Source organism: Curcuma longa, chromosome 11 (genome assembly GCF_044706935.1).
Source record: "Curcuma longa cultivar G26 ecotype Majalengka, Jawa Barat chromosome 11, ITB_CL_G26_1.1, whole genome shotgun sequence".
NCBI classification, from domain to species: Eukaryota; Viridiplantae; Streptophyta; class Magnoliopsida; order Zingiberales; family Zingiberaceae; genus Curcuma; species Curcuma longa.
In genome coordinates, this window is record NC_133871.1 from 26,018,129 (window position 1) to 26,295,052 (window position 276,924).

At 40.1% G+C, this 276,924-nt stretch overlaps 36 protein-coding genes, 1 long non-coding RNA gene and 12 pseudogenes across 44 annotated transcripts; 27 read left to right on the forward strand and 22 right to left on the reverse strand.

The window, feature by feature from the left end:
- The first annotated feature begins 14,183 nt into the window (after positions 1-14,183).
- LOC141841756 (transcription termination factor MTEF18, mitochondrial-like) lies at positions 14,184-15,986 on the forward strand (annotated as a pseudogene).
- A 4,474-nt stretch (positions 15,987-20,460) lies between these two features.
- Positions 20,461-22,971, forward strand: LOC141838168 (ubiquitin-conjugating enzyme E2 28-like; annotated as a pseudogene).
- A 636-nt stretch (positions 22,972-23,607) lies between these two features.
- LOC141842300 (uncharacterized) lies at positions 23,608-26,804 on the forward strand (annotated as a pseudogene).
- A 742-nt stretch (positions 26,805-27,546) lies between these two features.
- On the forward strand, positions 27,547-33,512 carry LOC141841366 (putative 4-hydroxy-4-methyl-2-oxoglutarate aldolase 3; annotated as a pseudogene).
- On the reverse strand, positions 28,198-31,065 carry LOC141842253 (uncharacterized). Of its 2 annotated transcripts, XR_012602873.1 has the most exons (7): positions 30,880-31,065; positions 30,722-30,811; positions 30,574-30,648; positions 30,352-30,473; positions 30,217-30,264; positions 29,549-29,621; positions 28,198-28,377 (listed from the first exon to the last, which is right to left on the reverse strand). It is a non-coding gene; the product is annotated as an uncharacterized LOC141842253 (long non-coding RNA). The 2 variants fall into 2 exon arrangements; XR_012602874.1 differs by lacking the exon at positions 29,549-29,621.
- Positions 33,513-34,828: 1,316 nt separating the features above from the next.
- On the forward strand, positions 34,829-39,783 carry LOC141837450 (uncharacterized; annotated as a pseudogene).
- An 827-nt stretch (positions 39,784-40,610) lies between these two features.
- LOC141837451 (uncharacterized) lies at positions 40,611-42,510 on the forward strand. The gene is given in 5 exon segments (XM_074724851.1): positions 40,611-40,725; positions 41,551-41,828; positions 41,947-42,147; positions 42,225-42,323; positions 42,325-42,510. Coding segments are annotated over 5 exon segments (864 nt in total). The 5' UTR covers positions 40,611-40,625.
- Positions 42,511-42,813: 303 nt separating this feature from the next.
- Positions 42,814-46,925, forward strand: LOC141840473 (putative disease resistance protein At1g61300). The gene is made up of 3 exons (XM_074728465.1): positions 42,814-45,595; positions 46,421-46,499; positions 46,755-46,925. Exons 1-3 carry the CDS (start codon positions 42,890-42,892, stop codon positions 46,886-46,888), a joined length of 2,919 nt encoding a protein of 972 aa, XP_074584566.1. The 5' UTR covers positions 42,814-42,889; the 3' UTR covers positions 46,889-46,925.
- A 22,647-nt stretch (positions 46,926-69,572) lies between these two features.
- Positions 69,573-75,923, forward strand: LOC141837452 (UPF0496 protein 4-like; annotated as a pseudogene).
- A 485-nt stretch (positions 75,924-76,408) lies between these two features.
- On the forward strand, positions 76,409-80,163 carry LOC141840729 (uracil-DNA glycosylase, mitochondrial-like). Of its 2 annotated transcripts, none has more exons than XM_074728793.1 (5): positions 76,409-76,904; positions 77,757-77,915; positions 78,406-78,436; positions 78,524-78,656; positions 79,116-80,163. In XM_074728793.1, exons 1-5 carry the CDS (start codon positions 76,431-76,433, stop codon positions 79,180-79,182), a joined length of 864 nt encoding a protein of 287 aa, XP_074584894.1. In that variant the 5' UTR covers positions 76,409-76,430; the 3' UTR covers positions 79,183-80,163. The 2 variants fall into 2 exon arrangements, with proteins under 2 accessions (XP_074584894.1, XP_074584895.1); XM_074728794.1 differs by having other exon boundaries at positions 78,524-78,615.
- A 1,704-nt stretch (positions 80,164-81,867) lies between these two features.
- LOC141838703 (polyamine oxidase 5-like) lies at positions 81,868-88,591 on the forward strand. The gene is given in 10 exon segments (XM_074726256.1): positions 81,868-82,196; positions 84,458-84,573; positions 84,675-84,763; positions 84,869-84,982; positions 85,710-85,797; positions 85,894-85,979; positions 86,058-86,148; positions 86,907-87,004; positions 87,616-88,045; positions 88,131-88,591. Coding segments are annotated over 10 exon segments (1,470 nt in total). The 5' UTR covers positions 81,868-82,150; the 3' UTR covers positions 88,443-88,591.
- Positions 88,592-89,246: 655 nt separating this feature from the next.
- On the forward strand, positions 89,247-92,228 carry LOC141837453 (putative disease resistance RPP13-like protein 1; annotated as a pseudogene).
- A 3,936-nt stretch (positions 92,229-96,164) lies between these two features.
- LOC141837454 (putative disease resistance RPP13-like protein 1) lies at positions 96,165-99,147 on the forward strand. The gene is given in 2 exon segments (XM_074724852.1): positions 96,165-98,995; positions 98,997-99,147. Coding segments are annotated over 2 exon segments (2,982 nt in total).
- A 6,749-nt stretch (positions 99,148-105,896) lies between these two features.
- On the forward strand, positions 105,897-108,593 carry LOC141839801 (putative transcription factor GLK1). The gene is made up of 5 exons (XM_074727630.1): positions 105,897-106,596; positions 106,908-107,048; positions 107,341-107,784; positions 107,884-108,009; positions 108,127-108,593. The coding sequence occupies exons 1-5, from the start codon at positions 106,129-106,131 to the stop codon at positions 108,274-108,276; spliced, it is 1,329 nt and encodes a 442-aa protein (XP_074583731.1). The 5' UTR covers positions 105,897-106,128; the 3' UTR covers positions 108,277-108,593.
- A 7,591-nt stretch (positions 108,594-116,184) lies between these two features.
- On the forward strand, positions 116,185-117,604 carry LOC141837978 (uncharacterized). The gene has a single exon (XM_074725353.1). It carries the CDS (start codon positions 116,367-116,369, stop codon positions 117,441-117,443), a length of 1,077 nt encoding a protein of 358 aa, XP_074581454.1. The 5' UTR covers positions 116,185-116,366; the 3' UTR covers positions 117,444-117,604.
- Positions 117,605-118,763: 1,159 nt separating this feature from the next.
- Positions 118,764-120,345, reverse strand: LOC141837979 (HMG1/2-like protein; annotated as a pseudogene).
- Positions 120,346-120,783: 438 nt separating this feature from the next.
- LOC141837976 (glycosyltransferase family 92 protein At1g27200-like) lies at positions 120,784-122,590 on the reverse strand. The gene has a single exon (XM_074725350.1). The coding sequence runs from the start codon at positions 122,529-122,531 to the stop codon at positions 120,912-120,914; it is 1,620 nt and encodes a 539-aa protein (XP_074581451.1). The 5' UTR covers positions 122,532-122,590; the 3' UTR covers positions 120,784-120,911.
- Positions 122,591-123,730: 1,140 nt separating this feature from the next.
- Positions 123,731-125,480, forward strand: LOC141837977 (APO protein 3, mitochondrial-like). The gene is made up of 3 exons (XM_074725352.1): positions 123,731-124,408; positions 124,506-124,948; positions 125,066-125,480. The coding sequence occupies exons 1-3, from the start codon at positions 124,032-124,034 to the stop codon at positions 125,473-125,475; spliced, it is 1,230 nt and encodes a 409-aa protein (XP_074581453.1). The 5' UTR covers positions 123,731-124,031; the 3' UTR covers positions 125,476-125,480.
- Positions 125,481-127,798: 2,318 nt separating this feature from the next.
- On the reverse strand, positions 127,799-128,779 carry LOC141837370 (uncharacterized). Its single transcript, XM_074724785.1, has one exon. It carries the CDS (start codon positions 128,624-128,626, stop codon positions 127,799-127,801), a length of 828 nt encoding a protein of 275 aa, XP_074580886.1. The 5' UTR covers positions 128,627-128,779.
- Positions 128,780-129,428: 649 nt separating this feature from the next.
- Positions 129,429-131,933, reverse strand: LOC141837563 (basic endochitinase-like). Of its 2 annotated transcripts, XR_012602539.1 has the most exons (4): positions 131,648-131,933; positions 131,394-131,547; positions 129,954-130,639; positions 129,429-129,919 (listed from the first exon to the last, which is right to left on the reverse strand). XR_012602539.1 is itself a non-coding variant. In XM_074724942.1 (3 exons), exons 1-3 carry the CDS (start codon positions 131,814-131,816, stop codon positions 130,129-130,131), a joined length of 834 nt encoding a protein of 277 aa, XP_074581043.1. In that variant the 5' UTR covers positions 131,817-131,933; the 3' UTR covers positions 129,429-130,128. The 2 variants fall into 2 exon arrangements, 1 of the variants encoding a protein (XP_074581043.1); XM_074724942.1 differs by having other exon boundaries at positions 129,429-130,639.
- A 1,098-nt stretch (positions 131,934-133,031) lies between these two features.
- Positions 133,032-136,255, reverse strand: LOC141837564 (NADH dehydrogenase [ubiquinone] 1 beta subcomplex subunit 2-like). The gene is made up of 4 exons (XM_074724943.1): positions 136,087-136,255; positions 134,379-134,424; positions 134,231-134,293; positions 133,032-133,249 (listed from the first exon to the last, which is right to left on the reverse strand). Exons 1-4 carry the CDS (start codon positions 136,194-136,196, stop codon positions 133,238-133,240), a joined length of 231 nt encoding a protein of 76 aa, XP_074581044.1. The 5' UTR covers positions 136,197-136,255; the 3' UTR covers positions 133,032-133,237.
- An 829-nt stretch (positions 136,256-137,084) lies between these two features.
- Positions 137,085-139,462, reverse strand: LOC141837565 (uncharacterized). The gene is made up of 2 exons (XM_074724944.1): positions 139,136-139,462; positions 137,085-137,342 (listed from the first exon to the last, which is right to left on the reverse strand). Exons 1-2 carry the CDS (start codon positions 139,246-139,248, stop codon positions 137,138-137,140), a joined length of 318 nt encoding a protein of 105 aa, XP_074581045.1. The 5' UTR covers positions 139,249-139,462; the 3' UTR covers positions 137,085-137,137.
- Positions 139,463-140,174: 712 nt separating this feature from the next.
- On the reverse strand, positions 140,175-145,632 carry LOC141837566 (uncharacterized). Its single transcript, XM_074724945.1, has 6 exons — positions 145,410-145,632; positions 143,930-144,002; positions 142,362-142,455; positions 141,012-141,128; positions 140,840-140,906; positions 140,175-140,756 (listed from the first exon to the last, which is right to left on the reverse strand). Exons 1-6 carry the CDS (start codon positions 145,440-145,442, stop codon positions 140,358-140,360), a joined length of 783 nt encoding a protein of 260 aa, XP_074581046.1. The 5' UTR covers positions 145,443-145,632; the 3' UTR covers positions 140,175-140,357.
- A 567-nt stretch (positions 145,633-146,199) lies between these two features.
- LOC141837455 (SKP1-like protein 11) lies at positions 146,200-146,847 on the reverse strand. The gene is made up of 2 exons (XM_074724853.1): positions 146,497-146,847; positions 146,200-146,370 (listed from the first exon to the last, which is right to left on the reverse strand). Exons 1-2 carry the CDS (start codon positions 146,845-146,847, stop codon positions 146,200-146,202), a joined length of 522 nt encoding a protein of 173 aa, XP_074580954.1.
- A 655-nt stretch (positions 146,848-147,502) lies between these two features.
- On the forward strand, positions 147,503-148,129 carry LOC141837456 (SKP1-like protein 1; annotated as a pseudogene).
- A 2,987-nt stretch (positions 148,130-151,116) lies between these two features.
- On the forward strand, positions 151,117-154,447 carry LOC141837567 (rac-like GTP-binding protein 5). Of its 2 annotated transcripts, XM_074724947.1 has the most exons (7): positions 151,117-151,495; positions 152,282-152,369; positions 152,463-152,572; positions 152,669-152,732; positions 153,896-153,960; positions 154,041-154,106; positions 154,203-154,447. In XM_074724947.1, exons 1-7 carry the CDS (start codon positions 151,397-151,399, stop codon positions 154,302-154,304), a joined length of 594 nt encoding a protein of 197 aa, XP_074581048.1. In that variant the 5' UTR covers positions 151,117-151,396; the 3' UTR covers positions 154,305-154,447. The 2 variants fall into 2 exon arrangements, with proteins under 2 accessions (XP_074581048.1, XP_074581047.1); XM_074724946.1 differs by having other exon boundaries at positions 152,463-152,732.
- Positions 154,448-155,060: 613 nt separating this feature from the next.
- Positions 155,061-156,127, reverse strand: LOC141837457 (thaumatin-like protein 1b; the record flags this gene model as incomplete). The annotated part of the gene is made up of 2 exons (XM_074724854.1): positions 155,061-155,235; positions 155,412-156,127. Coding segments are annotated over 2 exons (891 nt in total), but the record flags the coding sequence as incomplete, so codon positions are not given.
- A 4,384-nt stretch (positions 156,128-160,511) lies between these two features.
- On the reverse strand, positions 160,512-161,626 carry LOC141841354 (uncharacterized). The gene has a single exon (XM_074729512.1). The coding sequence runs from the start codon at positions 161,624-161,626 to the stop codon at positions 160,670-160,672; it is 957 nt and encodes a 318-aa protein (XP_074585613.1). The 3' UTR covers positions 160,512-160,669.
- Positions 161,627-165,496: 3,870 nt separating this feature from the next.
- Positions 165,497-166,062, forward strand: LOC141837459 (uncharacterized; annotated as a pseudogene).
- A 1,534-nt stretch (positions 166,063-167,596) lies between these two features.
- Positions 167,597-168,927, forward strand: LOC141842010 (uncharacterized). Of its 2 annotated transcripts, XM_074730221.1 has the most exons (3): positions 167,597-168,046; positions 168,204-168,275; positions 168,409-168,927. In XM_074730221.1, exons 1-3 carry the CDS (start codon positions 167,642-167,644, stop codon positions 168,772-168,774), a joined length of 843 nt encoding a protein of 280 aa, XP_074586322.1. In that variant the 5' UTR covers positions 167,597-167,641; the 3' UTR covers positions 168,775-168,927. The 2 variants fall into 2 exon arrangements, with proteins under 2 accessions (XP_074586322.1, XP_074586323.1); XM_074730222.1 differs by lacking the exon at positions 168,204-168,275.
- Positions 168,928-169,680: 753 nt separating this feature from the next.
- Positions 169,681-173,443, reverse strand: LOC141838887 (uncharacterized). Its single transcript, XM_074726499.1, has 6 exons — positions 173,181-173,443; positions 172,635-172,834; positions 171,507-171,647; positions 171,350-171,430; positions 169,972-170,096; positions 169,681-169,866 (listed from the first exon to the last, which is right to left on the reverse strand). The coding sequence occupies exons 1-6, from the start codon at positions 173,401-173,403 to the stop codon at positions 169,818-169,820; spliced, it is 819 nt and encodes a 272-aa protein (XP_074582600.1). The 5' UTR covers positions 173,404-173,443; the 3' UTR covers positions 169,681-169,817.
- A 1,718-nt stretch (positions 173,444-175,161) lies between these two features.
- LOC141840216 (uncharacterized) lies at positions 175,162-178,789 on the reverse strand. Its single transcript, XM_074728135.1, has 6 exons — positions 178,626-178,789; positions 178,088-178,287; positions 176,967-177,107; positions 176,806-176,886; positions 175,446-175,570; positions 175,162-175,327 (listed from the first exon to the last, which is right to left on the reverse strand). Exons 1-6 carry the CDS (start codon positions 178,780-178,782, stop codon positions 175,279-175,281), a joined length of 753 nt encoding a protein of 250 aa, XP_074584236.1. The 5' UTR covers positions 178,783-178,789; the 3' UTR covers positions 175,162-175,278.
- Positions 178,790-180,571: 1,782 nt separating this feature from the next.
- Positions 180,572-183,883, reverse strand: LOC141840905 (uncharacterized). 3 transcript variants are annotated; one of them, XM_074728999.1, is made up of 5 exons: positions 183,609-183,883; positions 183,143-183,263; positions 182,071-182,939; positions 181,140-181,360; positions 180,572-180,786 (listed from the first exon to the last, which is right to left on the reverse strand). In XM_074728999.1, exons 2-4 carry the CDS (start codon positions 183,155-183,157, stop codon positions 181,186-181,188), a joined length of 1,059 nt encoding a protein of 352 aa, XP_074585100.1. In that variant the 5' UTR covers positions 183,158-183,263; positions 183,609-183,883; the 3' UTR covers positions 180,572-180,786; positions 181,140-181,185. The 3 variants fall into 3 exon arrangements, with proteins under 3 accessions (XP_074585100.1, XP_074585101.1, XP_074585102.1); XM_074729000.1 differs by having other exon boundaries at positions 183,143-183,220; positions 183,609-183,626; XM_074729001.1 differs by lacking the exon at positions 183,143-183,263.
- Positions 183,884-184,343: 460 nt separating this feature from the next.
- LOC141841819 (HVA22-like protein h) lies at positions 184,344-186,226 on the forward strand (annotated as a pseudogene).
- A 7,138-nt stretch (positions 186,227-193,364) lies between these two features.
- On the forward strand, positions 193,365-196,344 carry LOC141837460 (flavonoid 3'-monooxygenase CYP75B137-like). Its single transcript, XM_074724855.1, has 3 exons — positions 193,365-193,401; positions 194,593-195,530; positions 195,694-196,344. Exons 1-3 carry the CDS (start codon positions 193,365-193,367, stop codon positions 196,342-196,344), a joined length of 1,626 nt encoding a protein of 541 aa, XP_074580956.1.
- Positions 196,345-202,695: 6,351 nt separating this feature from the next.
- LOC141837461 (flavonoid 3'-monooxygenase CYP75B137-like) lies at positions 202,696-204,464 on the forward strand. The gene is made up of 2 exons (XM_074724856.1): positions 202,696-203,651; positions 203,814-204,464. The coding sequence occupies exons 1-2, from the start codon at positions 202,752-202,754 to the stop codon at positions 204,462-204,464; spliced, it is 1,551 nt and encodes a 516-aa protein (XP_074580957.1). The 5' UTR covers positions 202,696-202,751.
- Positions 204,465-205,440: 976 nt separating this feature from the next.
- LOC141841876 (uncharacterized) lies at positions 205,441-206,432 on the reverse strand. Its single transcript, XM_074730071.1, has one exon. It carries the CDS (start codon positions 206,390-206,392, stop codon positions 205,523-205,525), a length of 870 nt encoding a protein of 289 aa, XP_074586172.1. The 5' UTR covers positions 206,393-206,432; the 3' UTR covers positions 205,441-205,522.
- A 474-nt stretch (positions 206,433-206,906) lies between these two features.
- On the forward strand, positions 206,907-208,487 carry LOC141837463 (lysophospholipid acyltransferase LPEAT2-like). Its single transcript, XM_074724858.1, has 4 exons — positions 206,907-207,122; positions 207,255-207,314; positions 208,111-208,274; positions 208,346-208,487. Exons 1-4 carry the CDS (start codon positions 206,907-206,909, stop codon positions 208,485-208,487), a joined length of 582 nt encoding a protein of 193 aa, XP_074580959.1.
- Positions 208,488-209,351: 864 nt separating this feature from the next.
- On the reverse strand, positions 209,352-210,657 carry LOC141840199 (B-box zinc finger protein 20-like). Its single transcript, XM_074728117.1, has 3 exons — positions 210,403-210,657; positions 209,847-210,293; positions 209,352-209,757 (listed from the first exon to the last, which is right to left on the reverse strand). The coding sequence occupies exons 1-3, from the start codon at positions 210,586-210,588 to the stop codon at positions 209,449-209,451; spliced, it is 942 nt and encodes a 313-aa protein (XP_074584218.1). The 5' UTR covers positions 210,589-210,657; the 3' UTR covers positions 209,352-209,448.
- Positions 210,658-215,812: 5,155 nt separating this feature from the next.
- Positions 215,813-217,633, reverse strand: LOC141839381 (putative 6-phosphogluconolactonase 4, chloroplastic). The gene is made up of 3 exons (XM_074727114.1): positions 217,213-217,633; positions 216,995-217,130; positions 215,813-216,465 (listed from the first exon to the last, which is right to left on the reverse strand). The coding sequence occupies exons 1-3, from the start codon at positions 217,590-217,592 to the stop codon at positions 215,983-215,985; spliced, it is 999 nt and encodes a 332-aa protein (XP_074583215.1). The 5' UTR covers positions 217,593-217,633; the 3' UTR covers positions 215,813-215,982.
- Positions 217,634-217,973: 340 nt separating this feature from the next.
- On the forward strand, positions 217,974-222,056 carry LOC141841117 (uncharacterized; annotated as a pseudogene).
- A 45-nt stretch (positions 222,057-222,101) lies between these two features.
- On the reverse strand, positions 222,102-222,877 carry LOC141837464 (uncharacterized). The gene has a single exon (XM_074724859.1). The coding sequence runs from the start codon at positions 222,875-222,877 to the stop codon at positions 222,185-222,187; it is 693 nt and encodes a 230-aa protein (XP_074580960.1). The 3' UTR covers positions 222,102-222,184.
- A 1,338-nt stretch (positions 222,878-224,215) lies between these two features.
- Positions 224,216-225,819, reverse strand: LOC141839152 (protein CANDIDATE G-PROTEIN COUPLED RECEPTOR 7-like). The gene has a single exon (XM_074726831.1). It carries the CDS (start codon positions 225,753-225,755, stop codon positions 224,400-224,402), a length of 1,356 nt encoding a protein of 451 aa, XP_074582932.1. The 5' UTR covers positions 225,756-225,819; the 3' UTR covers positions 224,216-224,399.
- Positions 225,820-227,691: 1,872 nt separating this feature from the next.
- Positions 227,692-230,152, forward strand: LOC141841175 (protein LEAD-SENSITIVE 1-like). Its single transcript, XM_074729306.1, has 2 exons — positions 227,692-227,819; positions 229,239-230,152. The coding sequence occupies exons 1-2, from the start codon at positions 227,726-227,728 to the stop codon at positions 229,967-229,969; spliced, it is 825 nt and encodes a 274-aa protein (XP_074585407.1). The 5' UTR covers positions 227,692-227,725; the 3' UTR covers positions 229,970-230,152.
- Positions 230,153-230,608: 456 nt separating this feature from the next.
- LOC141839493 (large ribosomal subunit protein eL24) lies at positions 230,609-233,226 on the forward strand. The gene is made up of 5 exons (XM_074727240.1): positions 230,609-230,687; positions 231,475-231,550; positions 231,829-231,930; positions 232,013-232,161; positions 232,854-233,226. Exons 1-5 carry the CDS (start codon positions 230,677-230,679, stop codon positions 233,005-233,007), a joined length of 492 nt encoding a protein of 163 aa, XP_074583341.1. The 5' UTR covers positions 230,609-230,676; the 3' UTR covers positions 233,008-233,226.
- A 198-nt stretch (positions 233,227-233,424) lies between these two features.
- Positions 233,425-234,886, reverse strand: LOC141838991 (RHOMBOID-like protein 3). Its single transcript, XM_074726630.1, has 5 exons — positions 234,606-234,886; positions 234,332-234,495; positions 234,093-234,256; positions 233,771-234,021; positions 233,425-233,674 (listed from the first exon to the last, which is right to left on the reverse strand). Exons 1-5 carry the CDS (start codon positions 234,884-234,886, stop codon positions 233,563-233,565), a joined length of 972 nt encoding a protein of 323 aa, XP_074582731.1. The 3' UTR covers positions 233,425-233,562.
- Positions 234,887-235,583: 697 nt separating this feature from the next.
- LOC141841995 (calcium-dependent protein kinase 34-like) lies at positions 235,584-238,812 on the reverse strand. The gene is given in 6 exon segments (XM_074730208.1): positions 235,584-236,108; positions 236,192-236,413; positions 236,416-236,595; positions 236,924-237,220; positions 237,310-238,024; positions 238,684-238,812. Coding segments are annotated over 5 exon segments (1,542 nt in total). The 5' UTR covers positions 237,887-238,024; positions 238,684-238,812; the 3' UTR covers positions 235,584-235,842.
- A 4,854-nt stretch (positions 238,813-243,666) lies between these two features.
- LOC141841581 (uncharacterized) lies at positions 243,667-246,114 on the forward strand. The gene has a single exon (XM_074729755.1). It carries the CDS (start codon positions 243,884-243,886, stop codon positions 245,957-245,959), a length of 2,076 nt encoding a protein of 691 aa, XP_074585856.1. The 5' UTR covers positions 243,667-243,883; the 3' UTR covers positions 245,960-246,114.
- A 5,366-nt stretch (positions 246,115-251,480) lies between these two features.
- On the reverse strand, positions 251,481-257,245 carry LOC141838453 (hydroxymethylglutaryl-CoA synthase-like). The gene is made up of 12 exons (XM_074725937.1): positions 257,009-257,245; positions 256,251-256,357; positions 255,588-255,720; positions 255,125-255,268; positions 254,872-255,030; positions 254,620-254,693; positions 254,463-254,538; positions 254,315-254,370; positions 253,027-253,114; positions 252,804-252,944; positions 252,571-252,720; positions 251,481-251,921 (listed from the first exon to the last, which is right to left on the reverse strand). The coding sequence occupies exons 1-12, from the start codon at positions 257,081-257,083 to the stop codon at positions 251,712-251,714; spliced, it is 1,413 nt and encodes a 470-aa protein (XP_074582038.1). The 5' UTR covers positions 257,084-257,245; the 3' UTR covers positions 251,481-251,711.
- Between the last annotated feature and the right edge of the window lie 19,679 nt (positions 257,246-276,924).

Here is a 276,924-nt window from a genome sequence, read left to right on the forward strand (position 1 = left end):
TCTAAACATGACAATTACCTTAACGACTGACTACTGAAATATATATGTGGATATTAATTTTCCTTTATCCTTTTATCTTTGTCCTCATGCTGAAAAATTATATTTCAGTATGGTTGATGTCAAATTATTAATTAATTATATAGTTAATTTTTCATTTTTTGTAGTTTTGTTTAAAGCACTAATTTACGTTTTTATATTCTATAATCATCGCAGGTTTTCAATCACTAACTTTTGGGAATGATCTTTTCACCATGATATGTGATGAGCAGCTCGATGTGCTGAAAGTTGTTGCCATATTGCGAAAAAAATTTGGTATGACAGAGCTCCTCCGCGTCGACCCTTACTGACGTACTGTTATATTCTGTTCATGTATAAAAATTTTAAAATATATCATTTTTGTAGCTTGTAACTTATAATTTGATAATTTTTAAGATATCAATTCAATAATATTTATCATGTATTTTTAAATTTAGTAGCAGATAGTAGCTCTTATGATATAATTTACAATCATATACAATATAATTTTATAATATAATTTACTAACACATATGATACGGCGAGTCTCTTAGGGCCTGACGTGGCAAGAAGGGAGTCAATAATCGATCCGATCTAGCAAGTCAATGGTCCCTGATCAATTGTCGATGGTCAACGGTCAAACCTCGCGAGATTGGTCCTGTCCTTGTTGCTCGACCATCTAGGCCCCATGTGGCCGGCCAGCTCGACCTCCCTATTGTTTGACCATCTCAGTCTCCATGGTACTTGGCCACCTCGACCTCTCGGCTGCCCGACCATCTTGGCCTCCATGTTACTTGGCCAGCTCGACCTCCCTATTGTTTGACCATCTCAGTCTCCATGGTACTTGGCCACCTCGACCTCTCGGCTGCCCGACCATCTTGGCCTCCATGTTACTTGGCCAGCTCGGCCTCCCTACTGCTCGGCTATCTCGGTCTCCATGGCACTTGACCACCTCGGCCTCTCGGCTGCTCAGCTACCTCGGTACATGGTTATCCCGGCCTCTCAGAGATGGGCCCAACTTTTCTCTGCACTAGCTCATCTTGTTCAACCCTGCCCTGATGGATCCGAGCTCTCTGCGCCACTCCGACCTTGTCATTATCCTTTTCCTCCCTAAAGGCAGCTTCACGATGCTCAGCTACCAGACACCACACACGTGTGAGCCATACCATAAAAAGGGAGACAGTTACTGGTTGGTCAGGCTTCTATTTCCATGCTCAGCTAAAGGACAAGAATGATTCGCATGCTCAAGCCCCAGGACGGTTGTTAGGCCCCGCAGGCTTTGTCTCCCAGATGCTAGCATGTCTGCACACTTGTCAGAGGTGCACAGAATCTGTCTGCTCGGATACCTCACTTTACCGTCATCTATCTCAATGAGTATAAAAGCTTGGGCATAGGTATCAGAGCTCTCTCTAGACTCTTTCTGGGTTTTTAAGCATTATTGTTTCTTCTTCTCCGTTCCTGGACTGACTTGAGCGTTGGAGTTGCCCCGTCGGGAATCTTCGGCGGCCAGCTAAGCCTTTGGTTTAGTGTGTCTCTTTTCCATGTTCCTTCGATCGGCAAGGTTCGTCGCAGTCTGAGTGGCATTACCCTTGACTGGTGGCTTGACTGTCTTCGATGTCCAGTCAGAATAAAATTGGCGCTGTCTGTGGGAATCACTGAGCTAAGAGACAGATGGTTAACACCAGATGCACTGCTGACAACCGCGAGTCCGCTGAAGAACAGAACCCAGAGGAGCTCATCACGTTATCACGTGAGGGCCTTCAGCAGCTCATTCGGGAGATCATAGAACCGACTCCATGGAATGCCCAGCCTCCGCCTCCTCCAGCACTTGCAACAAATGCCCCTCTAGGGGCTCAGAGGCTGTCACCGGTGGAGGAAGTTTTGCTTCCGATGGGCTCTACTAACCACGGTGGGGGGCATGCGGAGGCAGACTCCCGAAGGTCTCACATGGAGGAGGGGATGCGCGAGGAGCGCAAGGGGAAGTCTCCAGCACATTACCCAAACGTTATGCCAGAGACTCTGTTCACCCGGGAGATTCTGGAGCAGGAATTGTCTCGGCACTTCCGACCACCACAATTGGGAGAGTATTATGGGACGACAGATCCAGAAGACCACCTGTGTCATTTTGAGAATGCTTTCCTACGCGAAAGGGACCAGGCTCTGATACCACTTGTTGGGATCGAGGCGTTCGCTAGAGGGGGTGAATAGCATCTTTCGATTTTTCTCTGCGAGTTTGTTAGCGGAAGCAAAGAGATAATGATAAAGCACAAAGAAACAAACGCTAACCCGGTTCGATTTACTTGGTATCCACCTTAACGAGGTGATTAATCCAAGGATCTACACATGCAGCCGATGATTCCACTATGAAAACAATCTCCTTCTCGAAGCACACTTCGAAGGCGAAGAAGCCTTCACAACAGGGTTTCTTCCTCGTACAAAATTTGTAGTAAAGTTTAGGAGGAAGAGAAGTAGTTTCAACAATGTAAAAGAGCAGTAAAGAAAATGAAAGAATCTGATTATTATGCTTTGCGACGTTGATCGCTCTTTTTATAAAATTCAGTGCACCAGTCGACTGATGGGCTTCAACGGCAATTAAATATGCATATAATTTGTCAGTTGTCACCCAACAGCAGTCTATCAGTCGACTGATCCAACGCCAGTCGAATAGTCCCAATCGACTGTCCACTCGACTGATCTTTCTGTTCTTGACTGTGTGTTCTTCGGATCAACCTCAGTCGACTGCTGGCAGGGCCAGTCGACTGCCTAAGCAGAAAACTCCCTTTTTCAGCTTCTTCTTCATCCTTTAGCCTTGACACAAGTCTTCAAACGCCTTCCACAAGCCTCGTGCACTTCCTTGCACTTGCTTGAGACGTTTCCCTCGACTTTGTCGTGCTAAGACTTCTCTTGCCAATAGACCTCGCCTCCGGGACTTCACCTTTGCCAAGAGGTCGCACCTCTGGGACTTCACCAAATGCCAAGACTCCATTCCTGGACTTTCCTGTGAACTTAAGCCACACATGTTAGATCAACAAACATTATCTAACTTAAACTGATTTATCCAAACATTAAAATTCAAATCACTTGGGGAAAATTGCCCCAACAATAAAAGTGTGTCCTGGGCGTGAAACAAAGGATAATACCCTGCGTTCAGGGCTTTCCAACGCATAGAAAGTATCAAAGAGCGGTGCAGTCAGGAGGATTTAATACAGACGGAATACGATGACCGTCCCATAAATGATCTAAAAGGAGGGGGAGCGAGTTGGGAAAGGTTCAGTTGATAGAAAGCGGCTAGTTCTTAAAAGAAGTCAGGAATAGGAAATCTCCCGCCACTAGACATTTGGTTAAGGAAACAAGTAATGTGCCGAGATGGTGGCAAATAGGAGCGTTGTTGCCGTGTCGGAACAAAGATCCGGAATGCCAGATTGCATGCGGAGGAGGTCGACGGTTGCTCTATCACATGCGGAAACTTGGTGTTCATACCAGAGTAGATCGGACGCCATTAGGGAGTAGGGCGAGACTGGATCCTAAGCGAAAGGGGGACCGACGTGAAGAGAGATGACGTGATCACAGAACGGCGAAGGCACTATGGCAGAGTGGGTACGAGGAATGAGCGCGATAGAAGAATGGAAATTTCTCTTCAGGTCCTATTAACAATGAGGGTAGAGTCGAATTGATGTCACGGATAGCCATCCGATTGTGGCAGTTATTATTCAACGGCTAGATTAGCCTCGCATGATTTCACTAGATGATTGGCCCAGTTAGCCTTCCGATGCTTCACTCCACAACCCTTGTATACTGGGAACTCTGATGCTGACACTGGCATGTGGCAGCCTGACGTTAGAATTGCCCGTACATATCCCACGCCGACAAAGCATGCCGGCAACATCAAATGCCAGGAGACTCGGTTTCCAAGGGAGATTGCGTGGTCGCATGCCTGCTAATTAACGCGATGAGACTGCATTGGGGCTCGGAGCGAACACTTGGCTTAGACAGAGTTCAGGCGCCAGTGATCTAGCCGAGCCTGGTGAGCTAGAGCATTACCTGTGGATGGCCTGAGGATCTTCCTGTTTTCCTCCGCCAATAAGTTGATTTTTTCCTAACGGCCTCATGCATCGATGACTTGGCTGCAAGTTTTAAGCTCTCTCGACCTCTCTCGACGAAAATACAGACAAGGCAAGGTCACGGCACAATTATGAAACCAACATACACAAGGAACTAGAGTATATTTACCATGTTGTTTACACAAAAGAGAGTATAACAAAAAGAACAAGATAAAGAAGGGTGGTTAATATGGTTGTCTAGATCAGGTCGCGGGGTCTGAGCAGGGACAAGGCCCAACTGGTCCAGTTCTCGCTCTAACACCCGCATATGTTCCGCGGCTTCGCCGAGCTCCTGTTTGAGTCGCCGCGCTTCTCCGATGACCTCGGCCATGTATTGATCGAACTTCTGGGCAATGTCGAGGGCCTCGATGACATCTTCCTCGAGCCGTCGGACCTTACCAACGGCTTCAGCCAGCTCTAGCTCCAACCTCTTGCTCCGCGCTTTCACCTCCTCCCGTTCCAGCTCATACCTCACTGCTTGGCCACAATAGATAGCAGCTAACAGTGTGTAAAGCCCGGCGGCATGTTCCGCCTCTTCCTTTTCCTCATTGAGTCACCTCAGGTGTCTTTCCATAGCATTGTTGAACATGATTCTTCATTGGGATCGTCTAAACTAGAACCCGATAGAGCACAAGAAAACTTCGAAAAATGGCCAGATACTCGAAAAACTCTTAGGGGTGTTTGGTTGAGGGTTATCTTTGATAACCTTGGTTATCTGTCCAAGGTTATCAATGATAACCTTGTTTGGTTCAGGGTATCAAGGATTCCTAAGTAATACAGCATTACTGCCACGTCATGCCACATCAGCAGAATGGGTTATAAACCCAGAATCTGATAACCTTAGCAGGGTAAGGTTTTTCTCAATTCCGGGGTTAATAATAAATTTATCCCTAAAATATCCTTTATACATGCATCAAATTACTGCCCTAAAACTCCCGAACCAGGCTCATTTCCGCCATCCTTCTTCGTATCTATTCTCCGCGAGGCCTCGTCTTCCCAAAGCGAAAACCTCCGCGAGCCCTCGTCTCCGCGAGCCATCGTCTCCCCCGAGCAAAAACCTAGCGGCGGCGATTCCGTCTCCCTCGAGCAAAAACCTCCGTGAGGCCTCGTCTTCCCCGAGCGAAAAACTTCGCGAGCCCTCGTCTCCGCGAGCCCTCGTCTCCCTCGAGCAAAAACCTCCGCTAAGCGAGCGAAATCCGCGCACTTCCCCTTCCGGCGAAACCCTAGCGGCGATTCCTGACCTCGGCCTCGTCCTCCTCCTCACGGTGAGTCTTCTTCCCGCTCCTTTGTGTGAAAAATGAAGGTTTTTGTTTTTACCACTCCTCCTCACGGTGAGTCTTCTTCCCACTCCTCACGGTGAGTCTTCTTCCCGTTCCTCAAGGTGAGCCTTCCTGTTCTTCCCGATTTTGTTCTTCCCGATTTTTACCATTCCTCACGGTCAAGCAGATTCTTTTGCAAAAGCAAAGGTTTGTAGTTCTGATACAATAGTGAGGGGATTTTCTCTGTTCAGCTAGGAGTATCTTGTTTGTGATATATTCTCCACGGATTTTCAGGTGATTTCCTCTTGGATTGCAGGTTACAGCAAGAAATGCAGAAGTATCTGTCTCTTAGACAGACATATCAGGTTTGCCAAGATGGATGATCATACTGGTGATTGGTTGTTTTGTGTTGTTATTACAAATGGATCTTAAAATGAAGGAAGATGCATCTGAACTCCACAGAAGAATTTTTGTTTGCTTCAAGAGCATGTCTCGGTTGTTCAATGACCCTATGAAGGCTGAGGCGAATTTTCAGTTTCTCAATCAGTTGAAAGATGCATATTTGGAAAATCTTGACAACACTTCTTGACCCTACAGATTGGATGAGCGATCCAACATCAGTAGAACATATTTCTATTTTGAATGTTACCGTTGTTTTGTTTGGAGATGTTCATACTATTGGCTTGTTATATTCATGAAAAATATTTATTTTGTTATCTTTGAATTATTATTATTATAGAGTTAATATTATCTACTTAAAGTGTGCATATGGAAATTGAGTTGATTTCATCCTTTTTATGTTGTTGTGGAGTGTTGATGATTAACATAATTGATGGTTAAATTGACATCATTAGTAAGGAAATTTAAGGTTTTAGTTGTACATTTATGCCTTGGATGACACATATTTGTAATTGGATGTATTTTAATTATATTGAAATTTTTCTACATTTTTAAACTCATGTTTCATCCAATTTGATTTGTAGGACAGCTTGATCATCAAGGCTTAAATGACACATCAAAGGCTAAGTGGAACATCATGATCAAGACAATCTCAACCCTTCATTTGGAGCTAGACTACTAAAGACAAGGATGATGCCTACAACCAATCTGAACCATACATCTAAAAAATGGAAGGTTGAGAAAAACAAGATAAAAGGAGAAGAAAGAACACACACAAACCCTAAGCCCTAGCCTCCCTCACCCATCACGCCACCACCCTCATCCCAACTCACGCTCCCTCTCCACACTCCTCTACCCACTTCACCACCGCCCACTCCACCTTCCCCCCACACACACCACTCACGCAAGAACGCCTCCATCTCACGTTTCTCCACAACTCCACTCACAAATCCACCAGCACCTCACGCAGCCCAAAACTCCACTCACACAACTCCACTCACAACCTCACCTCACGCCTCCAACTCCACCATGCACAGCCACCAAACTCCATCCGCCACCTCACCCTCAATTCCTCACTCTCATCTTCACTTCACGCCCTCCACGGACAGCAGCCACCGTCTCCCTAACACATCCCTCACGTTCACACCACCATCGTCCTTCTCAGCCACAACGCCATCAGCAGCCTTCCATCTCATGCCACCACACACCAGCATTGCACGCCTCACGCCAGCCCTCCATAGCAGCAGCCCTTCATTCAGCAGCAGCCACAACGCCTCTTCTTCAAGCCATCAGCACCTCAGCCACAACAAGTCACAACGCCACAGCCCTCTGCGGAAGCTCTAGCCGGTCGGATAGAGCCAAGCAGTCCCCTATTTCCTCCTACGCGAGTGGACAGCACACAAATTTCAGCAACTTCTAACTTTGTTTTGTTTGATTATGCTTTCTTTTGATGTTAATTTAACTTCCTTTCAATTGCTACTTTGTTACTGGTTAATTTGTTACTCCCTTACAGTTTACTTTAATTTGTTACAGTGGTTGAATTTCTATTTTGAATGCAAGTAGTTCGTTAAATTGCCTAGTAGAGAATTCTGTCATGTCTTGTTTCAAATCTGTTCTATTTTATTCATGCTGTCCATTTTTGTTTAATTCTGTTTGTTTTTGTTTCTTGGTCATGTTTCGAGTGCAATTAATTGAATTTTTGATTCCTGATAGTTAGAATTGTTAGGAGGAAGTAGGTGCTCGAGTTTTTATTGTTTCTAGCATTTAAACCCCCCAAAACATGCATTAGTTTAGTTCTTTTTATTTTTCTCACAACTTATAAAATTCTATTAGATGCAAACATTGTATTGGGTCCTTGAGAGACGATTCAGGTTAACTCTATACTACATTATTGGTTAAAACTTGGTAATTAATTGAAACCGTAGCGCGACGAAAAACGGTTATATCAAGTGTCTAGAGTGGATTATCGTAGTCATCGCCGATCCAATTCAGAATTGCAATGATATGCCATCGAAATTGTGGTCGATATCCAAACTGAACGGATTTTTGGTTTTCAACTTGATCGCAAGAGGGGCATCTAATTCATCAGCTTGGTTTCCAACTCGATCGCATGACGAGCATATAATTTAAATTTTTAAAATTTATAATATATATTATATTATTAATATTATAATGAATAATTTAATTTTAAAAATAATTAAAAATCAAATTAATTGAATTGTAAAAATGATTATAATTGAATTAAGGGTAATATAGTAAATGTAAAAGTAAGTAATGTATTAAAACCTTCAAACAAACAAGGTTTTGTCTCATTACCTAGGATTAAACCAAACAGCATTAGGTTATGTTTTATTCCCTATAACCTTGGTTATGTGATTACCAAGTAATCACATAACCAAGGTAATCACGTGACCCCCAATCAAACGCACCTTTAGTATATATATATAGCCTGCAGATGGCTTAACCACCGTCGGGTCATGCACCACATGGTCATCCACCGTATGGGGATCTGCGCCGCCAATGACTAATGGACACGAAAGCCGAAGGTCTACTGCCATTTTACGCCATGTCCCAAGGCATAGCGTCATCAATGTTTCTTGAGTACATAAGGTAATGCCCATAGTGATTGCCTTATGCCGCTTGTCACATCCAGTATCAAAAATCTTCGTTGAGTCTCCTGGCCGTCAGGTGAGATATAATACTTATCTCCTAGAAAAGACGCATTTAGTTATGATTGCTATCTAAGTTAGGGTCAGGGTTGCCACGATGTGGCCCTGCCTAGTCAGTCGACTCGCACCTTCTTCGACTAGACTTGGGAGGAGGCATGTGATACGACGAGTCTCTTAGGGCCTAATGTGGCAAGAAAGGAGTCAATAATCAATCCGATCTGGCAAATCAATGGTCCCTAGTCAATAGTCAAGGGTCAACGATCAAACCTTACGAGATTGGTCCTGTCCCTGTTGCTCGGCCATCTAGGGCCCATGTTACTTGGCTAGCTCGGCCTCCCTTCTGTTCGGCCATCTCGGTCTCCATGGTACTTGGCCACCTCGGGCTCTCGGTTGCTCGGCCATCTCGGCCTCCATGTTACTTGGCCAGCTCGACCTCCCTACTTCTCGGTCATCTCGGTCACCATGGCACTTGGCCACCTCGGCCTCTTGGCTGCTCAACTACCTCGGTACATGGTAATCCCGACCTCCCGGAGACAAGCCCAGCTTCTCTCTGTACTAGCTCATCTTGTTCAGCCCTGCCCTGATGGATCTAAGCTCTCTGTGTCACTCCGACCTTGTCCTTATCCTTTCCCTCCCTAAAGGCACCTTTATGATGCTCAACTACCAGACACTCACACGTGTGAGCCATACCATTAAAGGGAGACAATTACTGGTTGGTCAGACTTCTATTCTCATTCTCAGCTAAAGGACAAGAATTGTTCGCATGCTCAAGCCCAGGACAGTTGCTAGGCCCGCAGGCTTTGTCTCCCAGATGCTAGCATGTCTACACACTTGTCAGAGGTGCACAGAATCTGTCTCCTCGGATACCTCACTTATCTATCTCAATAAGTATAAAAGCTTGGGCATAGGTATAAGAGCTCTCTCTGGACTCTTCTGGGTTTTTAAGCATTATTGTTTCTTCTTCTCCGTTCTCGGACTGACTTGAGCGTCGGAGTGGCCCCGCCGGAAATCCTCGGCGGCCAGCTAATCCTTTGATTTAGTGTCTCTCTTCTCCCGGTTCCTTCGATCGACAAGGTTCATCGCGGTCTAAGTGATATTACCCTTGACTAGTGCTTGACTGTCTTTGGTGTCCAACCTGAACAACATACAATATAATTTTACTTATATTTTTAAAAACTAATAAATATTTAGAATATAATTTTATAATAATCTATACTATTATTTGATAATACTTAGTATTTTTTTTCTATGCAATTAAATTGATGAGACATTATTGAAGACATGCCAGGTGGATTCTTTCCAAAATTATTTTAATAAGTTATTTTATTAAAATAAAATTAATAATTTATTTGTATTAATTTAATAAATTATTTTATTAAAATAATTATTTTTATTAAAATATATTTAAATTTATTTTAAATTTTAAAAAATAAAATTAATGAATTATTTTAAAATATATAAATTTATTTTTAATTCAAAAAATTATAAATAAATTATATTTATTTTTATATATTAATAATTTATTTTAATTTATTCTAAAAATAAATTGAATCAAAAGTAATATAGTAAATGTTAAACTTATTAGATTTTCTTTAAATAAATAAGTTGAATTAAATAATATTAGATTATGTTTTATATCCTGATTATCTTATAATTAAGGTTATGTATGATAACTTTAATCAAATACGAGTTCATGAAAATAGAAAACAAAGTCTTCGAGATATGGTTGAGTGGGTTACTATAGGACAGATTTGCTGAAATGGGAAGGATCGAATCTTGGTGAAACTGAGGTAATGTTCTCCCCGTAGTAGTCAACTGTAATTTTTCGATTTACCTTTTCATATATGATCGTAAGATCGATCGTATGAAACTTTAGGTAAATTCCACCTTTTTACTGAAACAAAAATAGAGGAAAAAAAATAAGCTCACAAGCAAGAGGTAGAGGAGCAGCAGTAATGGTTTATAAAAAAAACAACAACAAAGAAGAATGTAAGAACGAGCTTCTGTATTCCATTAATGCGGATGCATGCTTGCTAAGGAAGTTTGCTGAAAGTTTGAAGAGGACAAGACTTTAATTTTTACGATGACATGGAATTTGAATTTGAAGATTACAAGAAAAATCAACTAGGATCGCATTGGCCTCCCTCCCTCGCAGCGTCCACTTACCGTAGTTACTTCCTGTTGTTTCCGGTAGCTCCGGGAGTACGCAAACTGATACGGATCGTCAAGGCTAGTATTCAACACTATCTCCGTAAACGATATTGTTCCGCTACGGTGCTAACGGATAGCAGCAATTCGTTCCCAAGATACAACGATGAACGTCTAGGAATAGTAGCACTCCAAATTCCGAGACCAGCGAATTTTCTCGTAGGCTTTTTGGACTCTTGAATGCACAAGATGAGATGAATGCTCAAGAGAGAGTAGAATCGATGAATTTGATGATTTTTTTCATCATCTGGAGGGTTCTATTTATACTAAATCAAGAGGTTGAATGCCTTTTGGGTGAGAGAATGTATTCTTTGGGTTGGATCGATCTGGCCCAATCCGTTCGCCCAATCAACAGTCCAGTCATCTCTTCTTGCTCACGTGGATGCCACACAGGTATTGCCACGTTAGATACGAGCCTGACACGTCACCCGAGTGCCACGCAGGCACCGCAATGTCACCTGGAGCATAAATTTAAGATCCTCAATGCTCCTCGCGACGACGCGAAGTGTAAAGTGCGTCTACAAAGCGTCCATTGCGCACGTGCCGGGCTCACAGGTGCGAGCAGATCCTCAATGCTTCTCGCGACGACGCGAAGTGCAAAGTGCGCCTACAAAGCGCACGTGGCAGGTGGCGGGCTGCTCGCTCCTGAGAAGAGAGCACCTGGTCTTTTTGTATTAACTCCATTAACACAACATCATTAATAAGGAAAGAAAACACATCGTAAATTTTCGATGTGGGACTATTCTCCCATGTATTTCCTTATATATATATATATATGACATTAATGAATAATTAATGTTATTTATTGAGTCAATCTTAAACAATTAATTTCTCATTCACCCTTAATCGGTTTTGAGTAAATTAATAGTCTAAATCTATCTACACGAAACGTAGATTTCATTTTGAAATCAATTGTGACTTTTATCAATTGATGACATTCCAATTTTTTCACAAAACCATATTGGTTCATTAAGACCCCAATATCCAATACTTCCTCTCCTCTCCTCTCCGATGATGCCTCGCTCCTCCTCGCGGCTGTCTCGAATAAATTAAGAAATTTGCCAGCGAAGATGAAGCCATGAATCTGCACAAGCAGTTCGTGTTCCTAGGCAAGATCTTGAATGAGAATCAATCCTTAATTTGTTCTCGCTGCATGCCTCTCATTACACAGCACTAGACAGTGGGTGGGTTTCTGCAAGGTTTGGAAAGCAGTATCTTGACAGTCAACGAGAATTCAAGCAAAGTATTGGATTGGATTTGGGGAGGGAGAATGAATACGGTCACAGTTAGTTAAATCCATGTCAATGATCAATATTAGCACAGAGGACCGATTGCATCGATTGCCTTCTCCAGCTGGGTATTCAGTACTCCATGCCATGCATGCTTTGCCTGATGATAAATGCAAAACCAATTATATATATTGAATCAGTGCAAAGAAATGCTCCATAATTCCCTTTCCAATGACTTGCATTTTGCTATGAAATTTATGATGAAAAAAAATTTATTATAAAATTATTTGATGACGAAAATATTTTTATGGGTAATAGTTCGTTGTCAAATTTTATGATGAAAAAATATTTATTTCTTCTCAATTTAACAATGAGTTCGATTTTTGTCATCAAATTCATCACAATTTGACAACGAAATTATTTTCGTCGTAAAATTGAATATATTTGTATAGCAAATTTTATAATAAAAATATATTTTCGTCGTCAAATAAAGATGAAAATTTATTCATGGAAAATAAATGAGATTTGATGATAAAAATATATTTCATCGTTCAATTATGATGATTTTTGCGACGACTTGAATCAGTGCAAAGAAATGCTCCATGAGAAGGTGAATTTCCTTTCCAACGACTTGGGTTTTTCATTAGGGTATCTCCCTGCTTTTCTTTGTTTTGATCTGCAGGACGCAACCAAGCCACGATATAAATTAAATGCTGAAGCTACTGTTCTTACAAATTCTGAGAGGAGATTCATGTTTAATCTCTCTAGTAGTATTTGATAAGGTAAGAAAAGTGAATCATACATAACACATAACAGAGTAAGTGAATAGTCAAGTTTAAGTGGAAAGTCAAAAGTCAACATTTAGTAAAAATTAAAGAGTAAATTTCAATCTGGTTAGTTTGGTTCGAGAACTTAAGCTTCTCTATTCGTCTATGCGACCACCCCGACTTCAAAAGACATAATCTCCTCGACTCTCTGTGTATATTCTTATTTATTTTGATAAGATAAGTTAGTTAATTTTGATGTAACTTCATATCTGTCACTCAACTTTACTTATAAAAAAAAGATAGATCTATCATCTCAACGACTCTTTTAGAGTCGATTTTATAGATATGAAGAGAGATAAATTCAAATACACAAACAAAAAACATGGGATAGTTGAGCTGAAGACTAATGTTTTATTTAGATGGGGTGAGAGAAAGTTCATTAACGAAAGGGGAAGGGAAATAAAAGGAAGGAGAAGTAAAATATTTATGTTTCCTTTGTTTGGAATGGATAGAAGGTTCATTAACATAACATGTGTTACCTTATTTGGGAGAAAAGGAAGGGAAATAAAAATTAAATATAAAGTTATAAAAATACTTTCACTTCTTAAAAAAAGATAATATATGTAAAGGACCAATGAGAAATTATAAATTTATGTCAATATTGCATGTAAAATTTGATATAAAATGTCTTAAAATAGATAATGCATGCTCTTTGAATAAGTCTTTGTCATTGGAGGAGAAGAAGAAGATTAAGATTATCTATCTTTATCCTCTTGAATCTTGTCCTTGAAAAAATTTACGGTGAGAGTCGACGCCGACATCGACGTCGTGGATGCGAACGGTTGGACAATGGACGATAACGACGTGGTTGTGTGAGGAGCGATGGTGCAAAGATGAAATATCTAAATAGATGAGTTAATTTAAGAATTAATATTTTAAAATAAAGATAACATTGGAATAAAATATTTTTGAGTTTCCCTTCCTTTTCCTTACACTCTAAATCGGAGTATAAAAAATTTTAATGATTCATGAACATACAAGGATAAAGATTCATGAAAGGTAAAGTTTATCCTTCTCTTCTCTTCCTTTTCTTAACTCACTCTATCTCAAATAAGGATTAAAAATTTTCTTTTCTTGTTTATTCTCCTCTTTCCTTCCCTCACTTCCTTCCTTCAGTAAAAAGTAGAATCCACCACCCAGTAGTCTCACACGGTTGACCCCACGACTATTTGTGAGGAAGTAAATCGAGAAATTACAATTGACCACGACGATGAAAAATATTACTTTAGCTTTATCAAGATTCTATCCTTATTCACTTTAATAATTCTATTTTATAATAACCAATTCAATTATGTTCTAAGGCAAAAAAAAAAAAAAAATATCCGTACTCCTTCCCAAACAAAGCGTAAGGCATAATAAAGTCATAAACGAGGCTAGTTTGGGCAAATGGGCCGTGGGCTTAATACGACATTTGAACCTCGCCCATAAACCCTACCTCTCTCGATCTCTCTCTCTTTCCCCTTCGCTGTCGCGATCCCCGCCAGCCTTGCTCGATGCGCGTCCCCTCGCTGGTGCTCAAGGAGGCGAAGTGCTGGTTCACCGACTACCTCAACTCCACCCGCGCCATCCCCTTCTCCCACGCCGACTCCATCGTCTCTCACTCTCCCTTGTCCCTCTCCGCCTTCGTCGCCCAGATCCCCTCCCCTTCGAGCACCGCTCGAGCGGACTTGAAGCGCATCTTCCGCCGCTTCCTCACGTACCACCCCGTCAACGAGTACGACTTTTTTTTCGAGAGCATCGGCCTCCCTCCATCTTCCTCCTCCATCGCCGCCTCTACCTATCCCAGTTACTTCCTTTCCGACGACGCTTTGCTCCTTGCGGCAGTCTCGGCGCTCGTACACTACGGTTTCCCTTGGACGAAGCTCGGCCTTCTCTACCGTGAGGAGCCACGCATCTTTTCATCAGATTCCGACCGACTTATTTCCAGGCTCCGTGCCCTCGAGTCCCGTGGCTTTAGCCGCTCATGCATCATCGGCATTTGCCTTGCTTTCCCCTCCGCGCTGAGTGGAGAATGAGATGCTGGTCCTGGTGGGGAAATCGATGAACAAGGTATTCCTCAACTTCGATCTATTAGACTCCGTCCCGGAAAACAATGTGGACATCTTCCTCCAGGTGTGTAGGAATATTCGTGTGTTCTATGATTTGGATTGTGAACGATGGGCGAGCTGATGTGCAAGGACCTTCGGAAGATATTTCTTGAGCTGGATGATGCCTTAATAGCCCAAAAATTGAAGTTTTTCATCAAATTAGGAATGAATGCAAATGAAGCTGGACATTTCATTCTTAAACATGCTGATATTTTCAATATCAATTTGGAAAACACTAGCATTTTGATGCCGGAGTATCTCAAGTCTATTGGTTTGGATAAGGATAATGTCGCTATGCTGTCCCGGAGGTTTCCTTATGTGATGGGCAAGAATAAATTAGGTAATTTGCTGGCGAACATGAGAGCCATGAATCTGCACGAGTGGTTCCTAGGCAAGATCTCGAATGGTGGGAATCTCCATTATCTCTCGTCTGAATGTGTGCTTGTTGGCTCTCATGACACAGCATCAGACAGTGGGCTTCGTCAAGGTTTGGAAAGGCTAAAATCTGCGAGGATGGAGCAGTTAGTGGACAAGAAAGTGAAATTCATGCTGAATAGCGGATTTGGGGAGAATAAGCTGACTCTCAGATCCATATCAGTAATCAAAGGCCCAAACGACCAATTGCAGGAGCGATTCGATTGCCTTCTCGAGCTGGGTATTGAGTACTCCACGCTTTGTAGGATGGTAAATGCAAAACCCCTTATATTGAATCAGTGCATGGATACTGGATACCTTCCATGAGAAGGTGAATTTCCTTTGCAATGACTGGGGCTACTCTTTGCAATGACTGGGGCTACTCGTTGGAGTACCTAGAAAATTTCCCTGCTTTTCTTTGTTATGGTCTGGAGAACAGAAATAAGCCAAGATTTAAAATGCAAGATTGGCTTAAAAAACTTGGCTTGCTGAAGAAGCATCTTGCACCATCCACCATCCTTTCATATTCTGAGAGGGAATTCATGACTTTCCTCTATAGTGTCCATCCGGCTGCTCCTAAACAGTGGCTGGAGTGCTACTTATCCAGAGGTGACAAAGTTGGAAATCAATGAACCTTATTTATGCCTTACCGCGTGCATAAAAATCACGCTTAAAGAATTGAGAAATACTTTTTTTCAGTGTTGATCACTGAGGCTCTTCTGTGTACATGTAAACTTTATTGGAACTTATGATTTCTTTCATGCCATAATTCAGTCAACCATTACCTTTGGAATCTGCAGAATTAGCATTTATGGGTGTATTGTTGTTTTTCTTATTCATATTGTCCTAGTTCTGACTCAACCCCTAAGATATTCCAAATGAATTAAGAGACCTGACCACAGTCCTTGGAATCTTGTGATAAATGACACTTATCAAGTATAAAACTAGGCACTACTTGGATTTTTGTTAAATTCTTTTAGCAAACAATTTAAAGCTTTTAGGAAAATAATTTAAAGCTTGCAGAATACTAGTATCTCCAGTTTTATGTTTAAGAGCTGACACAGGTTATTGATTATTTACAGGGTTAGTAAATCGTTATTAGTTCAAACAGGTCAGTTAACTTGGATCTGCTTTCATATTTTACTCAGCCTTAGTCTTGTGGAGCAACTGAACATGGTCTAATTTTTTTCAACTGTTTATGTCTTATGTTGGCTACTCCATGTGTATCGTATTAGCAGTAACTGATCATCATCTGTTGTGTGACAGACTATTTGCTGGATTTTCATACATGTAAACCGCCTCCTTGCGATGCAGCTCCGACCTTTGTCTTTTGGAAGGCAAGCTTCCTGGGAAATAAATTTATTTTATCTAAGCAGCTTGATGTTGCAAAGGTACAGCCTAGTTGATTGTAGCTTTTGGCCAGTCTTACTATATTGATCCTTGTTCTTTATTTATTTTCACTGGGTGAAATTTGATCTTCTACAAAGAAAAGAGTTGCTAACATATCCATGTTCCTCTTGCTTCTGATTGGTGAAATGAAGATTCTGTATCCACCTTGCTGCTGTTTCTGTTCATCTCTTCCGCTGAAAAAAATATAAGGTTTGTTTACAACTATCATAAACCTTTATCTTTTGGTTACGTTAATTTTCTGTTGTTGTTAATTTTAGCTTGCATGATATGATTGGTCTCTTTCTGGATCCAAGTTTCCTTGTTCTTAGTTTCAACATCCTTGCTCTAGTTACTCCCATAGAAGTCAGACTATCATGGTTTGAGCATCAACTTCCCAATCAAGGTGGGCTGTCACTTGATGTGAAGCCTTGTAAAAATCTAATTAACCTCAAAATCCTTTATAAAGAAACTCTTAGGAGGTGCTTATGCTTCTATCGAAGCATATATGTAAAAGAATGTCTACATGTCTTCAAGGGCAGAGCAAAAGCAATGTTACAGGGTTGGCATGAATTCCAGCAAACATGAGCAAGGATATGAGGGGCATTAGAGTTACAGTAGATGAAATTCCATATCAAACAATTAAACCATCCTCACTAGAACATTGATATGTTGAGGAAAATACAATGGCAAAAAATAGCAGTAAAGACTTGCGACAATGAAAAAAACATTGCATTCCATACAGTCAACGGTTCACAAAAACAGAGAGAAAAATAAGCTAATAAGCAAGAGGTAGGCCTGTAGGATTAAAAGATAGCAGTAGTAATGGTTTAAAAACAAAAACAGCAACGAAGAAGAAAGTAAGAGCTTGTGTATTACAATGCTGTTACATTAATAACATCAATTTTGCCAAATACCTCATGCTGTTATCCGATGCAGGATGAATGGTTGCTAAGCATGTTTGCTGAAAGTTTGCAGGTTTGAAGAGGACAAGATTTTTATGATCACATGGAATTTGAAGATTACAAGAAACTGTGGAGGTAGGCCTGTAGGGTTAAAACAAAGGTAAATCTGCTACATCAACGGTCCTTCTAGAGTTGGCTCCACGGATATAGAGGGAGGTTAATTCAGGTACACAGGCATTAAATGCATGGTGAGTCGAAAATGTAGGTCATCATCTCTTGGGATCGACTCCTGATCAGGCCTGTAGGATTAAAAGATAGCAGTAGTGATGGTTTAAAAACAAAAACAGCAACAAAAAAGATTGTGGCCTACAAAGGATGCAAATTGCAAAAGCTTCAGATGAACTTGACTAAGAAGGTAGGACTGAATCTTGAAGATGATGAGAATGAAGGTAATTGTACTACAAAACTCTTCAACTTCCTCGAGGGAAATAATTGTTTATTGTTGCTTGATGGCATTTGGAATTCCTATGATCATGTCATGTTGAGGATGGAGCAAGTACTTGCCGAGCATGGCATGGAGCAGAACAAGGTGGTAGACACAGAGAGCAAGTATGCACTAGAATGAGGTCCAACGTGAAGAAAAAGTGGAAGGTTGGACATCTGATCAAGCATTGGAACTCTTTCTGAAGTATGCAGGTGAAGATGTAATCAACTCAGAGACAGAAAATAATCGACTAACAAAAGAAATTGTTAAAGGGTGTGTCCCTTGCTTTCATCACCGTCTATAGAACCTTGTCCATAAAGAGGTCATTAGAAGTTTGGAGTGATGTCCTCACACACGCTGAGGCAATCACAGATGTCAGAAGTCATGGTTATGGAAGAACTAGATATTATGTTTGCAGCCTTTAGCGTGGAAGATGATAAACTAATACAGTGTTGGATAAGACTTGGCTTGATGAGTTTGACTCGATTAATAGTGTTCCACCGAGAACATTCCGATATCGAGACTTACATTTACATGCTTGTTAGAGCTTGTTGATAAGAGCACACTACACAGAACAAGATGCATGATGTGATTCAAGCATGCAAATGCAAGAATCTCCGCATGGAAGTGTCCTCGGTCGAATGCTTTGTTGATCTAGTCAAACTCATCAATTAGGCCAAGTCCTATCCAATACTATATTAGTTTGCTTTGTCAATTTTGAAATCTTCAGGCCACAAAGTGTAGCACAATAGGTCGGCTCTCATGTTAGCCATCTTCGAGGCTATCATAGCTAAGTTTAAAGGCAACAAACATAGGGTTTAATTTTTTTATACCCCGTGATTTTTGTCATTTGTGATTGCCTTAGTTGGATAAGGATATCATTCTAAATTTCCAATGACCTCTTTGTGAATATGGCTCTGGCGACGGTGATGAAAGCAAAGGGCACATATTCTTTAGCAATTTTTTTTTTGCTAGTCGATTAATTCTTAATTCTGAGTAGATTACATCTTCTCTTGCATACTTCTGAAAGAATTCTCATAATCAAATGCTAAGGAGATTATGCTCTATACAAGTTAGGTTTGTCGTGACATTAATTTCGTTTATTGTGTGTGAACTGTAATAATATCAAAATAAAATATAGATAAAAGTTAAATAAATTGACTACATGTATAACTATTACTATGTTTATATCTTAGCAATTAATTTGGAGATTAAAAACTCTAAAAGTGAGTAAAAAATATAAAGTGAATATAAGAAAGAAATGTATAGTGTAAAATGGTACATCTCAACCAATTTTAAGAAGAACAAGGATGAGTGTAATAATAAGATCAATTATAATATCAAAATAAAATATAGATAAAAGTTAAATAAATTGACTACATGTATAACTATTACTATGTGTATATCTTAGCAATTAATTTGGAGATTAAAAACTCTAAAAGTGAGTAAAAAATATAAAGTGAATATAAGAAAGACATGTATAGTGTAAAATGGTATATCTCAACCAATTTTAAGAAGAACAAGGATGAGTGTAATAATAAGATCAATTAAGGACAAACAATGTAAAAATCACATATTGACCAACAAGAGAAGAAATAAGAATTCTATTTTCAAATATTTTAATATCAAGCACAAGGTAATTAAAATGAAAAGAATTCTTTTTTCAAATACTTTAGTATTAAACACAAGGTAATTAAGGTGAAGCAGGTAGGAAAATCCATCTCGAAGTAGAAATCAATATTTGTAATCGACTCCCATATCTCAGGTTACACTAGCAACTATCTATGTAATAGGTGAATGAGACTCTTTATTAATTATAAGTTTGTATCAGGACACTTACCTCCCTCCTACTCACCTTAAAACAGATAATTTATGCTCTCAAGGTATGATTGAGTTAGTTAGTATGAAACAGATTTACTAAAGTGAGAAAGAGTCGAATCTTGACGAAGCCGAGCCAATGTCTTTCTTTGTAGTGGTTAGTTGTAGCTTCTCGATTTATCTCCTCACAGATAATCATGGATTGATCGTGTGAAATCATTGGACTGACGGATTTCACCTTTTCGATAATTTACTCAATTATCCAGTTTTAGGAGATGCACAATCAAATCTCAAGCCACTTAATTATCACGTGCATAAAATTGCATCATGTTCTCAATCAGCATCACCATTAGAAGTTCTATAACTCGAACATTTTCCTTTTCGAACTGTAGCACATCAGAATTTATCCATTTATTCAAACAATGTCAACCATCGTTTATTCAAACAATGTATAAGATTTTTTTTAAAAAAAATATTATATTTATTTAAAATAATTAACAAACAAGAATTAAATTTTTATAATTTATTTTGAAACAAGTTATTTTTATAAATAGATCAATTCATATTCATATTAAATCAGCTATATACATTGACTGAACCGGGTTTGGCTGATTAGACCATAGCAGAGCAAACCCGGTTGAACTGCTTCGCTGATGGAGAAATTTTCCACTCTTCAATCGAAGAAGAGGACTCGAGAGATCTCGACTTCGTCCACGTCCTGAGCTCCCACGCTCCGATTGGATTCTCCTGCTGCGTGAGTTCAATTTTCTTCCTTTCATATTCCATTTTCTATATGGTTTCTCTTTCAGGATCATTCTTCTCCTCCTAGTTTCTTCTTACTGTTTTTATTTTTTGAGGGATTTTAGTCGTCTGGCAAGATTGAATCATTCGAGCCGAAATCGAGTTGCTGTTTTTGAAATTTGCTTTTGGGATTCATGAGAATCTTGTTAGACTGAAGGATCTGGTGGTCCATTAACTTTTTATGCTTTTTTTTGCTTGGTTTAGATGGAACTCGTTGACTGTAATTTGTTTTGCTCGTGTTAGCTTTTATGTTTGCATAACGCTCTTTGATTATACTTGAACAGTGTCGATTAAGTTTCCAGGGCAGTTGAATATGAGAGATTTTAATTGATTTATTGTTTTACACGCTTACATGGCCTTTGGATTTTTGTCACTGAGCAATTCAATTTTTATCCCTCCTTTGAAATCTAAATATTGAAAGGAGGCAGTGTCAAGATCATCTCAAAATAATTTTTTCCCAAAATATTGATGCAAAGTAAATAATTCACAGTGATTTTAATTTCTAGAATGTGTTTTTGTTGAAGCCTTGATGGGAACTTTTTTGAAATGAGGATCTTGTTTGAGCATTTTGGAAGAAAAACGTTGGTGTTTGGTGGTCTGGTAACTGTTGCTGAATGCATTATAAGTACCAATTATGATGCAAGTACACCTTTGAAATTCTAATGCTATTGACTGCATCTGATCTTGATGTAACCAGTCTGTGGGCATTAATTTCGTTATCCACCTGCATCCAAGCAAGTCACTGTTCATTCCATATTTTTTCGTCAAACTGTTCATTCCATACTGAAACGATAGCAAAATCTATTAGACTCTACTGCAAACAATGACAAGAGACACACAAGATTATCCAGAAAAGAGATGACCAGAAAAAGGGTTATCTATTTGATCTCTTTAATTTAGTTATGTGAACATTTTTCTCATCCCTTATTGTTCTTGTGTACAACAAAGTATTCAACTGGGTGGTTGCTTCACAAGGTAGGAGCACCCACAATTTTGCAGGGTCTGGTTTGTTGTTTCTCTTATTATTTCTTTGAGAATGCTCTTATACAATTTAGTTGCTACATTTTTTTGTATGAATTTGACTTTTTCAATGAATGTCATACATCTACGAATAATTGAGATGTTTATGATTTGCAGAGCTTGCCTTAAAATCCAAATAGATAATGGCAAGCAAAAGAATTCCAAAAGAGCTCTTGGACTTGCAGAAGGATCCTCCTACATCATGCAGTGCCGGGCCGGTTGGAGAAGACTTGTTCCATTGGCAGGCAACAATCATGGGTCCTGTTGATAGCACTTATTCAGGAGGGGTGTTTTTCGTTAAGATTCATTTCCCACCAGACTATCCATTTAAGCCTCCTAAAGTCAACTTCCAAACGAAGGTACTTTGCATGATGCTTGCACCCTCCTGTTTGTAGCACCTCTGTAGTTGGTGAAATTGTTACAATGAACAATGGCTAATACCATTGTTTTTATTTCTAACACAAGTTAAAAGAAAAAATGTAATATATGGAAGTTGCTTAGCATGTTTCATTCAATTTAAGCAAATAACTCTGTCACACAGAATAGTAGACAATTCGATGTGTTGCTACAATTCTGATGTGAAAATATCAGACAACACAATTAGATTTTTTGGATATTTGTTCATTATAATTTTCATGTGTTTTCAAGTTCAAGTTTTGCTGCATCATAAATGTGCTTGAGGATCTAGAATAATCCACTTCTAGCTTATTAGTTAACTTTGGTGGAAAATGATAATGAAATTATACTATTATCAAGATTATGATAAGGGTATTGTAGATACATAATACTGACCTGACATGATTAACTTGATTTAAGGTTAAACAAATGGTATTTATGAAAGATTTGTAATGGCAAAAATAGTATTTCATAATATTATAACAATAAATATGTATTTGCCTTTTGCAGTGGGATTCAATTATGATCATCATGAGGTTACTCTATCATGCAGGTTTACCACCCTAACATCAAACTCAAACGGAAGCATCTGCCTTGACATCCTCAAGGAGCAGTGGAGCCCTGCATTGACAATCTCCAAGGTTCTCCTCTCAATTTGCTCTCTTCTGACCGACCCAAACCCAGACGACCCTCTCGTTCCCGAGATCGCCCACATCTACAAGACCCAGAGGTCACAGTACAAGGAGACTGCCCGGGCCTGGACCCAAAAGTATGCCATGGGTTGAAATTCATGACCACCCCAAGTTGTTGCAAGTGTTGTAGTGCTCATGTGAGAGCTTAGACTAACTCTTCTTTCAAGTCTGTGTTTGGTGTGTGTTGCACAAGTCTGTGACATCAAGTTGAGTCCTTAGCACATTGTATTGTGTTATGCAAATGACAATTTCAGTTTCTGGATTTACCTCCTCACATATGATCATGGAGCTGACTGACTGTATGAGATGGATGGAATGACGGATTCTACTTTTTACTAAAATATATTAGGCAAACGGCACCTTTTTATTTGAACCTTTAGATTGCTTTTGAATTCATTTGTCAATCTTTTTTATTTGCCATTCTCTCAAAAAAAAATTGCATTTATCTAAACTATTTCTATTTTTAAATTACACTTTGTGTGAGAATATTCTTTATTGCTCCATCAAATTCAAAATAAAATAAACTAAAGAACAATACATGTTATAGAAAAAATCTATGGTTTGACGTCAATGGAAGACATTAATATGCTTCCAAAAAAGAGCGTCATTAAATGGTTGATAATAACATCATTAAATTATTAACCATAAACACTTTCCCATTATTAATAAAAACGTCCCTTAATAATTAATTCCTTAATCATAATCAATTCGTTCGTTCTAACCGTTACTGGCTCTCACACCGGTTCGCATTAATCTCTGATTCGAACCGGGCGGCCGGACGCCGGGTTAATTAATCAGTGGCATTTATGTGATTCCGTGAACCATTAATGCGTCAAAAATAAAATAATTATAAAATAAAGAAATCGAGGAAAGTAGCGGCGCGTCCTTCCGATCGACCATGGAGCACTCCTCGATCGGGAAGGAAGGCGCCGGCAAGTACAGCCGCGGTGGGACCCTCCAGCGATCGAGGAGTCTCAGTCGATACTACGGCCGCTTCCACCAGCCGTCGCAGGATGCCGACGACTTCTCGACCCCACGCGGCAGGTTCGTCAACAAGGTCCGCGGGGCCGGCATCCCGGAGATCAGCGTCGATGACCTTGCCGAGGAGTTTTTTAGGGCGAGGGCTGAGTCGGATGAGGAAAGCGAGCCTTCCTATGCCAAGAATCGGCGTTGGAGCTCTGTCGCTAGCTATTTGAGAGAGACTGAGTAGTCCCGCCAGCGTGGGAGGTCCGCATCGAGGCCTCCTGATCGCCGGGAAGCGCCGCCGAAGGGCGTGTCCGAGAGCGTCTCCAGGCGGAGGCGATCCCTCTCTATTGCTCGGTATCGGTACAGCGACTCGGAGGCACTTGTCTTCACACTTGATGAAGTCAATGCTGACTAAATTTTCTCGATAATCGTGGCATCGGTTGGAGAAGTCATTATCGATTGCTACAATGAAGATTTCATAAGACACGTGACTGCACATCTTTGATCATGAAAAATCATCTTTGGTTCAAGTGGTTCAAGGGGCTGCCAGATGTAGGATTAACCTAAAAAAATGATATTTCTTCATTTATCAGTAGAATGATAGCAGACTGCTCATTGTTCCTGGCACGATCAGATTGATTCTGCTTAGTCTGTTTCAATATCGTGTTTCTTGGTGTTCAGCATCAGCATCTTTCTTTGTATTATATTCATCTCACAACCTTGTTCGAGTTTGTAACTACTGCAGAATGATGTTGAATCTCAAAGTTCTAGCATTAAAAGTGAAGCAAATACTTCTGGCAGCAGTATATTGCAGCAGCCGTCATCACATAGAGTAGCAAAGAAGGGTGTTATTGGCAGGTCCACGAGTCAAAAAGATTTTTACCGCTTGCGAGATAGCTACTCGGTAATTTCATACTTTATATGAACGCAAATCTGTATTTCTACCTTTCATTTAAGATTTTAAATTAATCCAATACATTAGAAAGAATGGAAAATGGTCATATGCTGATACTAGTAGAGAGAAGATATTTTCCATTACCAAACTACCCTTAATAGATGGGTTTTTTTGGGTTCTTTTGTTTGTCGCAGAGCCATTCTTCTTCATTAACTGATGAAGAAGCCCGAGATGTCCATTCAAGAATGTGCGGGGATGAAAAGACAATCCAAACAATTTATGTTCAGGAAAAGGTTTGTCACATTGATAAGATCATCATTTTAGCCTAATCTGCACCTCAGTTTCTTGTCATTCCAAGGACTATTCATCTCCAAGAAACTGTAAATTTTGTTGCTCTTGGTAATTTTGGAGCAGTAGTTTACCTTAATAACCTGATATAAGAATTCTGATCTGACATTGAATCTTAATATGGTATCTTTCTTTTGATTTTAATGGTTTATTCATTTTTTTTTTTATCCTTCCCATTCTTTATGCAGCTCATGGCCACAAAAGAACCCTTGGGCTATGCTAATGGGAAAAGCATTCAGCCAAAAAGCTCAGAAGCTCTGGAAACTATTGTTGAAATCAGAAGAAACTACACAACCAAGCTTGAAGAGGCATGTTTAGATTATATCTTGAGATACTATCAGTTTTGTGTATTTTCTGTCGTACTTGTTCCCGTTTTTCTTATCTCTATGAACTATGTAGTCTCTATAAATGGCAGCATAAGTCATCCAACCTGATTTTTGTTTTTTTAAAAGCTTTAAGATACAAAGCATGTTCTTAAACTTGAACTCCTGTGCTAATTACATGTCTTTAGTCAAGATAATTTCATTCTTAAGAACTCATATTTCGCTCTTGTTCTCTCTCATACATGCATTTTCTCACACACAACGGAAAGGGGCCCATGTCTTCATTCAGTATGGAAATACGATGGATTTACATTTCTGCTTTGCACTTTACCTAGAAATTTGTTGTAGTTTCTTGCAGTCCTAGAATCTAGTTTTAACTACTTCAGTGAAACATGTAGCCCATGGGATATAACCTTTTTACGATACTTTAGTATGCCTGATCATCTTTGTAACTTTCTTGTTGAAATGAATATACATGCTTTCAGTCAGAGAAGCGTAAGCAGGAATTGTTAGCTCAATTAGAGCGCGAAGAGGAACGTGGTCAGGAGCTCTGCAAAATTGTGAAAGATTTGCTGCCTTCAATAAGGCCTGTTGTTCCAGAAAGGCAATGGAGGTCGAGAAGAGTAAGAATCCTGTCATGTTAAATGACAAATGTACCTTACTAGTATTTACTAATTCATTAAATAAATTTCTTAGAGGAGGAGCAACGACAGAAAAAGAATGTCTAAGCGACTGACTGAAGAAGCAGAGAAGTACTTTGCAGATTTTCTTAATAATGTTGAAGATACAGATATATCTTCTTTTGAAGGATAAAGAAGTGACACAAGTTCAAGCATAAGAGATCCCGGATTAAGTTACTTCAAAATAGAAACTTATGACAGTTGCTTGAGAACTAGGCCTCTACCTGCTGATGCAGACGGCGTTATGCTTCCTTGGTTGCAATGGGAAACTAGCACTGGTCCATTTTCGCCAAGCAAAAATAAGCCTGGAGTTCCAATTTCCACAGGAAACAATTCATATGCTGCTGCTGCTGCAATGATGTCGATACAGGTTCTTGTGCGTCCTACCATTGCCTAACAATTTCTTGTATTAACTGTCTCACCACAGTTCATAAATCTTATGAATTAAGATCATCTTCTAGCTTCCTGAGAAGTTAACAATGGCCATCTCTTGATTAATCTCAGGAGGCAGGTGCTGAGATCAGTAATGACAGTAAGATATCAAGCAGTTTGGGTAGCGCTACTATCAACAGAAGACACAACAAGTTCAGACTTCTAAAACATTATTCTGATGGCAGAGCAAGCACATCTTCGTTCAGCATGGATGAGTACCTGAACTTGAATCAAGCCGAAGATCTTCTTTTCGAGAAGCTGAGGCAGAGGCAAAGAATAGAGTATGGCGGAATTATACTCTGCGGAGGACAAAGTTATTTCCTTCCTTAATCTTTCCTCAAATTTTGTTGTTCATCAGAGAACTTGTGCATAATTCAGTAGGCTAAAGTTAGCATTCCTTTTACTTTCTAATGCTGCTTATAAGTTAAAACAAATAGCTGACCCACTTCATATACAATCGCAACAAACTGGTGTAATTGGTGAGCATGAATTCCTTCTTCTTGATCAACTAGAGATGTAATTTATCGTATCTTTGTTGAAATTTTTTTTGAGAAGCCAGTTTCAGCATAATTCCATGGTTGAATGATTGGAGAAAATTAGGCATTATAGTTGACAGGCAAACCATTTTTTGGCTCTGAATTCAACAGTGCCCTTGAAATTTTGGTGTTCACTTTGAACTTTGCCTACCTTTTGCATTTTATATTTATTTTAACACATCATATAAAGTCATTTTTACCAGTCAATATAGTTGATTATTTGAATAAAATTTATTTTAATAATATACATTTTATTTAATTATTGATCCATTTCAGTTGAACATTAGGATACAATAAAATTAAAAAAATAAAATAATTAGAATAATTTATCATAAATTGTTGCATGTGCATGTACTCTGGTTATAATATTACAAACTACAATAATAATTTATAAATGATTTCATAAAATAGATTTATTTTCATCAAAGAAATATGCTGCTTGAATTAACCACTTAAAATTTGAAAATTAAAAAGTATTAATGCAATAACAGATATAGATAATATTATAAAATATTATTATTTAAATCCAAAAGCCGAGGTGATGGCTTCCAGTCAAAGCAGATGCCTGAAAGCCGTTTCCCGAGCTATTTGTTTGTATCAGCGTCCTCCTCGTCGACAAATTGGATAAGGCAAGGGTGGGTCAAGATTTTGCCGGGCGTTGCATCTCCGACGCATCGGAGGCGATATCAATCCACTAGCACCTTGGCTTGGCTTTCTCTTGCGCCTTCGCGTACTCTTGCTAGGTATGCGATCCATCGCATCTGGAATCCATCGATTCCATCAATCTTGTGAGAAACGATGTGTTTTGATGATGTTTTTGGTCTTTTGGTTTTGACGGATTGAAACCTCGGTGACTGGGACGATTCTTTCCATGTCGATCCGAATGGCGAATCATTGGCGAGGGGGTCTGAATTGTTCGAAAAGTCGGTTTTTGATTCCAGTTTGGATTATCATTTAACACGTCTTCACTAGGATATCTCAAAATCGTATACTCACATTCTCTGTCACGCCCCGAGAGACGACCGTCCGAAAAATTTCGACAGCGTCTCCCCAGTAACTATGACAATTCCCTGGATACATACATATATAAAAGGCCCACACGGCCTATCCATAACAGACTATGGATTTATACAAAGAAATAAAAATAAATGTGACCCACACGGTCACTCAACACATCCTACTATATATGAAATGCATCCGTACAATCGCTAACGAATAAAACTCGTTAAAAACGATTCGTACAGCGAAAACATATCTATTCTAAAGATAAATCCAAAGTAAGGATAAACGAATACTCATCGACACATAGAAATCACAAAATCCGAAATACTGATACGAAAGTACGAACTCGAACTACAAGTAATAAAATCACCCCACATGCACATAAATAGATATAATACCCACAAATACAAATAAACCATAAGCTGCTGTGAGATAGCATGACTGGCAGAATCTCCTCGGCATCAGCTGTAATCTCCTACCTGATACCTGGGAAGACAGAAAAATCCCAGAGTCCAAAATGGTGAGCACAAATATACTCAGTGGATAATCAGAAAGAAATGCATGCTCAATAAGGTAAATCATAGTAGAGCAGATATGGAAGGGAACATAATGGTAAATAACAGGAGAACAATATAAGGTATCGTAACTCCTACAGGTATCATATCAGAAATGTCATATCTCAGGTATACATAATAATCCATATGCATGATCATATATGCAATGTGTCAACCAAGTATCAATACACGTACACAATCACTTCATAATGTAATGCACACCCATACGGTCCAATGCATGTATATAAATCTCATCATGCAAATGTGTGCATATGATGCAACTGCCCCACTCACTACAGCACTCGTGCAAGCATCTGAGGCTGGGATGGCCGGCATCTGGGGATCAGTACTCCGCGCCCTACAACAAAGTAGTCCGGTGATCCAAATCGGGGATCAGTGCTCCGCGTCCGGTGATCCCGTAGCTATGATAAGCTACATATCCTATGGTCAGTGCTGTCCTCAATACTCATCCAGAGAATCACTCTCGGCTGCGTACAGGCCATACAGCCGGGCTACGTACAGGCCATATAGCCAGACTGAGTACCACCCCATCGCGGTGTCGAGATCAAGCCACTGACTCGGCTGCGTACACTGTCATACAGCCATCGACTGCGTACACTGCCATACAGTCACCATCACCATGATGGAAGGGTAACAACCACCTATATCACTATAGGCCAACTACCGGCAAGATACACCCACATCTTTGGGATTTACAATCAAGCTCATGCGTCATGATGACATGAATAAGTCAAAATAATCATCCTCTACCATGTTAATTAACACCGTGTCAATTAACATGTGTAGGTACTAATGAAAAGTCCTACTGATCACAGGTATCAACATGATGATAACATCACTGAAATAAAGACAGTAATCATAAACATGGATAAACAATGATCTCAAGTATCAAAGAGTATAAACAGAGCTGATAATAAGGTCAATGAAATAAGATCAAGCATGTGATAAACATGAGTGTCATAAGCATCTAATCTACCAACAAGTATAGAAGCATGACAAGCGTACTAATCAATAGATATGAAAGGAAGCATGCACTAGAAATAAGAAGAGACTGTATTGACTAAATACAGTAGACTATCCACCTGTAACCGCACGTCGAATAGAACCTCCATGATACTCTCGTATCATATCGAAGTTCTATAATCGCTCAGGGTCCTGCAAAAGAGTAACAACAACTCTAAATGAAATGATACATCAAAGATATCCTAATCCAACCAAGGAAACTCTAAGGGTTACTTTAACCCTCTTTAACTAACCTTAACTCGGTTTAGACTAATCAAATCTTTAGGTCGATATTAACAAAAGTTTAACTAATCAATCAATTAGTTGTACTAATCGAATCGATCAATACAACTAACCTCCAGTTTAATCAAACCTAAACTAATCAATCAACCTTAGATTAGACTAATCCAATCTTTAGATTGATACTAACAGGGATTAACTAATTAATTAATTAATGTAATTAATCAATTAATATAATCAATTCCCTATTCGATCAACCCTAGGCTAACCCATATTAGATTAATAGGCATTAACCTAACCAACCAATCGTGGTTAATTAAATCCATGATAATTCAAGAGGCATTGGCTTAATCAAAACCTAACCTCTTCTTTCAACCAATCCAACAGTAGCTACAGTTAACACTAATCAACAGAAATTCACAACTGAACACAAATAACTCACGGATCCATTCTAATCTATCCAACAAATTATAATCCATAACTTAATCAATTCCAATAAAGAGCTTACCCCTGTTTTCACTTCCTTACTCTTCTGCTTCTCTTGCAACCAAATCACCTAAATAAATCAAACAATAACCACTCTAAATAACCTCATAGTATCTTGCCAAAACAAAGCATCATCAGGTTTAAAGCAAGAACTCACCTCTCGGATCAGCTAATTATACTCTAACAGCTAGCACAACCTCCGTTAACACCTCCTTCTTTCCTCACCTTGCTGCCGTCCCCCAACCAAAAGCTTTAATCAAATCAACTCATCTCACTGAACTGTGGAAAGAAGGCAATCCAGATCCACGAAGGTTCTAAGACATTCAACCAATTCTAACACAAGAAGTCGAAGCAAGAAAATCTAGGTTAACTCCCTTACCTAACCAGCTTCTTCTTCCTCCGGTTCGCAGCTAAAATCCAATGACATTCAATCAGATCAGCACTTCTCAATGGCCTGCGGAAATGGAAAGAAATCAAGATCCAAGGAATTCTAAGTTCTCCAAAGAAACCCAGCTCAAAACACTTACCTACTCGGCTTCCTCTTCTCCGATTCTTCTTTCTGCTTGCGGCCGAAACCAACAACAATCCTTCGATCAAAAAAAATCCAAACCCGAAACCTGATAAACCGTAGATCTAAGCTTAAAAACCAAGCACAAATCAAAAAAACCTAGCTCAACATCCTTACCGATCTCTCCTTCTCCGATTCACCTCTGCCGACCGTCACCGCCACAAGCAAGATCGCGCCTCCTCTAACAAGAAGGCAACCCAAGGCTGACGATCCTTGACTCCGGCAGCTTCCCTCGTTGCCGGCTCCGACTGCTGGCTCCGGCGGTCGCGCGATCAGAATGAAGGAGAAGAAAAACAGAGGAAACCGCGGTGGAACAGAGGAAATTATCGCGATGAGGAGCAGCGATCGCGGCTTTAAGTCTCCTTATCGGATTCTCTTAACGGTTCAACTCCATTATCCTTTAACCCTATAACCCTAAAGGGTTAATTAGATTAAATCAAGTTAATTGGGCTTTCTTAATTGGCTTTAGGGTTAGTTTGATTAATCCTCTTAATTAGCCTTTTTAACCCATTAATCAATTAATTATACCTCTTTGACTCTTCCAATAACCCCCAATCTATTACCAATTAAATTAGGTTTTAATTAAATTTAATTGGCTTATTTAAGCTTTCAAAACTTAGGTTTTAATTAATTTTAATTAACTCCAAAAATTAGGTTTATTTACAAATAAACCCCTATTACTAGGGATATTTACGATTAAATCTCTAAAAGTTCGGTATTTTACATTTTCTCAGGAGGTCTTACAAACCCCCCACGATTTCTGGGTAACTAGAATGGTTCGCTGTACACAATTCATTGACGAAACTTCCATTTCCTCGTAAAAGGGCACCGTGATTGAGATGTTAGCATAAAATATCTTGCTTTATTTTGTCTGCCTTCGTTTTAAGTTGAGGCTAATATTTGGTTAGGTTGATACCCATCTCAACAATTTGTTAATAAACTAGTGCTGCAAATGGAGGCATTCTTAATACATACGATGCCTTTTCTTCTACTCTCAGCTCTTTCTAATGTAGGAAGGGAGTATAAGCAAACACATTGTGATTCTATATTGCACTGACAAGTGACAATAGAACTATTTGAGCGAAAAGTTAGTATGATACATGACATATATCAAAAAGACCAAAGAGCTACTGCAATATGATTAACTATATATCTAGAGAAACAGTTGATTGATAAGACAAAAGCAAAGGTCCCATTAGTTAGCATCTTGCGTTTCTTTTATTAAGTGATTAAATGCCCATGACTAGTACTCTTTGACAGCCTCTAATAGAATGACAAGAAAATGTAAAGTAGTTTAATTCCTTCTCCCTGGGGAGAGAATTAACTGAAAAATCATCTGAGATTCCATATAGAATCAAAACATTTAATGCATTCATGCACTTGTTTCTTTCTTTTGATAAGATTTTCTAGTAGGTTTCTGATCATCCTTGAACCATCAAGGAGGTTAAATGTTGGTTAAAAAGCCTATGCTGGAGATTTTTTTAGGATATTCGTCCATTTTTTGCTTTTTTCACTTTATGTTCTCATATTACATTGGAGGTCCTTCCATCACAAACGATTTTTTATGTTGATTGAAGTTTCTTTAGATTTTCTCTATCACTTATCCTTTACACTCTAATCAATTCTAACTCTTCTAATTATAGAATCCATTGATTACTTATAGATTCATACTCTCATTCTATTCTCTCTCATTTCATCATCTATTAGAACTGCACATAATTTCTCTAATGAGCAAGTCACAAAAGGTTATTATAGCACACTTTTCAATTATAATAACATAGGTGAACCTATCCTCTGAAAGCAACCATGAAAGTTGAAATGATGCCTGGGATCTTATGATTTCACCTGAAGCAGCAAATTCTGTTAAACATAATTTAGTCATAATGTACTGCTGAGTGTTTCTTGTATACCAATAACCGATCATCTGTTTTACTTTCGATGATTGTGGGTGGAAATGTATACTTGTATGATCTTCAAAATATCTAGTGCTATCCACATTTCATAACTCCGTGGATTTTAAACTGTTGGATTTATTTTATACAGTCATGTGATCTAGTTTTTCATTTTTTATGTATTATTATTCCTTTGATGCTGAAAATATAATTTTCTCACAATGTACCTACCTCCGAGTTGGCTTCCTGATCTAACAATGTGTTCACCATGTAGATGTGTTCGACCGCTGAACTTTGTGATGCAAATCCATCCCTCCTTGCAAAGGGGGATATCCGAGTTCTTCAACCAATATTCTAGATGTACGGTCAATGCCGCGCATTCTCTAGTCCTATAGTCACACTCAAGGTGTTCGAGGACAATGTGCTGGTGAGGGAGTTTCTCGAGTCATCAGGGGGACGGCCGAGTTCTGGTGGTGGATGGTGGGGGGAGCATGAGATGTGCCTTAGTCGGAGGGAACTTGGGACAATTAGCACAGAACATGGGTTGGGTAGACATTCTTGTGAATGGCTGCATAAGGGACATCTATGAAATCAATGGTTGCGACATCGGAGTCAGAGCTTTAGGGCCTCATCCTCTGAAATCAAACAAGAGAGGCCTGGGCGAAAAGCATGTCACTGTTAACATCGCCGGCACCATAATCCACGACGAAGAATGGCTATATGCCGACAGTGATAAAATTCTAATTTCAAATACAGAGTTGTCTCTTTGATCTTCTCAAGAAGGTTAAGGTTCAGCAATTCGACGATACGTTTCTGAAAATAAATCAAATAATCTCCAAGTCAGAATTTGCAAGATTGCTTCTGAAAAAAAGCATCTTCTTCCAATAACCTGTCCGTTCTTCCAAATATTTGAAGAGTTTTCAATGTATATTTCATTTGATCTTATCGGATACTGTCGTCCTTCTTGTTTGTTATAATAAAATCTTCTCTCTTTTTGTTGAGTTTTAGTAAACCAATTTTCTTTCAATTAATCATTTTTTATTTTCCTTTTTATAAAAAAAATGAAAATTGAAAACAATTTGTTATAACTATTGAGTATAATGCTGGAGACACCTGTTGCTTGAGGTAAGCATGGAAGTGTCTTATCCCAAGTGGTAAGCATGGAGACACCTGTTGCTTGAGGTTTCGAGTTCGAATCCTCTTAGCAACATATATTTGTTGACTGAGGTGCTGTGCGATTCATGTGTTAGCTCGGCTAAAGTGCTGTTTCGGCAGTACGCTCTTATCAACCTAGTGGTTCCGTGCCTCCAAAAAATCCCTTAGGGGGTTTTTTGATATGGGGCCGTTTCGGTGGTGGGGTCAGTCACTATAAAAAGTTTACCCACTACAGTTTTTAGTTGAAGTGTCTTATCCCAAGTGGTAAGCATGGAGACACCTGTTGCTTGAGGTTTCGAGTTCGAATCCTCTTAGCAACATATATTTGTTGACTGAGGTGCTGTGCGATTCATGTGTTAGCTCGGCTAAAGTGCTGTTTCGGCAGTATGCTCTTATCAACCTAGTGGTACCGTGCCTCCAAAAAATCCCTTAGGGGGTTTTCTGATATGGGGCCGTTTCGGCGGTGGGGTCGGTCACTATAAAAAGTTTACCCACTACAATTTTTAGTTGAAGTGTCTTATCCCAAGTGGTAAGCATGGAGACACCTGTTGCTTGAGATTTCGAGTTCGAATCCTCTTAGCAACATTTTGTTGACTGAGGTGCTGTGCGATTCATGTGTTAGCTCGGCTAAAGTGCTGTTTCGGCAGTATGCTCTTATCAACCTAGTGGTACCGTGTTTCAAAAAAATCCCTTAGGGAGTTTTCTGATATGGGGTCGTTTCGGCAGTGGGGTTGGTCACTATAAAAAGTTTACCCATTACAGTTTTTCTTCTTGACAACGGGTTATTTTGCTCCAAAGTCAGAGAAAAGGCCTCAGAACTTGTCAAAACATTGCTCTAAAATAAAGACAAGACTCCAACTGCATCTGTGATGGCAGATCTGCTATTCCATGAATAATATTGCTCAAGCTTAAGGATGTCAAAATGGAAGAGGTCCTTGAAGTCCTTAGAAAAAGATTCTATCTGTCGGGCACTGAGGAAAAGAGCAGCCGAAAGAGGTCTACCAACCAAAGCTGAATCAATGGCTAAGCCAGCAACAAAAGGATTTGGGATGCTACAGAGTCAGGATACCTGTCCAAAAAGCATCAAGAAGTCCAAAGTGATTGAACTTTCCATCATCTCCTATGTGGCTTAGCTTTAGCTTCATCTAGGGCACATGACCCATCACTTTTTTCTTGAGGTGGCCACTCAGAACTGCTTTTGTCCTCGACCACTCCTCGGAGTTGGCACTGCACATGAAGGTGCAAACTTCATCAATGTTGATTTTCAGGACTCTTCTCTTTTGTTCCCCCTGATGGTTTCTCTGATGGTCTCCAAGTGTTGTTTCTCCATTTGCATTCCCTGATTCCTTGATGAGACTCGTTGATGCAGTTTTTGCAACCATTTGAAAACAAGTGGACAAGATCATCCTCATCTGGAGCTACAAATCTAACTACTACACAAGCTCAAACTCAGTCCCGAGCATCAGATCACAAGTGTGTTTCCATGGCAATATATGATTAATTTGGTCTTTTGCTTCTGCTGGCACAGGAAAAATTTTAGAGGTTTTCTTTTCTTTTATTATCAATAGGTGCACAGATCCTGGATCTTGCAAAAAACAAAAAATGCATTTAAAATTTTTGATCATGTCGTTTGTGTATGAAATTATTAAATTTTAGAAAGACATTTTTTATGTTGAGATATAACAAGAGACGTATGTGGGCGGCCCAAATTGTGATGGGCCGTGGGCCTTAGTACTCTTTTCAGAGGCGAAGAGAGGCAGAGGGAGGAGGGATGTAGATCATTGGGAGGGAGGTCGCCGAGAGCTGCGTCGGCGGGTTGATCATCGAGATGGTGTCGGCGTACGGTCGGCGGTTCTATCGCGACTAAACCGGACCTCGCCGCCCGCCGGATCGAGGCGATCGGCTTCCAGGTCGGGCACCAGCTCATCGAGAGGTTTCCCTCGACCCTTTCTATTGTTTGAAGCCATCGTCTTAGATATCGCTTAGGTTTTGGCTTCCTTAGCTGCCCTGTTATGGTTTCTTAGTTTTTATTTGGGCTGATCGTGTGATTTCGTTGGGAACTCTAGGTTTAGTGAGCAGCAGCCGTCGTTTCTGGACGATAACTGCGAATGTCGAAGGAATAGAAATTCCATCGAGAAGATAATGGGAGAAACATGGTCACTGATATTGCTATTGAACTGTGACTTCTTCTCTTATTTGTAGAATTATACGGTTATGCTCTTTCGAGAGCTGTCGAAGGAATAGAAGATCTATACTTTTACTTAGGTCAACCTTATCGCTCTTATCGTTATTAACAAAGTTAATGAAAATGTAGACAATTTGATAACTGCCAGTGTGAATCAGTAAATGGAGAACCTCTCCCATAAACTTTGTTTACATAGTTAACCATGGTAGTTGGGTTCTTATGTTTGGGTCTGATGATGTTACCAAATTACTTGCATCTATTTTGGTTAATTGCTGCTTGAAGTGAACCATTTACCAAATGGATATACTCCAAACATACATGGCTAGTGCCTCATATGCAAATTGTTATTAGCAACACGATTTGAAATCTTGTACCATGTTGAATAACACAGTCGAAACATATTATTTTGATAAATTATTGAAACTCGATACTACTTAGCTTAAATAATTTATCTTGTGTTATTGTGTCAATCACATCGATGATTTTTGTGACATATTAACATTCAACACCTTTGACATGTTACAAATGCATCAAAATGAATTGAAACAACATTTATTATTATTTTTAGTTTTAGCTTGTGTCTCTACAATACAATGTCAAAATTATACATTCCAAACGGGGCACGGAGTTTGAACTGACACATATAGTTGTGATATCTTCTTTTTCATCTCCTTTCTACTTCCCCTCCTATACGTCAAAACATCAGTGTGGTACCAAAATAGTATTGTTCTGATCAAAATTCAAAACTTTGGTATTGCTTGAGAGTTCGAGCCTTGATTAGCAAAAACTAATTTTGCGAGTGTGATCTTTGGTTGCCTCATGGTGGCAACAAAGATTGCTAGGTTGGTTGTCAAAAAGAAAAATCAAGAAGTAGATCTTTGTTTAATGGAGAGTAAAGTTATCATCCTACTTAGAGTTATAACATATTAATATTCCATCACTTGGCACCAAACCAAATAGTCATGAGATAACCAGTTTAAAACCTCAAGAGGATCTCACACTTCTGGACTGGAGGATAATTCTTGTATTGTGCTTCTACCATATTGCCTAGATCCGGCCAAGTCTTAGGATTTAGGTAATTATATATTTATTTATTATTATTTTGTATCTTCGAGGTGGATCCGGGCAAATGTTATGGTAAATCATATTCCAATTTGCATTTGGTATGTCTAGAAGCCACCTCAGTTGCCATCATGTGATAGTGAAGTTACATTGGAAGAGCAATCTGTATAGAGTAGTTGGAAGTCATCTTTCTGTACACTGTAAACCCACATCAAGTGATGCACTCCTTTATCACTCACAAATTTCCAAGCAAATAACTAAGATGATCCATTTCTACCAGGACCAGGATGTTGTCTGCGCTGTTAGTCTATGACAGCATTTCTTTTGTAGGAAATTTACTTAGGCAGCTGCTCCTTGGAGTGAAATTTTATCTGCATGCTAAAATTCTTAGCTGTATAATTCTTATGAAAATAGACTGCTAACCAGATATGAGCTTCTATTGGTGAATATTGCAAATAACTCATTTTATATTCTATTTAGCCAGATAAAGGAAATAAGTGAAAATTTTCTTTAAATAAAACTCACTCTCACCAATCGGGACCACAAGTATTGCAATTTTCTTGATTCTCAATCCCTCAAATTCCCAAGAAAAATAACAATTTAAAAACTGTAGGTTCTTATCCTCATTTTTTTATGCATGGTTTAGTACCATTACTTGGGTCAAAATTTTGCTTCAGAGAGCATTTCTCATTTGCTAGCTAAGATATACCAAACATCAAAGGTCGCAGAAAAGAATTGATGGTGGAACGTATATATCCAAATTCTTTTGCTAAAAGATTCCATAATTTTATGCCCATCAAACATAAGTATGCCATGGTTTTTGGGATCGTAAAAGTTATATTATTTTACAATTGCTGGATTAATTTTACTTCTCACTTGTATCTGAGCAGATATACTATTGAGCGTCCTTGATTTAATGATCATCTAGAAGCTATCAAGTTTAGATTTCTGGTCAGAGCTGTACAAGAAGCAGATTGATAACTTGAAGACCAATCACAGGGTGATATGCTTAAGAAGAATTACAATAACATTGGAGAAGTTTTTTTTTAATATATAAAAGAGTAGAAACTACTTTCACTATGTTTCAGGGCACCTTTGTTCTGCAAGACAACAAGTTCTGTTGGTTTACTCGTGTATCTATTGATCCTTCATCAGAAGACGATGAAGCATCTTGGGGCCCTTCATCTGAAGCTACAAACATGCTTCTACAACGTCCCATGTGGAATTATAAGGGGAGCGTTGTCAAATGTGGGAATTTCCTGTGCTGTTTCTGTTGATGCATCAAATCTCCCCTCATGTATGTCATGCATAATTGTTAATGCACTGAAGTTTTCCATCTAAATTGCATTCTCACATGAAATTGGAAATGTTACTCATGCAAATAAACATAAAGTGATTCATTTAGGCATAAAGTTAATCCAACCAGTTCAGGTTTAAATTTCAATCTCATTTATTTCTACCAGGTTTATAGTGTTATTTTGTTTATTTCTAGCACATCTGGCCTATTTCCATGTTATTCGAGCTTATAAAAGCTTTCCATCTGATTGTTATATTAAATCATTCAATCAATAGTACAGAAGTTTCTACTAGATATTTCTCTTCTATGCTGTAACATTGCCATATTGGCCCACAGATATATTCTAATATTTTGTTGAGCGTGTTGTTTAAAAGTTTTGGCACTCTTTACTAGCACAATGTAGTTTCCATGATTCTGGCTTGGTACACCACATACATCACCCATAATATTTATATCCGAACATGATCTATATATGGACATTCATTTGAGTTATGAACTGATTAATTATGCATCAAAATGATTAGAGGAAAACTGGCAGGTCAAAAACTAAATTGTTAGAATGCTGATAAAGTGATGTTTTTCTCAGTAATGAAACAAATTTTATGAAATCTAATAGGCTGAACAATTTTTGGTTTTTGACTGAAAACACGTTCATTCATGGTACGCATAAAAGTCTAGAGAACTCAAAGGACATTGGATGTTAACGACACCGTTTTGATTCTCAACGAGTTGCTTGTTGCATTTTTTTATTGCATTTTTTTTATGAAAGAAATTCAAGTTCAGAAAAGCTCCCTTATTATCTATTTCTTGCAACTACATTGCTACTGTCTGAGAACATATTTGCTTATTTTCTTAATAGATTTTATCTGAAACAGCTGAGGTGATCACATTTAGTCGCGGAAACTGACTTCAATGTATCTGGACAAGGCTATTTAAATTCATGGACAAATGTGGTTGCATATTCACGATATGCAAGGGCCTTTTGATTCTGTAGAAACTAGAAACCAAGTTAAGTGCTGTGATCATATCTATGGAAGGAAGCAGGTTCATTGGAGGTTATCTTGAAGGCTTTTGATCATTACATCCATTTTCTTTCAGAATAATAGGTGAAGCTTGCGAATTTTTAGATGGGCAAGCATCACGAGATTGAAAGAAAGGGTAAGCTACCCTGTCAATTTCAGACAAGGATAAGCCAGATAAGCATTTTATGCCATGGAAACAAAGGTTTGTTTGGTTTTTATAACAAGATACTGACTTCCTTTAGGCACAGAGTAATATGCATCTACATTTATGTCTTAGAAGTTAGAACGCATTCGATCAATTCTGCACATGCAAATTCTTTCGGAGATAGTTACTAGTGATGCAATAATTGAGGCATTATGATTGCAATTGATGCCGTCAATCCTATTTGATACTACACTGGTCGAAAAGAACCCTACTTTCATCTCTTGCATTCTCATGTCAGCCATCAAAGGCTCTAGAAGAAATCAGTGTTTTTGAAACATGCACATGTTTTTACCCAAAAAAAAAAACTATAGAGATAGATGGAAGGACCACCTGACAGGGAGACAGTGTCCATCAATGAATGGATGAATAAACAATATGAAAGAGATCATCTGATTGATCATGAAGGGTTTGGTTTATCACAAACTTTGGTTCACTTTCAAGGAGTCATCATTGTATGCATGCTCCACCCACAAACCAACTGCAGTGGCACCAAGTGAACCAAATCTAAGAGCTAAAGAATAAGTGTGGGCAGGAAATTCTTTTCCAGCCAATCTATCACATGGTGAAATTGCCCCTCGCATCGTTTGCCCTTTAATTTTCAGACCCTAGCAAAAGATGTTCGGTGTAAAGCATTTATTCACTGCCCCAATTGTATGCACGATCTCTTTGGATCGATAAATTTGATTGATTCGATAATGTACTATTTAAAAATGCAAAGGTGTGAAAAATGTGATCAAATATTAGATTTTTTCCCTTTTAATGTTTAAAGTGATAAAGCATTTGGAGTAACAATAAAAAGGTTAGTAACAAAATCATTAATAGAGTGAGATTTGGTAATTTCGAATTATCAAGGGTGTGCATTGAAAAAGCGCTTTATTATTTTGTATTGAATGTTTTTTTTAAAATAAATAAAATGGATTTTGTTAGAAGTCGTCCCGCATAAAAGAGACGGCAGTGGCAGCATCGACCAATGCCAAGTCTCCTCTCCGCATTTCTAAGCCTGCGATCGCAAAGGGAGGTTGGTAACGTTCTTCCACATTCTTCAATGGCGGCGCAGGGATTGGGCGTAGAAGGATTCTCAAGTGCTCTTCGTCCTCCCGTTTCCCCTCTTTCGACTGTTTCACCGGTCGCAGACATGGAAATAGGTATCAGCTTTGTACTCATCTCTAGTTGTTCTGAAAACGAATTATGCTAGCTACCAGTTTAGGTCATGAAGTGTTCTTCTCTGCCCATTTTCTACTCCTAGACGCAGGATGTACCTAGTTTTGTGCCTTTTGAGGATTTACTGGATCGGCTAGTGAAGTCCATTTGGCTAACTAAGCTCTCGATTTGAGACATTTGCTTCATGTTCTGTCATGTCAAGTGTCTTGGAAGCCACTCTCATTTGGATCACTTTCTCCCTTCTATATATGATTTGATTTTGTTCTTTGTCGTTTGTGTCGACTAAGTCTAGATTTTGAACTAAGAGATCAAATATACATGATGTCTCGCTTGTACCCTAAAAAAGGTCCCAACTTTTATCAACTTATCAGTCTTCTGACTGAGTAGGATTACTAATAGATGGGTACAACTGAGAATGATCATTTCAATTTGGAAGAGACTGCTTGTCGCTTGAACCGCCAGATTTCTGGTGTTCCTGCAGGTTGGTCGTTTAGAGGACTAACAGTTAGTTAGAGAATCCAACTATTACATTGTTATCGGGCCAAAAATTCTATTGAATTTATTTCCACGCCCACGCCCACGCCCTTCAGTTCCAGTGATTGATTCCTTCTTTCCCATGTCTAACATTGAGAATTACTCCTCAAGAACCACAAATTATCTCGACTCTACAACTATAGTAGCTCCAATTATAGTTTGTCTGGTGTCTTCCAGAGAGTTTCTGTTCACAATTGTCTCAAAGTTGTTGCTCCATGTCTCTCCGTTCCCCGTTGATTCAGACATCTGATGAAGTGTTATTTTTTCTTTGGCAGGTGGAAGCATTTTTTATGCCTCTGGACCATGCCATCCTGTGGCTCTTCAAAGCAACATATCGAAGGATTTTACAAGAACTAGGTTTCAGAAACTCACAATGAATATGTATAAATCCAAAGATATTGCGTCGTATCTCCAACAAGAACTGACAAGGGGTGATCATTCTGAAACCATCTTCTATGAATGTAACCAAGAACCAAGCACCAATTTAACTGATGCTTCAAGGGACTCATGCCCAAGTGATCTTAGTGCAAAGAAGTGGAAAAGGACTCATCAGGTAAGTTTGAATATTTTGCTTGAGGTTTTTCCCCCCTTCTTTCATGAAGTCCTTGTGCAGTTCTATTCTGCAGTGCATGAGTCTCTGACTTTGAAGTATTTTTTCCATTTAAAATAAGGAAATGGGTAGCCAAGTAAAACAAAGACCGCAATCTTCATCAATAAACACAAGTGACAATATTGAACCTAAACAAAATGTTGAGCCAAGCAACTTGGTGACGGATGGTATGCTTGTAAAAGATTGCTCAAAGATCCCAAAGGAGGATCACTTTTCTGTTCGGCGTGGACAAATAACTAATAGCCATAGCATAGCAGAAAGAGTAAGTTTTCCGTAACTCATGCATTCAGTGTTATAGTGGAAATTTGATACTAAATTAGTTGGGTTTTGTCTTTTCAGTTAAGAAGAGATAGAATTAGTGAAAGAATGAAATTTCTCCAAGACCTTGTACCTGGCTGCAGTAATGTATGTCTAAAAAAATACAGTTTGGTGCTGTTAACACTGACGTGCCTTGCATATTAAATAAATTCCTCAAACTGTAATGAAACTTGCAGCTGTCTGCACTCAAAACAACTATACTACGGAAGGGCTTCCATCTAGCGATGTAATGCACATTTCTCCTAAGTACTTACTCAAAAATCAATTAACAAAGATTTTGGTATTTCTCCTAAATAAATCAAATTGAATTGATTTATTTATTTACATGACTACACGAGTGACTTTAGTATTTTAGGTAAAAAAATAAGAAATATGGTTGGGTGATTTCTGATTTTTTTTTTAAAATGTTCTTTTAATAATTCTGTTAATTAGGAAAACTTTTAAAATTTTTAAAAAATATATTAAATATTAGGGTTTTAAAATTTATTTTAAACAAATCAAATACTGACAAATAACACATGACAACACACTACAGCTCAGCATGTCGGCTCCAATAATTGCTAGGGCATCTGTTGACCACTAGTCCACTGGCTCATCCCCAAATCCCCAATCCTAATTCGCTTCTCCATTACTGAAGCTTCAGAAATCTCCCCCTTGTAAGCATTCGTTGTTTCGCCTCGATCGCCATGAGTGTCAACATAGACATCGTTCAAATCCTCAACAGGATATGGGATGCAGCTTCGATCTACCTCGCCAAGCCTCGATCTGGCGTCGAAGACTTGGGCAGAGCCGCGGAGCAATTGGGGGCCAAACTGGAAGACTTCGACGGGGCCATCGATGAGGCTATGCGCAACGGGCAAACCGCCACCGCAGAAGCTCAACAGTGGAAGCGCGAGGCTGAGGAGTTTGTACTTCCGAAGGTCGCCGCCATCCAACAGGACTACGAGGCGAGGCGGTGCTGGGGAGGCTGGTCGTGGAATTGCGTCTCCATCAACCGGAGGGTCACCAAGGAGCTGAAGGAGGTGCAGGCGTTGATTAGCCGAAGGGATGTTATTACGGTTTCCGCGCCCCAGCGGCCGCTGCCTTCGGAGCTTCCCATTTCAAATGATCTGGTCGGGATGCAATCGTATCTGACCGAGATTGTGAACCAGATTATGGATGAAAATGCCAGGGTTATAGGCATCTACGGCATGGGGGGTATAGGAAAGACGACGCTTTTGAAGCGCATCAACAACCTCTACAACCATGGAGGGATCCACAAGCTCAAGTTTGAGCATGTCGTCTGGATTGTGGCCTCCAAAGGATGCAAATTGCAAAAGCTTCAGATGGATCTGGCTCAGAATGTAGGATTGAATCTTAAAGACGATGAGAGTGAAGATGCTTGTGCTACTAAACTCTTCAACTTCCTCAAGAGAAAGAATTGCTTATTGTTGCTTGATGACATTTGGGAATCCTATGATCTTGTCAAGTTGGGGATGGAACAAACACCTGTTGAGCATGGCATGGAGCAAAAGCGCAAGGTGGTAGTTTTGACGACGCGCATTGAGCAAGCATGCACTGAAATGAGAGCGAACATGATAAAAGTGGAAGGCTTGCCATCTGATCAAGCATGGGAACTCTTTCTTAAAAATACAGGTGAAAATGTAATTAACTCAAAGCCAGGAATCAATCAACTGGCAAGACAAATTGCTAAAGAATGTGCCGGTGTGCCCCTTGCTCTCATCACCGTCGGCAGAGCCATGTCCACAAAGAGGTCAATGGAAGCTTGGAAGGATGCCCTCACGCAGCTGGAGACATCACAGTTGCCAGAACTCACGGGTAAGAAAGAAGGAGATCTTATGTTTGCTGCCTTTAAACTTAGCTATGATAGCCTGGAAGATGACAACATGAGAGCTCGCCTGTTGTGCTGTTCTTTGTGGCCTGAAGATTTTGAAATTGACAAAGCCGAACTAATACAGTGTTGGATTGGTCTTGGCCTGATTGATGAGTTTAACTTGATCACTAAAGCATTCGACCGAGGGCATTCCCATATCGATGCTCTTACGTCTGCATGCTTGTTAGAGCTTGTTGATAAGGAATGCACAACAAGGATCAAGATGCATGATGTGATCCGAGACATGGCTCTTTGGATGACCTCGTATTGTGGATCCAATCAAAACAGGTGGATTGTTAAAGCACGCGCTGGATTGAGACAGTTGGAACTAGAAAATGAGGAATGTCAAGTGGTAGAGCGAGCATCATTCATGCATAATCATTTAAGTTTTTTGCCAAGGCAGACTACTCCCACTTTTCCCAAACTTTCCATGCTCATGCTCCAACAGAACCCTAACCTAGTTGTAATTCCTGCGTCAGTTTTCCAGTCTTTGCCTGTGTTGACATTCTTGGATCTATCGAGTACAAAAATCAAAGAGCTTCCCAAGGAAATCAACATGTTATCTGAGCTCCAACATCTAAATTTGAACTTCACCCGGATCGAAGCGCTGCCAGCAGAGTTGAGTAGCCTTGCCAAACTCAAGTACTTGCTTCTGGTAGGAACTGAGTGTCTTGTTAAAGTACCCCAGGGAACAATATCCAACTTATCTTTGCTCAAATTGTTGGATTTATACGAGAGCAGGTATGCTAACTTGGATGAGCTAGAGGGATTTAAAGGATGCCGGAAATGCATTGGAATTACCTTGGACTCAATGGCAACCCTTGGTCGGTTGGGCTCTCTACCACGATTATCTATATGGAAACTCCAACTACAAGAGATGAGAGACTTAGCTTATCCAAGCCAACTATTTGAGAGCATGATGAATAGTAACGACATAAAGCAGGGCCTCGAACGACTAGAGATTGTAGATGTCGTTACAGGTGGTCAATTAACAGTTGCTCGGAGCAATGAGGATCGTGAAGAGGGCCTTAAATGTTTGAAGTATATGACGCTCATAGCTGTCAAAGATTTGCAGGAAATCACTTGGAAAGAAGTCAAGCCTCAAGCAATATTTCCTAATCTTAATGAACTGATCATTGTTAGATGCAAAATGTTGAGAAACATCACCTGGGCTCTTATGCTACCAAGCCTCAGTGTCTTGAGAGTATCAGATTGTGATATGATGGAAGAATTGATAAGTTGTGTTGGGAGTTCCATCAACTCTACCGTGGGCCTAAATTTACTGTCTTTGACTCGATTGCCTAAATTGAATTGCATCTCACAACAGCCACTAGCCTTCCCCTTCTTGGAGCGGATGTATGTAAGTTCATGCCCGGAATTCAAAAAGCTGCCATTTGGGGCTGAAATGTGTCAAAATAGATTGAAAGGTATATATGGTCAAATACATTGGTGGGAAAATATCCAGTGGGAGGATGTCAATGACAAGAATTCTCTCCTCCCTTATTTCAAGCCTACTTTGGTAAGTAATTTTTATGAACAAAAGCATGCAAATCTTTCTTTTTTCCATATATACACTTGAGTAAGAAACAACACTTTTTGAAAGTTACCATCTCTATGTATGAAATGCCTGATCAGTCAAGGTACTTAAGCTTTGTTATAGCATGACTAATTTGTATTACAAAAGAGCATGAATATTATTAATTTGTGAACAAAAAGCTATGTAAGGAAAAATTTTAAATAAAAAAGGAGACAGAATCTATACCTATTCAAATCCATGCAAACATAGTTGATTTTATTTAACATTATGATGAAGAAAGTGGTTTAAGTAATCTTAAAGAAGAGTTGATTTTCCTCTCTAAGTTCTGTTTGTTTATATATTAGCAACCGGAGCATTTGTTCCAAAATATTAAATTGTTAGGGAACCTTTTGGCTGCCATGTCCTCTATTGATTTTACTATTCTCAGGTATCTCATAAGTAGTTTTCTTTGAATCAGACGTCCGATTCAATGGAACCAATTAAGTCAAATCACTGGTGAGTATGTAGGTAAAATACCCACCAAGTGAAACAGACCATGGAATGGAAGACATGCATGCAGAGAAGCGTGCATAGAGTGTTTGGATGCTCGACACCTCTATAATATTTCACACCTTTATTAGTATATTACTCATGTTGCTAACAGAAACCCATCAAGTACTATCTATTATCCTCATTTCGAACATTCACAATGGCTTTCTTAATTTGTGAAGATATACAAATAGATTGATAAAGATAGACCGCATAGTTCTCAGTTTTTTGAAATTAATTAGATAATGATTTTAATTTGCTGCTATTTCCGTTTTTCAGAGAGAAGTTGTGTTCCAAGTGAGCACAGAGGTTGCTAATACTGAAGGTAGAGTTCTCAAGACTCTTGCAGCAATTCCTGGTAATCATACAGTTCATTCCTGATCTATATCCATTTTTCCATTCTAAACATGACAATTACCTTAACGACTGACTACTGAAATATATATGTGGATATTAATTTTCCTTTATCCTTTTATCTTTGTCCTCATGCTGAAAAATTATATTTCAGTATGGTTGATGTCAAATTATTAATTAATTATATAGTTAATTTTTCATTTTTTGTAGTTTTGTTTAAAGCACTAATTTACGTTTTTATATTCTATAATCATCGCAGGTTTTCAATCACTAACTTTTGGGAATGATCTTTTCACCATGATATGTGATGAGCAGCTCGATGTGCTGAAAGTTGTTGCCATATTGCGAAAAAAATTTGGTATGACAGAGCTCCTCCGCGTCGACCCTTACTGACGTACTGTTATATTCTGTTCATGTATAAAAATTTTAAAATATATCATTTTTGTAGCTTGTAACTTATAATTTGATAATTTTTAAGATATCAATTCAATAATATTTATCATGTATTTTTAAATTTAGTAGCAGATAGTAGCTCTTATGATATAATTTACAATCATATACAATATAATTTTATAATATAATTTACTAACACATGATACGGCGAGTCTCTTAGGGCCTGATGTGGCAAGAAGGGAGTCAATAATCAATCCGATCTAGCAAGTCAATGGTCCCTGATCAATTGTCGATGATCAACGGTCAAACCTCGCTAGATTGGTCCTGTCCTTGTTGCTCGACCATCTAGGCCCCATGTTACTTGGCCAGCTCGGCCTTCCTATTGCTCGGTCATCTCAGTCTCCATGGTACTTGGCCACCTCGACCTCTCGGCTGCCCGACCATCTCAGCCTCCATGTTACTTGGCCAGCTCGGCCTTCCTACTGCTCGGCCATCTCGGTCTCCATGGCACTTGACCACCTCGGCCTCTTGGCTGCTCAGCTACCTCGGTACATGGTTATCCCGACCTCTCAGAGATGGGCCCAGCTTTTCTCTGCACTAGCTCATCTTGTTCAACCCTGCACTGATGGATCCGAGCTCTCTGCGCCACTCCGACCTTGTCATTATCCTTTTCCTCCCTAAAGGCAGCTTCACGATGCTCAGCTACCAGACACTCACACGTGTGAGCCATACCATAAAAGGGAGACAGTTACTGGTTGGTCAGGCTTCTATTCCCATTCTCAGCTAAAGGACAGGAATGGTGCGCATGCTCAAGCCCCAGGACGGTTGCTAGGCCCGCAGGCTTTGTCTCACAGATGCTAGCATGTCTGCACACTTGTCAGAGGTGCACAGAATCTGTCTCCTCGGATACCTCACTTTACCGTCATCTATCTCAATGAGTATAAAAGCTTGGGCATAGGTATGAGAGCTCTCTCTAGACTCTTCTGGGCTTTTAAGCATTATTGTTTCTTCTTCTCCGTTCATGGACTGACTTGAGCGTCGGAGTTGTCCCGTCGGGAATCCTCGGCGGCCAGCTAAGCCTTTGGTTTAGTGTCTCTCTTCTCCAGGTTCCTTTGATCGGCAAGGTTCGTCGCAGTCTGAGTGGCATTATCCTTGACTGGTGGCTTGACTGTCTTCGGTGTCCAATCGAAATAAAATTGGCGCCGTCTGTGGGAATCACTGAGCTAAGAGACGAGATGGTTAACATCAGATGCACTACTGACAACTGCGAGTCCGTTCTTTAGCGGACTCATCACGTTATCACGTGAGGGCCGTCAGCAGCTCTTTTTTAGCTTATTTTTTACCGGACCTCACGTTGACCACGATGGGGCCAAACAGTGTGTCCAACGGGAAGAGCCTATAAACCTGTTCCGTGACCAGGCATAGCGCACGGATGAGAATCCGATAGTTGTGGCAGATGCCGTACGCACATCCACATGTTTTTTTTATTAGATTTAAAAATAAATTTATTTATTAACCTTAATTATAATTTAGATTATTAATTGTTTATTTATATTAATTTATAATATTGTAAATGCATCATTTACTAACTAACACTGCAATGGCATGTGTTGCCGCAAGGAGCGTTTTCTTTTTGGTTTTGAAAAAGAAAAATAACTATTTCATTGTCTTTGAAATTTAAAGTTAGATGAATCATTTATAAGGTAGTTATACTTCCATTAATTAGAGTATAAATCCATAGCAACGTACTGTTGAAATTTTTGAATGAAAATAAGGGAAGTGGAAAGGAAGTATAATTTATTGTGAATGAGACTTGAATCCTATATTGAAAGTTTTATGGTATTATAGTTGATTTATAATCTATCATAAGTATTGAAATTATGAATATATGTACAGGGAGAAGCTCTCTCTCACGTGTGGATCCATATGGAGGTGTAAATCTAGGATAAATTATATTGAACTAAGTTGATTTGTATTCGAGAATGATTTACACGCGCCATCAGGGCAAAAATTGCTCAAGTGAATCAATATGTGTGTTTACCACATTAATCCTTTTTGCTAATTGCTCAATAAAGAATACTTTTCTGTGTAACCGGCGAGTGAAATTGTCGAGCAACTGACATTTCAGTGGATAAAGCAGGTAGTAATGACCTTTGTTCAACCATTTATTGTTATTTACTGCTATGAAAGGTTGGAGTTTCTATACAAGGGCATAGCCACCTTATGAGCTACCCGAGCTATAGCCCGGGGGCCAACAACTTAAAAGAAGGAAAAAAATTTGGATGTGCGAGCGAAAGATAGAAAAATTTGAAAGAATGAAGAAAATAGCCCGGGGTATTACGTCGGTGTGACCCAAAGTCCGAAATTAGCCCGGGTAAATCACGCAAGTTGTCTCCGCCATTGCTTCTATAAGATTAAGACCTTGGGAAAAAATACAGAGAAACACACTATGAAAAATAAAATTCTTCCACCGTTATTATCTCATTTTCTTCTCTCTGTCGTGCACTCACTCGGTAGTATCCATGTGATAGCGTTCGAGTATTGCTTAATTTGTCACAAACAACCAATGATTAGTTGTCTATGTAGTCTTCCCGTTGTATCATAGGAAACAGACATCTAATGTAATCTCGAAGCACATCCAAAGGGGGTGAATATGTTTTAAGAAAACTATGTCAAACGCAAGCTTTAGTATCTCACTTCCTGACTCAAAATTGCTTTACCGACTCGATACTCAATGACTGACTCAAGCTTGGGTGACTTGGCAGTCAAGTGTTTTCAACAATAGGTGGGTGATTTAATCTTTGGACTCAACGCTCAACAACATTCATCAAGAGCACTCAACGTTCACTTGGGAATGCATAGCTTCTTGATTCGACATATTGCTCGGAAGCACTCAACGTCCCGACTCCGCTCTCAATTTCCCACTCAAATTCGGGAAGCACTCAGGCTGCTCAGATTTCGCAGCACTGAGGAGGACTCCACTTAATCTAGCGATGCCTCACTCGTACTCGAACAATTATAGTTTAGCCTAATGTTCTAGATTGGTGGCTTGAGATTATTAACTCAAACTATCTCGATAAATAAAACTGAATTTAACTTCTGTATAAATTAAATTCAATAAATTGCCCTCGCAATTCCGACAATACTCTTCGACAAATTGTGGAATATTTTTCAACACATACATTTCAAGAAAGCTATTTAACTAATACAATTATTAGAAATTCCTATGTATCTATTACAATTACAAAACCTTTTATCTCGATAATGATAATAAATACTCATTTTCTCAAGTGTTCCAAACACACCCTAAAATTACTTCAATTTCCTTACAATATTAGGGTCGACCAAGATAAGGGCCTTCTTCTTAATCTAAAACAACAAATTACACATGTTCAAAAAAACCTACTGAATTAAAATAAAACTCTAGGCAAATGTTCTACTACTAAGCCATGAACCCAACTATGAATTACTATGATTCTATAATTTGCTTGTATCATATTGTAATTGCCTCGACACAAAAATAAAAGTTGACCCTTAATAAACCACTGCAATATTATTTCACAGTATAATTAGGATTAGCATAATTATCAATTACGACGTACGTATAATTAAGCAACATTTAAAGTCTCGATAATTCTTGCAATGTGATAATTCATAAAATTCAAATATAATAAGTATATAGAATAATATCTACGATTATTCATAAATTCAACTCTAATATAAATAATATATAAATTATGACTGTAAAGAGAGTAGATTAGAAAGTCCAGTATTATTTTTATACATAATTTTTTTAATAATAATTAATTTTTTTTAAAAAAAAAACTTACCAGATGAGGCAGTGAGGCAGCCATAGTGGAAGTTTGGTAAGGTACTATAACAGAGGAGCCATGAGGCAGTGAGGCACTCGCCCGTGTCTTCCTCGTTTTGATCATCCCATCCCATCTTTGATGCTTCTGTCCCTGTCCATAATCCATAATCCAACAATCAACACTTAGTTCCTGCCGACCTTCAAATCTGAAGCTTATCCCAGCAAAAGAGTAGAAGATAATGATCCTTTGGGAGGTGAGAAAGCTACCAGTCCATTCATTAGCTGTACTCCACCATAAGCACCTCCACACAACAATGGCAGATCAAGCACTAGTGATCCAAGTAGAACATTCGTGTCTGTGTCTGTGTGTGCGCGCGCTACATTCAACTGCACGTGTATTCTCCACTTTCTTCTATAAATCGCACTCCTCCATCACTGATACTCCCAATCCAGAGCACTTCTCTGTTGATGGCGCCTCGCCTTCTTCTTCTTCTTCTGCTCCTGTTTGTTCTTCGTCTTTCAGGGTCTGAAATGGTATCGCGCAAGTTAATCTCCGCAGCAATTTACAGAAAGTTACTAGTTTCGATCTAGATCGACTGATGGAGCTCTTTGAAGTTTTGCCCTCTAATGTGGTAAGTCTTGCCCAGGTTCGACGTGGCAGGATAGGTCAACAGGCAGTTCAACCTGGCTTTTCCCGGGGTCCACGGTCAACGTTGTCCTAGGAACCCAGACCTAGTTATCCCGGGTACGGTCCATCCAGCCTGTCTACCTGGCCCGTTTGGTCTCTCAATCCGTTTATCCGATTAAGCCCAGCTATGGCTGGTCCCGGGTAAACGCCTCACTCCGATATCCACACGCAGGTCCTTTCGTGCCCAATCCACTTAGCTTACCCATACTAATCGATTTACCCGGCCTGCACGGGCATTTACTCCACCTACCCAGGTAAGCCCAACTAGCATCGGGTCCAAGTACCTGCATCGCTCCAACGTCATCGCCCGGGTCATCCATCGCTTAGCCTGTCCTGGTTTACCCGATTTGCTCAGCTCACTCAGGCCATTCGGCCTGCCCGGCCTGCTCATAATAACACTTCGTTTACCCGGTTGATCCCCACTATGGTCGGTCCCGGGTAACTTGTCTCGTCCCGCGGTCAGCAATCAGATCACTCAGGCTACTCAGTCTACCTGGTCTGCTCGACCACTCAGTCCGCTTAGCTTATTCGGGTAATCCCGGCCATCGTCGGTCCCGGGCATTGATAACTGCCAATTTGACCGGTTAAATTAGGATCATATCGGGTTAAATTTGATTATATTTCATATCATGAATTGAGCTTTTGTCTTGTTTTTCTATCTTGAATTAATTGTAGTCTTCATTCTATTTTCTTATTATTTTGAGGTATTTAACGATATTAATTTGTGGTAATTGAATTGGCAGGAAATTAGGATGAAGATAATGAATTTTGAAGGATTAAATTGCAAGAAATCAAGCTTGAGTTCAAATATGGTTCGAATTGGAATTCAAATTGACTCAATCAGATCAAATGGATTCAACCAGGGAAATCAATACAGCCCAAATCCAAATCAAAGCCAGCTATTGTTCAAGCCCGGTCCAAATTCATAGGCCTAGCCTGGCCCCTACTGTTAATCCGGCCCAAACTCATGTCGGCCCAAATTAATCTGCAGCCCAAATTCCCCGGTTCATTACAAATAAAACCGGTTCGAAACCTGGCCGGTTCTGTTCAATTGCAGCTCCGGTTCACCGAAGGGATAAAAGGTCTTCGCCGGTTCGATTGCAAACGGAGCTCGCCAGTTAGGTTTTCCCCGATATCTTCTTCTCCTCTCTCGCGGCGTTCATCCACCGAGCTCCCGCCGTCGTGAGCTTCCATCCATCTCGCCACCGCCTCTATTCTCCGATCAACTCCGGCAGCAGCTGGAGGATGAACGCCGCCCGCCTCTCCTCACGGATGTGCCGAAGGGAGCTTCGTCTGTGATTTCAGCGGAGCAATTCTCTGAACCCTTGTCTGTGACTTCAGCAAGGCGTCGCCGGCCGCCGTTCACCCCATTGTCACCGGAAAAGCAAGGTAAAGGTTTCCTGTTCTTATTCTAACTCTTTGTTGTGACTTCAGCAGGGACGAAGGATGGAGAAGGATGTTTTCGCCTGCGCTGCTCCGTTTGTGTCTCGCCGTGAGTAACTTCTCCGGCGAGATCCATCTTCACCGGCGCGATTCCCCCTTCTGGTGTGTTGGTTCTGTTCGGTCTTGAATAGGGTGGTTCCTCGCGATTTCCCCTTCCTCCTTCCGATCGGTGCTAAGCAACGGCAGCAACTCCGAGTGAAAAGATCCGGCAGCCACTTCTCCCTTCCCTGTCGTCGATGGTGCCCGGTGACAGCACCCCTTCGCCTCCTCAGAAGCGCCGGACGTTTGCCGGTCCTTGTCTGTGATTTCAGCGGGGAATCCACCGGACTCTGTCTGCGATTTGCAGCAGAGGTTCACCGGTTGTCTTCGAAGCCACTGTCCCCGGAGATGGCAAGGTAAGGATCAATGGTCTCCATGTTTCTGATGGTTTGTCTGTGATTTCAGCAGGTCATTAGGACAGCGGGTGAAGGATTTACGCCTTCGTCTATCCGGCTAAGTCTTGCTGGCGGCGATTTGTAGCAGCAAGATTCCATGGTCCCGTGGGTTGATTCAATCGGAGATTGTTGAGGATACTTTGTTCTGTGCCGATTGGGAGAGGGAGGTTTCCCTTATCATCTCCATTTTCTTTTCTGTTCTTGTACTTTCCTATTTGTTGCTGTTTAATTCAACCGAAAACTCCCATGTTCATTGTATATAAATTGTGAATGCTGTAAATATGTTTTAATTCTAATTTCTGATTCACTGTTTTAACCTAACTCTGTTTTAACCTTAACTCTAATTCATTCTAATCCTAATTTGTAACTTAATCCTAATTGCTAACACTAATTCTAACTTGTTGTATGTTGTATGTTGTATGTTAGCATTGATATATAATGTAGATGTAGATTTATATATTGTATGTTTATGTAGTATAATGAATAATGTTGTTTAATAAATAAAATAAGTGGTTGAATAATTGTATGTTTGATGATTGATTGAGTGATGACCATGAATAGAATAATGAACATGTTCTAACGTTTATATTGTTGTTGTGTTGTATGTGAAATAGGATTTGATTCTTGAATAAACAGAGTTGTAGATAGGAATGAATAAGTCAATAAATAGGAACCCCACATCAACGGTCTAGGAATAAACATCCAGTCATTGAGTCCGAGAGAGACGACCCGGACCTCCCTATACCAATTAAGGCGATAATAAGAGGTTTGGTTAAATAAATTATTAATTTTGATGGGTGTAAGTGACACATTTAATAAAGGGAAAAAGTATATAAATAATAATAAATTCCCATACAAATACACCGCATCAGACATCCCCTTCCACTCCGACATCAACCCAGACTCAAGTCTTCTAGCTAACAGACAAATATAATGCAGACAATCAAGCATGTGGACTGTTGTACAGGGGAAAGGCTATGGTTATGTCTCCACGCCTCACCTCGTCATCGCTGCCAACTTTCCACTCACAGCTAAACGACAAAAGGTGACGTATAGTATCAAGCCGCAGAGCAGTTATAGGCATATCGTCCTTGTTTCCTAGATGCTGCCCTACCGACGTAGATGTCAGCAAAGCAGGTTCTGTCCCCCTGGATACCATCATAACCTACTCCCCTGACAGATGGAATGTTCGTCTCGTAGATATATCAATTCCCATGCAGGTACAAGTTTTCTCTCTTGACTCTCGCATTTTGACAACTACTACTACTGCTGCTCTTTCTTCCTCCACCTTCGTCAGAAATTGACTTGAGCGTCAGAGTTGCCTACTGGGACTTCCCGGCACCAGCTAATCCGTTCATTTGTGGTGATCTCGCAGGTCTCCTTCCTACCGTGGCCCGCTAGTGTTGAGGTGGCATTTCCTTAACTGATGGATTGACTGTCGGTGGTATTTGGCTGGAACAAATTGGCGTCGTTTGTGGGAACTCTGAGCTAGACATCACGATGGTTACCACCAGACGCATCACGGACAACCGCGAGCCTGAGGAAGAGCTGAACCCAAGAGATCTTATTACGGTATCACGTGAAGGTCTCCGACAAATCATCTAGGACATGATAGATGCAATGCCAAGGCACACCCAGCCGCCGCCGCCTCCTGCGCCCGCAACAAATGCCCCTCTGGGGGCCCAAAGGCCTTCTCCAGTAGAGGAGGTCTTACTGCCGATGGGTTCCACCAACCGAGGTGGAGCCTCGACAGAAGTAGACTCGCAGGGATCCCATGCTGGAGGAGAGCGATGCGATGGCCGCAAGGGCAAAGCCCCCATGGCTCCCTTGGCTCCCTCATTTGAGGTTCCCAAAACTCCCTTTGCCAGGGAGATCTTGGAACAAGAATTGCCTCGGCATTTTCGGACAACATCGGTGGGAGAATACGACGGATCTACAGACCCTGAGGACCACCTCTGTCGGTTCGAGAATGCCTCCTTGCTCCATCAGTACACCGACGGAGTTAAGTGTCAAGTTTTCTCAACACCGTTTTCGGATCAGCACAACGGTGGTTCAACCGACTGCCACCTGCCTCTATTCACTCCTTCGAGGGATTCAAGGAAGTCTTTTTGCATTAATTCTCCAGCTCTAAAACATATCAAAAAACTCCTCTCACTCTTTTCACGATGAAGCAAAAATCCAAGGAAACCCTGTGGGAATACCTTCATCATTTCAACAAGGTTGTGTGGGAGGTACTATCAACCTCCTCTGACATCCTCACCAGCGCCTTGACCCAAGGCCTGCAAGACGGGGACTTCTTCTGCTCCTTGGTAAAGAAGTCACCCCCCAGTTATCCCAAGCTTCTGGAGCGTGCTAACAAGTATATACATTTGGAGGAGACCCAGCTTGCCCGACGAAGTGATACCGGCTCCGCTCCATCTATTGATAGGAAGTCGGCTCCAACACCTCCTCGACGGGAAGCCCTACCTAGACCTCTCCAACATCCCCCGCCGCGACGCGAGGAGCGCGTCGTGCAAGCTGTGGACACTCTCCCCATCCTGAGGGAGTACAGAAATCCGGCCGGGAGCGATCAGCCGATCCGTTTTTATGCCTACCACCAATCCTCCGCTCACAGCACCCAGGACTGCCGGATGTTGACCCAGGAGATCAATCGGGTCATCATGAAAAGGCAATAGGCCAAGGCAACACCGTCGCCAGGCGAGAGACGTCTACCGGGGAACTATGGCTGGAGAGGCGACCAAGGCCGACGAGCAATCCCAAGACGTCCTGGTCCGGCTCCTCGGTCGGAACCAAGGGTAGAACGACGATCGCCTCCTGGAGGTGATCGGTTTCGGGCGCACGACGACCAGCGACGAGAACGCACGCCGCTCGCTGAACCATCTCCCAAAGATCATCGAGACCATCGGGAAAACCAACATAACATGCCCCATCAGGGGGCAATCAATATGATCACCGGAGGCTCCACCGATGGCGATTCCAACCGAGCTCGTAAAGCTCATAGTCGCCGGCTGAAGGCGTATAGCATAGGCTCCAGCTCGGCGCAAGCACACGGCCTTGCCATTCAGTTCGGGCCCCAAGACCTAGAGGGAGTATCTCTCCCTCACGATGACGCCCTAGTCATCCGAGCCACTATCGCTAACTACGATGTAACTCATATTTTTGTTGATATCGGCAGTTCGGTCAACGTCCTGTATAAGGATGCCTTTGACTGAATGCAAATAGATAGGGAGTAGTTGCAGCCCATGGCAACCTCCCTATTCGGATTCTCTGGGCACGAAGTTCGGCCCCTTGGACAAATCCAACTTTCCCTATCTCTCGGGGAGAAACCCTTACGGAGAACCCGCATCACCCTCTTCACTGTGGTGGACGCCCCATCCGCCTACAATGTTATCCTGGGCCGGCCAACCCTCAGCTCCTTCGAGGCGGTCGTGTCCACTTTTCATCAGAAGATTAAGTTCCCCGTCCAGGACCAAGTCGGTTCTGTGAGCGGGGACCAAGGCGCGGCCCGGAGGTGCTACATCGATATGGTCCAAACGGACCTCTAGGCAATGAAGAGGAAACCAACTGCTGAGGTGCACGTGGTCCAAGAGGCAGACCCTACTCGACCACTCCCGAAGAAGGTCAGTATATAGATTGTCCCTAAACATCCTGACATGGTCACTCAGATAGCTACTGACTTGCCGCCCGAGCTGAAAGAGAAGCTAGTCGACTACTTGGTCCAGAACAACGACATCTTTGTCTGGTCGACTTCAGAAATCACGAGTGTGGCCCCAACCATTATGGAGCACCGGCTTAACACCCTTCCTGACGCGCGACCGATCCAGCAGAAGAGGCGGCACTTCTCAGCAGAGCAGGACAAGATTATCCGAGAGGAGATCAATAAGTTACGGCAGGCGGCCAAATCAAGGAGGTACAATTCCCTACTTGGCTGACTAATGTGGTTATAGTGCCCAAACCCGGGGGCAAATGGCGTGTTTACGTTGACTTCCGGGACCTCAACAAGGCGTGTCCCAAGGATTGTTACCCTTTTCCCCGGATCGATCAGCTGGTGGACTCGACTGTCGAGTATGAACTCGTGTGCATGATGGACGCATACCAGGACTGTCACCAAATTCCTTTGGCCCGAGAAGACCAGGAGAAGGTCAGTTTTATTACCTCTGATGGCACCTTCTTCTATACTATTATGCCCTTTGAGTTGAAGAACGCATGGGCTATATACCAGCGGCTTATGGACCGAGTCTTCCAACGTCAGCTTGGCCGCAACGTAGAGGTTTATGTTGACGACATCTTGATCAAATCTGAGAAAGTCGAGCGACTCACGGACGACATTGATGAAACCTTCAACACGCTGCGATAGTACGACCTCAAGTTGAACCCGAACAAATGCTTGTTCGGCGTAAAGGGTGGTTGTTTCCTGGGCTATATCGTCACCGAACGGGGAATCGAAGCCAACCCTGAAAAGGTCCGAGCGCTCAAAAACATGGCTTCCCCTCGCAGCACTAAGGAGGTACAGAGACTGATGGGAAGAATTACTGCCCTGTCCCAGTTCATCTCATACTCGACGGAGAGGAGTCTACCCTTCTTCAAGGTCCTGCACCGAGCCGCCCGGTTCTCCTGGGATGAGAAGTGCAAGCAGGCTTTCATGGAACTGAAGCAATACTTGATTGACTTACCTGTATTGGCCAAGCCTGTCTCGCATGAACCTTTGTGGGTGTATCTGTCCGCCTCTGAGGAGGCCCTGGGGTTAGTACTGGTCAAGCAAAAAGACCAAGTACAACGTCCTGTATACTTTGCCAGTCATATATTAAAGGATGCTGAGCTTCGCTATTCCCCCTTGAAAAAACTAGCTTTGGCCCTCACCGTGATGACCCGCAAATTACGATCGTACTTCTTGTCTCACTCGATCACGGTGCTCACTAATAGCAACCTTGGTCGGGTCCTATTGAATCCTGATTCTTCTGGCCGCCTCATCAAATGGATGATGGAGTTGAGTGAGTATGACATCCATTACTAACCTAGAACCGTCATCAAAGCCCAAGCCCTGACAGACTTATTGACTGAAATAACAGGTCAGGACTCAGCCGGGGTGTGGAAAGTCTTCGTGGACGGTTCAGCCACCAAGAATGGCAGTGGCGTCAGAATTTTACTGTGCTCCCCTCGCGGTGAGACACTACAACTTGCTATCAAACTTTATTTCCGAGCCATCAATAATGAAGCCGAGTACGAAGCTGTCTTAGCAGTGTTACAAGCGGCCCGACACTTGGGTGCCCTACGAATCATCATTCATTCTGATTCCCAGTTGGTGGATCAGCAGATAAAGACACCTTCGAGGTCCGCAATGACCGCCTGAAGCGCTACGCAGAAGCCATGGAGAAGTTAAAGTCCGAATTTCAGGAAGTCATGATGCAGAAGATTCCTCGGGCTGATAACCAGAGGGCTTATGATTTGGCTAAGTTGGCTAGCTCCTTATTCCTCGGGTTGATAACTAGATTAGATGCCCTGGGTTGCTGAGCCAGCAGATTGGAGGACGCCAATCCTCGTCTTCCTCAAGCAATAAATTCTGCCCGAGGACCTGGAACAAGCACGGATCATCAAGAGGAGAGCTGCTCGATTCATCTTAATCGGGGACATTCTATACAAGAGCGCATTTTCTCGGCCCCTGCTGAAGTGCCTTGGATCAGACGAGGCCGACTATATCCTGAAAGAAATACATCAGGGATGTTGTGAAAACCATACAAGAGGACGGACTCTAGTTCGCAAGACCTTACTTGCTGGATATTTTTGGTCAACCATGCAGAGTGACGCAGCTCAGCTAGTCCGCAATTGCCTCAGTTGCCAGAAGCACCAGATATTGTCTCATCAAACAGTTGAAACTCTGAAGACTTCCACTGTCTCCTGCCCCTTCGATCAATGGGGAATGGATATCGTCGACCCTTTCCCTGTTAGTCCCGGATAGAAGAAGTTCTTGTTAGTAACGGTTGATTACTTCTCTAAATGGGTGGAAACAGAGCCCTTGGCTAACATCACTGAGAAAAACGTCCTCAAGTTCCTTTGGCAAAACATTGTATGTCGCTTTGGCATACCCCGCAGGATCGTCTCTGATAATGGCCGGCAATTCCAGGGAAGGAAGCTCCAGGAGTGGTGCAAGGGCTTGGGCATCCAGCAGGTATTCACTTCCGTCTATTACCCCCAAAGCAACGGGCAAATGGAGGTGGTGAATAGGGAGCTTGTCCGGGGACTACACCGCGGGACAGTATGGGATTAACACCATTTCATCTTGTCTATGGAGGCGAAGCGGTTGTCCCAGTTGAGATCGGATGTAGCTCCACACGGATTGAAACTTACAGGGACACCGACGACAACACTCAACATCAAGCGGCCGAGCTGGACCTCGTCACGGAGACCCGGGAGCGAGCTAACACCCGCTTGTTCGCATATCGGCAACGCATGAGCCAAGCTTACAACAAACGAGTCAACCCTCGTTCATTCCATGTAGGTGACTTTGTCTGGAAGAAGAGAAAGCCATTGGAAGGAATTGGCAAACTGGAGCCGCGATGAGAAGGCCCATACCGGGTCACATGTCGGCTCAGTGGTGGTTCATATTACTTGGCCGACTTACAAGGCAGCGAACTTCCCCGGCCATGGCACGCCACGCATCTCCGTCCTTATTGTGCCTAAACTGTATCCTTTAATCTTTATCCTTCACTGTCTTGTACATTATTTACTAGATATAAAAGATGCAAGGACAATAGTCGTTCTCCCTCTCCAAACTTCATGGCTCTCTCATCCCTGTCACTAATCTCTTAGCCTTACGACAGGCATGGATGCTTCATTGCTCAGGGTCTCACTACACCCCTCAACCCTGACATTTATAGTATGGCCTTATGACGGGCTCGTATTCATCATTATTTGGATCTTCTCGGTCTGCCCAGCATAGATTTCTCTCTCAAGCCTCAGATCTCCACAGCCCTCTCAGCCACGTCGTTGATGGTCGCAACCCACTGAAGGGCAGGGTTTATCTATCAGTGCTTAGACCTCCACGGCTCTCTCAGCTCTGTCGCTGATGGTTGCAGCTCACTGACGTGTAAGGTTTATCTATCAGTGCTCAGACCTCCACAACCCTCTCAGCCCCGTCGCTAACAATCGTAGCCCACTGTCGAGCAGGGTTTATCTCTCAGTGCTCAAACCTCCACGGCCCTCTTAGCCCCGTTGCTGACAGTCGCAGCCCGTTGACGGGCAGGGTTTATCTATCAGTGCTCAGACCTCCACGGCTCTCTCAGTCCCGTCGCTGATAGTCGCAGCCCACTGACGGGCAGGGTTTATCTCTCAGTGCTCAGAACTCCACGGTCCTCTCAGCCCCGTCGCTGACAACCGCAGCCCACTGGCGGGCAGGGTTTATCTATCAGTGCTCAGACCTCCATGGCCCTCTCAGTCCCGTCGCTGATGGCCGTAGCCCACTGACGGACAGGGTTTATCTCTCAATGCTCAGAACTCCACGACCCTCTCAGCCCCGTCGCTGACGGCCACAGCCCACTGACGGGTAGGGTTTATCTATCAGTGCTCAGATCTCCACGGCCCTCTCAGCCCCGTCGCTGACGGTCGCAACCCACTGACGGACAGGGTTTATCTCTCAGTGCTCAGACATCCACGACCCTCTCAGCCTCGTTGCTGACGGCCATAGCCTCATGACAGGCAGGGTTTTCTCAAGGCTCATATTCTCTTGGCCTTCTCAGCCTTATCGTTGCTGTCCCCACCTTATGACAGGCGTGGAAGAGTTCTTTATACTCAGACCTTCATATCTTGCTTAGCCTTGTCGCCGATGGCATGGACCTGGGAAGGGCTCAGATTCTTTATTATTTGGACTTCCCGGCATACAGCCTACAACTTATAATGGGTTTTTCATCACCCCGGCTATCCCGGTGTTCTCGGCCCTGTCGCTAAAGGATCTGCTCTGTTACAGGTTCTATCCCTCCTTGTTGCTTATACATGCGCTTCATCTACTTTCTACAGTTGTGATTATACATACTGTTGTTTATTCGCGTGCAATCTTTGCTTTGTCTGATATTTCCTTAAACATTATTACAAAATAACATCCTGGCACACACGAACACAGGATAGACATGGAAGGGTAAATTTCTATTTCTTTAGCAACAACCACACATGACCAAAAGAACGACAAACGGGAGAAACAAGGGAAAGAAGAAGTCCTAATCACTATCGTTGTCATTCAGTTCCGTCCAGTACAGGGTCCTAGAACGGGTTGTGGTGCCAGTGTACGGACACCACTCATCAAATCTAGAGTGCCCGTCGTTGCATCCGAAACAGTGTTCGTCTATCATCAGTTGCTTGGTCTCCCTTATGAATTGGATTTAAACGAGGCGACGTCGCTCATCCCCCGTTGTATAGTTCCTCAACTTCGTCCTGACTTCTTCAGTCTGAGCACGGGACTCTGCCAGTTCTTTCTCCGCTGTCTCCATGCGAGCCAGGGCTGCCAAGGAGTCGGCCACGGCCTCCCTCTTCTCCTCGCCCAGCCAAGCGGTCGTTTGTTCCACTTTTGCGAGTTTCAGTACTAGTGCTCGTTCTTGTGCTTAACTTGGGCAAGCTCCAGTTCAAGGCGATCCACGTCCTCACAATATCGGGCTACTCTATTCGGCCATTCAGCGGAGGAACTGGCGGCAGCCTAAAGCTCCTCCTTGAGCTGCCTCACCTCTCTTTCCAAGGAAGCGGCATACATCCTCAACATCTTCATGAATGGACGTAGTTGTCAACAAGAGGCAAAGGAGAATAAGGAGGAATAAGGCAGGTTGTAATGGTGGGGATACGACAGCCCAAGCACACATATATATAGCCCACGGGAGAGAAGACGAAGTGTTTCAAGAGCGGTTCTCTCCCTCCTGGCAATTTGAATAAATGCGGTCGCTGACAACCACGTACGGAAGATGAGGAATTCAGCCAATGATAGAAAGCCCCTCTGGCCGTACACTGAACAAAGCCTTGAATAAAGACAAACACGGAAACTGAAGTGTGTCATGGGTAGCCTTACCTCAGCCACACCGGTGAAAAGTAGAAGGGACAGGTGAGGTCCCGTAGGTAGCACGATCCTATGGTAATGGAGTAAGCCTATAGTAGACGCTAGTCTAGGAGCTACGGAAGTTAATTTAATCAGTTAGACAATGCAATTGAAACAATCTCCCGGGTCGCTCACAGCAGCCTGCTTAGTCGGGAAACACTCTCCCGAGTAACGACAACAATGCTTGCTCCCGTAAGGCGATCAATTATCCTTAACCCGCTTAGTCGGGAAACACTCTCTCAGGTAACAACAACAATGCTTGCTCCCGCGAGACGGTTGATTATCCCAACACTTGGGACCGATCACGCAAGTCTGCTATTAATCCTTAACCTAGTTAGTTGGGTGACACCCTATCCCGGGTAACACAACTCGAGCTCCCTCGTTCATCACCGCCTTGCCTTGTGCTCGACCAAGCCGGCCGAGGCAGGTCAACCAACATCAGTACAGGAACAAAGTTAGGAATACAAGGGTAGAGCTTGGAATACGGAGACAGTTAACACGTCGAAAATTCATGTCTTCAGGACAAAAATATTACACGATAAAGGAAACATAAACAAGTCTATATCTCGTTTGGTCTTTAATTCTGGCTTGTCGCAAGGGTTTCACTGGTATCCTTGAAAGCCCGCGGAGCTGCGGCGGACCCAGCACCTTGAGAAGCTTCGGTCTTCTTGCCCCTTTTCAACTCTGCCCAAGCTCTGGCTGGATCAAAGATACTTAACTTTTGGTCACGAGAAATGAGCTTAGACCGGGCAAGTTGACGAAGAGCCCCTGTAAATTCCTGCTCAAATGCTTGGCAGGATTTCCGGTCCAGCAACTCGGCAAACTCCGGAGAGGCGAGACACTCCCCTCTTTGCTTCCTCCAAGCGCTCTGCCTCCTTGGCTTGGTACGCGACAATCTCGGCCTTCAAGCCCTCTAGCTCAGATTGAGCCTTAGTGCAGGTGGCCCATGCATCTGCCAGATCAGCGGCAAGAGTAGCCTCATGTCCTCGAGCGGTGTCCAGTAATTGACGGAGTTGCTCTTGCTTTTGGACGGCTTTCAGTCGCTCCCGATCTTTGTCAAAGAGTAATTGCTCAGTGCAAACCCGGGATTCAAGAGCCTCTCGTTCTCTTTATCCAGACACCTCGACCAAGCCCTTCTGATAGGCGAGTTCTTTCTCAAGTTCAGTAGCCCGGGCAAAAGATTCCATAGAGTGTTTGCGACATTTCTCAGCTTCTACTACTGCTTTAGCCTGAGTCACCTCCATTATGACTTGGTTTTCTCGAGCCAGCTTGGTTTCCTCATGAGCAGCAGCCAGCTCCCCTTCCAATCTGTTGTGGAGGGCATGGTGCTCCAAAGTGAGCTGGAAACACAAGCGCATAAGGGAAGACATTGTTACAACATCCAAGAAAAGATAGGAAAGAACCAAAGGGTTACCTTTTGACGGGAAATGAACATTCGTTTACTCAATAATTCCCGGACTGTGAGTTGTGGAAGGACCTAGGTTCTGTAAGCTTCTAAGTCACCCGTTCCCACGGTAAACACCAACGACATTCTATCAACATCGGGGGAATGCACAGAAATGGGCGCTTCTAAGGTCGGACCCAAATATTGACTTCCGGCGTCCGTTCCAACCTCTCTCGGAGTGAGTTTACCCGGCACGTCAGCCTCTGACTCGATAGGTGCCTCTTTGGAAAGGACCACCTTCTTCCGGGAAAGTCGACGCTTCTTCGTTGGAGGGCTATCTCCCGGTGAAATGGTTATTACCTGGCTATGCTGTGGCGATGGAGTTTTCTCAAGGTGATATCCACCACCCGAGGACACAGCCTGCTGCCTCTCCGTGTCCGGGTCCACCTCCTTAGCCATCGGAGTCCCGACCTTATGCTCCTCGGCAACAGGGGCAATCAACCCGCTCGACTCAGCAGCCGGACTAGGAAATCGGGGTGGTTCATCGATGGACTCCGGTGGAAGATCCGTATTTTCCTTCCATATCTCCTCCATGGTAGCCGGGTCGTATTTGCTTGACTCCTCGACTAAAGCCTCCTCTCCTTCAGGCACCCCTGCGGTAGCTCCCGTCTGCTCGACGATCTCTTGCAGAGGGGATGGCAGGGGTAGTTGATTAGGATCCGTCGCGGCCAAGGAAGCGTCGTCCTCTTCATCATCCCCCAATAAATCTCCCATAGTGGCTGCACCCCAGTCCAGCAGGGGGGTGTATGAAGTGTCCATGAAGAGTTTTCCTGCAAGAAGATCAAGGAAGTTAGTTAGTATAAGAGGAACCACCACCAAAGACGGAGAGCTTACGTAATGGAGCTCCTAGAGGCGTTTGAATTTGGCTCAATCTTGCTTGGAACAGTAATCCTTCGTTCTCCGCAAAATGGTCCACTCAGAATTTTAGAGAATGTAAGGCTTCCGCGGCCTGCTTAAAGGCAGCCAATTGAGTGTACTCAGATAAAGGGGGCAGGTAAGGATCGCTTGCACTCCACGTCGATAGCCACGGGTAAGGTGAGGGCAGTCGTACATAGAAGAAGCATTTCTTCCAGCCCTTGTGAGAGCTTGGTAAACCATCTAAAAAGCTATACTTGGGCCTTCCCTTGAAATAATACACCTCGTTATCACCCTGACAAAAACTATACAACGCCTGTAGGAATTGTACACTCAACGGGATCCCATACACCTTACAAACTATCACTGTTGCGCAAATTAAGTGATAGGAATTGGGAGCTAGTTGGGAGAGGCTGACTTGAAAATAGCTCGCTATTTCATGAAAGAAAGCAGATATGGGAAACCTAAGACCACCTTTAATCTGACCCTGGAAAAAGGTAAGGAACTCTGGTGGTGGTTTATGCGTCCGATCCCCAAGCGATGGGAGGATAACTTCATGGTCTACGGGGATTTTCCCCTTTGATTGGAGTTGAGAGATGGTATCAAGGGAGCAGGTCGATTGAAGGGTCTCATACCAAACCTCAGAGTTTGACATGGTGAAGGAGATCAAGGAAAAAGAGACTGACTGCGGAAGGACTTATGGAGAACACCGGCTCTAGTTGCGCAAGCGCACAAACACGAAGAAACGCTGCCGATAGAAAACCTAGGAGAGAAGCCAAAAAGTGTAGACCGCAGTTTTTATCCGTGTTCAATGCGTCTCTGCTAACTCGATGACTGACTGTTCGATCATGACGGTTAGGTTTCCACGGCTCGCGTCCCATCGTACTTATAGTCTCTCTCCCACGACCTCTGTCAACGACCTGCCATTACATGACACATGGCAATCGTCATGAAATGACAAACTTCACACGCCGCCTCTCGTGTCATTCGCCATTAAGGAATATGGTCTGTCACGGCAAAAAGGTATATTCTCCTTTCGAGACTGATTTCCTATCGGAGCATTAAATGCCGCTGTAATCATCGAGCCTTACCAACGCTGGCCTCCCTACTCGGGAAGGTCCACCGACATTTGCCCTACGCGGGATCGGAAGGCGCGTAGTCGGGAGTCTGGGAAGCCTTTTACTCGGAACACACAGTACTCTTGGATGTGATGGTCCATTTTGCTCGGGGTCGCAATATTTTGCTCGGGACTAGTGATGCTCGCCGCCATGAGCATTTTGTCTTACCCGGGACTGTAAGGGACTGGAGTCGAGAATCAGGGAAACACTTTACCCGGGAGTAGCATCATCTGAGACCATAAGTATCTGCTTTACCTGAGGCACGCGTTATCCCCGGATGCGACGGTCGGCCCTGCTCGGGGTCACGAAGATACATGGAAGGGAAGTCGGGAAGCCTACTTCCTGAGATCGGCGAAACTGTTAGGCTAAATAGGCACGAGTGCGCTAAGTTGCTTGAGCCTCCTGGTCAAACATTGAGGGAGGCAACCGAGGTTCTACCATTTAAATATACCCAATACACGGGGAATAGTAGACGAACCTTTACACAATGGAATGTGCGGTAACTTGTTTACAAATAAAAAATGGTATCATAATACACAAAGATAAGCAAGAGACTTTATTTACACAAGAAATGGTATACATCAGGATCCGGGCAAAGCCTAGTCTTCACTCGCCCGGGATAGTTCAAATGTCCTCATCATATGCCGGCTTAGCAGGAATGTAAGGCTCAAACTAGATCATCGGTCCAACCGTTTCACTTGGAATGACGGGAAGATTTGTTTCCCTCGAGCTGGTCAAGACCGGACCTTCGATAGCAAGGGTGTCAGCCGGAGCAATAGTTGCTGTTCTTGTCTCCCTTGCCTGGCTCCCTGCCACCTGAGGAACAGAGGATGAGGGATCTGTTGGGTTGCAAGGGTGCAAACATAGTCCCACATCTAAAGTACATGGAAAAGATCATGAGGTTAAAAGGATGAAAAAGTATCTCCATTGGTATAAGACCTTTTGGGGAGAGCCCAAGAACAAAGCCATGAGAATTTAGGCCCAAAGTGGACAATATCATACCATTGTGGAGATATTTTGATTCCATCTGTTTAATAAGTGGTATCAGAGCGAGACCGCTCTTCACTGGACTAACCGCCAGATGAGCCATGATCCAGATCTAACCATGTGATTTGATTCTTAAACAAAGGAAGTGGGTGCTCCCGTGTCTGAATCAAGAGGACTAGACACCAGGTGAGAAGTCCTAGTAGGTCGGGTGGACCGAGGGGCAAAAAATCTTAGTTGCGACTAGGTGGAAAGTCCTAGTAGGTCGGGTGGACCAAGGGGCAAAAAGTTTTAGCAGCGACTAGGTGGGAAGTCCTAGTAGGTCGGGTGGACCGAGGGGCAAAAATTCCTGGTGGATCGAGGACTCAGACATCAAAAATGATGTTGAGGGAGACCTGTGGTCCTTTGTTTGAGGGGGGATTGTTGGGTTGCAAGGGTGCAAACATAGTCCCACATCTAAAGTACATGGAAAAGATCATGGGGTTAAAAGAATGGAAAATATCTCCATTGGTATGAGGTCTTTTGGGGAGAGCCCAAGAACAAAGCTATGAGGATTTAGGCCCAAAGTGGACAATATCATACCATTGTGGAGATATTTTGATTCCATCGGTTTAATAGGACCCTCTTCGGTAACCCAGTTAGCAGAGAAAGAAGCCCTCACTGAAGTACGGAGTTCTGCCCACACCCGCCGGATATCCAAAAATTGAGTGTTCGTGTCCTGCGTAACTATCCCAGCCTTGGAAAACTATTGGATAGCTCCTTGAAACCCCAATTTAAATAAGAGATTGTCGTGTCTCTTCTGGCTTGCTTTAAACTTTTCTAGCTCAGATCGCAGGCTGGCCTCTCGGGCTTGAGATTCAGCTAATTGCTGTCTCAATGCATTGACCTCCCTTTGTAAGCTAGATCGTTCATGCGCAAATTGAGCCTCCGCAACCTTCCCCTCTTCTTCTCGACGAGCAAGCAAGCATTTTGCATGAAGATGATCTTCCTTGGCTTGTCGCTCGGCTTGATGCGCGGTCGCGATAGAGACTTTATCGTCTAAGGATTGGCTTTTCAATTCTTGTACATATTCGTAAAGACCCTTGGTCCAAGCCCTGTACTCTTCAAATTGCTCCTCAATCTCATCCCAAGCCTGGACAGCTTGCTCAGTCTCCTCTTGCAGCTCTGTCACAGCCCTATAGGAAACGACCGATACTTCATGCTGCTTCGGCTGACCCCGGAGGAACGCTATATCATCCTCCTGAAGGGCGTAGTCCTTTTCCAACCTTAGTAGGCGCTGGCGGAGAATTTCCTGCGCCTTCCCCGCCTGACAGTTCAGAGCATAGGATGAGATTCATATATAATGAGAAGGAATTAACGTTGCGCATAAGACACTCCTAACCTTGACATGGGCCTCGATCAGGCTTTCGTTGATCTCGATCAAGCCTAGACGAGGAAGAACTTCGCGTTCATAATGTTGGAGCCGGTCCTTTATTGTTTCCGGAGCGTCTACCAGGCTGGAATCCCCTCGGAACATTGTTGGATACAAGGAGGAGGATGAGGCACCCGGGGATGACAATGTCAAGAAAAACCTGGGAGCAGACTTCGCCCAAACTGGAGGGGAAGAATCTCGTTGCGCCCTTCCCTGGTCTCCTGTGGATCTTTGACTTTGTGGCTCCTCCTCAACTGGTCTTTTTCCTTTAGCCCGGGACTTAGGGGAGCAACCTGGCGAAGCCAGCGGAGTGATATCGTCTATACAGCGTTTCCTTCCGCCCGGCTAAGTTTCCTCCGGAGACCTGATCACTATACCCGTTTCTCGCGGCCTAGCCTCCGGAGATTTAACCGTCGTGGCCACTGATTCTGGACGAGTCTCTAACGGCCTGGTTTCTCATGGTCGGGTCCTCAAGGACCTGATCTTTGAAGCCTCCTTTGAGGGTTGGTCCTCCGACGGCCTGACTATTATTGCCGTCTCCTGGGGCTTAGCCAATGCGGTCGCCTCTTGTTGCGGTGGCACTGTAGAGATTGGTTTAGCTTGTATGGGTTGTTTGACACTCTTCGACCTAGTCACTGGCGGCGCCTTCCTCGGTTTCGATTTTTTGGCGCCTTTCTTCGTGGTTTTCGTGGGCAATGGAGCTTTAAACCAGGCGTCTCCAGCAGGGTCCCCCTCTACCGTGAGGTTGTTGGGACGTGCTAATTCCCATTTCAGGGTTTGATTGGTGGAAGTGTTTAGCATAACTCGGTTTGTAGAATGATACGAAAGTGATTAAAAAGGAAAGCATGGAAGAGTAAACTTACCCGCGCTACACTTACATAGATTATCCTCCAGTGGGATGGCAACGAGATTTAATCCTGTCCGATACAGTAAGGCCTCGTTGCGAATCAGCTTATCCAAATCAAATTGGAGGCCATCGAATATTTGCCGAGCCTCCCCCACGGCCATGCCAGAAGTAGATTCACCGGCCAAAGGCGGTTGGGGAGGATTGGGAGTCTAGCGACTTGCCCAGGGGTATGCTTGAGGAGGTTGGATATAAAAGAAGTGTTGCTCCCATCCTTCATCCGGTGCAGGTGGGTCGCTCAGGAGATCGAATCTCGGCCGGGCGGCGAAAAAGAAAATGCTGCACCGAGAACTCCCAGCGAGTAGAAAGAACTGAATAAGTGGGCATCTAAAGGAATGTTGTATAAGCAGCAAATGACGACAATCCCACATATTATCTGAAAGGACTCGGGGAGAGTTGAGAGATGTTTGTGCGATAAAAGGAGGCAAGTTCGTGAAAGAAAGTCGGAAGCGGGAATCGCAGACCGCTAGGGATCTGGCTAAGAAAGAAGGTGGTGTAACCTGGAGGGGGTTTGTGGGGACGATGATTGAGAGTAGGCAGGCCGAAGGTATGATCCCTAGGGATGTCGTATTGCGAGCGAAGAAGGAGGAGCGTGCTCTTGTCGCACTTGGAGATTTGGCGTTCGTACCACGGGACATCGGACGCCATTGATAGAATAGAAGAACAAAGGGAAGAACTGTGAGAGGAGAAGGATCGCGATGGTGGCGAGGAAGACAATGACGAAATGCTGGCGCATCAAAAAGTTACTCTCGTGGTCTATCTATAATCTCGCTAAGACTGAAAGCCGTCCGATGAAAACGGTTATTCTCCCAAGGCAAGATCAATGCCGCATGTTCGAAACGACACGTTGGTCTGATTTCCCTCCGACGTTTCACGCCTATTCATCACAACCCTTGTTTCTCTTCACCCATCTAATCTCCACCGTTGAGAGTCTGGCATAGGCACGTGACCATTACCGTACGGATATCGCATCAATGGGACACGTCGTTAATGTTCGAAGTTCTTTTGCACGCACTACGGAGCAAATTTTATGGCCTGTTCGATTTAACAACGTGTCTAGTCAGTCTGCACACACCTCCTTCGACTAGACTTGATGGGGAGACTTTGTGATATGGTAAGTCTTGTCCGGATTCGACGTGATAGGGTAGGTTAACAGGCAGTCCAACTTGGCCTTTCCCGGGGTCCACAGTCAACGTTGTCCTAGGAACCCAGGCCTAGTTATCCCGGGCATGGTCCATCCAGCCTGTCTAAGTAAACCTGTCTACACGGCCCGTTTGGTCTCTTAATTCGTTTATCCGGTTAAGCCCAGCTATGGCTGGTTCCGGGTAAACACCTCACTTCGATATCTACACGCAAGTCCTTTCGTGCCCAATCCACTAAGCTTACCCATACTAATCGATTTACCTAGCCTGCACGAGCATTTACTCCACCTACTTGGGTAAGCCCAACTAGCATCGGATCCGGGTACCTGCATCGCTCCAATGTCATCGCCCGAGTCATCCATCGCTTAGCCTGTCCTAGTTTACCCGGTTTGCTCAGCTCACTCAGGCCATTCGGCCTGCCCGGTCTGCTCAAAATAACACTTCGTTTACCTGACTAATTCCCACTATGGCCGGTCCCGGGTAACTTGCCTCATTCCGTCGTCAGCAATCAGATCACTCAGGCTACTCAGTCTACCTGGTCTGCTCGACCACTCAGTCCGCTCAGCTTACCCGGGTAATCCCGACCATCGCCGATCCCGGGCATCTCCTCCCACTCCGACATCAACCCAGGCTCAAGTCTTCTAGCTAACAGACAAATATAATACAGATAATCAAGTGTGTGGACTGTTGTACAGGGGAAAGGCTATGGTTATGTCTCCACGCCTCACCTCGTCATCGCTGCCAACTTTCTACTCACAGCTAAACGACAAAGGTGACGTACAATATCAAGCCGCAAAGCAGTTATAGGCATATCATCCCTGTTTCCTAGATGTCGTCCTACCGGCGTAGATGTCAGCAAAGCTCAGGTTTTGTCCCCCCGGATACCACCATAGGTTGCTCCCCTGACAGATGGAATGTTTGCCTCGTAAATATATCAATTCCCATGCAGGTACAAGTTTTCTCTCTCGACTCTCGCATTTTGATAACTACTATTACTGCTACTCTTTCTTCCTCCACCTTCGCCGGAAACAGACTTGAGCGTCGGAGTGGCCTGCTGAGACTCCTCGACATCAGCTAATCCGTTCGTTTGTGGTGATCTTGTAGGTCTCCTTCCTACAAGGGCCCGCTAGTGTTAAGGTGACATTTCCTTGACTGGTGGGTTGACTGTCGGCAGCATTTGGCCGGAACACCCTCCACGCCATCGCCTCCTCTGACGGCACCCGCGACGCCGAGAGGCTGCGGAAGGCGCAAGATTCGCTGGCTGAGTGGACCGCCTGCGCCGATCGCGCGATCAAGCCGTCGGCCTTCGGCCTAGTGCGATCCCTGGCCCCGGCGAATCCCCCAAGAGGAAAGATCTCAACCGCCCGGAGGGCGATCTACGCGGTCGAGGTGGTTTCTTCCCTGATCACCGGCATCCTGGTCGCCGTCCTCGGCGTCAGCGAGCAGCTCACCCCCGCCAGTGTCCCTTCCGACCTGCCCTGGGCGAAAGAGTACAACGACCTTTCCGCCGCGATCTCATGTGAGCTCGTAGGCAATGGGTTCGCGCGCCAAGCCAGATGTGGTGGAGGCCACCATTAAGAGTTTGACAGACGTGATCACAACAAACAGTTGTGTAGACGATGTTATGGGAATCCGCTGAAAGCACTAGACCCGACCACGGGCCAGGTCCAGCCTGGACCCGGCCCAGACCCGGCTCGGGTCAACGGGCCGGTTGGCCCGTTGACTCGGTTAGCCGGGCCGAATCGGAACCGGCCCGGCAGGATGCCGGGCCGGTTACAGTTCAAACCCTTTGGAACCGGCGGACCGCCGATTAATCGGCGGGTTGAACTGGCGGTTCAATCATTTTTTGTGTTTCCCGTTGGAACCGGCGGTTCCAACGGCTCTGAACCGCCGGTTCCAACGGCTCCGAACCGCCGATTAACCGACGGTTCAGAGCCGTTTGAGTTTTTTTTACTTTTTATTTTTTTCCCAACGGTTAAAATCATTTGACCGTTTTTTGATCAATGACTATGATTTAGTGTCCGTTATGATCCAAATTCTATAAGTAGGGAGTTCATTTCATCATTTCCACACACTTTCTTTACTCTCTAACTCTCATTCTCAACTTCGTAAGTTCGCGTTCTCTAATCTCTACGTTTCTGAGTTCCGACTCCATCTTTCGACTACAATGGAAAGAGGTCGCGGTGGAAGTTCTTCACATCGATCTCAAAGGGGAAAAGAAATAACGCACGAGGATCCCAACATTCAATCCACCGATGATGAGATCGAGGCCCAACACCTTTCGACACCCGAAACACAAGGAAGTACTGAAGCAATTACTTCTAAGGTTCAGGATAATCCTCCTCTAAAATCTTCTATTTTCACTAAACATTTTGAAAAAGTCACTCTTCCATCGGGAGAAATGCATGCAAAATACAAGTATTGCAATGCTTCCTACAAATTCCAAGCCGACGCCGGCTATGGATCGTTAAAACGACATGTAGAAACGAAGCACCCGATAGAATATGGACTCGACTTTTCTCAAACACAATTATCTAGATTTTCTAGCAGTAGTAGTACTGATTCCAATTTATTTTTATATTCTAATAATAAATTAAGAGAATCATTAGCTAAATTTGTTTTCGTAGAACATCTTTCTTTTAGTTTTGGATCTAAATGCACATTTGAAGATTTTTGTAAAGAATCTCTTAATCCATCTACTAAACGTGTTCCTACGACTATACTTACTCGTACAATTAAAAATTAGTAAAACAAGGAAAAAAGAATTTAATTGATGAATTTAGTAAATTAAATAATAAAGTTTCTTTATGTGCCGATATTTGGAGTGATCATTGGCAAACTCATTCTTACATGGGTGTGACTTGTCATTGGATTGATAGCTCTTGGATCCTCCAAAAAAGGTTAATAGCTTATAGAGTTTTGATGAATCACATACTGCCCATAACATTGCACAATTATTATGTTTAATTTTATAAGAATATGGATTAATTCATAAAATATTTTCAATATCATTAGATAATGCTAGTTCTAATACCGCTTCTATAGATGAACTAAAATTTGTTTGCCAACCTGTTATTGGTGGTTTATTTTTTCATATTCGTTGTGTATATCATGTTTTAAATTTATGTGTTCAAGATGGATTAAGACTTTTAGAAAATTATATTAAATCAATTAGAATCGTAATTTTATATTTATGATCTCATCCATCTATGATAAAATAATGGGTTAGATTTTGTAAAGCTAATGGAATGAGACCTAAAAAATTTTCACGTGATATACCAACACGTTGGAATTCCACAAATCAACTATTACAAGATTCATTTCAATATAAAGATTAATTATATTTATTTTTTACAGAAAATAGTAATACTAATATATATTTATTTTCACAACAATGAAATATTTGTAGTAATATTTGTGAAATTTTAAAAGTATTTAATAATGCAACCAAACAACTTTTCGGTGTTTATTATTTCACTGCTCATTTAATTTTAATGAATTTTTGTAGTATAGTATTAATTTTAAATGAACATATCAATAATGAAGCTTTAACTTCTTGTATATTAGCTATGAAAACTAAATGAGAAAAATATTTTTATTTAATTCCTGAAATTTATTTAGTTGCATTTGCTTTAGATCCTAGATTTAAATTAGAAGTTTTACAAGAAATGCTAACTTTATACTATGACGCTTTAATTCATGTTAAAGATCCTTCTTCTCCTCCTGATCCAGCTAGTATTATATATATTATTAGAAATTATTTATGTGATATTTATAATCAATATTATGTGAAATATGGAATACAAACTAATATTTCTGAAACACAATAACAAACTATTAGTACTAATTTAAAATTTTCAAAAGCATAACTTTTATTAAAAGAACGGACAAAACGTCCACGAGGATCCTCAAGTTCCACATAGGAACTTGAGAATTATTTTACCACTTTTTTTATTTTAATGAAGCAGATAGTGACGATTTTGATATTTTAAAGTGGTAGTTACAGAAGGCTCAAAGCTTTCCCATTCTCTCCATAATTGCCAAAGAAATTTTAGCATGTCCAGTGTCAACTGTTGCTGTGGAGCAGACATTCAGTGCCGGCGGTAACATACTAGATGAACGACGATCAACTATGTCTCCCAACTCATTGAAAGCCTAAGCATTACTTGACGATTGGACCAGAGCCGAGAAAAGAATCCAAGGAATGCAACTTTCAGAAGATGAAGCCGAAGAATTTGATACGGAAGGAACGAATACAACGGAAGGAACGGGAGGAAATGGAAGTGAGTGATGTAAAAGGGTGAAATGTAAAAGAATTACATGGGCTTTGATTCTCCTATATCCTGCTGCAATTTCCCTAGCGGCCCCACACGATCGGCCCCCCGACCATCTGTGAGGAGGTAAATCACGGTGAATGCGAGACTGGCCAGGGCATAGTGGTTGAAGGATTTGGAAACATGACACATTTTGATGTTATCGCATGTGCGCCATGAGCCTTCGAACCGCCTACCTCATGCTGCAAGCTCCCATGCCCTGACCAGCTGCTCCCGCCCGTGGGGGCATGATTCTCCTATATCCTAACGCTATGTTTGGGAGGAGGTGAGGGAAAGGGAAGGAAAGGTAAGGAAGGGGAAAAAAAAAATTTTACCTCTGTTTGGGATGGGGTGAGGTAAGGAGGAGAAGGGGAAAGAAGGGGAAGTGTTCCCCTTCCATGCCCATGAATAGCCACAATTTCTTACACCCCAAATCGGGGTGTAAGGAAGGGGAATCATGCTTATTCCAATTTTACCCCAAAGGCGCCACTTTTCCTCGACGAAGCTGTCTGACCGCCGCTCCTCGCCATGCTCGCCGCCAACCTCTTCCGCCCGCTCCCCGCGCCGGCGCACCCCTGTTTGCCGCCGGACCTCCTCGACGAGGACGGCGACGGCTGCGCGATGGCTCTCGACTCAACTGGAGCCTCAGAGATAGGTCCGCCAGAAACTGATCGGAGCCGCCCCAAGACCTCGTTTCTTTTGGAGAGGATAGGCGATGACGAGAGTAGCCTAGTGCGAACCAGGCCGAAGGGGCGGCGATCAACAAGAAGGGAAGTAGCATTCCGCCGTGGCCTTCCTAGGGCTTCGGGAAGGATCTGCGAACAGACGAAGGGAGGAGAAAAATGCGCCGCGGCCATCGTCGACGGGACGAAGCTCGGTGGATATTTTTGACATTTTATATCTTTAACTTCCATTTCCTTTCTTTTAAACCTTCATTTCCTCCCAAACAAGGTTACTTTTTTTCTCCTCCCTTCCCTTCCCTTCCCCTCCCTTCCCCTCGCTTCCCCTTCCATTAATGAACCGCCCCTCACCCAATCCAAACAGAGCGTAAGGGGATATGTAGGCAACTTAATAAGTGCAAACCATTTTTTTTTAATAAATTTTAAATTTTAAAATTTAAAATTTTTAATATAATAATCTCGAACCGTGGCGAACTGTGAACCGGTGGTTCCCAACCGTGAACCGTAACCGTCTTGTGCGGTTAAGGTTAAGGATCGACCTATCATGAACCGTCGAACTGGCGGTTCTGAACCGTCGATTTTAAACCATGATCGGCTCTAGAAAGCACGGAGAAAGCGACGGACGCGTTAACGGAAGCGTTAGATGAATTATCTAACGCCGCTAACGGCCTGTTCCGCTCGGCGCTGGGTTTGAGGAACGTGGCGTCGCAAGCATTCCGCGTCCATTACTGCAAATAATCGATTGGTAGAGATATATCTGTGCACAATTTTACATGTCTGAAGCGCTAAAACAAAATAATATGCAATATAAATTGTAATAAATTTATCGGTCTTTCATGTAATATAATGAATTATGTTTATTGACTCTATAAACTATTTAAATGGCACAAGACTACGCCATCTAGTCCCAAACGGTCAGTCTTCTAAAAAAGAAAAAAAGATGGATCTGCCTCCCTAGCGTCCCACACGGCCAAACGGTCAGTCACACCAATAGAACAAGTTGCTAGGAAAGAGTTGATTTGGTGTGTTCTCTTAAAAAGAATTTAAAATTGAAAAGTAAAATAAAAAAGTTAATGATAAATATTTACCTTTATGTATTTGGCAAATATGGGCTCGCAAAAAATTATCCAAATAAAACGGCCCATTTGGTTTGTGTATTAAATAATAAATATACCCAATTCTTTACCCGGCCTTCCATGTTCCATTCCCGAAGCCATGGCTTCCCCCTCCAAAGCTCCCGAAGCCATGGCTTCCCCCTCCAAAGCCCTAGGCGAGCTCCTCCGCTCGCAGAAGCGTCTCCGCCCGCTCTCCCGCTCCCCGGAATCCATGACCCGCAAATCTCCCCTAGCCGCCTTCTGCACCCGTCCTCTCGCCTCCGGTGAACAGCCCTCCGCACTCACGTCGAAGCAGACGAAGAGGGCCGACGCCGACCGATCCCTCGCCCGATGGAAGCGGAACCTCAGTGTCTGCTCCGAAAGGATCGCGACGACGAAAGGTACTCATTCCGATCCCTATGTGAAGCTGGGAGAGCTCTTGGTCGAGGAGACATGGTTGGAGGCTCTCCCCGGCGAGCTCCAGAAACCCTACGCGCAGAGCCTGTGCAGGTTTGTGGAGATGGAGATGCGCGGCAGCGTCCCTATCTACCCTCCGCCGCACCTTATATTTAATGCTCTTCATTTGACTTCCTTTGATGAAGTGAAGGCAGTCGTTATTGGACAGGTAGACTCCTTGACGTGAATCATTTTGTTTTGCCTCATCGAATGGCTTGTTCTTTGAGTTTCTCTTTTCTTATGCATGCTACAACTTTGGCATTTTGTGCCTCCTGATTCCTATTTATTGAAGAAACTTTGGCATTTTGGATAATAACTAAAGTAGCTATTAATTATTCTAAACTCTGTTATCATTTATTAACTAGATGAGTATCAAGTTTATTCATACTTTCATAGTGTGTATTGATCTAGTAGTAGTGGCCTGTAGAATGATGTTGGTCATTTTATCTAGGGCCTCCAATATCTGGTTCCATGTAAAAAATAACAAGAACATGATTTATTTTGATTTTATTTGGTTTCTATATCTTGCTTTGGTGGTGACTTTGATTATATTTCGTTGTTGTTTTTTTTTGAAAAAAGGTTTGAAGCAAAAAGCCAAAATATAATTTGTAATATATTTTCAAGTAAATGATAAATTTTACTCCTTTATCTTCACCATTACCATTTAGGATGGGTAACTTCAATTATATATCGATTGTTTTTCATTACCAATGTTGAATGTTTCTGAAAGTTTTATGTTTAAAGCTTTAATAATAAACATGATTTATTAGTGTCAACATTATATAATTTTTTGTAAAAAAAAATACTATGCTAATTTTGCTTTAAATTAAGTTTAAAATTTTGATTTATCCAGTTTGGTTCGTTTTTGAACTGAATGAACACTCCTAATTTTACCAACCTACCTCATAACGAATAATGCCAGAAGATTACTTGTTTTTTATGAGTGAAATTGCAAGGCATGATTAATCAAGATATTACTTAGAGACCGTATTATTAATATTATTATTTATTTTTCACACAGGATCCTTACCATGGACCTGGTCAAGCCATGGGTCTTGCATTCTCAGTACCTGAGGGCATCAAGATTCCTTCAAGTTTATGTAACATGTTTAAGGAACTTCAACAAGATGTTGGGTGTTCCATGCCATCACATGGAAATTTAGAGAGATGGGCTTTACAGGTAAGGAAGGATTCATCGCCATCGAATTAATGTTTCTACACACATTGATAATCCTTTTTGTGGTTTTATTATTTCTATTGCATTTTTTTCTTAAAAAAATAGTCTTATTGTGCAATATTGACATTGCAGTCTAATAGGACTAGAATTCTAATCTGAGGATGAGCCTTCAGTGCATGAACATGTTGCAGCATAGTTCAGTGGAATTGCAAATAATCTCTGTCTTCTCACCTTAAGATCAAATTCTTTATGCTATATAAGCATACATCCTAGTCTTCTTTCACTCATTTTTGCCATTGATTTCCCAAGTTTAACGCTAATAGCTGGTCTAAACTTGAATCTGGGTGTGTTACTCTATCTTGTTACTCGTAGAATTGAAATAGGGATATCTCTTATCAAGTATTTTCAGTGGTAATCTTAAAATATTACATTCAAATATACAACTAAGTCTGCATGATTTTTTGTGATTGAACTGACATGACATTTTGTACAGGGAATCCTGCTGCTGAATACTGTCCTTACTGGTATGCTTTTTTGTTCATTAGGGTCTTGTTCGGTACTTTATTGATGAAAACTTTGGTCACATTATTTCATTTCTTGTATCTTTTCAGTTAGGGAACATCAAGCTAACTCACATGCTAAGAAGAGCTGGGAGCTGTTTACCGATGCTATTATTAAAACAATTTCCCAGAGGAAAACAGGAGTTATCTTCCTTCTATGGGGCTGTTTTTCTTTTAAAAAATTGTAACTAGAAATATTCTGTCTTTTAAAATCCTCATAAAATATGTATTTTCAAATTTCACCCTGTTTTGTCCAAAATATTATGGCTCCGAGATCATATACATAATGTCTTGCTTTCAGAAGGTGCAGGGATTATGTTCCTTCTTTTCAGAAACACCTAAACATGGTGCTCTTCTTCTTTTAAAAAATTGTAACTAGAAATATTCTGTCTTTTAAAATCCTCATAAAATATGCATTTTCAAATTTCACCCTGTTTTGTCCAACATATTATGGCTCCGAGATATGTCTCGATTTCAGAAGGTGCAGGGATTTTATTATATTGATCGAGGTTTATCAGATTTTTCTAAATTAGGAATCTTGATTGAATATTTGTAAACAAAAAGGACTTTATTTCTAGTTTTCCCATTAGTTAATAGATTACTGATAGTCTGATGGTTATTATTATTTTTTTTTTTGTCTCAGGCACTTCTCACAGACCAATAAGATATTGGAGAGACTTGGCCTTTCTCCCATCGATTGGCAACTTTAACTACTGGGCGTTGCCTTTCTCAGCTGCTGCCATTCATCTGGGCTTGATGAATCAAGCCATTGTGCTTGACCAAATTTTGTCCCAAGTTTAATATCATTGACATCTTATGTATGGGGCGACTTGCTAAGTTCGAGCTTAGGTCATGTGGAGTCAGAAATTTACCTGGAGTGTTTCTGTACTGGAAAACAGCCTTCCTTTGCCTTTAGGATTGCATCAGTGAGCATTGGAGTTATGATGTATTACGCATGTCATGACTGAAGCCAAAAGGCATTTGAGTTTGTTCTATGTACAACACTATGTTGAATTAGCGCATAGCTGACATTTGAGGTGCCTAGTTCCATCTATACATGAGTAGTTCTCCAGGCTTCCTTGGCAATACAACATATCAGGATGAGCCAAGAACTTAAATGGTTTTACTAAATCAAGAGAGATTCATGTTGCCTGGGTGGTGGTTGATGATTATGATCCGGAGACGCGAAAAGTTTGTCAAAAGGTTATCAAGTTTAGGCTCAAGGATGGAGTGGAGAATCAGAGCCAACTCATCAACAATGATCACTTCAACTCATCTCAAGTTGCTGGAATCACAAGTTGCTAGAAAATGAGAAACCAGAGCAAGTTACCAACTGTATTTCAGAATGTTTGTAGTGTTTGCGTATCAAAGCAATCCACTGCACTATTCCATGGATCAACATCCACAAGTCGAATGCCCAACAGTTTGCATCGATCATCACCTGCAATTAGCTCTGCTGGTAAATCTATCCATTCGAAGAGGTTGGTGCAACTACCTCATTTTTTACACTTGTCTTTATCCACTTTGATACTTGTTCTTCCTTTAAAGTCACATTACCTTGTTGGTTTAGTTGCATCTCCAAGTCGATATCAACTAAGAACCAAATCATGAACTTTTGGGGTTAACTTGCAGGAGAAACTCGAATCGAGTTCAAAGTTGTGTAGTGTATTCTTCGCATATTCACTCCATTGGCGAAGCAATTTTCTCTTTTTTTTTTCCTTCTTAACCATGAAACTTTAAGGAAATATCTCCACAAGTTGATAACTTCCTTGTCATATTATCTTAAAGCTAGTCATAGATGCACTTCACTTGCGTAGTTTGAACAACTTTGCTAAACAATTCAGTGCCTAATTAATGAGCTTTATCACTTTAACATACGTCACATGGAGACATCTCTGTCACTTGTTTTTGTAAGCAAAACATTTGGTTGAAGATTTGACTTGGAAAACAGTACTTGTTATGACTTTGAGAAGAAAGAGCCAAATGGCTTAGATCATCAGGACTATTATTGACCTAGTTTAGATTTTCAGGGAGATCCATCCTTTTAAATCCCTACTCATTCTTCACTTTTTTGAAGATTTGTGGCGACTAAAATAATTGCCCATAATTGATGGGGTATGATTGCACCAACCATGTCAATATTCTAATCGAACGAATCGGTTGCGGGAGTAATAGTCGAACATATGCGACATAATTTTGTGTTAAACTCGAACCCAATCATCGGCACCTAACATGTTTCTGGTATCATATTCTATTAGCACAGAATCTAGAACACATAGTGCTAAATCTTTGGGGTTTTTAAAGGACCCTGCACATTGAGTTTAGTTGTGAAAATCGTCACTCTATGAGAAAATTATAAGATAAAAATGTAAAATTGTATACATAATTTATGTATTACTAGCATTGAGTTAGTCTACACTTGCGATATGAGGCAAACTAGAACCTAACTTAAATTGATTTGAAACTACCTAAATATTTAGTTTTAATTAATTTTAATGTGAGATAGCCATATGGACGGTGACATATTAGGTCGCACTCACATGCCATTATTCCCTCCATCTACATTACGAGAATAACTTCTCTAATTAAAAAAAAGGAGCATATTGTAGGATAATCTCTTTTTTTTTTAATTTTAAAAATCCTAAACAAACAAATAAACCACATGACCAACTTGGCAAAGAAATATACGAAGGCACATCATAATTGATTTTTTTTTATAAAGTCCTATTTTAATTGAATTTTAATCACACATTGAATTCAAAATTATGAGTTTCAAACCAAAAACAAAAGAAATATAATTATTGGATACGTTTAATGGAAGCTGAGCTGGACAAAGCGGGATCTAGTTGAGCTGGACAAAATGCACCCGAATTTAGGACTTCCATATGACCATGTTGCCCCTCATGCAAAAAATATCCATGCGAATCTAGCGATTAGTTTTTTTAATCAAAATAAAAAAATGATAAAGAAAATTATTTATTAAAAAACCCTTAAATACTAGACGCCAAAGTTTCTTTTAAAAAAATAAAATAAAATAAAATTATCACCTTATATATTAATCAAAATTTTAAAAAATATTTTATTTGTCATGCAATTACTTGTTAGTCCCTCAAATAATTTCATTGAAAAAAAGCAAAAATTTTATTTGGCCTTTAAAATCCCTCAACAATGACAGGGACGTTCAACAATGACGACGCACCAGTAATTATTGTTAAGATTAGGGCGTTTCTGTCATTTGGCTTTGAATTGACTATATTACCCCTAGTCAGGTGGGATCCGTTCCGAAATGGTATAGGGCATAGTCGTCCTTTCGGGTTCTCGAGATCCTTGCCTATACGGCTCCGCCGCTATATAACGGCTCGTCTCCCCCGGGGGACGAAGAAGCAAAAGGGCGATTGGTAACCGTCTCTGCTCCGCGTCCATTGCGCAGCCATCCCTGTTTTTAGGGTTTCGATCCGTCTCACCGCCCATCTCGCCGGTTTGGAGATCTCCCGAAGGCCTCACGCATGAGCTGGTTTGATAAGCTCCGCGGCCTCTCCGACCAGGGCCAGGACGGGCTCATGATCTTTCTCCTCCACCATTCGATTCCTATACATTCCAGTAATCTTTTCTTGAATCTCATACGCTATTAAGTGGAGGAGGGAGATCGGCGACCGGTGGGTGCTTGTGCGCGGGGGAATGGCGTCCAAGGGCTTCTCGAATCGGAAAAAATTGGGTCTTGGAGGTATTGATTCTTATTTGTTCCGTTTCTTTAGCTCGTTCATGATGTAATTCACTTTTTTCTTTTTCTTCTGATTGATGTTGTGTTATTTTGTTTGGGGAGATATTATTACCTCCTTAATGGATCCTCCTACATATTATTCTGCTTCGAACATTCTATGTTAGATCCGGGTTTTCAAGGAGGACCCTGACTTTATAAGATTCCAAGTCAGACAATGATCTACCAAAAGATTTCTCAAAGGAAAAAGATCCAATTATTTTAATGTGAGAACAAGTCATATAGATTCAGTTGCGCATGATTTAAAGAACAATTCCACAGACAGGGATTTTAAAACATGGTTTTTTTTTTTGCATGATTGAAAAATGGGTGCACATGATATCTAAAGAACGGGCTAGTCTTGGATCTTTGTAAGGGGCTTTATGAAAGCTTCCTCTATATAATTTGCATCTACGAACAGTTAGCTCTATAGTATTTGACAAGTGAAGTATAAGTCTCTATTGTTTTCCAATTTTTATTGGGTACTTTTTAGTTTGCACGATACAGATTCCCGTTTGGAAAATAGTCCAAGTTCATTAAAAATGATGTCTTATAAATCATAATTCCAATTCTTATATTTACATTAAAATGATTTGAATTTTATTTCACTTGTCAAAAATTATATGATTTGAATTTATTTGTTGAATTTCAACTTTTTATCAGGAAGTAGATGATCTGTATGTTCATAATATTGTTTATTCTTTGATGTGATGATTGGAATCAGGTAATTCTCCACCACAAATCTGACCAATTTTGATTGGATTTATGTCCCCAAATGAGGAGATAATGAAATTTATGTTTTCTCCCTTTTGTTTTCTCAAATAGGAGTTAGTAAACTGTTGGAATTAGTAATAACCTTCTGTAGAATCTTATGGTTCTGAAGGAGTTGTTTGCTTCTTCAACAATTAACTATATGTTTCTATTACTTGATACTTAACTGTGCTCTTTGTTCGATAGGAATGTTTGTCATCTAAGTTTTCTAGCAACTTTCTATTTGCTTTGTCGTTAATTAATTATGTATTTTATTTTATCTGATACCTGTCTGTGGTCATTTGTCATTTAGGATTTTTAACAACTTGCTAGATATGTTAATATGTCCTCTTGAATTTTCCAGTTAGGATTGGTGGTTTTTTACTACTTGTCACAAGCTTCAGTAACAAATTATTCAATGTTATATAGAAAAGTAGCATTCTTCTAAGTTTCAGTGAGAAGTATCAAGATTATGCAGTTTAAGAAGGGGAATACTTGGTGTACTTTATTTAGAAAGTTGTATAAGAACTGAAACAAGAAGCAAGTGATGTATAAAGAAATGAATTTCTTCACTATTTTCTGCATAAAAAATGCCTTCTCATCATTGTGGCATTTTTTATTGTGTTAGTATTATAATCTCTTCAATTTTGTAATGGGATTGAAACTTTTGTAATAGATGTGTCTTATTATGTTTTTTATTTCCTCCCCAGTGAGTTACAGATAAATAAGTGAATTATGAACAATAACTTACATGGGTGTAGAATCCAGCTGCAGGAACCTGCTTAAACATCTCAACAAATACTTTGAAGTTTTATTTGTACTCCTATTTATATATACCTTTGGCATTATTGCTAAATTGTGAAGTCACTGTGAGTTGTGTTGTTGTGTGCGAAATACTAAATGAGATATAATGTATTGTTTTTCAGATCCAAGGTCCTAATGGAAGTAAAAGAAAATCATGTTGCTTAGTTTTCCAAATTGTTCATAAAAAATAGCATAACTGTAACACAATGCAATTAAAATTTTAAACTGTACATTATAAATCACTTGCAAATCATTGTATTTTAAGACGTACATATCACTATTTTTCTAGTGGCATAGTTGGGACACTTCCTCACTTGGTCTTAACATGCAATAACCCTTTCAAAATAAATTATGTTGTTTCACAATTTATCATATGGTTTCCTTAGTGTTCTAAATTGTTCAAAAAAAAAAAAACACAACAACTTGACATGTTTCATTTAAGACTTTCTTTATCTAGTAAAAATTAAAAAAGAGGAATTGCATGCTTCAATTCTGTTTTGTGTGAGAGGACGTTTTCTGACTTTTCAACTGTTTAACATAGGTAGTACCAGGTAGTAGTGAGTTAGTTAATGAACATTCATCTTATATGTGGTTGTTTCCTCTTTCCGATTATCCATTGTGATTTTATGTTGATGGACAACTCATTTATTCTACTATTTTCCAATGTTCTTCAGGTCTTCTAATTTCTCATATTGAGAGACAACAATCTTCTTCACCGTCAGTTATTGTGATTGGTGGAGGAATTTCAGGGATTGCAGCTGCTCGTGCATTGTACAATGCTTCATTTAATGTAATGTTCTCTTTCCATCTATGATTTTCTTACATGTGAATCAAACTCTTCTCTTATTAATAAATTGATATTTGAACTTGCGGCTAATTTTTCCTTTTCAGGTTGTTCTGTTAGAATCTCGTGATCGTCTTGGTGGGCGGGTCCATACTGATTTTTCTTTTGGTTGCCCTGTTGACATGGGAGCATCATGGTCTCAATTATACATTGAAGTTTTATTTTAATTGATTTGTGTTTGACAACAATAACACATTGCAGTTTATCTTACTGACACGGTTAATTTTTTCTTCTTACTTAGGTTACATGGTGTTTGTAATGAAAATTCTCTTGCTCCATTAATTCGTTCTCTAGGCCTAAGGCTATACCGTACAAGTGGTGACAACTCTGTCTTGTATGACCATGATTTGGAGAGGTAATTAGTTTCCATACATCTAAATCACATATTTCTTGATTCTTGATGTTTGGAGGTTCCGTAGAGAGGGTTACCTATGTTTGCAAGATATTCTCAGGAAAATAAAATATAATATTCTTAGAATTAATGTCTATGACTCCAAAGGAAAATGACCAGGGGGTTAATTATGAGTTTCCGTATTAATTTGATACATTATTTAGTTATACATAATTATTGGGTGAAGTAAATTATACAATTTTATTTCTAACATGAATTTTTGATTGTGCCTTACTTCACATAGGATCTATACTCCTATCAATTCCCATTGACCATGTTAATTTATCATGAATTTTTCTATTCCCAGAAAACCCTATCTTATTGAAAATAAAACTCCCTCACCAAATGAGGCTGTGTTGCATTATTGATAACTCAAATGTGTTAAGAGGACTATTGAGGTGCATATGTCCATTTCAATAGATTCTAATGTTGTCTATTTATGAGACAAGGCACAAGGTGGGTTTCTCCAATGCCATGATTTTTTAAGTTCTGAAGTCTGTATTATATATGACATCATGTAAACAATTTTATTATTTTATCTCAAGATTTTATTGAGTATGTTGCATCTGGGCATTTTGTTTTGGAGATTAGCTATAGGAACACTTGGTAGTTAATATGAACGTATAATTTTTTATTTGAATGTGGTATAATTTTATAAATTATTGATTGATCTTGTCCATGGTATTTGCAGTTATGCACTTTTTGACAAAGATGGGAACCAGGTTCCACAGCAGGTGGTGATAAAGGTGGGAGAAACATTTGAGAGAATTCTCAAAGAGGTAATTGTCAATGGTTCAAATAAAATCATTCAAGTGATTGTATCTAGTTGTCTTATTTGCTATGAATAATGGAAATGTTATTTTTGAATGCCACAGACAGAGAAAGTAAGAGATGAAAATGATTCTGATATGTCTCTCTTGCAAGCTATTTCCATTGTTTTGGACAGAAATCCAAATCTAAGGTTTGTCAGATATCTAGTTATTGGTATACTATGCTTGTCCAAGAGTGGTCAACTAATGTGCTTTCTCTACCTATATAGGCAAGAGGGGTTAGAATATGAAGTACTTCAGTGAATGGAAGCATGGTTTGCAGCAGATGTGGACACCATTTCATTGAAAAATTGGGACCAGGTAATCATATTTCATAATGGATATCATCTGCCAAAAGTTGTTCCCTCCTTTGCCTAGGAAAAGTAGAAGTTATTTGACTTTCTTCTCTAGGATGCATAGCCTTTTTAACATTGAAATAAAGTGCAATTTTCCTAAGATACCACAAAATATATTCCTTGTTGGAGAATTTTTCTTCTCTTGTTTTTTCTCATTTCTTTTTTCATAATGTCAGCTGCAGCTGAGACTTTTAGTTGGTATCATATCTAGATGAGTCTATTTATTCTATTGCTTGAATTTATATTATTTGTATGAGAAGCAGAGATTCCAAAGATAAGTGTGCTCCATTATTTTGCTGCACAGTAACAGAACTATTCTTAAGCTTTGACAATAACAAAACAATTCATTGCAGTTAGGGTTTTGATAAAGAATTATATAAGTCAGGCATGCCTTTGGATATCTCAAATTCATTTTATAATGAAAACTTGTTGCATCTACTATGGTACTTGGTTGTAAGGTATGGAAAGGAAACATTAATTTCGCAGGTAAGCTGCCAGCATAGAATCCTTTTATGGATGAGAACTTGATCCTATGTTGCTTCTCCAATATAATATGTTTCCATATTGAGTGTACTGTCACTCTTTCAGAGCTATAGTCTTGTTTCATTTTAAGTTTTTATGGCACTCTCCTTATTTTATGCAATGTTCAGATGGTCTATTTTTATCTTGAAATTGTAAAATTTTGAGAACATGTTTGTTAAGCTAATCTTCTTCTGGATGCAGGAGCATGTCCTTACTGGTGGTCATGGACTTATGGTGCAAGGTTACCTTCCTGTTATTCAGGCTCTTGCAAAGAATATTGATATTCGTTTGGATCATAGGTTTGTTTTAGATATTAATCTTTAAGGTGGAACTTTGACTATTCTAGAATGTGCATATCTTCCTTTTTATGTTTGTCATCTCAATATGCATCTTATAATTATATAATTTTCCCTGATGCTCATATGAACATTAGTTTTTGTGTATGCATAATTGCGTTTGATGGTGCTTAAACTTCCAAGTTTATGTCTTCTTTTACTAAATTAAAAATAATTTAATCTTTTCCAACTCAGCATCATTGATTTTTAAAGAAATAGTTCTCATTTATTATTTCTTTTTGGCATATTTTTTGTGATTTTGATTCTAATTAAATCTGTCTATTTTCTCTTAATATGAGTGGATCCATGTTAGATTTTCACAATGTATTATGATTGATTTTCTGACAGAAAAAGTACTTCATTCATGTCACTCTTATACGTTATACTTCTTGTTTCCTAATTCAATTTCATGTTCTTCTATTCTTCCTTAAGGTGGAATTTGACACTTTATTTGAATGTAAATGGTTCAGAAATTTTCAGTTGCCATGTTCAGTAACTATCTCGACTTGTTAATTTGTTAACTTATGTGTCGACTCTTTTTGTGGGTTGACAATTATTAAATTCTTGTGGATCAGGGTGAAGAGGATTGTACAACGTAACAATAGAGTAATAGTTACAGTGCAAAATGGAAACACATTTGTAGCTGATGCTGCTATTATCACTGTTCCTCTTGGAGTTCTCAAAGCAAATCTGATAGACTTTGAGCCTAAGCTTCCTGATTGGAAACTCTCTGCAATTTCTGATATCGGCGTTGGCATTGAAAATAAGATTGCTCTTCGCTTTAATAATGTATTTTGGCCCAACGTGGAAGTGTTAGGTCTCGTGGCACAGACATCTTATGCTTGTGGTTACTTTCTAAATCTTCACAAAGCTACAGGACATCCTGTTCTTGTGTACATGACTGCTGGAAGATTTGCTTATGATATAGAAAAACTTTCCGATAAAGAAGCAGTTGACTTTGTGATGTTGCAGTTGAGGAAGATGGTACCAGATGCAACAGATCCGGTTTGTTTCTTTGCTTCATCTTATGTGTCTCTTGATAGTTCAATTCTCAAAACATCAAAATTGAACTTTGGTACATGTCTTGCAGATTCAACATTTGGTTTCGCGTTGGGGTACTGATCCAGATTCTCTTGGGGCCTATTCTTGCGATTTAGTTGGGAGACCTGCTGATCTGTATGAGAGACTCTGTGATCCCGTTGATAATTTATACTTTGCTGGTGAAGCCGCAAGCGCTGATCACTCTGGGTCTGTCCATGGAGCCTATACCTCTGGAATAATGGCTGCTGAAGTTTGTCGAAGGCGTCTATCGATGCAGCATGGCGCATCAGATCTCTTACAGCTCGTAATGAGGGAGGATTTTACCGAAACTATGGTTCCTCTTCAAATTTCTAGGATGTAACAACAAATTTCTCAAAAACTCTTGGCCCTTTTTGAAATATTTTAACGTGCAATAAAATGCACTTGAAGCTTATGACTATTACTATGTTATAATTGTTGTGATATGAACAATATGCCATCTATATTATTTTATCACAACTGGTATGCTAATTACTCTCTCTTTGTTCTTTTTTTTTTTTTATTTGCTTTATTTTTTTCCCATCTACCGAGGTGCATATTTTACACTTACAGTTCGTGTTGTGTAAGGAAAAAAAAAAAATGAAACACGAAGCTCAACTTTTCGAATGCCTCACCGTAAGAAAAGTATCTCAAATTCATCACAGCAACATCTCTATTTTGATTATTTTCTCCGTTCTACTATTTCGAATTTAATTTGAATATCGAAAAGGGTCACATCAGGATGTGACTTGACCCATTTTAATCTTCGTAATCTACTTCATCATGGAAGCAAGGTGGTCGACTGACACAACTGAAGGAAACGGATTTATAAAATCCAACCGACACTCTAGAGCCGTCGGTCCGAGTATTAGATTGATGGGCTACATTTTAATTACTCTTACGCATGCAAACACATTTTTTATTTTTTTGCCGTGCGCAGCACGATGCCGGCAAGTCAACTAGGAGGATGACAGACAGAGAAGCCACGAATTCTCCATGTGAAGGCTCTGAATCTGAAGAGCATCCATCAATTATTTATTTGCCTCCTTCCAGTCTCCACAAATGACCATGCTCCCAGACTTCCTTTCTCACTACTAGATACCTCACAAAATTCCATCAATTGTTTGCCTCCTTTCAGCCTCCACAAATGGCGATGATCCCCGACTTCCTTGTCACTAGATACCTCACAAAACTAGCAGATTTCGTTGAGGGAGAGATCTGCAAAGTGCTCGGTGTGAAGGAGGAGATCAAAAGGTTCCAAAGGAGATTGGAAAGGCTCAGCCCCTTCCTTCAGGATGCCGAGCAGAAGAGGCATCAAGATGCTCGCGTGAATGCTTGGCTGAGGGACCTGAAAGAAATAGTCTACGACGCCGAAGACATCATCGATCTCTGCACGCTTCCAGGTGGCGACAAGTTACTGAGCATTCAACCGTCTCATCTTCTTCTTCGTCTGCAGTAAGCTCTCCCTTCGCTCTTCTTGCTTCTTGCTTTGCGTGCACCAAGTCCCGTCATGAGATTGCTGTGAGTTTTGAAAGACTTAATGATAGACTGAAAGAGATTAACGATGATGGCAAAATAACAGCAAGATTAGGGCTCTTAACAAGCCGTCAATGGCCGCAAGATCATCAAATAAGATCTCGCCCGACCACTTCTTTGGAGGTTAAGGCTGACATCGTAGGGGCAGAGATCGAAGATGCTGCACAGACTCTCATTAGCATGATACTCAAGCATGATCATAAACAGAATGGTGTGTTTGGGATCGTTGGCATGGGTGGGATGGGCAAGACCACTCTGGCTCATAAAATTTTTCATGACGAACGAATCAAGAATGATTTTCCAACATGTATATGGATACATGTGTCCAAGAATTACACGGAGATAGAGCTACTCAAGAAAATGCTGAAGCAAGCAAAAGGGAGTGATGATGGAGGTCAAAGCATAGAAGAACTTGAATCCAAACTTGTTGGTGCTCTGGTTAACAGATTCTTCATCGTGCTTGATGATGTTTGGAGTGTAAATGTGTGGACAGATGTGCTGAGGAATCCCATTCTAAATGCAAAGTCCAATGGCATAATCTTAGTCACTGGTAGACATGAAAAGGTGATGAAGGACATGAGAGCCGGTCACATCCACCATGTTCAGAGGATGAACGAAGATGATGGATTGGAATTGTTTCACAAGGTCGTATTCGAGGACGAGGAGAACGAGAACCCTGAACTGGATGAAATGGCAGCTAAAATCGTTAGAAAATGCGATGGGCTTCCTTTGGCAATCAAGGCGATCGCAGGAATGCTGATTTCGAAGAAAAGGACCAGGAGAGAGTGGGAAAGAGTCCTGGAAAGTGATCTATGGAGAATGAGAGACAATGAGGATGAACTGCCAAGAGCTTTGTACTTGAGCTATGAGGATTTGTCATCCGTTCTCAAGCAGTGTTTCCTCTGTTGTGCTTCTTACATTGACATATCATTTAGAGCTGACCTCGTCCGGCTTTGGATTGCTGAAGGCTTGATCCACGTGCCAAATGGTGAACTGATGGAAGAGGTGGCCGAGGATTATTACAAAGAACTAGTTATGAGAAATCTTCTTCAGCTCGATCCAAGATATGTAGACGAGACTATCTACTCCATGCACGACCTTTTGCGAGCTCTCGGTACTAATTTGATCGGAGATGAAGCACTTGTAATCAGTGATGGCCGAGTTGCAGACACGAACCCAAACCCATTAACAAAGATTCGTCGACTGTGGATGTCAAGCAAAGGAGACGCACTAAGACTTCCTGGTGCAGTTCTGGAGCAGAAGAGTTTGAGAGTCTTGCGACTTTCTGGTAGCTGTGGAACAAAGACAATCGAGGACGAGGCAGCTGCACTCCCAGCATTAAAGAATCTTCGAGTGCTGGATGTGTGCGATACGCAGATTGAACGTCTTCCAGATTTCATTTTCATGAATCTGTTGCTTCTGAGATACTTGGACCTTGATCGGACGATGATACATGAGATACCTGAATCCATAGGGCGCCTTGCGAACCTGCAGACTTTGAACATCGCTGGGTGCAACTCGCTGCGCAGCCTTCCTAAGGCCGTCACGAGCTTGGGTATGCTCAGGTGTCTGCGAGTTGAAGAAACACCGTTGACTCATTTGCCCAGAGGAATGGGAAGGTTGACCAACCTTAATCACATCGAAGGATTCGTCGTCGGCCATGGTGATTCGCCGAGCAACGCGGACGACGGATGTGACTTGGAAGAGCTGCAGTCTCTATCCAAGCTCAGATTTCTGAGCGTTGATAAGCTGGAAAGGGCAACAATGGCCGGAGCCTCGGTGCTGGCGAACAAACCACTGCTCAGGCATCTGTCTTTGTCATGGACAAATCGAGAACAGGGAGATGACGGCGAAAAAGAAGCGGCTGAGAAGACATGCAGCGGACTGCTTCCTCCGTCGAGCCTGGAGGATCTTTGTCTCTCCAGAACTTCCCGGGCCGGCGATTTCCCAACTGGATGATGTCGACGTCGGCGGGGGCTTCCTTTCCTCACCTCGAATTCTTAAGGCTCTTCGATTTCCCCTGCTGCACGGAGCTCCCGCCGCTGGGGCAGCTGCCTCGGCTGAAATTCCTGATGATCAAAGGAGCGTCGGCGGTAAGAAAGGTCGGGACTGAGTTTCTCGGCGCCGGTTCCCCTCAAGCCGTGGCATTCCCGAGGCTCGAGTTGCTGCAATTCTTAGATATGCCAAATTGGGAAGAGTGGACGTTGAACGCTGCGTCCGAGGAGGTCGGACAAAAGCAAGAAAGAAGCCTGAAGCTGTTTCCAAGATTGAAGCAGCTGCGCATTTATAGGCTGCCCAAAGCTCAGAGGTCTTCCGGAGAGCATCTACTGCGCCGCCAGACTGAAGGGCGTCATTCATTTCTGCCAGCGATCAGTTGAGTGAGGTTGAATTCAGAAAGCGAGAGACTATGGAAATGGACGATTGCCCTGATTTGATCTTGGAACGGGACTCGACTGAGCTCCCACACTGGCTTTTGGATCGTATCAACAGGGAAAGGGACAAGAAGAACAGTGAGCTGCCTTCCCGTACGGTCATCGTAGTGAAGGCAGATGAAATCATCATTCAGCAAAATCGACAAGTAGACACCGTTTGAGCTCGAGTGTTCAAGCTCTTTGGTTACTTTTTGCGCAATTAACATTTAAATTAAATGTTATTGTACTTGTAATTTAAATTAAATTTTTATTTGATACATGAAATAACATACCAAACGTATATTATTCTGTTTTACTTGTAGCATATTATAAATAATTTATATATTTTTTATGTACTTAATAAAAAAATGAATTTATAATTAAATTTTATAATAAGTTAATTTATTTATAAATTGTTTATGAATGTTAAAAAAATCAAATTTGCTTTTGTTCTTTCTACTATTGAACGAAAATTAATATGTTATACCGAATACCTAAGTTATTCACGAACCCTTGATCAATTTTGTGATAACTTTTCTATAAAACACCCTTTAATTTTAGCTTTTCCTTATAGGACCTTTTCTTTATATATATATATATATATATATATATATATATTTCTCATTTAACTTAACCAAAAACTACTTGTAGTATATTATAAATAATTTAAAATTATAAGAATTTACAAATTATTATATATTTTTATCTACTTAATTAAAAAAATTTTAAAAAATAAATTTATAATTAAAGTTTATATAAGTTAATTGATAAATTTATTCATAATTACGTTAAGAACTAAATTTATTAATATTTAAATTTATTTATTTTATATATTTATTAAATATAGATGAATTGGGTACTGCAGGAGAAAGATCAAAGAGTAGAAGATGATATCATTTTAATAGCAGAATAATAACATATAAGCAACAGAAAATGATTTCTTTTTATTTCATTTATATATTTGTATTTGCTTATATTTAATGTAAGAATAGCTTATAAGAGGTTTCTTCATCTCCGCGGGAAGATATTAAAAAAGGAGAAATTTATAGTTGAGAGAGATCCCTAGGAGTAGAGTCTTGGATTAGTCATCTCAAAAAGGTGGATACCAAGTAAAACCTAAGAGTTGTGCACGTGACGTCAAGTTTAATTCAAAAATTCTACTGTGTATTTAAACGACGAGCACGAGATCAGAATAAGAAGCAATCAGACCTATTCACCTCCCTTTAGCTCGCATGAGTCTTAACAGAGGACATCGAACTTGGTGATTTTGAAAAGAAGAAAAGTCACGATTTCAATTCTTGTGGCTAGAATTTATTAGAGCAGAGGAAAGAAAGAAAAATATGTTGTTAGAAGATAGCTAAAAACAAATAACAGTCAGGGAGGAAAGACCGTTGCAAAACAATTGTTGTTGAAAGGGGGGGGGGGGGGGGGGGGGGGGGGGGGGGGAAGGAGTGGAGGGGAGGAGGAGAAAACATTAGCTGAAAGAATAGGAAGAGGGATAATAAGAAGATAGTGAGAGGAGGATAAAGAGAGGGAAAGAGGTGTTGCTTTTGCTACGGAACAACAAGAAGAGGCTTCACATAAAAGCCCTTATCATTATCCTTACGATCAAATCTCCTCCGTCTCTTTTATTTTTTTTGAGAGGCTTCACATAAATTATGATTCTAATATCAATTATTACAATGGATGGATTTGTCTATTTTAAAACTAAACTTTCATGGTTATGTTTTATAACTATACTTGAAAGATTTTGTACCAATGAAGATATTTCTATCTTATAAATTTATGATATTTTTCATATATTTCTAATATGAAATTTGATAGTAATTTCAACATACATGATTGCTAGAAGATTTGCTTATGATATAAAGAAACTTTCTGATAAACAAGTTGTTGATTATGTGATGTTACGATTAAGGAAGATGGTATCAGATGCAACATATCTGTTTTGTTACTTCTTCTGCAAGAAAGGTGGATCCGCCACCTTAGCGGTCCCACACGATCATGCTGCGTCGTAACCAACTCATCTATGCCCCGGGGGCATCTGTTTTGTTACTTCACTTTCATCTTATGTGTCTCTCGATAATTTAATTCACCAAATATCATAACTGAACTTTGGTCCATTACTGATAGATACAACATTTGGTTTCGTGTTGGGTGCTGATCTAGATTCTCTTGGGATCTATTCTTGCGATTTAGTTAGGAGACCTAGCGATTTGTACGAGAGACTCTGTAATCCCGTTGATAATTCGTACTATGCCGGTGAAGCCGCAAACGCTGATCACTCTAAGTCTGTGCATGGAGCCTGCATCTATGGAATAATGGTTGTTGAAGTTTGTTGAAGGTGTCTATCAGTGTAGCATGGCGTATCAGACCTCTTACAACTCGTAATGAGGGAGGATTTGACAGAAGCCATGGTTCCTTTTCAAATTCCTAGGATGTAACAATAAACTCCCGTAAACTCTTGGCCCCTTTTCAGATATCTTAGCGTGCCGTATAATGCACTTGAAGCTTATGACTATTACTACGTTACAATTACTGTGATATGATGATGAACACTATGCCATCTATGTCATTTTATCACAACTCGTGTGATATTTAATCTCTCTTTGTCCATTTCTTTTATTTGCCTTACTTCCTCTCGCATCTACTGAGGTCCATATTTTACACCTCCAGTTCTTGCCATGTAATTTTAATCAAGGAGAAAAAAAATGCAACACTAAGCTCAACTTTTTGGGCATCTCACATTCGGTCTTTTTAATTTTTTATTAAAAGGGTGTCTCATTTCTAAAATTATGCTATCGCCATCAAATACAATTTTGGTCGTCGATTTTGATTTTTTACCTGTTAATTTTCAATTTAAATTCTGAATCAATCAAGTGACTTGATCTGTTCAATAATATTTATATTATAATTGTTATGATTTCATAAGTGTTACTTAGTCAACAGAGACTTAAGTTAGTTAAAATCCTACAGTTATATTTAAGGTAGGTCAAACTCAACAGGAGTTCGTGGATATTCAGTGAGAGCTTGGCAATTTTCATCAAGAGCTCGATAGTAAGAACTCAACAACATTCATGAAGAGCTCGGTAGTATTTCAAGCTCTTCAATCGAGTTCAATAAAAGTAAAGTTAAGTCTGAATCACTATAATACGCCCATTAAATATCTAATGGAGTTCAACCGAGTTATTATGCGTCAAAAAAGAGGAGTCGGTTGCTAACAGAAGTAAAGCAAAGGCTCTAGTTATAATAATTATGAGAGAACGGAGTTGTACAACAATCGCTGATATTGTCGTGCCAAGGGCAGAAATCGGGACAGGTATTAGAACGTGAAACCGTTAAGATAGACATATTCTATATTTTTTTTTTTTTTTTTTTTTTTTTTTTTGCAGAAGAAGGGACAGGTATTAGAAGGGCGAGTATTAGTAATTAGATTGATGGGCTACATTTTAATTACTCTAATGCATGCAAACACATTTTTTATTTTTTTGGGTGCCCCGTGCGCAGCACGCTGCCATCAAGTCATTATCATGCCAACTACGATGCCGTCAAGTCTTCTGTAAAAATGTGGACATATTCGGTTCCACGACCATCTGTGAGGAGGTAAATTTGCAGTTGATCATGATGCAGGAGGGTATTACCTGGTCGTCAAGATTCGAACCTTTGCCCTCTTCTGCAGTCTGCTACGTCGTAACCAACTCAACTATGTCTCAGAGACAATGCCGTCAAGTCATATCATGCCAACTAAGATGACAGACAGACAACCCATTAATTGTCCATGTGAAGGCTCTGAATCTGAAGACCATCCATCAATTATTTACCTCTTCTCCTCAAATGAGGATGCTACCAGACTTCCTTTTTCACTAGATAGATACGATACGGCCAGGCGGAGCCGGTATTAATCTAACTGGGCTCTAGCCCGGGGTAAAAAAAATTAAAATGAAATTATAATTTAAATTTACTATAGAAAAAATAAAAATTATATATAAAAGAGGAAAATAGCTGGGGGACTTTCGATCCGTTGGGATTAGTCCGGAGGTTACAAAATTCCTGATTCCGCCACTAAGATACCTCACAAAACTCCCATCAATATTTTTGCTTCTTTTCAGCCTCCACAAATGGCGATGATCCCCGACTTCCTTGTCACCAGATACCTCAAAAAACTAGCAGATTTCGTTGAGGGAGAGATCTGCAAAGTGCTCGGTGTGAAGGAGGAGATCAAAAGGTTCCAGAGGAGATTGCAAAGGCTCAGTCCCTTCCTTCAGGATGCCGAGCAGAAGAGGCATCAAGACGCTGGCGTGAATGCTTGGCTGACGGACCTGAAAGAAATAGTGTACGACGCCGAAGACATCATTGATCTCTGCACGCTTCCAGCCGGCGACAAGTTACTGAGCATTCGACCGTCCTCATCTTCTTCTTCGTCTGCAGTAAGCTCTCCCTTCGCTCTTCTTGCTTCTTGCTTTGCGTGCACCAAGTCCCGTCATGAAATTGCTGTGAGTTTTGAAAGACTTAATGATAGACTGAAAGAGATTAAAGATGATCACAAAATAATAGCAAGCTTAGGGTCCTTAGCCAGCCGTCAATGTCCACAAGAGCATCAAATAAGATCTCGCCCGACCACTTCTTTGGAGGTTAAGGCTGACATCGTAGGGGCAGGGATAGAAGATGCTGCACAGACTCTTATTAGCATGATACTCAAGCATGATCATAAACAGAACCATGTGTTTGGGATCGTTGGCATGGGTGGGATGGGCAAGACCACTCTGGCTCATAAAATTTTTCATGATGAACGAATCAAGAATGATTTTCTAACATGCATATGGATCAAGGTGTCCAAGAATTACACGGAAATAGAGCTACTCAAGAAAATGCTGAAGCAAGCAAAAGGGAGTGATGATGGAGGTCAAAGCATAGAAGAACTTGAATCCAATGTTGCCGGTGCTCTGGTCAACAGATTCTTCATCGTACTTGATGATGTTTGGAGTGTAAATGTGTGGAAAGATGTGCTGAGGAATCCCATTCTAAATGCAAAGTCCAGTGGCATAATCTTAGTCACCGGTAGGCATGAAAAGGTGATGAAAGACATTAGAGCCGGTCACATCCACCATGTTCAGAAGATGAACGAAGATGATGGATTGGAATTGTTTCACAAGGTCGTATTCGAGGACGAGGAGAACGAGAACCCTGAACTGGATGAAATTGCAGCTAAAATCGTTAGCAAATGCGATGGGCTTCCTTTGGCAATCAAGGCGATCGCAGGAATGCTGATTTCCAAGAAAAGGACAAGGAGAGAATGGGAAAGAGTCCTGGAAAGTGATCTATGGAGAATGAGAATGAGAGACAATGAGGATGAACTGCCAAGAGCTTTATACTTAAGCTATGAGGATTTGCCATCCGTTCTCAAGCAGTGTTTCCTTTGTTGCGCTTCCTACGTTGGCCTATGGACCAGTCCTGACCTCGGCCGGCTTTGGATTGCTGAAGGCTTGATCCACGTGCCAAATGGTGAACTGATGGAAGAGGTGGCAGAGGATTATTACAAAGAACTAGTTATGAGAAATCTTCTTCAGCTCGATCCAGATTATGCAGACGAGATTCACTACTCCATGCATGACCTTTTGCGAGCTCTCGGTACTAATTTGATCGGAGATGAAGCACTTGTAATCAGTGATGACCGAGTTGCAGACACAAATCCAAACCCATTAACAAAGATTCGTCGATTGTGGATGTCAAGCAATGGAGACGAAGACAGACTTCCTGGTGCAGTTCTGGAGCAGAAGAGTTTGAGAGTTTTGCGACTTTCCGGTAGCTGTGGAACAAAGACAATCGAGGACGTGGCAGCTGCACCTCCTGCACCTCCAGCATTAAAGAATCTTCGAGTGCTGATTGTGTGCGATACGCAGATTGAACGTCTTCCAGATTTCATTTTCATGAATCTGTTGCTTCTGAGATTCTTGGACCTTGACCGAACGATGATAAATGAGTTACCTGAATCCATAGGGCGCCTTGCGAACCTACTGACTTTGAGCATCAACGAGTGCATGTCGCTACGCAGCCTTCCAAAGGCCGTCACGAGCTTGGGTATGCTCAGGTGTCTGGGAGTTGGAGGAACACCGTTGACTCATTTGCCCAGAGGAATGGGAAGGTTGACCAACCTTAATCACATCGAAGGATTCGTCGTCGGCCATGGTGATTCGCCGAGCAACGCTGACGACGGATGTGACTTGGAAGAGCTGCAGTCTCTATCCAACCTCAGATTTCTGAGCCTTGATAAGCTGGAAAGGGCAACAATGGCCGGAGCCTCGGTGCTGGCGAACAAACCACTGCTCAGGCATCTGTATTTGTCATGGACGAATGGAGATGACGGCGAAAAAGAAGCAGCTGAGAAGACATGCAGCGGACTGCTTCCTCCGTCGAGCCTGGAGGATCTTCGTCTCTACAACTTCCCGGGCCGGCGATTTCCCAACTGGATGATGTCGACGTCAGCGGGGGCTTCCTTTCCTCACCTCGAATTCCTGACGCTCCACGATTTCCCCTGCTGCACTGAGCTCCCGCCGCTGGGGCAGCTGCCTCGGCTGAAATTCCTGGAGATCAAAGGAGCATCGGCTGTAAGGAAGGTCGGGCCTGAGTTTCTCGGCGCCGGTTCCCCTCAAGCCGTGGCATTTCCGAGACTCGAGGTCCTGCACTTCTTAGACATGCCAAATTGGGAAGAGTGGACGTTGAACGCTGCGTCCGAGAAGGTCGGAGAAAATCAAGAAAGAAGCCCGAAGCTGTTTCCCAGATTGAAGCAGTGCACATTTGCGGACTGCCCAAAGCTCAGAGGTCTTCCGGAGAGCATCTACAGCGCCGCCAGACTGAAGAAAATCTTCGTTTCTATCAGCGATCAGTTGAGTGAGGTCGAATTCAAAAGGCGAGAGACTATGGAAATGGATGATTGCCCTGATTTGATCTTGACGGGACTCGACTGAGCTCCCACATTGGCTCTTGGATCGTATCAACAGGGAAAGGGACGAGAAGAACAGTGTGCTGCCTTCCCGTACGGTCATCATAGTGAAGGCAGATGAAATCATCATTCAGCAAAATCGACAAGTAGACACCGTTTGAGCTCCAGTTCAAGTTCTTAGGTTAGTTTTTGCGCAATTAACATTTAAATTAAATGTTATTGTACTTGTAATTTAAATTAAAATTTTATTTGATACATGAAATAACTTAGGAAACCTATATTATTCTGTTTTATTTGTCAATATAGATTTTATATAAAAGGTCAAAATGAACTTTAAAAAAAAAAATAAAACTAAAGAAGAGGGCAAAGATGGAAACATGAAGACTTGGGATTGGTTGGTTTTGTTGACCTGAAAAAGCATGGAATTCGGCATTGTGCCACCGAGATTGACTTGGACTAGTTTTTCAAAAAAAAATGATAATCCCAGTAGGCACATCTCTGAGGTGGTCGGTCCGGTCCCACGGAAGTTTTCCACCGACCATCAGGGTAAATTGGGAAGCGCATACGACGACCAATCCAGATGTCCAGCATCCTTTGATTGCGTTCCTCATTTGGAGGAAAATTCTTATAAATACGTCGTAGCTAGGGATCGAACTGCGGGTCCCTGAGTTATAATCCGGATGTCCTACCGTTGCACCATTGCCCCAGGGACTGGACTAGTTTTTCAAGAGTTGATGGGAGGGAGAAGTCACAATTGGGTTGATAACACCGCCCAAGGTATCAACGTATTTTATTCCACATAAGAAATATAATGGAATGGCAATGGCCAATGTATGGGCTAAACCCCCTTTAAGGCTCATCATTTTCATTAATATCTCATATCATTAGGAGAGGACTTAGCATAATTGCAGGCCAACCTCTTGGTGGTATTGTTACCAACTTAATTAGAACTTAGCATATCCTCAATGCTGTAGTTCCGGCTCTTCCGTGCTGTTAATATGGAAAGTCTGAAAGGTGAATGCTTATCTTGGGAGAATGTATAAATTCATCTTCTTTGCCAGAAGAAGAAAGTGTTTACTCAACAAGTGCTTGGTGATTCAAAACGGCGGCCTTAGAAAACAGACCCAGGAGCTCATGAACTCACAACTGCAGTAATAGCGTAGAATGGTGATACTCTGTGGCTCTGCTCCCCCTTTGACTCATCATGCTCCTGTTAGACCATGCTAGTATTATGAGATTTTCAGAATAATTTAAATATTATTGATCACAATAATAATAATTAGTTTATATATGTTCATCAAATTTAGATAAATAAAAAATAAATTTTCTAATTTAGATGATTATTTACGTGGAATAAAATCAACTAAAGATGACAACTAAATCAAATCAAATATTCACAAATATATTCATATCTAATCAATATGTCCCCTCAAGATGAAGGTTATGAAGAAATGTAGATCTTCAATAACAAACTACGAAGGCGAGCACTGGATAATGACTTGTGAGAGCATCAGCAAGTTGATCTCCCGACGAGACATGAGAAACACGCAACTTGGCACCTTGGACAAGTTTGCGAACAAAATGGTAGTCCAAGGCAATATGCTTCATACGAGAGTGAAAAACTGGATTAGCACAAAGATAAGTGACTCCAATATTATCACTATAGATGACAGGTATAGATAAAATGGGAACACACAGTTCTCGAAGGAGAGAACAAATTCCAAATTTCAACAACACTCGATGCAATGACTCGATATTCAACTTTTGTAAAGGACTGAACAATAGATTTTTGTTTCTTAAAGCTCCAAGAGATTGGATTGGAGTCAAGGAAGATAACATATGCTTCGGTGGAACAACGATCATCAGGATTGTCACCCCAATCAGCATGAGTAAAGTCATGAAGAGATAGTGACGTCTCAGAGCGAATATGAAGACCATAAGCAAGAGTACCATAGAGATAGTGAAACAGACGCTTGATTGCACCCCAATGGTGTTTAGAAGGGGCATGCATGAATTGGGAGAGGCGATTAATAGCAAAGGTCAAGTTTGGGCGAGTGACAAGCAGGTATTGAAGACTGCCCATAGTTTGCTTGTAGCGAGTGACATCTGTGTGAGCAGCGCCATCATGAAGAGATAACTTAATAGTGGTGGTAAGGGGCGTTTGGATAAGCTTTGAATTGTGCATGTTGAACCGAGTAAGAAGATCAAGTGCATAACGCCGTTGAAATAGAATTAGCCCACGAGAACAAGGAAGAACCTCAACACCAAGAAAATATGATAGATGTCCAAAGTCTTTAATAGAAAATTGTGATGCAAGTTGCTTAACAATATCATCAATGAGAGGCGCATGACTACCTGTAAGAATCAAATCATCAACATATACCAAAAATATACGGTGTGCTCCTGACGATATAGAATAAATAGGGAAGCATCAGACTGAGAGTTTGAAAAACCAAGGTGAAGGAGAAATCTGCGCAGCTTCTGAAATCAAGCACGGGGTGCTTGCTTAAGACTATAAATGACCTTATTTAACTTGCAAACATAGGTGGGATAGTTGTGATCAAGAAATCTCGAGGGTTGAGCCATAAAAACCTCTTCATCCAAGGAGCCATGAAGAAAAATATTATTTATGTCAAGTTGTCGCAAGGGCCAACCACACTGCACAGCAAGGCTCAAGATAGTGTGAATGGTGACCGACTTAACCACAGGATTGAAGGTGTCATGAAAATCAATCTCAAACGTTGATGAAAATCTTTTGCAACAAGACGAGTTTTATAGCATTCAACAAACCCATCAGAATGACGTTTGATGTGAAACACCCACTTACAACCAATGAGATTCTGAGTAGACTGAGGAGGAATAAGATTTCAGTGTCATTGGGAAGAAGAGCATCAAATTCAGCTAACATAGTGGATCGCCAATGTGGGTCTTGAAGGGCAATGGTGGCACATGTAGGTTCATGATCAACATGGGTAGTAGTGGTGATGAGGGAGTATTTGGGATTAGGCTTGATGATATGATTTTTGGATCGGGTGGTCATGGGGTGAGGAACAGAAGATAAGGACAATAGTGGATCATCTGGTGCATGGGGAGGTATAGGAGGTGGTGGATCATCTGGTACATTAGGAGGTGTAGGAGGTGGCGGGTCATCTGGTGCATGTAGAGGTGCAGGAGACAGTGGTTCAAGAGCACATGCGGAGGTGAGGGCGGAGCATGTGCGTTTAGTCACTGGGATCCGTGTACAAGAGTGTAACCACTGGTGGGGATGGAATAGGATAGATTATACTAGAGGAGGTAAAATCGGATAAGTATTCAAGTGAGATAGGAGAGGGAGAACTGACATAGGGAAAAATAGTCTAAACAAAATGAACATGACGAGAGATAAGGATTTTGGAAGAGAAAATATCAAGGCAAAGGTACACACTTTGAGCAAGAGAGTACCTAAGAAAAACACAAGCAGAATAACGAGAGTCCAATTTGTGCTTGGTGTAGGGACGTAACCAAGGATAACATAAGCAGCCAAATATCCGAAGCTTGTGAAGGTTAAGAGAACAATGAAAGAGTTTTTCAAAAGATAAGAGCATGGAGAGATTGACTTTGGACATATGGTTTATTAAATAGGTTACAGTAGTAAAGGCGTAAGGCAAAAAGTGAGTGGAATAGATGCTTGGTGTAAACGAGTGAGGTCTATTTCGACAATATGTCGATGTCATCATTCAACAAAACCATTGTGTCGATCGGGCGTATGAGGTGGAGTAGTAAGGTGGGAGATTCCAGATTGTAGTAGGAGTGTTTTTAAGATAAGAAATTCACTCCCATTATTAGTGTAAAGGAAGATAATTTTCTGATTGAAATATTTTTCAATAAAATTTTTGTAGTTGGTGAAAATAAAGAGGACATTAAATTTATGTTTAAGTGGATAAAATCAGATATATTTAAAAAAATGATCAATAAAAATTAAATAATATTTGTAACCATCCAACGAAAGAACTGGAGAAGTCCATACATCAGAGAAAATTAATTCAAAAGACGACGAGGAAATAAGAGTGGAATCAAAAAATGGAAGCTTGTGACGCTTATTAAAATTGCAAGATTTGCAATAAAAATTCAAAAAAGTACTAGACGAAATTGAAACAACATTATTAGAGATTAAGTGATGAACAATGTTAGAAGAAGGATGACTAGAGCGAGAATATCAAAGGAGCAACGACGCAATGGGAGAGACGAGGGCAGTGGGTGTAGACAAGAGGGGCTTGAAGAGTGGTTAAACATATATCTCATTATTACACGGACTTGTGAGCAGAAGAGCTCCCATTCGTAGATCCTTCACCTGAAAATAAGAGGATAAAAAAGGCAACAGATACATCGTTACTGTAACACAGTAGGACAATAGAAATTAAATTTTTTTCATAGAAGGAACACGTAGCATATTGATAAAAGATAAAGGCAAAAAAGATATAAGTAAAGTGAGAGATCGAGCCAGTGTGTGAGATAGACAAACCAGTGTCAGTGCCCATAACAATGGACTTTAGGTTCAATTAATTTAGTCCAAAGGGGGACGATCTTCCCCCTGTTTTAGTGGAAATTATCAGTGAGGTGACAAATTTAATTACTCTCTTAGATATTTTTAAATAAATAAATTTAATTTTGTCCCTCATAATTAACATATAAAAACAAATATTCAAAACATTATAAAAAACAATGGGTTTCCAAAAAAACATAAACCTACAATTACAAATTTATGGCTATATTGGTTTTGGCTCTAATGGGATCATTTAATCAGACTCTCAGAGTTATCAAACAGATCAATCTATGGTGGGACAGATCAATCTATTAAAAATCTATCATATAACGAGGCGATATGAACTAATCCACAAACTTGATGGGTTAGAAAATCTCTAACCCAATCCAAACCAAGATGGAGTCTATTAAAAAATAAAAAAAATATTAAAATATTAAAAATTTTAAGTTTGGATTACCGTTTAAATTGATCAAGTTAAAATTTTTTAAGTTATAATTTTTAAGTTTGAATTGTAATTTAGACGGATCAAACCCATTAATTCATTAAATTTTTTTACTTTAATTTTAAATTTTAAAATAAATAAATAAACTTTCTCAATCCGTAAATGAACCTATGTGGATTGCGGGCCCTAGGCGAGTCAACTTATATAAACCTATCTTAAAATATATTGATAAAATTTCAATTCAATCCAGCTAAATTACTTAATGGAATGGATCAATCCGACGAGTTCAATCTAAATTGACGATTATACTCTCAAACACATCATTTTCTGTATCCCTCTTTTTCTTTTCATTTGAGTAATTGATATAAATAAATTTTTATATTTTCATATTTCAGAATTTTACTATGATAGGATGCATGGATAATGTCAAAACTCTATTTTTTTCAATTGATGCAGGAGTCAGGAGAGATTGCAACATCATCCACCTCCTCAATAGATTGGGACAAACAACAACGATGGCGACTAGCTGACTTTATCTATGGTACAATTGATCATGACACTTTAATTAATTATTATAGTACCCTAGAAAATGATTTATAACCCAAGTCCTGATTTTTTTTATTTTACATTTTTAAATTTTATTTTTCTTACTCTAATTCCAGTAATTTTATTCTTGTACATATTATTTTCTCATAGTAGAAAAATAAATATTTTAAAACATAAAAAATACTAAAATCAAAATTTACATAATTTAATTAAATTACAATTTGAAACCAACTTCATCCACAATATTTAGTTATATAATTTACTTTTTAGTGTTAATTATCCACAAAAATATTTTTCATAAAAAAAAATACTCTCATTATTATTATTATTATTATTTGTGCTCACGGTTATAAGTATGTATGGTCATTATCGAAAATGACCTTATAAAAATTGAATATATATAATTGGAGGTCAATAGGCTTTGCGGTGGTCCTCCTCCAAGTAACAATTTTTCATATTTTTAATATGGTGGGGAAAATCATAAATTGACAGGAAACGGAATATAAAAAATTTAAAAAAATTTCTATACCAGAAAGAACGTGGTCCCTGTTGCATTGCAAGGTTGTAAAGAAAACAGGGCACGATTTGGATACTTTGCTAGATTTTGGAGGTGACCTTCTAATTATACCTTATCAATTATTTATCCGATCGGCCTATTAAAAGGAAATTTTTAAATGCCCCTGTAATTTTAAAATTATCAAAGCAACACTCAAGATTTTTAAACTAGTATTCTTCTACTTAATTCTGTTTTCTAAGTTCATGGTAGTTCGAAGTTCCATTCAGAAATAGTGTGTTTCTTATTATTTATAGAAATAATTTAAGAACAGTTTGAAGTACTGAAGATGTCCTTTGAATTTTGGCCAACCATAAATATATATCACCCACCAAACGAGGTACTGTTCTGATAACATCCATGTCTTTATCATAAAGACTGTCACTGTGTATTACTTTTCAGTAACTAGTTGGGTAATTGACCAACTTGAAGGGATAAGTCTCAGTTTTCCCAATTTATTAAATTACATAGATAAATTCTTATTTTCTCAAATTTATGTCATATATATATATACAAAAATGGGCCACCGTACAAAAAATTATAGACAGAGGAAAGAGAGAGTAATCAATATAAACAATATCCAGTTCTGCGCCAGCCCTCGTTTTTTCTTGAACCAGTAGAGACCGGACGGTGACTGTGCGAGATGCATGCAGCCAACGCCTTCTTTGACCCCTCCCCTTTGGCTCAGCTCTCCTCGCTTGGAACTTTCAATTTCTAAAACATTCAATTTTGCTCGTCCACTAGAGTTGCAAATTGAATCGAGAGAGTGACGTGTCCAAGCCAAAGGAAGGCTCACCGAGAGAAATAATCTGTGTTAACTTGTGGTGGCCATGCAACCCTCTTCGCTATAATCCAAACTGGCTGAGTGAGAGAATGACCTACTTAAATTTTAATCCCTTGTTTCGTTCACAATTTCTTCTTGTTCTCTCTCCCTCTGCAACGCAGGAGATTGTTCATGCGCACCGAATTGAGTTTGTTTTTAGATTTCTGCTGAGAATTAGTGCGGAAACTAGTGAGGTTTGATTTTCTGCTGGGAAAAAGCGCAAACACCTGGCGTGCGTACCTGTTTGAGGGTGGATATGCTTGCGGTGGAACCGCTGCGAGGGTCCAATGGCGAGGAAGGAGCTCTGGGGAGCTTCTCCATCGGCGGGGACGATACGTTCGGGGACGAGGCGTTCCTTGACGACGTCAGCTTTGGGGACCTCTTCATGGGGATCGACGTCGACGGGGACGTGCTGCCGGACCTCGAGCTGGATCCGGCTGATATTTTCGCGGAGTTCTCGGTGGGGAGCGCGGAGGGCGAGGATTCGGCGACGAGCGCGGCGGCCTGGGCAGCCGACGCGGCGGCAGAAGGCCTAGTGGTGGAGGTGGAGGCGGAGGCCGGGGAGGGGGATAAGGAAGAAGCGACGCGGGGCGAGGAGGTGGTGAGCGCTGTGGGAAAGGAGGAAGCGGCGGCCGCGCTGGCGCTGACAGAAGAGAGCAACAAGAGCCGTAAGCAATCGCCGGTGGCCAAGAGTTCGCAGTCGCAGGGGAAGCGCAAAGCGAAGGTAATCCCTTGTCTCATCCACCCTAAAGCTCCCTCTCTCTCTCTCTCTTCACGGGTGCATCTTCTGAACCAAGAGAGACGATTTAGATTTTGCTTAAACAAATATTTCCTTTCAAACTACAAAAGAACAAAATAGATCATAAATTTTCCACCTTTTAAATGCATCCACTCAGAAAGCGAAGAACCCTAAATTAAAAAAGAGACGATCTTTTAGAAAACAGATCGATCTGATTGTACTTAAACAAAACGAAGGAATCCCATCTCGGTCAGTATATTGGACTCTGATTCTTACCATATCTACTTTTATGGCAGGTGGACTGGACGCCGGAGCTTCACCGGAGGTTCGTTCAGGCGGTGGAGCAGCTGGGGATCGACAAGGCCGTGCCCTCGAGAATTTTAGAACTCATGGGGATCGACTGCCTCACTCGCCACAACATCGCGAGCCACCTTCAAGTATCTTAATTAGTTTCTCCCTCGATTTTTTTTCCTTTTACTGTTTCCTCTTTTCTTCCCCAATCTGGATTCGCCCAAATGATATGTCCCTTTTCTTTTCTGCTAATTGCAAAGAATTGAACGGCGCAAACCTAAGAAAGTACTGTAGATTTCGCACTTCCATTTATTGTTTTGTCGCCATCCCTATTTTTGTCAGATCGAACTACGAACATCAATCAATTTCGAAATGGAAATTAGATGATTTCATTAATGCATGCAAACCTCATCGGCATTTATTAATTGATGGGTGCAGAAATACCGATCGCACCGGAAGCATTTGCTGGCGCGAGAGGCGGAGGCAGCGAGCTGGAGCCAGCGGCGGCAGATCTACGCCTGCGGAGGCGGCGGCGCCAGCGCCGCCGCCGTGGCGAAGAGGCCAGACATCAACCCGTGGCTGGCTCCGACGATCGGATTCCCTCCTCGGCATCCGCCCCCGCCGCCGACGCAAGTCCAGCCCTTTCGCCCGCTCCATGTCTGGGGCCACCCCACGGTCGGCGAAGGCCCGCCGATTCCCGCTCCCCACGTGTGGCTCCGGCACCTCGCCCCGCGGTCTCCGGCGCCGACGCAACCCTGGGCGGCTGCTCAGCCGCCTGTGGATCCCTCCTATTGGCACCACCACTACCCAAGAGTACAGGGAATAGTTCCACAGGCCATGACCCAGGGAACGCCTTGCTTTCCTCAACCATCGCCGGCGGCGGTAATTCAGATTCATCTACTTCACAGAATTAATTAATTACTATTTCATACATAAATTGCATGCGACGATCTATTCTATTCTAAACTCACCTCCACGCAGAGATTCGCTGGGGCCGCGGTGCCAGGAATTGTTCCTCACCATCCAATCTACAGCGCCATTCCTCCCCCACCTCTTCCTGTTCTGAGCAAGCTTTCCAACTCAGAACTACAGCTTGATGTCCATCCTGTGAGTCTTCTTTCTCTTTCTTTCAGTTTAATTTGTTGTGTATGCACAATCATTGATCGATATTAATTAATGTTCTTCTTGTGTCTGTGTGTGCGTACGTGTGATTGTTTAATTCAGTCGGTCGAAAGCATAGATGCAGCTATTGGAGATGTGTTAGCAAAGCCATGGCTGCCGTTGCCGCTTGGGTTGAAGGCCCCTGCAGTGGACAGTGTGCTAGTAGAGCTGCAGAAGCACGGAGTCTCAAAAGTTCCACCTTCTCGTGCCTGATTCGTCGGATGTATGATCATCTATATGTGCATATGTACATGTATATATATAGTTTATATATATATATACGTGCATGCATGACGATGACGGGCTAGGTGGTGATTCATTTTCTTCGTCGTCAGTGCTCGTGCGTGAGGGAGAGAACAGTTTCAAAACTCGTCGACATGAACTTTTCATAGCTACTAGCTATAGCTAGCTACTCTTTTTCTCTGATGGTATACCTATTAAATAATCCTTCTGTCGAGTGATGGAGTAATGCTTTTGTAACGTTTGAGGACGGCTAGCTTAACCATGTATATACGCGTACCATTCCATCATTTTGGGAAATGTTGTCATATTTTACCTTTAGTGTTTTTTTTTATAATTTTAATATCCAACACTTGAAATTGATTAACTAATTCGGTAAAAAAATTTACATACGAATTTTAACAAACAATCTAACATCATGAATAATTTGAACACCATAGACATATAAAATATCTTGTATGAAAATAGAACTCATTCTATCATCTTGGTATTATTAAAACATCACTATTTTAGTATTGATTTCGTCAAAATATTATCATCTTGGTGTTGATTTTGCTGAATTCTTCAAAGCATTATCACCTATATAAATTTTTAAAAATAGACCGTGCACGACTAAGAAGGCCTTGAATATGAGATTTTAGGACACAATAACATTGAGGAGCTCTATAGAAACCTACAAGACTTAGAATGAGTCTCATCAGAGTTGTCTAAGGTCATCAATGAATTTTATCCAAAACTCATTGATGGACCTAGAGGATTTAGAATTCTGAATTTAAAACGTGGATTGGAAGAGGAGAGTGTAAAAAAAGTAGATATGATGTGCAATCTTAATTTTGAGTCTCCTATATAAAGTTGTGAGTCTGTGTCAATTAACACATGGACTGAATTTTAAACTAGATTGTGCATGGCTAAGAAGGCCTTGAATTTGAGACTTTAGAGTACAACGAGACTGAGAAGCATTATAGAAACTACAAGACTTGGATTATATCCCATCAAAGCTAGCTAAGATCATTAAGAGGATTTGGAATTCTAAAACTTGACATGGAGTGGAAGAGGAGAGTCTAGAGAACATAGATATGATGTGCAACCTTAGTTTTTGAGTCTCTTATATAAAGCTATGGTCCATGTTAATTAGCACGACAACTGAATTTTTGAAAATAGACGGTGCACAGTAAGGAAGGCCTTAAATATGAAACTTTTAGGGCATTGTGAGATTAAGGAGTAGTGCAGAAACTTACAGGACTTGGATTGGATCCCATCAAAGCTGACTAAGGCCATCAATAAGTTTTGATCTAAATTCATTGATAGACTTAGAGGATTTAGAATTCTGAAACCTTAATATGAAGTGAAAGATAGGAGTGTAGAGAAGATATAGATGACATATGACCCTGGTTCTAAGCCTTGTACATGAAGTTATGGTTGCTAGTTTTGAATGATCGAGACCATAATGGTGTTGTTTTATAAAGATCAACATTATTGTGTCGAAGAAATTATAACATAGTGGTGTTGATTTTGAAGGATCATGACCATTGTGGCGTTGTTTTATAAATATCAGCACTATCGTATTGGAGAAATTACAATATTGTGGTGCTAATTTCGAAAGATCAGAACCATTGTGGTGCTATTTTATAAATATCAACACCATCATGTTAGAGAAATCACAACACTGTGGTATTGATTTTCAAAAATCAACACTAATGAATTGGACAAATCACAACGTAGTGATGTTGATTTTGAAAGATCAGTACAATTATGTTGGATAAATCACAACACAGTTGTGCTGATTTTGAAAGATCAACACCTTCGTGTTGAAGAAATCACAATACAATGATATTGATCTTTCAAAATCAACACCACCATGTTGTGATTTGTCCAATACATTGGTATTGATTTTTAAAAATCAACACCACAATGATCTTAATCCTTCAAAATCAGCACCATTGTGTTATGATTTCTTCAATATGGTAGTGTTGATATTTATAAAACAACACCATAATGATCCTAATCCTTCAAAATCAACACTGATGGGATATAATTTCTCCAATATAATGGTGTTGATCTTTATAAAACAACACCACTATGACCTCAATCCTTTGAAACCAGTAGCCATAACTTCATGTAGGAGGCTCAGAACTAGAATTACACACCATCTATGCTCCTCCCCTCTTCTACTCCATGTTTATGTTTCAGAATTTCAAATCTTCTAGATCCATCAATGAGTTCCAACTAAAACTTATTAATGACCTTAACCAGCTATGATAGGACCCAATTCAAGTCATAGTAGTGCTTCTTAGTCTCACCGTATCCTAAAGTCTTAGATTCAAGGTCTTCGTTATTATGCATAATTTGTTTTCAAAAATTCAATCGACATGTCAATTGACACAGACTCATAACTTCATATAGAAGTCCCAGAACTAGAGTTGCACATCATATCTACCTTCTCTACACTCTCCTCTTTCACTCCATGTTAGGTTTTAAAATTCTAAATCTTTTATGACCATCATTGAGTTTTGAACAAAATTCATTGATGGTCTTAGCCAATCGATGGGACTTAATCTAAGTGTAGTAGATTTTTGCAATGCTCCTTGACCTCATCGTTCCTTAAAGGCTTAGATTCAAGGTCTTCTTTGTCGTGTACAATCTATTTTCAAAAAAAAAGTTGGGGTGTCAATTGACACAAACCATGACTTCATGTAGGAGATTCAAAACTATGATTGCATATCATATCTACATTCTCCACACTCTTCTCTTCCACTCCATATCTAAGTTTTAGAATTTCAAATCCTTTAGGTCTATCAATGAGTTTCGAGCAAATCCATTGATAGCCTTAGACAGCTCTGATAGGACTCAATTTAAGTCTTATAATTTTCTACAAAGCTCCTCAATCTCATTGTGCCCTAAAATCTTAGATTCATAGTCTTCCTAGTCGTGTACCGTTTATTTTCAAAAATTCATATAAATGGTGATGTTTTCATGAAATTAACACTAAGGTGATGATGTCTTTATGATGATGTCTTTATGAAATTAGTACTAAGGTGGTAATGCATTTAAGAAATTAGCATTAAGGTGGTAATGTTTTGATGAAATTAACATCAAAATGATGATTTTTTTAATGAAATCAACACCCAAAGTGGTGATACTTTAACCAAAACTTTACTGAAGTAATTTTTTATTTTTAATTTTTAATTATTTTTAATTATTTTAATTATTTTCTCTTTTAATTAGCTATTAAAAAGATAAAAAGATAATAAACATATTTTTTTTTACTTTTTATAAAGTTCCTTTAATTTTATTTATTTATATTAATCTTCTTTTATATTTTTAATTTTATTATTAAAATTTTAAAAATATGAATAAATTTAGAACATCATGAATTTAATGATGTATTTTTTTTAAAAAAAATTGATGATCATCAATTATCTTTTACTAAATTTTTTTGATAAAATAATTACATTTTTATTTTTTTATTTGATTCGGTTTAGTTCAATTTAATTTAATTTAAATAAATAAAATTAATAATTTATGATGTAAAGGTGGGAAGAATATTTCTGTGCTCTTTGGGAGTTCCACAATTTTAAGTACGTCCTTTGATAAATTATCATAAAATAAATAAATTCTTTACCCCCAACAACACTGTTATATTAAAATATATACTTTATAAGGTAAAGTATTTTTTTAAATATGATATACGCTAGAGAATATCCGTCCGGAAAAATGACCAGCTAGCTAGGGAAGTTCCATCCGAGAACTTGGCTCAGTTGGATTAGATACCTAGAGATGGTACATGATCAGGAATATATCCGTAACAAGTTACTCATTGTTGGTTCCGATAGATGTCAGAGAGGATGCAAACTGATATGGATCGTCGAGATTAGTGCTTAATACTATCTTCGTAAACGATATTGCTCCGCTACAGGTGCTTACGGATAGCAACAATTCGTTCTCAAGATACAATGACGACGTGTCAGAATTGTAACACTTCAAATTTTGAGACCAGGGAATCTTCTCGTAGGTTTTTTTGGACTCCGAATGCACAAGATGAGATGAATGCGCAAAGGATGAGTAGAATCGATGAATTCGATGTTCTTTTCAGCATCTGGAATGATCTATTTATATAAAGGGAAAAGGTTGAATACCCTTTGATGAGTGGTTGTGACCTTTGGATAAGATTGATCTGGAGGTTTGTAACCCTTCACATAGTCCTCTTAATCTCATCCATCAGATCTGGAGGGTTGTGACCCTCGGATCTCCCTTTTGTCATCAACCGTCAGATTTAAATCCAAAGATCCATTTGATTTGACATTTCAGATCAAGTATCATCACCAGCGGTCAGATCGTGACTCTTCGCGATCCAATGCTCTAGATCATATCACATGCGATCCATCACACCTTTTTGATAAACGGTTGTCATCCGTTCGCCCAGTCAGCAGTCCAATCATCTCTCCTTGCCCACAGGGATACCACGTAGGCATTGCCACGTCACATGCGAGCCTGACACGTCACCCAAGTGCCACGTAGCCACGTCCTCTGAAGCATAAATTTAAGCTCCTCAATACTCCTCGCGACGACGCGAAGTGCACCAACAAAGTGCCCATTGCGCGCGTGCGCCTGTGGCAGACTTACAAATGTGAGCACCTGCTCACCCGTGAGAAGAGAGCACATAGACTTTTTATGTTAACTCTATTAATACAACAATATTAATAAGGAAGGGAAGACCATCGAAATTCTCTGATATAAGACTATTCCCCATGTATAACATTAATTAACAATCAATGTTATTCTAGGCCGATTTTAAATAATTAATTTTTCATTCACCGTTAATCAATTTTGAATAAATTAATAGTCTAAATCTATCTACGCGAAACGTAGATTTTGATTTTAAAGTCAATTTCGACTTTCATCGATTGATGACATTTCGATTTTTTACAAAATTGTATTGATTGTTAGAATATTATATATATTAAATATTCTATTAAATATTCTGTTTAGAATAAATCGTATTAAATATTCTGTTTAGAATAAATCGTCTAGAATAAGTCCCTATACTCATGTATAAATAGGGACCTATGGCTTGTAATATTTCAATCAATTCAGAATAGAAATATTTCCGACATGGTATCAGAGCCTAGGGTTTTTTAGCGCCGCTGCCTATTTTCCTTTCCGCGTCGACTTCCTGTTCGCTGCCGCCGGCCCTTGGATCTCTCCTCCCCTAGAGCGGGCGGCACCAAGGAATCTCTCCTTCTTTTGTTGCCGCCAACACCACTCCTCCTCTTCGTGCCTAGGGCCGGCGGCGGTGATTGCATGAGGCTTTTGTTGCATGGAATTCAATTACACGCAATTGGAAATTGCTTCCGTTTTCCAAACGGAATTAATCAAACAATGGGAGAAAAAGCATGCAACGTCTTCTTGCTTTTAGCAAGCCATGCATGCAACGTTTTGTTGTCCATTGGTTCTTCTAGCAAACCATGCCAGTGGACGTGAAGGCAGACGACCGCCGTTCTGTCCCACGTCGCTCTGTTCCACGCCAGTGGCCTTGCCCCCCTTTTCATCCTTGCCAAAGTCGCCAGGATTCCGTGGGATCTTGTTCGCCGGCTGCCGGAGACGGCCGCAAGTGACCCTTTCTGCCCCGCCGCGCGATTCAGCGATTCCGTGGGATCTTGTTCGCCGGCTGCCGGAGACGACCGCAAGTGACCCTTTTTGCCCCGCCGCGCGATTCACGCGCTTTCTGCCGCGATTCACGCACTTTCTGCCCCGCCGCGCGATTCCGTGGGATCTTGTTCGCCGGCTGCCGGAGACGGCCGCAAGTGACCCTTTCTGCCCCGCCGCGCGATTCACGCGCTTTCTGCCCTACCAGAGGCCGCCGCCGCGCGATTCACGCGCTTTCTGCCCCGCCGCGCGATTCCGTGGGATCTTGTTCGCCGGCTGCCGGAGACGGCCGCAAGTGACCCTTTTTGCCCCGCCGCGCGATTCACGCGCTTTCTGCCCTACCAGAGGCCGCCGCCGCGCGATTCACGCGCTTTCTGCCCCGCCGCGCGATTCCGTGGGATCTTGTTCGCCGGCTGCCGGAGACGGCCGCAAGTGACCCTTTCTGCCCCGCCGCGCGATTCACGCGCTTTCTGCCCTACCAGAGGTCGCCGCCGCGCGATTCACGCGCTTTCTGCCCCGCCGCGCGATTCCGTGGGATCTTGTTCGCCGGCTGCCGGAGACGGCCGCAAGTGACCCTTTCTGCCCCGCCGCGCGATTCACGCGCTTTCTGCCCTACCAGAGGCCGCCGCCGCGCGATTCACGCGCTTTCTGCCCCGCCGCGCGATTCCGTGGGATCTTGTTCGCCGGCTGCCGGAGACGGCCGCAAGTGACCCTTTTTGCCCCGCCGCGCGATTCACGCGCTTTCCCCGCCAGGCCGCCGCCGCGCGATTCACGCGCTTTCTGCCCCGCCGCGCGATTCCGTGGGATCTTGTTCGCCGGCTGCCGGAGACGGCCGCCGCCGCCGCCGCGCGATTCACGCGCTTTCTGCCCTACCAGAGGCCGCCGCCGCGCGATTCACGCGCTTTCTGCCCCGCTGCGCGATTCCGTGGGATCTTGTTCGCCGGCTGCCGGAGACGGCCGCAAGTGACCCTTTCTGCCCCGCCCGCGATTCACGCGCTTTCTGCCCTACCAGAGGCCGCCGCCGCGCGGAGAAACCAGAGGTGAAGCAACCTCTGCCATACTGCTCCTTTCTGCTCGCGAAGTGATCCATGAGCAAACTCAAGCTGATCTCTACTCTACCACCTTGAGTTTGAGGGGGGGGGGGTGTTAGAATATTATATATATTAAATATTCTATTAAATATTCTGTTTAGAATAAATCGTATTAAATATTCTGTTTAGAATAAATCGTCTAGAATAAGTCCCTATACTCATGTATAAATAGGGACCTATGGCTTGTAATATTTCAATCAATTCAGAATAGAAATATTTCCGACACTATCTTGAAACTTGGACCTCTACATTTGAGATAAGTTCTCCTATGCGCTACAACAACAAAACACATCATTTAAACACATGTCGCCTAATGTGACACATTCAATCACTTACATATTTTCAATACTGAACTCTTCAAGACATCAACACCCAACAAGTAACGTATTCAATAAAATCATAAAAATCGGAACACGTGTATTTGAATCTTCCGAAACATCATCTCCTCGGTTGGTGCCTTCCCCTCATAGCGAGACTTGTTACGAGCCTCCCAAAGCACATAAGTCATGCTTGAGATGCCAAGATATAGATCCTTCATCTTGTGGTTGATATTTTTATAATGTTGTCTAAAAATTTGAAATAGCTTATTTAACGTTGAAAAATCATGTTGAATTTCTAACCATTGCTTTACTTCGTCACAAAGAGCCCTAGTGATGGGGCACTCAAAGAATAAGTGATCATTGGACTCCTCTTGTTGGTGACATAGTACACATTCCTTATTCTCCTCATATGCATTTTTAACCCCTTTCTTTCCTCCAGCGAACCATTCTATCAAGCTATGTCTTTTATATTGTTCATTTCAATAATAATAACAGATGTAAATTTATATTTCATATTTTAAATAATTATAAAGGGGTCATCATTACTTTTATTGCTCCCCTAAACATTATATATTTTTTCGTATTATCTTAATCTATATTTTCTATATTGATTTTGTATACACTTTCTGTTGTTAATTGTCATTTTAATTCATTTAATATGAATATCAACGGAAAAAAATCCGAAATTTCGGACCGTCGCTTCCATTTAAACGCTCATCGGATCCGTTCGTCTTCTGCCGTATGAATCGAGACCGTTCATCTGATGTACTGATCCCGTAAAGTTCCATCGTCTTCATCGTGATGTTCTATTGTCGTCTCCCCCTTTTCTCACGATTTCGATCTCGAAATCTAGGGTTAGGGTTGCGATCACGAACTGCGTAAAATTTGGGCGTTTTCCCGATCGTTAATCTTTGGACTGTTCTAGGTGTTCGATTTAGTGGCCGATCGCAACGTCGTACTTGCGGCGATCGATTTTAAGGTTCTTGGATTCGTCGCCGGGGAATCGATGAACGACCCGTCGCAGGCGTTGAACCGAAGCTTCGGGATTTGGCCTCCCCCGCCACCGCCGGTGGAGGATCCGATGGGGTTCTCGAATCCCGGCAGACTTCCTCCACCCTTCGCCGCACCCGGAGGAGCCATGCCTAGCCGGATGAACTGGATGTCTAAGAAAGACGCCGACAAACGCAAGATGGCGACGGGCGGCAGCGGTGGAGGCGGAGCGGTCCCCATGGGTGGTGGACTGCCATCGCTTGGCGGTGGACCCGCCGGTGGACGCGTCTCCAGCTACAAACCTCCGACCCTCAACGAGCTCCAGTTCCAGAACCGCGTCAAGGCTCGCAGGTTCTACCAAAAGAAGAAATTTTCGCGCTCCGCCCCCTTCGCTCCCCGCAACACAACCTCCTTCATCATCCGCGCCAAGAAGTCCGGCGGAATCGCGTCGCAGGCCTCCCCGTACCCCGTCACGCCCGCGGTCCTCCCGACCCCCAAGCTCTCCCCCACTCGCGAGGTCCTGACTGACATGGTCAAGGAGGAGTGGGGCGTCGACGGCTACGGCTCCATGAAAGGGCGGATCCGTCTCCGATCGCCGAGCGGCGGCTACGAGATCCGTCCGGACGGCGGCGGAGAAGATGACCTGGTGGACGAGGAGGGGTCGAGCGAGAGCGACGTGGAGGAGCACCTGGAAGTGGAACGGCGGCTGGACCACGACGTGAGCCGGTTCGAGATGGTCTACCCACGGGAACAGCACGGCCTGGAGTCGGCGGCGGCGGACCTGTTGGAGAGCAGGGTGGACGACCAGGACGCCCGCATCGCGAGGCTGGAGGAGGAGAACCTGACGTTAAAGGAGAGGCTTTTCCTGGTGGAGAGGGAGATGGGCGAGTTGAGGCGGCGGCTGCAGTTGCTCGAGCCTAGTCACGGCGGCCTCCTAGAGAGAGAGCTGAGCGGTAACAACAACGACGATGCTCACAACAACAAGAACAACAACAGCGACAGCGGCAACCCAATAGAGGCGCCTCCGCCGGAAGTTGACGACGGCGGCGAGGAGTGCTCGGCCGGGAGCAGCGGCAATCCCACACTGGAATGAGTGAGAGGAGCAAGAAGGTACGGTTCCTGCCACCGCTGTGTATAGTCCTCGTCGCCAAATGCTATAGTAGGATCATAATCTTGTAGAACTGCTTCATATCAACCTGTGCAACTGCAATCAAGAATCGATCAGATGATTGAAAGACTCTGTGTTCTTTTTTTTGTTGTGTGGATTCCAGATTTACTACTCAAATTTCTTCGATATTGAATGTGATAATTGGTATATCAGTTTCCTGGTCGTTGAATGTGATGCTTGGCATTTCAGTTTACTCATCGAGATTTTCAGTCGTCAAAATGCTGCAATCTCTATTTATCCTTCTTAATTATCATTTATATGGTTCCTTTATTAATAAAGAGGACATTTTAATGATAACATACAACTTTTACATGGATTTTAACGTTAATTAAATGTTAGAGCATTTTTAAAAACTGGTAAAAACATTAGGGGGAAATTTCATGAAAACTTTTTGGTATATTTAAATCACTCTTTAATTATCTAAATATTTATAAGCAGGATGGCCTTGTACTCGGTTTGTAAATTTTATTTTTAATTTTTTTCATTTAAATATATAAATATATAATAATGTGTAGATTTTTGAAATAATTTCAGAGATTGAACGAATCACATATAAAATATTATTATTAACAAATTTTTTAAAAATAAATTATAAGACGTACTCTGATAATTGACTCAATGGGTTATATGGGCTCGAAGTCTCTTTCTCGGCCCAATATTTTTTATTATTAAAAAAATAATAACTTCTAATCGTAAAAATCAAAAGGTTCAACATTCATCCAAAAATATTTTTTTCACTAGAATTTTTAATCAAAACAGCTTTAAAATTCTAAGCATATGTTTTAAAAGCCAATAGACAAATTCCAAGTTATATGGCTGGAAGAGTTAGAAATTAATAAAAAAAATATTAAAGCATATCTTTAAAAAAATCTAACTGATATTGCAAGTGAATAAATCTATGTGAAGCTGAAGGGATCTTATAAACGACCCTAATAGTCAAAACAAACACAACCTGCTAATGATATATCATGTATAACGCACTTGCTGAATGACATTTTCTTCAGTGACATCCACATGATTCGAGCATAAGTTCATGACAATTTCTGTAACAAAGTTGCAATATTTACATTTGCGCACAAACTATAAGCTAAATTGACAACATTTGAAAAGGCAAAAACAAAAACAAAAAGCCAAATGAATTATAAACATTTGTGATTCACTTCTTCTGTTGCTTTACCTTTTTCTGTAATCTGATCTAAAACACAAGTTAGACAATCAAATGCAACGAATGAATCACCAAGGATAAATTTACAAAAAGAAATTTGATTACTGCATCAAATAAGATTCCATCGGCTCTAACATTCATATAAGAGCATTACTTTGCAAAAACGGAAGATAACAGCGAATAGCACACGAAGGAAGCCCAAAACGGTTTCGAAGGAAAAAAAATGGTTAAGTACAAGTTAGAAATGCCGGTCTAAGTTTCCAATTCGCAGCTTTCATGTGCTATGCTTGTTCCAGAGACGAATAAAGCTGCTCCAGAATTTCCCTATTCATCATCCTCGTCCTGGTTTAATACAAAACAATAACTAAAGATTCAATACAGATTTATTCGAATTTTCAATTGGGAACAATTACAGAACAAGTTTTGAATGATCACAAACCTCCTCGCTTCCCTCACCATCCTCATCGTCATGCGCATCAGATTTGGATTTGTCAGACTGATCTTCATCAGCGATATCAGCCTGGCGACCCCGAAGACTACCGCCTTCAGCCTATTTGATCATTATGGATTAGTTGATTGAATATTGGATTAATACATAAGTTAAATAGAAAGGCATACTTGGTTCTTGTTGTATGTTGTTATCTTCTTAGTGTACTCTGTCTTCAATTTCGCAGCCTTGTCAACAAAGGGAGCCTTATCCTGTAATGCAAGCAGAATTTTGCAATTTAGATCGAAGTTAATTGAAACATTAAATCGTATCAAATGGGGGAACACGAATTGCTAAGAACTACTTACGTCTTCAGACATTGACTTCCACTTATCACCACCAGCTTTGCCGACCTATTAACATCAAATTTAATTGATTCTGGATCACTTTTTTGAAAAGCAAAAAATTAGAAATAGTAGCGTATGGATCTTAGACAGCACAGAGACGAATCTTACCACAGAGACAGATTTATTGTTAGGGTGCTGTTCTTTGAAGGTTTTCCTGAACCCTTCCCTGGCAATCCAAACATGAATCAGCACGGCGATCAAGCCATAAAAAGGAATACAAGGCTCTAAAAATCAATAAAACAGGAGAACTCACATGAAGACAAAGAAGGCGCTAGGGGGCCTCTTAGGCTTGTTAGGATCCTTCTTGGCCTTGGTCATCTTCGGCATCTTACTTGCACGCTCCGATCCCTTCCTAACAGCGAGCCTTCAGATGTTTTTAAAAAAACACAAAAATATCAGATCACACATCCCGGAAGCTACGGATCACTGCTAATCGTAAACACAAAAAAGCCAAAGATCGACAGATCGACCAAAAAAAACAAAGCGACAAAAAATCAGGAGGAAGCATGCTCACTTGCTGTCGGCTTTCTTCGCGCCATCAGCCTTCGTTTTCCCCTGTTTCATGGCGAGACCTAGAACAAACCCGATCAGATAAACCATCTATTCACAAAACACGATCGAGAAGAGAAGAATCATACCTCCAAACGGATTCGCAGTGACGGCCGATCAGGAAGAAGCAGGATGACGCTGTGCAAGGAAGACTTGCGGAAGAAGAAGCGCTAATAAAGGTCTAGCGGCGGAGCGAATTGTGCTAAAACTGGGAAACGCGATCTGACGGCTGAGATGGCAGGATGCCGGTTTTGGAGGGTGATTTCTCACCGTACACATCAGCGATCCAAGTGATCGCCGCCGATTGGCGTGTAAGATAATTTGATAGCGGTGGTAGCCGTTGGACCGTTTTGCAAGGAAATTCATCTTGCAGCGTGGTTAAAATTAAACAGTCAAATATTAAATTTACGAATTATAAATTTTGAAATTTCAAAAACTATATCCAAACTCACGTGAAACACGTGCGAGCCGCCGACAGGTCAACGTCGTCAACCGCTGCACACGTTTTGGAGCTCCAGACCAGCAAATCTTCTTCGCTCTGTACTTCACGGCAAGTATCTCCACGTCAATAAAAGAATTGGAATGACGCGGAAACACAGCTTTTGGGCATTAAATAATTAGTTTATTCTCTAAAATAAATCAATAATATTAATTTCCGTTCGAGGAAACTACCAAGCAGTAGCAGACAATGCATGGAAAATACAGTTGTCAAGATATTCACAATCAAACAAGTATAAATATATTAATTCTTTCCATAACTCAACAATAGTTACACCAAAATAAATGAAAGAATTGTCCTTTCGTTTAAAACTATGTAATTTTGAAGGAAAAAGCAAAAAGAATTTTTAGTTCTGCCATGGCATTCTGTATTGCCCCAGACGATTCACTGTTCCGAACCATTTCTGAGTTGTGTCTCGAAGCAAAGTATCGTTAGCCTCGCAAAACATATTGGCCCAGTTAGATGGTTCGATCGCCTCAAAACCTAGGCCGGGCACTCGGTCCCGCGAGCCTAGGCTTGTCGATTGCTTCCAATCGGCCACGTAGGTTGACACGCGCCTTCGAAACTTGATCTTGAACTCGTTCCAAGCTTGGTACTTGTAGTGGTTGACTCTGGCTTCGGTGAGTGTCAAAAATTTCGTCTCGCGATCATCTTTTAGCCCGAAATGGTGGATTGAGTTGATCAGCGAGTGGTTGATGGTGTCGAGTCGCACAAACGACTTGTGTCGTTCCTCGATTTGGCGACGACAAGTGTACCCTTGGGTCACGCCGCCTGCAGGGTGCCTACGGTGGCCCGATGGTCCGAACTCGAGACATCGAATGGAGACTTGACCGACTTCTGATGGGGCGACGAGGAGCGAGTCGATCAAGGACCGGTTGGGTTTGTCAAAATCGACCCAAGCCGGGGCGAAGACAAATTCATCCACGTCGATGAAGGCCATCCAGTCGCACTCGTCCTGATTCGAGACGGCACAATGGGAGAAACCCGCCTCCTGGGTCTTGGGCCAGGGCCAGGTCCGGACCACCACGTCGAACCCCACGGATCCGAGGCGGCTCACAACCGGCTCGAGCTCGTCCTCGCTCGCATTGTCGTAGAGGAAAAAACGCTCGACGCCGACGCCGGCGTGGTATGCCACCCACTCGGGGAGGAACTTGGCGGCGTTGAACACCATCGTGCAGGCGCAGACGGCCACGCGGCCGCGGGATGGCGGCCGGTTCCGGAGCGACGGGCTTCGGTACTCCGCCACCGTGGCGATCGGCGCCGCCTCTGGCGCGACGGCTAGGGAAACGCGAAGCGGTTGGAGAAGAGGCACGGAGGGGTGGGGACAGCGGAAGACCTCTTGGGAGGACGACGTGGCGGGCGTCGCAGCGAGAGCGGGGCCTCCGGATGCAGGAATGAAGACGCACTTTATGTCAGCGGCGGAGCGGATGGAGTCTTTACGGCGGTTGATGCCCTTAGCGAAGACGATGACGTCGTCGTCGGTGGAGAAGGATTCATAAGCCACTGACATCGACCACCGGATCATCTCCCGAGGAGCGAAATCGAAGTCGTGGCCGGCAGCGGCATAGTCGGCGGAAAGGCGAGGAGCATAGAAGGGTCGGAGACGACGGAGGCGGCGAGGCAGGGCGCATCGGAAGGCGGAGGCACCGGCGGGACGGGCGGGGGAAGCGGCGCCGGTGTGGAAGAGGCAGAAAAGGCTTCCCTCGGCGGTGGAGATGGAGGAGGAGGAGGAATCGGGAGGAAGGAGGAGAAGGACTTCCCAATCAGGAAGGAGGATGGCGTCGAGGGGCGGCGGCGGGGAACCTAGGAGCTCACGGGCGGCGAGCGATGTATGAGGGCGGCGGAGGGCGGCGGAGTTGAGGGCGGCGGAGGGGAGGAATTCCCGGGAGACGTGGAAGAAGACGGAGGCAGTGAAGAAGAGAAAGACGCCGATAAAGAGCAGCGAGATCGCCGGCCTCCGCCGCATGGTTCGATTTGAGAGCCGTGGAGGAGAAGGCAAGGATTAAGAACAAAGGGATGGGGGAGGAGTCGTGGTCTGTGGGAGACGCGGTCGAGGAGAGACGAAGATTTATATATTTTTTCCCCCTGTCTTCGACCCAGAGAACTTGGGAATGGGTCCCACCCTCTCGGTGGTGATGCATCCGAGTACACTTTCGAGGAAGCACTAAGCCGGTGCCAAACGCTGGCTCTCGCAAAATAAAAGGTCGATGGTTTTAGTTTTTTTTCTCTCCAAAGTCTTATCCGTCTAGTAATTGGTCTCCAAACGTGGGTCCCACATTTAGCCCGCCTTATGAAACGAGAGTATGAATTTGGGTAAGCAAATTGACAGTAGTTTAGGGCAACGAAAAGATAATATTCCTCAATTAAGGAACATTTATTGGTTATGAATAATAAATTATTATTAATTGTATAGTATGTTGGCAATGAGATAAAATAATATTATTTTTATTAACTATTTTACTAAATTAGAATGAGAAAATATAATGAAGAAACTAATTATTCATATCAAAAAAAAAAAAATCCTATTTTCCATACTTTTTTTAAATGTTTATTTTAAATATAGTTCCAATTCAGTGCACCAAACGTTTCACATCGCGGTTGTATCTCTCTTGTATTTTTCAATAAAACATTTTCTAGATTTTATTTTTTTTCCCGCTCAAGATTTTTTAGATCTTTTCGTGAAATATTCTTTTTTAATTTTCAATCAAGAAAATAAAAAATATTTGTTTCATTTTTATTTTTGTCAATTTTGAATTTTCAATCTAAATATGGCATGTAGGCCGTATAATTTTGCCATGATAAATGTAAAGAAGGCAAATTGGTATGAACCAAATTAGTAAATTTAAAGAAGGCAACCCCAACAAACATCCATTTCAATTTCATAGTATTATTCCAAATTATACATATATAATTTATGCTAAATTGATCGATTTAATGCCAAATTGGCAATTATTGAGCTTATATTTAAATAAGACGTTTGAAATTATGTTTGAGCGTCGATTATTTGTATTAAATATTATGTATAGTTTGGATTCTTTATAGCAAACAAGCGATTATAACATGTTTTTTGTCAAATACTTGCATTTTAAAAAAAATTAAACAGCACTATAATAATAATATACATTAATAAAAATATTATTTATTAACTTAATCAAATGATTATTGTAGCATGTACTCTCTTCCTGTTTTCCTTTGAACGCCTCCCTTTTCGTCCGTTTAACGCTCGCTAGTCGCTTCTCCTCTTTCGTCCACTGCTTTCTCTTCCATCCTCTTCTCTTTGCGAGTGACCACAAAGAGCGGTCATATACCTAAACCTTAAACCCTAAAATTTCATTTTGAGCTTCGGCTTCCGGAAGAGAGTAGAGATTGGAAAGTTCACCTTTTTATACCTCAATTGCAATTTGAGACGCGATAAAGGTTTCTAGATCTTGGGGTAAGCCACTGAGTCTACATCTTTCTATTCCATATGTTCCTCTGCAGACTCGGTGGCTTGGCAAAGCACTACCACTGCCGCCACCAAGGTGTTCGACGATATTCGTCAATGAATTCAGTGCCGCTCTTTTACACGGGTTCCACGCGGTCGGACGAGCACGTCGAGCTCCCTAGGAGGCTACAGAGATCAGAGAGGAAGCCGCTCGTGACGGGCATAACCGAGCTCAAAAGGACAAAGAGGGCCGAGAGGAAAACGAAGCAAGAGGTGCGCGAGATCACGCTGCGGCCGCCCGACAATGGCCTTCTGGTCAGGAGTTTGGTTCCCGTGGCGCACGAGGTTTATCGCTTGTGGCAGGTGCTCTTCAAATGCGCTTCCAGGGTTTTGGAGCAAGTCGATGTTCATGTGTGCAGGTATTCTGTAAATAAAGATGAGGGTTTTGGTGCTATCAAGTTTTAGATTTGCTTTCGAGGTTGTTGACTTGCTTGCAAATCAATCGCAATGCTGCAGAGTGTGCGGAGAAGTTCATGTAGGAGGAGCTCCTCATCTGATACGCACTTGCGATGTTGCCGGAAGCATGCCCAGCAAAGAACACAGTTGGGTAAGAGGAGGGACCGAGCATGTTCTTCCTACGGTCGAGTCGTTCCATCTGTATGACAGATTGGGGAGGGCGGTCTCGCACGAGGAGCGTCTAATGGTTGACAGAATTCCCGCTGTGGTAGAGCTATGCATCCAAGCAGGCGTGGATGTTCCAGAGTATCCAACAAAGAGAAGGATCTACCCTGTTTACAATGTTGCAGGAAAGCTGTTTGATTTCGAAAGGAAGTTTCCTCGTGATTATTCTAGCGGAAAAGACATACAACCACATGGTTTTTGGGAGAAAAAGAAGAAGAACAACAACAACCAAAAGGAACGCGAAGCAGAGTCATTTGCATTTGCAGATGATGCACAAGGTTCGTTCTACTTATGTGTTTGTCAAAATGCCTTCCAGAGTTTGGCTCGTCGCATTGGCCATTTGCATATCAGATTCAGCATTCTGCTGTCTCATTGATTTTCTTGTGGTGTTTCAGAGATCGCCACACAAGGCATGGAAGCATGGGAGAGGCTGCATTCCGGCGTTTCGGAGCTGATGACGAAGTACCCGGCTCAAACATGCGGGTTCTGCTCGGAAGTCCAAGTGGGAACCAAGGGCCACCGGGCGCGGATCTGCCAAGCTTACAAGCACCAGATGCGAGACGGACAACACGCGTGGCAGGAGGCGACGGTGGACGATCTTGTGCCGCCGGTTTACGTCTGGCATGTTCCCGATCCCCGCAGCGGCACGCCGCTCGTGAATGAGCTGAAGAGGTACCTCGGAAAGTTGCCAGCTGCGGTGGAGCTGTTTGCTCAGGCTGGTGCCGGCGTCGGCGAGGCTTATAGAGGGATGATGAGAGAGGACGTGTGTGTGCCGGAATTGGACGAAGAGAGATTAGTGGTCTGAAACTTCAATGCTAAATCCGCGTATTTTCGAATTTTTGTATTATTATTATTTTGTCATTTTATGCCAAATCAGTATCGAATTCAAATCGGACCGTTCGATTGGATTTAAAGGTTTATCGAATTCGATTTGAAGTTCATTTCCGCTTATCGTCGGTTGGATCCCTACCCCGCTCCGCTCTCCAGTTCTCTTCTCGCGTTGCCGTCGCCGTCGCCGTCGCCCCTCCGATCTCGCCTCCATCTCCTGGTTCTGCACCCTAGCCAGCGCGTTCGTACCTCCAGATCGAGCTTCCCTCGGCTTCGCCGTACCCAGGTACCCGTTTCCATTCGCCGATTGAAACATCCTTCGCAATGCTTCTAGTCTATTCAATCTCGGTGCTCGCTGTCTTTGGGGTCTACTATTATTTGTTTTTGCAATTGATTCGAACAGATCTTGTGTTCCTCTCTGGGTAGATGTGATGCTCCGTCGATGTCGTGTAAGGACACGGATAGCTCCTGCCTATGTCCTACGGAATTTGGGTGCCAGATTTGTTAATGTAGGTATATCTACATTTTCTATTAAACTTGGTTGAAGATACTGATTACTGATTCTGGAGAGGTTGTGGTTTTATTAAAGCAGTGTCTGTAATATTGTAGCCATCGATGTAATTAGGCTACGCTTTCAGTTATTAGGAAATGACCCAAGTTATTGGTTTGAGCAGCCTCTAATGATCAAGTTTATTAAAATGGAGTGGCAGACTTCAATTTAAGGCATTCGAGGCCAAAGCTTCATGGATTTTGGGAGAAGACACCTATGTTGGGAAATTAAACATTATTAACTGGAGTAGTTTGCACAATGGGGGAAAACTAGAATTCAATCTAATGACCTGGGAGATCTGATGTTTAGTTCTGTTAGTAAACCATTTATTCCCTTAGCTTAAAATTTTAGGAAAAGGCTCAATGTACATAGAAGTACTTTAGACATGCCTCTGTCAAAATAGTTTCAATAGTCATAACAAACATGACATGATGCCAACCACTCACGACATCAATCTTGACTTAGCAGTCAAAGATGCACGATATATAGAAATTATATCAGTCAATATAGTATTCCCTGTGAGTTTATACTTTGTTTGACGACATGGAGAGAATCATTGTCATAAATGATATATAGGATCATTCAGTGTACTAGGGAAAAAATGGGAATGGAAAAACTGGATTGGCACTTACTAAGTGTTGATGTTGCTTGCACTACATGTTGATGCAAATTTTCTTCCTTTTAACCTTTGTCTAACTGATTTTATTATGTTATCATTAAGTCAACAACTTTCATAAATTTAAGATCCACCACAATGGCTGCCTAAGGACTCTATCACATGCTTTCTCTTAGTCAACTAAAATCATACACAAATTATCCTTCTATTCACTATGTTTCTCCATTAATTGTCTTTTTATTTAAATATTATTTTTTGTTGATTCCCCTAAAATATAACCAAATTTATTTCCGGAAATGTTTGTTTGATATCTTATTCTTCTTTCAAAAACTTTTTCCTCTAATCTTGCGCAAGCAAGATGAAATTTCTTATAGGTATTTGCATTCATTTTTTTTATAGGCATTTGCATTCTTTTCTTCTCTTTTCTTATAGGCATCTGCATTCTTAATATTTGAGAGGATGGTTCGCTTATATTCATGCTCCTCAGTTAAGTTTCTATAACAATATATTCCTTCCATTGGAGGCACAATTACAGTGATGATTATTTTTCTATTTCCTGAAAGAGGACACAAATAATTGTCAACGAGGAAAGTGAGTGTCTGAACTAACTCTTTATTTCAGTTTTTCTTTTGTGTATAAAAAAATTAAATGCTAAAAGCTGTTACTTTTTTGCAAAGTAAAAGAATACAACACGAAATGAGGAGAGGGAAAACCGAATAAACCAAATATCAAGTCAGTGTATAGATTACAGAGTAGAGTTCGATGTAGTGATGATCTATTTTGCAACATGATTGAAAAAATAGGCATCGGCATTCAGCATTTCATTTGGGAAATACAAGCGTTGGCAATAGTGGATTATCATATTCTATTTATAAGATCGAGTATGTTCTCCCTGGAAATCCATGTGTTGGCTATTTACAATATGTATGCAGGTTTAGAAGTTTGAAGGTTTGCACGCTGAGAGAAACATGAAAATATCAAGAAAGAAATTTTTTCCTGAACCAAAAATATAGGTGTCCATTACTGTATTATTTACTTTAATTGTCATCTTTTTACAAGATACATGCATAAGCAATTCTTTTAAAACTGGGTGCTAATGATGGCCTCTCAGTGTAAAGGCTGATGGTTGGATCATTACAAGCTTAGGATGTTGAGAAGAGTGACTCTATTTTGGATTAGTCTTCTAAACAAGCATTCTAATCCAGCTTCAATGTCCTCGATGTTCTGCAATGTCTGGCTTTCTAGCTTCTTCAACGTCCTGTGATTGGCTTCGGTATGCTCATGCTTCAAATCATCACAAGCTACTTTTCTCTTGTGCAATGCCTTTGAGATCAGTGACCATCTTCCGGTTTTTGGTCTGGGGCTTCGCACGGTCAAGAAGTTGAAGATGGATTGGAGTAGAGAAAGAGTGATCTCTCTTGCTTCCTTCCATGTCGTTGTCACATGGTATAGATCATTGTGCACACAACATAAGACAAGTCTGTCATCCATCTGCTTCAGTAACTTGATGCAATTCTTGATACCTTGTTTGGCCTTCCTGTCTGAACAAATGGGAGAATGCAATTTACTCTGGCAAACTGTTTCTCCTCCCCTTCTATGGGCCATTTCAAGGTCTCTAATATACTCTTTTGCCAATATCATGCAATCCCTTATGGTGCCAAGCAAGTCCAACAGTCTGATGGAGATATCCAACTCTATTTCCACCCACCTGTTATGTTGGGTGTTGGAAAAGAGCTGGCTGCTGCTAGACAACTGAAGGAGCTCATCAATGCACTCATGCAAGCATGCAAGGGCTTGCAGTCCCTCACAAATCATTTGGGGTGTTAAATAGTATTCACCTGCAAAAGACTTGAGTTTCTGCAGTTGCTCTTGCACTTCGAGTATGATGGGGTGATCTCTTGATGGCATGCTGATGCACCGGACATGGGAAGGGTGAGTTGGGATCACAGGAGAATCAACCATATTTGCGATGTGAATTTGTGAAGCTTGCAGTACAATGAGCTTAGGAGTAGAGAGAAGCAGGATGCCAAGATGAGAATGATTGTGGAGCTCTCCCTATTTATAGATCCATTGGAACAGATTGGAGGCAAATGGAATCTTTCCAGCTAAGACATACATGATGTGTGAAGCATGGTGATTGGATCTTGTGTCCTTTTTGCTGAACAGGTCAATTTCTTTCCTCATTTTAAATCATTTTGCACCTATATATCTAAGTATGTCTTTGCCTTGTGATCGTACAACTTATGACTGTATTCTATATATTACTGTCAATGAGATTAAAGACAAATCATTTAAGCAGGTCAGATTTGGAATCTCCAAGATGTTTTTGTATTTATAATTCTAAATTATGAGCTAATCTCTGATGTGCAGGTGCCCTGTGTCTGATTGTTAGGCCACATTTTGAAGACAGGATCAACCAATCAACTACATATCATTGCAAACTTATTACCTATATGGTGGCAAATAGGTTCAGTAACTAACCAAACATGAAAAGGAAAATAAATGCTTATTAGGTAGTCAAGCCGTTGAGTTTGGGGAGTTCCATTTTCCTCGAGGATATTCCTTCTGTCTTTGCAAGTTTTGAAATCATATTTGCAATAATACGCGAAGTTGTAAAGAAGCAAATGAAATGCCTCAGTTTCATATGAGATGAGCAACTAAGGTTCTTTATTTATAATGAGGACAATATATTTCCAGTTACTTAGATTTGTTTCTTTAATCTTCCAAAACGGTATGTCTATAGTAGTCATAAAGATGCTGATAGATCTAATTTCTGTGGAAAAGCATACAATTTAGAGGATATACATGCTGAAACTTGAACATGGTCAATGTATCTCTTTCAAGATTCATAACTAGACAATTTAGCCACTCCAAGGCATACAAACAATGACACAGACAAGCACATATTCGCATACTCCTACTCTAAGAAGAAATGACTGTTTGGAATCTTCTTACAGACCCAGTTACTTGAGCAGATTGATAGAATCTTTCAGCAATGAAGCACGGAATTTGGTCCCTGTACCATTTTTTACTAAACAGGTCAGATTTCTTTCCTTCTCAAACCCTTTCACAGTTCTATATATTAATGTGCTTGCCTCTATGGTAGAACGCATGATCATTATTTTATGTATTCCTGTCATCCTGTCGATTGTCTAAATGATGGACTAATCTCCGATGCACGGGTGTTATGTCTGCTAGTTAGGCCACACCTTGGAGATGATACCAAGAATCATTCAACTATGGATCACTTATTACCTGGATATGTTAGGGTACAGGTTCAGTACACTACACCTAATATGAAAAGAAAATGTGTGTACCTGATTGGTAGTATTAAAGAAGCTGAGAATGTTAAGAAGCAGAGACTCCAGTTTGGATTATTCTTTTAAACAACAACTCTAATCCTTCTTCATGCATCGATCAGAAATAGTGTACTTTATTTAAGGGCAGCTATCTTTATTTTCTAATTATCTGCCAAAAAAAGTCTGGTTTCTGCAGTCTAGATTATCTCCATAGCTCACTCCCAAAATGTCACAATATCTCTTGTAGAATCCTATCCGGTCCCTTGACGCAGCAGATTCAACAGTTCGATTGCCACACTCCACCCCTCCATCGATGATGTCGGTGATGGCACCATATCCGGCAATCTCTCCGGCCAACATGTCTCTATCCGCCGACTGCCATCTTCCGATGATTACATCATCGGGCGACGATGACGGTCTGGAGGACAGTGGAGTCATCCGGAGCCAACTGGCCTTCTTCAAGGAGATGGTTACATCCAGAGCCAAATGCCTGTCTCTATTCTCCGGCTGCCATCTTCCGACCATCACATCATGGGGCGATGGCTTCGGGGACTGCGGAGTCATCCAGAACCAAATGGCCGTCTTGAAGGAGATCACCGGATCAGTCGCGACTAAGTCCGGGTTGGTGAGCAGGTCCACCCCGATGGCTCGCCCAGCTGCTCCATAATTGTAGTTGCTGCATAACGTCGGCGAATAAGTATATGATCAGCCACAGCATAATAATTAATACGAAAATGCTATGCTGCGTGCCCCGTGCTGTTCGACCCGTGCGCGACATCTGCGACCCACTGTTGCCCTCGCCGGGCCGTCCGGCCACCGCTGGCCTCTCCTTCAGGCGCGATCAACACTCAGCTCGCTGGCGCTTCGTCCAGTGTTGGATTCTGGCCGGATAGTGGTCCGGCTGGAATCTGACGTAATTTGACCGGAAACAACCGCCTCTCACTGTGCGGACGCCGGTCCTTCGGCCGGTCTCCAATCGCGATTCGGTCGGAATCCGACTCGATCGCTGTCGACAGTGGCCTACGCCATGGCAGTGGCGCGATTGGGCCGGATTTCGACCGAATCGCAATCGGAGACCGGACGAGGAAGGACCAACGTACGATGCCGGCCCTTCCTCGGCCAGTCTCCGATTGCGATTCAGTCGGAATCCGGTCCGATTGCCGTCGACAATGGCTGCGCAGTGGAGGGTAGCTGTTTCCGACCAAATTATGTCGGATTCCGGCCACTATTCGGCCGGAATCCGACGTCGGATGAAGCGCCTGCGAGCTGCGCGTCAATCGCACTCGAGGGAGAGGCCAGTGGTGGTCGGACGGCATAGCGAGGGCGGCGGCACTAGCGGTGGATCGGCGATGTCACGCACGGGCGTGCAGGAATTTATCACGCAGGATATCAGTTCTCATAATTAATAAATTGAGTGAGTGCATACGTACTAGGAGATCTGCATGGGTCCCCGTCCGTAGTACTTCTCGCCGGCGGCGCATGGCCACTCTGCGCTGGGCACGCAGTAGTCCGGCGGACTCCCTTGTTCCCTATGGAAGCAGTAACCCCATGCGTACGGACCATCCGGGGCGCTAGCCCATCCTCCTGTTGAATTATTTTCATTTTCCCCTAATTAATTAATTAATTAATCGCTAATATTGTTTGATCGATCGATGATCCATGGCCGTCTCGGGGATGAACTGACCGGTCGTTTCGTGCGATGTCTGCCCGAAGAAGGCCGCGAGCTCCCTCTTCCGGGCGGTGACGTCGCCGGTAGTCCCGAACCCAGGGAAGGACTCTGCGGCGGCGATGAACGCACGGTACGTGTAGAAGCCTCTGGCCGGGCAGCTGCGGTCGTCGCGGTGCAGCAGCATCCGGTTGTAGTCGGAGAGAGTTAACAGCCCGTCTAATTCCTGCGCGTGGCTGTGCGGCGGCGTCGGGAAGAAGATGAGCAAGACGAAAGAAGAAGAAGGGCTCCATGTGTGACAGGGTTGTCGAGGAACCCTAGAACTACAAAATGTGCGTCATATTTCTCATGAGGAATTTTATCTGTTTTAAATCGAGTGTTTTGGATTAAGTTTTTTCTTTAACATAAAAAAAAAAACTTAATTCTATGTAGTTGAAAATAATTATGTAAAAAAAATTGTGGAAAAAATTATGATGCATAATTTTGAAAATAAAATGGAATAAAACAATTCTAAATTCTAATGCGCTAGCAGTCAGTCAGTCAAAGCCAGCGGTGGAAAAAACTTGGAATTTTTTTTCAGTCTTTTCTTTATTGAAAGAAGATCTTTAATTCGAAGAATGCGTAGGTCATGTGCCAATTAACTTAATTGATAAGAGCCTTTGAAAATTATTAAATTTAAAATTCGTCATAATCTAATTATTATTAAGATGTGAGTGCTTAAAGATTTCCAAAATTATATGTTTTTAGAAAAACAATCAACGTTCAAATTGTGTTTTTTTAAAAAAGGAGTCAAACTTTTCACATTGGAAGTAAAACATCGAATCGACACAAAGTCTAGGAACACGTCAAGTATATGAAAACAAGAAAGAAGTCTAAGTCAAGAAGAAGAAAATGTACATAGAAATTAAACATGTAACAGACGCAAAGTCAAAATTGTAGGTTTACTTGGGTTTGTGAGTGCAACTTGCTCAATGCCTTAATAATGGAAAAAGTTATGAAAGACCAGCATTTTTCACTTTTTCCATTTTTAAAATTAGATAAACATATGTGTAATTATTTAATTTTAAAGAATTTTGCTTTTTTAATGGATGAGAATGGCATATCTTTCAATCAATAAATATCAGGTAATTTTTCTTCTCAAAACCTTTTTAAGTGTCATTCACCTCCCGTTCCTTTTTTCCCTTCTTTATCATGCCGATTGAACAATAGACTTAGCTAGTAATCTATCTTTATAGACATTTTAATCCGATTTAAACTAAATTAAAATACTTTAATTTGCTTCCAATCTTTCTCAATAAACTGATAAATAGAATGGTACTCACCCTTTAGAGACGGAGCTACATACACGAGAAACCATCCGCAAATAAGAACAGATAAATCATTTTTCACATGACCGCCTTCGTTAATAACACAACCTGAATTAATTTCAGAAAAGATCGTCAGATCGAAAAACTAAGGGCACAAACACTTGTTCCAGCAATCAAACATTGCATCAGTTGAATACACAAAAGAACGTAGCAGTATTTTTCGAGTCTTACACGTCCATTTATTTGCTAAAGATTGCAGCGAAATAAAGAAGCTGGATCCACCGCATCCGCAATCTGGATCCTAATGCGATTCCTGCATCAAATGCAATTTCTGAGAAATTAATATAAATGCGTTATTAATCTAATGAAAACGCAGCATGATACACTACATTACGTCTTAAAACCATACTGTGTTTTCATGTAGTGTACATTTCTCTTATCTTGACGTCTTAAAACCATGGAACACTTGAGAAATCAAGAGATTAGCATACCATAAGCCAAGCCTTCAGGTAAGCTTATGCACTAGTATCACTAGACGATAATGAACACAAACGTTTATTATAGTAGATATAATTTCTGAGTTGGGGAATGGAGAAGCATTTTCTCCATGATATAGTGTAATTTACTATGAATATTGTGGTTTGTGGAAGTAGTTTAGGCCATCTCGATTCACAGATAAGGTAAAAAAAACTTTCAACAAACTCAACTTTTTCTAACAGAATTACGTTTTCTCCAGCTCCGACAACAAGAATATGCATCTGATGATTCTTCCTAAGGAGCAGTCTCTACATCTACCCTTCCATCTCAGCTAGTTTATTGTAACTCTAATGGACTTACTTCGCCATCACTGGGTGGGAGCCAGAAAACAAAACAGCTTAGAACAAATTATAAAATGTTAATGGACAAATGGTGACATTTTTCTCAATAGCAGCAGTAATTTGCATAGTGTGGAACCAAAAATTATATGTATGTCATGGGCGTGTAGATTACTAACCAAAATGGATAGGTCATCTAAAACAAAACTAAAGATGGTTGCATTATGCCAAAGAAAACCAATAGCATTATTGAAAAAGAATATTTCTTCTGTAGGGAGACCAAAAACCTGAAACAACCATAGATAAATAAACACAATAATAGTGACATTTGCATTTCTCACTAACTGCAATATATACCAAGATGCTCCAGGGGTATGAGCACTGGTGACCATGTCATAGAAAGTACAAAAAGGAACATGATATATACACAAACAAAAGGCAAATTGTAGATGAATTAAGACATGCTTGTACAATAATACCTTGTCTTCATGCACATGATCATGCGAGTGATCACCATGCCCTTCCCAAGGATGACGCAAACCCTGAATAGGTGTTTGTACAACAGTTATATTGAGATGAAAAGAAGGGATCAAGGTATAGGATGATATTCATAGTAAGGTAATTTACCAAGACTACTGGTCCATCTTGCTTGGCCCTGTAAAGAATCCAAAACCTGCAAAGGGATGTATATTCACATGGATATTCATGGTTATGCTTGAAAAAAAATGAAAGAAGTATTATTATTTTTAAAAAAAAGAAAATTAAAAAACATTTTTCAGATCTCAAAGGCATTTACAACTCGTATAGCCAAGTACACTTGCAATGTGATGCAGTAGGGATGTCATAGGGACTCAAATATCTAGTAAAACAATTCAATAGCTGGCACATTGTAGTTAGCTCCCTTGCTTAGTGTGATGCTTTCCATAAGCAATGGATAGTTTAGCCTAACATCTACATAGGGTAGCTGGTGTAAAAGAATTTAATGTAATGCTCTGTCCATGAATCCATCTTCTCCCTCATTTCCCTCTCTTCTCCTTTTTCCCTTCCCTTTATCCCACTGCCCTGTTCCTCATTCTGTAAGAACTGTGTTTTCTTTTTATGTTAATGTAATAATATTCTTCCTCTTTCAACGTCTGTTCCCTCTCATATCCTCTTCTCTTCCCTTTCTCCTTCTATCTTATTCTCTAACTTCTGTCCTATATCACTATGCCTTTGTAAAGATGGGAATCAATGATATAAATGAAATACTTTTACAGGCGTCAAAAATGAAATATTTTCCTTCTATTCGTGGCTCATGAAAATATCTATTGCATAATAAAACGTAAGTCAGCAGATAATTTTCAACAGTAAATTTCCGCAGTGAACCATTTGTATAAACATATAAAAGTATCTAGTCAATAAATTAGCATGCTCAATTGAGATGTAATGTTTAGTAAAACTCAACATCACACTTCGAAAAGCAAAGGAAGAAATGACACTCTTAAGTCTTAATATAAATAATTGGTCATGCTTAAAATGAAAATGGAGAAAACAACTTATTAGGTACTAGAAAAGGTGGCATGTCTAAGGATTGCACATAAAAAAAATGGCTCATAAATCATGTGTGGTGAATAATAAAAATGAAACGCTGCTTCTCCTTAATAGTGTATTTAGTATTTACAAACTCAGTGAGACGACTAACCTGCTGCTGTAAATAAAAATTAATCACTGATATTACTAAGATATTAGACAAGCATACCAACTTTTGGGGTTATCAAAAATTTAATTTCAACTCCAAAATGTGCATTATTTATTTATTTTTCTTTATGTTTGCAAGAGAAGTAAGCAGAAATGGTGAAAATGTGTAAAGCTTGACTTCACATAGCTTCAACGATAGATCTCTCGGAAAAAATGGCCAAATAAATGGTGTATCACTCTGAAACAACTCTCGCACGACGTTAATGGTACGTTCTGACAAATTTCAACGCAAAAACTCATCGATCCAAGTCACGATAGATAAAATGCCACAAACATAATCCGAATCAATCGAGTGCTTTGGGGGAATAATTTAGCTATCTACATGTAAAATAAATAAATTCGCGAATTTCTTTGTTTGAGAGGCAAACAATCAAGACTCCGATCCCCGTGACTTTGACAACTTGTAAATCAAAATCTCTAGTTTCTTCAATCGGGAATCGTGATCAAGGACTCCATCGACCTTAACTTGAAAACCGAAAACGAAATCCATCAATTTAGCAAGGAAAGAGCGCCACTACAGATCTCAACCAAATTCGAATGGGCAACCGACACAGAAGACGAGAGAACGATATGGGAGTTAGGTTAGGGCTTAGATTACCACATAACTGCGCAGAGGCCCTTCCCGGTCACGACGTGCCATCGTTTAGGGTGGTGGATGGTGAAACCCTTGTAGGTGGTGCTCCCGCCGTGCCCTCCGCCGCCGCCCATCACTTCCCCGTCTCCCAATCCGATCTACTTCTGCAAGTTCTAATGCTTCAAGGGGTCGAGTCGTCGACTTCGGATCAAATTAAAGATGTTAATTACAAAAATACTTTAATGGGAAAGTATTTTTAAAAATTTATAATTTGTTTTCAAATAATTTAAGGCTTTATTAATGTTAAAATACTTTTAATATTTTTTATTTTATCATCAAAATACCTTGACATAAATAATTAAAAAAATACATTTTAAAGATTTTAATAATCTATAATGTCAAACTCTTGACGTTTCATTACATAATCGTATAATTAGTAATTAATTATTTTCCATTATTTTAATTGAAATTATATTTTTCATCAAATAAGTCATTAACTTGAATTTCTATATGTATGATTCGAACCATTAATCAGATTCTGTCAAAACATCATTAGAGTTATCTAAATGAGGTGGAAATTACAAGTTTAACATTAATACGATAAAAAAAAAGTGTTTTTGGTTACACAATGATCTTAAATGAAAATTTAAAACCAAATAAGTAAGCCCACAAAACCTTTGTGTTTGTTTATGTAAGGGCTTGATATTCGAAGGATAGATTCACAATAATAGAGCAAAGTTCGAATCTCTACGAATATATGCTCTTAAGGAATTAATTTCTCTTAAGAGACCGTTCAACACCATGATTTATCCTTCTTTTATAAGATCTTAAGGTGTGTTTTGTTCTATATCTTTACAATTGTATGATATTATCCACTTTAGACCTAAACCTTCATATTAATGAAGATATCTTTCATTTTATAAATCGATATTCTTTTCTATATATTTTCAATGTGAAATTTTAATTTTAATTTTATCCTAACAAACTAAACTATTGATGGAAGCAAGCTCCAGAACTATTTGCAAAATCATTTGAACAAGAATCAGCGGGGCATGGAAATTGCAGAGTTACAATTTTACATTGATAATGGTAGGAGCATTTTTCTCCTCATCTTCCTGTTTTTTCTTGCTTGCTTTGTTACTTTGATGCACAGAAGCATAAGAAAAGTGAGAGAGATTAAGACCAAAGCAACCTTGATGTACCGGAAAAACAAAGCAACCCCTGAGAAAATTAGGGAAGCGAACATAGACAGCTCCCATACCACGAGGATCACGTCCACCCTGTAAAAATGTAACACAAAGGTAAGAATCTAAAGTGACAAAATTGCTTCTGCCGAATAAATAGCATCATTGAATCATCACTAAGTACACAGGGTTATAGTGTCAAGAAGTAGCAGAGGAAATGACTTTTGGATTTGATTCAGATACGATACAATTATTCTAAAACTAGTAAAAATACAGGGGCAATAGACTTTGGTTCAACCTAAGCTTGCATACATCAATAAATACAAATCTATTAGATATGAGAAGGAAAGTAGAAAATTCCAAGTTAAACTATGCTACAATGTGTACAACAAAGCTATCAATTCTCCTATATGTTTTTTTTTCTTACAGTTAAAGAAATGCAAACAAAAACTCACCTCACTAGCTAGTTCTCTAGATATAGCATCAGCTCTCCTGGGCACAGAACTCTCTATCTACAAACTTTTTGGCCTCTTAACAGTTGTAGCATGTCTCTAAAGGAATCATCACGACTTCAGCAAGAAAACTGAGCTGAAAACCATCAAAAAATGGTTGAAATCCCTTAGCATAACAATAGAGGTTCCTTACAAGTGGGTAGCAGTTTGAAACTGCTTCAGCCGAACAGCACTAACCGGAAGCAGAGGTCCTGCCATATTTTGGTGGAAGCCAATCCTATTGGAGTGTGCTGTTGGATGACCATCAATTTGATAAGGGGGAGGTGACATGTCTGTCATGATGATCTCTAATGTACATATGGTAATTATTTCTTTGTTTGTAGACATTTGCATGCTGTTCCCTAGTGAATGATGATATCCTTTGGATGAAAAAGGATTAACTAGCCACTCACACATCCATTCGAGAAGGCCTTGGCTCGTGAGATCATTCGAGTTGTTTCGCTAATGGCAGGGACGTCAATAAGAACAAAATGTTCAATTACGATAATAAAGCAGCAAACATTTTTGGACACACAATGAGTCTTTCTTTTCAGTTTGCACTTGCCATCTTGCTTCACACCTAAATTTCAGAGTCATGGCTCATTAAAATTTACAAATAGTATCAACCTAGTGAACCTGAAAACTGTAAGGAATCGTCATCCTTTGGGATGGGCATGAAGCTACAGACCAGATTACCAGTCAAATCATAAATTATAAAAGTCAAATTGAGTCACTTCTTTATGCATAATCAGACTCAACCAAAGAAGCTTGACTCAGTTAGGATCGTTGAAAAATTGAAGAAAGTTGAAGGTCAATGATTTGAACTTGAAATTTTCACCCTCTTGTCTCAGCCATTTCAAGAGATTTTTGATATCCTACTTTCTGAAGCCTGAACAACAACTATAAGTAATGTAGCTATGTAAAATTCCTTTCTCATACAAACTAGACCTTTCTTATAATCTGGTACAACATTACTACCACATGATTGGTCTTTTCAATTTGGTTTGACATTTTACATTCTTGTTGCAAAACTAGATCTCACTATTGAAATTTGCATACTTAATGGATCTTGAGAATTCCATTCATTTTCCATATACACTTTGAGAAGGGTAATGTTTCCGAAGCATGTTACCAAAATGATTTAAATAAAGTATGGCACACAAAAGAAACAAGTACATTAGTAATTCGCTGAATAGAATTGGCTAGATCATCTAATTCCCACTCTGATCCTAAAATTTAAACATAAATCGAAAGAACTATTTAGAGCAGATCCAGCAACTCGATTCGCAATGCTAACAGAACATATCGGATCGATCTTTTATTTTCCACAAGCGTACAAAACCGAGATAACAGAACAAAACAACCGTGAACAAAAATGGGGCATGATCAAATTATTACCAGGAGGAAGTGTTGGTGGCGGTGGAGGAGAAGAACGATAAGGTCGCCCACTCGTGCTTGGATCTCACCTGGTACTCCCTGAGCTGCTCCGCCAGATTCGATCGCGTTATCATCTTCCCGGATCCAACCAAAGCGAACCTAAGAGGCCTACCGCGCCGATTCCCACCAATCAAGCATCCGCGAATTCGAGCAAAACCGGCGACCAAATCCGTCTCCTTCAGCGGAAGACCTCCGGCGCGGATCAGAGCGACGCGAAGATCTCCGGCGCGGATCAGATCGACGCTGATCCTTTGGGCTTGTTGACGCCCGAGTAGCTACGGATGCCCACCAAACTCGACGGATGGAATTAAAATAATGTATTTTTGTTACTAAAAAAACACTTTCATCTTTGTATAATAAAAAACATTTTTTATTCCTAAAATATTCTAATATTATTATAACAGTGGGACAATTTTAATCAAAGCAACTTTAATATTAATCAATTTTTTTACCCCTGATATATGCTCCAAGGACTAGTTATGATGAAAAAAAAATTGATAAATCTCCGTTAGCCCCATTGACTATCTCTGGGGGTGAGCAAGGGCCCAATCCCTACGTAGCCAGGCAGTTTTTCACCGGCCACTAGTGTAAATCGAGAAGTGTACACAGCGGTCAGCCCAGACGTCCAGCATTCTTTGATTGCGCTCCTCATTTGGAAAAAAATTATACAAATACGCCGTAGCTGGGGATCAAATCGTAGGTGCCTGGGTGATAACTTGAATGTCCTACTGCTGCACCATTGCCCCAGGGAGTTAGTTATGATGAAACAAAATGCATAAGAAGATGGTTCAAATATTGATGAAATCAAAACAATACCCTCTTTCATCTTGACCAACTATCCTCCTCCATCATTAATCAACTATAATTTCTCAATTTATTTTATAATAGTCATAACATCAATCGTGTGGAACCATGGAATGACGAATTTTACCTTTTCGTAGAAGAGCTAAAGCTCATAAAACAGTTTAAATCAAAAGCTATGTAAACCACTGTCACGAATTTTAATATTGTGCTAACCTTGAAATTTAGCAAGAAAATTATAAAACATGTAGCAGTTGATCTTGATAACAAGAAAATTAACAGCGGCTAACCATTTCTACGACCACCAAATTACACCAGAACTATTTACAGGCGACATAGCTTAGTTAGTAACTAGAAAGGTTAAAAACAAAAATCAAATTCACTAATCTTCGGTGTCATAATCCTCATCCTCATCTATCTGCATGGTTAATTGTACAAGTCTGGGTGGTTCTATGCCGATGTTGGCCACTCCATCAGGAGGATGCCAAGCAGTTTGCTGATCTTGCTTAATCTCGATTGCGGTTGAAGTTGCAGGTTCGGCCATGACTGAAGTCGAAGAAGGAGAAGCAATCTGTGGGTTATTCTCCTTGTCCACTCTCTCAGACTGTCCAGGCTGCCCGACCGGGGCCTCATCCCGATCCCCTAACATTATGTCGTCATCGTCATCTTCACATTTCACATACCGTTCCTCTCTATGCTTTGTCGGTGGCCGGCCTCTTCCTCTACCTCTTCCTCTACCTCTGCCACGACCTCTAGGACTAACACTAGCATCCATCATAGACTGTCATAAAATAGGGTTGTGCATCAGGAAAATGAACAAGGCTGTTAACTTGGAACAGAAAACAAACTACTAGTGAGGAATACCATTTTAGGGGACCTCAATTGAAGATCCTCATTGCTGTCGATGTCATCCCCATGCGGCACTGTCTTCCTGAGAATTTTGATAAAACAATCAGGACCTTTGTTGATGACTGCTAATTGTAACATTTTTGTTTGGATTTGTATTCATATCTACAATATATAGACTAAGCATTACCTTCTGTGACCGATTCCCTTGTCATCTTCAGAAGTTTCCACGCCACCAAGGTTGGGTACCTTGTTGACAACACCAGTTAAAAAATCATAAGCACTGTAAGTCTTCACACATTGTTTTCTGTAACAAACACAATAAGACAATGAACTTAAGTTAGTCTTCCTATTGTAGAAAGTCACAAAAAACTTGAACCACTTTTCGAACATTATATAGAAAGTAAACTTTACCAAAGTTCTACTCTAGGTTTGAGAACAGCTATTTGATTTGTATTAAGCAGTCCGACCCAAAAACAGTATTCCTCTTGGACGGTTGAACTCCCCAAGTGTTGCAGTTTTTCCTTAATACTCTTGATTTTTCTATCAACCTCTTAATTCTTCTCAAAATGAAACAGGCAGGCCTATTCATCCTCAATTCAAGCTTTCGATAAAATAAATATTCATTTGAAACCTAACCTTAATCTCAGTTCAAGTAGTCATAAATAGATTTAAGGGTATACTCACAATTTTTAAACACGTTCAGCTATAATGATTTCGCAAGTAGGAATGGGTTACAAACAAATTATAGATCTGGCTGGATCCACAGTATGGTTCAATATATCTTCATACAACATACTTTCATATCTTTGGTTCAATATATTGAACTTTACCCTTTTGTGATAATATAGCATTTCCATGATCTTTTTGAAAGTACTAAATCTTGAATATGCTATTTGGTGAAAGGTTTTTTGTATTTATAACTTCTACTCGGCAATATGAACAGAATGTCCCCTTCAACCATGCCCCTTTCAGTCTTGCCTTTGTTTTCAGAGAGGAAAGGCCTTAATGGGATAGGGATGGAATTAGTCTAAATTGAAGAGAGCATATTCATACAAGTCCAGTTCAGTCCAGAGATTATAGTGGGCTGATACTTCAAATTTGAAGAAATGGTATAAAACAATAATGCGCACAACACAACCAACAAAAGCAAGAAGAATACATTCATTTGATATTGCCCATAGGGCATGTAACATTAGAAGTCATGGATGACAAATATTACTGTAATCAGTAACATTATAGACAAGCTGAAACAATAACATTCGAAATTAATCATTGAACGATAAATACGCATATATGTGTATATTTAAGATCATTGTATTTAAAATAAGCACGTATGAGAATGCATTCTTGTCTGCCAAGACAGTGCATTATCCTCTTGTTGTACTTTTGTAAAAATAATCACCTGCTTCAGAAACTAAGCATACAACTAGCAAAGAAATATTTACTGATAGGTTAATGGAAATGATCACAATTTACTAAATTTCAAATCAGGCTGCTGCTAATTCATTAAATAAAGAGTAAAAGTAAGTTATCTTACAGGTGTGAAGAATTCAATGTCTTGGCTCCCCTTTGGAGAGTAATTTCATATGTCCTGTCACAAAGATCTTGCAAGAACAACTCCAAAGCCTTTGCTGTAAAACAGCCAACAAACCATACATTAACCACTGCTGCCTTATCTCTAAAATTTTTGCATATAAAACTATCATTATTTTTTACTCAAAACTGTCTTAAAAAAGAAAAAAAAAATCAGAATTTAATGTGAACAATCTCACTAAGTTCTATGGTTCTGTCATGGTTAGCAAGGAATAGATACATATGTCAGCTTTTTTCCTTTAAGAAAAATAACATCTATAACTTGAAAAGGTTCCATTAGTATATTTTATTCAAACATATAAAGGTCAAGTTACTTCAACAATAAATAAATAAATCTTTAGGATTGAAAAGGCATTGTCCTTTCCTCCCTCCAAAAAAATGCATGGTTTGCACTCTAATGTATCCTCGTCGAGTAGAGCATATTTCCAAAGATTTCATTGACTTGTAAGGCCTTTAATTTTTGAAGTGGAAGTGTAAATGCATTGCAAGGGATAGATACATGTATCAGCTTTTTATCTTTTTTTCCTTTAGAAAAATAACATCAATGACCAGAGAATTTATATGAATTCACCCCATGTAAAAGTCTCCTATGACGTTGCTTCTCACAAAGGCCATATCGATTAATTTGAAAAGGTTCCATTGATATACTTTATTCAAACATACAAAGGTCAAGTTACTTATACCAAAAAAAAAAAAAAATCTTTAGGATTAAGAGGACGTTGTCCTTTCGTCCCTCCTAAAATTGCATGGTTTGGACTCCAATGTTTATCATCACCTTGTCAGGTAGAGCTTATTTCCAAAGATTTCATTGACTTGGAAGGCCTTTCATTTTTGAAGACCTATTATCAATGCATTTGGTGATAAAAAAAAGTCAGGTATCCACTATGGCAAACATGATTAAGAAATAATTTTCAATAGATTTGATCATGCAGTTCATTTTGGAGCTTGTAACTGTCAGTTATAGGCAAAATCAAAGATCAGGAGTTAAAAGAGGGAAGTCAAAGATAAGGCACTGACAAAAAATTCATTGAACTTCAAAAATCCATGCAAGTTTTTAACCAATGTGGATGGTGCCTTCCTGCCAAGTTTGTGTTATAAACCAACTGTGAACAATTGCATGATTTACTTCTCACATAGTGTTAATCAATTGATGAGATTCTAATTCTTCAGTGAATGGCAAATGATAGGCAAAGGGATTTTGAAGGAGAATATACTAATGCCAAACAAATGCATTAGGTTATAAACTACACCAATTGGTTTTCTCAAAATCATCATCAGTCAGTTTGCCTTAAATAAACAAGATAGTTGATGGAAGAAATGATGCCACTTACAAGAATTTGAAAATTAAAATAGTACATCACATAAGCGAGAGTCGTTCAAAAGAGCAGTTAGTAGACAAACAATTAGGTCAAGTTAACACCTATTAGGAAGTATGAAAGCATGCAACAAGATAAAATGCTAACAATAATAAAGAAATGACACAATGAAATTCAGAAATGCACAGATACATACATACAAGAAGAGGCACAGCCATCGCCATCTTGCCAACATCTTCATCCGCTTGCATTATCTTTTTTATTCTCGACTGTAAAAACAAAAATATGTGATAATCATGAGTTTCAACTCATTGTACAAATATAACCTCGTAACTACTGCCTTTAGTGTTAAACATATGCAAACATCTAAGAAGTGGTGGTAGAATAAATACAAACTGATACAACAACAACAACAACAACGAAGAAGTGGGGTCGGAATAAATACAAACTGATAACAAAGAGAATACCTTCCAAGATAGTTTCATTTGATTTGTTTAGGAAAATAAAATCAAAATCTATAAGTTCTTTTTCCCAAAGAATTAGTGAGGAACAAAAATAAATATACGTTATGATCGTGTGACACCACAAGAAATGATACTATACTATAAGTGATTGGCATGGTTATCCAGTGAGGGATCTTTGCTTTGTTTGTATTTTGACATTTATATAAGGCAAACAAAGAAAGAAAACCATGTATAAATAGCAAGGTTAAGAAACCAAGAGTATCTCAAATACAGGGGAACTGGTTTATCAAAGACATGTCAGTGGCCATTGGAAAAATAATGGTATGAACCGGTATAGACTCACAACACAACATAACTATTTCATGAATGAAGAACGGGCTCATTAAAGTCAAATGAAAGTAGTACTGACTTTTAACTGTGTAATTGTCCTGCTATGAAAGTCATGCATGTAAAGTTAAAAATATAAATAATAGAAATGCTTGCCCTACCATAGATTTCCTCTATCAGAGTAGACATGTCGATGAGGTAGACATGTCTTTTTTTTACTATTATAATTTGTATAAATTGATTGCAATTTGCAAGACCTCCTGAGGTAGGATTTCACTCCCTCTGCGTCAATGAAATCTAGTCTGCTAGCCAGTTGACATCACCCTTAGCGCATGCCCTGGTTCCTGCTTGAGTGCAGGTGATTTCAAAGGCTCTGGATGAAGGGTAAAGGCGGGATTTCACTCCGGTTCTGCAGAGAGGGCAATTCGTCTAGCTGATTTTGGGCTGATGGGTTTGGGGCTAAAAGTTCTCTGCGAAGCGCGACCTCCATCGGTTCTGGGATAAGGCTGTCCATGGAGGACCACGTCAACACCTCTGAGTTCGTTCTCAACCAGGCTGATGAGGGAGAGATCCTTGAAAGTGGATCTCTCCTCACCAGTCCTGTTCGTAGCGTTAATTCACGAGCGTCTGAACCAATCCAATGTTATAGTTCCGCTCTCCCAGCCTCTCCACTGAAAAACTAGATCCCTTATTGCAATAGAGCTCAGATTTAAAACTGCAAACTTTTGTTAGGGCTTTCCTAATCCGACCACCACGAGGCATCCCTAGATCTCGCAGACGAACGGGCTCCTCAATAACATCGGATCACAGATCCGCGTTGGGATACTAAATACAAAAAGGAAATCATTCGAGATTTTATATATTCTAAAAAAAGGAAGAAATTACCGCCGGGAATCGGGTGCCTAGCTTCTTCCTCATCTCCTAGCTCTGCTTCTCATCCACCAACTACAACTCCTTCAGAAAATGACCAAATCGATCCAGATTCACCAGGCAGGACGGATAGCATAACATGGATTAGGATTTGAAACTATGAGATCGAGAGGAAAGGCGGGGAGAAAGAGCGATCCGGTTGCAGCCGCCTCCGACGGCGAACGATCCGGCTGATCGCCCCTCGTTTTCTTCCTGCTTCTTTCCAGTTTTCCACTGTTTTCCCCCCGTCGACCAAATCCAACGCGGGTCTCGGATTGGAACTGGAGGGGGCGGGATCCTCTCGATCCGTTTCCCATCGTCGTTTCACGCTTTTAGTTAAGAATTTTTTTTTATTATTCACCTTAAACTTAGTTTTGCTTTGTTAAATGCCCTACATAATTTCAAAATATCGTTAAATGCCGAGCATAATAATAATATAATATTTTAAAATTGGTGTTGTGCAAGTAAACATAATATTTATCCAATAAAAACTAGAAAAACGATAAGGAAAAGCATCATTAATAGAATATTTTTTCTACACAACTGCGTTCCAATTCACATAAATTATTTAAAAAAATTAAATTAAGAAAATTCGCATTTTGGGGATAACACTTAGTCGAACTCCATCGGCACTAATCACCGTACATCTTCAGTATCCTACGGCAGATAAATCTTTATTTATTTACAAAGGGACAAAAAAAACAGAACATAATAACATATTTATTTACAAAGGGACAAAAAAAAAAACAGAACAAATAGAAAGTTCTCAGAAAGCCCAGGAGTGCTTGCTCCGGATGGCTGCCTCTTCTTCAGGAGTGAAATCATTCTCGATGTCTAACAACTGGCGGATCTGTTCCGGTTCCTTCCCTCTGATCATGTCGGCGAGGGTTTCAGCGATCAAATTGAGCAATCCTTTGATGTCCAGGTAGTTTGCAGCCTGTTCGATCGATCCGTGATACAAAACCAAAACATAAAAAAGGCGTCTTTAATTAATTAGATGTCTTCAAATAACAGAATTATCATGAAAAGGTGAAAAGAAAATTAAATCTTCTTCAGTACGTACCATGAAGAGATCGTAGAGGGAGGATGGGTCGAGCTTGACGAACTCTTTATCCCAGGCGCTGAGCGCGGGGTCCGAGATGGGCTTCGATGAGATGCAATAGGAGGAGACAGAGTCGGAGGAGGCGGCGGCGGCGGCGGAGGAGGAGGGCGTCAAGGGAGAAGAATTGGCGGTGGCGTGCTTCCGGCAGTACTCGAGGATCTGTCTCAGCACCTTGGAATGGACGAGGGGGAGGGGAATGACGCCGTCAGAGTCGCTGAGCATGTCCTCGATGACCTTCGATTGGAGGGCCACCTCCTCCTCCACCTCGATCTCTTGCCCATCGCCGGAAACGAGCTTGATCATCTTCGTCATTGCCGAGGGAAGGATACGAAAATTAGGGATTTGACGCAGTTCGAAGGAAAAGCGATGCGATGTTGATACGGTGGAGTGGCAGGCTATTTATAGGCGAGGATAGATGAGAAATCGGACTAGGTCAAAAAAAAATTAATTGCGCGGATTTGGACGGGTTTAAGTTTTAATTAGGTTTAACGAGTTCAATTATTAATATAATACAATTTCAGTTAATTATTTAGCTATTTTTCTTTAACTTTAAGTTTATTATATTAATAAAAACACAGAAAAGATCGAAAAGCTTATCTGTATGTTATTTTAAAGGAAGAGTTAATGAATGGCAAAAGTCTTCATATTAATTGAATTAATCATCATATTTAATAACTTTCAAACTCCTTAACGATATTTTTTTATATAGAGAAAAAAGGATAAAATAAGGAGAGTATTTTTTACATGTTCCCTAAATATAATCACCAAAATAATTTAATTCGTTAAACCTGATTAAAATTTAAACCCCAAATCCGCCCAACTAATTTTTTAAAACCCGGTCCGAATTCTCATCGATTCTCGCCTATAAATACTGCCTGCGACCCTAGCCATCGTCCCCTGCAACCTTTTTCGCCTTCGATCTCTGCCGCTGCGTCGAATCCCTAATTTCTACATCTTTCCTTCGGCAATGGCGAAGATGATCAAGCTCGTTTCCAGCGACGGTCCAGAGTTCGAGGTGGAGGAGGAGGTTGCCTTCCAATCGAAGGTCATCAAGGATTTAGCCGCCGACGACGTCGTCCCCCTCCCCAATGTCAGCTCCAAGGTGCTGATCCAGGTCATCGAGTACTGCCGGAAGCACGCCGCCGTCAATTCTTTCCCATTGTCGCCCTCCTGCCGCCGCCTCCTCCTCCTCCTCCTCCATCTCATTGAAGCCCGTCTCGGACCTGGCGCTCAGGGACTGGGACAAAGAGTTCGTAAAACGCAACAATTCCTCCCTCTTCGATATCGTCATTGTACGTACTGAATAAGAAAGCATTTTCTTTTTCCCCTTTTCATGATTATTCTGTTATTTGAAGATATCTAATTAAAGACGCTTTTTTTTTTTTGGTTTTCTGTCACGGATCGATCGAAACAGGCTGCAAACTACCTGGACATTGAAGGATTAGTGAATTTGATCCTCGAAACCGTCGCCGACAGGATCAAAGGGAAGCAAGCGGAAGAGATTCGCCAGATGCTTAACATCAAGAATGATTTCACTCCTGAGGAAGAGGAAGCCCTCCGGAGTGAGAACTCCTGGGCATTCCCAAAAAAGTGATTCTAAAGGAACCATGGGTGGCCGTGGCTATGCCACAACTGTGGATTTAATTTTTTAAAATAGATTTAATTGTAATTTATATACGTGGATACGAATCGAACCTATTTAAGTAATTTAGCTTAAATTTATCAGATTTTGAATTATTAGATGTGGATTAAATATGTAAAATTCATTAGTCCGTTCTAGTATTACTAGATATTGATTAAATTTGTTGAATCTGTTAATCCATTTCGGTATTATCGGATAAAGATTTAATATATAGAATAAGTCAATTATTCTATTATTATCTATGGACTGATAACAGATTAGATAACTATATATAGGATTTGGTCCCTAAGGTTTAGGAGAATTGACATCTCGCCTTTGTTTCCCATTGACGAAGGAGTTACAGCACCGTTATCCTAATTCTCTTGGAAGATCATCCTTTTGCTTCCGCTTCATCTTCTTCCACAGGGATCGAGCAGTTGACGTTGCAAGACAAAGACAATGACTCTTCAATCAGGTTCTTTGTCATTATTTTTTATATTTAATTGTTAAACCATGATTCATTGAAACTAGATCCTTGGATAATTGTATTTCCTATTATTGAAGTTCTTATCCGGCTTATAGAACTTATATGGTTTAGGATTTACAAGTTTTCTTTCAATTGGTATCAGAGCTATAAGGTTATGTTTCTTCGTATTTCGTGGTTTACAAGATCGCACTTACTGTGTGATTGATGACAAGTTCGTTCCAAAATTAATTATGAACATGTTGAATTGGGTGTATGCTCAATTTATTATACAGTTCATAAAGTTCGTTCCAAAATTAATTATGAATAGGTTGAATTGAGTGTATGCTCAATTTATTATACGATTCGTAATTTGAAAATACGAAGAAACATAACCTTGGCTTTAATACTAATTGAAAGAACTTGTAAATCTTAAACTGTATAAGTTCTACAAGCCGGATAAGAACTTCAATAATAGGAAATATAATTATCCAAGGATCTAGTTTCAACAAATCATGGTTTAATAATTAAATACAAAAAATAATGACAAAGAACCTGATTGAAGAGCCATTGTCTTTGTTCTGCAACGTCAACTGCTTGATCTCTGTGGAAGAAAATGAAACAGAAGCAAAAGGGTAATCTTCTGAGGGAATTAGGATGACGGCGCCGTAACTCCTTCATCAATGGAAAATGAAAGCGAGATGTCAATTCTCCTAAACCCTCAAAGATCAAATCCTATATATGGTTATCCAAAGTGAAAAGTAGGGATAGAGATTTAGGGTAGAAATTAAGACCCTTAATAAGGTTGAAATTGAGGGGTTTTAACTTGAAATTGTGGGGATTCGTGGATTTATTTGGATTGAATAACAGGTGTACTAATTGAAAATCCACAATTTCAAGTTAAAAGACCTCAATTTCTATCTTAATTTCTATCCAAAATATCTATCTCTACTTTCTCTTTGTATCCCTTTGCATTGGGATTTTAATGATTTGTTATTATATTTTTATTTTTTTTAATAGAATAAAAAATTTAAGACGTTAATTATCAGATGAACAGTTGCTCGCGCTTTGCTTGTGCTCCCGAATTTACTTAGGGAAAGTCACTCACTTTCAATATTAATGGAGTCTAAGACCCAAATACCTAGATTACTAAAATAAATAATTATAATATAATTTAACAGCATCTATACTTTAATTTTTATAATATTAATTTTACATCTTACTAGGTTGGGTCTAATTTTATAATAATTATAATATAATTTAATATACATTCACCTGCTAATTTTTTATTTGATATTTAAAATAGTAATTAAATAAAACATGATTAAATAAGGAAGTGCAAATGAAATGAGAATAAGGAAATCTAAAATTAAAGAGAAAAAGGAAAAAAACTAAAAGTAAATAATTGTCAAAATTATAACAAGAACATTTTGAATAACTAAATTTAATAATTTTTATGAGATTATATGAGGTTTGATATCCCGCGCGACTCATCCCTACGCGATTCTTGCGCGACCGCCGACCCCCGCCCACTTCCGCCGCCGTCGCGCCGCCGTCCGATCACCGCCGGCCACCGGACCCGGACCGTTGGATGCGCAACTCGCCGACGCACATTCCGGCATCGGATTCCGGTCGGAATCCGGCCGGAAACAGGACAGTGCCCAACGGCCACTGTCGGCCGGAAATCAGCCGGATTCCGGCCGAATCGCGGCCGGAGACTGGCCGCGGTCGACGCGCCGGCGCCGGGCGCGTCGACCGCGGCCGGTCTACGGTCGGAATCCGACCGATTTCGGCCGGATTCCGGCCACCAGTCCGCCGCCGGTGAGTTGCGCATCCACGCCGTCGGTCCGGTGGCCGGCGGTGGCCGGACGGGGGAGCGGCAGCGGCGAGAACGCCGACGACGCAGAGAAGCTACAGTGTTTTTTCGCGATGAACGGCCTGGATTTTTCGCGATGAACGGCCGGGATCGCGTGCGCACGGGTCGCGTTTTTTCGTTCGCGCAGGATATCAAACTCGTATATATATATATATATATATATATATATATATATATATATATATATAATATAAAAGAATATAAACAACAACAACAATAATTATAATAAAAAATATATAATTATTGGATATTGACAAATTAAAGAAAGACCTCATCTTAGCTGTCCTTCAAATATGCCAAACCATTACATATATATTTTGGCCCTTTTCCAATCCCATTCTATAATTTTTGTATTTTAACATTCCACTCCCTATTTCTCTATATTTTTTTGCTTTAATAAGTTTAAATTTTTTTCATCTTTTCTCATGCTTAATCATATTTTCAAAACAAATATTAAAAAAGAACATTTATTTTTATTTCCTCTCTATTTTACTTTTTTAATAAAATAGATGAAAAAGTGCATTATTGTGAATTTAAAGGACTGACTTATAAATATAATATTTTCCAGGAGGTTAATATAAGTTTGTGGCCTCCGACAGGCTGACCGCTAGGAGACTCACGATTACGAGGAGACCGCGAAGAAAAGGGGTTCCTTCGTGCAGATCCCTACCCGTGCCTTTAGGGTTGGGATTCGCGGCTTCTCGTTGTCAATGGCGGAAGGCTGCGGGGTGAATGCAGCGGTTGCGTAGCTGGAGCAACAGCTGACAGCGGCCGAGTCCGAGGCCGAGGTGGGGAGGGGGTAAAAAAGTGCTCCTTTTTCCCTTTCCCTCCGTTTTTTTTTTGTCTTGTTCTTTGTTGTGGTCGGCGATTAAGAGCAGCGAGGAGGCGATCGGCCGAAGAGATGAGCGCGTCGAGGTTCATAAAGTGCGTCACGGTTGGCGACGGCGCCGTAGGAAAGACCTGCATGCTTATTTCCTACACCAGCAACACTTTTCCAACGGTGAGTGCTGAAAATTCTGATTTTTCTTTTGGTTGTTTGGTGTTTAGATTGTGCTTGTCGGGCATACGATGAAGCGTGTAGGCGACAGACCACGTAACAGAAATGTGCGGCTGAATAGCTTGTGTGCGAGATTAAACATGGAAAAATCCATCCTTCTTGACACTCTCCTCACGTTATCCTTTCTTAGATCCGCTCGTTGAAAATTCCTAATTGCTAGGTTCCCCATTCACAGTGACGATCTTGAAATTGTGGATTTGATCTTTTTAAAATTCTCTGTTGTTCACCATTAGGAAGCAATTTTGGTTAAACTTAGGTTGTATTTTGATAAACTAGGATGCTTGTAAGATTATGATGTGGATTCCTCACTCGATCATGTTTAGTACGAAGGAATGTCGGTAGATTTCTTGTTTAAATGGATCAAGGTGCGTGTAAACGCCTGAAAGAGGATCTTGTCGGTAGAGGAATGTCGGTTGTATTCTTGTACTATGTTGGGAGGAATGCCTGCTAGATAATCAAGGACATTGTTTCCTCTCAACATGCAGTTGCTTGGGAAATGTTGATGTTATGCATTTGCCATGGTTGAAATTTGAGCATTAACATATTCTGATTAAGCATTTCACCTAATCTTTGTTACTTGGAAGCGAGAAAGCTAATACTTTGATTAATAATTTCATTAAATATATATTCCATTAACTGTAGCATTGGTTGTATCTCATTAATGAAACTATGAACAGGATGTATCAAAATTAACTTTATAGATACTTGTGTTTTTCATCTTATGAACAGGACTATGTTCCAACAGTGTTTGACAATTTCAGCGCTAATGTAGTTGTGGATGGAAGCACAGTTAACTTAGGGTTGTGGGATACTGCAGGTACATTGGAACTTCCTTTGTCTCTTCTGCTTGATGTTGCTTTCTAGTTCTTAATTTCAAAGGTTGGTATAATAAGACTTTTCCATTGAACAGGCCAGGAGGATTACAACAGATTGAGACCTTTGAGCTACCGAGGCGCAGATGTCTTTTTGCTTGCATTTTCTCTCATCAGTAAAGCCAGCTATGAGAACGTTGCTAAAAAAGTTAGTAATGGATTTATTCATTTTATAATTTTTCGACCTTTTAACTCAACAAAATTTTCTGATTTGCATTTTCTTCCTTCTGATTTGGATTTTCAGTGGATACCTGAACTGAGGCACTATGCACCTGGTGTGCCCATAATTCTTGTTGGAACAAAACTGGGTAATCCATAACATGTTACTCTTTCTTTGCACTTCGATCAGTTCTACTTGAGAGTGGCGTTGTTTGCATGTCATGTTTGTGGCTTAGCAACTCGAAAATCTTCTACCGGTTAGCTACATCTGTTTGTGTTTCATGAATTATTAGTTGCTTTGTGGCACTCTCCTAAATTTATGACCTTGATGACTCTTCCTTTTCTCTCCTTGAACAACGTTACTTATACTAGTTGTAACCTAAATTATGCAAATCAAGTTGAAGTAACGAAGTGCTATAAAATGTAACTTTTGCTTTTAATGAAATGTTTTTTCATTAGATTTTGATTTCTGAGATACGTTTTTCCTCACGTCTTAATAGATTATAGATAAATGATTATTTGATCTTTTCTTATCTTATCTAGCTCCTAATCACTATTTTTTTTAATGCCAGTTTGCTGACCCGATGAGCAACCCATCATCATATTTGCTATCTGTTAGCTCTTCATACTCCCAAAGCACCCTCTCATTATGCTTCACTAAACTTTTACATGACCAAGGCCTTTTGTAAAGGGCGCATATTTTATCACTCTGCATCATCTGAATTAATTTCTGCATTAAAATTTGATGACAGAGATTTGTTTTTGTCAACACAATATGATTTATTCTTTGTAAGTAGTTATTTGATTTTCTAGTGTTATCTACCTCCCAATCATTTGATCAGCATAACCTTTTTTGTCGGTTAGCACTTATGCACCTATTTAGATGCTTCACTTGGATGGTGTGGTGGTTGATTGGTTTATTGTTTAGACCATACATTCAACTAATTAGGATGAACAAGGCGAATGTGATGACATGGTGTTTCTTTTTTTAATTGGTCGGTACAGATAAATAAATATATTGATTCATTTCTATTTGCCGTACAATTTATGAACTTGAGATCCTTCGCTTAACTACTTTTCATCACTATAGATTTTTGCTCAAGTAATATGGACTTTCTGGTGGTTCCTAAGAGTGATACAAGTCCATCTTTTTGCTTATGTTCTGTATCGATACAATTTATGTTTGGCATTTCTGAAACTGTTTGACATTTGTACATTTTAAAGCCTATCGATCTTCTTGAGTTTATCTTCATTAGTTTCTAATGTTTGAAAATGCTCCTACAATCTTTTTACTGCACGGGATTGTTTGTAGATCTTCGAGATGATAAACAGTTCTTCATTGATCATGCTGGTGCCTTTCCTATTAGTACTGCTCAGGTGAAATCTGGTGGTTTATGGTATGGTTGTATTTCATATTGCGATATGCATCTTGCTTACTATAAATAGCAATGTTTTAGGGGGAGGAGCTGCTGAAGCAAATAGGAGCCGCTGCGTACATCGAATGTAGTTCAAAGACCCAACAAGTATGCTTTTTTCTCAAACTTCTTCCCCCTTTAAACTCCGATCTACCGCTGTTTCGCTGATTGAATTCTGCTATGGTGCAAAATTCTCCGGTTTAGAACGTCAAGGCGGTATTCGATCAAGCCATCAAGGTTGTACTTCAACCGCCGAAGAAAAACAAGAAGAAGAGAAAACCGCAAAGAAATTGCTCCATTTTGTGATAACCGAGTGTGCAGAAAACATCGAAGAGTTGTTCCACCGAAACTCCTCGTATTTCCATAACTCTATCATTGATGTTGTAATCTGGTTGCTATCTTGGAACAACAGGTTATTTGGTTTTCACTCCGATTTCAAATGATCTTAACGACCCGCCAAGCTATTTATGACTTCAGATGACCAATTCATGTCGATGTTTGGGGAACTTATATTCCTTGGATTGTTGTATATAAGTTTGCTTGCTCAGGTAAATCTATCGCAAATGGAGTGATTGCCTTTGTTGGATGATGCAATGCCTACAAGGGATGCCGAAGATGTTATCGGTATAGAACACCGTTTCACCGAGCAATTGTGTTGATAACCGATATCGAAACTACAAGTGATCAAGGTGCTCAAGAAGACCCAACCTATCTATTTTTAATGGCTTTGGCTATTTATGATTAATCATATTAATTATTTATGATTAATCTATTAGTTCATACTAATTGCAATCTTAAACACATTCACATGTAGAGCACCAATCTCCATAGCTTCGTGATTATTTAATCTCATGTAATGTCTGATCGTGAGGGAATAATCCCTTGAGAATTCATATTATAATGCATCAACTATTATGAGCTTAAATATTTTATCATCATCTCTGATTAAAAATAATTCATTTACTATCGATATCCATTTTTTTATTTTTTAAATTAGAAAAGGGCTACAAAATTGAGGAATAAATAAATGAGAAAAATAAAAATAATAATATTTTATACGAGTCAGCGATAGAATAAATAAATAACCAATGCAAATGTTCCCCAAAATTGAAGGAGGAGGTATGGAACGTCGCCGGCGGCCAAATTCGCTGAGGCTGAGCCGAAGAACACCATTGTGCCGTTCGCCGACGTCAACCCCGCCGCGTCAGGATTCCGTTCGCCGCCGTTGGGCTCTAAACTGCATCGCAGAAATGTGATTTAAAAAAAGGATGATTATTATGAACTGGTTTCGTGACTTTTGATGCTCCATCATGTGCTCTTCTTCCTTGATCGAGCATCAAAGCATCGTTGAGAATTTCGATAAGTTTTGTAGGCGATAGCAAATTGATCGGGGCAGCCCGGCCGGCGGCGTACCTGGTGGTTTCGGGGCAGAATGTGACAGCGTAGCCGGCGGCGGCGGCGGCGTCTGTGGGGCAAGTGAACGTGGACGACGCGTCGTCGTACGCGTAGCTGTACGCTCGCGGGCATGCGCTCTTGAAGAGTTCTGAGTACGGTGTCGGCCCGCACGCCGCCGGGCTGCCGAACTCCCCGCTGCAGCAGTACCTCGCCGTCCCGAACGCCCCGCATGCGCTCTTGCACGCCACCGCCGTGTTCCCGGCCGCCGCCACCCTCAGCTCCGGCGGGCACACCGCGTTCACATCCGCCGCGCACCATGTGGCGGCGCACCCCGCGACGGTGCCGCCCAGCGGCGCGACGAGCACCGGCAGGTTGAAGCCGTCGACGAGGCTGACGTCGTAGAAGTCGGTGGCGCCCGCGCCTCCGAGGGTGAACTCGGCGAGGGTGGCAGGCGGCACCGCTCCGGCGCCGCCGCAGGCGACAGCGCCAGTGCCGCAGTCGCCAGTGCCGCAGACGAACCGGCCGGAGGCGGAGTCAGCAGAACACAGGGTGCGGGCCCAGAGGCGGCCGGACCAGGGGACAGGGGCGGCGAGGGCAAGGGACTCACCGGGCGCCAGCGCGAAGCCGGTGGAGTCGAGGGCGGCGGAGCCGGCGTTGGAGAGGACGCCGGGCCAAACGTCGTACCCGCAGTTGTTGGTCACCGTAAACGTCGTCGATAACACGGCTGCAACAATCGATTAACGGGAAGATTAGCGATCAGTTAATGGAACTTAAACATCGATTGTGGAGTTAAAGGGATCATTAATTGATTACTTTGGAAGGAGGAGGAGATGATGAGGAAAAGGAGAAGAGAAAGGAGAGCCTGCATTGTGAATTGAAATTTAACAGATCAGATCAGAGATTAGATGGAAGAAGAAGAGGAATCAATTAATTTAATATATAAAGAGTTAATAAGGAATTAAATAACTATTGGTGGTTATTTTTTTATCATATTAAACCAACACAAAAGCTAAATCAATAGTTTACAAAATCCAATTTATATCTACCAATAAGTTTGCAAGAATATTGTTGAATAATCTTCTATTCACTTGCCCCGATTTTATCTGATTTTTATCTTTGGTTATTTTCTTAATTTATGGTGATATTGTTTTTTTCCATTTCGATTCTTACCATGAATTTATTATTTATTTCCTCCTTTAGTCATTAACGAAAAAGGAAGGGAGGAGAAGGAAAATTGAGTAGAAGGAAAGTATTTATATTTTTCTTATTTGAAAGGAACGGAAGATTCATTAATATAATATGTATTACCTTGTTTAGGAGAAAAGAAAAGGAAAGAAGATTAAATATATAAGATTACAAAAATACCTTTGCTTCTTAAAAAAGATAATGCATGTAAAAAATAGATAAGAAATTATAAAATTCTGTCAATATTGCATGTAGAAATTACGATATGGAAGATCCTAAAATAGACAATACATGCTCTTTAGATAATTTCCTGTCTTTGAAAGAGGAGAAGAAGAATATTAGGATTATCTTCTATGTCCTCTTGAGTCTTGTCCTCGAAGAGATTTGCTGTGATGGCCGACACTGATGTCATCGAGTGCGAGCGGTTGGATATTGTATGGTGACAACGAGCTTTGTGTGGCAAGCAATGACGTAAAGATGAGATATCTAAATATATGAGTTGATTTGAGAATTAATATTTTAAAATAAAGGATAAAATTTAAATATTTTTGAGTTCCACTTCTCCTTCCTTACATCCCAAATCGGAGTGTAAGAAATTCTAACGATTCATCAGTGTGTAAGGGTAAAATTTACCCTTCTTTTCTCTTCCCCTCCTTAATTCACTCTATCCCAAACAAGGATTAAAATTCTCTATTCTCTTATTTCTCCTTTCCTCCCCTTCCCTCGTCTCCTCCTAAAAAAAACATTAGTGGTATAGCATTATCTTGACCCAGTTAATATAACAGTTTATACACTCCACATCAGTAATCACGTAATACCTTAGATTTGACTTGATCAACATAGGTTTCACGTGGTATACATTGACTAAGTCAATAAGGACTTGAGTTAGTTACAATCCTAAATTTATAATTAGGACTTGAGGCAAGATGTAAGTTTTTAACGTACCCTGATTGGTGTAAAGCCACAGAATCGAAAACCAATGATAAAGAGCGATCAGAATCATTGGTCAGCTCACCCTCAAGATTCACATTCTATCCAATAGTCACCACAGGTTAATCTTAAACCTCTTATCATATATTTTTTGTCATGGTGAACTAAGACACAGAGCAACCAGTCCTAGGAAACATACTAATCAAAAGGATAATACTTTGTTGATTGAGGAAGACGTGGGTGACAAGCTAAAGCAACTAACGAACCAGTATGTGATGATGATGATGATGATGAGGTTGATAAAGTATTTTATGGTGATGATCATAAGACCTTAGTCATTCGCAAGAGTTTGTTGACTCCGAAAGCCGACACGGAGGAGGATGACTAAAGTAGGATGGTCAAAGATAGAAATGTTGCATATTTGAGAGATATTTCTCAACTTTCTAATCCTCTTATACGAGAGAGAATAATATTCAGAGTCCTGATTCTTCAATTTCTGGAGATATGTTACCTACATTTTTAGACAGAGAAAATATATCCATATCTGAGAATTTGAGTTTTTGTACAGCAGAAAGACAAACCAAATGTTCATGAAATTTTTGAAAGTGATTTGCATCTCCAACTATCTGCTACGAAAAGATTTCTTTTACGTTCCAAGAACTCGATTGAGTAACCTAGCACTATTTCCCAACTCAAGGTGTTTGGAGAACGTCATTCACTTTGCTGAAGGTACTTTGAAGCAAATGGTAGGAAAGAAAATAGTTCTGATTGGATCGAAATTATCCACATGGTTCTGGAAAACAATACAATTTCAACAAATTCTCCTAGCTTTTTTTTATCATAATCAACTTGGATCTTCTGATTTATAAGTTCACAGGAACATTTCAGAATTTATAAATATCGCTCCTTGCTATATTTTCTCAAATACTACTGTATGAATATAGTAATTCAACAATAGAAAAGGGTCCTATGGACAATCAATACTACTGTGTGAACATGGTAAGTTTCAACTATACGGCGGAAAAGGGTCCAAATATGTCGTAGCTGGGAATCAAAATGTCCTACCGTTGCACCATTGACATGTGACGAACTCTACAAAACTTAAAGCAATGATGAGCATTGGAAACAAATTATTGAGGCACTCAAAATTGATTGTGATAATTCACTAGATACCAAAGACTGAGTTATGCTAGAATTGTTAAAAGACAAGATGCGGAACTGGTTGTCGATGGAACATAAAAAACAACAAACAAGTATACATCTTATTTCTGGTCTTAGATACGAGTGGGTTTTGAATCTCATTCTTGAGCATGGTGTTGGTGAGTATAAAAAGCTTAAATTTAAAGATAGGAAGATTGGACCTTGTAAAATATTGTAGAAGGTCAATGATAGCAAGTTAGGTCCTTCTAATCACTTGAAGACTTTTGAATATGAAACACTTAAGTCCTTGCTTTATGGTTCTTGATGAGATCATCCTAAACTCAAGGACGAGTTCTTTTTAACCCAGAACAACTAATACAAGAGGATTCAAGAACACAACCAATCTGTGTTATCTGACATGACTATGCCCCCTCTTTTGCCTGACAAGGAGCAACCGAGGTTGATGCTTCGTTTTGCACTGAGGAGCAACTGAGGCTGCGAAGAACACAACTAGCTCATGCCCCCAACATGTGTGTTTCATTCTGCATTTGACCAGGAACAATTGAGGCTATAGAACACGGTTAGCCTGCTAACACGGGCATGCTTCATTCTGTGCCTTGACAACAACAGTTGAATTTTCCAACAAGGAACACAGCCAACCCGTGTCCCCTACATGACCGTGCTATAGCACGACCAAGCTGTGTCTTACTGACATGGTTGTGTTATTCCACCGCATAATCAACGAATAGTTTTCCAACAGGGAACACAATCTACTTATGTTTCCTAGCATGACCATATAACTTAGCACGGTCAGGCCATGTCAAGTGACACGATTGTGTGACACCATCGAGGATCACCAAATGATCTATTTTGTTATTTTAGGATTGGTTTCATTTTCTTTGTACCCGTAGGATTTTAAGGCTATTTAAACACTTATTTTGATTGATGTTAAATATTCTCTTAGTTTTGTGAATAAAACTCTTTTCGTTTAAATGAGCTCCTCTTCGTTGATCGAATTTCCTACATCTATCTCTGTAATTCCTACGAGGAAATGAGCTCGTAGAATAATTGCTATTCTATTTGACATCATATTGAGAGCTTGGTAATGCTTATCAAGAGCTCAGTAACATTCATAAGAAGCTCAACTATATTTTGAGCTCTTCAGCCGGGTTTAGTAAGTTTAAATCTAAATCATTAAAATATATCTATTTGATTGCTAATAAATGAGAGTCAATCGAGTTCAGCAAAGGGAGGTACGTCAATTATGAAATACGTGTTAAGGGTTTTTTTCATCAACTAATGACAATTACAGGTGTAAGAAAAAGACCTCAATTACTTCAACAAAAGTGGTCTCATGATCATCTGTGAGGAGGTAAATCAAGAAACTGTAGTTGGTTATGATGAGGAGGGCATTATCTTGACTTCAACGAAAAAAAATAAAGTAAAAAAACACTAATTACAATAGTTATAGAAGGCTAGAGTTAGAATGATAGCAGTATCCATAGAGGCCCTAATATAGAAGAAACATCTTCTCTTCTCTTTATTTATAAATTAGGTAATCATTCAAGCAGAAAAAGTATGGTCAATTCATCATAGCACCTCTATTTTGACTAATATTCTCCAATCTATTTCTCTATTCTTTTCTCTAAGTCTAATTTAATCATCAAAGCGGCTACACCAAAATACGTCTTGGCCCTTCTTCTAATCTCCAGTTGAACTATTTCAGAAAGGAAACAGAGTGCTAGGGAAGTTGAAGCAAGGTGCTTGGTAAGATTAACCCAATTGAAGGAAGTTATTTCAACAGTAGCTGATATAATTAAAGTCAACAAAGGAAACTCTATGAGCGTTGACTCATCCCTCGATCATGTATATTTACTGTGAGAGTTTCAGATCGAAACACCGTGTAAAATATACATTTTTAACATTTTATCAAAAAATAAACACACTCAAGATGTAATATCACCAAATTACACATAATTCTACGGTCAATAATAATAATAATAATAATAAGCCAATAATGGTCATGCCTTCCCCTGCATTCTCGCGAGAGTCAAACCCGCGCAGGCGTTGACGAAGTCGCCGTCTATGAAGTCCGCGGACAGCACCTGCAGCCGATCGGCGATCCCCTTCTCGAAGGCCTGCGCGATGAACAACCTCGCGTACCCGCGTATCCGCCTCGTCACCGGCCGCACGCAGACCACAGGGTTGTCCGCCTGCGGCGTCGCCGTGTTCTCCACCCGGTAAAAGTACCCCCTCTCCGCCGCCGGCTTCTGCTCCCCCAGACGCCGCATGTTGTTCTCGAACTTAGTCAACGGAAGGTCGGTGTCCATCCAGTGGTCCCGCAGGCACTGCGGGCCCCACAGAAGGCCTCCGGCCGGCGGCGGCGGCGCCTTCCGCGGCTTCCACACGCACACTACGCGCCGCGGAAGCACCTCGGCGACGGTCTTGGCGAAGACGGCCTCGTCGTGGGGGATGAGGAAGTCGCCAAGGCGCTCGACGAGGAACTTGTCGAAGTCAGGGGGGTCCTCGTGGCCGAACTCTGTTCGGAGCTCCAGGACGACGAGCTCGTGCTTTGTTTCGGCGAGGAATCGCTCGACGTCATCGAGGACGCGGTCGACGGGGTAGGAGACTAAGGGGCCGTGGCAGACCCGGCGATCTTTCTGGACGCGAAGGTCGAGTAGGCGTGCTCCGAGGCAGAGCTGGCGGTAGACGGAGAAGGACTGGCACTGGGCGAAGGGGCGGGTGATGCAGGGGATGCCGATGGCGTCAGTGGCAGAGTCGTGGGTCCCCGGCCACACGATCTGATGGAGCCGGAGCTCGCCGGGTCCGAGGGCGGACATCCAGACCTTCCGGTCGGCCGGGCGGTAGTCGGAGCCGGGGAACGCGGCTCCGCAGGAGTCAAGGAGGTCGCGCAGAGCTCGCTTCTCGTAGGCCACGGCCTTGCAGTGCTGCACTTGCTTCGAGCACTGGCCGCCCATGAAACTTATGCCAAAGAGCGACGGAGATTAAAGAAACTTATGAAGAAATCATTCAAAGAGTTTACTTTGCATATATCTTTGTTGGGAGTGGTTGTCGTCTGGTTGGTGGTGATTAAAATACTGAAGTGATAAGGAAATGCAAAAAACATGGTCAGTTTGGATCTTTAGGGATAAGCTCGGAGATTACAAAGAGGGACAATGATTTTTCAGTTCTCCCAATGAATAATGATAAAACTAAAATACTCTAGAATTGTCACGTTGACCTCCTTGAAATAGACTGATGGAGGTTGCAGATGTCATAGATGACGTAATTATTTTTAGGGTAAAGATTAAAATTTAAATGAAGGTTAGGGTTCAGATTGACCTAGCAAGATGAGTCAATATGAATTCGAGAACAATGATCCCATTAGGATGAGATAGTTGTCGCATTCGGCTTGGGCTGTACTTCAGACTCAGTATAGGCTTAGTCTTAGACCTCACTTGGGCCTCCAAAGTAATCTCGTCCGGCCTTAAAGTCTCATCTTGACCGTCTCGATCTCGGCCATTTTGATCTCGACCGTCTTGGTCTCGACCATTTTGATCTTGACCGTCTCGTCTCGGTCATCTCATCTCGCCTACGCCACCTCAGCTGGCTCCGTCCAGAGACCCACTTTTATGTTTTCTGTGAATCAGTGCCTTATATGGACCTACTAAGGGGAACACAAATATTTTCACAGACATACGATGGTCAAGAATATATATCAGGCGGTTACGAGGTTGTCAGACATGATCCCCTCCGTATACTCTTTTTTTGCATATAATTCCAAAAGGAAACAGAAGTAATCAACACCCATCAAATTTGGTCTCCTTATACACTTCTATAATAATACTGCTCTAGTCCATGTGGAGATGCTCTCTCGACGGCTATATAAATCCTAAAAAAGGTTTTCAAGAGGAGTTGCTGCTTCTCTCTTGGAGGTTCGACTCTAAAAACTCTTCTGACGTCATCTTCTTTTCTGTCTACATTCCATTCCTGCGGAAGAACCCTAACTTGAGCATCGAAGTGGTCTATCGAGACTCTTCGACGTCATTCTCACCTCTTGTTGAAGTGTACTTTAGGTTCTCATCATCTTCTCTTTCAAGTTCCGATAAGAACTCGCATATGTCGAATCGTTTGTTGATTGATGGCTTGACCATTGTATTTAACGGGAACATGGATCTTTCTTCTTCTTGCAATCACAATGGCTTCTCTTTCTTGTTCTTGCAATCACAATGGCTTCTCCTTCTTCTTCTCCTTTCTCCTTCTCTTCCTCTTTTCTTATTCCTTGGCCAATGGCATTGCCGATGCCCCTTCCGTGGCAGTTAGCGACCGAATTAGCGACCGAACTCTGATTCGGTCGCTAAATTAGCGACCGAAAGCAGTTTCGATCGCTAAAGCCCATAAAAAAATTTTTGTTATCAAATTAACTCTAAACTTAACGATCGATTCATTTTTGATCGTTAATTTAACGACCGAATTTAATTGCGGTCGTTAAATTAACGACGGATTTGTTATTTCGATCGCTAATTTAACGACCGAAATTGAATCAGCGCTAATCAACGACCGAAATTGAATCGGTCGCTAGTTAATGATCGATCTTAAATATCGATCGTTAAATTAGCGACCGATTCAATTTCGATCGCTAACTCTGTCGCTATTTAAAGTTATTTTTGTAGTAAAAGGCGCTGTCATTCCCTTAGTCACGATTGTGATGGAGATCGAGTAGCAAATTCGCACAAGAGGATACGAAAATTTTTATTATTACTTTTAATAATTTTTATTTTTAATAATTTTAAAATAAATTGATATTTAGAGTAATTTTAAAATTTTTATTAATTTTGTAAATTTTATTTTTTTTATATTTTAATATTTTAAGTTTGTTTAAAATTTTGAGTTCGTTATGAAAATTTTCTTTAGAATTTTTTTATACAAGTTACAGTTTCGAATTTGTATAAGCATCTTATAGTTAATGTTTAAGAAAAATTTTTTTGTTTAATAATATTTTTGACAGTGCCATTTATTTTCTTATCTCCTAGTATTCTTTTGAATCAACGGATTTTAGAAGATTGTTTCCAACATTTGCAGTCGATCAACGGAATCAATATTACCCGTAGGATAATTGCTATATCGTCTTGTATCAGAGCTCTTAGATCAGATAAATCGTTGTCATGATCATGGTCGTGTTCGTGATCGTGATAGACAGATTCCGACTGAGGAAGTCTTACACCGTGATCGTAGCACCCAAGACGAGATTCTTGATCTACATAGATAAGTTACAAAGTTATCTCAACGTCTAATAATGCAAAATATAAAGGATCGTAAGTTCTTTTATCCTAATTCTTCCACTTTTAAAAATTTCTATCACAATCACGAAAGCTATTGTCGAAAAAAGCAGCATGAAGATATTGGATTTCCTATTGATCTTCTCGAATTTTTTGACACTGAGGAATTTGTTGATTGATTTAATGAAGTGGAGAAAATTTTTTATTATGAGGAAGTGTCCAATCGTGTAAAAGTCAAACTGATTGTAATCAAACTCACCGACCGAGCATCAATATGGTGGAAGCAGTTGCAACACTCATGAGACAGACATGACAAAATTAAGATATCTGATTGGGAGAAGATGAAGAAAGAAAATGAAAAATACTTTTCATGCAGTCAAGAACAAATGTGATAAGAAAAATGAGATCAGAGAACCACCAAGATTCAAGTCTCAAATTGTGCGATCATCAAGGTCGTAAGTTCCTATATTCCCCTTCTAAAAAATCTTAATTTCCAATCGAGGAGAAATGTCGAAGTGCAAGTTTGGTTTTGAGGGATTTGGGATCAACCGTCCCGCCACCTACAACTTTGAGAGAATATCCCGCCACCTACAATTTTTCTTAACCAGTCCTACTCTCCCAATCATCCGATTATAGGAGACGACGAAAACGATGACACGTTCAAAATATTTGATAATCCAGTTTATGACGATGTTGACGAAAATAAAATAGACCTAGTTGAAGTATTAATCGAAGACCAGAAACTCACTTTGTCCGACGGCAATCAGCAACCTAGTTTATCTATCGACAGAGTCCCAATCTCTATCGTCTCACCTTGCATTGACTCAGCGCCTCAATTTATTCAACATGACGAAGATGAGACCAAGTCAACTAGCCAGCCAATACATGACGAGATACTTTATGATGATGCTAATGAGGTCAATGAAGTTGGGTTTGATGTTGGGAATGAGTGTGGCATTGTTGCGGTAGCAAGGCAGCGTAGCATTGATGAGGTTCCGAATGATATTGGCGTAAGGTCACTCCCTTCTACAGATTTGCAACCTCTTCTAAAAGTATTATTTTTTGATTGCAGCATTGATTCAAAAGCAAGTGCAAATATTATTGAGAACTGGTGAACTAGAAATCATGCTGAAGAGGTGTATATGTTGATCCACCTCAATGAAGAGTTGATAGCAGTAAAAAGACTTTCGAAAAAAATCAAAGCAAAGACTAATTAGTTAAACAATGAAGTGCTTCTATTTGTCAACGATTACAATGACATATCTAAATTTCAAAACGAAATTATGAATCTTCTTCTTAGACGACCATTTGATACTATTCTAAATTCGAAGACGAGTTCTTTCAACCTGGAACGAATGAAACAGGAAGATTCGAAAATTTTTATTACTAATTTTAATAATTTTTATTTTTAATAAAATTTTAAAAAATTTAATATTTAGAATAGTTTTAAAAAAATTTAAATTTTTATATTTTTAAAATTTTGAATCCGTTAAAAAAAATTTCCTATTATAATTTTTTCTTTCATTCTGGCCACTCTGTCCTCCGACTGCCCTACCCACGCCGTCACCCCTCCCCTCCCCTCCCCTCCCCTCCGGCAAGTTCACCCTTTCCCTTGTCCGCCACTGTACTGCGCCCGGCGCCGGCGCCCTCGGCAACGACTTCTGCTTCATCCAGGTCCAGGACACTGTCTCCGGCGGCGGCGGCGTAGCGTGGGAGTCCTCTTGCGACAATGGCGTCGTCGACAAGGACGGCCGGGAGGGGAGCTGGAGTGGAAAGCCAGCGCCGAGCCCCGGGTCAACCAGCTCTGCGGCCTTCCCGGCTCCCCGGGGCTGGCCACCGGGGAACCGCCCTTCGTCGCGCTGATCGGCGGCGGAAGCAATCCCCCCTTCGGCCAGCCAGTCAGCAATACCGCCACTACCGGTGGCAGCGACAACCAGCTTCCAATTACACCTGACCCCGACGCGGACACGGAATCACCCTCATTGCCGGCGCCTGCGCCGTTGGCCGGAGACGAGGATCTTCCACCAGCAAGTGAGGCCTTTGGGCAGGAGGCCGTGAAGGGGAAGCAATGGCCATTCGTGGACAACAGTCCTTGCGACAGTGGGAGCTCAAGGAGGAGGCATTTGGCGTTTTGACTTTTTGACTTTTGACTTTTGACTTTGAGAAAGGTAAATAAAAATAAAAATATGTGAGATGAGCGTTTATTTGCATGCATGAGTGAGGTGAGAATGATGAATAGGGTTGTAGGGATTAATTGTTATGATGTGGTTGGTTGTTGGGGTCATTCAATATTGTACTAGTAATTTGATTAATTTCCCTCTTGAATCGCATACTCGTATTTTAGAGTAAAAGGTAGCCTTCGGAGTATATCTGAGTTAGTTATAATGAAATAGACTTACAGAAGAGTAAAAGATGATGATACTTATCACACTGTCCGTTCTAAAATCTTATAAAAGAGAGGTAAACTATGATATCGAACTCTCAAAAAAATTGATGCACCGACCTAAGTAACCTACATTGAGAGGACTAGCCATACATACATATCACATTTGGCCTAATGGATCAATCAACACTGTTGATGGGAATCAAATTATTTGTTTATTTAATGACTTTTTTGCTAGAGAAAAGGTTAGTCAATCAATATATATATATATATTTTTGTTATTGTTAAATGGATATATAGCTCAAAGAATCTTTAAGTCCTCAAACCAATTTCGAGCCTCCAATAGCCCAAGCTATCCTTGTTACTAGAGAAGCTTACCTAGTGTTGATCTCTTCATCCTCATTGTTCTTCAATCATCTTTTTCATTGGACTAATTGGGTTGTAATCGAGCTAAATTTTATAATGTTCTTCGATAAGTTAATCAAGTCAAATCAAATTGAATGAAAAATGAATCAAATTATTGAAACGGATGTTCAAGCTTGATTGACTTGATTTCTCTTTTACTTGTTTGTTTCAAACTTAGATTGAACTTGATTCATTTCTATATTAGCGAACTCTCAATTCAATTTTTTTGTTTGTTTGAAATTTTTACGTTTTTAAATTTATTTAGTTGGTTAATAAATTTGATATTATAAAATTATTTATTGATTTTAATTTTTTATTTAATTATAAATTTAATAAGAGTTTTATTGATGAAATAGTTCACGAATTACTCGCTTACCCTAATTTTACTCACAGAGCATCGCTAGTTTTATTTTATTATTTTTCATATTTTGTCGGCAACTAAGAAAATATGGTAACTCGATATAAGTTCTTACCGCGCGATGACGAATAAATAGTCAATCTTAACTCCCTTTCCTTATACATTAATTTATTTAAAAATTAAAAAAAAATAATTTTTAAAGATCATGCAAGATGGATTTTCATAACAGGCTTAAATTATGATTTTTTTTTTAGTTGAAACGAATTATGTTAATTTTTATTGGCTGAAAAATGGCTCAAATAAGGCAAGACTTCCATATTTCGTTGCGTTCCCAAAATAATTCGCAAGATTTTTGTTTCCTTCATTATAATTATTTTTTATTCTTTTTTTTTTTAAAAAAAAACCTATCTCTTTTGATATTACACGTGTCGACTCAATGTTAACCGGCCTCGCCTTCATAGTTTCTCTTCTCCGTTGGGTGTATAAAACACACAGCGCACACTACTACATTCCTATCCTTTCTTCGGCTTCTCCAATCTTCGCCGCCGCGGTCGCGCCGCCGTCTCCCATGTTTCCTTCGGCGGAGGAGCTCCGGGTGGCGCTCACGCTCCTCGAGCTCGCCGATCTCATCCTCGAGCGCCGTCATCCGCGGCCGCCTCTCGACTCCCTCCGCTGGGCCGGCCGGAAGCCCAGATCGGTCGCCTCCCGTCGCCGTCGCCCTCTTCAGGCGTCCTCCCCGCCTCCGCCGCTGGTCGGTAATGGCAACGAGAGAGAAGCAGCCGCCGCCGCCGCCGCTTCGAGCCCCACCACGCCGCTCTCCTTCCAAGAAAGCGGCGGCAGCGAGGAGGCCGATGCCCGCCCGGATCTGGGGGCGGAACGCAGAAAGCGGAGCCGAGAAGTGAGTTTGCCGCTTTGCGAGGAGGGCGTCCTGCTCACCGAGCCGGGGCCAGAGCACGGCAAGCGGCGCTGGAAGGTAAGCTTACCCACCCCTTCACCCTTACTTCCTTCTTCCCCTTCTCGATCGAGTAGCAATCCTTCTGTTTCTTTCCCTTTTTTTTCACATCGATCGTTTATTTTGTTCAAGAAACAAACACCGTAAATGCATTAATTCTTCTACGAAACTGATCCAGTTAATTGCGAGAGAGGATCGCAAATCCCCCTCCAACACTTCATCATCGATTTTTTCCTACCAATCCCACCAGGTATCCTTCAAAATCAACTCCATCTATATCTTTCCTCCTTTTTTTTTTTTCAATATTTCTTCATTATAAAATAGATTGATCGATTCTTCTTCCAGTTTTCCTTTTTAATAAATCCAAGCTGTGTTTCTCTTAGGCAACGAAGCAGCGAGAAGTGGTATCAATTGGCGGCGGCGGAGTCGCGGACCCAATGGCAGTCGACCACCACCCATGGCCGGCCGCCTTCTCGGCGTGGGTCCAGCCCACCGGCGGCGACGGCCACCGGGGGCGGCAGCAGCAGTCTTCGCGCGCCGCCGTCGGCCTCCCGGATCTAAACGTGAGCCCAACCGAGGAAGAGGAGCAGCTGCTGCAGCAGCAGCAGCAGCGGGATCGGGTGTTGGGGTTGCAACAGCGACAGCAGCAGCTGATGGCGTACAGAGCCGCCACGTCACTGGCGAGGAAACGGCGAGTCCAAATACAAAGGGAGAAGAGGTCTTCTCTCCTTCCTTACAATTCCAAGTAGGCAGAGGGATTAACGCGACAGTCAACCTGCCATTTTCCTTCTTTTTTTTTTTCCTCCTAAAAGAAAATTAATTAGATGGATTTAAGACGCTTTTAATTTTTGGAATGCCATGTTAAATTAAATCAAATATTCCTGTTGAACCGGATTTGATGGAACGCGAAATTGTTTTAATTTCTGTTTTCTTTGAGGCAAAAATTAAAATAGTGCTCCAAACAATTAAAATGATGTTTCTTTTTTTAATATCCATCCTATGTTTGGTATTAAGAATATTTTTTTTTAATTTTAATATTATTATAATCAATTTTTTTAATTTTAATTAAAGTTATTATATATAAACTACTATTATATACAGTGTTGTATTAACTATTATAGTATGTAATAATTATAGAATAGTTATTATAGACTATAATACTTAGTCTTAACCGTTACAATAACAATTATATTAAAATAAATAATATAATAAAGTATCTTTTTGATTTGTTTAAATAACACAGGATGGAAAGCTCTTTTGATTTTTATACTTTTCTTTTGAGAATAATCGATTCGATTCCATAGAAATTTTTAAATGATCATCAAAATAAATTCAATAGCATTTGCAATAAATAGTCCAACAAATCTGACTTTGTTAGATCTAACTTCTCCAAAATTCACTCTATAATGCATCAAATGTTTAAGAGACTTCAAAAGTGTTCTACCATTTCTATAAAAGATAAATCTATCATTCCAACGGTCCCACACGATCAGTCCTACAACTATTTATGAAAAGATAAATCGAAAAACTACAATTGATCACGATAAAGGAGTACATTATCTCAACTTCACATAAACGTTCTACCATTACACCATAGTCCGGGAGCGAATATTCAGGTATGCCTAAATTGAGTTAATCTAAATAACAATAAAAAATAAAAAAAGTAAAAACTTCCTTTTAACTTAACAAACTAAAGTTAACAATCCACAGTTGCTTTAAGGGCCTAGAGTAGAGGCAACATAACACAAACAAAGAATTCAACGTCGTAACTCAAACTGATCCGTGCAAGAGATCAGACAACACCAGCAGGAAGCCTTAGCACCAGTTGCCCACCAACAAGACTGCAGGAGAAACAATCAGTTAATGAAATAATAGGCAGAATTAGAATCTGGCAGAAACACAAACCCTAAAAAACAAAAACAAAAATAAAACAAAAAAGTATTCACCTCTTCACGTAGTAGTAACAGAAATCAGCAAGGATGAAAGTCTGAACAATTTCAGCAAGAAGCACCATTGATGGCCACAAGCCATACCCCAAAGCCGTCAACAGTCTTCCGCGAGTATCGACCACCTAGAAAACAATGTGTTGACCTTGAGAATATTTATTGTTAAAAACAATAGAGTTGATAAAGTACATTGAGGCAAACATTATCTTTACTTGGGTGTAGGAATTTAACTATTTAAATAATTTACTCGATCCAATCGTTCACTTATTCTAAGTTGAAATTTTGGAGGGGAACTTCAAAAATGCTAGCTAATGATAGTTTCCAGCTCATTTGAATCTTTGATACAGTGGAGCTTTTTTTTCCTCAGTCTCCCTCGCATCCAATTCATTTTCCCATCACTCATAAATCTACCAACATGAAGCCAAAAACACTTGAAAATGACAACATTGTTTGCTTATTTTCATTTGTCTACTTTCTTAATCATGAGTTATAAAACAGGCAAAAGCAACATAATTATATTAAATTGAGAGGAAACCATGGTTTCAAATTTTATATTGCAAACAAAACCTGTCAGTTCATGACCTGAAGCTGAATTTAAATATATGAGGAAAAGAATAAAACTAACCTAGATAGGGGAGTTGCATTCAACATGCTTGTGTGAATACAAGTAATCATACTGATAATGTCTTCAATGATGGAAGAATCAAGTCATAGCCTCTGAGCAATTTTAAATTATAAATGTCGATATAAATGATAGAATTTTGACCTTAATGATTTAAATTTGATCAAGATAGCATAAGGATAAAATTAAGTCAACACATGTGTAGTAAAATTTTGACATTGATATTAATAATGTAACAACCAGTAGAGAAGGCAAGTCATGTATAGAAAAAGAATTTAATAAACAAGGATATGTCAAATTGGTTATTCGACATTACAATTACAAATTCAAAAAACAAAAATTGCAATAATGATGACAATCTAACACTTAATGAGGACAAATTATCATCGCAAACAACCATAGTAAACTGCACAGAGCCACAGAATTTGTTTGGATTGTAAATATATGGTTTTGTAAAGTATACAAAACTACTACTACGAAAAGTCGAAACTAATCACCTTTAGACCACTAGAACAACAAACACTTGTAGAAAAAACATTATGGGCAAGCTTAGTGATATAAGTCAAAAATCGAAATCAAGGTGACAACATAGTAATACCAATCCAAGAACGAATCAATATAATTGATAAACAAAACTTCCAGGTTCTATTCTAAACCATGCTAATCATAGACATAAGAAAGTCAAGGTATAAAAATGAATGTGAAGGTGATATGAACAGATTTCTATGAAACGACAAGTATCATACTAAACCAGACCTGAAGGACCCAGTGAGCACAACTCAGAAATCTCGCAACCCCAAGAGCAAAAACGTAGTGAGCCGTGAATGGTTCCACAATCTGAAAAGCACATTTGAAGATATATATTTCAGATTTTATTTTTGAATATGCAAACATCGCTTAATCCAGATTCGACCTTTGTGTTCTGCATCAGCCGTAGCTGGGGCAGCACTGAAACAGCTTCCAAGAAAACACAGAAGGCCCAACAAATCCGATTGAAAATATTATGTGATGTTGAGGGATGGACTGCAAGGGCCAACAAAGCACAAGGCACAACCTACAATTACATAAATAAAGGCGATTGTTGTTAGATCTTGTAAAAAGAAATGCAAGCTACTTATAACCAAAAGAGACAAGTTTCAAGATCCATGTTAAATTTGCTGACGATAGTGTGACATGTGCAGCTTTACGTTAGGCAATAATGCTCAGTCATTTCACAACCAACATTCTAATAGAAATTATTTAAATCAAGTAATTAGTAGATCTATATTTAATCCAAACTAATCCTCACACTTAAGTGAACTAACCTCAATATAAAGGATTCAGTTCAATAAATTTAATCTGGATGTTGACTAAGAATGCTAACAAAGAAAATTTGTAGATATAGCATGATCCATGAAGCAAACATATGCAAGAGATAAGAGGGGCTACATGGTTGACTAGAATTGCACATAACCCCAAAGATTGGCCTGCATTAGTTGTTTTCAAAAACTTGAGGCGAGGCTCATCGTAAAGTATAAAGTACAAGTTAGATCTCAGATTAGTTACTTTATAACTTGTCAATCCCCCTTAGTATCACGACCAAAGATATCATAAAACAATGAGATAGTGAACAAGAAAGTCATTCACAACACTTCCTCCTCTCCTCTCTTTATCCCACTCTCCTTATATCGAGTATGATAAGACATCCAACCAATTAACTGTAAAGATGATTCAGTCCAAGATAATATTTAAAGAAGTCCTGCAAACACAATGAAATTAAATTGTCGATTTGATGGTGTTTGCAGGACTTCTTCAAATATTATACGGGACTGATCCATTATTACATTAACATAAACATAGGACAAGAAGACAACACAGTTCTATCCTTTGGGTAAGTAATGATCGAATTATAGTGCTTACCAATCTCCTTATGAGCGTAATGATATTTTTCCTAATTGAAGAGCAAAAGGGTATGTGAAGTAGAATGAAGCTAACTTGTGTGTAGAATGTAGATAATGTTTCATTGCATTAGGACTTTCATAATCTAGATGAGATGTCTCACCACATAAGATATGGCAAAGTTATCCTTGTCCTCCATGTAACTTGTCCTCAATTTAAACCTGATCATGTAAATGACCCAAAGAGTAGTAACAAGCGTGGCAGTATCTAGCACTGTGTGTATATCATATTCCATCACGAAGCTGCAGTAAAATCTCGCAGCTAAAAATAAGGCTGTTAAGTCCTGAGACTTCACTGAAAGTCCTGCAAATTGAGAAAGTACGAAATGAATATAAAACCTGTAAATATATAAACATATAAGCAAGGGGAAACTCAATAAAAAACAAAAGAATGAGCTCAACCCTAAAAGAGGAATTTTTTGAAGAAAAAAAAAATAGTAACATCACAATGAGAGCAAAATTTTCGTTCTAGACAGCGGATAGTGCATCTTCTAGTCAATCCGCAGGATGCGGAAGAAATCAAGAAGACAGTTGCTAGATTTTCGCAATCCACCTCAGTAGCATGAAGGCAAAATTTCTTAAATCCGGAGGAGATCAAAACAAAGAAAAACAGAATAGAGAAAAGGGAAACAAAGTGAAAGAAAGGGCACCGGCGCAGGTCCTCTCTTTGATGAGCTTATAAATAAGAACACAGATTCCTAGAGCGTGAACGGCCTCGGCGGCGACGAACAGGTTGTCGTGATCGTGGACGATGAAGCGAAGGAAGACGAGGGCCGCCATGCCCGCCACCACAGAGAGGAACGCCTTCACCTTCGGCGGCTGCCGCTTCACCCATGACACCACCGCGTGGATCGGCCGCCTCGCCCCTCTCATCGCGCCGCCTTCCCTCGCGCCGATCCGGTCTCCTCGGGCTCCAACCCAAAAAGAGGGCGAAATAAGGAGCGAAAATTTACTCTTTACTCTTTGCTGTGCCCACGCACAGTGAACCAACAAGCGGGGCCCGCATTCGGTGGCAGGTACACACTCGGGTTATCTCCATAGTCGTTTATGCTAAGTCAACGTATGTTGACGATATTTTGGTGGAAGACGTTGACATGAATCCAACTTCGCATCAGATTTTCTATCGACAAACCGTTGACCATCTGTTTGCAGATATTTTTTTTTTGACAAAAATGAAAAAAACGCTCCTTGTTATAGTTTTAGTCGCCAATTTTAGGATAAATTTTAGTAAAAATAGAATCGAAAAGGTTCCCGAATAGATATTATCTAGTCGAACTAGTGAAATCTAGAATCGATCCAGATGAACTACTTAGTCGAGCAGACAGACCATAACCGGCCATAACAACTATAAAAATCTTAAATTTTGCTCAAGTGAATGCATATGGACACAAAGAGCAACCAATTGAAACATACTACCAAGTCACAGTGATGGTAGCTCAGTTGTAGATCTCTCATTCACAGTTCAGTTTAGCATCGCAAGATACAGTATCGAAACACAAGTCGGTAGGCGAGAAGAAGTCGAAAAATATCGAAGAACCACTAGTCCAAGTCTTATAAACAGAAGTTTCAAATTTCAGACATTAATTTCTGAAGAACAACTAGTCCAAGTCTTATAAACAGAAGTTACTTAACATCAATGGTTGAATTCTATGGGGAAACAGGAAGAACATTTGTTCGGTACGAAAATAGTTTCAGCTGTAACAATCACGCAAGATGAAGTCTTACACAAATCTCAACTAGTCCAGAAATTATCATGAAAAGTGCAAGAATATTACCACAAATTAAATCGAGGAAGGAATGTTTTACACCTTGAGGCATACTGAACAAAGATTTTCTTATTTTGAGCTTTTGTGCTGAACGCCCCCGGGGCATAGCTGAGTTGGTTACGACGCAGCAGAGTTGCAGAAGAAACCGACAAAGGTTCGAATCCTAGCGAAGTCAAGCAATACCCTCCTGCGTCGTGACCAACTGCAGTTTCTCGATTTAACTTCATAAATGATCGTGGAACCGATTGTATGGGGCAGGGTGACGGATTTCACCTTTTTACAGAAGAAAAGTGAATTTACGAATGGCTATTTACAGACCGTCTTATTGCAAGGCATAAGAAAAATTTGTTAAGAATGCAAGAGAAGTAAAATTCTAAATTTGCTTTATCTAAACTATTAAACAAAAAGTATTTCCTATCTAATGTAGAACAACAATTTTCCAAAATAAAGTTTTATAGAATAATCTATAATTATTATAGACTATATAATCAATCTTACCCATTACAATAATAATATTTTTAAAATAAATAGTATAATAAAGTATCTTTTTGATTTTTTTTTAAAATAGCACTTCATCATTTGGAAGGTCTTTTGATTTTTATTTTTATTACGATTAATCTTGAAAATAATCGGTTCGATCCAATAAAAATTTTTGAATGATCATCAAAATAAATCCAACAGTGCTTGCAATCGATGGTCCAACCATCCAACTTTATTAGATCTATAACTTCTCCTCAAAAGAAACTCATTCTACAATACGCCAAATGTTTAAGAGGTTGCATAAGCGTTCTACCATTGCACCATAGTCAGGAGTGCAAATATCCATGTATGCCTAACTTGAGTTGATCTAAATAACAATAAAGAATAAAAAAAGTGAAAACTTCCCTTTAACTTAACAAACTAAAGTTAACAATCCATAGCTGCTTTAAGGGCCTAGAGTAGAGGCAACATAACACACAAACAAAGAATTCAACGTCATAACTCAAACTGATGTGTGCAAGAGAGCGTGCAAGAGATCACCAGAAGGAAGCCTTAGCACCAGTTGCCCACCAACAAGACCGCAGGAGAAACAATCAGTGAATGAAATAATAGGCAGAATTAGAATCTAATTCTTTGGCAGAAACAAAAACAAAGCAAAAAACTATTCACCTCTTCACGTAGTAGTAACAGAAACCAGCAAAGATGAATGTCTGAACAATTTCAGCAAGAAGCACCATTGATGGCCACAAGCCTTCCCCCATAGCCGTCAACAATCTTCCGCGAGTATTGACCACCTAGAAAACAATGTGTTGGCCTTGAGAATATTTACTGTTAAAAAGAATAGAGTTGATACAGTACGATGAGGCAAACATTATCTTTACTTGGGTGTAGGAATATAACTATTTAAATAATTTACTCGATCCAATCATTCAGTTATTCTAAGTTGAAATTTTGGAGGAGAACTTCAAAAATGCTAGCTAATGATAGTTCCCAGCTCATTTGAATCTTTGATACAGTGGAATTTTTTTTTCCCTCAGTCTCCCTCGCATCCAATTCATTTTCCCATCACTCTCATAAATCTACCGACATGAAGCCAAAAACACTTGAAAATGACAACATTGTTTTGCTTATTTGCATTTGTCTACTTTCTTAATCATGAGTTATAAAACAGGCAAAAGCAATATAAATTATATTAAATTGAGAGGAAACCATGGTTTCAAATTTTATATTGCAAACAAAACCTATCAGTTCATGACCTGAAGCTGAATTTAAATATATGAGGAAAGAATAAAACTAACTTAGATAGCGAATACAAGTAATCATATTAATAATGTCTTCAATGATGGAAAAATCAAGTCATAGCCTCTGAGCAATTTTAAATTATAAATGTCGATATAAATGATAGAATTTTGACCTTAATGATTTAAATTCGATCAAGATAGCAAAAGGATAAAATTAAGTCAACATATGTGTAGTAAAATTTTGACATTGATATTAATAATGTAACAACCAATAGAGAAGGCAAGCCATGTATAGAAAAGAATTTAATAAACAAGGATATGTCAAATTGGTTATTCGACATTACAATTAAAAATTCAAAAAACAAAAATTGCAATAATGATGACAATTTAACACTTAATGAGGACAAATTATTATTGCAAACAACCATAGTAAGCTGCACAGAGCCATATAATTTGTTTGAATTGTAAATATATGGTTTTATAAAGTATACAAAACTACTACTACGAAAAGTGGAAACTAATCACCTTCAGAACACTAGAACAACAATCACTTGTAGAAAAAACATTATGGGCAAGCTTAGTGATATAAGTCAAAAATCGAAATCAAGGTGACAACATAGTAATACCAATCCAAGAACGAATCAATATAATTGATAAACAAAACTTCCAGGTTCTATATATTCTAAACCATGTTAATCATAGACATAAGAAAGTCAAGGCATAAAAATGAATCCGAAGGCAATATGAGCAGATTTCTATGAAACAACAAGTATCATACTAAACCAGACCTGAAGGACCCAGTGAGCACAAGTCAGAAATCTCGCAACCCCAAGAGCATAAACGTAGTGAGCCATGAATGGCTCCACAATCTGAAAAGCACATTTGAAGATATATATTTCAGATTTTATTTTTGAATATATATGCAAACATCGCTTAATCCAGGTTCTACCTTTGTGTTCTGCATCAGCCGTAGCTGGGGCAGCACTGAAACAGCTTCCAAGAAAACACAGAAGGCCCAACAAATCCGATTGAAAATATTATGTGATGTTGAGGGATGAACTGCAAGGGCTAACAAAGCACAAGGCACAACCTACAATTACATAAATAAAGGCGATTGTTGTTAGATCTTGTAAAAATAAATGCAAGTTACTTATAACCAAAAGAGACAAGTTTCAAGATCCATGTTAAATTTGCTGGCAATAGGGTGACATGTGCAGCTTTACGTTAGGCAATAATGCTCAGTCATTTCACAACCAACATTCTAATCGAAATTATATAAATCAATCTAGTAATTAGTAGATCTATATTTAATCCAAACTAATCCTCACACTTAAGTGAACGAACCTCAATATAAAGGATTCAGTTCAATAAATTTAATCTGGATGTTGACTAAGAATGCTAACAAAGAAAATTTGTAGATATAGCATGATCCATGAAGCAAACATATGCAAGAGATAAGAGGGGCTAAATGGTTGACTAGAATTGCACATAACCCCAAAGATTGGGCTGCATTAGTTGTTTTCAAAAACTTGAGGAGAGGCTCATCGTAAAGTATAAAGTACAAGTTAGATCTCAGATTAGTTACTTTATAACTTGTCAATCCCCCTTAGTATCACGACCAAAGATATCATAAAACAATGAGATAGAGAACAAGAAAGTCATTCACAACACTTCCTCCTCTCCTCTCTTTATCCCACTCTCCTTATTTCGAGTATGATAAGACATCCAACCAATTAACTGTAAAGATGACTCAGTCCAAGATAATATTTAAAGAAGTCCTGCAAACTCAATCAAATTAAATTGTCGATTTGATGGTGTTTGCAGGACTTCTTCAAATATTATATAGGACTGATCCATTCTTACATTAACATAAACATAGGACAAGAAGACAACACAGTTCTATCCTTTGGGTAAGTAATGATCGAATTATAGTGCTTACCAATCTCCTTATGAGCGATACTAATTGAAGAGCAAAAGGGTATGTGAAGTAGAATAAAGCTAACTTGTGTGTAGAATGTGGATAATGTTTCATTGCATTAGGACTTTCATAATCTAGATGAGATGTCTCACCACATAAGATATGGCAAAGTTATCCTTGTCCTCCATGTAACTTGCCCTCAATTTAAACCTGATCATGTAAATGACCCAAAGAGTAGTAATAAGCGTCGCAGTATCTAGCACTGTGTGTATATCATATTCCATCACGAAGCTGCAGTAAAGTCTCACAGCTAAAAATAAGGCTGTTAAGTCCTGAGACTTCACTGAAAGTCCTGCAAATTGAGAAAGTACGAAATGAATATAAAACCTGTAAATATATAAACATATAAGCAAGGGGAAAGTGAAAAAAAAAAAAAAAGCAAAGAATGAGCTCAAACCTAAAAGAGGAATTTTTTTGAAGAAAAAAAAAATAGCAACATCACAATGAGAGCAAAATTTTCGTTCTAGACAGCGGATAGTGCATCTTCTAGTCAATCCGCAGGATGCGGAAGAAATCAGTGCACAATTTCGCGATACACTTCAGTGAAGGCAAAATTTCTTAAATCCGGAGGAGATCAAAACAAAGAAAATCAGAATAGAGAAAAGAGAAACAAAGTGAAAGAAAGGGAACCGGCGCAGGTCCTCTCTTTGGTGAGCTTATAAATAAGAACAGAGATTCCTAGAGCGTGAAAGGCCTCGGCGGCGACGAACAGGTTGTCGTGATCGTGGACGATGAAGCGAAGGAAGACGAGGGCCGCCATGCCCGCCACCACAGAGAGGAACGCCATCACCTTCGGCGGCTGCCGCTTCGCGACTGTTCAAATAGCCGCTCTAAGATTATATTGACTTAGTATTGTTCGTAGGATTATATATAGAATTAATTTTTTGGGATAAGTAATGAAGTAAAGTATTTTGATTAATTAATTCTATATTGATTATTGGAGATTGATCTCGGATGTTTATCCTTTTCGTAAGACACGGATTCTTATAAAAAACATTAATTTATTATTTATTTCAAAAAATTATATAATAATTCTATATATAATCCTACATCAATACCAATAAATATAAAAATATTAATAAATTTAATAACAGATAATTAATAAATTTAATAATCTTATCTAAATTAATAACAAATAATATATTCTAAAATATAATATTTTAAAAAAATTATTTGAATAAATGTATCTAAGAATCTTATCATTGATATATACACCATGTGGATCGGCCGCCTCACCCGCTTGATCGCGCCGCCTTATGATTAGATCTGATCTCCTCGATCTCGAACTACAAAAGAGGGCGAAATAACGAGCGAAAATTTACTCTGTACCTTCTTGGTTGTGCCTACGCACAATGAAACCAATAAGCGGGGCCCGCATTCGGTGGCAGGTAGAAACTCGGGTAATCCCCATAGTCGTCTTTCCGAAGTCAACGTCCGTTGGCGATATTTTGGTGGAAGACGTTGACATGAAACCAACTTGTCATCAGATTTTCTATCGTTCCGACAAGCCGTTGACAAACTGTCTGCTTCGCTAAATGATTTTTTTTTTTTGACAAAAATGAAAAAGACGCTCCTTGTTATAGTTTTAGTCGCCAGTTTTAGCAGTTCGGATCTTCTGTGTCAAAACCTCTCTGAATCCCTGAGGCACTCAGAAACGACAAAACTGTGCACGCGGATCGCACGTGAGAAAGTTCGCCAAAAATCCCGCCCCCTCCTCTTCCTCGTCGGCCCCCTCCTCCTCGCCAAAAACCCTCACTCACTGCTCGAAGCCAAATTACCACCAATCGTTATTCGTTCGCCGGTCAGAGGAGGAAGAAGAGGTGAGGCGGGAGCTGCTGCGCCGTCGGTGCCGTTCGAGGAGGAGGAGGGGGCCGAGAGGAGGGAGCGGGGGGACTTCGTTCACCGATTTGAGGAGGAAGAAGAGGCGAATCGCCAGTCGGAGGAGGAAGAAGAGGCGGGGGCTTCGAGCAACGCGGGTGGAGGAGGAATCGCCGGTCGGAGGAGGAGGAAGAGGCGGAGGCTTCGAGCAGCGAGGGTGGAGGAGGAATCACCGGTCGGAGGAGGAGGAAGAGGCGGGGGCTTCGAGCAACGAGGGTGGAGGAGGAATCGCCGATCGGAGGAGGAGGAAGAGGTGGGGGCTTCGAGCAACGAGGGTGGAGGAGGAATCGCCGGTCGGAGGAGGAGGAAGAGGCGGGGGCTTCGAGCAGCGAGGGTTTTGGCGAGGAGGAGGGGGCCGACGAAGAAGAGGAGGGAGCGGGATTTTTGGCGAACTTTCTCACGTGCAATCCGCGCACAATTTTATCGTTTCTAAGTGCCTCAGGGACTCAGAGAAGTTTTGGCACAAAAGATCCGAACTCCAGTTTTAGGGTAAATTTTAGTAAAAATAGAATCGAAAAGGTTCCCGAATAGATATTATCTAGTCGAACTAGTGAAATCTAGAATCGACCCAGACGAACTACTTAGTCGAGCAGACAGACCATAATCGACCATAACAACTATAAAAATCTTAAATTTTGCTCAAGTGAATGCATATGGACACAAAGAGCAACCAATTGAAACATACTAAGTCACAGTGATGGTAGCTCAGTTGTAGATCTCTCATTCACAGTTCGGTTTAGCATCGCAAGATACAGTATCGAACCACAAGTCGGTAAGCGAGAAGAAGTCGAAAATTATCGAAGAACCACGAGCTGTACAATCTATTTCAGTGTGGTAACAACCTTAAGGGCTCCTTGGCTCGAATTGTCACAGGAAGAACTCCTTTTTCCATAAAATTGTCTCTGAAGCATCTCTGCAAAACCAAACACTCATAGATCACTTTCGAATGGTGCAAAAGAAACTGTCTTTGTTATCGCAGATCATATTACAATGGTCGTCAGTTAACTGATCAATGGTTGATTAGTGATAGCATATTCGTCGAAGATCTACCAATAAGATGATCTATAGAACCTCTAACTGAGATGAGAAAGTGATTACTCACTCATTGCTCAGTGTTTATTCATAAATGTTATTGTGACTCTCATAAAGCTGAAGTAGAATTTAAACAAGGGAAACTGAAATTCAGAGATTAACCTATCAAAGAATTTCATAATATATATGATTTCGAACCTAAAAGCAAGAAGATACATGTCAAAGAAAGCACACCAGTGAAAAGGCAACTTAGGTTTCGATGCTGCGAGGATATGATGGTCTAAATTCCAGGACTTCTTAGAGCCATGAACTTGCATTGTTCAGTCATGGCCAGCAATTGAGCCTCCTTCTTGTCTAACAGAGCTCTCAGTCTTGCATTCTCTTCGATGAGCTTTTGAACTTCAGCCTCCTTCTGAACCTTCTCATTCTCCAAGCGAGTAGTCTCTGCAATCAGCCTGTACGCCAAATAAAAGAAACATTTCCAAGTTTCAATTTCCAGATAAGAAACGTTAACGAGTTTCAAATTTCAGACATTAATTTCTGAAGAACAACTAGTCCAAGTCTTATAAACAGAAGTTACTTATCATCAATGGTTGAATTCTATGGGGAAACAGGAAGAACATTTGTTTGGTACGAAAATATTTTCAGCTGTAACAATCACGCAAGATGAAGTATTACACAAATCTCAACTAGTCCAGAAATTATCATGAAAAGTGTAAGAATATTACCACAAATTAAATCGATATCATTTTAACAAAATCAAGGAAGGAATGTTTTACACATTGAGGCATACTGAACAAAGATTTCCTTATTTTGAGCTTTTGTGCTGCCATCATGACTTAAATTTGAATAAAATACAGCTTATCTACTTATGCTGTGGGAGTAGATAGCTACATAGGAACAATAAAAGTTCCGAACACTAGTTCAATAGTGATCGTGAATTTAAGAACGGCTATTTACAGACAGTCTTATTGCAAGGCATGAGAAAAATTTGTTAAAGCAAGAGAAGTGAGTAAAATTCTAAATTTGCTTTATCTAAACTATTAAACAAAAAGTATTTCCTATCTAATGTAGAACAACAATTTTCCAAAATAAAGTTTAGTCGCACAACTAAAATAATCGAATCATGCGGTAGGGTAAAATATGTATATATAAAATGTTGTGCCTGTCAAAAAGCTCATCAAAAGATAGACATGGTTGCTCTGTTGAAAGGAGGAATTCTCTGACACTAATGAGACTTCTAACAAATGATCTCAATGTCTCAAAATTCTGCTTCACGCGGTGAAGCTCCTGCTTATTATCTTCAGCTTGCTGACGCTGTCGTGATGTTTCTTCAACCATATCCTCCACCTTCTGCCGCATTTCACTCAGAATACCATTTGCACCAAGTGCAAACTTTTCCATCTCTTCAACCCTTGCTGACATAATCTCGATTTGAAGGGTTTTCTTTCTGTTCTCCTCTAAACCCAACTTCACTTGTTCTTTCTGATTAGCAGCATCAGTTTCTGCCACAATAACTCTCTTAACAAGGAATTCCATAACATCGGTTATAGTATGTACCGAATTCAGCATTTCATTATTGTATGCTCCATCAGTGGCATCAAAAGATCCGGACAACTTGGGAGTATCTACAGGTTGTATTTCCCCACCTGGATCTTCAGAAGAACAAATATCATCATCCTTAGACCAGTCACATGAAGGTACACCATGCTTGTCAACAAAACCTATCCCCTCCCGGTAGATGATCCCACATGACGTATGAGCTAGTTGAGGAATTGCCATGATTCTAGCTTTAGATTTCAGGTAAGTAAACAAAGTTGCAGTAGTTTTAACTCGGCGTAGAAGGAGTTCTAACTCCTCCTTGGAGTTACTACCAGAGCATTCTGCATTAGCTGTCACCTCTGCTAGTTTTTCTTCCAGTTTATGAACTACGGATTGGTTCGACTCTGACTCCTTCAACATGGTTCTTGTTTGATCTACCTGACACTTCAGCACCAAAGGATCATCTTCATGCATTTCATTCTCCATGGTCTCCTGTTATTTTCAAATAAGCAGGATGGTTAATTTCAACTTTATGAATCTATTCCTGTGAATCAATTTTTTCCTGAAACTAAATAGCAAGAACAAGCAAAACACATTTTCAGCCAAACAAATGGGTTTGGGAAAAACTCTTCTTCTCAATCTTCATTTACTCCCTAAATTATTCTATATTGTAGCTGAAATTGACAAAACCCTACCATAAGTCTTTCCATTGCCAGCAGAAATCTTGTAGATTTGATATATTTTCAAACTTGTTCAGTGCAGATCTTTTAGCCCTTGCAGGAAAATCAAGTTGTTGTGAAGTAAACGCCAAAGGTCCTGCAGTCCACAATCAGAAAACAAAAAAAGACATTTCTTCTTCTACACTACAGATTCTACAGAAGCCAACGCCAAATATAAACAGGAAGAACAGGAATTTTGGTTGCATTTCTTCTTCTTCTTCTTCTTTCAACTACCAATCTCACAACGTTATCATGCAACAAACCCTAATTTTGAATCACGCATAAAGCTGAAGATTCCCCAGCCGCTATCGATCCTACGAAGGTAAAGAATACCACAGTGCTGTAATCGAATCCGAACCCTAGTTACAAAAATGCCAACGCTTCGACGAGCATACGCAGCGATTTCACAGGAAAGGGAACGAATTGTGGATCAAAAGCCTACCTTTCCGATAGAAGGCGGAGGCGATTCGAATGCTTCCTCTCTTTTTCTCCTCGGCTTCCGCTTCCGACTTCGCCTACGCTTCTGATTTTATTCTCCACTGTTCCTTCAAATCCCAGGCTCAGCTCGCACCGAAGGGAAAGGTCAATTTAAGTAAGGAGAAAAATGGAAAACTTAATTTTGAGCTCTAAATCGCAGGAAAACAAATTCTATTTTAAGAAATTAACGAGGACATGTTCCATCACATTTATCCGCTGTTTTCTTTTTCGAAAAATTTCTTGCCGATTCTTTGGTGTTGGACAAAATTCTCCATGGACAATCATTATCTACCATCTAGAATTAAGTAATTGCAAGAGAGCGACGTGCGAATTGCAATGGGCAGTATCAAAAACAATTATGCTCGCGTTCAACATTTTTAGTAAAAAAATATTTTTTTCCCAGTTTTTGTTGGAGGAAAATTATCGGCGTTGTTGCCATTCGCCAGCATTCAACTACGTGACAGTTGATGCTGCCTGAATTTCCGGTGCTCGAATTAATTCTCATTATTGTGAATTAATCACTTCTACTGCAGCAATTGAAAATTGGTGCAGACAGCGATTTTCCAGCGGCGAAGGCGACGACCGACGAGATTGCGACTGATACGAAGGCGATCGCGAAACGAGATGATGTCACTGCTGGATTCTCCAGCACCAACCTTGGTGAATAAATATCGATCCATTCGACCCCAATCTGCTTGCGAGCCTTCAACCGGCGTCTGGTTCCCTCGTCGCCGGATCAAAGGTGCCATCTTTTCTGCCGCTCCATGCTTCATTTTGACTTGATCGATCACGCATTTCAAAATCCCTAATTTCCCTTCGATTTTATTGGGGCCAGGAGTATCGAATTTCTTCCTCGATTCGTAGGTCAACTTTTGCCTCTGTGATTATTAGGCCTTTTGTGGAGCGACCATGATAGGTTCATTCATCTGTAGAGTTTTGATGTAAGCATTCCCGAACTCATTGCAGAAACTGAAATATGAGGATGATGATCAATATCAATACATTTTGCAGACTGGCTCTTGGCCATGTTTATCCGGCTTACAAGTGTTACAAGACTGTGGAGTTGAACAAGCCAGAGATCGAGCAGTTGCGTTTCTGGTGCCAGTATTGGTCAGTCAATCTCTTCTGTATCACCAGATTAAGATTCCTTTGATGTTTGCGGTCGCATGAGTTGAATTTGTTTGGCTGTTTTCCAGGATTTTAGTTGCATTATTGAATGTATTGGGAGCCTTTACGGATGTATTCTTCTCATGGTGAGCTAGTAATTTTGTTCTTATTTTGGTACTTTCTTCCTGCCATTTTCAATACTATTGTTCTATGTTTTCTTCTGAAGGCTTCCATTCTACTATGAAGCAAAACTGGGAGTCTACCTGTTTCTGTGGTATCCCCAAACAAACGTATGATGTTCCTTCCTGCAACTTAATCTAGTTGTTTCTAAGATTAATCTTTGAGCATCTCACATTTGAGAATTTCAATTTTACTACTCAAACAATGTGATACTTAACTAGATCTTTGTTGAGTGTGACCAAAACTGAGGAGTAATTACCTTGTCAAATTCAGCAAAAAAAACTTAAGTTATGAATCTAAATTGTTCCAGGGTGCAACAATTGTCTATGAAAAGTATGTCAAGCCTTATATCGCGGAGCATGAATATGAAATTGATCATACCTTGTTAGAGTTCAGAACAAGGGCTTCAGATAATGCACTGATAGCTCAGCAGTTAGTTGCGAGTTACTTGAAGACGGGCCTTTCTGAGATGGTGAAGTATGCTCTTTTAATGATGCCAGCACAAAAAATGAATGCTTTCCAGGTATGGTTCCTTGCAGTTTTAGATCAATTCTTGTAACAAATTGCTTCGAAGCGTGAAATGTTTTTTTTTTATGATTATTTTGAAGAACTAAATTGATCGATATGAACTACAGAGATCTGATATCACAATTACCAATAGAATTTTCCAATTTATATTGCAATCTCAGCAACTGCAGCAACCTGGGCAGCCGCAGGAATCTGTGTCAGCCTTCTGTAATGCCACCTGCTCATCAACCTGCATCAGCGCAGCAACCTCAAAGCGAAGTGAGAGCTCTGATTGATCCTATCAAGAGCAACGAGCCACAAGAACAACCAATAAAGGAAGGTGTATCTCTCCATCCTTCTCCAGCTCAGTCCCAAGAAAGAGTTCCTGAAACAGACAGTTTGCAAACTGCTCAAGTACCCACACCAACTGAAGAACCAATTGAGGTTGAGACTTCCAGCTCCGAAGCAGTACAAAACTCAGACCAGCAATTAGAGGCGGCGCCGATCGAGGAGGCAGCAACACATACAGCACGGGACAGCTTGAGAAAAAGAGTTCCCATTGCTACAATCAGCCCTGCCTAGTTTAATTTAAGCTGTTCGCTAGCCTCATCGATCCATAGCTTCTTGGCAAAAGGTTGCAAGATGATTGCTTTACTGACAATACAATAAGATTACCAATTTAGACAGTGTTCAGGTTGTGTGATTCTCATCAATCCCTGTTCATGTACGTTTGGAATTGTTGGAGTTGTGTTGCATATTCAATATTAAGATTTCTTGATGTGAAGAAGTTGGAAGATTATTTGTTTCAGACCTCTTTAAACTTGTAAAAACTTCATGCTTGCACTTGTTTCCTCCATCTATGCATTATTGTCTAACGAGGATAAAGATTAAGTACATTAATGGAATCAAAGAAATTTACTATAATTTCAATCATATTTATCTGTATTTTCATATTTATTATTATCATATTTTTCATATGTTACTTTGACAATCTATATAAATAGATTTGTTAGCCTATAACAATTATCAATGAAGTAATTGTCTTCTCTTTTATGTTCCTCTTTATTCTTTCTATCTCTTTATGTTTTTGACATTGTCACTAGCCGATTGCTATTAATGGAATTTGTTTAAAATTTATACTAATAACGATAATATAGACATAGTTATTCAACATGATCCATTATTTAAGATCTAACGATAGCAATAGCATAATTTCAAATACTTATGGAAGAAATATTGGGAACGAAAGTGAATGGAGTTTTTGCTTATCTATCTGTGATCACATTTTTCTTATATAGGAGTTCAGACCCTTTGTAGCATTAAATGATTGAATAAATATCATTTATCGTCTTTAATCGCCTTACTCAAAATGTCAACCGCCGACTATTAATAGTCAGCTATTTATGTCCGAGCTATTATAGATCCGCTATTAACATCAAACATTTCAGGTTCGACCATTAATGCATATGTTACTTATTTGAGTAAGTAGTAAAATAAATTTGGTTGACAAACCAAAGATTGATCCGTTTGGTCCAACATTCAGCATGTATAAATCGTGCTCGCACATAAATCATTTTAATTGAGTATAATTTAGATCTTGAATTTGCATCCCATACGAGTTTATGCGTGAGAGAGAGTGTATCTCCTTATTCATATTCTGTTATTTATTATAAATCAACCTCGAAGTCATAAAACTCTTAATGTAAAATTAAAAATTCTCATTCACAATTAAGTTTTTTTTTTTCCATTCACAATTCCAACAGAGTTTCCTCGGCACCAAAAGGTTAAGCAAGAAGAACAAGTGATGAGCTCGTTGGGATTGATAGTGTGGCACACTCCAATACTATATTTTGTTGGAGGCATTACTGTAAAATGGACTAAATCCTATATATAGTGATTCGTTATCCATCCATAGATAATAATAGATCGGGCTAATGGTTTCTACATATTTAATCCACATTTGATAATCTGAAATCCAATAAACTTTAGTTAGATCACTTAAATGGGTTCGGTTCGTATCCGCATATACAAATTAAAATTAAGCCCACGATTAAATCCAATAGGTCAAACTAAAAGACGTCGACCAGACCATCGATGAGGCTGAGCGCAACGGGCAAACCGCCACCGGTGGAAGTGTGAGACCGAGGAGTTTGTATCTATGGAGGTCGCCGCCGCCGCCATCCGATAAGATTACAAAGTGATGCGGTGTCTCGAAGACTGGTCGTGGAATTGTGTATCTATCAATTAAAGAGGCAACACTGATCATCAACGGATAATTGAATATTCATATTCAATGATAGATTTATTGCATTGGGCACGGATCGAATAGCAGGATTTATAATCGCGGAATGCCCTCCCACCTGGGGTCCTGCTCGATACCTAATTTATGTATCTGTTTCTTATTGTGGGATCGGCAATAGTGGGACATTTGGGATGAGTGAAATTATTTTTAGCACATTGAATAATAGGAGATCCATTTTAAGTTATATTTTTTATGATGACGGGAAGAGCTATAACGAACAACTGTTTATAACTACTTTGATCATGTAGACAAAATTCATAACATGCTAGGAGGTATCCAATTAGGAGATATGACTACGAAACTTTATTATAGAATTGTAGATTGTCAATGGTATTGATAGATCATTGAGGATCAATTATGATAATAAAATTTTTGAATTATATTTTTAAAAAATTATAATTTATCGAAGTTTAAATATATCAACATTAAAATTTTGAATTCAAATTGATCAAATATCAATTAAGTATATTAATATGAATTTCATGATATTAATTGATCCACTCACGAAGAATTTATAATACAAGATGTTTAACGAGCATGTAAAATCTATAAGAGTTTCTTTTGAATGAAATAATCATTTATTAGGAGTCTGTATTTGATATTTTATATTTCATATCACTATAAAGATTATTTATTATAATAGTACCGTAAATTCTAAAAATATATCATAGTAAATAATAATTTTATAATGATTTTAACAATATTAGAGTGATTTTGTAAATAATAATTTTCGTGTTTAAGCAAGGAGGAGTCAGGCACAAACAACATACTTGGGTTTCAGATTCCTCTCTTCATGGTCACTCAGATGCCTCTCTTCATGGATTGGTGGGGGACTGTGCTGAAAAGTACAGGAGAACAATATAACTCCATTCAAAAGGAATATGGAATCCATAGGTTTTTTATTTTTTATTTTTTAAATGTTCTTTTAATTACTCTGTTGATTAAGAATATTTTTTTTAAAAAAATTAAATATCAGAGATTTAAAAGTATTTTAAACAAATCAAATACTGAAAAATAACACATGACAAGACTACTGCTCATGTCTATATATTGACTTCCAGTCCACTGCCTCAGTCCCTTTCCTTTCCTAATTCGCTTCTGGATTGCTATAAGTTCAGTAGGCTCCCTCTTCCCAATTCCTTCTCCACTGATTGCCATCCAAGCATTCGTTGTTTCGCCTCGATCGCCGGCCATGAATCCCTCCATGGACATCGGTAAACTCCTCGACAGGATATGGGTTGCAGCTACGATCTACCTCACCAGGCCTCGATCTGGCGTCGAGGACTTGCACAGAGACCTGGAGCTATTGAGGGTCAAGCTGGAAGACGTCAACCGGACCATCAATGAGGCTGAGCGCAACGGTAAAACCGTCACCGAAGAAGCTCGACTGTGGAAGAGCCGGGCCGAGGCGTTTGTATCTAAGGTCGCCGCCATCCAACAGGACTACAAGGCGATGCAGTGCCTCGGAGGCTGGTCGTGGAATTGCGTCTCCGTCAATCAGAGGGTCACCAAGAAGCTGAAGGAGGCGCAGGAGTTGATTAGTAAAGTGGATTTTTCTAGGGTTGTCGTTCCGCCATCGCCGCCATCGCCGCCATCGCCGCCGTCGTCGTCGTCTGACGATGGCTGCTGCTGCTTCATCTGCTGCTGTTGCTGCTGCTGCTTTTGAGCTTCTTCCATATCAAACAATTAAACGATCCTCAGTAGAACATTCAATTCTGGTATGTTGAGGAATTAAATTAATACGATGGCAAATAAATAGCAGTGAAGATTTGCGACTATGAAAAAAACATGGCACGCATGCCATACAGTCAAGGGTTCAGAAAACAGTGTCAGAAAAATAAGCTAATAAGCAAGAGGTAGGCCTGTAGGATTAAAAGATAGCAGCAATAGGGTTAATTTGTAAGCAAAAAACAGCAACAAAGAAGAATGTAAAGACGAGTTGCATGTGTGTATTCCATTAATGCTGTCACATTAATATCAAATATTGTGAATGATCAAGTTATCGATTAACGAATGATCTGTCGTGCACGATCGACCTATGAAAGATTTCTGTCAGAGAAAAGGAAGAGAACCTGAAATAAACTTCAGTAGGAGGTTAGATTGACATCGGAGAGTCCTGACGGCTCCTCCAACATTTAAGTTAGGATTATTCGAAGGAGGAGATGACGGTCAACGAAAGAGAAATAGAAGAAGAAAAAAAAATTCTACCATAGATATACCTCTTCTAGAGTTTATATAGTCGTTGGGAGAACATCTTCACGTCGACTGAAACGACATCATTATGGGAGTGTACGAGGAGACCAGATCTGACAACGTTAATCACTTCCATTTCTTTTTATCATTATATGCAGATAGAAAGGTATTCGGGAAATCAAATCTGACAACCTCGCTCATAATCGCTCTTTTATTCTTAAATTGTCGTGTGTCTTCCGGAATATTCGCAGCTCCTGTTTATGGCCCCACGAACGAGATGACGTCCGAGATCAAGATAACATATGAGGTCGAGATAATGTCTAAGATCGGAGTGACATTTGGGCTCACTCAAGCTCCACCGGGTGGAGTTATTTCCTCTTGAGCTATTTTGACTCGCGTTGTCAGGTCAGTATAAGGCTTGACCTTCGCCTAACCCTTGATTTTTAGGACATGATTTATCATGAGGATTGTCACATCACACATCGCACATCGCATGCACATCATATATCAAAAGAAATGAACACCTTCATTTGTATTAGTCAATATGGAGGTATATCCCCGGGACATGGTTGAGTTGGTTATTGCGGGATAGATTTGCTGAAGTGGACAAGGATTGAATATCAACGAAGCCGAGACAACATCCTCCCCCGTAGTGGTCAACTATAGATTCCCGATTTATTTCCTCATAGATGATCGTAAGACCGATCGTATAAAACTACTGAAGTGACGGATTTCACTTTTCAATGTTTCACTGAAAGTTACATGACAAGCTTACACAACCTTCTTCAATCTCCACTCCCTTTTCTTCTTTAAGTAGAGCTTGTTGGACAATCTCTCTGTTTGAGATTGTTGGATATATGTATCGGAGATAACAGAGAATAGTCTGAATTTTAAATTTACCTTTTGATCCGGTTCGAGATCGATGAATGACTTAGCAAAGTAACCATAGCAAAATTCACAGCCACCACAAAGTGAAAGCGAAGCGAGAGCTTTGTTTGATCGCCCCCGGGGCATAGGTGAGTTGGTTACGACGCAGCAGACTTGTAGAAGAGGGCAAGAGTTCGAATCCTGGCGAAGCCAGGCAACACCCTCCTGCGTCGTGTGGGGCCGCTAAGATGGCGGATCCACCTTTTTTTGCAGAAGAGAGCTTTGTTTGATCCTATAGAGAACAGGAGCCACAAGAACAACCAATAAAGGAAGGCATATCTCTCCATCCTTCTCCAGCTCAGTCCCCAACAAAGAGTTCCTGAGTACCCACACCAACTGAGAGGTTGAGACCTCCAGCTCCGAAGCAGTACAAACCTCAGACCAGCAATTAAAGGTGGCGCCGGTGACGGTGCGGGCACCGATTGAGGAGGCAGCAACACATACAGCACGGGACGACAGCTTGAGAAAAAGAGTTCCCATTGCTACAATCAGCCCTGTCTAATTTAATTTAAGCCGTTCGTTAGTTTCATCTTCAACAAAAGGTGGAATTCGCTATCTCAACGGCCCCACATGGTCGACTACACGGTCGCTAGCCTCATCAATCCATAGCTTCTTGGCGAAAGGTTGCAAGATGATTGTTTTACTGACAATAAGATTACCAATTTAGACGGGTGTTAATGGAAATTGTTTATTATTCGACATCCATTTAAGATCCAACTATAACAATAGTATAATTTCAAGTACTTATGGGAGGACTATTTAGGATTTATGCTAACGACGACAATATAGTTTTTTGAGCTCCATTCAAATTGTTTATGATTTATCTATTAATAACGATAACAATACGAACATAATTATTTGAGATCCATCATAGATATTTCTTCGAGAACCATTTATGATCTATTCTAATAACGGAAATGTATCGACATTTCTCCATATCACTCAACTAGGTGGAGCATCTAAGAAGTGAGAATTCGATTAGATTCGAGCTTGCATTAGTCAGTTCGATCAATTGGGATCAACTTCCGTCAATGCAACTTCATTGTTCATAAGATGAGTGTTCTATCCAAACAAACAAATTTAACCTTTTATCATTAAATTTTGTTCATTGAATTATATTTTATATATACAACTTTATCTTTTATCATAAGTCTATATTTAGTGTATCTTATAAATGAACTTTAAAAAAAGAAAAAATTATACTGTATCTTGATCAAAAGGCAACTATTAGCTTTTCATTTAAAAAAAAAAGAAAAAAAAACAATTATTCACCAGTTAACAATTTGGGCGCGTTGCTGCGTCCTTATGGATGCCCCTCTGACGACGCCACCTCTGGAGCAGCATGATACCGCTCGATCTCCGGAGTTGCCGAGCGCAGAAGAGTTCGAGAATATACTGCGGACCGCCGGACATTACCACGGCGAACTCGAACAGCTTCGGCGGGTTCAAGTGAGCGCAGTCGTTAGTTTAGTTTGAGGTTCTCAGACTGCTTTCGCAGCCGTTTCATTGTTTGATTTGCAGGAGGAAGTGTTGCGGCGGCGGTTGGCGGCGGAGTGGCAGGGAGACACGACGAGCACTCTCGACTGCCTGGCGGAGGCCGTGCTGCTGTGGAGGATCCGGGAGATGCAGCGCGATATATCTCGAGAACGGCATGCGGAAGATCGGGTGGATCCTGCAGTGCATCGTGCGCGTCGACTCCGAGATCTCGGCGTTGAGGTACGAGGCCGCCGTGGAGTTGTGCCGGACCTTGGCGGAGCAGGAGCAGCTGGTTAGTTTGGACGAAGCGCAGGAGGCGGAGGGGGAAGGTGCCACCGCCGCCGCCGGCGAGGGCGCCGCATCGCGGCCTCAGGCGGACGCGCAGCGGGCGTGCTTGAGATGCGGGAAGGCGGTGGCGACGGTGGTGGTGGTGCCCTGCAACCACCTCTGCCTGTGCGTGGGCTGCGGCGACGACGACAGCGTCGAGGTGTGCCCCGAGTGCAACGGACTCAGCGCCGGAACCGTCTTCGTCGGCCTCTGAATCTTCGACATTTCTGGGGAAATTATTTAAATTTCCGTTTAATAAACATGCTCATCTTAACACCAAAGTAGCTCGTGCTTTTGTGCATGGTGCATGCACGTCGATCAGTGTGAAAATTCTAGTTAACATGAAGATTCTTGTTAGAAAGATTCAGATTTCCAGTCTTTTGGGGCACACGCCTAACCATCAAGATTCCCAAAGCTCGGGATCAGACAGCCAATTTCTCTCTTGATGTGAGTTTATATTCGACTTCGAGATTCCACTTAGTCATGCCTCGACCTGCCCCCCAACCTACCCAACTCGAGCCTCCTCTACCCACCAAATTTTATTCCCTCAATATCATGCTTCACACTTAACCGATTCCATCTCGCTTCCTTATTGTCTCACCCTCAGGATATAAATAATCATATGACATGGTGGTTAACCTATCCCTATTTATGAGGCATGATGACATAGTATAATGATGAATGACATAAATTTTCGCTGTTATGTCGATGATGAGCAAGGGCGGAGCCACCTTGAAAGGTACCCGGGCTATAGCCCGAGGGCCCAATACCATTAAAGAAGTAATTTTTTTTAGATTTATGGGTAAAAGAAAGAAAATTTTGAAAAAATGATGAGCATAGTCCGGGTAGTTTGGAATCAGCCCGGGTAAATTACCTGGGCTGGCTCTGCCATTGATGATGAGACATTTGTCTCATCTAGATGGGACATATCGTCTGACAAAATTTTCGCGCACATGGATATTTTTCTTAATTAAAGTTAAGACATGTTTTTTTAATTCTCTCACCCTTGCCTATATCATATTCATTCTTTACATACATAGGTAGGCGTGCATGCATCTTAAAAAGACTTCTTCTTCAATTAAGTTTCTTTATTTTTCCTCTCCCCAAAATATTGACTTAAGCGTCGGAGTAATTGAGTCAAGACACCCTTGATCTTCCTTTTCACTGTCGAGGTGCTTGCAGGATCGCAAAGCCCGTGGTCTCCTTCCTTCTCGTGAAATCAATTTTGGTGCTGAGTGGTTAGTGACGAGTCCAAGGCAATCTCAACAGGAATAAAAATTTTATTTAATTTAAAAATATTAAATTAAAATCTTAAACTTAAATGGTCCAGTTGTTAGGAAAAAAACAAATCGCTAGACGTGGCCAAGCTACCAAATGGGCATAACAAACCATCTAAATGGTAAAATATTAATTGATTTGTTTAAGTAAAATCCAACATTCAATCGGGTATAGATTACATCCACGCAACTGAGTCGAATAGATCACATCCACACAACTAAGTTTAATACAATCCGAACTCTAAATTCATATTTGTATGGTGCTAATATGAAAGAAAATATCTGTATCTATATCTATATCAATATCTATATCTATATCTATATAGATTCACATCATTATAATTCAATATAAATCAATTTTCATACCACAAAACTCTTAATTGAATTAAACTCTTTTTATTTTTTTATTCACTTTTCCAACGCTTACTAACTACTATTGAGTTATATTTTTAGTGTTTTAGAATATAATTAAATTAATTACAATAAAATAAATTTATAAATAAAAATAAAAATTTAAATTTTGAATATCTCCTCACAGCCAAAGCAAGTGGTTAACGTCATAGGAAGGTCTGATTGTGCGAACGGCAAATTCAGCATCTTCAATTCTGGCCAGCTTGAAAGATATGATTATTCCCGAGAACGCCATTAAATAGTGCTGCTCAGCTCAGTGCTCGCCAATCACTCGGAGTCAATGGCCCTCCTCTTCTACGCCTTCGCCTTCCTCCTCGCCGCCCTCGCCCACGCTGCTTTTGCCCGCCGACTCCGACGCCATGGTCCTCCTCTGCCTCCCGGTCCCCGCGGCGTTCCACTCCTTGGTAGCCTCCCCTTCCTCCAATCTGACCTCCACGCGCACTTCGCCCGTCTCGCCCGCACCCACGGTCCCATCTTCAGCATCCGCCTCGGCGCCAAGCTCGGCGTCGTAATCTCCTCGCCCGCCCTCGCCCGGGAGGTCCTCCGCGACCACGACGCCACCTTTGCCAACCGCGACGTCCCCGCCTCCGCCCGCGTCATCGCCTACGGCGGCGACGCCGACATCGTGTGGAACCCCAACGGCCCCAAGTGGCGGATGCTGCGCCGCTTGTCCGTCCGCGAGATGCTCTGCCCCGCAGGGCTCGACGCCGTCTACGCGCGGCGGCGCCGGGAGATGCGCGCGGCGGCGGCAAACATCAGGGCGCAGGCGGGGACCGCGGTGGACGTCGGCGCGGAGATTTTCCTGGCGACGATGAACACGGTGACGGAGACGCTGTGGGGCGCCACGCTGGAGGGCGCCGACGAGAAGAGGAGGAGCGCGGTGGGGAAGGAGTTCCGGAAGGTGGTGGGGGAGATCACCGACCTACTGGGGCGGCCCAACGTGTCGGACTTCTTCCCGGTGGTGGCGTGGATGGATCTGCAGGGGATCCAGCGCCGCCTCGGCGTGTTCCTGCGCCGATTCGACCGCATCTTCGAAGATATCATCGAGATGAGAAGAAAGAAGGAAGGCGGCGGCGTAGGCGAAGGAAAAGACTTCTTGGAGTTCATGCTGAGGCTGGAGAAGGAAGGCTGCGACGGGAAGACGCCCTTCACCATGACTAACGTCAAAGCTCTGCTTATGGTAAGTGACACTGTTCTGCTCCATTCATGAACTGCTCCAAATATTCCAACAAAACAAAAGAAGATCATTTCTAGTTTATAGTTTTATTTCAAGAATCAAAGGGACCTCAATGAATTTGATTTCGAGTTTCTTTCGTTTTTTGTGAAATCTTATAATTTGGCAGGACATGGTGGTGGGCGGAACAGAGACCACATCCAACACGGTAGAATGGACCATGGCCGAGATGCTACGTAAGCCCGAGATCCTCCGGCGAGTCCAAGCGGAGGTGGACGCGGTGGTGGGCCCCGACGCCGTCGTCGAAGAGTCCCACATCGGTCGTCTCCCTTACCTCGCCGCCGTCATCAAAGAGACGCTCCGCCTGCACCCGGCCCTGCCTCTGCTGGTCCCCCACTGCCCCAGCGCCGCTTGCGTCGTCGGCGGCTACTCCGTCCCCGCCGGCGCGAGAGTGTTCTTCAACGTGTGGGCCATCCACCGGGACCCGGAGGTGTGGGAGGACCCGCTGGAGTTCCGGCCGGAGAGGTTCGCGGACGGCGGCGAGGCGGGGAAGCGGGGCTGGGACTTCAGCGGCAACGACTTCAGGTACCTCCCGTTCGGGTCGGGGCGGAGGATGTGCGCGGGGGCGGCGATGGCGGAGCGGATGATGTCGTACATGGTGGCGACGCTGGTGCACTCGTTCGAGTGGCGGGCGGTGGAGGGAATAGGAAAGGAGGCGGCGGAGGACATGGAGGAGAAGTTTGGGATCGTGATGAAGAAGGCGCGGCCGCTGGTGCTGGTGCCGACGCCCAGGCTTGCAAGAGATGATCTCTACTTGTAAGCATGGTGGTAATGCAAATTGGATCCAATAAATAAAAAGGAAAGAAAAACCCAATAAATTCAGGATTATGATGGCTATACCAAGATATGGAGGACATTTCTATTTCTAGAATAAGGTTTCAATTCACAACAATCAGTACTGATACTGCATTTAACAAATGCATGCATTCTTAATCATGTGATTATCTAGTAATCATAACATATGTTATTTAGTTCAATTTTAAATTATATAATAAAAATTTATTTAATTGAAAATTTTAATATATATTTTAATTTAATATTTATAATATTATCCTTCTCTATTTAGCAATTTAGATATAGTACATGAAAAAAATGTAATATGAAATTTAACATGACACACTTTGAGTTTCACATCCTTGCAATGGGGTCCATATCCATGCAATTGAGTGTATCATGTTGAATTTCATACTACATTTCTTATGTAGCATATCATTTTTTTAAAAGTAATATGGCCACGCGGCCACCGCCGCAGTCACTGCCATCTCTCTGTCTCTCTTCTTCCAGTCTCTTTCCTCTGTCGCTTCAATCGACCCTCTTTCGCCCCTGTCCCATCGTGATCATCCTTCCTTTTAGGACTAGATGTCTCTTCTTCTGTCGAAATAGAGGAAGAGAAGCAGCTGGCGGCGACTAAGATCGGCAAAAGGGTTCGCGTCATCGTGTCGTTGAAGGTTTACCACGGGGCAGAAGGCTTCTGACCTGGATCTCATTGGCCTGGAAGAGGTGATCAAGCAGTATGTCGGGGTTTGGAAAGGGAAAATGATCTCCGCCAATCTCCCATTCAAGGTTGAGTTCCAAATCGAGGTCGAAGGACAACCCCGCCCAGTCAAGTTCATCTCTCATCTCAAGGAGGATGAATTCGAGTATGTGGTGTTCCGACTGAATGTCTCAGATGGTCAAGTCATTAGTCAAGAAAATGTCACCTCAATCGACATAGATCTCATCGGTGAAAAGAATTTGAAGAAGAAGAGAACTGAACGAACGGATTAGCAAGACGTCGAGAATTCCCGACAGACCACTCCAACGTTCAAGTCAGCAAAGAGAAGTAAAAAAATGGAGAAGAAATAATACTCAAAGTATCTGAAATTTTCGAGAGAGAGAGTTTTCATACCTGTAGAGGAATTTATATACTCACTAAAGGGGGCATTCCTGCTGACATGGGAGCAAGTTGTGGTGGTATCCGAAGGGACAGGTTCTGCGTATTGCTGACAAGTGAACTGATAGGGCAGCATCTAGGGGCAGGGTCTACAAAACCTCATTACGGCCCTACGACTTGATCGTGCGGATTATTTTTGCCTTTTAGCCCAAAATGGAAGTCAGAAGGATCTAGGGGACCAATCCTAACAACCTAGTACTGCCCTTACCCTGTGACAGAGCCCGCACACTTGATTGTCCTGCCGCTCGGTTGTCCTAGGGGGGAGGGGGGGGGGGGGGGGGGGGGGGGGGGGGGGGGGGAGGGGGGAGCACCAGAGAGGTCCCGAGTCGGAGTAGAATAGAGGGATCGGGCTCGTTGAGGCCGAACGGGATTGAGAGACCTAGAACGAGATTGAGCGGCCAGGCTGGTCAAGGCTGAGAGCAAGACTGAGCGGTCGAGCTGGCCGAGGTCGAGAGCAAGGTTGGACAGCCGAGTGACTGAGGCAGTTGCTGAGTGGTCGAGGTGATGGGACGTAGGGTCGGGTGACCGAGATAACTGAGTGTACGACCGAGTGACTGAGACGTAGGGGTGGGTGGCTGAGATCACTGAGTGTATGGTCGAGTGATCGAGACATAGGGTTGGGTGGCCGAGACGACTGAGTGTATGGCCGAGGGACCGAGACGTAGGGTCGAGTGGGTGAGACGACTGAGTGTATGATCGAGGGACCGAGACGTAGGTCGGATGACCAAGATAATGGAACGTACAACCGAGTGGCCGAGATGGGTGAGTGTGCAGTCGCAAGGCTGAGCCAATCGAGGGCTTTTTGGGATCAGGCCGAATGAAGTTGCGATTGGGCCAGTCAAATGTGGTGACTATTGACCTATTAATTTAGCAAGTCGGATCGATTATTGATCCAATTTGTCACGTTGAATCAATAAAGACCCGTTGTATCATGTGGATTGGGCCCGGATGTGTCTTTCGATTTTAAGATGGAGATTTCTGATTCGCGGGAAGGAAGATGCTTTGGTGTAACAGGCAAATACTTTAGCCCGACATAATGATTTCGTAGACTTTTACTGCAAGTTTCAGAGCATTTGGCTCACCATGGCAACTTCTTGGAAGTAAGTATTGTTGAAAATTTGAATGGAAATAAAAAAGTGGTGGAAGGAGGAAGCTCCTTTGTGAATGAGAATATAGTCCCACATTGGAAGTTTCAAGGCATAGTTATTGGTTTATATTGTGTCACAAGTATTGATGTTGTGAACAAATGCTTAGAGTGCAAATCTAGGGCCCGAATTGCACTATTCGTAAGGCAACTTGTGTGCGAGCGCAATCTGTGCGCGTTGAATGTCGGACTGATCAGGGCAAAATTTGCCCAAGCGAATAAACCAACATTTTACCACATGGAAATATTTTATTTTGCTCAAATTAACGTTCATACATAAATGCAATGCATGAACGTTATGCATATTGATTGCATAAACGTATAATGCATGAACAAACGTATAGGAAGACCCTATATAAGAGTCCAACTCTTAAGCAAATAAGATCATCTAGAGAAGCCACCACCACTCTCCCATCTTCTCACTCGTGCTAACATTCGGGTACACCTTAGTTCCCCGCGATCTACCTGTCCTCGGTGGACAGCGCGGTTCTGTCGTTGTATCCTGGGAAACAGATGTCCGTCGTAACCTCTAAGCACCGCCGGAGGGGACGAATCTGTTTTAAGGAAACTGCGTTGAATGCAGGCCTCGACTCGACTCTTGGCACTCGGCCTCTTGTCTCGGCTCTCGGCGTCTCGACCGACTCGACAGTCGGTGACTTGGACGTCTCGGCTCTCGGCACTCGGCATCTCGCCCGATTCGGCACTCGGCAACTCAACCATTCGGTTGATTTAGCACTGGTGATCGGGACACACCAACCCCCTGTTGGCAGTTTGAAATTATCAGTTCAAACAATCTCTACAGATAAGTTGAATTGTATTGTAATTCAATAAAATATTAATCTCTCCGGCAAAGATTGTCCAACAAGTATCACATGTGGTAAAAGTCAAGGAATTGTACAAATTTTGATTATTGATCCTGTTGTATGAACAAACGTAAAAAAAAATAATAGTAATAATAAGAGGTGTATTTTTAATCCTTCAAGATTAATGTTCAACTTTTACTGATGATCACAAATGAAAAGGATTAGTCAACACAATTGCTTGACTTGATCAAAATATTATTATAGAAGATAAACAAAAATTTATTTAATTTAAAAATATTAAAATAAAATCTTAAACTTATATGGTCCAGTTGTTAGGAAAAATCAAATCGCTAGACTTGATCGAGTGGCTAAGCTATCAAATGGGCATAACAAAAGTATTTTTCTTGAATCGATCCTGTTATATTTCAGAGGTGCTCTAAGACAATCATTTTACGGTTGTACTATTTATTAAATAAATAGAAATTCACTATTTAAATGGATATTTTATATGTTTGATTGGATCTTAAACTTGTTCACTAAATGTCCATAAAAGAAAATTTGTGATTGGATCACAACTTGTGATTTTCTCTATATGTGTAATTATGAAAGTGTTGAAACTATCCCTAGTCGATGATAAATTGATGAATACGGAAGTCATCGATTCTGTTGAGGTTAACATGTTTATACTCTTTGGTTTACCAAGCAACCGTTCTCACTAGTTGGAGACATTGGATGTTGAGAGTTAAATGTGGATGCTAGTTAAAGGTAACTAGTTCATTGAGTGACCTACCGTGAGACTTTATATGGTTCTATCCGTATGTTAATGAAGATCTTAGTGTAGCTTAAGTACGAGTTTCCTTAGACTTGCAGTATTCAAGTCACCTTGATCGCGGAAGCTTATACTTTGACATTTTAAGCAAGCATCTCCAAGAAGATGTGGATCCGAAATGATTGGGTGTAAGTCGAAGTGTCCGAAGGTGTTTGAATAGCCCACAGAGGATTCCCCGTTCTTTGTAAAAAGAGACGTATACTCTGCGATCGCTTGTTTGGATTGTTACTAAAAGTCTTTGGCCAAAGCAACACATGTCAAGAGTATGATGCTCTTGGACACATGTACAAGTAACTCGAATCCACAGAATAAAAAAGCAAGCTTGGGATAGGTGTGACGTAGTCAGTCTAGCGGGGACTGACACAAATAGACAATGTCCTGAATCAAGCGGGTATGAGACGGTGAAAGGAACGAGACATTTTATTATAGTTGCTGAAGGGTTTAGAAATTATTTTGGAATCAGTTTTGATTTTTCGATCAATTGGGAATCATGATGTACTACTAGGTGTCATTCATGATCGATTCGAAATTAAGAGTTAATTACGCACGACCAACATAACCGAAAATCTATTAGGTCACACGCACTACAGGTTTTTGGAATGACTTAAAACGAGTTTGAGAATTGGATTCTCAGAACGAGAGAAATCCGGTTAGATCGGGCAAAAGCAAAACGATGGATTTCATCTTATGAAGATGGAATAAACAAAGTCGGAAGTGTTCTGGTTATTGAACCAACTTAGTTTAATCCATGATGAAAGATATTCTGGTAAAATGGAAGCAATGATGGGCTTCGTCTTGAGAAGATGGAACAAACAAAACTTGTTTGGATCAAATCGAAGATCGTTTGATTATTGAATTAAACGATTTTGATTATGAACCAAATGGAACCGGACTTGAACCCGATTCAAGCTGAACCGGGTTGAACCCTATTTAGGGGAAAACCCTAAACCGACTTCCCCGATTCAAGGAGCGCGACGCCTTCTTCCTCAAGCGTGAGACTGCGCTTCTCAGCCCGACGTCGACCACCCAAATCAAGAAAGAAATCCCCGATCACCGGATCTTGCGCAAGGAAGGAATGGAATCTTCTCCTCCAACCGTCGCTCATACAAAGAAGGAAACATATCCTCCGATTGTAGCAGCTCGCACAAGAAAGGAAAGGGATCTGATCTCCTTCCCTAATCCGGCGGCGAACAAACATGGCAACGGATCCGGTGATCTCAAGGTTTCGGCTTTAAAGGGAACTTGCCGGTTGTGGGTAGACGTGTGAGAAACCCTAGCTTTATTCCTCCTGTTCTCTGTTGCTTCTCTGCCCGATCACACCTGACCAGGCTCAGCCGCCGCCATCCCTGCGTTTTCGGTCGCCAGAGGTTGCCAAACTGCTAAGGTGCTTTCTGTTGGTTCGCCACCAGACGCCGGAAACCCTGTAAGGTGCTGCTGCCGCTGGTCGAGGGAGTTCACCAAAAGAGTTTCGGTATAGTGCCTTTGTAACATCACCGAAAAATATATTACCAATGATCGTTAGAAAGCCCTGGAAATGAACGCAACGTGTGTTATTGTACGTTTCCGATGTTAGGATTTTATCTTGTATCGACCGTTGCTGATTAACGGTTAGTACCGCAACCAACAATGCAACTTGTGCTTGAGAAGCTGTCCCGACAAGACTTGGCGTGGATCATCGATAGAGGCAGACTTCGATGAAGTTGTTCTATTCATGTCATTTCCATTGAGTATCATATGTCAGGTATACGTAGAATAAATTATTATTCTAAAAATTTTATTTCCTTAGTTATTCCACATCTGTGTTGTATCTTACATATGTGTGTTGCTTAATTTTAGTTTTATTATTATTTTTCTACTGCTGTGTATATTTTTAAAATACATAAATACATACACGCACCGGATCGATCCCAACTTTCAACGTGTATAGATTACATCCACGCAATTGAGTTCAATAGATCACATCCACGCAACTAAGTTTAATACAATATGAACTCTAAATCTATATTTGTATGGTGCTAATATGAAAGAAGAAAATCTCTCATCTATATCTGTTTCTGTATCTATATCTACATAGATTCACATCAATATAAATTAATTTTCATACCACAAAACTTTTAATTGAATTCAACTCTAATTTATTTTTCTTTTTTTTATTCAGTTTTCCAACGCTTACTAACTACTATTGAGTTATATATTTTTTTTAAAAGTTAGAATCGATCATTTTAACGATTTTATATAATTCATTTTATGATCATAAAAAAAATAAATTAAAAAATTATAATTAATCATCATGAAAACAAAATAATCAGTATACGTCATAGGAAGGGATCCTCGTGTATCTGATTGTGCGAACGACAAATTCAGCATCTTCAATTGCTCGCCAACTCGAAAGATATCAACTTCTTCTTGATTCCGAGAACGCAATTAAATAGTGCTGCTCGCCAATCAATCGGTGTCAATGGCCCTCCTCTTCTACGCCTTCGCCTTCCTCCTCGCCGCCCTCGCCCACGCTGCTTTAGCCCGCCGACTCCGACGCCATGGTCCTCCTCTGCCTCCCGGTCCCCGCGGCATTCCACTCCTTGGTAGCCTCCCCTTCCTCCAATCTGACCTCCACGCGCACTTCGCCCGTCTCGCCCGCACCCACGGTCCCATCTTCAGCATCCGCCTTGGCGCCAAGCTCGGCATCGTAATCTCCTCGCCCGCCATCGCCCGGGAGGTCCTCCGCGACCACGACGCCGCCTTTGCCAACCGCGACGTCCCCGCCTCCGCCCGCGTCATATCCTACGGCGGCGACGCCGACATCGTGTGGAACCCCAACGGGCCCAAGTGGCGGATGCTGCGCCGCTTGTCCGTCCGCGAGATGCTCTGCCCCGCAGGGCTCGACGCCGTCTACGCGCTGCGGCGCCGGGAGATGCGCGCGGCGGCGGCAAACATCAGGGCGCAGGCGGGGACCGCGGTGGACGTCGGCGCGGAGATGTTCCTGGCGACGATGAACACGGTGACGGGGACGCTGTGGGGCGCCACGCTGGAGGGCGCCGACGAGAAGAGGAGGAGCGCGGTGGGGAAGGAGTTCCGGGAGGTGGTGGCGGAGATCACCGAGCTACTGGGGCGGCCCAACGTGTCGGACTTCTTCCCGGCGGTGGCGTGGATGGATCTGCAGGGGATCCAGCGCCGCCTCGGCGTGTTCCTGCGCCGATTCGACCGCATCTTCGAAGATATCATCGAGATGAGAAGAAAGAAGGAAGGCGGCGGCGTAGGCGAAGGAAAAGACTTCTTGGAGTTCATGCTGAGGCTGGAGAAGGAAGGCTGCGACGGGAAGACGCCCTTCACCATGACTAACGTCAAAGCTCTGCTTATGGTAACTAACACTGTTCTGCTCCATTCATGAACTGCTCCAAATATTCCAACAAAACAAAAGAAGATCATTTCTAGTTTATAGTTTTGTTTCAAGAATCAAGGGGACCTCACTGAATTTGATTTCGAGTTTCTTTCGTTTTTGTGAAATCTTATAATTTGGCAGGACATGGTGGTAGGCGGAACAGAGACCACATCCAACACGGTAGAATGGACCATGGCCGAGATGCTACATAAGCCCGAGATCCTCCGGCGAGTCCAAGCGGAGGTGGACGCGGTGGTGGGCCCCGACGCCGTCGTCGAAGAGTCCCACATCGGTCGTCTCCCTTACCTCGCCGCCGTCATCAAAGAGACGCTCCGCTTGCACCCGGCCCTGCCTCTGATGGTCCCCCACTGCCCCAGCGCCGCTTGCGTCGTCGGGGGCTACTCCGTCCCCGCCGGCGCGAGAGTGTTCGTCAACGTGTGGGCCATCCACCGGGACCCGGAGGTGTGGGAGGACCCGCTGGAGTTCCGGCCGGAGAGGTTCGCGGACGGCGGCGAGGCGGGGAAGCGGGGCTGGGACTTCAGCGGCAACGACTTCAGGTACCTCCCGTTCGGGTCGGGGCGGAGGATGTGCGCGGGGGCGGTGATGGCGGAGCGGATGATGTCGTACATGGTGGCGACGCTGGTGCACTCGTTCGAGTGGCGGGCGGTGGAGGGAAAAGGAAAGGAGGCGGCGGAGGACATGGAGGAGAAGTTTGGGATCGTGATGAAGAAGGCGCGGCCGCTGGTGCTGGTGCCGACGCCCAGGCTTGCAAGAGATGATCTATACTTGTAAGCATGGTGGTAATGGAAATTGGAACCAACAAATAAAAGGAAAGAAATGTTGGAAATGTGAATGGAAATAAAGAATTGGAAGGGAGGAGAAGACCCTTTATGAATAAGTTTGAGAGGTAACTTAGTTGGTTTATATTGTATCACAAATATTGATGTTGTGAACAAATACATGGGAAGAAACTCTCTCACGTGTGGGTACGTAGGGGATGCAAATTAGAGCTCGGATTGCATTGTCCGTAAGGCAACTTGTGTGCAAGCGCAACCTATGCACGTCGAATGTCGAACCGATCAAGGCCATAATTTGCCCAAACAGATCAACCAACATTTTGTCATCCTGTTCAATTTTTATAACGTATAAATTAATGGACGATTTGATTACTTGACGTTGAAAGAGGAAGCGATGGGAGATCACAATAAGAGGTTTTTTAATCCTAGCTTCCTTTCCTCTATCTCCCCGGTGATAGATAGCCTTTGAGTGTAATCGGTTTGTCGGTAACGATCTGTGCTTGATCGTTTTGCTAATCCTACTGTTGTATCCTGGAAAATAAACGTCCGTCGTGACCTCTAAGCATCGTCGGAGAGGACGAATCTGTTTTAAAGAAACTGCGTTCAACGCAGGCCTCGGCATCATCCGTCTCGGTGTCTCGGCAGTTGGCCTCTCGACTCGGCCACTCAGCCCCGCAGCTCAGCTCAGCAGTCGCCCACTCGGCCCAGCAACTCGGCTCGGCACTCGGCCACTCAGCTCGGCCACTCAACTCGACAGCTCGGCTCGGCAGTCGCCCACTCGGCCCAACAACTCGGCTCGGACCACTCAGCTCGGCAACTCGGTTCGACAGTCGCCCACTCGGCCACTCGGCTCGGCAGCTCGGCTCGACAGTCACCCACTCGGGTCGGCGACTCAGCACTCGCGACTCGGCCACTCAGCTCTCTCCGACAAAGATTGTCAACAAGAAAAACCCAATAACTTCTTAATTACGTTCAATTCACAACAATCAGCATTTAACAAATGCATGAATGTGAAACAAGTTAGCAATCACCTTTAGGGTTCCGTCATCAATCCTAGGATTGCTGCATGCCGCCATCATCGGCGACCCACTTCCAGAAATGCTTCTTGACAAAAACCGCCTTCTCCGCTGCCTCGACACCCTCCCCATTCTCTTCCGTCGAGAACTCCCCCACCTCCGGCAGTCCTGCCACATCGGCATCGACGGTATGCAAGATGTAGCGCCCCGGGAGGCCCGGATACGAGGCGGAAGCCCTGTCTTCCATCCTCATCCGATACGAGCCGGGAATAATCCTCACCGCGTCTTTCCCCAATTCCTCGCGGACCGCGCGAACGGCAGCCTCCTCGACTGCCTCCCCAGGCATCATCTTCTCGGAAAGCGGGCGGCATCGGTGGCGCACCGTGCCGTCGGAGAGGATTTGGTGCGATTCCACAAGGACTTCGCCGCGAGAATTACGGATCCTGACGATGGCCACGTTGACGACTCGGAGGATGGTGGAGGTTCCTTCTTTCTCGCCGCTCGGGTCACCCTCAGAATCGGGAAGGAGGAGGAGCGAAGTCTCTCCGCGGTTGACCTCGATCCATAGATTGACGAGGGATTTAGATCCAGGAACCTCGCCCCAGGAGCCGACAGGGTCGAAGGGGAGATGAGGGCGGATCCAATCGGAGAGCGATTCGGGAGAGGAGAAGGTGAGCGACGGCGGAGGGGAGACGGTGGGTCTCATCTCCACCGCTTGGGATACTCCGTGGAGGCGGCGGCGGCGGAGGGGAGTAAGCGGGCGTGCGCGGGCTTTGGACAGGTGGAGAACCGAGAGCGCGGCGGCTGCGGCAGCGAAGAAGAGGAGGTTAGGAGGAGAGGGGAAGGGGCAGGCGGAGAGGAAGGCGGCGATGAGACCCGCGGTGACGCGAGAAGGAACGGAGCGCATCAGGCGTCGACGCCGATCGTCGGGACTCAGATGAAGATCACCATCGCCGTGGGAAAAAACATGCGGTCGAGTCAAATCGGCGGACAAACTGGCGGAGCACAGAAGTGATGACGTGGATTTCCACCGTACACCAGATCGAGCAGAATTTCTTGGGCTAGAAATAAAAAAACCCAAGCCCAGCCAGTGCCGGTCGAGACCAGACCGGCCCGGCCTATAAATAATTAAAGGATTGGCTAAAGAAAAACACTAGCTAAATTTGATTTTATACTGAAAAAAAAGAACTGGGAAACTTCAGTTGTCTCGAGAGTATTAATCCATATTATTAGTACAAAATTCTATGATTGATGTGTTTTTTTATTGTGGTATGTTTATTGTGTTTTCTGCTCAATTTTACTAAAGGCTCCAAGTATTTATTCTTTAGATTTGTCCTGTTTTGAAACTATTTCTCAAGTTACAGGAATGTAGATATTTTCAAACTTATGAAGCATGTTGTAGATGTTTGTTCATTTAGCTTATGAATGGTTGCTTCTATGGCTGCTTTTCTAACAGTTATCAGTGGATTAAACGAAAAGGAAGGCCTGCACCTCGGGAGATTGCACCTATAGTTGTTTGCAATCATATCTCATACATTAAGTCCATATTCTTTTTCTATGAACTAATTCCCACTATGGTTGCTTCTGAGTCACATGATGCATTGCGTTTTGTTGGAACTATTATTAGAGCAATGCAGGTAATCACTCTTGTCTAGGAATCTTTCATAAGCAGCTCTTCATTTTGCTAATTGTTTTATTCTTATCCTCTCGTGGTTTTTTTTTTTTCTTATCAAATGATTTTATAATGATATGTTAATTATATTTTGTAGGTTATATATGTGGATAGGTTCTCACCACAATCAAGAAAGCTTGCTATTCATGAAATAAAGGTATAAAGACTGTTGCTTCTTGATCAATGCTACTATCTGTTTCATCAATTTTCTTTCCTGCAATGAGCCAGCTACATTTTATTTAAATTAGTTTGTTGGGTTTTAATGTGTATTGGTCCTTAGCATTTGAATAAGGTTACATCGTTGGTAACACCACACTTACTACCATGTTAGCAATAGTTCATTTAACTATTAATCATATCAAACAATGATATGACAGCATATCATTGTTTTAAGGGCAAAATGCAGTTGGTGTTTGGTGATTTTACAATTTCATTTCTCTCCCAAGGGTTTTTTTTCTCATTTCCTTGCTTGAGTTTTTACATTACTCACCTGCAAATATCTAATACCAAACAGTAAGACAATAATACGACAATGAAAGAATTCAAAAATTAAATTCTGAATTCTAGATTCAGATAATTTTCTTCTAGAAAACTACTAAACATGAGTAACATAAATTGACTGTGCCTAAAGTTACATTGGTCTTAGCCAACTTAAAAATTTAGTTAATCAAGGAAGAAATTAGCTTGGGATCTTTCATATTTTGTAGTCTAGCTTTATCGGCTCGCTTTGCTTGCATTTCAAGGTCAAATAGTCAATTTAAGATGCTGTTATCAGTGATCCAAAGTCATCAGACGTCAGTTAGCTTATCTGAATATTGTTGCCTCAAGTAACTTATTGTGGTGTTACATTATATTTGATGATGAATGAATGCCTCTAATTTATATTTAGGAGGAAAACAACTAAATTTTATTAGCTATTGATACATAAATTGCTTTCTAGGACATGAAAACAGAGAAAGGCTTCTTCCAATGAATTTCCACGTGTTATGTTATTTCCTGAGGGAACCACTACAAATGGGAGGTTCCTCCTTTCATTAGGACCTGGTGCATTCCTGCCTGGCTTGCCACTGCAACCTGGGGTTGTTCGGTATCCCTATATACATTTTGATCAATCTTGGTAAGGGTTTTACACAATATATTTTTTAGTCATTGTCCTTGTTGTAATGAATTACTTTTCACTTGATTTAGGGGAAATGTTAATTTGCTGAGGCTCAAGTTTAGAATGTTCACACAGTTTCACAACTTTATGGAGGTGTGTTATCTGATATTTCCTAATTTTTGTATCATATTAATTGCATGTCTCGGTTTCAAGATTCACACGTTTTTCTGAAATTGGTATTTCAATCGTTGAAGTATGATTGCTTGCATAAATACTTTTCCTATTTTCTTGCCTTATCATCATTTTTGAGATAACTTCGTACTTGTGAGGCAAGGTGATTGGAGACGACAAGGCTTCATTCACATGTGCACAGTTTTCTCCAGTGCCAATGATAGAAGATGTGTTTCTGCCTTCTCCATGTAAGTCGTCTCCTCTTTTCTTCTTCTTCTTCCTCCTCCCCTTCATGTTGCTGTTTTCTTTCAGCCGGGACCCAAACCTTAGATTGGAACTAGACTTAAAATTGCATGAAAGATTCAGTATGTCCAAGGATGGTGATCCAAGGATGAGAGATCTCCTGGAAGGAACGGATGACGGCGGCTCGAGGTAACAAATTGATGGTAAAATAGCACGAAGTTGTGTAGATAGATACTGAAACACCAAACATATCCAACGGCGACCGTTCTGTTGGAGCTTTAAATGCTACTGCAAGAAGTAAAGGATTCAGTTGAGGCGTCTCGATAAGTCCAAATCAACCAACCAACTCAATGCCTAGTTCAGAATCTACCGACTCATCTACTAGATTGTAAGTAAGAGACTCTAGTTGACCTTTCCACACTTGTCAATCAATGTTAGTTATGGGTTGACCTTTAGCTTCTCATAATGGACTGATATCATGAGTATGATCTCATCAAATCAATCAAGGTCTACCTTACGAGAATTTTTTACAAGCTTTCTTCTTGTTTGACGGATTCAGATGCTGACTGTGAACTAGATTGCGAAGTTTATGAGCCTTAACATCTGAAGATATATCGATTTGTGAAGTGGATAAGATTTTGGAGATCTGGAAAGCCAACTCGAAATCTCTGGCTGCAAAGATTACACAAACTTACGCTAAATTATTCTGGAAAATTAAAGTTTTTCAGGGGTGATTGGAACAGAGGCGCCGACGAGGTGAGGCGGATGGGCGGCCGGTTCAGCAGTACCAGAGCGAGCGCCTCGTCCTCTTGTTGGGAGTAGGCGCAGGGGAAATCTGTGGCACCATGAATAGGTCCTCGCCGCCCTGCTCTGGTACGGTCTTCGCGGCCCACTGGTAGCTGACACTTGCCCCCTTGTTGGCGTGCCACGTCTGGCGGTGCCCGAGGCCGGCGGTGGAGGCGGCGGGGGAGAAGTACGGAGAAGAGAACTGGGGCACCTGCACCGCCCACACTGGGAACTTATCCGCCGTCGGTTCCTGCGCGCCGCCGTCCAGATCCGGCTCCAGGAACGGGAGCAACTCGTTTCCCTGCGCAACGAAAGGAAGAACAAGATGCAACTTTTAGTGTCTCGGGAGACGGAAAGAGAGAGAGAGAGAGAGGAAGAGAGTTCACGGACCTTCGCGAAATCCTCCATCGAAACGGCGGCTGCATCGTCGACGAGAAGGTCCTCGACGCACCATCCAGGGCACATCTTGATTAGGTACTCCGAGATGCTGCTGGTGGTAGCGGCGGAGACGGTGGTGGATGCGGTCACGGGCCTGGCGGCGCTACTGCTGGTGGTATTGCAGCTGGTGGTGGTGATGGGGGAGGAAGCGTTTGCCAGCAAGGTCTTATTTTGGTCGCTCACCGGGACGGCGGTTTTAGCACCATCTTTAGCCGGCGTCGACTCCGGCTCCGGCTCGGTAGAGGAAGAAGACGAAATCGGCGCAGGGGAAAGACGGACGCCGGTGAGGATGAACCTATTGTGCTTCATGGTGAGATGGTTGGCGCTGTGGATAGACTCGTCGCAATCCTGGCAAAGAATCGCGCGATCCTCTTGGCAAAACAAGAACCCTCGCTTCTCCTGCAATTCCCAAATCCAAAGAACTGAGAATAATAACAAAAAAAAAAAAAATTCAAACTTTTTCGTAGCAGATCCACAACGAAGCATCAAAATCGTTGCTTGGGCAGACCCGGCAGATATCGCAGAGGGGATGCGACTGGGCCGAGGGCGCGGAGAGGGAGAAGCGGCGGTGCTTGCCGGCGAGTTTGTTCGCCCGGTGGACCCGGCGGTCGCAGGCGTCGCAGAGCGCGGCCTCGTCGGCGCAACAGAACGCCGAGGCAGACTCTTGGCCGCACACGTCGCAGAGTATCTTCATCGGGCTCTTCGAGGCCGACGCGGAGGAGTTGGCCAGAGCAGAGGGCGAACGCCGGCGAGTTCAGGTGTGTTTTGGAAGCATCGCCATCGGAACGAAGGCTTTTGTTAGAATTTATGCTGCGGAGTTTGCCAGCTTCGCAAATCACAAGTTGCAACAATTCCAATTTTGCCCCTGCTATTTTAGGAATAACTTACTTTTATGAAAAACTCCCAAAAGTATTACTTTGATGGGGCGGAGTAAAAACGCTAAAACAACGTTAAAAAGTTATGCTTTATTAAATTAATTTATTAATTATTATTTTTAATATTTTTATTCCAATTAATGTTGATTAATAACATAGATTAAGAAATCTTTAAGTAAGAAGAAAACCCCCATAAAAATACTTAAAATCTGGTTAGAGTAATTTGTAAGTCAACCATCACAAATTAATTTTTCTTCAAAAAATAATGTCTAAATTATTTAAGCGCTCATATTAACTTCAGGCACAAGTGGGCCCAAGTAACAACCTTTGAAGGCCTTTATTGGGCCGTTCACTAGGCCCAATTAAATTCAGCACTAGCACCAAAGTGGTGGCATTAACCTATCTGTTCGATTAAACTTCATCACAAATCAATATATGATGTAAACGCCCTAATTCTTCCAAGACTACGATCAATTTTCTCTAATGAAAAGATAACTCTGAAATATTAGCTACAAAATGATATATGATATATTTAATGGTCAATAGAAAATTTCTTTGAGGTCAAATCAAACACTCCTAGGATTCTAATGTGATATAAACACCTAATTATTAAAATTTTAAAAGCAAACATAAAAAAATAATATATTTTATCATATTTTTTCCCCACGTTTATTAATTTTTAATATTTTATATTGAGTTAAGTCGAATTGAATTATCACGTTGTTGTGTGTAATATTGTTAGACCATTTAATTGCATTTAATAAGCATGGGCACATGCATTTGTAGTCCCACATCATGGGCACATCCAAAGATCTAAAACAGCAAAAAATTAATTTTTAAAATTTATTTCGGCAAGAAAAGTAAATTAAAAAATTAAAAAATTATCAAGAGTCAATTGTTTACCATTAAGCAATAATATTTCTAATTTTCAATTGTCAACGTTAGATCTTCTAACAGTGCATGGTCAACTATTCATTAATTGACCTTCATTAATGCGCCAACAGAGAGTTAATCTATCAAGACTTATATGCAATAAATCTGAGGAGGACAGATGAGATAGACTTATTAAAGTAAAGGAGTCGAATTTTGATGAAGTTGAGATAATATCTCTTTTCGTAATGGTCAACTAATTTGTTAATTTACCTGTCATAGATATGACCGTAAAACTTTTGACAAATTTCACTTTTTGTTGAAGAAGGGAAAACGGATTAAAGCTTCGTGACAAGATTCAATTAGCTATTGTGGGATAGATATTATTATAATAGATAAGAATTGAATTTCGATGAAATTAAAAAAAAAAATACTTTCCCCATAATGGCTAATCATCAATTTCTCGATTTATTTCATCATAGAGAAAAATATTATATCCCACGAGTTCAATCTATGAGAAGATAAATCGAGAAATTACAATTGACCACTACATAGAAGATATTATCTCAACTTTATCAAGATTTGATCATTATCTACTTCAATAAATCTATTTTATAGTAACCAACTAACTGTCCCATAACTAAAAAAAAACACACACACAACATGCATGTATAATGATATGATTTTTATTTCATATTCATTTTCATTCTTATCTTTCCCTCCAAGTAAACGGACAGGACGCTTGTATCTATATCGATATTTCGGGAAGGTTGTTGAGACCGTTATCATAATAAATAGTTTCTTGGGGTTTACCCAATTCAATAATTTACAGGGGTGTTTTCGATAAAACTAATAAAAATGATGTCCATGTCGCTGCCGACAGAGGCCGGATGTTGCCATGACCCATAAACCTAAACTAACTACCGTCTTGTCACATAAGCAATTAAAATAAATGCAAGATTAGTTTATTTTTAAGAAAAAAAATTAATTACATTTCACATATTTTTGAATGAAAAAAAAGGTGGGAAAGGAAGAAAATATGTATTGATAGATAGAAGTAAGAAACACAAAGGGATAGAAAAAAAAACAAAAGTCATGAGTTTTGGTAGGCCTTAAAATGAGATAGTGATGCACTTTTAAAGCGAGGATCGAGTCGAAGCATCGTACGAGACGGAGGGGGACAAGGTGATAGTTACATGTACTAGTGGACGAGCATCTCATCGACAAATGCCCGAAATTCCCACCCACCTCATATTCAATTTTTAGTTCTTTAGCGAACTCCAAAAGAAATCAATATGAAAGTGTGGATGAGTTGTGAAACCAATAACAAGTGCAACTTTTGGGGAGGCATGCCTTGGCTTGGAAGGAAGTCTTGTAATTTCTTAACAGCTATAGCAATTCGGTGTCGAGATTTCAACGGTTAACTAACACCGCTACATTGAGCTAATGGTCTTGCTCGATCGATACGAATCTTATTCCGTTGAGTAAGCGACAGTGGAAGAAGAACATATTGAGAGCCCAAGCAAGAAATAACAAGTTGGAGAGGATTCACCAACCTCATGATTTCTGTCAGTGAAATTGGAGAGGGAAAGCTCCTTGCTGCCATAGCTTCAAATGCCACAATTGTTGGACCTCACTTGTGTATTAGCCATGGAAGCTCATTTGTATGCTCATAAACAACCTAGATCATCAAATTTGTGAGCTTTGTTAGTGGGAAAGCTGGTCCTTCATTGTTCCTCCTAAAAACGCTTTACTAATAACATTCTCATGCATTAAGTTGCGGAAACTACGGTTTATCGAAACACATATAATGCAGTTGAACTAGAAAGACCTGTAGAGCACAATTGAATTTGAGTAATAACCAAGGGTAAAGCAAATAAAGGTCTCAATAATTCATCATAAAACATTTTCATATCCTCTATCATGTATCTACTTGATGGATTGGATCATGTAAAACAGAACTAAGATTGGAACTCAAAGATGGCAAGTAACATATTTTAGGTGAACATTTTGAGAGTGCCAATCAAAAGAAACTAATTTCAGAGTCAATTCTTGATAAATACAATGCCAAATATTCCATTTAATCAAGAAACTGCAATGTAGGACTATAAGAATTGTATTAGTTGTCATGGAATTAAAGAAAGCTCACTATTTAAGTTTTTTGCAATTGATTGACCTTCACATGAGGCATAAAAAAAGAGTTCATATGAAGCATGATGGAGGTGGAAGAATCAAAATCAAAACTTTTGAACAAGGGTTTAACCTGATGTCATCATTGTGTTTGGGTTGTGTTTCCCATGCCCTCGACAAGATAAAAGACACCCACACACAAAAGTTCATTTAGATTATTGTGGTACTGAAGAATGACAGGGCACCATGCATCTTTTCCAGTTTTCTGGAAAAAATGATGGCTTCAAAAGAAGATAAATTAGCAAAAGTATATATCACACAGGCCTAACAACTTAAGCTTCAGGAAACTAGTGCAAAAAGATTTGATCTCCTAACAAAACTTACACACCAAGTTTCTTCCAATGAAAAACAAATGTTCTGCTGTGTGCAAAGCCTACAAATATAAACATCAATATCATTATGTAGAATTTGCAAGCTTAAATGATAAGATAACAGAAGAACCACCTTGAAGAAAGCCCTAGTGCAATCCTTAGTTTCATGTCATAGCAACTATCATTAAACTAAAAGAAAGGATCATGTGTGCCACTTTTCATGTTATCTACTCTGAAAGCTCAACTCGGGTGCTACAGCATAAGCGGGAGACCTTTACTTTAAATGTTTGTGTTTAGTAATTTGAAAACTTAAATTGTCATCAGCATAGCGTGATACCTCCACACTGAAAAAACCAAAACATGTTGAGATATTGGCACTCAAGCAACACAATATTACAACTCTTCTTAGCAGACTCAGTCAAACACAAAGCCTCTTTTAGATATGTACTATTGAATGAATATAATCATTAAACCTCGGATACTGTCAGTTTGTCATAGCCCTTCTACTAATGTCTAGTAAAAATGGAGCCCTTTTCTTCTCTTCTGCAATTATGGAAGAGTAGCTTCTTACTCTCAACTGAGAATCCTACCTCTTCAAGGGGAAATACACTCAGTCTGACCTATTGAACAGGGTGATGGAAATATTCATGGACGTCTCCACATGCGAACAATTAATCAAGATGTAAGATATTCATGCGTACCAGTAAGTAATAGAAATTCCTTTTTCTGCCTCCTTTAGTAACAAATAGTAACCATGCAGAAGGTTAATTTATTTTTTAAAAGAGAAACCAATTAGTTTTTGTTAATTCCCGTGCTACCCATCAGTTTATATGGAAGAAAAAAAGCAAGGGACAATGGCAAAAAGGAGTGTTCCAAAGTTGGCAGCAGCATGCTTATGTAATAGCTAATTACTAGTGTACCCCAGAAATTGCATAGTTTCATGAATGTATCTCTTGGAAGGAAATATTGAGACGAGGCACATTGGACCATAAAAGTAGTGATCCATATGATTATCACTGGAAAAGCCTATGGGAAAATTGGTGAGAATAATTTCATATTATATGATCTTAAAAAATGATGTAAGAGAAACACTCATGAAATAATTCAACTGCACAGTATATATGGAATATCATGTCTCATGAGAACTTATTAAATGTTCTGCATCTAATCGTGATAGCCATTTAACATATGTAATATTTAAGCCAACACGCTTTACCTATAAGTTTAAACCTTAAATGTGTCTAGGTATCTTCAAATCATTGCCAGGAACATTCACCATATCAACTAGTTCAATGGTTTGTTTTACAATTTCTATTTCTAAAAAAGAAGGCAGTCGGAATAAGAGACTTTCACTTTCACAACATAGAGTTGGTGCAGATGCAAAAGAAGTAGGCTTCCCTACACACTAACAGACTAGTTTTTAATGACCAAGCAGGGATAACCAAGAAATTGAATAATTTTACTTCTGCACTAAGCCACCAAGGAACCCTCAGAAATATCAATTCCTTAAGTTATAAAAGAAAGTAGGCAAGTAGAGCTTGAAAATAAAAGAAACTTGAACACTGTGACAAAAATTGATTTTACCTGGGTTCATAAGTTGTTCGCTGATAAAAAAATTATTTTGGTGCAGGGTTGTGTGTTCCTTTATCTTATTCATAAGAATACCAAACCATATCCAGAAAAGTAAGATAGTTTCAGAAACCACTGAAAAGACAAATCATAACTAGATGCCCATAGTAAATTTGACAATTCTCAAAATAAAAATATCTGGAATTATCTAGACAAATGATTTTCCAGATCATTATCCAGATAAATGGAACATCAAAAACATACATGAAGTGTCTACAGGCTTGGCTTATCTGGGAGCATTGAGACTGCTGCATTATCAGCGAACCATGTCAACTCTCCATCTTCAAGGGAAATCATCTCAACAGGCAGCAAATCAGCAGTTTTCTCATTGCCCAGAGCTTTACCAACAACACCAGCTTTCCCAGCTCCAGCAACCACCATTGCAACATAAGAAGATGAATTGATTACAGGTAAAGTGAATGTAATCCTTTCTGGTGGTGGTTTTGGAGAGTCCTTTATGAAGGCAACCCACTTATCTGTCACATTAAGGAGAGGGTGGCTGGGAAAGAGAGAAGCAATATGACCATCTGGCCCCATTCCTAATAACATGAGATCGAATCTTGGATAACCAGTTGCTGATTTGACAACCACACCAATGTTGACTAGATGCTTCAAAGCAGTCTCATAGTCTTCAGCAGCACCTGGGGCTGATAAGGCATCATTGATAGCACAGACTTGACCAGGTGGAATTGGGACCTGTCATTTGTAAGATAAACTGATTCCAGTGCAAAACTTACAGGTAAAACAATAGGTTCAGTTGTTATACAGTCATGATGCTCCATGAACAATTACAAGATATAATCACAAATGAGCTACTTTAGAAGAAACAAGAGAAAGAGCAATACTTAAGTTCTTCACATCAATTTAAAGACTTCTTGCTTCTTGTATGCTGAAGATGAGGAAAATAGTCATAGAAAGCAAATCATTAATCCATGTTTAAGAAAGTGAGCAGAGAAAACAGATAAATTTTATTATTTGTATCTTTATGCCAAGGACTAACCAACGTAAATGTACAAATTATTACTTGATTCAATCTCCACATTTGTAGGCAACATAAAACTACCAAACACGGATAATCTTCAATATTCAAGAGCAATAACCATGAAGAAGAAGACGCAAATATTATTGGTTAAACATTTTCTCCCTGAGAGTTATTTCTCAATAAGAATGGTGGAAGTTATGTTTTGCATAAATCAATAAGGATACTTCTGTTAGAATTCTGTACCTTCGACAAAAATCCATCAAATGCAAGTTTATAATTGCTATCTTCGTGATCCTTTGGGACCACTCTCTCATCCACCCAGAAAATGTGCCATTTTGCCCACTCTACTGTTTCCAAATAAGGAGATTCCGTCAATTTCCTACGAAAGAGAACCTTTTTTTAACAAATCCAACCAACCAAGACCTTAGATTTCGAATCAACCAAAAAACTGAACTTCATACCTGAGGGATTTGACGAGTGATCCACCGGATATGACAACAGTGAAGGCACCCCTCTCGCGGATGAACTTCTCCGACAGCTCCGCCGCATACTTCGCAAGCGATACGGAGAGCTCCTCCTCGGTGTCGAAGACCAGCAATCCTTGCTTCCCCTTCGAAGCGAGAGCCTTTTCAGAAGCCATGGCAGGAAGCGAGGACGACGACCCCCGACGAGATCGAAGTGGAGTCGGCCAGACGGCGGAGAGCCTCCTTGACTGATCTAGCGTTGCTGATGGCAAAGGAAGAAAGAAGGTCGCCGAAAACCTACAGATCGGTGACGGCCGCCGGCGGAGGAAGCCGTAGCTTAGTGCGGCAGGCGAGGCGGAGGCAGCGAAGGGAGCCATTATAGTGCGGAGCTCTTGAGATTTCCTGATTTAGGTTGCCGATTCATTTAACTCCGTTGAGATGAAGATGGACGGTAGGAAAAAGGAGACCAAACCTACGTTTTCTATGAGAAATAATAAATAAAATTAGGCACGTGATGAATTTAAAATAAATTATAACTTTCTAAATTATTTAAGACGTCATAAACAATATTGTATATTTAAATAATTTTCAAGAAAAATAATTTATTTGGCAAATATTATTTTTCTTTTACAAAATGATCCCTTCTTTTATATTTTTTAAAATAAGACGTTTTTTTAATGATAATTAAAAATAAAAATATTTAATTTTTATTTATTATTTTTATTTTATGCTTATCTACTTATTTATACCCCGCACCACCGACGCCGCTTTAGGAGCCGATCTCACATCGCTTCCGCTCCCACTCCACTTCCCCTGCGCTATTTCTTCTTCTTCTTCGTCGTCGTCGGAGGCGTGGGGAGCTCGAGAATGGAGGTCTTCTACTGGCTTCTCTTTGGCGGGCTCGCCGCGGTGGTGGCCGCGCTGGAGCTCAGCAAGACCACCCGCGATCGCGCCGCCACCTCCTCCGCCTTCAACTCCTTCAAGAACAACTATCTCCTCGTGTACTCCCTCATGATGGGTGAAGCTCTCCTTCCCCTTCCTCTACATCCTTTCGCACCAACGGCAATGTGCAGATCTGATCTGTTCCCATCGGGTTATGACCAGATCTCACTCTTCATTCCACGCGCTAGATTGTTGATTTCTGTCTTTTGTTGGAGGCAGCTGGAGATTGGCTGCAGGGACCCTACGTCTACTACCTTTACACTACGTATGGCTACGGGAAAGGAGACATCGGCCGCCTCTTCATCGCCGGATTCGGATCTTCCATGCTGTTCGGTACCATTGTGGGTTCCATGGCTGACAAACAGTGAGCGCTTTCCCAAATTGGGGTCGATCTAGTGTTTCTTTCCCGTTTGCTATGTGAATTAATCTCGAAGCTTTTTGTGTTTAAAATTACAGGGGTCGGAAGAGAGCTTCTGTGACCTACTGTATCACCTACATCCTTAGCTGCTTCACCAAGCATTCGCCGCATATACAAGGTCTTGATGCTGGGACGCATTTTAGGAGGGATCGCCACGTCGCTCCTGTTTTCTGCATTCGAGTCATGGCTTGTTGCAGAACACAACAAGGTTATTCTAAGTCACTACTTTTTTTTTTGATAAAAAATGTTTGCCTTTTTGTCAATTTTTTCCCCTTGCGTAAGCTGATGCGATTTGCATTTACCAGTTGGAAATAGTTTCATCTATGACTCCTTTGCGACTGTTCTTTGCTCGGATCTCATGTTACTTTCCTTACTCTTAGATCTCAAGTTACAGATCGCTTGACGCTTTTCTAAATTCCCATCCCACTCGCTGTTCATGCGCCTGTTTAGTTTCAGATCTTAAAGTAAATTTTACTCGTCAGAATGTTTTCTCTTAACAACAGAATCATCCAGTCTATACAATACTAGTGAGTCAATTTATTTGTTGGCTCTATATGTCAGAAACGAAGTAAAGTGACTACCAAAAAAACAGAAAGGAAGGAGCATGACGCGAATGACTTTGCCAAAAGATAACGCGTAGCGCGCGCACAAAAAGACATCCAATGATAATTTTATGAATGATTGCCTTTCAGAGGTGTAGACCGCGTCAGAGTTAGTTGAAAACTTAAATCAAATGGGAATAATTCAAACCTTCTACGTGTTAAGATTTAGATATCAGTTAAGCATCCAGGGTTACAGCTAGAGAAACTGTGTGATTATTAAAATATTTATATAAATCTTGTAAAATATTGAACTTCTTTAGGAAATTTAGGATCAATCTCAAGTAGGACAATATACAATGAGGAACATTATCTTGATCTGGGCATTTAGACTTTTAAATATGTGCGATATTTAAAATAATACTTATCGTTTAATATGTGTACAAAAAATTCTAAGCCTGACATGTAGCTCCAGCATATGAAAATAAGAGGGAAAATTGGCATGATATGAATATGTTAAACCACAACCAATAAATTTTATAGTTAAAGGAGTTAAATCAATTGTTTTTAAAAATGAAAATTCAGGGTTACAAACAAATTCCAATAGAAAATAATTAATGGAATAAAATTTAACTTCAAATATCACTAATGATATAATCTGCATAGAGCTCAACATAGAAATAAAATCCATGTAGCTAACTCCAAATAGTTAGGACAAACAGGACTTCGTAACAGTGACAGCTCATGCAACATGTATGTATCACATCCGTAAGTAAGAAACTGAGCAATGTAAACTTCCTTTTGTAAATTTCAATTGGTTGTGTTCTTAACAAACTCCACTCTGTTTATCTAAGATAGCTTGGTGCTTAATCAATGGGTAAGTAGAATTTATACTAGTTAGAAGTAATTTATTTGGTTAGCTTGTGTCTTCATAACTTGTTTAATTTCTCATATGTTTTTATTACGATGATGCAGAGGGGTTTTGAACCACAATGGTTGTCCATAACTTTCTCCAAGGCCATATTTCTTGGCAATGGCCTAGTTGCCATTATATCCGGGCTCTTTGCTAATTTACTGACAGATAACTTGGGTTTTGGACCTGTTGCACCGTTTGATGCTGCTGCTTGCTTCCTCGCAATAGGCATGGTGATTATATTATCAACATGGACTGAGAACTATGGGGATGCTTCTGAAAGCAAAGATTTACTGACCCAGTTTAAGGTTGCTGCATCAGCTATTTCTTCTGGTTGGTATTGTAGTTCAATTCAGTATTAAAAGGAAATATCAATATGACCACCTCAAAAGTATGATGTTGAGATCTGCTGTGTTCTTGCAGATGAGAAAATTGCTTTACTGGGTGCAATACAGTCCTTGTTTGAGGGTTCCATGTATACGTTTGTCTTCCTTTGGACTCCTGCTTTGAGTCCAAATGATGAGGACATTCCTCATGGTTTCATTTTTGCCACTTTCATGCTCTCATCGATGTTAGGTAGCTCCATAGCATCTCGGCTATTAGCCCGTGCAATACCAAAAGTTGAATCTTACATGCAGCTTGTATTTGCTATATCTGCCGTCGCTCTCCTCCTGCCAGTTATTACAAATGTGTGCCCTTGTTATTAGCCAACTACTGTTTTTTTGCTTCCACTCTCTTTTCAACTCGCATTCAGATGTTTTGATTTGATCTTTGCATTCCTGCAGTCCTTAATAACACCGTCAACGGTCAAAGGCGGGAGCATTTCTTTGGGGGGTTGTATTCAGCTCTTTGGATTCTGTACATTTGAAGCATGTGTTGGAATATTTTGGCCTTCGATTATGAAAATGAGATCCCAGTACATTCCTGAGGAGGCTAGGAGTACAATCATGAACTTTTTCCGCATTCCACTGAACATATTTGTGTGCATTGTTCTTTACAATGTAAGCTTCCAATTAACCCTTTTCCTCCCAATTTCAGCATATTCTCCACGAACATTTAGTATTTGCACTAAAATTATAATTCAGGGTTTATGATCCTTTTATTTTCTGGTACCATTACTGAGAAAGTGCCAATTTACAGGTTAGTGCATTCCCTATGACTGTCATGTTCGGCATGTGCACTGCTTTCCTTTTCCTCGCCTCAATTCTACAAAGGAGGTTGATGAAGGTTGCTGAAGGCCACAGATCAAGTAAGATGAAACATCTCCAAGTTGTCCTCTCTTAATGAATTGGATTTAGAAACATTGAACTTTCAGCATAATCTTCAAATATAACTAATGTTCTCGACATTGACCACAACTAGACATTATATTTCTAAGGTCTGAAGTTTTCAGCAAAACAGCGGAATCATATATACAACAAATCAGGATTATCAGCTCTCTTCTTGTCTCTATATATTTTGAGATAGACCAGAAAAGCAACATCTTATGAACTTCATTTTATCAACCTCATGCATTGGAGAATGTTACTATCAACCGCCCATATCTGAGAATAATATTTGAGATGTTATTTCAGTAATATGTTTTCCCGCATTCAAATCATCACTAGTATTCTGTGCAGAATTTCCAGATTGGACTTCCGTGAAGGAAAGAGACGGTGAGGCAGAGCCACTAAACACTTGATGAAGACAAGGTGGGGTTTGAAAGACAAAACGCAACAGTGTGTCTGCAATGCATCTACTATTTGCAGTGATCAGAACAAGCAAAGACTCTTCATATTGAGGTTCCCCCTACATTCTTATTATACAGTGGTGAAAACTGCAAAGTTTTACTAGTATCTCTGTACTGCCTAATTAGTCGATTCCGATTAGTTTTTTTAATTACCTATCCATTTGCTGCTTCCTTCTCTATCTTCTTTACTCATAACTTCGGTTTCTAGTCTGTAGAGTTCAACGACATCAGAAAATAATCAATATTGTAAGTCTTCAGATTCAGTAATTCATATTGATACACTCCTATGTTTCATTTTTCCATGAAGAGCAATATGGAAATTATAATTGAAGATAGGGTTTGAAGGGTGAAGTGGACATGGGTTCAGGTGATAAAGAAAGAGTAGAACAGGTCTCAGCATGAATGACCTCGGTGGCTCCTTTCGCTTTCTACACCTCTCCGGCGATCTCCTGCAGCCGTTCCAGCTCCATCTTCGCTTTCGTCCGCATAACCGCCACGCGCGCCTCCCTGATCTCGTCGCAGATTCTCCCGATCTCCTCCATCACCTCCTCCACCAGCCGAGTCTTCCCCTTCGCCACCAGCATCCTCACCAGCACCACTAGATTCCGGTAGAACCCCCCACCCTCCGATACCCTCCTCACCACCTTCCCCTTCGCGCTCTCTCCCAGCGCCGGGATCGCCCGGAGCCCCCGGAGGAGCCGCCTCGCATCCCTCTCGACGGCGTCGAGCACTCCGTCGCAGCAGGCAGCGTCCAGGAGGGCGGCGGCGTAGCCGGTGGACGCGGCCGCGCAGCGAGGAGGAAGGTAGAGGCGGCGGAGCGAGGAGGAGGAGGAGGAGGGGCGGAGGGGGAGTTTGGTGGGGCAGGTGGATTGGGGTTTGACGACGGCGGCGGCGGCGGGGAGAAGACAGGGAGGGAAGCGGGATGGGGTGGAGGGTGGAGGAGTTGAGTGGGGTACAGGGCAGCGACGAGGGCGGCGGCGGGTTTTAGGCTGGAAGCGGCGGAGAGGGCGTCCATGCCGATTTTGTTGGACTCGCAGCTGGAAATGTTGGTGCTTTTCTAATTTTACGGTTGAATGCGGGCGTTGAACAAATTGGATAATGGTATCTAATTCAGATGACATCCAAACGTGTATGGACCGACGCCATATGCTTATCAAAAAAAATAAAAAATATTTTTATTTTTTTTAAAAGATTTTTTTATTTTTCTCTCTAAATTTTTATTTTTATTTATTGATATTTTTATGTATTCAGGTTGGAACTCATCCGTGGGGCTCAACACGGCTCAAGATTGGGTTGTGTATGGCCTAGCCTGTGAATTGAGCTTTGGTGTAAATACATAAATATTTGAATAAGTATATAAATTATAAATATATAATTTATATGTAAACTACAAATATAATAATATATAAATCATAAGTTAAGATAATATAAATGATTACTATAAATCATAAGTTACACTCACAAATCATAATTGGTGTAGCAGTGTAGGACTGTTTACATTGAAGCCTTCCTTTAATTCCTTGATTTGTTTTTCTTAATTATTTAAAAATATTTACCACTAACAGAGAATCCTCATTACATTTTTTTGTAACATATGAATTCAGCCAAATTTGCAATTAAAACACCTCTATCCTATATCATTTACTCTTAATTAATCAGAAAAAGCTCATGGAGTAAGCAGGGCATTAATTTGGTGTTACAAAGAAAAAGCCATCTCATTATATCTAGTGATGCAGTGAAGTGCTTAACTTCAAAGACAACCATTATCACATTCCTACTTAACTCGATGGCAATGCTACTACAATTTGGATACATGAACTGATAAGCCCTTCCCTTCCAGTTTCTTGTTTCTGCAGAATCAAAAATTGAATGCAGTGGAACCTTCAAGTTGGGAATGGTAATAGGAATAAGTTGGACCTTTGGAATCATCATATGTTGCTGTTGTTCTACTGAGTCGAGCACAATTCGAGGACTTGGATAACCACTCCGATATGCTTCTTAAACTACTAATCATTTTAGGGACATTGAAAACCATATCAAGAAACTAACTCCATACATAGTCTAGGAACTAGCAATGTTTGTATGGGTCTTTGGGTAGGAAGTCTAGATGAATATGTAGAAAGCAATTAAGCATCTAACCTTTTCTCATCATATACAAGTGTGTGATTTCATGTCTGTTGTATCCATTTACAAGTAGCCCTTATACTTCACCAATAGTAACACAAGAAAGAAAGGTAAAGTTTGATGATTTAGATTAGGAGACTGAATAAAGTAACACCTACTAAATTTAGGATTTCAACTCCAAGAACTGAAGAAAGTCCAAGCAAACTTGATATCCAGTGAAACTTTGATTAGTATCTACCCTAAACACTGAAACTTAATCGCTAAGATCTATCTATGCATGCAAGAATTATCAATATCCATACTACTACAAATGAGAGATATAACCATTAAAAATATAGTAGTACAAGTAAATTCTGATGCAGAAGGAAAAATCAAGAAATAATTAGATTATAAGTAGAACAGCAAAATTCTAATTAGACTGTGGAAAGGGCACAAGAATTACCAGAGTAACAACACTGAGCACTTGATTGGGATAGAAATAACACAGGGAAAAGCGCATATGACTGGATTCAGAGTCACTCAAAGCTCAAACTCTTCTTCACGGAGCACCATCTCTGCAGCCTCTTCTTCTTTATCGTCAAGCATGAAGTACTGGTTCTTCTCCGCCGGCCTAAACATATAAAACATGAAGACATAGAAGGCAAGGCTCGCTGTCTCCTCAGTTGCCACGCTGACCCACTGATACTTGTAAGATGCTATTGTCCGGAGCGCATAAGCCACAATCCTGGTAAAGTACAGATACCCAATCACCACGATGTAGAACTGCCGGAAAAGAGTGAGTTTGGCAAGGTTTTTCGCAGCTTTCCCATCGGTCTTTGAAGTCTCCCGCAGAGATCTGATTGACCAGATGATTGGGAAGAGGATGGCGCAGCAGCAAACAACGTCGATGAGGAGGAAGAACTGATTCCAGGTGACCCAATCCTGGATGAAAGGACCAGTCTCTCCGATCACAATGGAGGCGATGTTGGCTATCACCTGGAGAGGAATCACAATGATGAGCACCCTCTTCTCCCGCTCCTGCAGGAAGGGCTTCAGGAAGGACCATCCGGTGCCAATGAGGACAATGACGGTGAACAAGAGCACGCCTTTCAGGAACTGGAAGATGTAGAAGAGGACGTCCCACCCATGGGGCGTTCCGGTTTGGCGGATGTAGTGCTGGTCCTCAGCAGCGAAAACAAGATTGAGGGCCTTGGTGAGGAGGAGACCGGCCATGAGATGGTGGATCCCTTGGGCAGCATCGAGGTTTCGGAAGAGGGTGACGTAGATCCAGAAGGCGAAGAAGGCGACATAGACTATGGCGAAGAAGGCGTACAAGGAGGGGACGGGGGACTGACCAACTGATAGGTAGTCGCGAGAGCCGTCGGGGAGGCCATTGTACATCTCTGTGCGAACGGACATAGAGACCGAGGTCTCGGGGGCGCAATTGGCGAAGAAGAGGCTGTACTCATCCGGGTGAGTGATCGGGAACGAGCGGTTCAAGGAGGCGGACTGTCGGGAGATCTCGGCTAAGGTGAACAGGCGGATGACGTAGGTGCTGTCGAGGATGCATCCGCCGTTAGGGTTAGGGTTGGAGTTAGCGCTGCGCTCGTGCTGCGAGTCGTAGACGGCCTGGATGAGACTCTCGTCGGCGAGGAGTAAGAAGCCGAGGAGGGCAGGGTCGGGGGTGGCGAGGGTGGAAGAGACAACGACGTCGGAGACGGTGATGTTCACCTCGCCGCGGGGGGTGAAGCCGAACTTCTCGAAGAGGATGATCGGCCGGGAGTCCGAGGAGATCTTAAGGTTCTTGATCTCCGCCGAGGACGAGAAGATCGAAGCGAGGGCGGCGACGACGAAGAGCAGCGGAGCGAAGCGGGATCTGGGAGGAGACCGCGCCATGGCGGTGAGATCGGATCTCGCACAGCGTCGGCGAGAGAGAGAAGGAAGATTTCTTTTCTTTTATTTTTTTCGATTGTTTAAAGCTAAAAAAAAAAGAGAGGGGATTTTACGGAGCGGAGAGCGACGGCGACTGATGCGGCGCGTGGCGGTGGTTAGACTCGCAATCGGCACCCATCGCCTTGGTTATTAAGCGAACACAAGGGGCGAGTTGTCCAAAGTGTTTTCGACCGTTCGTTTGGTGTCAAAATTCGCGACCAATTGGCGAAACGCTGTGTCTGATTATAGGAAGTAAATAAAATGTGGAAGTGAAATAAATTTATCACTTTCTCCGGAGGATCTTTATAAAAAGATTTGAAAATGGCACCGGGATAGCTCTTGGCAGGTTAATCCGATGATCAAATTAGTATTTTTTTTTAAGGAAGGAAATTATCTAAGGAGAAATATAATTTTTATGTGTATATATTTATGTCTAGTAAGAGTGGATGTCTTTTTAAAGATTTATAAATGTGTTCATTCTTTGGAATGTATGCATCCATTTATCACATGTTCAAAAATGTGCATTTCTATTATCCATGTATATTGGGATGTGCACTAACGTTCTCAATATCTTCTGAAAGAAAAGTCCTATGAATAAAATGATCATATCACTTTCTTATCTTTATGCTCTTGTCTTATCTTCAAGGATCCACGATAAAGCGTGGGCCTCAGGGGTAGAGTGATGTTGAATGACTTGAGGGTAGACCAAGTAAGCGACCAAGATTGAGTCGAAGACGAAATCAACGATCGAAGTCGAGTAAGAGATAAAATCGACGATTGAAGGCGAGTTAGAGATGAAGTTGGCAGTTGAGATTGAGTCAGGAGGAGGTTTACACCTAAGATTGAGTCGAAGAAAATGTTTAGCTGACTTATTTTCAAGCGAACTCAACTCCTTGGGATGAGTGTATCAATAATTTGACACGAGTTCCTTCTGGGTCGAGTCCAATTCTCTTTGGGTCACATTTGTTCCACCCTGAATTTAATTGGCAACTCAACATGACTCTTGATTACATGAGACACATGAGATTGTATGCTTCCATCACAACACCTTATATAAAAGGGAGGGCGGTGAAAAATTATTCTATTTTTTCACAAATTACACATCTATTTCATTGTACCGAAAGATGCCTTCCTTTGTAATTGATATAACTGAGTTCATAATAATCATAATTACCGCATAACGATAAAATCTAAGACCTTCGTAAAGACCCTCACATATCCAAGCAGTTCTCAATGTTGAATAGTTGGGAGAGTAATCCACTCAGGCTCTCAGCAACTTTGATGATGAATCACTCAAGTGCCCACTCCACTCAAGCACTTACTCGGATGCTCAACCACTCAGACACTGAATATGATGACCTAACTGTCTCAAGATGATGAGACCACATAAGTATGTCCTAACATAAGGTATCAAATATGTTTGTCAATTGGCCCAAACAAACAAAAATGAGATAGTTGAACCCGAGAATTTCAATTCAACTTTACTCGCCTAGTCCTTTTTAGGTGAGTTTTCTTTTTAAAAAAATATTTAAAAAAGTGTGAAAATGATGTGCCTGCGCTCCGTAAAGCAGGAGGAGAAAGTCGGAAGAAAAATTGACGGTTAAGTAGGAGACAACGATGGCGGATCCAGAACGACATTTGCCCTGCACCGACTCTCAACGTCAAAATTAATAAACAATTAACCTCCCACACTGTTTACAGATTTAACTTTATTCTCAATCAACGGTTAAAAATTAATAATTTTAAAAAATAATTAATTAAAAATTAATAATTTTAAAAAATAATTAATTATTAAATTCCTGACGTCTGATCGATCTTCAACGGCTCGTGATCCGATGCTTCATAAGGGATTAAAGAATTAAAGAATGAAGACCAGGAAGACCTGTGAGAGAGAGAGAGAGAGAGAGAGAGAGGAAGAGGAAGGTGAAGCGAAGATGGGTCTGCTGTCGAACAAGGTGGAGAGGGCGGAGATCAAGGCCGGCGATCACATTTACACCTGGAGAGCGGTCTATGCTTACGCCCATCACGGTACTCCTCCAATCTCCTTCCCTTCCTTCGCAATTGTTTTGGGTTGTGTTCTCCGTTAATCGCCGTCAACGATTCTTGCATTTCCGTTTGTCTGCAGCTCGATTTGGGGTTTTTTTTTCATCTGGAATTTTGATCCGTCATGGTTTGCTTGGGATCTCCCAATCCATGCTTGATTTTCAGAGATCTTTTTGGATTCGAAATTCAATGCTGATTCATATTTTATCTGCATTTTCTGGGGAAAACTAGGGAATTGTGATGGAATCCCACATATTAGCCCCAGTTGAATGTCTTAGAACTGTGGTCTCTTCATCGTCTTTGTTTTGTTAAATTTAACTTATCAGGCCATGCATTGGAATCGTTGACTTGGATTAAGTAAATGATTAAAATCCTCCCAGGAGAAAAAAAGAGTAGTTTTTAACATCAATCTTTGAATTTTCTGACAATATATGTGAAGTAGCTTGCCTGCTTCCAACTGTTTTGCTGATGCTTCGACTTTTATATTGATTAGATAGTTGTGGTTTAGAAGATTTTAATTGGAACATCATGATGTTTCTTTTTTCTTACAGCCTTCCTACCATTATGGTTTGGTTAACTACCCAAGACCGTATGCAAGTTTGGACTCTTCCACATTTAGTTCAGATTCTATATGCGATTCAGTGAATGGATAAAAAGTCTCTGGTTGTGTCATAAGCAGTATACCTTAAAGTCGTACTTGTGAATTATTTGTCAGAACATCTATCTTTTGTTATTGGTTACTGCCTTTGGTTATACATGATTTCCTCTATGGTATTTAATTTGTATTAGCATAATCTTTTACTTTTTATTCCTTCAGTCTTACACTTCAAGCATGTTCGTGTACATAACTTCATAGATTAATCAATATCAAACAATTTATACAGCTGTTAATGGAAGTAATCAAGAAGGCTAGACTAGTCATAATCACAGGACAATGGTTTGCTTTTGGGTCTTCTTTGTTGGGGGAAGAATTTTTTGCTTTTCACATGTGATGTTCTTTTTGAGCTGTCCTGGTTCCTGCTTCAATGATTACTCCTTTTACTGATATTCCTTCATGGTAATTAATTTCTTTTGCTGCTTATGATAGTGTGTTTTTTTTTTTTCAAACAGTTCTAATTGAGAATTACATGTTTAATTGCTGATTGTTCATCTATCAATGGCACCACCATAAAACTTGGTTTGGATTGCTGCATTGGATGCAAAACACAAGTTTGTGATGACAAACATCTGATAGAACTTGCTCACTCGACTGAAAAAGTTAAAGGTCTAAGAATTTTACTGAATTCTGACTGATTCTTCCTCTTGACAGTTCTGAAAACTTATTCATAGTCTTTGCCAGGGCAAATAAAAACTTTACTAATCGTAGATGGGTTGACAAACTAGTTGAGCACACAATATATGCAGGCATTTATGTAGGAGGAAACAAAGTGGTTCATTTTACCCGCAAAAAGGACACTTCGAAAGCTATTGATTCATCCAGCCCCTCAACCATTTCTTCTAGCTCAAGCTCAAGCTCAAGCTCAGGAGTTCCTGAGGCATGCCCGATTTTTCCGGATTGTGGATTCCACCAACCCAATAGCGAGGTCATCCTCTCTTGCTTGGATTGCTTCCTTGGCAATGGCTCCCTCTACTCCTTCGAATATGGAGTCCCGGCCTCGGTTTTCCTTGCCAAAGTCCGGGGTGGCACATGCACCACCGCAGCATCTGATTCCCCGGACACCGTAATCAACCGAGCCATGTACCTGCTTCAGAATGGTTTCGGCAATTATGATGTCTTCGATAACAACTGCGAAGATTTTGCTCTCTACTGCAAGACCGGCCTTCTATCCGTTAAAGAGCTTGGCATTGGGGCAAGTGGACAAGCATCATCCTTGTTCAGCGTTCCTTTGGCAGCCTTGCTCTCTACCCCGTTCAAGCTGCTGGCAGCCGGGCCTGTGGGGATGGCCACCGTCACCGCCGGCATGTATTGCGCAAACAGATACATCACTGACATTGGGGTCAGAAGGGATGTCGTGAAGGTTTCGGTGGAAGACTTGGCTTCAGTCATCAGTTTCTGGCGTTCGGAGGGAACAATTACAGATCAGTCTTCTGATGCCACCATGAATGTAGCATCTATCCAAGAAGAAGCAAGGTGAGGATAGACTACAGTTAGCACCCCGGCATAGTTCAGGTTCTATTGTTTGCTTATCGAAGTCATTTGAAATTATTGGATAAATCCGGAGCACAATTTATGCGAATCATCATGGATCAGGAAAATGTGATGTCAAGTCTTTAAATTTCCAGTGTGATTGATGATTCTGTCTGATGATTTCTGTGATGAGAGCTAGAAATTTATTACACGAATGAATTTTTTTACTTTTTGCCTATTTTTACTTTAAATCAATTTTTAATTAAATAATTTAATTTCATGTTTTTTCATTAAAATAATTGGGTAGTTAAATTTTTGCATCGTATTATATTGAGAACTAAATTTCCAGTAACTACTCTAAACTGATTTGTGATTTTTAAAGAAATATAAAATATGAATGAAAAATAATCCTGTTATGATTATTAATATAAATTTTACGTTTCAAAATCATGTTCAATTTTTTAAGATATTGATAATATTTATTTAATTGCATTCGACTTTTGGATATTAGTTAACGGGCCGGAACCGGGCCGGGCCGAAGCATGCAATTTGAGGCCCAAGTTGGCCTATAACTTTATGAAGATGAGTTGAATGGTATCTATGTAATTTATTGAGATACGGAGGTCCTAAAAGTCAAATGATCCTCCATTCTAGGGTTCATATACTCTTCGCTAGGGTTTCCGCCTCACAAGTGCGGGCGCAGCGGCTGCAACCATGGTTCTCAAGTACGTTTTCTTTCTCCTTCGTTCATTTCCAGTACTTTTGCTTCTTCATTTTCCAATCCTTCGCATTTGATGACATAAAAAGGTTTTTTTTTTCCTTCTCTTTTTCTTCGGTGATTTCTTGGGAGTTTTTCTCAGTCATCGAAATGGCACCTATTTTTTTCGCGTTTTTGTGGCATTGATAGTTGGTTTGATTAGATGATCAAGGGAAGCATTAGACCGCGCAGCTTTTCTATAAAGTAGCGTCGGATTTCGTCTGCTTGCTGAGATGCTGGTATTGAGTTTCATGATAATTCAGTTTTGTAGGGAAGTTTGGGAACCAATTGAAATCATCAGTCTCAAGAAAAGTAAGCGTCCTTTGGCTGAGAGAGCAAGGAGCTCGTCTAGTGACTGTTTTTGTTTTACCCTTTGATCGTATTCGTATTTATTTATTTGAGTTTTTGTTTTAGGAACCAAATTTTTTTTTGTAGCATTAAAGGATTTACTATTGTCGCTTTGATCTACCTATATTATGACATGTATAATTGTTGTTGAAAGATAAAATTTGTATTCACGAATTGCAAAACCTTACTCTATTTTAAGGGAAATCTTTGGATTTGCAAGTGTACAAGAAAATATGGTATTTGCTGTTTCCAGTGGTGGTCTAGCTATATCTTATAATATATATGATTGAGTATTCTTTTTGACTGTGTTACTTGTATGTTCCTTGGAAAGATGTAACACCTTTGTCGACCTATTAAGTGAAATTTGCTGGTTTCCTCATAGCTTTTTTTGTCTGATTTATCCATAGGACTGAACTCTGCCGTTTCAGCGGTGCCAAGATATATCCTGGAAAGGGTATTCGATTTGTGCGTTCAGATTCTCAGGTACTGAAATTTTAGTGCTATTCTTCCACGGTTGAGCCATCTATCATGATCCAAGTTCTCAGTATTCTCTTGTTCAGATACTAAATTTGACATGTTTGGCATTCTAAGTGGATGAATTCCCATAGGAACAAAACCTTTCTTCCTCAATGGATATTCTTAGTTTAAGTACTACCTCATTTATTTTGTTTAAAGTTTACTTTGTGATAATAATGGTTTCCAAATAGTTATGTGAAAGTTGAATTGCTAGTTACTAATTAACACCTACAAATTATTTTTAGGTCTTCCTATTTTTCAATTCGAAATGCAAGAGGTACTTTCACAACCGACTGAAGCCTGCAAAACTTACCTGGACAGCAATGTACAGAAAACAACATAAGAAGGTGATTTTTCTTATTTTTCTTGATACCACACTCTATCGGTGACGATTGTTTGTTTACTGTTTGTTTGTCCCCTACATATAAGGATATTCATGCTGAAGCTATAAAGAAGAAGCGTCGGGCCACTAAAAAGCCTTATTCTAGGTCAATTGTTGGTGCTACATTAGAAGTGATCCAGAAGAAGAGAAATGAAAAGCCGGAAGTTCGTGATGCTGCTAGGGAAGCTGCTCTTCGGTATGTCAACCTTATCACCTTTCTATTTCTCATCGTTATACATCCTAATTAAACTGTTTGTATTCATGTTACTCAAGCTGTTTGTGTTCATGTCAATGTTTCACTAGTTATGTATTCAACTGTCTTTTGATCCACTGAAGGCATGGTCTGACTGTAATTTTAAAACTTTCTTGCTTCAGAGTAAAGTAGCTTCTTGCAGTAGCTATCATAGTTCAGGAATGTTGTTCCAGAGGGGAGCTCTAAGCTGTACAACAATATATGTTTGTCCTTTGACTATGTGACTATTTATTTGGCTTATCTTGATATGGTTGACATCGGAAGTTCTTGCTAAGAAATTGATGTGATCATTCTTGGACACCCTAAGGGGAAATGTGGTAGTCTCACTAGAATCATTCCCAAACAAGTTTAATTGTTGGCAATTTGGCATCATTTTTGCAACCATAGTCCAGAATGAACTAACTAAATTATGAGCATTTTTACCTTCAGAATGAACAGTATAATTGATATCTAGCAACTCTTGGTTGATTGATGACTAAAATTTATATTTGTGCCAGAATTTTCAATAAAAGCTACACCTCTGTGAGGTAGCCAAGCTCTTTTACCATTCTTGTGAACATTGTATCAGTGCGATCAATAGGCAGTTTTGTTTGTCTAATGATTAATGAATAACTGTTTTCCTCAATCGTTTGCAGTGAAATCAAAGAGAGAATCAAGAAAACAAAAGATGAGAAGAAGGCGAAAAAGGCTGAACTGGTTGCAAAGTCTCAGAAAACTCAGACAAAAGGTGCTCCAAAGGGTGCTGCACCCAAAGGCCCAAAGCTGGGTGGTGGCGGAGGAAAGCGTTAAAATTGCAGCAACCTACTGTTTTGGCCATCCTTTTCAATGCAAAACTAATAGATCATATGGTAGTGCATCCTATGTCAAACGCACTCTCCTTCCTATCCTATGTGTTGCTTTCAAGACATATTCTGGCATGTTTAATATGGTTTGGATTCAGTTTCTGTTTTGGATTGATGTTTTAACAAAGGCTTTGAATTTTCAATTTGAATGTCTGTTTGCTTCCAAGGCTCAGTAAATTAATTGAGATTGAATCACTGAGATGATGTTTTCCTAGATACTTGAATCAAATTATGGCATCCATAGCAAACAATCACAAATACCATCTTAGAACAATTCAGATGAGACATCCACAACAGGCATGTAGCACTTGAATCAAATTATGGCATTCATATCAAAGAATGACAAATACTACAACAGAACAAATTCACTCAAGGATCAAGATCAAATAATTGCAACGACAATCAAGTTCTTAAGCTGTACAAACTCTATCTGGGACACAATAAACCAAGAAAGAAAGCAAAAAATGTGATCTTGCTGTGTTGCAGAAACTTGTTGTCTTCCTCAGTTTTCACAGCTCCAACTCGATGTCGGCACACAATTTAGGTAGTGACACCAATGACAATGGTCGTTCCCGTTCACTCCCCTAAAAAGCATAACTAAGCCAACGACATATCTGAAACAAAGTAGCGAAAATCCTATGAATCTTACAGTTATGGAGAATGCTATCTTGAAGGAGAATGGAACCTTGTGATCAAGAATGAATGCTTACCCAACTACAAATAAAATGAGTCCAAATACCAACAAGACATATTGGTAGGCTTTATACTTGGATGTAACCTGAGCTGAAGGGGGAAGATCATCGAGTTCCGACCATCCAAACTGAGGCCGGATTAGCAGAACAAAACCGAGGAGGAAACCCGATAAGAATCCTCCAACATGGGCAAAGCTATCCACGCTAGGAAACAAACCAATGGCCAAGTTGATTACGATAACGATCATGAGAGTCAACAGAGCTGCAATCTGCAAAAGGGGAGATACATTTTATCAGAATAAACATCATGAGAGTTGTTGAAGAATGACAATAGGTTCACCCGATTCGAATAGATAGTCCAATTTGTAATGAGCTCTGAAAGCATTGATCCAAGAAGGCCGAATAAAGCTCCAGAAGCACCCACAGAAATGCTGTTCCTTAATAGAAGAGCTGAAAGAACAGCACCACCAAAGCCTGACAGTATGTATATTGTTCCAATGCGGACTGCGAGGTAAAGGATTTGTCAAGCTGGAATAATTACGACAACCATTTGATGAATAAGATAGGAAAAGATCTCACAGAATCCGAATTGCTGTTCGAGACGAATGCCGATGAATATCAAGCTCAGCATGTTTACGATCAAATGGACGAGGCCTGCGTGCAACCAGATGCAAGATAGCAGCCTCCAACCTTGATTCTGGTGGACTACTCTGTTCCATTCGAGAGCTCCCATCTTCTCCAAGCTGAGAGAATTGAATTAACGAGTGCACAGAAATGTTTAATCTTTAGTTTCAGATGGACAAAGAATGAAGATCAAAACTCGAGCAGATTGCAAGAACGGGGGAGAAATTACGTGGAGGAGGAGGGGCCGAGGAGGGGGTTCTGCCGGACGGGCTGGAAGGAGAAGCGATGGAGGAAGCCGGCGACGCAGGAGCCGAGGGGATGAGAATGGACGGGGCAGTTGTTGACGTACATCTCCGCCACGAAGACGCCCACGCACGCGAGCACGAAGACCGGGACCAGCCACGGCGCCCACGCCCGCTCCTCCTCCTCCTCCGCCGCCGCCGTCTCGTAGTAATACGCTTCGCCGGCGACTTGCCTCTTCGCGGCGGTGCCAGGCTCCACGTCCTCCATCTCGCTTGTGCTACCTACTACCAATCTCAAGGAGCGAGCTTTATCAAGGAGGTCGCTTGCTTGCTTGGCTTGGAAGAGACGGCGAAGTGGGAAGATGTAATGATTGGTGGAAGGAGAAGGGTTTGGTGGACGTGGTGGAGGAGTGGGGCAAGGAAGGATGATGGCGGCGGTTGGGTCGTGTCGAGAGGTGGTGGAGTGGAGGTGGAAGTGGAGGTGGTGGGGAAGAAGAGATTTGGATTAGAAAATGGCTCACTGCTCGTCGCCATCCTCACTCTCCGTCCTCACACTTCCGCCCTGAAATTTTAATTAGAAAGAAAAGACGTCCTCGATTTGACCTTCCAAATCCTCAATCAGAGCAGAACTTGTACGTACTCTGAATTCCATGATCAAGAATTTACCGCCGCCGTGAAATGTTCCTGCGGCTGTTCGCCTGCTTTGACGCACAAGAACTGCCTCTAAACAAGAGGAAGCGGCGCCGCCATCGGAAGAGCTAGAACTGGCGTCGTTATTTTGGGAAACTCGCGAGCCACGTGGCGCAATTATATTTACTAACCCCGAGAATCTATGGATTTCTTTCCATTAGTGGAGTCGCATGGACACATAAAAACAAATACATGTTGCATATTTAGAATCAAATCTATTGATTGTACTACAATAGAAATCCAAGTAGATATAACTAACCAACCATTAGTGGATATTGAAGAACACTGCAAACTAAATTGCTCTATTCTAGTTGATATTCATAATCCAACGATATCAATTTTGGCTAGTACAAATGCATCTAGAACACATTCCATACTTGCTACAATGTAGAGCTTCTCTCGATTATCGACAAGCATTCGGTTTTTCGGTTTGCTGATATAAAATTTAAGTTCATGATCATCTTAGCAAATCGAGTGGATAAGCACGATATCGAGTATCAATTCCACCATGTCCATTGAAGAAGCAAGAGGATGTCAACAAACCATAGAAGACCTAAGTGATGGGGCATTTGAGAGGTGTGCACATGATGCCCAACGTATGACTGACTCAGAGACCGCAAGGTCGAGCTGATCTAGCTCTCCGAGACCGATCGTGTGGTTCCTTCTGCTGTGGATGCTAGATTTGGAGTTGCTTGAAATGCCTCTTCGGACTTCAACCACTTTGTGCTCCAGTTCTCTATAGTCTCGACCGACACATGCAGCTGATTCAGGTAAACCAGAGTGCTCCCTGGATTTGGAATCTGAGCACACCAGAATGACACAAATCAAGCTACAAAGATTATAGAAAGAATGAACAGACATCAAACTGAGCGCGGAAACCTACCCATATGAAATGTGTTATTCTCCGGCTCGTCACTAGTAAAACTGAATGGTTTTTGTTGCTCCGTTGTGAAGAATGCAAAGCTTGGCATCACTTGTATTGGTGTGGAGAATCTCAGACTCTCAGACTCAAAGCTGTTCTGAAATGAAAAATTGATCGTACAAGACAAAGGTGTTTCAACAGCAACAGAAGAAAATGATGATCTGCATGAGAATACGGGGAGGAATGATCGTCCACTTCATGGTAGGCAATAAGGGAACTAGTGCTAAAGCTGACATCTCGACTCGCAGAGATGAGCGGTGTAGAAAATGAACAGCTTCCCACATCATCTTGGCTGAAACCAATTTCACGGCCCTGCCCGCTCAACACTTGTGGTAGTTGCGTATGCTCTTTTATCCAGGAATGATCTACAAAAGAGGCAGATCAAGAGTTGGTAACAGAAAACAAATGTTGGATGCCACTCAGATAGTCCACTTTCGCGACTAGTGTGAATAAACAAGTTTCAAACAGCTCCAATGGCATCCATATCGTTCTTAGAATTGTAATTACAGATTAAAAACACTTGATGTTCCATGAATCAGTCTCACCTGGTAGTCTTTCTTCTCACATTTCACCAAATACTTGCATAAAATATCATATGCGATTGAAAAAGTCTATGCTCTAAATATGAACTTTTCAAATTGCTTATTGCATATTGACAATTCTTAGTAAATTACCGGAATGCTTAAACCATACCTAAAACTTGTTTAGATGTGAGTCTCTGAGAAGGATCTCTACATAACATTCTTCTAATTAAGTCCTTTGCAGAGTTGGAGACACTTTGCCATGGATCAGAAGGAAATCGTAGCTCAGCTGACCTTACTGATTCAAATATCCTTGATTTGGTCTTTCCCCAAAATGGTGGCATCCCGCTAAGAAGAATATAAAGAATCACTCCGGCACTCCATACATCAGCTGCCTCATTGTATCCCCCTGCCAATACCTCGGGTGCTATGTAAAACGGACTTCCAACAGTACCAGACAAGGCCTGCCCTGTTAAGCAAGATCCAACTTGATAAGCAAAGAAAGAGACAGAATGATCTGGCCAAACTGTGATGGACATGGATAACAATAAAAACTACCTGGTTGTATGTAAGTCGCTAGGCCAAAGTCAGCCAGTTTAATTGGTGAAGATAAAGATTTGGTAGCCAACAGAATGTTCTCTGGTTTGAGATCCCTGTGGACAACTCCCTTGTCATGGCAGTACATAACAACTTCCATGAGAGGCCGGAAGAGGACAGCAGCTTCATTTTCAGAGAAGTAGCCATGCTTCTCGAGACGGTGAAAAAGCTCCCCACCAGCACAAAGCTCCATCACAAGGTGCACATAGTCATTATCCTCGTAGACAGCTTTGAGGTCAACAATGTTGGGATGACCTGAGAGTCGTGCCATGACCTCAATCTCAAGCTTGATGCTCTTAATATCCTCCGTGGTAACAAGGCGATCCTTGGCGATTGACTTACAGGCGACTGACTCACCAGTAAGCATGTCAGCGCATGCCCTGATAACTCCAAATTGACCCCAACCCAACTCTTCCTGTAACACATATCTATCTTCTAGGTAAGATATGTGGGGGGTTTCCAGGATAGGATTCCTAAGGCCAGGGACCTTGTAGCAACAATACAGTAGGTCTTTGCTGTTGCCTGGGGCAACAGCCATAACAAGGAGCACAAAGCTCCCTTGATTGATTTATTACAGCTCAATTTCTCTTACAATTAACTACAAAATCTTAATTTCTGACGATAGTTGATCTAGCATCAGAACCCTCTTATCCCCACCGCCAACACTGTGTGAGATCTAAAGATTCAAGGAGCAAAATGGTCAGCTTCATAAAACTATCAACACACCAATTGATATACAAGACACAATTAGGCTCGTAAACTCACTAGTAGCGGGGTAGAAGACTTTAGTGTTTTAAAACTGAAAGAACAAGTGCAGAACAAACTGCCAACTTTTGTGAAAGGTAAAAGGGGGGAAAATTACAACTTTCTCAAGAGTATCGCCAAAAACCACCTAGATCGTAAAGCCCAAGATCAGCTCCAGCAACTACGAATAGAAGATTTTGAGTTCATAATCCAACAGGGAACCGAGGAAATATACAGTCTTTACCGATTTAAACAGCAAAAACACAGTTTTTCTCTCAAATTTCAGCTTTATGAACCAAAAGGAACTAACTAATCGCACCAAAATTTCCAAATCGTACAAAACATAGAAACCCTAGAAGATCAAGAACTTTGCAAAAAGGCCAAATCGATGTGCAAAACCTAAATCAACCAGTCCAACAAGCACTGCAGCCAAACCACCGACACCTACCACAAAGGGAAAGAAAGGAACCGGCGCGGATTCACAGCACCGGCACAAGAAAGTTGCGGATGACATCGAATAAGCCAACGAAAGAGACGCAGGAGAGAAAAAAAAGCCCAAGGAGGGAAGAAAAAGAGAGGAGAATCAGTCACCTCACGCAGGGAGCAGGAAGAAAGCAGAGAGAAGAAGCGATCGTGAAGAACCCAAACGGAGCGCCCCGCTGTCGCCTCCAGGAACGGGAGGCTGCAGACGCCACTTCTTTTCCGGTGGCAAAAGTCTTTTGAACTCCTTGTTTGCTTCTCCCACTTCACCTTAATATTAACTATTAATTAATAAAATAAATTACAAATTTCTTCATAAGATAGATTTACAAATATTAATAATAATAATAATAATAATAATTTGAAAATTATACATGCGAACGTTGGATATTACTTTGAAATTTATGGATAACATTTATCCATAAATACATCGGATTAATATTGTCGATATGCCATTAAGATAATTACTTAATTTATTTTTATTATTAATTACTATTCATAAAAAACTTGAATAATTGTTAGTGTGATTTTATTAAGATTTATTAAGGTTTGTTGCCTAGTGGTCTCTTTCGGGATTAGGAAACATAAATTATGCACTTGAAATATAATTATGCATCCATTAAAAATTATTTATTTATTTATTAAATTGAGATTAATCAATAGTTATAAAATAAAATAAATGGGATAAAGATTTAGATTTGAAAAGAAAATTGACTTTGACAACAGGTTAGATTTAGATGTATTTGTAATAACATAATGAAGTGATTAAGGAAGAAAAAATTAATTAGCGGTGGTGATTAAGAATAAGAAAAAGGAATCATAGTTGGTCACCAGACTTGGGGTGGGTATCCAATGGCTCGCATCATCTCTAATGCTGTTAGTCAAACTTTACTCCCCGTTGACTTTGTGGTTTGACTTTTTTATGCTGAGCAACTGTGCGGGTACTTTGAAAGAATAAAGTAAAGATTACGAGTTGTTGTTAAATTTGGAATTTCTTGGAAGATATAGCATTATTTTTTTTCTAAATTCTTAAATATTTAATGATAAAAGTAGTAAAGGCATTTTTAATTGGGCAAAAATTAAAAAGCACCTTCTTTATTTTCAAATTATCAAAGGGAATAAAAAAACGCTTTCCATTTTATTATTTTCATTTACTTAAATATCCTTCGATACTGCTCTATACTTGTTTAAATTTTTTATTTAATTTTTAAATCAGTTAGACATAGTTATAAAATCATAATTAACTACAACAATTTCATAATTATTATAACGTACAAATTTAACGTTCAAAAAAGATTAACGTTGTAACAATTATGATTTTATAACTACTACAACATTATCAATTTATTATTATAATAATTATAAATTTATAAATGTAATAATTACAAATAGATATATGTCAGAAACTAACCACATTAAAAAAATATTAATAGAATAGAGATGAGACGCTCTTTATCATTAAAGATATATTTTGATGATTTAGAAATAAAATGAAGTCTTTTTAAGTTTTGCCCTTTTAAATTTATGTTTCATTTTTTTTTATTTTGTAGGAAATGTCTTTTCATAAAATTATCCATTATTTGTTGGATGATGGGACAACGCCACATGGGTCGGCCATGTTTCGCGCTCAAATCCCATTATTAATAAAAAGGCAACTGATGCCATTATATGCTAATTTTTTTTAAAAAAATAATAAACTAACTAATTTCTAATGGTATTATAAACCCGATCAAATGGTGGCTTGTGTAAAATAATTGTTACGCTGATTGAAGAGGTATTTTGTATGAAAATTCATTAATATTTTTCAATGAGCCGAAAAATGGGGGGAAAATCTTTGGAATATTTGGGAAAAATGAATCTTATTGAGAAATTAAAACAAGGAGGATTGATTTCTATTGGGGAAAATGGCACATTAATCTCGATTATAATTGATGCAATGATGAAAGCCCACTTCTTAATATCTAGTGGGCCTTGCATATGCTTTAACATTTTAGAGGAGCTTGGATTAAAAGAGAGCTAGATCAAAATGGTTGGGCTAAGTGATTGTTTTGGTATATCCAATTAAGCTTACATAAGTTGAAATGGCTAAGGTTGAAAAAAATATTAAAAATCCGATCAAATATACTAATATTAACTATATCTTATATTGTTTTTGAAAAAGATAGCCACTATCCATATTTCTCTTTATCATTTGGTTGTTTCTACTTTCTTCATCAAAATAATTTGTTCTCTAATTCATGGAAATTTTTTCTCTAATTCATGTATAATTGAGCAAATATATATATATATATATATATATATAATAATTTAGATATAGACAGTACTGATACTGAATTTTTGATATGAACCATATAAAATTTATACCATACTGAAAATCTGATATATCAAAATTTTAATATACTAAATTTTAGATATGGATTGGTATATATTTTCCTTATACAAAAATTTTCAATACAATATATAATTTCATATGAAAAAAATCGAAAAACCATACCGAACCAACCCCAAGTGTTGTTTAGTTTTTGTTTCCATCATATGAGTGTAATAAATAATGTGATGGATAAAATCCTCATTGTCACTTAGATATACAACTAAATCAAGCGTACACTACCTTAGACTCTTTAGAGGCCGATAAGTAAGTTGGAACATGAATACGCCCATGATTATTGTTTTAGCCAACATTAGATATCTAACCCTTCAAGACGATTAATCTTGAGAAAGACTGATTCAGTCCTATGAAAATTTCATACCTCAAATTTATCATTCTACTAAAGAAAAATATCATACAATAAAATAGTTGAGAATCAAACCATGATTGCACCTTGGTAATCTAGTCAATACATGTTCTAAAATGGAGAGTTTTGCATCCTATTGCTCATTCATAGGCACACATGCTCATAAGCACACCTCGTTCACATAAGGGACTTCGAATCGGAGCAATTATCAATATTTTTAAATTTTATTTTAACTTCATATTTAAGTATAATTTGAATGACATTCGAAAAGGTGATTAAAATGAAATAAAATGCAAGATAAAAAGGGAAGCAAAGGGAGAAAAAACAAACAAACAAACAAATCGAGCAATATTTAAAATTACAATAAAGAACGTCTCACGTACATATAATTTACTCAGATATCAAGGCAAATTTAAATGGAACACAATCATGATACAGAGACTTTGAAGGACGTGCATGTGAAAGTATTTATAACAAAAAATATCTAAATTTGACTATTTGAAAGAGTAAATAAACATCCACCAAATGTGTTGCCAAACTAAGTTGAATTAATCTTGATTATTTATAGACTCATTCATTTATTCTACCGAGCTTAATTTTTTTTGGAGGTCAGTAGTAGTTTATTTATAATTCAATTTGAATATTAATCTAGTGCTAACCTTGTTCCAAATGTCCTATTCATTTATAAGCTTATTTAATATTACTTGGCATAATCGATGAACAATTAGAATACTCCATGCTCTTGTCGACCAATTGAATCAGTAAAAGAAAACACACTCGAGTTTGATGATACCAAAGTCAAATTTTGCACCTAATGAAAACTACAATTCATATGTCAACTGCAGCTAATTCTTCATCGGTTCCATCAATAAGATATATAAGCTCAAGAGATCGAAACAAAAGAATAATCAACAAAAATAGGCAACTATCCAAATGTATTCTTCAAATTGTATTGGAACTGAACTATCAGAATTGGATGGTCAATCACCCAATCCCTGGAATAATTTGTTATGATGTGAGGAGAAAGAAATTTCGACCATAAACCATGAAATTAAAGAGATGCTAAACGTGAGCTGCAAATTCGGCTTAAATGTGAGAACAACAAGAAAAATATATCAAAATTTTCATACATGGACACCCTTGGTATTACCGACGAAAAGTCATATTTGTGCCAATTATTTTGAATAAGCTATATGATTTTCATTGGTTCATTCATAGCTAGACTCAAGATCCAGGTATTTGATATCGACCTTGGTGATTTTATGTTTATATTTGACTAACAATGCAGCTACTTAATATTGATAAAAGGAACTTATTCAACCTGCTTATACCAATACTAGAAGCCATCTATGACACGTTGATACCACATGGTGGGTCCCTGTCTCCATCTCAAGTCAACCCGTTGACCCGGAGTAGATATGATGACTTTAACCGCACATGAAACAGGCTCCACAATCTACCTCCCACGGAAACGTATGAATTTGACAAGGTACAGAGTACAGACAAAAGCATCGCTACCGTTAGCCCCGTGGTGGATCCCTGTCTCCACCACGAGTCAACCCATTGACTCTAACTAGATCTGTTCGAACATTACCACGTATGAAACAGGCTCCACAGACTAGCACCCTTATGTTGATTGGATGAAGTTGGAGCACTCACTACGGACCCACCTGACTCGACCAATCAGACGACACAAGCCACAGCATAGAACAGCGAGTGAAAGATGAGATGCGTGGAGAGGAGGACATGAGAGAACAGGGTCTCCGGATAGTCATCATCTCTCCAAAGTAGTGGCAAATAATGTTTTTACTATCTTTAGATGTCACGAGAAAAAGGGGATGGCGAGAGCTACCTGGTTTTGAGCTGACCATGGAAGGTGTTTGGAAAAATCTTCTTTCCGGTAGGATTTTCACCATCGGAAGGAGATTTCTGAGGTATTGCAGCTTCAATCAGGATAAAAATCAACAAAGCTTGCTTCCTGCGAAAACAGGTACACTATTAGGTAGCAGCAATAATTTCTTAAGAAAAATATTGTGGTTGCTAAGAAGTTAAGATGAAGACTATCTGGTGTGTTAGGTTGAGGCACACATCGAGGCCTTTCAGACTAACAGCTCATTGTAAAAGCATTCTGAACTCTTCCATACCTCTGGTCATTTACCGGACTAGCCGGCAGTTTTTAGAATCATTCAAAGAACTCACTACCCCTTACAAATGAAGTTTAATCCATCTGCATTGAAATGGTCCATGCAGTTGAAGGCGGCAATAATTGCATAGTAGAAGGTGGACCACAAATATAAGACCAAATTGAACGTCAAGGAAGCAGTTAATCCATCTAAAAAGAAGTGCTAGTTGTTGATGATCTAGGTTATCCAGTCCAGGGACCAAAAGTGGTTGACTAATGAAAACGTTGCTATGGAGTTATAAAAATGCCATTTTTGGCGCTGGAAGAAGGAGAGCATGAGATTAAAGAATGCACAAGGCCTGCTTCGAAGAAATCAGAAGCAGGGATGATGTGCCTAGTTAGAGTAATCTGACCAGTTCCATGACAGCCCGTCCCCGCCGGCCTATGAAACGCCATGTCCTCCATCCTCAAATACCTCAGAAGGCCACCAAAGGCTACTGCAAGAGACAAAGAAAGCCACAAGCAAGAACAAGGAGGGGATGCAATCTCAGAGATGCAGTTTTCTTGCATCAAGGATAGATGTACCCAGAGCTGCTTCCCAGTACCTTTGCGCAGCTTGGTCGAGCCTAGCAACACTATGCGCCAAACGAGAGCCACAAGCACAAGGATCTCACGTTCAAATTTTGTGAAGTCGACGATGGATTCAATCTTCCCAAATACCCACTTCACCGACCATGAATCCGTGCCTCCTCTCCCAGAGGCCTTCTCAAACTTCATAGCAATTTATCCACAGTACGGTGAGACGCAGCAAGCAGACGAGATCAGGAACAGTGAATACTACCACTTAGCCAGACATGTCTGCTTTGACTACTATGGATTTAGCCTCTTCTCCCATGCACAAATGCATTCTGCCTTAGCATCTTCATCCACTAATCCCCTGGTTTCAGGTCTCCTGCAGCCTCCTTTCTTCAACGTCTCTTACAAGTCAGCAAGCTTGAAATCTCAAGTGCAGCCTAATGACCAAGATAGTGTCCTGGAATCTGCAATTAGGGCAAGGATTATGCATTTTCTCAACATACTGGATGGTGAATACAGCATGGTCTACACAGCCAACAGGACTACAGCTTTCAGGTTGTTGGCAGAATCATACCCGTTCCAGGAGACCAAGGGCCTGCTAAGCGTCTATGATTATGAGAGCGAGGCCATGATTGCAATGGAGGAAAGCGCCCAGAGGAAAGGGGCCAAGGTCATGTCTGCCAACTTCTCTTGGCCAAGCTTCAGGATTCATTCTGGTAGATTGATGGAGAAGTTGAGCAAGAGAAGAAGGAAAAAAAGAGGATTGTTTGTGTTTCCACTTCAATCCAGAATCACTGGGGCAAGGTATCCTTACCTATGGATGACTGTGGCTAAAGAACATGGATGGCAAGTAGTGCTTGATGCATGTTGCTTGGCGCCAAAGGACCTTGATACACTTGGACTTTCACTGATCCAACCAGACTTCATCATCTGTTCTTTCTTCAAAGTGTTTGGAGAAAACCCATCCGGTTTTGCAGGTCTGTTTGTCAAGAACTCCAGCATTGGATCCTTGGAATCGTCGATGATTGCCAGGAGCATTGGAATTGTGAGCATAGTACCAGCAAGAAATCTCTCACAGCTAACTGATGATTACTCAGGAACAGGTTCCGATACTCATTCCTTTAGACACCAATTTGAGGAAGCTGGTGTTGAGAACTCCAGTTCATTCTCTGGTCCAATACCGGGCCAGATCTATAGTGGCTCTCTTAGCAATGATAACATGATTCAAGAAGGTGCTAGTGCGGAAAAACAAAAGCAAGTTATGATATCTGAGCAGGGAGAGAGTTTCAAAGCACAACATGAGAAAGAAGAAACATCTGATGTCATTGAAGAAATAGAATGTGAACATTCTATGGCAGCAGAGAAGACAACAAGCAAAGGTGGAGCAAACAAGAGCTTGGAGGTTTTGTGCAGAGGATTAGACCATGCAGATTCTCTAGGTTTGTTGCTCATCAGTACCAGATTAAGATGCATCACCAATTGGCTAGTTACTGCTTTGATGAAACTGCAGCATCCTCACGCCGAGAGTGGTCATTCCCTAGTTAGAATCTATGGTCCAAAAGTAAAGTTTGACAGGGCACCTGCCTTAGCTTTCAATGTATTTGATTGGAAAGGAGATAAAATTGAGCCTGCTTTGGTACAAAAGCTTGCAGATAGAAGCAATATTTCTCTTAGTTGTGGCTTCCTAAACAATATATGGTTCTCAAAAGAATACGAAGCTAAGAAGGATAAAGTTCTGGAGAGGAGAGACTGTGAGAGAGGAGTTGTTGTAAACAAAAGGAAAGAGAACAGTGATATGGGAATAAATGTCATAAATGCTTCCCTCAGTTTCCTTACTAATTTTGAGGATGCTTATAGGCTTTGGATTTTCGTTGCTAAATTTCTAGATGCGGACTTTGTTGAGAAGGAAAGGTGGAGATATATCGCTTTGAATCAGAAAATGATTGAGGTCTAATGTGAATGAGTTGAAGTTTCTGCAGCTGATGCTTTCTAGTTAAAATTCCATGGAGAGCTGAGAATTTCCCTGTTCATATGAATGAGCAACATCAACCATTCATTCTTTTTTCTTTTTCTTTCTCTTGATCCAAGAATTGGGCATGTAAATTAGTATTCATGAGATCAAATCAAATAAATGCATGAAGCCAAATTTTCAATTAAGTTGTTTTAATATTTGTCTTGTCAAATTGTCAAAAATGAAAATCACAAGGTAACACAACAATACAATTCACGTATTGTCATGTTCAGTTTGTATACTTAAGATAGAAATGAAGTTGCCTTCTCCAACAATGATGCTTAAATGAATATGAGGATAAGAGTTGTCATAACACAATTTTGATAATAATTTTCATGTAGAAATACCAGAATAATTTGCCAAATTGCCAAGGAAAGGCTCATATATTGATTCAGATTTCAGTACTGAATACTAGAGAGATATTCTCAATAAGAAGCCAATAGTCAGGATTCATATCACCAGTAGAATTTTAATTTTGGAGAACTAGAAGAAATGATGGAAACAGATAATCATAAACAGAAGCTAAAGTAACAATGACCATCAAATGAAAAGTTAATCAGAAACCAGAGAAACAATCAACATAATGCTCTTCAAAATGGAGCAGTGATTAGGTATTCCATTCTGACTTTGGAGTAGATGGAAGCGTATACAATTCTCTAATTCATGAACTCTCCGTGGTCCACAATGTACGCATGTGATTGTTCTTCTCACAACTGCTTCAAATAATTAAATTAGTGCTACTAATCCTTGTCAACGAAAACATGGTCCACAGTGCGTACATGTGATTGTTGTTCTCATGAATGCCTCAAATAATTATATTAATACTATTAAACCCTGTGAGTGAATTTATCTGTATTCATGGGGTATATCTTCTATGTGACACATGACGTCCCCAGGACGTAGCGCAGACGGTGGGCATGACATTTCTGTTGTTCTTTTTACATTTTTTTGTGTTTATTAAAATAACCTTCTTTTTTTAATCACAATGTCACCGCTACAGATTTCATTTTCATCCAACTTGTCTTCCAATTTTCAATTTCACTCCAAATATTTAATTTTGACCCCAAGTATTCTAATTTCTCACATCACCCGCCATTTTTATGAAAATTCCAATTTCACCCGTAAAATGTAACATTTCCTGACTTTCTATCTCTTCACTTTATATATATACACACACAAATTGGGGGGGGGGGGGGGGGGGGGGGGGGGGGGGGGGGGGGGGGGGGGGGGGGGTGTTATAATATATAACTTATTGTACGTAACTAGAAAAAAGTGAAAACAAATCCTTGTTGAACTAAGTGACTAAAAACATAATTGGCAATGAATGAAGAGCAAAAAGTAATTGGCTAGAATTACACGCACAAAAATTCAAGGAGCATAAGGCTAGCAACGACCTACAACTAAAAGGATGCAACATATTTCTTCGCCCTCTTAACCCCTTATATACATTGTAAAATAAAGCCTACTCAAGCAGCTACAATCCACACCTTATTCTTTTATGGAAAAATGAATGCGCTACAAGAAGTTCTAAATGTATCAACTTTCAGATATATGCCCACATAGTCATTTCAATTCAAAGGGTTGGCAGAATCAATTGTTGAGGACAAGGCAGATATTTGACATAACACAGCAAATGCTATTTCTGCAATAATTTGAATTCCACTCATGGAAGCATGGTCATCTACTCGAATAGAATCGAATCAAGCGAGTGATTGTACACCATTGTAATATGCAAAAAAAAAAAAAAAAACAAGAAGAAGAATATTCATAATTTGCTATTGTGTAATAATAATCTTCGTCATTCTTCATCATAACAGAACTATAAACTGTCCTGGCTGAGTTTTAACTATACAAAAAGAAAGAACAAAGAACCCTTTATAATTGGTGCTCATGGAGGGAGATCTTGAATAAGCACCAAGTCTAAGGTTGAGGAGACACTAGAAATAACCCCCTATGTAAATTCTTTAACATCATAAGAGTGGAGGAGACACTTGTGATGCCCTTTTTCCTTTTTTTTAATAGTTCTTCATGATCTTTGTAAATAGTATCGGTTTTTTCCGGTGCATGCCAATCACTTAAGAAGGAGAGTAACATATTTCCATTTATTACATTAATCTCCTACATAAGTAAATGTATAAAAATTGTTGCATCCTATCATGATAAAGGCCAAGTTTGTTTCATCTAACAAATATCATCGGTTTGCCCCATTTTTTATTGAAAAAGTTTCTTCATCACGCTACGCATTCAACACCACTAGGAAGTTGTCACTTGTCAACACAACTAGTAATGTTGTTGATCCATAATGGTTCATTAACTCCACTTATTTGACTGTCTTTATTCAGTGCCAACCTTTAATTAATTAAGACAGTGACGCCTTTATCCCTATTTAATTAATGAAAAACAACAATATCCTTTGTCATAAGTGGCATTTATTCAGATAGAAACTTAAGTACGTAATTTACAAGCAGAAGAACTAGAAAGCTAGGTGGAGAAAACATATTATGGCAGATATGTGGCAGATTAGATCTGGGAATTGATGTAATGAAATCAAGAGCTCAAGTGTGCCACATAGGACCTTGTCAGGTTCAACCAAAGTGGGGTAAGAAATCCCAAGCCTTTACAATTTCCTCTGGTTGGCAATTCCCCATTGTTCTGGGGGTTAGAATTCCCTTGAGGTCACAAAATTTCTTGAGGTTGAACTTTCCTCAAGGTCGAAGAATTCTAAAGTTGCTAGAGAATGATGTGGAGAATGCGCCTAGTGGGTTCATATTCTTATTAGCCAAAGCTTCCAAGAAAGTAAATTAAGGAGCTTCGGAGCTTAACTAGCATTCCTTCAAAGGAGTGGGGAAAGAACCCTTAGTGTCCAACCAAGTATGTACATCTCACCATGTGCCTTCTGTGGAAAGATCTTATTATGCAACATTTTGATGCATAATTAAGTTCCTAACCTTTTAATGCCTCACACTATTTCCACACTTCAGAAAAACTAATTTCATACTGTCCCTCAGAAATACGATAATGAGGCTCTCACCTTTGCATAGGCCAAATAGATGCTCACTTAGGCTGAGATTTTCAAGGCCAATAATGTGGATTCTTGGTTGAAATTACTAATTGAAATAAAATACCAAGGCTCAGATCACCTCCCATGACACTAGAACTCCTGGAAGGAGTCCTGACGCTTAAGATAAATCTTTAATGTTAAAGGAATATTTATTTATTTTTGTAGATTTGATCCCTCTGAGATTATGTTTGAAATTTACTAGATAGGGCTAGCTCAGAATCAAAATTCTAGATCAGCTCAGATCAGTAATTTACTTTTACAGGATGAGACGGCAATAACTTGTCTCACAAACAGAAGCCTATTATTCGACTTGTCCCTTTTGACTTGTGATGGTTAGAAAATGCCAAGAATAAACCTCATTTTGGCCATAGGCCATCATCGCACTTAGCGCTCATAAGACATGAGGGAAGAGACCATCATGGGTCTTAACTCTCGGAAGAGTCAGAGGCTATTGTCGAGTGCAACCCTTGTAATCACTAGAGGTAGCCATCAGCCTTGACCCTCGAAGGGCCTGAGGCAACATCAAAATCATAAATTGACATGCAAATCTCGCAAAGGATTTTGTCGACATAAAAAAAAAACTTACAGGATCACAACATATTTTCTAGAATTACTTTAGCTTTGGATGTTATAAATTTTTATAGGCTGATGATCAAAGTAGCCATAACATTCAAGAAATTGAACTCAAGGAGTTTGAGAGATCTTACTTCGTATACATTCTGAAGTTTGGTGTGCAGAAAGCTAGTGGCTGAAGAAGTTTGCAAGTCACTCCCCATGCCTTCCATGAAGAAAACTGCTCGGGCTGTCTCCTAGTAGCATGTGGTTAATTTCTTAATGCGTCCTTTGGAATCCAGCCATTCTGTTCAAGAAAGCTCGGCCTTGAAAATATTGCCTCAACATTTTCATTGTGGCAACTCCGACCTCTTCGTAGGCTCAGATTCGGAATGAACAATAGAAAAACAAATTCTTGCTCGAAACTAATGGCCGGAATAAAAAATCTGGCTTGGATCATCTCCCACTTTTGGTTATAACTTGCAACTATGGGGACATATGACATGAAAAAAAATGCAACCTCCACTTGCTATTTATTTTTAGGTATGTGCATTGTGAAAGATCAAAAATCAACCAGATCTACCAGGTTTATTGGGGGAAGAGAAGAAACATTGTACTCCGCCGGAATCCGTCGAAGAAACGCCTGCGGTAAGGACGGAGCAGCGTCCTCCTGATGGATGGTCGAGGTGAACGAAGGCGCGTTAGGGCATTTAAAGAAGCTCCAGTTGTTCTGATCGGGATTTCCATTGTACAAACCGTGAAGGAACCCTTCGAAGCCGTCTAATATTAGATGGATTATTTCTGACCGTTAACATTTGAATAGTCAGGATCAATCTGTAGAGATCTGACGGTCAGATATCCCATTTCACAAAGTAAGCGTGAATGGAGCCTGCACCCACTTTTCGCAGGAATTGAGGATGGCAAACGAACCATGCTGGACCGGGCTGTAACTGAATTGGTTAGTCAATGAACCGATTCGAATTAGAGAGAATTAAAGAAAGATTAAAGAGGGTCAAAAATCAAATGGTGTGCTCCATTTTTAATTAAAGTCAAATAAAAATTAACGATTAACTTTTATAATTATAGAAGTTAATTATTAATTTTTATAATAAAAATTTTATAGCATTTTAATTTAACTTCTTAAAAGTGATAATCTAGTTAAATAATATTTCAATAAATAAAATAAATAATAAAAATTTTATAATATTTATGATGTTGAGCCATCCGTCATAGTTAAAATTCATCTGAAAAGGCTTCTCGATTTATCATGGTGTTACCATTCCATGAATGAAAAACTTATACACAGACAAAGTCAATCACTTCCAAAATTAATTAAATTGTAAGAACTGAATATCTAAATTATATTAAAAAAAAATCAACACCACATGTCTCTAAGGCACTGTGATGCAATGGTAAGAAGTGGGGCAAACTCTCTAGGCAATGAGAGTTCAAATTTCACTCAAGACACGTTGTACTTGGAGAGGAAAATTTTATGACATTGAACGAACTGTGTCAAAATTCATTTGCACTTCTCAATTTATTATGATGCCTGATGGAAAATTTCGGTGGGATCAAACAATCACTTCAAGAATTAATTGAATTATAAGAATTGGATATCTAAATTATTAAAAAAAACTCAACACTATGTGTGCCTTAGGGCAATGATGCAGTAGTAAAGCACTCAATAAACTACTCAAGCACTTACGGTTCAAAAACTACTGCGCACACATCCTCAATTCAAATCTGGGAACTATTCACGCTCTCAAATTAGTGGCAATCTATGAAACCAGACCATCCCCTCCGGGATTAATCGATTATCACAACAACAAACAAAAGCCCAACACCACAACAAAATCTGGCCAAGAATGTAATATTTAATGGTATACTACGTTCGAGGACAAAGTTCTGAAACGAATGCATTGGCTACAGAAGTAGGAAGGTAGCTCAAACAAATCGCTTGCCACTTCATATATAAGAATCAGTTATTAGACTGCTAAGTTCAAAAGTCGCATCACACTAAAACTATTCGGCAACAGCATCAGCTGGTTCTTTGCCAGCTTCCATATTTTTGGAAGCTCATCATCAATGGCCATCGACCAAAGAACCATTTTCACCATGGTCAGCTTCCTCTGCATCCTTCCTGCCATAATGTCTACGGTACATGGAGTCGACCTTCTTGAGGTAGAAGGTTCCCGGTGTCAGTAAGCTTGTGTCTCTGCTTGTTTCGAAATCCTTGGCTCCGTATCTATGTTCCATCAACTTCAGTGTCTCCACAAACTTTTCAGGTGGAACCTGAAGAAGCAAAGCGGCCTGTGAATTCTTTGAAATAGTAGCGAGAAGAAACAATAGCTAAGCAAAATACACTCACTATGAACAAGGACATCAGTTGAAGGTTATGCAACTCAAACTGTTGGTTAGTCCTAGCAAATTTCAGATGTTTCCAAATCATCTCAATACGTTTTGGTTGATCAAATAATTATGAATTCTTGTTCAATTATTAATTAACTAGAAGTTATATCTAAACGTTCTTGCTCATTCTCTATTTCAGAAGAATAAGTTGGGTTGATTCCCATGGTCTCTGATGGACTGTTTTCTTCAATTATTAGATGGGGTTACTAAAATGTACCAAAAACAGATGAAGGAATAGTCTTTCTCAACCTCCCAAGTTTGTTGCTTGCATTGGATGACTTAGCGAATTTGAACAAACATTGAGCATGCATCTATCTATGATAGCAGTTATGCGACTTGAGGATGAAACATGAAAAGATGAAACCATCAGAGTAGTAGGAACAGGAAGCAAAAAGAATCATTATCCGCTTTTTAGATGAACACTAGAATTATCTGCTAAAAGATTACCAGACAGAATATACAGAATAACTCATGATGCAATAATAATAATTAGCTAGCAGAATTGAAATCCAAAATCACACAAGTTACATACCACATGTCTTCTCTCAAGTTTTTCTGATACATTAAGAACGGAAGCAATATTTGGCAGGCTAAATGGATGTGGGCCTTCCTGAAGCTTGAAAGAAAACATAGTTGATGTAAGGCCACTTCCATATGAGAACAGAACAATCCGCTGGCCAACCTACACAATAATTGAAAACCAAATAAATACCATTCATTTGAGTTCTTGAAAAATATGACAATAAAAGAAAATAGTGAAGTTACCAGAGTTTTATGTTTGTTGTGGAGAACAGAAGCAAATGCAGCATAAAGAGATGCAGTGTACATATTTCCAAGTTGTTTTGGCAACAAAGTAGAGGGTTGAACTTTTGCATCATATAATGTCTTGGCAACTTGCTGAGAAACCTGAGCATTTTTAAGTAGGAAATGAGCCAATAAGATTATACATTTAAGATTTTATCAGACTAAACAATCAGATTAACTATACCTTTTCAAGATCACGACTTTGATAACTTTCATCGCCAATCAAGTTTGAAAAAGGCTCAAGCTTCTCTTTTGCATCCTTCTCAATAGCACTAACGAGAAACAAGAAAACAGAACATAATCATCATCATTGAAGAAAGGATAAATCGCTATAATTATTATTTATAGTTATCTAAAATTAGTAAACACTGAATATTTTCATCTCATATTGTTCTCTTTTTAATGAAATTCTAAATTCAAGGATTTAAACTAGAATCTAGTATGAACAAATAAGTTTCACCTAAAACAGATTAGTCTCAAATTGTTCCATTTGATTCCAATGAAAACTGGAACGAGCTTATCTCTATCCTCAACATTGACAGCAGGGATCTATTGCCCGGATGAATTAAAATACATACTAGGTACAAATTTACCTCGGGCATTTCTCCATGCAATTAGTAACTCATTATCAACTGATAACATGTTGACCATGAGAATGTTGTGCTGACCAAGTTCAGTTCATTTTGGTGATACCAATACTTCACATTTGGGATGCAAATGGTATGGGTGCCAGGATTTAATTTCTCATGTGCCTCTGCCCCGCACAAGTGAGGTGGGTGAGGAGCTGAGGAAAGTCCTCCCATCCATGCCCAGCAAGGCATGATGGGGTGGAATGGGATCACATAAAGCAGCATAAAAAATATAATGAAAAAATGGAGAAAAAAAACCAGAATAATTCAGATCTAGAATGATAGTTGTGCTAATTTTACATTAGATTATGTGCAGCGAAGGCAGTGAAAAATGGACATGGACAGGGTGGAAAATCCCAGGTTGACTCTGTCCCACTTGTGATTTTGACTGACATGCTGTACGTTCTATCCAAAAACCTTGAAATCATGGAAGAACAAATTACAAAGTCTATTGTGTTTTTATCTTTTGATTAGATAAAAACCTACTAGTGTTGTTATTTCGAGTCCAGAAGGCTAAAACTGATAGGTACTTGTATCTGGTATCAAGGCATCCATGAACCAGAGATAGAAGAAATTTTCCAAATAGTATTAAGCTTCATATAATTATGTGACATCAGTACTGTGAACCTATAACTATCATGTAAATAAACTAATGACAAAAGGATACATCAAGCTCCTTTTAAGTATTTGTTGAGCACTCAATAAAGATACAAAGTCAACAAAATGAAAAAAAAAAAAAAGCATAATTTTTTAACAAGGTTAATATTGTGAAGAAAACTAAGTGGTGCTTTCCTAAGAATGGTCAAGAAAATAAAAGGATAAGAAGTGTTGACAAGAAATAACCTTGTATTTCGCAGAAAATCATTAAAGTAGAGACGAGCGAAGCTTTTCTGTACAAGCTGTTGTGAAACAATGAAAAAAATTTGAACAAAGAGTGGTTTAAATTTTGAAGACAAAAAGAAATAATAAATTATGAATAAAACTGATGTACCTTGTTATACGGAGAATGAAAAACAAAATAATCTGAATCAGAGATTGAAAACTGCTTTCCTTCAAACTTTTCAAACCTAACAACATCAAATGACTCAATTAGAGCACTTCAAGAAACAAAATAAGGGATGCTTTAAGAACAATATTCCATGACTTACTTGCTGCAGTACCGGTTATAACAAGCATCAAGGGCCATGAGGTAGCATGTCTGTGATAGCTTGCCATCAACAACCTAGATAAGTGCAATTAATATGTGATTAAAGACTTGAAAGAGATGCTCAAGAAAATATTTAAGCCACTGGACATAATAAAGGGGTTGGGAACTTAAAAACACCACTGATTCATCAAGGACAATGAGGTACCCAACAGAATAAAATGATAACTTAGATTAGGATTGAAACAAAACAAACCGGATATTCACTTGCAAGGTTTGGCTTATAGAAATCATAGACATGACTCATATGTGTTCCCCTGTATTTACTTTCAAAAGAAATAGGGGCATTTGGTCCGATCAGCATTGCAATGGCAGCAGCACCGCCAGTAGGCCGAGCTGGCCCTTCTGCATAAACCTAGAGGAAAAGAACTAGTAAGTACAAGAAAAAAACATCATATGATCGCTAAAATTGGTTAGCATGGGAAAGCAAGCAGTTTCCAGAATCATACTGCACTATCTGTACAGACAACCAATCCAAAGCGTCCATCCCATGAGCTACTTTCTACCCAGTTCACACAATTAAACAAGGCAGCTGTTCCACCATAGCATGCATTTGTTGAGTCAACGCCTTCAACATCAGTATTACCGTATTCCTGTATTTTTCAAATTTAGGATGAGAAGTAAATGTCCTTTGTAAGGAAACAGGAATAATTTGCACTTGACTGACTTTATATAACATGAAACAGAGAAATGGTACGGCACGTGGTTCCAAGAAACATAAAGAATAACTTGTAATTGATTGACTATATTTAACATGAAAAAAAAAAATTGGCCCTTGGTTCCAAACTGATCATCAAAACAATCTAATTCTCTTAAAAGATGTATACTCTACAAACACAGCACATGTTAAGATGTGAACTATAAAATTGATGCCTAAACAAGGATAGAAACAAGCTTGCCAAAGAGATGCACCTCAAATATTTGCATTATCCAAGTCTTGATGGACTTGCTTTTGTCTATGACTGTCTCACTGCCAACTTCTAGACGGCCAATCTGTTTGGGATCAATCTGATATTTCTTTAGGAGGGATGTTACAACTGTCAAGCTGAACAGAATATAATTAGTATTCAAACTTGAGCAAGAAAAATAAGATGTCAAAAAATGGTATAAATCCAAATAATTATCATCTTTAAGTACAGCCAGCATGGAAGTGAACAATGATATCTAGTAGTCAAGAGAGAGATATTGTAATGAGTCCCTGTGCAGCAAAATTATCAAAGGTTACATAGTTTCAGAGGTTATGCGTATTAGTCTCTGAAAGGGTATAATTAGGTAGTATCCATCATAGCACAACAAATCAATGAAGAAAATACACCTACAAATTGGCTACATCATGGAATCTTGATCGATTCTTCTATTTCTGAGCTATTTAATTACCTCCGAAACTAATATAGATCAAACAACCAAAAGAAGAAGAAATAAAACTCTTAGGTAGTCTATAATGACCACCTTTATAGACTACCTAAGGCATTGAACAGACATTCTACAACATTCCATCCTTAACTTCAATAAGAAAACCCTTACGTCCTTCCTTTTTTATCTTGTGAGAACAGTACAGAATAGGTGGTTTGTTACCTCATAGAGATCACATCTTCCACTTCAGTGCAGAAGGCCATACAGTCTTGGCCAAGCCCAATAGTATACTTCCCTTTACTCGCCCCATCATAAGCCTCAAGCGTTTCCTGCAGCGATAAATTGCAATATTATCATTATCATAGATTCCGATTAAGAACATCCCGATACTGCAATAAAATAATTTACAAGGAAACTTAAAGCATTGTCCAAGCATCCGGGAGGTAAACGCCAAGAACAATTGAAGAAAAGACTGAGTTTTGCACAGGAAATCGGAATATATACTAAAACCTATCCGCGTAGACACAAAAACTAGTTACGACACACAGTTGTGTTCCCTTTTTATCCAGTTGCTGCCACAAAACGCTCTTTTTGCATTTGTTATCCAAATACCCAAACATGTTTCGATAAAAAAAAAAAACCAACAGAGAAGAGAGCAAACGGCCACAGTTTAATAAGAAAATCCAACGAGAACGATTTGGCGCGTACAAATTGAAATCAAGAGAACAACAAAGGCCATAAAAATCCAGCCCACAGACCCCCTTCATCCTAAAAACTACCTCAAGCTAACCCAGCGATTCATGATCCACCCAGGATAAATCCATCTACAGTCCCAAATCGATCAAAATGAGAAACAAAAAAGAACCCAAAACCCCCGACCACGCCAACGAAAGAACTCGAACCACAAAAATCCACAGATCAGAACGACGCCGAATCGCAGAGAAAACTCGAAAACTCAAACTGGCCCCGAGAATCCATACCTGTCGGACGCAATTCGGAGGGAAGTAAATGTCAATCGCGAGAATGCCCACATCCTTCGGCCTTCCCGATTCCATCCCTAACAAGGCGCAAACCCTCGTCCTCCCGATCGCTGCTTCCTCCGATCAGTCGAAGCACGCCTCCCAGAAGCCAAAGCTCTCCGAGACCCGGACGGAACGTCGGATGCCAAGCTGGCGGATGTGGCAGGGAGAGAAGAAGACGCGGCGGCGAAATTTGTACTCCACGGATCAGCTACCAGCCTACAGCTCCGGCCACCGAATTTAGCGTTAATAACCGTCGTGCCACCGGAGGCCGACGGACTCGCACGTGCACCGTCAACCAGATCCAGGACCGCAACTATCGTGAGCCGGGCCATGCGCTTGTTCGTCGGATCAATATCCAACGGACCAGATGGGTCCGGATGGGGTAGGCGATGCATAAAGAGCGCTCGCCAACTGTCACATTTTGTTCCCGTGCGCACGTGGCCCAACTGTGCGTATTGGGCCGTCCTTCCTATTAAGCGGGCCGAGTTAAATCATTCGTCATTACTTACTTACCCGCTCGAATACCGTCCTCTCGTAATGACAAGGTCCCATGGGTGATGCGGGTTGGGGGTTGCGGGGATGCGAAAGTTTTTCCTGGAAAAAAAAGAATTTACTGCATCTTTATTTTTATTTAGTGAGAAAAAAATAAAAATCAATAAATTTAGCAAAAACAAATAATATTTTAATAAATTGTGAACTTTTAATTTTGATAAATAAAGTAATATATAATTAATTTAATATATTCCATACTTTTTAATAAAACTATTAATGTTTTATTATTTAAAAATTCATATAAAATGTTATGTGATGGATAATGAATTTGAATTAGCCTAAATTAAAAAGTGCATGCATTGATTTGAATATTAAAGCTTCATAATATATTGAGTAATTATTTATTTTTTACTATATAATTTAATATCCTAATAAATGTAGTATGAACTTTTAATTTTTAATACTCCAAGTAAAAATTTTATTTTAATCAAGTAATTATTTTAAAATATATTAACACTATGCTATTGAAAGTATTTAATAAATTAAACTAAAAAATATATGGTAAACTCATTATGAAATTTAAAGTATAAATGCCCATCCTTAAAAATATATATATATATATATATATATATATATATATATATATATATAGGAGATTGTAATTACTATAATAAAAATTGTGAAGTCATGTACTAACTATACCAAAAATTATATCAAAAATATCTTTATTATAATTATAACGTGTTAAAATAAAATTATTCAATTTGTCAAAAATACTTAATATATTAAAAATTATTTATTGAATTGATTAAGATCATTTCAAAAGCAACTCTATAATAGTTCTATGGTTATTTTAAAAATGTTGAAAACCTTTATAAATCTAAATAATTTTAATCGAGATGATACCTTTTTTAGATATAAAAGTATTCTTTATATAATATTTTTGGTAAATTAAAATTTAAAAAAATTATAACAATTATGGTATAGGCGTATAGCTGTTAGAAATAAAAAAATATATTAGAGTATTATTTTTAAAAAAAAACTGTAAACAATGATTAAGAATTTTAACATTTAAAATTGAAGACATGTATTCAATTTTACAAATCAATTAATTCCAAAAATAATAAATTTAATTTCATAAAAAATTTTCAACAGTCAGTAAAGTAAAATCTAAAACGCCAATGGTATATCACTTTACAATTAGTATTTCAAAATTATCTATTGATTAGAGTGTCTAGAATTATTTTTTCATTGAAAAGTGACAAAATACTCAGCAATTTATTTATTTTTTCAGCCATCTATTAAAGGATGCTGAAATTCAATACACCATTATAGAAAAACTATGCTTTATCTTTGATTTTGATTGTTCATAAATTTCGACCATACTTCCTTTCACATCTAATCACGATACTGACTAATAAGTACTTGGCCTGAATATTAATTAATCCGAAAATCTTGAAACAATTAATAAAATGGATACAATCAGTGTAGGAGAGCTATAAATGTTCAAGTCCTAGTTGACTTGTTAACTGAGACCTTTGGTATGAATGAACACGAAACATAAAATTTTTTTATAAATAGATTATTTATAAAAAGAAAAGTAGAACAAAAATCTTATTATATTCTCCTAAAGGAGACACGTTATAAATAACCATAAAATTTTATTTTAAAAATTTTAATAATAAGACTGAGTATGAGGTCTTACTTATCGGATTACAAGTAGTCAAATATGTAAGAACAACTCGAATAATTATTTATTCAGTTTCTCAATTAGCCATATAGAAATAGATTCTGAAATTCATAATCATAAACCCCAAAACTATGAGCGGTGCAAATCCAGAACAGAACAGAATAGTCAAAAAAAAAAAAAATGACACGAATTTAATTAAAAAAATAATAAATCTCAATCAGTCTCATTCACTTAATCCCTGAATGATTCGATCCGGCTCCATAGAAATTTCCCATCGGCCACCAACGTAAATCGAGAAGCGCACACAGCGGTCAACCTAGATGTCCAGTATCTTTTGATTGTGATCCTCATTTAGAGAAAAATTTCTGTAAATATGTTGAAATTGAGGATCAAATCACGGATGTTTGAGCGACAATCTGAATATCCTACCGCGGCATCATGACTTGGGTTGGCACCTTTGCCCCTTCCTTTAGATGTATTTGAGTCTTCCATTTTGAATTCAATGGCTCAGATTGAGTCATCTGAAGAGGCACTTATGCTCTCTCATTTAGATGAACTTGATTTATCAATCTTAATCCAATGATCCAAATTAAACCATGTCATTGATCCACTCTAAGCCTAACTGTACACAATTTCCCTTCACTTGTGTTTATCTAATTCATCCATTTTGAAACTAATGACTCAGAGAAGCTTCATGTTAAAAAGTTCAATGATTGGTTTGAAGAGAGGGTAAGTAGAAAGAAATTGGTTTCTTGTTTTAGTTCTTTTATTAGTTATGAATTACTTATGATTAAATTATATTCCTAACTTATTTTAGATTCAACGATTGGATGAACAAAGCAGTGCACAAGTTATTGATGAGCTTAGGTGGTTAGCTCGTGGTCCATCAGATATGGCAAGGAGATTTTCCGGCTATGTCATCAAAGGTTTTAGATTTCACACAAACACGAGAGAGAGATTGTTGAAAACGCAAAATAGTGGAGTAGTGGTGAAGACTAAGATCCCATCCAATGAAATTAACTACTATGGTCAATTAACTGATATCATTCAATTGGATTATTCTGGAAGATATAAAGTTGCTCTTTTCAAGTGTGATTGGGTAGATATCAATAGAGGTTGCAAGAAAGACAAGTTTGGGAGGACTCTTGTAAATTTTAAAATTTTAAAGCATACTGGAAAAGATATTTGTGATGACCCATATGTTTTTGCATCACAAGCTAGGAAGGTGTTCTATGTCTGGGATGAGAGAAACAAGGATTGGCCTATGGTTGATAATGTAAAAGTGCGAGATACATATGATATGGGTGATGAGGACCCCAATGATTTTATCCATCTTAATGCAACGATCCAGATTAAACCATATCATTGATCCACTCTAAGCCCAACTTGATTCTCAAATCGCGCCACATCACCGATCCATAACAAGTGATGGATTTTATTTGGGGTCAATTTACTAATGAATTTCTCATTCACCCAATATTAGTTTTGAGAAATTAAATATTCTAAAATTATCTACTCAATTGTAGATTTTGATAACATATTTATGCTTTATTATATGGAATTGTGTCTTGTGTGTATTTGGTGATATTTTGAAGACTTGATTTCATATGGATGGGAGTGAATTGTGGTTTACAGGAAATCTTAGGATCATATGACTGGGGTGCCTTGTGACAAGAGGTGAACTTTTTTAACCAGACTTTCCGAGGAGATTCTTAAGCCGTGATAAATTCTCATGAGAGATAACTAACGGTTATTATTTACTAGGAAGAGATCCTTAATTGGGTACTCGGTGACAGAGGGTAGGATATCAGTAGTATTATCAGAGTGCCCGATGACAGCGGGAGAGCTATAGAACCAGGCTATCTAGGTGTCATCTTGAACTAGTAATCATAACATTAGAAATTCATGATTTAATTCCGATGAAGCTTGAAAAGGTCTAATTGGATAACTTAATTAGGATTCCTACATTGATATAAACATTGAGAACTAGCAAAACATCCATGATACTATTAGCCATAACTCTCAAGGACTCCAAAATTTTAGGATCGTTTCCCATACCTACCATATAGTTGATTCCCGTTTGTTCAAGGATTAAGTCCTTTAGTTCTCCTTCTTTCTCAACCCAACACAAAACCATTTCGTTCGTAACTCTTTTTATGTTAGTCTAGTGATTAATTCCACGGTCCCTGTGGATTCGATAACTTTTTATTACTTGACAACAACCGTACTCTTGCGAGAGCCTATCACCTATCATGGAATTTGATTTGTTTTAACCAACTACATAAAGCTTGCTTACCTTCTCTATCGAATGTATAACAAGCCTTTGAAAATTGATTTGTTGCTTTATTCTGATGTAACTCAGATCTGTTAACTATTTTTTAAAATTTCTCATGTGATATTATGGTATCTTTAGTTCTTCTAGGAACATTCATCACTGTATTGAAGATATTATCAAATTTTTTTCTCGACATGCATCACATGTAGGATCGGTGGGCGCGCTAGAGGGGGGAATAACACTTTCGTTGTTCGTTCATTTATTTGTTATTAACATAGAAACTTAGCAGTAGATTAGATAAAGAAACAGGGGACTCACAGATTTACTTGGTTTCTAACCCCCAGGGTTAGTACGTCTAAGGCCTATGCACGGGAAGACGCTCGTCTACTAATGGTCTCCTTTCCGAACCTTTATTCGAAGGTGGAGAAACTCATCTTGCGGTCCAAATAATTACAAAGATAAAGTGCAAGATAATAAGACCTAAAATAAATAGCAAACTTTCATGTAGTCGATCTGAAAGCCCTTGAGCACCGCACACTCCTCCTGAAACTTGCTTGGTTGTAGGAGCCTAGCTTCGTTTGTGTTCAGTAGCACCATAGGATGAAGAATGAGGAATATTTATGTTATGCCTTGGGGTGCATGTTGGGGCTCTTATAAAGACTTTTTCAGGCGCTTGGATTCTTATTTGGGCGCTTGAATCCGATCCGATCTCTTTGATCTTTATTGGGGCCGATTCTTCTTGATCTTGGTGCTTGGACCATCTAGGGGCGCTTGAACTATCCGAGCACCTGGAGTAACATCTGAGAGCCCAGATCCAATCTGTTAGAGATCGAAAGATGGCTAGAGAGGGGGGGGGGGAGTGAATAGCCACTCCTTGAAAATCGATTTTTCTTCTACAAAGATTAGTACGCAGCGGAAATAGAAGAAAAACAACTAAGAAACCAAAGACAAAGCTAACACGAGGATGTACGAGGTTCAGGGATAACTTGCCCCTACTCCTCGGCGTGTCCGTAAGGTGGACGATCCCTTGATCTTCGGTAGATCACACCCCGGATGAATCTGGCTAGATAGTATCTCCTTCTCGGTGGAGTGACCTCTCCACAACCAATCTCAAGAATAGAAGTTAAGCACAGAGATTATAAGAAGGAGGTTGAGGCAAATAGAACAATAACAACTTACAACACTGCCTCAACTCAATCACAAAACCAAGAAGCAGAAGATCTTCTCGAGGGCAAGAGCACCAGCACCTTGCACCACCTCAGGCAGAGAACTCAAGGAATGAGCAATGAGCGCAAGCAGAGAAGTCACAACAAGCACACCACAAAACAGCCTTTTTTTCGTTGTTGTTGTCTCTTCTTCTCTCCTCCTCAACATGCCCTTCTTCTAGCCTTTTCTCTTCTGCTCGTTCAACGATTACCTGAGCTCACCTGCAACACTGGAGTCATCCTCCTCTAGTTGCTAAGCCATCCGAGCCCTCGAGCACACTGAGGTCCCTCCTCCAGTTGTTGAACCAAGCCCCTCTGAGCCCTTAGCACCTTGAGCTCATCCTCCTGTTGCAGCTCAGGTCTCCCGTTGTCTTTTACCTGAAAACCAATGTTCAACAAACTGCTACAATGGAAAGCCAAGCCTTGACTCTCCCTGATCTTTATCTGAATTCAAACCTCATCTGCAAACTCAGAGATGGATTAGCAAAGCAATTATCAGAAGTATAAAAAATCAGAAATGAGCAGGGCAGAAGTCTGAACACGATCAGAAATAGCTTAATCGATCAGGCCATCGATTAAACATCGCGATTTGTTTCTCTGTAACTCGTGTAATCTATCAAGAGCCATTGTAATCGATTACCCCATAGCTTAATTGATCAGGCAGTCGATTAAGCTATGGTTAATCGATCAAATGATCGATTAACTGTCGCTAATTTTCTTCCCATAATCGATCAGTGAATCGATTATGGTGGATTCTGTGGGTTTTTCAAATTCTCCCAGAATGCTCTGTAATCGATCCGATGATCGACTAACCAACCTAGCCCTTGGTTAATCGATCCACCTATCGATTACACCAAAGTGAATTTGAAACTCATCCAATCTGATCACTTGGTTAACTCATGTCTAACCCGAGCCAACCACATTAGATCATGTATTCAGAGAACAGGCTCCCAAGCCTCCTCTAATAATGATCCGGTCCGAAGACAGGCTACCAAGCCTTCTCCGACCATAGTTCGGTACAGAGAACGAGCTACCGAGCCCTCTCTGACCTAATCCGGAGAACGAGCTCTCGAGCCCTCTCCAACTTCATTCGATCCAGAGAACGAGCTACCGAGCCCTCTCTGATCTCATCTGGTCTAGAGAATGAGCTACCGAACCCTCTCTGACCTAGTTCAGAGAACGAGCTACCGAGCCCTCTCCCACTCCATCCGGTCCAGAGAACGAGCTATCGAGCCCTCTCTGACCTAGTCTGGAGAATGAGCTATCGAGCCCTCTCCAACTCCATCTGGTCTAGAGAACGAGCTGTCGAGCCCTCTCTGACCTAGTCCGGAGAACGAGCTACCGAGCCCTCTCCGACTCCATATGGTCCAGAGAATGAGCTACTAAGCCCTCTCTGACCTAGTCCGGAGAATGAGCTACCGAGCCCTCTCCAATCTCATCCGTCATTGGTCAATCTGAATATATTGAACTTAATTCTTATCCAACTAAAATGAACTTAAATCTGTGCTAACATCAAAATAACAATTTGGACAAACTGCATCAACACAATCAACTCGGGTTTGACCTGAGTTGATCTTGGGCTTGGTTTGGCTACTTTTGTTTGCTTCTCTTATGCTTCCTCCATCTCCTGGTCCTTGCAAGATCAACATACAAACAAACAAACAACCTAAACCTACCTATAGTCCATTTGACCTACTAGGCTTACTTAAGCCTTATCCTGTAGGTCTAACCTATTGACTTACCCGTGCCTAACTTCTGGTTAGGACTAGCCACTTTCATAGGTAGACTTTTCACTTGTCAAACATCCGGTCAGTCTTAACCTGTTTAAATTTTTTTCTTGCCTAACCTCCAGTTAAGACTAGTCACTTTCATAGGTAGACTTCTCACCTGCCAAACATATGATCACCCTTGACCTGCTTGAACTTTTTCTTGCCCAACCTCCAATCAAGACTTCCTTAGCTAGCTTCACTCACTAGGACTTCTTGTATAGCCTCCAACTAGGACTTCCTGCCCAGCTTCACTCACCAAGTCTTTCTTGTCCAGTCCTCCAAATTAGGTCTTCCTTGCCCAATCCTCCAGATCAGGACTTCCTTTGCTTAGTCATAACAAGGACTTCTCCTTGCTTGCTCTAACCGACTAGGACTTCTCGCTAGTCTTCTAGTTAAACTGACCTGACTAGACTTCACTCATACCCAAATATTAGGTCATGTTTGGATCAATCCTTAGTCACACTAACTAGACCTAGGTGTATTATTAAACATTGAAACTCTGAGGACAGACTAGTGCTCCTTGCACCAACATCACATCTAAATTATGTCGATTCAATAAATACTTTCAATATGGTAGTTCTCAGAAAATGCTTCTTTTCTTCCAATCACATTTGTACATCCTAACAATATATTTATTTATCTCATCAGAATTAGGCTCATATACTGATAGGAATCCATAACTGTCTATTTGGTTAATGATTTTTACACTTGATTTGATTGTTGGTGGAAGTTTTTTGACTATAACATTCTTTAGAAAATTTCTCTTGAAAGAGTGTTCAATTGGTTAAAATTTACAGTGATTATCAGACTAAGATACCTTCCCACTGCATGGTAATAAAAATGTATCAGACTCTATCATGTAATGTGGGCATACTAACTTATCAGTCGTGCTCCATCCCGATAACATTGAGTATGCTAGAAAATTACTAATTGTCCATAGTAAGGCAGCATGCAAGGTAAAATTGATTTTACTTGCAACATCATAATTCTTTAATTTGATCCTATATTCTATAATTTATTCAGCTCGATAATCAAAGGTTGCAAGAAAACATCTATCTTCTCTTTCGAATTCATTGGACCTAGAATAAACATAGTCAGAAATATAAATTCATCTTTCATACACATTTATGGCGGTAAATTATAGGGTGTTCATATAACTGGTCAAGATAAATATTGTTATCCCAATTGACCAAATGGTTGAAATCCATCTGCAGAAAGTCTTAATCTCACATTACGTGGTTTTATCGCAAAGGAGGAAAATGTTATATCAAGATGTTTGTTTCCATCTAGGGGAGTCACAAGAATGACACATTATACCACTTTCGTGCACATACTCATGATGCCACCTCATGTGGCAAGCTGTTGTGGCAGATTCATGCAAGCATTAAAGTCTAGCAATTAACGGAAAGTAATACATAATCTTTCATGCAATACTTTTATTTTTCTTCCCTAGTATACAACTACGGTGCTTATAATGAGGATGAGCAGAGATTCTGCATTCAATCAGTTCATTATCTACATTCCAATATATCATGCAGTTGTTTATATAACAATCAATCTTCTCTATGAGCAAACCTAAATCCCTCATCAATTTCTTTGTATTGTAGAAACTATTAGTCATTTGGTGATCAACAGGGAAAAACTCTGGCATTAATTGACAAATGTCATCATAATATCATTCTAAGAAATGATAATCTACCTTGATGTTCAATTACCTTGCAGTAGCTGATAGTCGGAAATGACTAAATAGAATACCTTTACCACACTTCTCTTTCACTAACCTTTAACATGTGATATAGTTGTTGAACTTTAAGTGTTGGTATTTCATCTACATTGGAATGACCAATCACATTCATTAAGTCCTAAACCATTGATTACATCACATTCTCATTAGATGTTGATTCCTCTAAAATAGTTGTGCCAGATGAAGAAGCAGCCGAAATTCCAATTGGATCAAATAGATAAGGCTCCCCTTGATAGTACCAGTTGTAGTAATTTGGAACAAAATTATTTCTACATATATATATATATATTTTTTCATATCCGTATCACGGAAAGTTTTATTTCTATATTTGCAATGATTACACAGACAACGTAACTCTGCATCATTCATACATTTTGGATGACTCTTAGCAAAGTTCACAAACTTTTTAACTCCAGCATAATATTCAGCTCAGATAAATCTATTTTTTAATTTATTATACATCTAAACTTTATTTATATACATTATAACCTTCTGCAATAATAAATTTCTATTAAATAGAAATAATATGTAAAATTCAACATGCAGATAGTTTAAAGTAATTCTTAAGAAATTAGATTTAATACTATCAATAACATTTAAAATTAAACTAAATATTTAGTTTAAGTTTGAACATTAATATTGCGACCAGCCAAAGTAAAATGTAGGAGGTCGTGGCCGACCAAGCTACCATCAACCAAGCTATATATAGTTTAATTAAATCATTAGAACCTACATGATGTATTTTTTTTGGCAATGTTAATGTTATTCTATTTGTGTTAAATTTGTAAGTTGAACAAATAATAGTTAATATCAATCTTTTTGAATTTTCTACTTTACAATTGTTCTACCAAGTTCCCAAATGTAATTACCTTTGATAAAGTTAACTGTAGTGGACTACATTAGTTGAAATTATGGTTTTAAAAGGTGATTACCAAGGCAAATTCTAAAAAGAGGGACTAATATTGTTGTGTATGTCTAATTTTGGGGGAAAATAAATTTCAATAAAATATTCTTAATTAAACTATTATAACCTTGTCATAAGATTAGTATTTAGAATATGGTATTTATACAACTCCTATAAGTGATTGTGGGAGTAACACAAGATTAATTGCAAAATGACCATGTTCTCTAACAAGATTAACTACTGTGTTTTGCATAGCTAAACATGATTATGTTTGAGGCTAGTTACCATCAATAATTCATCAACACCTAATTGCTCTCTAATAATGTTACACATTCATCAACACTAAGACCTACATCCCTATTTCAATTAATTTAATCCATGAGTTGGCTTAAGAAAGCCCAATCTAGTTTGCAAATCTAAAACTAATAAAAGCATGACACCAAACTCATAGGAGAGCTACTGAAGTTATAATTTTACAATGATAATTACCAATGTACGGATCTAGGTGCTAGAATTTTTAGAATGTTACTTTTGCTTCTTCAATTAGCTTAAATGTAAAAGCGAAAGTATCAAATGCAAGTTCAATGATTTATTATAGTCTCAAAAGTGCAACTATGAAAGCACAACTCAAGTCGGGGCCGACAAACTTGGCCAGGCCGGGCCTAAGCCTGGCGAGTTGGGCTGTGCTGAGCTCGTGGTCGGCGAACTCGATTGGGTCGAACTCATGGCCGGTTGAGCCTATGGCCGCGTCGAGCCCCTGGTCGCGACAGCGATCGTGCTGAGTCCGTGGTCGTGTCGAGACCGTGGCCAATGAGCTCAACCGGGTTGTAGCCGATGTCCAGATCTAACGAACCATCTAAAAAATGCTTACCGACGGGAGGAAAGCCAGGAAGAGAGATCACCGAGAGGAGAGGAGACTTCGCGGGTCGCAAGGTGGATTGTGATCGCTGGAGAAGAAAAGAGAAAAAACACGCTAGGGAAAAGAAAAGAGCCAGAAATCCTAAAATCATGAATTATCGACAGAATATTATTAGCGACGAACATTAAATTAAGTTTACTTGTTAATATAGCGACGACAATATAGTTCAATCGCTAAAATAATCATTAGCGATGGAAGTTTATGTCCGTCACTATATTAGTGATGGATAATTAATTCCGTCGCTATATTAGAGATCGAATATTAATTCCATCGCTAATTTTTATCTTTCTCATAGTGCTATGATAGACTTGAGTTGACCCGCAGGTTAAGAAGAAGGAAAAAAATTTGAAAACTCAAAATTAAAGTGGAAAAATCAATGGACTCATGAACGACCTATCTAATTCACAAAAATTAAAAATTTTAATATTATTTATTTATTTATTTATTTATAGATTCTTAGATTGATTAATATAATTTGCAATCCATCTTAAGTTAAATTGAACCGGAGATTTCTCAATTTGTTAAGACTGTGAATCATTCTGTTCCGCTTGCTCTAGTAGATGATGAATTTTTTATGGATCCATAGTATTTCTAAGTAAATGGTGAGTGATCCATGTGGAATAATCAATGTACTTATCATCACAAATATCACGGACCGGCCCATTCAGTCACGGACCGGCATTTCTATAAGTAAATCGTGAATGATCCAGGTGGAATAATTAATGTACTTATCATCAGAAATATTATGGACAGGCTCGTCCTGTCACGGACTGGTATATTTCTAAGTAAATGGTGAGTCATCAACTTGGAATAATTAATGTATTTATCATCAGAAATATCATTAGTCAAATTCAAATTACAAGAATGCATGTGCATGAGATCTATAATAATCATCCATGCTTCTTTTATCCTTATATATATATAATAAAGATGGAGGGACCCTTGAAGGAATAATAATGATACACACATATTTATGTGCACGCTTGCATGTACACACACGTGCGGGTGTCCTCTCCCTTCAACTTAGCTCCATTTATTCAAGGGATGCTTCCTTATTTAGCCTTAAATTAAATGTCCTTTATAATTTTACTATTTCATTATTATTATTTGAAAAATTTTAATTAAAAGAATGTAAATTACCTTCTTTACAATTATCTGTCCAATTCAATAGTGTAATATTGTTTTAGCATTAATTAATATTAAAACTGTTTTAATTAGTATTGGAGTAGTGTTTTACCTATATATAGTGTCAGAGCAACTTTTGACTAATATTAAAGCAATTTTAAATAAAATTATTATAACACTGTTGAACTAGTACTATGAAAACAAAAAGAGATAATTAATTGTTGCCTTGAAAAATTAAGATAGAATGATACCCTTTTATTTTATTTTTAAATATTTTTTTAATCTCTCTTTCCATCCTGCCATGCCATGCCATGCATTCTTGCAGTCTTCCTGGTCAAAAGGCAACCAAGCTCCCTAGAAGAATTTCTTAACCCTATTCCTCATTGGGTCATTAAGCATACAATTATTACTATAACCCTTTTGGATTAAACTAATGACTGAGCGAGCATTCCAAAGACAGGACTCCTCACCAGGATTCCATTTGGAAAATAAGACTGCTCTGTGTGAGACAAAACCCAGACAGGCCTGCCTTAATCTATTCCCACTTAACCCCACAAACAGTATATTAATGCTTACGCATTGATTAATTAACGATATTTATATATGTGTGTGTGTGTTTAGTTGCAAACCCTAAAGCCCTAGCAAACTAATTAAAAACTTTCTGAGTTTATTTTAAGTTCTCTCGTCGTTTGTGCATGGAAATGTGGACGTCTACGTCTTCGAGGGTAGGGTTTCTCTAGGGCTGTGCACGCAAATTTATGTATGCAGAAGTTAATGGAATGGTTAATTACTTAATTATAATGAAGGTTCATGGACCTTCAGTTTTACGTTAATGTAAATTAAAAACTAAAGAGAAGAAGAAGGAGGAGGAGGAGCATATGCTTAGCTTCTACTCTCCTTAGAGGAGACGTTGTCGGCTCCTTTCCATATTGAAAAAAGTCTTTTACCATTTACTACGATAGCATATGGGCAAGGAAGTATAGAAATTTAAAGTCAACAATGAAGGAAGAAAATTAATGTGTTTGTACTTGCTCCTTAGAATGATTATACATGCGAGAAGTTAGATGAGTTAAAGATCTTGTGTACTTCGTCACTTCCTTTCTAGCTAGGTTTATAGAACCATTGAGCAATTTATACCTTATGTTGTCAATCACAGTAGTAGTAAAGTAATTGAGACTGAGAGTTCTCATGTATTTTTGAATAAAACATTTAAATTTTTTTGAACAATTTATAGTTAACATAGTTTACTTTCATCCAAAATAAGTATATGGATTTATGTCTTGTATCCGGCGTGCTTTGCATAATTCAATCATAATGAATGGTGGTGTTTGCTCTACTTAGTCCAAAAAGGATCGAGCTAAGGTAGACCAATCTAGCATATTTGTAACCGTGCTACAAAACAAGTGTTTGCAAATACTAGGAATCACAAATGCTAAAGGAATTACTCCCGAATAGGCCTGACACTTAACTTTAGCAATTATGAATCCTGTTGAAATAATTTTATAGTTCTCATCTACTATGGTGGTTATCAATAAAACTCTTAGATATTTGTTCTTAAATGTGTTGCGTACATTGATTCCAATCAGCTTGTGAAGGTACATTTAGACTACCCTTTCATAACCTCCAAAAGACTAGAAATATCATCCAAACTTATTAAGAGTATTTATCTTTAATTAATGAAATGTATGTATTTGGGTCCCTAAATTCATACAGATATCTGATTAAATTATAAGTGTTCCGGTCTGAATACGAGAGATGAGTCAAATCCCACGGAACTTGCTTCTGTTGACTTTCATAATGAATCAACAACAATCCTGCAACATGGAGTCAGCAGAAGAAGTTTACAGAAGGAATTTATTGAAGGAGTCTGCAGAAGGACTCGACTACAAAGAAGTCAGATGTAGAGAAAACAACTGTAGAGAAGATAGCCATCGAGAAGTCAGCTGCAGAGAGGACATCCATAAAGAAGTCGATTGCAGAGAAGTCAACTATAGAGAAAACAACCACAAAGAAGTCGATTGCAGAGAAGTCAACTGCAGAGAAGACGACTACAGAGAAGGCAGTTACAGAAAAGGCAACTACCCCTGAGAAGATTTTGCAAGAGGTTATAAGGAGGTCAAGATGCACTTGTGTTATCCCTCCGACACTTAAATTAGAGTAATATGGAGAAAAATAAATGGAGAATTAATATAGTAGATGACATGAAATAGATGATCATGCATAGCCCCCATCTGTAAAGTCTCTTTCTCCTTACCTTGGGAGAGAAGTTTAAAGGATATATCTCTTAGAGAAAAGACCAAAGAATGCAACTCATATCTCTTGGAGAGAAGATCAAAAGATGTATCTTATTAGAGGGTGTTATAATAACCATCATGCCCTTTTGTCTTTTGATAACCATTGTGCCTGTTCAAATTATGATAACCACCGAGTCCCTTCGAATGATCAGGAAGTTAGGGAGTCGAAGACTCCGGTGGTCAAAGATGGATGACATGACTCTTACGTTGACCAGATCACGAATTCTCCTACATAGACTCCTTTTTAACCGAGTCAATGACCTACTACATCGACCCCTTTACTTAACTTTGCATCAATATAATGAGCTTTATGATCTAAAACCCACCGCCATCTTTATAGCTTTATTCTGTGTTGAATGTTGCCTTCTAGTATGATATATGCACTATAAATCTTGATTATATCTCTCTTTGTATTATTTTTGATTTGTAATTATCTGATAATTGTAACTATTTTTAATCTATGATGCAATAAATAAAAAAGTGCAAGCACAAGAATCAACAATATAATCTCCATGATGCATTATATTTGTCGCCCTTTTACATGTTTAATTACTGACCATGAACTCAATGTTCCCCCCTACCCCCACACAACTACCCTACATGACATTCCTTATTGTAACAAAACCACTTCACTTAGTTTATTCACCCTTCGCCATTGGAATCTATGAAATCAGGATGCATGCATCATTTAGGATATTATGAAACTTTATATTCATGATTTAATATAGTTTTTTTTCTATTCATCATTTAATTAATTAATAGAACAAAGGCCAGATGATATAGTCTATAACTCTATGTAAGATTAAATAATAGGGAATGTATAAATGAATCAAACGAAAAGATTAGTGTTGCCAATAAATAAGAGATCGGTCAAAGGCTAGAAAACAAAGCTACCAATTATTTGTATTTATGGACACGATCAGTCTAAGGCTAAGCCATTGTGTTCACAAGGAGTTAAATAAGAGAGATGTGTAGACATTAATTAGCAAGACAAAATTGTTGCCTGAAGTAATGGAAAATCAAGCCACAAGGTTCAAAAAGCCAATTAGAAAAAAAAAATCAATTTATAATTGCTGGTAAGGAGGATTAAATATAATTTTAAAGAAAATAATCAAATAAAATGGGTAATACATTATATGATCTATTAGATTTTCCATAGACATAACATTATGTCATACTTATGATTATCATAATTGGTAAATATTGTCTACTATGTTTGATGTATTCATTTTGTAGATAATGGCAAATTTTACCTCTATACTAACTTATAAAGGAAAATTATTCTACATGTACTTTCTCTCCTATTTTATTCTCTATTTGTTTTTCTATTTCTAAAATGGTTTCAGATTGTTATTGGTATTGGTGATGTCGCTAAAGGACAAAAGGTGAATAGTGAATCATGATTTTTATTCATGGAGCTTGTCTATAAAAGATTAGTATGCAATAAAAATATAAATAAAATAAAACACAAGCACGAGATCTAAATTTTATATGATTAAAAACTCTCAGCTCCTACTTCATGACCCAGACTCCTAACAATATTGCCATTATATTTTTTCTTTATCAAACACCTTTCTGAGGTACATAAACCTCTACAATACCTATTCTTATAAGTATACAAGTAAAATACAAAGATAGAGAGAAAAATGGAATACAATGTCAACAACAATTTACACAAGTGATCTTTGCTTTGCTCATTGTTAATTTGGTTGCTTTGAATTGCCTCCTAAAGGTTTGAAATGTAGGAATACTTTCTCTTAAAACCTTTAAGAATTGATATCTAAAATCCTCTATTAAACTCTCTTTTATAAGCTTCAAGTCATGATTAAAAACTGTCCAACGATCGATTGCTTTGGTCAAACTTAAACTTTGCTATGCCCAATGACTTCATCTAGCTTAGCATAATGGACAACAATCAACTGATACTCTCTATCAATTGATTGATGATGATTAATCGAGTTTCAAATATCTTGTTTGCTCCAATAGTCTCATTAGTCCACTGACGAACCAAAGCAGTCGATTGATCACACTATAAACCCCCTTAAACCCTCTCAAATTCTAAATTTATGATTTAGGGATTCATCAGTCGATTGCTATTATATAGCAGTCGATTAATACCTCTGTTTTAGTCTTTTAAGGTTGAATTTTTACTTTGTCTAGTATTTGATTAACCTTAACCTACTAGGATTTCCTTTGCCTAACATATAGTTAACCTTGACCTATATGATTTTCATTGTTGTCTAATATCCAATTAACCTTGACCTGTCAGAACTTCACCATTGCCTAACATTTGCTCAACCTTGACATACCAGAATTTTCCATCTCGTGTCGAACATTCAGCCAACTTTGATCTATTAGAACTTCTCCATTATTAAACATCTGACCTTCTTAATATGTTAGGACTTCTCATCTCATGCCTACCATCTGATCAGCTTTGACCTGTTAGGACTTTCATCACATGTCAAGTGTTTGATCAACCATGATCTACTTGGACTTCACCATTGCCAAGTGTCTTGTTAATCTTGACCCACTTGAACTTCGTCAATGTTAATTTCCTATTAGATTTTTAACCGGCAAGTATCTAGTCCTCCATTTTTTATGAAAGTAAATTGTATTATCTATCATGGGAGGGTATACATGTTGGATTCCCAAAACATATAAAACATGTGTATGTATCTTTTGGAATATCCTCTCTACCTTGGGGACATCCCCCTCAAATGACATCTATTTCAAGCTTGCCAAAGTAAATAGACCATACAAGACATGCCTAGATATCGAACTTTTGTCAAAGTGTCATCATCATCAAGGTCGTCTCAAGTATCTTTGACGCCCTAGGCAAAAAAAAAGCCTTTACCATTTGTAAAAAAATTTAAAATTTTTCTCTCATTTTTTTTCCATTCAGACTTGGGACCAACAATAGCAGATTAATTTTTAAAATAAACTATTAATTTAAAAAAAATAGTTTTTATATAAAATTTAGTTTTCTTCTTTTTATGCAAAATTATTAATTAAATTTTTATATTTAATTTTGATAATAAATTTTTTTAATTGATAAAATTGTTAAATTATTTAAGCTTTCTTAAGACATTGTTGAACGTAAATAAGATTTTATTAATTCTTATCAGGAGCTGTCAAAGGGGCATTGAAGTCCCCCATTACCAGCCAAGGCTCGTTCATGCTATCCCCTACATCCATGAGATATTGCCACAACGGTCATCTACATACCACGCTGTGTAGCCCATAGAGAAAGGAGATCAACACCTGTTGTCCTGTGATCTTACAACACACTTGACAGTGTATGAGTTGATCCTTTGTTTGGATGACATCTAAATCTGCTAGCTATAGGTCACATAGCACCAATATGCCTCCATGATTAGAAAAATCAAAAGTATGAGTGATTCCCATACCTGGAAACTATTGAATGAGGGCTACATTGATGTCCCCTTCTGACAATTTGGTCTCTAGGAGTCCAAGGATAGTAATCTTTCGTTGTTGAAGGAGGTGTTGGACCCCCTTTTGTTTGAGGAGCTTGTGGAAGCCTCTTATATTCCATGACGCTATCTTCATGCTTTGGTTCAGACACCTTGTGTTCATCCCCATTGCTCAACAGTAGGAGGTACTGGCTATTCTCGCTCACTGCTAGCCGAGGATGAAATCATTGTGGTTGAAGGTTGCTCTTTGCTACTGCACTATGAATCTGCCCCTCAGGTTGATGCGACCGTTGAATTCAAGTCAAGGTTGCCCTCCATGATCAAAGTGGCATCTTGCTCATTTGGATCATCAATCACCTCTGTTTTACCATTGGTTTCCTGGATATTATTTGGTCTAGTTTATGCTGGTCTAGGGTCTCCACAAACTGTTGCTGCTACCGTATTGTTGTTGCTCACTGATATGTGAGGTCGTGGATCAGTTGGGGGTTCTATTGGTTGAACTAGTTGAGGCTCCACTAGGTTGACCTGCTCATCATACCTCGGTAAGGTAGGGTCCTAATGACTAATTATTATTGCCTCCTTTTCCTACTCTTGTTGGTCTCGATGTTGTTGCGGTCTTCTGTGGGAACTGTAGGTATCTATTACGAAAAATAATAAATAAACACAACAGAATAAATCGATCCCTCCAAAGATCCATGTCAATGTAGTGTACATATTTGATCGAATTGTCACCTTTGTTGCGTAACGAAACAATCCCGACAACAACTTAACATCTCAGCACGATCAAAATGAATACATTCTTCGTTTGTCACATGAACTTAGCCTTTAGAGAAGAACCATCTTCATTGTGCTAGCAACTTGGATGGTTTTAGAAGAAGAGGATACTAGAAGTGATCATCCACCATATACATAAAATTGGTCTTTTGTACTCTTCCAATGAATACAAAAGGTCATCCAATGAATACAAAGGATCATCCAATGAATACCAATGAATACAAAGAGTCATCCAATGAATACAAAATATTTTTACCTTTTGCTCTCTTTTTCATCAATACTCCATTAATTTCTATTAATGGACATTAATCTTTTTTAGTGGTTGAGTTTAATCCAATGAGTCTAATTCAGATTAAACTCAATCCAATATTTTAATAGTTGGATTCATTTGAGTCTAACTCAATGAGTATAACTCAGATTAGATTTAACCCTATAATCTTAGGGTCCATTATATTTTAGTCAAACTAAAATATACACATCTCCAAATCAACATGTTCTTTATGTGTGACCCAATATATTCTCATAACGTTGGTAATGTATCTAAAATAATATTTTAGATATATAAATAATGAGTGACATTTAGTAATGCATCATTGCTAACCAAGTGATGAGAATGTCAAGATCTAACTTAACCTTTCTGTATTTATTATCTTGACTTGGTCATTCTATGATATCTAGATTGATCCATAGATAGACTATATCATCCCCTTATCAACCTTTGTATTTCTTAATCTCTAAGTAGACTCACTTAATCAAATGGACTCAATATCTTATATTGACTTATTTGAGCATGACCATACATTTTAGTAGTCCTACCTAATCAAGGGACCCACAGATATTACTTCCGTCATATGAAAGGGATAGACCCCATCTACATCACTCACATCCCTTCGCATAATTTATTACATATCCAATGATCGACTTTATAGTCTATCTTGTTATAGGTGACGTTTGTCGATACTAAAGTATACAATTTCTTATGTAGGAAACCGTAATGACTTCAGGTCTAAGGACTATTTATACTAATAGTCACTATGAGAATGTTTATGACACTCATATAATGATCCATGAAACATTCTCATGACAGGTAAATTTAGTACATATTCTCTAATATATACTCATATATCAACTTGATATTTTATATTCATGACTTGTGAGATTAAGTCATTAGTTGACCCACACGCTAGTCTTAACGCATTAATATTAGCCCTTGTATATTAAAGCTTGACTAAGAATAGTTAAGAGTAATGTT

What these genes read in the sequence shown, in the direction of transcription:
- LOC141840216 (XM_074728135.1), bottom strand. Translation starts at nt 178,782, where the DNA reads ATGGCGTTCCTCTCTGTGGTGGCGGGCATGGCGGCCCTCGTCTTCCTT. An exon ending in CAAAGAGAGGACCTGCGCCG is followed by an intron (nt 178,288 to 178,625) that starts GTTCCCTTTCTT and finishes CTCAATTTGCAG; the next exon opens with GACTTTCAGTGAAGTCTCAG. An exon ending in ACTTTGCCATATCTTATGTG is followed by an intron (nt 177,108 to 178,087) that starts GTGAGACATCTC and finishes ATGTAATTGTAG; the next exon opens with GTTGTGCCTTGTGCTTTGTT.
- LOC141837564 (XM_074724943.1), bottom strand. Translation starts at nt 136,196, where the DNA reads ATGGGCGGCGGCGGAGGGCACGGCGGGAGCACCACCTACAAGGGTTTC. An exon ending in GGCCTCTGCGCAGTTATGTG is followed by an intron (nt 134,425 to 136,086) that starts GTAATCTAAGCC and finishes ATCCCTTTGCAG; the next exon opens with GTTTTGGATTCTTTACAGGG. An exon ending in AAGATGGACCAGTAGTCTTG is followed by an intron (nt 134,294 to 134,378) that starts GTAAATTACCTT and finishes ACACCTATTCAG; the next exon opens with GGTTTGCGTCATCCTTGGGA.
- LOC141840473 (XM_074728465.1), top strand. Translation starts at nt 42,890, where the DNA reads ATGAGTGTCAACATAGACATCGTTCAAATCCTCAACAGGATATGGGAT. An exon ending in CTTATTTCAAGCCTACTTTG is followed by an intron (nt 45,596 to 46,420) that starts GTAAGTAATTTT and finishes TCCGTTTTTCAG; the next exon opens with AGAGAAGTTGTGTTCCAAGT. An exon ending in GACTCTTGCAGCAATTCCTG is followed by an intron (nt 46,500 to 46,754) that starts GTAATCATACAG and finishes TAATCATCGCAG; the next exon opens with GTTTTCAATCACTAACTTTT.
- LOC141839493 (XM_074727240.1), top strand. An exon ending in TTGTGCGTTCAGATTCTCAG is followed by an intron (nt 231,551 to 231,828) that starts GTACTGAAATTT and finishes AATTATTTTTAG; the next exon opens with GTCTTCCTATTTTTCAATTC. An exon ending in ACAGAAAACAACATAAGAAG is followed by an intron (nt 231,931 to 232,012) that starts GTGATTTTTCTT and finishes CCTACATATAAG; the next exon opens with GATATTCATGCTGAAGCTAT.
- LOC141839801 (XM_074727630.1), top strand. Translation starts at nt 106,129, where the DNA reads ATGCTTGCGGTGGAACCGCTGCGAGGGTCCAATGGCGAGGAAGGAGCT. An exon ending in CTCAACCATCGCCGGCGGCG is followed by an intron (nt 107,785 to 107,883) that starts GTAATTCAGATT and finishes ACCTCCACGCAG; the next exon opens with AGATTCGCTGGGGCCGCGGT. An exon ending in TACAGCTTGATGTCCATCCT is followed by an intron (nt 108,010 to 108,126) that starts GTGAGTCTTCTT and finishes TGTTTAATTCAG; the next exon opens with TCGGTCGAAAGCATAGATGC.
- LOC141838887 (XM_074726499.1), bottom strand. Translation starts at nt 173,403, where the DNA reads ATGAGAGGGGCGAGGCGGCCGATCCACGCGGTGGTGTCATGGGTGAAG. An exon ending in GTGCTCACTGGGTCCTTCAG is followed by an intron (nt 170,097 to 171,349) that starts GTCTGGTTTAGT and finishes ATTGTTTTCTAG; the next exon opens with GTGGTCGATACTCGCGGAAG. An exon ending in TGTTACTACTACGTGAAGAG is followed by an intron (nt 169,867 to 169,971) that starts GTGAATACTTTT and finishes TTTCTCCTGCAG; the next exon opens with TCTTGTTGGTGGGCAACTGG.
- LOC141838453 (XM_074725937.1), bottom strand. Translation starts at nt 257,083, where the DNA reads ATGGAATCGGGAAGGCCGAAGGATGTGGGCATTCTCGCGATTGACATT. An exon ending in CTCCGAATTGCGTCCGACAG is followed by an intron (nt 256,358 to 257,008) that starts GTATGGATTCTC and finishes TTATCGCTGCAG; the next exon opens with GAAACGCTTGAGGCTTATGA. An exon ending in ACCTTGCAAGTGAATATCCG is followed by an intron (nt 254,694 to 254,871) that starts GTTTGTTTTGTT and finishes GCACTTATCTAG; the next exon opens with GTTGTTGATGGCAAGCTATC.
- LOC141837464 (XM_074724859.1), bottom strand. Translation starts at nt 222,877, where the DNA reads ATGTCATCTGAATTAGATACCATTATCCAATTTGTTCAACGCCCGCAT.
- LOC141837977 (XM_074725352.1), top strand. Translation starts at nt 124,032, where the DNA reads ATGTTCCTCTGCAGACTCGGTGGCTTGGCAAAGCACTACCACTGCCGC. An exon ending in GTCGATGTTCATGTGTGCAG is followed by an intron (nt 124,409 to 124,505) that starts GTATTCTGTAAA and finishes GCAATGCTGCAG; the next exon opens with AGTGTGCGGAGAAGTTCATG. An exon ending in ATTTGCAGATGATGCACAAG is followed by an intron (nt 124,949 to 125,065) that starts GTTCGTTCTACT and finishes GTGGTGTTTCAG; the next exon opens with AGATCGCCACACAAGGCATG.
- LOC141837978 (XM_074725353.1), top strand. Translation starts at nt 116,367, where the DNA reads ATGAACGACCCGTCGCAGGCGTTGAACCGAAGCTTCGGGATTTGGCCT.
- LOC141839152 (XM_074726831.1), bottom strand. Translation starts at nt 225,755, where the DNA reads ATGGCGCGGTCTCCTCCCAGATCCCGCTTCGCTCCGCTGCTCTTCGTC.
- LOC141840199 (XM_074728117.1), bottom strand. Translation starts at nt 210,588, where the DNA reads ATGAAGATACTCTGCGACGTGTGCGGCCAAGAGTCTGCCTCGGCGTTC. An exon ending in CCCTCTGCGATATCTGCCGG is followed by an intron (nt 210,294 to 210,402) that starts GTCTGCCCAAGC and finishes TGGGAATTGCAG; the next exon opens with GAGAAGCGAGGGTTCTTGTT. An exon ending in CGATGGAGGATTTCGCGAAG is followed by an intron (nt 209,758 to 209,846) that starts GTCCGTGAACTC and finishes TTCGTTGCGCAG; the next exon opens with GGAAACGAGTTGCTCCCGTT.
- LOC141837976 (XM_074725350.1), bottom strand. Translation starts at nt 122,531, where the DNA reads ATGCGGCGGAGGCCGGCGATCTCGCTGCTCTTTATCGGCGTCTTTCTC.
- LOC141837463 (XM_074724858.1), top strand. Translation starts at nt 206,907, where the DNA reads ATGAATGGTTGCTTCTATGGCTGCTTTTCTAACAGTTATCAGTGGATT. An exon ending in CTATTATTAGAGCAATGCAG is followed by an intron (nt 207,123 to 207,254) that starts GTAATCACTCTT and finishes TATATTTTGTAG; the next exon opens with GTTATATATGTGGATAGGTT. An exon ending in TTGCTATTCATGAAATAAAG is followed by an intron (nt 207,315 to 208,110) that starts GTATAAAGACTG and finishes ACATGAAAACAG; the next exon opens with AGAAAGGCTTCTTCCAATGA.
- LOC141842010 (XM_074730221.1), top strand. Translation starts at nt 167,642, where the DNA reads ATGTTTCCTTCGGCGGAGGAGCTCCGGGTGGCGCTCACGCTCCTCGAG. An exon ending in ACGGCAAGCGGCGCTGGAAG is followed by an intron (nt 168,047 to 168,203) that starts GTAAGCTTACCC and finishes AAACTGATCCAG; the next exon opens with TTAATTGCGAGAGAGGATCG. An exon ending in TTTCCTACCAATCCCACCAG is followed by an intron (nt 168,276 to 168,408) that starts GTATCCTTCAAA and finishes TGTTTCTCTTAG; the next exon opens with GCAACGAAGCAGCGAGAAGT.
- LOC141837460 (XM_074724855.1), top strand. Translation starts at nt 193,365, where the DNA reads ATGTCGATGATGAGCAAGGGCGGAGCCACCTTGAAAG. An exon ending in GGGCGGAGCCACCTTGAAAG is followed by an intron (nt 193,402 to 194,592) that starts GTACCCGGGCTA and finishes GCCATTAAATAG; the next exon opens with TGCTGCTCAGCTCAGTGCTC. An exon ending in ACGTCAAAGCTCTGCTTATG is followed by an intron (nt 195,531 to 195,693) that starts GTAAGTGACACT and finishes ATAATTTGGCAG; the next exon opens with GACATGGTGGTGGGCGGAAC.
- LOC141837370 (XM_074724785.1), bottom strand. Translation starts at nt 128,626, where the DNA reads ATGGTTGATTCTCCTGTGATCCCAACTCACCCTTCCCATGTCCGGTGC.
- LOC141841175 (XM_074729306.1), top strand. Translation starts at nt 227,726, where the DNA reads ATGGGTCTGCTGTCGAACAAGGTGGAGAGGGCGGAGATCAAGGCCGGC. An exon ending in CTATGCTTACGCCCATCACG is followed by an intron (nt 227,820 to 229,238) that starts GTACTCCTCCAA and finishes CAATATATGCAG; the next exon opens with GCATTTATGTAGGAGGAAAC.
- LOC141837455 (XM_074724853.1), bottom strand. Translation starts at nt 146,847, where the DNA reads ATGACGAAGATGATCAAGCTCGTTTCCGGCGATGGGCAAGAGATCGAG. An exon ending in CCCTCTACGATCTCTTCATG is followed by an intron (nt 146,371 to 146,496) that starts GTACGTACTGAA and finishes TCGATCGAACAG; the next exon opens with GCTGCAAACTACCTGGACAT.
- LOC141840905 (XM_074728999.1), bottom strand. An exon ending in TTTGATGAGCTTTTTGACAG is followed by an intron (nt 181,361 to 182,070) that starts GCACAACATTTT and finishes TTTGGCGTACAG; the next exon opens with GCTGATTGCAGAGACTACTC.
- LOC141837563 (XM_074724942.1), bottom strand. Translation starts at nt 131,816, where the DNA reads ATGCTGCTGCACCGCGACGACCGCAGCTGCCCGGCCAGAGGCTTCTAC. An exon ending in GACATCGCACGAAACGACCG is followed by an intron (nt 131,548 to 131,647) that starts GTCAGTTCATCC and finishes ATAATTCAACAG; the next exon opens with GAGGATGGGCTAGCGCCCCG. An exon ending in GGACCCATGCAGATCTCCTA is followed by an intron (nt 130,640 to 131,393) that starts GTACGTATGCAC and finishes GACGTTATGCAG; the next exon opens with CAACTACAATTATGGAGCAG.
- LOC141840729 (XM_074728793.1), top strand. Translation starts at nt 76,431, where the DNA reads ATGGCTTCCCCCTCCAAAGCCCTAGGCGAGCTCCTCCGCTCGCAGAAG. An exon ending in AGGCAGTCGTTATTGGACAG is followed by an intron (nt 76,905 to 77,756) that starts GTAGACTCCTTG and finishes TTTTTCACACAG; the next exon opens with GATCCTTACCATGGACCTGG. An exon ending in GCTGAATACTGTCCTTACTG is followed by an intron (nt 78,437 to 78,523) that starts GTATGCTTTTTT and finishes GTATCTTTTCAG; the next exon opens with TTAGGGAACATCAAGCTAAC.
- LOC141837565 (XM_074724944.1), bottom strand. Translation starts at nt 139,248, where the DNA reads ATGATAACGCGATCGAATCTGGCGGAGCAGCTCAGGGAGTACCAGGTG. An exon ending in GCCACCAACACTTCCTCCTG is followed by an intron (nt 137,343 to 139,135) that starts GTAATAATTTGA and finishes ACATTTTTACAG; the next exon opens with GGTGGACGTGATCCTCGTGG.
- LOC141841581 (XM_074729755.1), top strand. Translation starts at nt 243,884, where the DNA reads ATGTCCTCCATCCTCAAATACCTCAGAAGGCCACCAAAGGCTACTGCA.
- LOC141837461 (XM_074724856.1), top strand. Translation starts at nt 202,752, where the DNA reads ATGGCCCTCCTCTTCTACGCCTTCGCCTTCCTCCTCGCCGCCCTCGCC. An exon ending in ACGTCAAAGCTCTGCTTATG is followed by an intron (nt 203,652 to 203,813) that starts GTAACTAACACT and finishes ATAATTTGGCAG; the next exon opens with GACATGGTGGTAGGCGGAAC.
- LOC141837567 (XM_074724946.1), top strand. Translation starts at nt 151,397, where the DNA reads ATGAGCGCGTCGAGGTTCATAAAGTGCGTCACGGTTGGCGACGGCGCC. An exon ending in TTCCTATTAGTACTGCTCAG is followed by an intron (nt 153,961 to 154,040) that starts GTGAAATCTGGT and finishes GCAATGTTTTAG; the next exon opens with GGGGAGGAGCTGCTGAAGCA. An exon ending in GTAGTTCAAAGACCCAACAA is followed by an intron (nt 154,107 to 154,202) that starts GTATGCTTTTTT and finishes TCTCCGGTTTAG; the next exon opens with AACGTCAAGGCGGTATTCGA.
- LOC141841354 (XM_074729512.1), bottom strand. Translation starts at nt 161,626, where the DNA reads ATGGGCGGCCAGTGCTCGAAGCAAGTGCAGCACTGCAAGGCCGTGGCC.
- LOC141837566 (XM_074724945.1), bottom strand. Translation starts at nt 145,442, where the DNA reads ATGAGGAAGAAGCTAGGCACCCGATTCCCGGCG. An exon ending in TAGGCACCCGATTCCCGGCG is followed by an intron (nt 144,003 to 145,409) that starts GTAATTTCTTCC and finishes TTGTTTTTACAG; the next exon opens with TCGAGAATAAAAAAGATAAT. An exon ending in GGCTGTGCCTCTTCTTGTAT is followed by an intron (nt 142,456 to 143,929) that starts GTATGTATCTGT and finishes GCTGTTTTACAG; the next exon opens with CAAAGGCTTTGGAGTTGTTC.
- LOC141838991 (XM_074726630.1), bottom strand. Translation starts at nt 234,886, where the DNA reads ATGGAGGACGTGGAGCCTGGCACCGCCGCGAAGAGGCAAGTCGCCGGC. An exon ending in CGAACAGCAATTCGGATTCT is followed by an intron (nt 234,257 to 234,331) that starts GTGAGATCTTTT and finishes TTTACCTCGCAG; the next exon opens with TCCGCATTGGAACAATATAC. An exon ending in CTCATTTTATTTGTAGTTGG is followed by an intron (nt 233,675 to 233,770) that starts GTAAGCATTCAT and finishes ACTTTGTTTCAG; the next exon opens with ATATGTCGTTGGCTTAGTTA.
- LOC141841876 (XM_074730071.1), bottom strand. Translation starts at nt 206,392, where the DNA reads ATGCGCTCCGTTCCTTCTCGCGTCACCGCGGGTCTCATCGCCGCCTTC.
- LOC141839381 (XM_074727114.1), bottom strand. Translation starts at nt 217,592, where the DNA reads ATGGCTCCCTTCGCTGCCTCCGCCTCGCCTGCCGCACTAAGCTACGGC. An exon ending in TCACTCGTCAAATCCCTCAG is followed by an intron (nt 217,131 to 217,212) that starts GTATGAAGTTCA and finishes TCTCTTTCGTAG; the next exon opens with GAAATTGACGGAATCTCCTT. An exon ending in TTGATGGATTTTTGTCGAAG is followed by an intron (nt 216,466 to 216,994) that starts GTACAGAATTCT and finishes TACAAATGACAG; the next exon opens with GTCCCAATTCCACCTGGTCA.